Here is a 285,236-nt window from a genome sequence, read left to right on the forward strand (position 1 = left end):
CAGAGTAGACCAGACTGGTCTCGATGGGCCAATCTGGTATATGACTGTCGTGTTCTAAAACTAATATTAGGTTGATTACTCACCAGCATGCTTTATAAGTCTGGTCAGCAACCAGTTTTCCTGGAGAGCTGCCATTGCCACAGACAATAGGGGGGCAAATCTGGACTCCACCTCCCTCCCAAATGGGGAGCCCTGTGGCTTCCTTTCCCACCAGACCTCTCTCTGCCTCTAGGTTGGCAATTGGGTACCAGGCGTCTAGCACTTGGGAGCTTGGTTTGGCCCAGGGGCTGCCAGTTGCTGATCCCTGTTTGAAATGACCACAGCACACATGGAAAGTATAGAGGGGTTATCTCCGGAAAGGGTGGTTTCTCATGGAGGGGGGCACCTCCACTGCTGATGCTGAGGAGCTGCGCTTGCAGACCTCAGTGCTCGTCCTGCAGTTGCACAAGGCGTGCCAGGCAGATTCAAATTTTCTCCAGTCTGTCATTCTTCCAGAATGTTAAAAGTATGATAATGGGGTGAGTGGGTGATTGTGTGTGTGTGTGTGTGTGTGTGAGAGAGAGAGAGAGAGAGAGAAGACCCTTTCAATCTGAAAACTTCTTATTCCTCCAGTCTCTCTTCTTGCAGATTGGCAACCATGGCCGAGAAAGGTCTGGACTCCAGCTGCGTCTCCATCGCCTTGGAGGACCCCGTGTGCAACTCTGGGTCCCAGGATGCGCCCCTCCTGACCACTCACCTGAAGAAGGTGGAGAACCACATCACGGATGCGCAGCGATTCTCGCATTTGCCCAAGCGCTCGGCCGTCGACATCGAGTTTGTTGACCTCTCCTACTCTGTCCGCGAGGGGTCCTGGTGGAAGAAGAGAGGTAGGGCATTGTGCTTTTTAAAAAAATAGTTTGTTCTGGCTGTAGTGTTCACAGGCTGCCTTCCCTCTCTGAAATGCGCTCAAAGTTCTATTCAGAACTGCAGGAAACTGTTTAAGACGGCGTTTCACAAGATGTTTCCCCTCTGTCTGGAGATCAGGGGGTGGGGCCACTGGCCATGTGACCATTTTTAAGAGGTGCCGGAACTCCGTTCCACCACGTTCCCGCTGAAAAAAAGCCCTGTGTGTGAGACCTAATGAACTTTGATAGTTATGACTGTAGGCAGTAGAATCTCCATGTATGGAGGCAGTTTATCTCCCAGTGCCAGCTGCTTCAAATACCGGCCGATATGCCGTAATCCTTCCTTGGCATTTGACCACACTGTATCAAGGGGATGGAATAGTAGATGTGCTCATAGTATTATATTTTTAAATAATTAAAAGCATTATTTATAATCAGATATCTTGGTTTTAGGCAGATGTGTTGCAGTCAGTTAATCAAGTAAAACACGGGCAATTGACTGACAGTCCTAATATACGTACGGTGGAATTTGCTGGTAGCTCTTTGAAGCAAGATTGCAAAGGAAAGACGCATGAAGCATTGTGCATACTGTTCTGTGAGCAAAATCAACCTCTGAGTTGCAAAAACAGCTGAATTTAGTTTTTGCCTGGCAAGAGCACGTTGCCTAAAAGAGTTTCTGTCTTCTCTAGAACGTGAATTGTGTCACTTCGGAGATGTAATTCAAGAAATATCTTGTATGCCTCTTGTGATGTTTCAACATGTATGGAGTTTGCTTTGACCTCAGAAGCAAATCTTTATTCTTCATTTATTTTTGGCCTGTTGGGGAAACTGAGGCCGAGCTTGCAATTGCCAAACAAAGCCGCTGTTTGGATCTGCAGTCTGTTGGCCTTTGGTCTCCAACCCCTTCGATTCCTGGCCCAGGCTTACAGTTCCTTTCAAGGCGGCCAATGTTTGGTTCCCAAAATACCAGTGTCCGGGGTCTGAGCCCCAGCCCCCAGACTTGACAAGAGGGAACAGCAGGGGACAAAAGGGTGGCAGCAACTCCACCCCCCAAGCCGGCAACCAGGGCCAGAACCTACCTACTCCATGGGGAAGGGGCAAAAGGCCAGTACCTCAGAGGGGTGGAGGGGGCAAGGAGAAACCAGCCAGCCCCACCCTCCAGGGGGAAGAGAGGGGGCTAAGCAGGCTGGAGGGAAAGGGACACAGCAGGGAGAAGGTGGGTCCAGCAGCAGCAGCAGCAACCCAAGCAGAGCCCTTACCTGGCAGGGAGAGGACGCCGCCGCTGCAGCCCAGAGCCACACCATGGCTAGAAGACAGCAGCCTGGCTCAGGAGTTGCTAGAAGCCAAGCCTCTCCAGGGGGGGCTGCCACAGGCATTCTGGGGGAGGAGATGGGTAACCCCGCCCAGCATTGCTGAGCAGGCAGCGCAGAAGCTGGCTAAGGCAGCTCCTCGTGAGCAGGGCCAGGCAAGCCCAATAGCACAGAGGCTGGCTGGGGCAGCTCCTCGTGAGCAAGGCCAGGCAAGCTCAGTAGCTCAGAGGCTGGCTGGGGCAGCTCCTCGGGAGCAAGGCCAGGCAAGCCCAATAGCACAGAGGCTGGCCGGGGCAGCTCCTCGTGAGCAAGGCCAGGCAAGCTCAATAGCACAAGGGCTGGCTGGGGCAGCTCCTCGTGAGCAAGGCCAAGGAGCCCTCAGCTGGGGATGGCTCGCACTCAACCCCACCCTGCCAGCATGGCAAAAGGGCCCAGGAGGGATTAGTGGTTGGAGGGAAACACCTGGAGGAATGCACAGCTGGGCCCAGTCAGGAGAGGGAACAAGCCTGGAAGGAGGGCGGGGTGGAGAAAGGAAACCCTATAAAGGGTGGCTGGGAAGAGCTCTGGGGTGGTGGGTGTGAGTGAGGAGTGATGATGTGGAGTGAGAGCAGTAGGATGCAAGGGTGGAGGCTTGGAGGAGAGTTCTGGAAGGAGGAGATGGAGGACACAGAGGGTAAGCAGGCCAGGTTGAGCAGGCCAGCGAGTGGACTGAGAGGGAGTCTGGGTGAGGTATACTGCCCCTCCTTCCACAGAGCAGGGTCCTGCAGAGTCCCTGGCCCCCCTGTGACGTCAGGAGCAGACCGCCCAGGGCCACGCCCAGCAGCAGCTGCGGCAAGCCCTGACAAGTTGGTGGCCCGTACGGGGAGAGACGTTCCGACGCAGGCGCCAGTCAAGGGGCGGCCTCCCAAGGCCGCCACCCCAGTGGAGCTCGGACTGTGGCTGGAGGAACGCCAGGATAGGATGTGGGGAAGGCTGGAGGCAGCCTACCCAGCTGCTCCAGCGGAACTAACACTGACGGCAGAGCCGCAGATGCAAGCCGGCGCGCTCACAGAGGCCTTGCCAAGGGTTTGCGCCTTCGTTTGGGAAAATAACCCACCGCCTGGCAAGCAGGTGCAGAGTCTATGCGCCACCGTGAGGATAGGCCGGCTGATCCTACAAGCCCTATTGGACTCCGGGAGTGCAGTCTCAGCAATTCAACCCCAGCTTCTCCCAGCTGCCACCCCAGTGCACCGCTGGATCCCGGTGACAGACGTGATGGGCCGCACCCAGCCGTACCCTACGGCCCTAATCACAATAGAGTACCTAGGGGTCTGCCACCAAATGGAAGTTGCCCGGGTAGCCCACCTACCCGTGCCAGTGCTGCTGGGAAGAGACGCCCCAGGGTTCTTCAGGCTCCTCAAGCAGGCAACGGAGAAATTGGGAAGAGATGCCCCCGGGAATGCCGGGCTGCTGCTGGAGGCGGCAGGGGAATTGGCAGGCCCTCAAGTTGCCACTGCTCTGCAAGTGGAGGAGGCCAACGACCCGGGCGAGGGTCCCTCTGTCAGACCAGGGGCAGAACCACAGGTTGAAGACCCAGCGGGACCCCCGGCAGACCGCCCATTCCGCGATGCCCAAGGGGCAGATGAGTCCTTGCAGCGCTTGCGAGAGACAGCCGCTCGTGAGGAGGAGCAGGTGCGGGATGAACGGAGGTCCCAGCGGCTCCCTCGCATCGAGAAGCAAGGAGGGGTTTGGGTTCGCCTAGCTCGTGCCCCAAGTGGCCAGGGGGAGGTCCGCCAGCTATTGGTGCCGGCGGCCTACCGGGCCGAAGTCCTCCGCACGGCCCATGAGCATGCGTGGGCCGGGCATCTGGGGCACCACAAGACCCTGAAGAAGATCCTTGAACAGTTCTTCTGGCCCTCCGTGAATGCAGATGTGAAGGCCCACTGCCGCTCATGTCCCACCTGCCAGCGGGTGGCAGCCCGCCGCCCACCGAAGGCCCCCCTCTCCCCGCTACCCGTCATGGAGACACCCTTCCAACGGATCGCAATGGACTTCATTGGACCGCTGCCACGCACACCCCGGGGCCATCGCTTTGCCCTGGTGATTGTGGACTATGCCACGCGGTTCCCCGAGGTCATCCCGCTGAAAACCATGCAGACCCCGGGGGTGGTCCGGGCCCTGTCCAAGTTTTTTGCGATGGTGGGGCTGCCAGATGAAATCCTGACGGATCGAGGGGGCCCGTTCCGTGCCACAGCCATGCGCCAACTCTGCCGGAATTTGGGGATCCGGCAGGTGTTCACCTCGGCTTACCACCCTCAAACAGATGGTTTGGCAGAGCGGCTGAACCAGACTGTCAAGGAGGCCCTGAAGAAGATGACACGGGACAAGCCTCACCAGTGGGACCTGTACATCGACCCGCTCATGTTCGCCCTCAGGGAGACCCCGCAGGCCTCCACTGGCTTCAGCCCATTCGAGCTGCTATATGGGCGCAAGCCACGAGGGATGCTCTCCCGGCTGACAGAACGCTGGGGGCCCCAGGCCAGCAACCCTGCGCCCACCCCACAGGAGTACGTGAGCCAGCTCCGTGATCGGGTGCAACAGTCCCAAGCCGAGGCGAACCGCAGACTGACCGCACCCAGGCGAAGCAGAAAGCCGCCTACGACCGGGGTGCACGGATGAGGACTTTCCAGGCTGGAGAGAAGGTCCTGGTGCACCACTCGGTATTTCCCAGAGAGGGAGGGGACGCTTGGAGGGGCCCCTACCCGATTCGAAGGGTGCTGGGCCCCACTACCTATGAAGTCCAGTGCGGGGTCGGCCGACGTCGGCGGAAGACCCTGCATGTGAACCTCCTGAAGCAGTGGCACGAGCGCCCCGAAGAGGAGTGTGGCATGGCTGAGGACCCATTGGAGCTTCCTGACAGTGAGCTGCCGTGGACCTCTGAAGCCCCGGAGTTTGAGGCGCCCAAGGTGGACCCCCAGCTTGATCCAGCTCAACGGGCCCAGCTACGAGACCTCTGCGCACGGGTTCCCGGGGTCTTCTCCCGCAGGCCAGGCAGCACCAGCCTGATTCAACATGCCATCCCAACCAGCCCGGGGCAGACAGCTCGGGCTACCTGGCGCCCCATCCCCAGGAAGCGGTGGGAGGCAGTGGAGAAGGAGACAAATGAGATGCTCCGGCTGGGTGTAATCGAACCCTCACGGAGTGCCTGGAGGAGCCCGATAGTCCTGGTTCCCAAGCCAGACGGGACCACCCGGTTTTGCATTGACTATCGCGAACTGAATAAGGTGGCCCAGTTCGACGCCTACCCCATGCCCCGAGCAGACGTGCTGGTGGACCACCTGGGGTCCGCCCGCTACCTGTCGGCCCTGGACTTAACAAAGGGCTACTGGCAGGTGCCCGTACGGCTAGAGGACCGGGAGAAGACGGCCTTTGCCACCCCCCAAGGCCTCTTCCAATTCAAGAAGATGCCGTTTGGCCTGCATGGGGCGGCGGCCACCTTTCAGCGGCTGGTGGACCAGGTGCTGGGAGAGTGCCGGGCGTACGCCATGGCATACATTGATGATATTATTATCTTCAGCCCCGACTGGCCCACCCACCTCCAACACCTGGAAGCCGTCTTAAGGGCCCTCCAACGAGCTGGGCTAAGGGCGAACCCAAAAAAGAGCCACCTGGGGTTCCAGGAACTCCAATACCTGGGCTTCGTGGTCGGGGGAGGACAAGTCAGGCCACCACCGGACAAGGTGGCCTCAATAGCCGACGCCCCACAGCCCAAGACCAAGAAGCAGGTTCGGAGATTCCTAGGACTGCTGGGGTATTATGGGCGGTTCATCCCCCACTTTGCCTCCCGAGCGGCGCCCCTGACGGACAGCTTAAGGAAGGGGCTGCCCAACCAAGTCCGGTGGACCCCAGAACTAGAGGCAGCTTTCAAAGACCTGCGTTCCGCCCTCTCTAACGCCACTGCCCTGTGGAACCCGGACTTTGACCGGCCCTTCACACTGGCCACAGACGCTTCGGACACCGGCCTCGGGGCTGTGCTGACCCAGGAACGTGACGGAGCAGACGTCCCGATTCTCTTCCTGAGTCGGAAGCTACAGCCCGCCGAGAAGCGCTATGCCACGGTGGAGCGGGAGGCCCTAGCGGTCAAGTGGGCGGTGGGGGCCCTGCAGTACTACCTGGCCAACAACCCCTTTATACTGCTGACGGACCATGCACCCCTGCAGTGGCTCCATCGCATGAAGGCGCACAACCCCAGGGTGCTACGCTGGTACCTCTCCCTTCTACCCTTCCAATTTACCATCAAATACCGCCGGGGGGCACGGCATGTGGACGCGGACTATATGTCCCGCATGTTTGAGACTGAGCCAGACCCCCACAACTCAAAGCCAAGCGGGGGGGTGTGTCCGGGGTCTGAGCCCCAGCCCCCAGACTTGACAAGAGGGAACAGCAGGGGACAAAAGGGTGGCAGCAACTCCACCCCCCAAGCCGGCAACCAGGGCCAGAACCTACCTACTCCATGGGGAAGGGGCAAAAGGCCAGTACCTCAGAGGGGTGGAGGGGGCAAGGAGAAACCAGCCAGCCCCACCCTCCAGGGGGAAGAGAGGGGGCTAAGCAGGCTGGAGGGAAAGGGACACAGCAGGGAGAAGGTGGGTCCAGCAGCAGCAGCAGCAACCCAAGCAGAGCCCTTACCTGGCAGGGAGAGGACGCCGCCGCTGCAGCCCAGAGCCACACCATGGCTAGAAGACAGCAGCCTGGCTCAGGAGTTGCTAGAAGCCAAGCCTCTCCAGGGGGGGCTGCCACAGGCATTCTGGGGGAGGAGATGGGTAACCCCGCCCAGCATTGCTGAGCAGGCAGCGCAGAAGCTGGCTAAGGCAGCTCCTCGTGAGCAGGGCCAGGCAAGCCCAATAGCACAGAGGCTGGCTGGGGCAGCTCCTCGTGAGCAAGGCCAGGCAAGCTCAGTAGCTCAGAGGCTGGCTGGGGCAGCTCCTCGGGAGCAAGGCCAGGCAAGCCCAATAGCACAGAGGCTGGCCGGGGCAGCTCCTCGTGAGCAAGGCCAGGCAAGCTCAATAGCACAAGGGCTGGCTGGGGCAGCTCCTCGTGAGCAAGGCCAAGGAGCCCTCAGCTGGGGATGGCTCGCACTCAACCCCACCCTGCCAGCATGGCAAAAGGGCCCAGGAGGGATTAGTGGTTGGAGGGAAACACCTGGAGGAATGCACAGCTGGGCCCAGTCAGGAGAGGGAACAAGCCTGGAAGGAGGGCGGGGTGGAGAAAGGAAACCCTATAAAGGGTGGCTGGGAAGAGCTCTGGGGTGGTGGGTGTGAGTGAGGAGTGATGATGTGGAGTGAGAGCAGTAGGATGCAAGGGTGGAGGCTTGGAGGAGAGTTCTGGAAGGAGGAGATGGAGGACACAGAGGGTAAGCAGGCCAGGTTGAGCAGGCCAGCGAGTGGACTGAGAGGGAGTCTGGGTGAGGTATACCGCCCCTCCTTCCACAGAGCAGGGTCCTGCAGAGTCCCTGGCCCCCCTGTGACGTCAGGAGCAGACCGCCCAGGGCCACGCCCAGCAGCAGCTGCGGCAAGCCCTGACAACCAGCCCCGTGTGGGGCGGGGCTGATGGGACAGGTAGAGCTTGGTTCAAACGTGGACCATTGAAGACTAAGCCCTGGCAGGTTAAAGTGGATTTAAGAGAACATCTCTGCTGGTTTCAGTGAGATGGGATATGATGGAGTATGGGAGGAGCCTGGCAGCATCTGGGGGGGGGCTGTGGGCGGGGCTTGAATGCATGAATCTGTCTTATTCTGAGTCATTGGTCCCACTAGCCAAATACTGCTTATTCAGGCTGGCAGCAGCTTTCCAGGGTCTTTCACATCACCTACTAGCCACGATCCCCTCTTTTTTTACATGAGGCATGCTTTCCACCTTATAAGTCGAAAACATTGCAGTTGAGCTAGGACCCCTCTCCTGGGATAAAGAAATCTGGGTTTGTCTGGCTTTTCCAGTCTCAGGGCCAAGCTACAAGTGATGAATGACACTTGAACGGCAAGTGAACGGACTCATGTGCATTCCTCCCTGTTCACTTGCGTGATCAAGTGGAGCGCAAGTGAACAGGGAGGAATACACGTGAGTCCGTTCACTTGCCGTTCGAGAGTCATTCATCACTTGTAGCTTGGCCCTGAGACTGGATGTGCCCGTAAAACACTAACTGGGCTGCCACTGCGCATCAGCAGGGCTTTGGCACTTCCCCTTGTCCCAGTGGCTGACCCACCACTGACATTCAAACTGTCTCCTTAAGAGAAAACAGTGCAAGGGAGCCGTGCCTCCAGCAGGCATCTCTCTAGGAAATGGGAGGTTCCTCCTTTGGTGAAGCTTTGATGGAGGAAGGGGGAAGGAACAGATCTGCCAAAGGAGAGGAGAGAAGCTGAAGGAAATGAGGGGCGAGGGGCAGAAGATCCCGTTGTCTGAAGGCCACAACAGTCCCTCCCCAAGGATAAGCTTCTCCCAAGGTTTCCCCACAGGCTCCTTCAGAGTTGAAATGCAGCAACTGTTTAAAGTGTGAAGCCTCCCTCCCTTTGAGGACAGGAAGTGAAAGGAAGCATCCCACATCCTGTTCAATTCCAGGGGCAAGATTTCTGGATCGGGGATGGGTCCCCGCTCCTATGTTGGGGCAACACCTGGCACTTGCTGGCTTTTCCAAGTCTTTTGAGACCCTGTAACAGTCCAAGGTCTGAGCGAGGCAAGAACTGACAATAGTCAGGAGATAAATTGAGCATCCCTTTCCGATCCTGGCCTTGGGCATCTTTTTTCTCTCTGGGGACTCTTAGCCGGTTTAGGTGGCTGCCCAGTGCTTCATGCATAGAAATTAGCACTCTAGAAAGGGTTATGGCAAGGGGCAGATGGTGGCCTCCCTTAATGAGATGCTCTTAATGGGATGTCACTCAGCGGCCCCAGGCAGAAGGGAAAAGACATCTCTAAAGCATGCTAAAGATGTTTCAAAAGTGTGAGGATGCATTTTGTGGAGGGCCCTGAACTCGGCTTGGAATCTGTCACTCACTTCATCTGCCGCTTGGGGATGGCAAAACAACCTATTAGCAAAATTTGCAATTAGTTTATGACCAGGGTGGCCAAACTTGCTTAATGTAAGAGCCACATAGCATAAACGTCAGATGTTTGAGAGCCGCAAGACACGATGCATTGAAGTGACTTCAGAGGAAGAGATAGGTTTGGGGGGAGTGTCCTGAAAGTGACATCACAGGAAGGGGTGGGGTTTAGGGTTAGTATGCTGGAAGTGACATCATCAGAATGGGTGGCATTTGAGAAGAGCCATCACTTGACCTTTGACTTGGAAGTGACATCACAAAAGTGATGTCACATCCTTGCTAGGCTTCACCTCCAAAGTCCCCAGGTATTTTCTGAGTCAGACTTGGAAACCCCAACATTTTTATTGAAAATATGTAAGATATGGAAAGAGAGAAGGAAGGAAGAAAAAAGGAAAAGAGAGGGAAAGACATGGAAAGGAAGAAGGAAAGGAAGGGAGGGAAAGACATGGAAAGAAAGGAGGGAAGGGAAGGAAGGGAAATAAATAAACTAAAATAAAATGTATGGCCATGGCGATACTCAGAGACCCCTGAGAGCCGCACAATATGTCTAGAAGAGACACATGTGGCTCCCGAGCCGCAGTTTGGCCACCTCTGGTTTGTGATAAAACTGTTGGCTCGGTGACAATCATATGGCCAGCTCAGCTAGTGACCTAGGAGATGTTACTATTTGCATAGTGGATCATGGCCGTTTCCACACGGCTTACCTCTGCCCGTAATGACCTGGTAGATCGCACAAAAAACGCGGAAGATCGCATTTTCTCACGCGAGATTTGCGTGACCGCAAATCTCGCACGAGAAAACACGATCTTCCGCGTTTTTTGCGCTATCTACCAGGTCATTACAGGCAGAGGTAAGCTGTGTGGAAACGGTCCATGTTATGTGGGCACACCATACAAATGTTTGAGTGTGGGACAATTTAGCAAACTGGGCTGCCTTGTATGTAAAATGCTTAAGTTGTAGTTCCTTTAGGTCAACGAAGGAGGGGAAGGGGCATGCCACTTTCTCCTCTGCCCAGGTAGGTGCCTTAACTAGGTACTGGCACATATGCGCTATATTAAAAAGAGATATTGCTAAAATTGAATGGTTGTTGTCCAATAGCTTAGAGTAAACCTCCTGGTTGCATTGCCTGCCTGGGACTGGAAAGACAGGATGGTTGCCAAGTTCCAGGTAGGCCCCCCAGTACATAGCCAGAGTGGGTGGGGAGGAGGAGACTGCAGTGGTTTTTATGGGTCAGAAGATTTCCCAGCCTAGGCGAAATGCTTTGTCTCTGGGGGACTGGGTGGGGAGGGAGATGGGCAGTCAGCTGCTGCATCTCTATCTGTTGAGTCCCGAGGAGTTTTGTTCTGCCTAAGCCAGTAAGAAGATCCAAGTTAATCCTACTTGGAACTGACTTTGCAAAGTCCTTCCGGAATCTTCCACCACCACTCCTGCTTATGGATAAACACCGCACAGTAGCCAGGCCCTAGGCTGTACCCCTCCTCCCCAGCCCGAGTCAAGGTACCTGGTAGAGAAAGAGCCTCGATTCATGCCCCCCCCCAAGGGTTCGGAGCTTAGATCAGGACAAGTTTTCTGGGCATGTCTGCCCTTCCGTCTTTAATTGCATGCTCCTGTCTTTACGTCTGTGCATCTCCACAAACTGACAGATGGGGAAAGATGATCCACTGATTCCAGAGGGAGGGGTGGCAGAATAGATACCCCACGAGTCTTATTCCCCAGTCCATCACAACTGGAAAGTCTGGCCCTTTTCCAGAATCTGCTATTTGGGATCCTTGTTTAATTAAAAATGCCAGGGATAGAACCTGGCACCTTCTGTTGCATTCCAAGCAGAGGCTGTACCACTGAGCTATGGATCCAGCTCTGGAACAAGGGCAGCTGTATGCCATCAGACCTCTGGCCCATTGAGGTCCATATTGCCTGTCCTGACTGCATCTCTCCAGGCTTTCACAGATTGAGCCTTGGACACGCATCTGAGAGAAGCTGCAGTCCAATCTCAGCATCGGCTCAAGAACAGAGCACTGCTTTGCATTCAGTGTCCGACATCTCCAATTGAAAGGACCTTGGAAAATGGCTGCCAGAGGAGACAATTTTAATCTGAACGGGCCAGTGCCTGACTGTGTCATAGCCAGGGCTTTTTTTCAGCCAGAACGCAGTGGAACGGAGTTCCAGCACCTCTTGAAAATGGTCACATGGCTGGTGGCCCCGCCCCCTGATCTACAGACAGAGGGGAGTTTAGATTGCCCTCTGCACTGCTGGAGCGGCGCAGAGGGCGATCTAAACTCCCCTCTGTTTGGAGATCAGGGGGCGGGGCCACCAGCCATGTGACCATTTTCGCCAAGGGTGATTTAAACTTTAAAAAACTCCTCCCTAGTTCCAGCTGACCCAAAGTGACGTCATTGCGTGGTCCCCCTGTGCTGGCAACCCACTGAGTTCCACCACCTCTTTTCCCAGACAAAAAGCCCTGGTCATAACTCCTGTATCTGTGGTAGCCAACTCCCACTTCAGCAATCCCTGAGGATTTGGGGGTGGTGCCTGGGGGGAGCGGTGTGTGCACGTGGGAGCTCAGTTGGGATGTCGTGCCATACGGCCCCCCCTCTGAAGCCAGCTTCTGCAGTCTAGAGATCAGTGGTAATTCCAGGAGGACTACAGGCCCCACCTGGAGGTTGGTAATCTGAACTGTATCATATTTTAATGTTTTCCGCAAAGAGGCACATTCTCTCATTAAATTAGTCAGCGTGGGCCGGAGCCAGTACAGGCTCTGCCGTTGTCATCCTGCTGACGCCACGTTCCAGCTCGTGCTGATGTCATCTGTCCCATAATGATGAGGACATTCCTTTGTCTATCAGGCTGAGAATGATGAGGTCACTTTTCACACCTGGTAAACAGACCCCGCCCTCTCGTCTCCTAGGTTGTTCCTGCCATGGCTTCCAGGTCATTCAGAGTATTTTTTGCTCCAAAGCATGCTCATGAACTCTGATGCCCTTGCTGGCAGTTGATGTTGTTGAGGTCAGTCTCCTCGCATGTCATGGGTGGCTGGGAGCCCCCCACTCAAGCCTCTCTGGTGCGTTGGTGCTCCACTTACCATGGGGGGCTTGGGCAGAGAACTGGCGCAGGTGGCTTTCCCCAAAGAATTCGGGACATTATTGTTCAGCGAAGCGCTGGGAATTCTCCACTGAAGATCCCTCAGTCCCCTCAAAGATCTACTGTGTCCAACAGGATTCCTTAGGAAGAAGGGTTAAACCAATTCCAGAGTGTAGTGTGGATATTCACTTGGAGTGGTTCCCACTGGACTAAAGATCATTTTGTTAACCAGTTGTCTCAGGGCCCCCAGTGTAAAGCTATACCGGTGCTTCCTCAAGGACTGCTGATGGTATGAACCTGCCTTATGCCAAGTCAGACCATTGGTCTGTCCAGGGCAATCGAAACTCCCCTCTGTCTGGAGATCAGGGGGCGGGGCCACCGGCCATGTGACCATTTTTAAGAAGTGCCGGAACTCCGTTCCTCTGCATTCCCGCTGAAAAAAAGCCCTGGATCTGTCTAGCTCTGTATTGCCTGTCTGGATTTCCCATAAGCAAACAACAAAGTTAGAGTTGTCGATTAGGTGGTGGCGAGATATCTGCAAGAATTGTAACTGATCTCCTGATGACAGAGATCAGTTCCCCTAGAGAAAATGGTAGCTTTGGAGGGTGGACTCTAAGGCATTATACCCTGCCAAGGTCCCTTCCCTCTCCAAACTCCTGTCGTCCCAAGGCTCCACCCAGGGCCGGCGCACCCATTGAGGCCAGGTAGGCGGTGGCCTCAGGGCGCAGGGTGCCAGAGAGGGCGCTGGAGGAGGCGCGGGGGGTGGGAGCGCGCGCCACGGACCTGCAGCCTCCTAGCCCTCCCGCCCCAAGCCGCCGCCGGCAGAACACTCCCCCGGATGGGCTCAGCAGCGGTGGGCAGGCTTCTGCGGTGGCGCAGGGAAACCGAGCGGGAGAGCTTGGAGGTCACCTGCGCACCGTTCCAGCCTCCCGCCACAGCAATTGGGCTGGTGGCGTGCGCGTGCGCCCGTGATGATGTCACACGTGACATCATCACGCAGGCCTGTGCGTGTGCGCAGGTGTGGGTGCTCGGCCGGCCGGCTGGCCGCAGACAGCAAAAACCCTGGTGCCACCGCTGATTCCACCTCCAAATCTCCAGGAATGTTTCAGCTCAGAGTTGGAAACCCTACTCTTCACACCCAAGTGAACTTGCCCATCAACTAAGGTCACACACTGAACCCTTCTTGCCTTCAGAGGTTAGGTGGGTGGGCACAGGAGAAAGGGTCTTTTTAGTGGTGGTGCCTTGGATGTGAAACTCCCTCCCATTCCTTTCACCTGGCACCTCCGCTAATCCTTCAGACACCTACTCCCTCCTGCTTTTGACATCTAGATCTGGCCCTGTTTCTGGTACTGATATTTCTGTCTCGCTTGCTGCCAGACCTCTGTTGTTCTGTGGTTTGACTGTTTACCTTTTATTGTACTGGGCTATTTTAACGGGAAAGCTCAATAAACATCCATAAAATGAATGCAGGTGACCTGGAGGAGGTGAAAGACCAGGGTGGGAGTTAAAGAGCAGCTTGAGGGTCTGAAAAATGTAAACATGCCTGGTGTTGGTGATTTGGGTAGTTATGCGGTTTGTGGCTGTCTGGGAGCTATTCCTGTTTCCTGCCTGGGTTGCATTTGGCTGGGAGTATCTGACCTGCTCCGCACAAACAAAATCTGCATTTTTTTGCATGCCACTCAGAGGTTGAAAATGCAGGTTGCAGGTTGGCATGCGAGCTTCTGATTTGCATGGGTAGCAAGTGATTCAATTGAACCCTGCACCACAAGGGAAAGGTGCAGTCTACGACGAAGAGGGGCACAAAGCAAGCAGGCTAAGGGCCAAGCTACACATGACGAATGACACTTGAACGGCAAGTGTATTTCTCCCTGTTCACTTGCCCTCCACTCAATCCACTTGCCGTTCAAGTGTCATTCGTCACTTGTAGCTTGGCCCTAAGTGGGAGATGGTTGTCTGAACCAGTCTGTGGTTTGCCAACAGAACAAGGTCGCTTTTTTTAGAAACTAGCAGCAGGCAACCCGGGGTGGGGGGAGACTGCAGTTCCCTGGGGCTGGCTGGGCTGCTGGCTGCCCCTGCTGGGGTCAGGCCCCATCCACAGAGCCCTGGAGGTGGCTCAGAAAAGCCCCGCAGAGAAGGATGTCCTCTCTGGCGCGCCTGAGCTGAGCTGGATTCCCAGCTGCTGAGCTACAGGCAGGCAGGAGGTTACTGGCAGTCAATGAACTGGAGTAACCGAGCTGGAAGCCGCAGCTCTGCCTGAGTGGCAGGCGAGCGAGTGAGCAAGCCGCGTCTCTTGCGCTGGTGCAGCGGTGGGGGGGGGGAACGTGTGTTGCAGAAGGGCCAGGGGCCACCCTCCCAGCTGGGTTTATCTCTCTCTCTAGCTTGCACGCCAAACTGTGATCTTCTCCCCACCCCCCCTTTCCTCTTTTTTCAACCCCCCCCTCCGTTTTCAAGGTTGTTCTGTGGTTTTCTGCTGATGCTCTGACTTAGCAAGAATTCTGCCCCCCTTCCCCATCTCTATGCAGTGACAGATCTCAGCCCCCGAATGTTTTCAGCACCAAGGCTCACGCAGCCAGGGCAAGTACCAAGAAAGAAAGAGTGCTCTCTCTCTCTGTTAGGTTTGCCAACCTCCAGGTAGGCCCTGGAGTTCTACCTGATTTCCAGACGATAGAGATCAGTTCCCCTGGAGAAAATGGCAGCTTTGGAAGGTGGAGTCTATGGCAATCCATTAGGGTTGCCAACTGATGGCTGGCAAGCGGTGGGGATGCTGGTGCAATGCTGGTGGTGCAATGAGACTTCTGGCAAATACCCAGAACTGATGTCACATTGCTGTGGCATTGATACAACACTCTACAATTGGGGCAAAACTCTACAGTTTAATCCACATCCTAGAGCATTGTATCGACATCACACCAGCAACATGAGGTCACATCTAGGTATGCACTGGAAGTGACAGCACATTGGGGGCATGGCAGCATCTTAAAAAAAACTTTTCTTCCCACAAGCCCTTGTGGGCTGGCAGGCAACAGCAAGGGAGACGGGGTCTCCTTGCATCCCACTCCTGTTGTGCTCCCTCTCCACCCTCCTGAGGCTCCACCCAATAGCCCAGGAATTTTCCAACCCGAAGTTGGCAACCCTCCTCTCGGCTTGTGCAAGAATCACAGCTCTCTGGGGGTTTGATTATCAGCAGGGCTTTTTTTCTGGGAAAAGAGGTGGTGGAACTGAGTGGGTTGCCAGCACAGGGAGTAACTCTTGATGGGAGGTAGTGCCCCTGGTACCACATGCACATGCACAAAGTGCGCGCACGCTCCCAGGACTGCACAATGACGTCACTTTGGGTCAGCTGGAACAAGGGTGGAGTTTTTAAAAGTTTAAATCACCCTCGGCGAAAACGGTCACATGGCTGGTGGCCCCGCCCCCTGATCTCCAGACAGAGAGGAGTTTAGATTGCCTTCCGCTCCACGGCGTGGAGGGTAATCTAAACTCCCCTCTGTCTGGAGATCAGGGGCGGGGCCACCAACCATGTGACCATTTTCAAGAGGTGCCGGAACTCCGTTCCACCGCATTCCGGCTGAAAAAAAGCCCTGATTATCAGGAAAGGGGTGTGTGTGCCTTTCAGCCATGCTGGCACCTCACTTATCAGAAAACAGATCAGAAGGGAGGATTTTTCAGACTGGGAGGGGAGTCCTTCCTTTAACTTCCTAGGAAATTTTTCAGCGGGCCTCTGGTAGCCAGGAGCAAACTAAGTTGAACCGCGGGGGGGGGGGGCACCAGGTGTTGTTCTGCCCAGCACCAGTAACAAGGGGGCATAGGGCCGCCCATTCCCTCCTCTCTGCCAAACCCAGCAGCTCTTATGGCACTGCTAGTGGTATGTGTGTGCGCGCGCGCTCGGCTTGTACCGGGCCATTTTAACACCCCCAGGCTATACCTATTTTTAGGGAGGGGGAAGCATTCTGTGGCAAACCCCAACATTAAACTCATTGCATTGGAGGTGGGGAGAGACTTTTCCCCTTCATTTTGGGGACACGGAAGCCCTTGCCTTGCAGGGAATGAAGGTTTTGCAAACGGGATTACTCACCTCTGCTCAGCACAGACTTGTCCAAAATGGAAATAAAATGGACTGTGAGCTTACAGCAAATTTGTCATTTGATTCAAGAGGCACACAAACAGCTCTGATTTCAGGATGTGTTGGATTTTTTAAAAAAAATGTATTTATATAAGTTCATTCTATCCTACTTTTCTCCCCACTGGAAACTCAAAGCATTTTGTAAAGAAGCATAAAAATATAATCTAGGCAGACAGACAGACAGACAAATAAACATACAAATAACCTACAGTTAGGGTGTCCAACCTCCAGGTGAGCCCTAGAGATTTCCCAGAATTACAATTGATCTGCAGAAGAGAGATCCGTTCCCTTGGAGGAAAGGGCTGCTTTGGAAGATGGACTTTATGGCATTACACCCTGCTGTGATCCCCCCCTCTCCAAACCCCACTGTCCCCAGACCCCACCCCCAAATATCCAGTAATTTCCCAACCAAGAGTTGGTAACCCTATCTTCCATTTTGTTCACACTGCTGGGCAGCTTCTGGAAGCGCTAGGTCAGCTCAGTCCAGGACCCCTGGGCGCATGGTCTCTGGCCATAGAAAGCAAGAAGAAGCTTGGCCCAGGGGGGTGCATTTCCAAGATTCCCCTTCTCTGAAAATGGATCTAGTCATTCTCTGCCCCCCCCCGCACCAATCTTAGCAAATAAAATACAAAAGGCAAATGGTCTGAAAATTTTTCCAACTTGCGTCAGAACGGAGCACTGAGGAAATACAGATGGGTGGGGGCGGTTAGCACAGAGAAGATCTGCAAGGAAAGATTAGATTAGGTGGATTATAACTCCACCGTCCTCCTAACCTGTTGGACTCTTTGAGCCTGCTGCAGCTTGTTCTCTGGCTGGAATATTTTCCTCCCCATTAGAGGGGGCAGCTTAAGGCGATTCTTTTCGCTCAGGGCCAAACGAGACGTGACGGTGTGCATGGATCCCACCTGTGGATACTACTGCCATTTTAAAGCAATTTTAAAATGCTGCAAGGGAAATAGGCCTGCAGCGCAATGGGATGAGGTACACTTGTCCCTGCCCCACCCCCCGGTGTGCCTTTTCAAATGCCAAAACAGCCACACACACCACAGCTGTTCCAGCGCATGAAAAGGTGAAGGGTGCAGAACAATAGCATCTCAGCCCGCCACGTTGCAGCATTTTTCAATGGCTTTAAAATGGAGGTGGCGTCCATAGGTTAGACCCATGGATGGCATCCAGGTCTCATTTCCAGGGGGAACACGCAGGAACACAGTTCCGGTAGTTCCCCAAAGAGGTCACATGTCAGGTGGCCCCACCCACCTGACTCTCTGCCATTTTGGGCCCATTTCGGCCTGGATTGGGGCCAAAACGGCCCGGATCGGGCCTCTGACGGGTGGTGGATCACTCTCCCACTCAGCAGCGGCCCGATCTGGACCATTTTGGGCCCCTTTTTGGCCATTTTCAGCCCCTTTTTGCCATTTTGGGCCCAATTTCAGCCCTGAATGGCCAGGGCCATTTCCAGATGGCTTACCTGCCTCCGGAACGTTGCGTCATCTTGCGGGGAAAACGCGAAATATCGTGTTTTCTCGTGCGAGTTTTGCGCGACGTCGCAAGATGGCGCAACGTTCCGGAGGCAGGTAAGCCATCTGGAAACAGCCCAGGATTGGGTGTGTGGCACATGCAAATCAGCTATGCTAATGACACATTTCCGGTGATGGCAAGGGGTGTGGCATATGCTAATGAGTCATGCTAATGAGTTCCTCCAGCTCTTTTTCTATGAAATGACCCCTGATGGCATCACATGTAGTTTGAGCCCGAGTATACGCAGCACAGCCCTTTGGGCAATGGGACTCCAAACCTCCACGTCTTTCAGATGTGTTTATGACTGGGAGTCTCATAGGCACAAGAGACGCTGGGCAGGCCCAATCCCCCAGCCAACCACCCAGAGAACTGAGTCGGATAACTGGGTCTTCCTTGACCCTGTGCGCAGAGAGATGGCTCATCTTGGTGGCGCTGCACTAACTAGCATTCCACTGCCTCGTGGTTCAAAACCCAAAGATGAATGAGATGAGAAGCTCCGCAGGAGGACACACCTGCCAGGCTTGTTTACTGACTTGGCAATGAGAGACAGCTTTAATGGTCTGGGCGCTGTACATTGGAGTCAGCAGAAAGTCAGAAATGCTACACAGAAAAGAGTCCAGTAGCACCTTTAAGACTAACCAACTTTACCATAGCATAAGCTTTTGAGAACCACAGCTCTCTTCTTCAGAACTGTGATTCTCGAAAGCTTATGCTACAGTAAAGTTGGTTAGGCTTACAGGTGCTACTGGACTCTTTTCTATTTTGCTAGTACAGACTAACACGGCTAACTCCTCTGGAGAAATGCTACAGTATCCCATAACCCACGGCTTTCAATTTAACTGGGTAAATCCATCAATCTCTGCCTGATCTTGCCGCTTGGTGGGACTGGCCTTGCTCTCCCCCCTGAATCAAAGAAAAGGTGGCACAATGTGGTGGGGCTAGCCATGACTGATGGCCAGGGATTTTTTTCTGGGGAAAGAGGTGGTAGAACTCAGTGGGTGGCCCTTGGAGAAAATGGTCACATGGCTGGTGGCCCCACCCCCTGATCTCCAGACAGAGGGGAGTTGAGATTGCCCTCTGCGCCACTGGAGCGGAGGGCAATCTCAACTCCCCTCTGTCTGGAGATCAGGGGGCGGGGCCACCAGCCATGTGACCAATTTCAAGAGGTTCCGGAACTCCGTTCCACCACGTTCCACCTGAAAAAAAGCCCTGCTGATGGCATACATTGTAAACTTAGCAACTGAGGGGCCTCTTAACTCTGTTTCCAAAGCATGCTTGCTGTTTGCTGAGAACAGCAAACTTCTTGTCCTCTCTGTGATGTTGACAGCTGATCCATTCTGTAAGGAGCGCAAGAAAGGGCTAGAGACACCGTCTTCCAAAGGCCTGTGACAGTTTTGTGCAGTGGTTAGAGTGTCAGGCTACGACCTCCCTGCCATGAAGTTCACTGGATGAACTTCTGACAACATAACGTAATTTATAGAGTGGTGGTTGTGAGAATAAAACGAGGAAGGGAACACAATGGGCATTTCTCTCAGCTCCTAATTAGGCTTGCCAGCCTCCAGGTGGTGGCTGGAGATCTCCCAGAATTACAATTGGTCCTCAGGTGACAGAGATCATTTTCCCTGGAGAAAATGGCAACTTTGGAGGGTGGACTCTACGGCATTATGCCCCGCTGAGAACCTTCCCCTCCCCAAACCCCACCAATCTCCAGGCTCCATCTCCCAGATCTCCAGGAATTTCCCAAGCCAGACCTGGCAACCCTACCTTGGAAGATGGATGAAATAAAAATGAGATGAGATAAAAATGTCTTATACAGACAGGTAACATGGACGAGTTTTGAGACTGCAGCATCTCACCCAACCTCCATCTCTAGACTATACCCCCTCCCCTCCTTTTGCCTGTATTGCCAGTCTTCCCACCCCAAACACCAGGACCCCCAGGCAGCCATTTTTTCTATTGCAAGGGATTGTGGGAAAGTTCTCTATGGTTGCTAGGAAACTGTTGGTTCGATTGGCACAATCTAGGCCATTGTGTGCCTCCAGCAAAGAGCTAGTGCCTTGCAGAAGGGTGCCTGCAGAGGAAGTAACTGGAGTTGGCTCATGGCAGTGAGCCAAGCCATATGCAGTCAGAAAAAGCAAGTAATTTCTTTCTACCACCCATAGTCCAATTTGGCCTATGAAGGACTTTACTAGAATAGGCAGCTATAAGCTGCCAAAAAAAAGGTGTTGCTTTTTCTTGAGCCAAATTTTGTTGGTCAAGGAGAATATGAAAAATTTTGAGCTACACAGATGGCTGTGTCAGTCCAGAAAGTGTCAGAATCACTGAAGCGTTCTGTGTAGCTTGCATGGCTGTTGCACTAACAAGAATGTCTTGTCTTGCAAAGCTGTGTGAACTGATATGACTTGAAAGGGACTTGCTAGTAGGCCTGATCTTTGCCTCTCGGCTTCTGTAGTCTATCCTCCCTTCCCACCACAGATAATCTCCCTATGTGTATGCCTGCACTAGAAAAAGAGGGAGCTGCACTGGGGCAGCTCACATGCCATCCGACCTCTTGGTGGCCTCAGCAGCAAAAAGTGCTAATCATACGCTTAAGTCTCTAGTAATGCTCACAGAGATTAGCGGTGCTGGATGTATCTCAAACGGGTCACTCTCGGCCACTGGTCTGGTTGATATGAGTGAACTCCTGGAAGCTTCAGAGACGAAACTAGGGGTGGGCAGCCTGAGGAGGGTGTGGTAGAACCTGGTTGGAGCTGCCAACTCTGGGTTGGGGACATTCCTGGAGATTTGGGGATGGCACCTGGGGAGGGCACAGTTTGGGGGATATAATGCCATACAGTCCATCCGCCGAAGCTGCTGTTTTCTCCAGGGAACAGATTGCTGGAGAACAGCTGTAATTTTGGGAGAACTCCAAGCAACACCTGGAGGTTGAAAACCCAAAATCTGGTAGAGGTGCAGGATGGCGTGTGGAAGATCTCAAGGCACAGGATGAGTTTGCATCAAACCAAGCAAAGAGCCCCTTTGGTTGAGGCCTCTCGCCTGGAGATTTTACTCCTCCTCCTGCGAACCCTGAGAAGGAGGCCTAAACTTCAGGGCTCAGTGTGAAACCCAACAATCCCAGGTGCAAGAAGCTGTTACAAAACAGCAACAGGCAGGGACAACATAGGCTCTGAGCCTTGAGGTAGTCAAGAAGGGACAGCTACCCTGGAGAGGGTAGGATGTGGGTGGAGGGCAAGGGAAGGCAGTGGGGGGAGAGACAAAGGGGGAAACAAAATGAATAATTATTATTCATAACTGGTGTGCAGCAAGTCTCACAACAACCCTATAAGGTAGCCCACGGTCACCCCCAGATTATGGATATATAACAAAAGTTGGGAGGAACTCAGGCTTTTCTCATTTGGCAGGCTAAGCTAAGGCAAGATTGGAACTGAAGATTTTCCATATCACATTCTTAAGCTCCAGTTATCACCTCCCATCAGGCAGAGGAAAGTGGTGGGTATTATGCAGATTTCTTTGAAATCTCTTTGATGGTTAGGGGCTTCGAAGGAAGGAGAGGGAAGCCCTTTCTCTAACATTTTGTTACTTCTCTTGCACTGGTGGTGGTAGTGGGAGGGGGGGAGTACCTGAGTCAAGGCTGCACAGTTTGTAACCTGCTGATCCTCACAACAGTCTGAGATTTTTAACATTCCCATATTGCAGGGCCAGCAGGCTGTGGGATGTATCCAGGGCTTTTTTTTCTGGGAAAAGAGGTGGTGGAACTCAGTAGGTTGCCAGCACAGGGGGCAACTCCTGGTGGGAGGTGGTGCCCCTGGTACCACATGTGCACGTGCAAAGTGCGCACATGCTTCTGGGACCACACAATGATAACACTTTGGGTCAGCTGGAACAAGGGTTTTTTTTTTAAGTTTAAATCGCCCTCAGCGAAAATGGTCACATGGCCAGAGGCCCTGCCCCCTGATCTCCAGACAGAGGGGAGTTTAGATCTCCCTCCACGCCATGCGCAGAGGGTGATCTAAACTCCCCTCTGTCTGGAGATCAGGGGGCGGGGCCACCGGCCATGTGACCATTTTCAAGAGGTGCCGGAACTCCGTTCCACCGCGTTCCAGCTGAAAAAAAAGCCCTGGATGTATCCAAGGGAATCTAACAAGTTCATGGGAAATGACAGGATTTGAACCCAGGCTTTTGATGTAGTGGTTAAGAGCGGCAGGACTCTAATCTGGAGAGCCAGGTTTGATTCCTCGCTCCTCCACTTAAAGCCAGCTGGGTGACTCTGGGTCAGTCACAGCTCTTCCAGAGCTCTCTCAGCCCCACCCATTGTCGTGAGGATATTGACAACACACTTTGTAAACCACTCTGAGTGGGCGTTAAGTTGCCCTGAAGGGTGGTATATAAATCAAATGTTGTTGTTGTTGTTGTTGTTAGTTTAAGAAGCAACTTGAGTCATTGCACATGGTGCCCAAGCAAGGCTCCTCAATCTGGTGCACAAACGCAGCTCCTGTAGCCAGCAAAGGCCTCTGCTATTCCCTAAGTGGAAGGGTATTTCCTCAATATCTTCAACCCAAAGGAATGTTTATGGGGCGCACATTGGGCTCCCATTGGTGTTTCTTCCCCTTTAAGGGATTGTGAGAATGTGCTCTATGGGGGACTTCTAGATGGAGGAAAGGGTCTGTGGTGCTCTAGTGTCCCCTTGTGGCGGTATGGAGGGATGGCTCTCTTTTTTTTCTCCCACTATAAGGTGACAACTGGCTAAAATATACAACAGGGAGATCAGCGGGTCAGGTTTATGGATTTTTTCCTTAAGATTAAAAAGCAGAGGTGGCAGGGGGAAAATTGATCAGCTCTGTGATGAGTTTGATTCCCCCATCCCCCAGCACCTTTTCGCTGATAGAACAAAATTCTAGTCCACTAGCGCTTTAAAGTCCAACAACATTTTCCAGGGTACAAGCTTTTGTGAATCAAACCTCTCACTTCAGCAGATGTCATGAAAGCTTGAAAATGCTGTAGATCTTTAGGGTACTCCTGGACTCAAATTTTGTTCCACTAACACAGCTACTCACCTGAAACTGTTTTCCCAAGTAGAAATCAGCTCTGCAAAATTGCTTTTTGGTGGAGAGAAACGGTGTGTATAATATTCTTTGGTTTGAGTTGCTGGGGGTTTTGACTGCTTAAACTCCAGTAGACTTGAGGGTAGGGGTGAGGCCCCGATAACTGTTTCACCCTGCTGGCCTCTTCTAAATGCATGATGGTAAAATCCACCTCTCAAGCCATCAGATGCTGCGGCGTGAGTTCATAGGCAGCCACTGCAGGATAAAAGTTGGTCAAAATCTGCTCTAAAGCTCTCTTCTGTTATGATCTATGTGATCTGCCTCAGGAACAGTTGGATGTACCTTGCTCAGGGCTGGCCCAGCATAATGGATGCCAGTAAAAAGTCTTGCAAAACTGCCCGTCTCTGCAGTCCATTTGGGGGCAGGCAGGCGAGTGCTGCTGACCTCGTCTCTCTTTCTGGAATTGAGTAGCATTTCCTTATCGATTCAGCTTTTGGGTTTTGGCTGGCTTCCTGACTCACAGCGACCTGGCTTGGCTTATTGGCAGCTTTGCCTGAGGGAGGGGTCTTGTTGTGTTGGTGCATTGGAGTAGGAACCAAAACGTTTGCCAGACGAGTTCCAGGGAGTTTGTTTGCAGCTAAAAACAGGAGCTGTGATCCAGGTGGTCGCTGGTACAAATGTGACACGGTGGGTTCTTGTCCGTGAAAGCCTATGTCACAATCGATCGGTTACGCTGCCTCCACACATTTCAGGAAATTGTGCTTTTGTTGTGCTGTAGCAATTGCTTGCTTTCTGGATTGGCTTGTCCGCACAGGAAAATTTGGTGGCAGATGACAGGTTGCTTGCTTCGAATTTTCATTCCCTGCTTTCCCCCCTGCAAAGAGTCCCGAAGCAGCTTACAACAAAGAAGTGAAATACAATTTAAATAAAATGAACAGTTGCCAACTATATCTTGGGCACTCCTGGACCTACTGAGCCATCTTGCCCAAAGCAACAAGCAAAAGCCCTTTGGCTCTTGTGTTTGGGTTGCACCTTTGTCCACACCCAGACCTTACACCTGGAGACAGGAAGATCAAAGAAGCCCAGCTTGGATGTCACATCTAGGGCTGCCAGCCTCCAGGTGGTGGCTGGAGATCTCCCAGAATGACAACTGATCTCCAGGCTATAGAGATCAGTTCCCCTGGAGAAAATGGCTGCTTTGGAGGGTTCACTCGATGGCATTATACCCCCTGAGGCCCCTCCCCAAATCCCACCCTCTCCAGGCTCCACCCCCCAATTCGCCAAGAATTTCCCAACCCAGACCTGGCAACTGGAGAGCCAGTTTGGTGTAGTGGTTAAGAGTCCAGGTGTGATTCCTCATTCCTCCACTTGAAGCCAGCTGGGTGACCTTGGGTCAGTCACAGCTCTTCCAGGGTGTGGTTGTTGTGGGGATAATAATAATATACTTTGTAAACTGCTCTAAGTAGGTGTTAAGTCATCCGGAAGGGTGGTATATAAATCAAATGTTGTTGTTGTTGTTTTATTATAACGCTAGATAGCTGTCAGTAGAGTTCCTTCCAATCTGTCTGACAGCATGACAGTCCCTGAATACCAACAAACATGTACATGCTGACTTTGCCTGTAAGCTGCCTTGCCACTCCTTTCCGCTCAAATCTCGTCCCTGCTGGAAGCTCACTGGGTTAGACTGATGCAAGATGCACTGTCAGTGGATCTGGAACATGGGCACAATAATGCTGTCCTACCTCACAGGGCTGTTGTAAGGATTACACAACAAAGTAACATATGCAAAAGACTTTGATCGTGGAAAGTTAGGGGTGTTGGGCTGGTGGCTGGCACCTGGGAACTTTCGGGGTGGGGTGGGGGGCAAAATGACATACTTACTCTGGAGTAAGAACATCCCCGATGTATTGTCAAAGGCTTTCATGGCCGGAGAACGATGGTTGTTGTGGGTTTTCCGGGCTGTATTGCCGTGGTCTTGGCATTGTAGTTCCTGACGTTTCGCCAGCAGCTGTGACTGGCATCTTCAGAGGTGTAGCGAGGTGCTACACCTCTGAAGCTGGCGAAACATCAGGAACTACAATGCCAAGACCACGGCTATACAGCCCGGAAAATCCACAACAACCATCCCCTGACGTGTTTATCTCACATCGGGGGTTTCAGGCAGACTTAATGTCAAGCGACATAATTTCCGCCCCCAAAATTTTCAGCATGAGGGGAGGCCCACCGAGCACCCCGCCCCCCTTTTTGACATTTCTGCACTGAACTCTCAATTAAAACCAAGTTCACAGCAGTCAACGGCATGGCTTAGAGACACAATTAAATTAAACGCTAGTAAAAGACAGACCCATTGACTACCGACTCCTGCTCCTTATACACAATTGTGTATGGATTAATAAATCCCAGTCTGCTCATTGAATTGTGTAATGTAAAAAAAGAGAACCCTCTTGTGCTGTTTGGAACCTTTTCTTTGCTTTAGAGCAGCAAGTGTAGTGTATCGGCTATCTTCAGATTGTGGGGTCTGTTCTGTGGGTGGTCGCAGGGGGTCTCCTCCGGCACCATCATCTGGTTTAGTTTCATCCCGCAAAGTCATGTCAGTTTCTTAAATACTGCTGTGCTTGTGCTTCTTCTCTGCTAATGCTGTTGTGGGTTTTTTTTGCTATGTTCTTTAGTTTTTCATGCAATGATTTGATCCTGATTATCTGATTGAAAGTTTAGGATTTTTTAGCTTGGCAACTCGCTTTTATCGAAGAAGAGAATTTTTAAAAAAGTCACCACTAACTTATGCACCGCAAGACCCAAACAAATCTCCACTGTGTTAAGACGACCTCAACCTAAATAAATACTCCAGAAGGTAGGGTTGCCAACCTCTAGGTGGGGCCTGGAGTTCTCCTGGAATTTCAACAGATTGCCAGGCTCAGATCCCCTGGAGAGAATGGCTGCTTTGGAGGGTGGGCTCTGCAGCATTATACCCTGCTGTGGTCCCTCCCCTCCCCAAACCTCCAGGATTTTCCCATCCCAGAGTTGGTAACACTAGCCACAGGCTATTCTGTTGCAACAAAAATAAACAGGAGTCTCGTGGAACCTTCTTGCCTTACAGGAAGCTTGCTTAGAAAAGTGTGGGTGACATGATCCATAGCAAAAACAGAGGCTTTTCAAACTACTGCCCGAGAGGCCTTTGGGGTGGCAACGGCAGAGACATGGGTAGTCACTGGCCTCCGGAATTTGGCAAGCTCTGTTCCCTGCTGGTTCCACTCATTTCAAGTTCCCCACAGAGTTCATCTTCCCTCCCCAGCCTGACTCTGGATACAACGATCTAATCGACTGGGCCAGTCAGCCTGGCTCTGTGTATTTCTTTGCCCTCTTCCTATAAGGTTGGTGGCAAGAAGTCCAAGGGCTGAGCATGGCTGAAGGACAGGAAGCAACAGCAGACAAACTCTGAGACAGACTCCGCTATCTGCAGAGCAGACCTTTTCCTCATCCTTTCTCAAGCCTTCCCAGCACAGAGTTCCATCACAGGGCCTTGTTCCAGATATGCATTGGGGACATCTATTACCAGGCCTGGGAAATTAGATTTTTTAAAACCCTGCTACTTACTTGTCTGACATCCCCAGGGCTCCCCTGTTTACCAGCCATCCACACAAAACTTGGACTTACAGTCTCTCCTTTGCAACTGTTCCTTTCAGCATCTCCCTCTCGGAGCAAGAAGGGGATACTCAAAAGCTAGTAGCCACCAGCCATCAAAAGCCATCATTGTTAACCTAAACAAACTTCTTTCAGCCATCCACACAAAGGAACATCTTCAGCTTCTTGTTATACACAAACAGGGCAAAGATCGCTTTGTCCTGGCCTCCACACTTTATCTGAATTATACTGTGCCTTTAATAAAGGAAGTTAGAAAGGGAGCAGGCCAGATGGTGGCCCCATACTGCAAACTGTTCTTCAGTCTGATTTCGGCAGGGAGATCTTCTGTTCAGGCCACTGCCTTTCTACCTAGGTCCTCCTAGATGTCTCTATCACCTGCCTGATCCTTCTTTCTATTCTCTTTCCCAGGATACAAGACTCTGCTGAAATGTCTCTCTGGAAAGTTTTGCCGCCGTGAACTTATTGGGATCATGGGCCCTTCTGGGGCGGGGAAATCGACCCTCATGAACATCCTGGCTGGTTACCGGTGAGGCAGCTCCTCTTTTCTTCAAGGTCTTGGGTCATTACTGAGCTCCGAATCGCCACCCTGTTCATGGGTCCCCACCACTGCTCCACCATCTCTCTTTGGGCAGGAGCAAGGATAAGGCCTCTTTGGAAGACCACGCTCCCTCTAGACTCCACCCCATTGGTGATGCCAGGCCACGCCTCCTCCTCTAGCTCCTCCTCCCTCTCAGAGGGAGCCACCTGGTCAGGGGTCAGCTGTTGTTCCTTGCTGTTGACCACTCCTCTTTTCTTGAAGGGCTTAGATTATTACTGAGCTCTGAATCGCCACCCTGTTCACGTGTCCCTACCACTGCTCCACCATCTCTCTTTGGGCAAGGATAAGGCCTCTTTGGAAGACCACGCTCCCTCTAGACTCCACCCCATTGGTGATGCCAGGCCACGCCTCCTCCTCTAGCTCCTCCTCCCTCTCAGATGGAGCTACCTGGGCAGGGGTCAGCCGTTGACCACCCTTTGGAATTTGCAAGCAGTGGCAGTGGAGGGCAGGAAAAGGAGAAGAGGCACCCTCTGGAAGTTGCCCAGGAGAAAAAGTCAATCAGTGAGCATGGTGGCAAGAAGCAACAGCTGGCCCTATCAAGTAGGAACCCCCACCAGGAGATATCTTGCCACCCCCCTCCTGACCACAGCACCTGGGATCCACCCCTGAAAGTCTCTCTAACCCGTTGCAAGTGACACCTTTTGCGAACTGACGAAAAGTTGTCTCGTACTCATATCAAAGGGCTTTGTCGCTTGCAGGGAGACAGGCATGAAGGGCCAGATTCTGGTCAACGGGAGGCAGAGGGAGTTGCGCACTTTCCGAAAGATGTCTTGCTATATCATGCAGGACGACATGCTGATGCCCCACCTCACCGTGCGCGAGGCTATGATGGTGAGTGAGCCGGAAAGGCTGGGTTCGTTTGGGGAGGGGAGGGTGAGAGGGCAGGCCGAGGAAGATGAGAGGTGGTCTTCCAGAGACTCACATGGGTCAAGACTGAAAAGCCGCACGACTGGCTTGCAGGGCTTGCCTCTCTTCCTGCAGTTGATTCCGTGGATGTTTCATTCTGAGAGTAGAGCGATGTGGTCAGCCCAATCACATGGGGGGGCCTCTCGATGGGTTTTCCACCTGGGTGGTGGGACTGCATGCCTTCAGAGGCAGGAGTGGCTGTGGCTCCGTGGCAGAGCATCTGCTTGGCATATGGAAGGTCCCACGTTCAATCCCCGGCCTCTCCAATTAAAGATGATCAGGCAGTAGGTGGTGCAAAAGATCTGGTTTCCTGGAGAGCGGCTGCCAGTCTGAGCAGACAATGCTGAGCTCGATGGATGAATGGTCTGATACAATAAATACAAGTCAATTGCTATATGCAGTGAAGTGTAAAAAAAAGATGAATGTATGTTGTTCCATCAACAATAAGCACTGAGCACTTTATATAAATAGAACACTGTTCACATTGCAGGCTTAAAGAACCTAGTGTGGGAACTTTGTTTTGTTAGTTTCTCTTTTCCCACTTAAGCCTCTGTTTAGTGAGCTGATTCGGTATAAGGCCGCTCTGTGTGTTCAGTAGGTAGGGATCCAGTAGGCAGGGATCCGGTGGGAAAGATGGGGGAATATGCCTCCCCCCAGGTATGCTTCCAAGGTGGTGTGACAATGTCACTCTCAGGAGTGATGCTATCATGCTGCCCTGGGAGTACGCCCACACTTTGCAGCAGGCCCAAATCAGCCCACTGAGAAGTGCAGGAGTGCTCCCAACCCCTGTTCAATGACATCGCTTCCAGGAAGTGATGTCATCATGCTACTTCCTGGAAGTGATGTCATTGCACTAACCCAAAAGGTAAGTGCCAGGTCCTCCCCCCGCCCACACACAGGGGATCTGGCAACCCTATCGATTGCAGTTCCATTAATTTTTAAATACAGTCCTTTCTGTGGCTTGTTTTGAGCTGTTTAAACTGAATTTTCAAACTGTGAATTGTTTTGTGTGAGCTTTAAAGCAGAAAAATGATCTTGTAAAATAATATATATAAATATTTGAATGCTTCCCCTGTGTAAATTAATTGCCAGTACATAGGAGACAAACCAGCCTTTAGCAAGAAGACGGCGTGTTTGAATAACGGGCAATTTTACGGGTCACATTCTTAATCTTTAGCTATCACCTTAGAGAGTCAGGCAGCGGAAGGTGATGGGTGCTGTGCATATTCCCTTGAAATCTGTTTGATGGTTAGCTGTATAAAATTATTTTTGAATAAAGTTAAAGCTGTTGGGAGACCTCAGATCTCCCATGTCTCGTCTAGGTGTAGGGTTGCCAGCTTCCAGGTAGTGGCTGGAGATCTCCCGGAATTATAACTGGTCTCCAGGCTACAGAGATCAGTTCACCTGGAGAAAATGGCTACTTTGGGGGGTGGACTCTATAGAATTATGCCATGCCAAGGTCCTTTCCCCCCCAAACCCCACTTTCCCCAGGTTTCTCCAGATTTCACCCCCAGATCTCCAGGAATTTCCCAACTTGGAGCTGGCAACCCTATCTAGGTTCCCTCTTCTTTATGCCATAGGAATCCCAACTACAGTAAATTTTGCCATGGGAACAAATTCCCGTCACTGCTTCCTCTGTGGCTGAGTGCCAGTACCAGCACGTCTTCCAATGGGAAACCCATAACCCAGTTATAAAACTATTGAAAGTAGAAGAAGAGCGCAGGGACTTGTGGGGGGGGGGCGTGTTATTCGCTGTGGTCTGGAAATCTCCTCCCTTATCGGGTGCATGCAAAGTGGTATTGGGGTCACCTTTTAAGCTCCGTTCTTTCTTTTCCCTGTTCAGGTATCAGCAAATTTGAAACTCAATGAGAAACAGGAAGTGAAGAAGGAGCTGGTGAGTTTTTATATCTCCCCCTACTTGAGACAGAGAGGGCCAAGCCTCCCCCTGGTACGAGTTTACATAAAACCAAGAGAAAGAGGCTGGCTATTTTAGAATTTTGTTTTCCCACCCTCCAGTGCCATATTCATTGTCTTCAAAAACCTGAAGAACTTCCCTTCCCGTTATGCATAGTTACTGGCTTCGTTGTCTTTGAGCCTGCTTGCAAAACTTGAGAAGTGCTTGGCTTGCAGCTAACCTCTAGCAAAGGTCTTCTTAATTAATGGCAGGAAGCGGAGCTCTTTCCAAGTAGCCTTGGGGAGAGAAAGTTGTAGAAAGCAGTAAGCAGTATGTAGCATTCGACATCGGTGATCGATTGCCAAGTCTTTCTCTGATCTCTGTTGGGAATAGCAAAGATAGGATGAGTCTGTGTACTGGACTGCATGCAGCCTCTCTTTCTGTCTCTTCCCCCTTTCTGCTGGGTCCAGGTGAATGAGATCTTGACAGCACTGAGCCTTCTAGAATGTTCCTACACCCGCACCATGTCCCTGTCTGGGGGACAGCGCAAGCGCCTCGCCATCGCTCTGGAGCTAGTCAACAATCCCCCGGTCATGTTCTTTGACGAACCCACCAGGTAAGAGCGGGTTTCCAGCTCTCTCCAGCTGTGAGCCATGAGCAGTGGCAGAGCTTCAAGGGGAAGAAGAGGACAAAATCTGAGAGTCCGTGGTTCTGGACATAATTTGCTTTCAGATGGTCTTTGGCCTGGGTCTGAGTGGTGTGAGATGGGCGGCTCCTGGCAGCCCGTATCAGTTCTCACAAGGATGGAGACAGATTTAAGCCCTGACCACTTGTTACAGTGAATACACGTACCTCCTGCATGCATGCACGTACATCTGTTGGTAAGAAAGAGCCGATGCACATCGACTTTGCAAATGAAGCCAGGGACCAGTTCTTGGATAAATGCAGTGTTTGTATCACACATTCAGTTGTACAAGCATTGAGTGTAACGTGAGAAAAACTCAACACACATTTTTGAAAAATCAAGTGTATGCTGTACATGGATGGTAGTGTGTTCACTGTAATTAGTGAACAGGGCTTCTATAGATCTAGTTTAGCCAGGGGTCATTTCGTAGAAAAAGAGCTGGAGGAACTAATTAGCATAACTCATTAGCATATGCCATGCCCCTTGCCATCACCGGAAGTGTGTCATTAGCATAACTGATTTGCCTATGCCACACCCCCTGGCATCACCTATCCTGGCTGTTTTGGACCCAATCCTGGCCATTCAGGGCTGAAATTGGGCCCAAAATGGCAAAAAGGAGCTGAAAATGGCTGAAAAGGGGCCCAAAATGGTCAGGATTGGGCGCTGCTGAGTGGGAGAGTGATCCACCACCCGTCAGAGGCCCAATCCAGGCCATTTTGGCCCCAATCCAGGCCGAAATGGGCCCAAAATGGCCAAGAGTCAGGTGGACAGGGCCATGTGACATGTGACCTCTTTGGGGAACTGCCGAAACAGCATTCCTGCACGTTCCCCCTCAAAATGAGCCCTGAATTTAGCTAACAGGATATTGATGTGAGCTCTTGGACAGGAATTCATAGCAAGATCAGGCTGTGGCTTAGGTGAAGCACGTATCTCACTGTGTTCCTGAAAACCAATGGAGCAAATCTGGGAATTGCAAACAGGTGTGCAGCCCAAAGCTTGTATCCAGGACCAGCAAGAGTAGGACAGAGGCACAAGAGAAGCACAGAGGACCAATGGGCTGGGTGGGAGGAACGAGCAGGCAAAATAGAACCAAGAAACACGGCATGATTCACATATGCTGGACAATGAGGAGGCAGAACAGACTGTGCTGCTTGAAGCTGCAGAAGGTGGATTCAAGCTTTGAATTTTCTTTGCATTAAAAACTCCCTGCATATAGAAAACTAGCGCAGCAAGGAGAAAGACTGCTTGATATGCTGGATTTTTCCTTGCGGACAGTTTTTAGGAAAAGGGAGCATTCCAAAACGCAGCCCTCTGAAAGAGTGCAGTCCATTCTACCATCTCAGCACCACTATATTTGAATGTGTGAGATGGACCTGAGAGCCACAACTACTGAACAATCCCAGAACTGAACAAATGTGGGAGGGGAGAGCAGGGGAGGGCAGCTAAATTCCAATAGAAGACAGCCAAAGAAACAGACAATTTTGCAGGTGGTCTTCTGAGCCAAAGAGCTAGTGCGTGGTTAAGGACAAGGCCCTAGAAAGGAGGAAGCCAGGCCCAAAGTGGTTTACAGTAAAATATGTTTATCGCATGTAAATAGCCTAAAAACAAAAGCAAGAGGCCAGAGTTGGCCCCAGGCTAGCAGACCTCTCTGCAGAGCTCTCTCTACCCTTACCTTTGGCCATCTAACTCTGGCCTTCCTTCTCCTCGTCTTTCCTCAGCGGACTGGACAGCTCCTCCTGCTTCCAGGTGGTCTCGCTGTTGAAATCCCTGGCCCAAGGAGGCCGCACCATCATCTGCACCATCCACCAGCCCAGTGCTAAACTCTTTGAGAAGTTTGATAAGGTGAGACTTCTGAAAACGAGTAGCTTTGCCAGCCGCTGAAATCCCGTTCCTGGCCAAAGGTCAGCCAGGCATGCTCAGATTTCACCGGGTAATGCCCGCACTCTTTCGGGTGTGTCTTTTCAACCATAAGGGCTAGCAGCTTGCTTATTTCAATATGAAGATAGGTATGTTGAGATTCGCTGGAAGCTAAATGCTGTGCCTTCTTTCCTTCCTTCCTTCCAGCTTTACATCTTGAGCCAGGGGCAGTGTATCTTCAAGGGAGCTGTGCCCCACCTCATCCCCTACCTAAAAGGGCTGGGCTTGCATTGCCCCACCTACCATAACCCGGCTGATTTCAGTAAGTGACGGCCACTAATTTACATGGCTGGGGGAAAAAAGTAATTAGATACAGTCATGGAGAATATGGGAGTCTGTGGGTGGCTTTTTGCTAAATGGAACCTCCATGTACAGGAGTAGCACCAGAGTAGCACCAGACAGCACCAGCTGTTGCTTGTAGCTAGTCGATGCAGGAGGCAGCGTCTTGGAAAAAGGTGGACTTTGGACTGATTTAGCATGGAAACATGCTTCATTGAAAGTCCCTGCCCCAGATGCTGTTGACCCTTTTACATGGGAATAGACATGTAAAGCTATGTTTAAAAAACTTGTCGAGCCTCTTCACAGCAGGAAGAGGCTGTGGCTGAGTGGTAGAGCCTCTGATTGGCATGCAAAAGGTCCCAGGTTCAATGACCAGCATCGCCAGCTAAAAACATCAGTTAGCAAGTGATGTGAAAGTCCTCCACCCAGAGAGCCGCCACCAGTCTCAATAGACAGTATTGATCTTGGTTCAATAAAAAGCAGATTTGTGTGTTTGTAATGGCGCAGGGTGCAATATGCAGACTTCTTCCCTGGGTTCAACCTTTACCTTACTAGGTGGCCATTAGCGAGCAGATATTCCTTCGATGTCTTTTTTCCCTAGTTGTAGTATGGGCATAATAGCCCTGGCAGAACTTATGGAGTAGCTGAAAGCCTTGCCAAGACAATGTAAAGAGTGCTAAGAATCAATTACTGGCTAAAATTGGGGAAGAACTAACCCGTTAGTATTTGGGAATGTATGAATGCCCCCTTTTTTGCCACTGTGTGTTTTCTCGTTTTGCCGTCACCCAGCTTTTTGTTTTGTTGTTGGTTTTCTTTTATGCCATTTATATGCCCTGAGCAGGTTGCGACCGGCATATCTTCAGGACCGCCTCTCCCTGTATGTTCCCCAGTGGATAAATGTTTACTGGTGGTCCCCAGCCCTAAGGAAGCCCGCCTCGCTTCAACCAGGGCCAGGGCCTTTTCAGTCCTGGCCCCAGCCTGGTGGAACGCTCTGTCAATGGAGACCCGGGCCCAGCGGGACATATTATCGTTCCGCTGGGCCTGTAAGACAGAGCTGTTCCGCCCGGCGTTCGGTGGTTGAAGGGGGCGGTGCCATGTCGGCCTCCCACCTTTGGGGTGGGGGTGGGGGTTCTCCCCACCATTGCACTTGGTTAATTTATTTCATTATTGTTTTGTATGTTGATTTTAGTATTGTTGCTTTCTTGTTTTTATTGATTTTAACTTGTTCACCACCCAGAGCCCCTGAGGATGGGCGGTATATAAATTGAAAAATAAATAAAAAATAAAAATATGCAACCGATGCAGAATGAATGCTAAACGGCATAAAGCATCACAGCCACAAAGTAGGAAATGGTGCACAAATAAGGATTCCCAGGTTTGATTTACACCCAAGAGAAGCAAAATCTATGCGGGCTTTTAGTCAAAACGGTAGGGTTGTGAAACTCCCATCGGACAGGGCGTGACAAGTCTCTGGGCTGAGGGATGGAAGCGCTGGCAAGCCCGTGTCACCCCCCCCCTCCCCATCTCATCTGCCTGCCTCCTTGCAGTTATTGAAGTGGCCTCAGGAGAGTATGGGGACCTCAACTCGATGCTTTTCCAAGCCGTCCAGAACGGGCTGTGCACCATGGCAGAGAAAAAGGACAGCCCAAACAAAGTGGATTCCTCCTGCCCTGGACGCTGCATGGCGGTGAGTGAGGCAGAGAGGGGTGGCGGCGGCAGTTTGTTTTCCAATTCAAGAAGCCCAAATCTCGCCCAAACTATCAATTCCTCAGTCTACCCTCAGGTACTGTCACAGTTCAGGGCCAAACCAGATGTGCACTGCCCCCCCAGTGCACATCTGCAGATTTGCAGATCATTTCTTTAAAGCTTAATTTTCTGGCATTCAGGGGCCCAGTTTGATCTGAGCCCTCAGGGAATAATAATAATAACAACAATAACAACAACATTTGATTTATATACCACCCTTCAGGACAACTTAATGCCACACAGAGCGGTTTACGAAGTGTGTTATTATTATCCTCACAATTATCATCCTGTGAGGTGGGTGGGGCTGAGAGAGCTCTGAAAGAGCTGCGACTAATCCAGGGTCACTCAGCTGGCTTCAAGCGGAGGAGTGGGGAATCAAACCTGGCTCTCTAGATTAGAGTCTGCCGCTCTTAACCACTACACCAAAGTGGCATTTTAAGTGTCTCCCCATGTTGTTTTTCCTGCCCTGGGGAGCCACTATTTGGGCCACTGTTTTAATCAGGCAAATCGCAGCTCGCTGGAGTAATTTCAGATCAGCAAAAAGCACAGGGGGGAATCTTAACCCCCCCTCCCCTTTCATGGGGTGCCAATCCACAATGGGACCCTCCATGCCTGAAAATTACTTTTTAAAAAAATAACTAGGATCTCCAGACACAGAATTCCCACCACCTGTCTGGTTTGGCCCTCGAGTCACAATAGGAAGCCGTGCTTTATTTGAACTCTCAGACAATTCCTTGAATCCTGTTTGTCTAAATAAATGCCGTTTTCCTCATCTTTGCTGTGGCCAGTGTCTCCATAGTTGGGGAGCATGTGAAGGTTTTGCCAGGATGAGGCCAGGTTGTCGGCTTTCATATGTCACATGAAACCATAGTTAAGATGAACTGTGGTTAGTAAATCATCAACTTGAGGTTTCCGATCTGGGCTTAACGGACACTTAACTAACCATCGTCGGTGGAGTGGTGTGCATTCGGACAATCGCGCTAACCACTGTTAGGCCAATTAAATCGTAGTTTTCCTCACGTTCTCCTCAGGATTTGGATCACATTGAGAGCCACACTTTCGCCACCAGCACCATGACCCAGTTCTGCATCCTCTTCAAGAGAACGTTCCTGTCCATTTTGCGAGACACGGTAAGCGGCAGAGAAGGGTGGGGAGGGAAGGGCTTGGGGGTTAGAAGGGGCCCTGGGACCCAGAAGTTATATATGTTGGAGGGGAGGGTGGGGCTAAAGTCTAAAAGGAGCTGTCGGAATTCAAAGGACCTTTTGGTGGACTAACAAGGTGCCCCATAAGAAGAGCCCAGCCAGGTCCATCTACTCTGGCAGCGCAGGGTAGTAGTTAGAGTGCCACGCTAAGATCTGGGAGATGGGGTGCTGAGAAATTAAAAAGGAAAGAAGGTAGCAGTTTGATATTAGCGCATTGGAAAATAAGTCGACAGACTTCTGTGGTTTTAGCTCTATAAAAATACTTTTATTACATAACAGGGAAAAAGGGTACACTTGTTAAGAAAATAAAGAATATCTAACTAACTACATCTTGATGGCTAGCCAGAAAGACTGGATTAAGGCACAGACTAAACACACAACACACAACTGAACAAAGAGCAATAAAACCTTAGTATATGTTGCTAGCTAATTGCCCCCCAATGAACTGGCTCATCCAATAGACAATCCTGGATTCCTTCATTAAGACTAAAGACCCCCCTTTCTATGACGGAAACTTTTACTCGAGGCCTAACTTGCTAGGTAAGCTTCGGCCTGTCAATCTCTCTCAGTCCCACTTATTTCACAGGGTTTTGGGGAGGATAAAATGGTAGAGGGCAGGTTCAGGTACGCTGCCCTATGCTTCTTGGGATAAGAGCAGGTTAGAAACGTACATATATAATATGTATTAATGTTAGACCTTTTCAAATGGAAAATTGGTATCTATGCCTATTTATATATGTATATTCTTACCCTTTTTTTTCTTTCTTCTTTTGGTGTGTTTTACAATTAATTCTAAAACTTTAATAAAACTATATTTAAAAAGATAGCAAGAAATTTACCTGACAGATTGTGTCCTGCAGTGGGCAGGCAGGGCCTGGAGGCTGTTGCATCAGGGGCAGCTGATGTTAAGAGAGAGAATCTTCAGATCAGGCCCTTCCTCTGCCATGGACTTCTTGTACGGTCCTGGTCACATCACTCAGTCTCTGCCTCAGTTGTAAAGCTGGAATATTCACGAAGCCTTGTGCTGATTACATGCTGTGTGCCATCGCGAGTGAGCCAGTGAGACTAAAGTCCCCCATCTTGCCTCTCCCAGGTGCTTACCCACCTGCGGTTCATGTCGCACATCTGCATTGGCGTGCTGATCGGCCTGCTGTACCTGCACATTGGCAACGATGCGGCCAAGGTCTTCAACAACACCGGCTTCCTTTTCTTCTCGATGCTCTTCGTCATGTTTGCTGCATTGATGCCCACCGTCCTTACTTGTAAGCACCCAATCCGGTCCACTGATTGTGCTGGTTGGATGCTTAAAATGATTTGTTGTGGTATTTCCACTCACATACACAATGGATGTGCATAAGAAGGTCACCGTCGCTCCTCAGTCCCCAAGAGTGATGCTCGCAGCTTTTTTTCAATCTTGGCTTAGAGAGCACACAGCTCTAAGGGCAGGAGGCGCTGCCTGACCCTTCCTGCCCCAGGATAGTCCACTGCAAATGGTTGGTTGCAGCCGAAAGTCCGGATGGGCAAAGCCGCTCCAGTGAAAACTTAAGATTTTGGGGGGCTCTTGCACAAGATGGGCCCAAACTGGAGCCTCACCTTGCTGCTGCCCGCTGATTTGTGCCCTGGACTCAGTCTCTTCTGCTGCTCAAAGCAAAAGGCGAGTTAGATGGTGACAGTTGCTTCTTCTTCTTGCTCCTGTCTCCATTCAGGCACTTGAAAAGTGCAGGCAGGAAGACAGCAGTTGCAAAAATAGGATGCAGTTGAGCTTGAAGGGGGTACCAGGATTGGTAGTTGGACCCCTGGTAGTGCCCAAGATGGTACGGACCTCAGCAGGTGCCCTGTTATGCCTGCCCCTGATGCCAACCTCAGGGTAAACAGAAGGCAATGAAGCGGGCAGAGGTCTGGATTGGCAGGTTACCATACCTCTTTGTGTCCAGCTGTGTTGGTGGTGCCCAGATGCCCTGCAGGCCAAACAGCCACAGGGGAGCAAAGGAGCTTGAGCTTGTTTGGGGGGCCTGGGGGGACCCCAGTAGCTCTCCAGGGATTTGGGCACAGAGGACTGTCCCAGGCTTGGTTTCTGAAATGCAGCAAAGAACCTCAGGGGTGGCCTGCTGTGCAATGCCTGCTTTCTAAAAAGCCAGGGTCCTTCTTGGCTTCCTCTCCCAGGGCCGTCTCCTTGGTCTATCTTCCACTCATCTGCTCTGTCTCTTTTTCTTGCAGTCCCCCTAGAGATGTCTGTGTTTCTGAGAGAGCACCTGAATTACTGGTACAGCTTGAAGGCCTATTTCCTAGCCAAGACTATGGCGGATGTACCTTTCCAGGTGAGCCTGTTGAGTTGAGCTGCCCCCCATTGGTGCTGGATCTAGCCTCCCTTAACTACTTCTCCCAACTCTTCTGCAGTTCTTAGTTGTGGAGGGCAGGAAAGGGGAAAGCCATCCATGCTTTGAACACAGGTGTGCTAATCTGCCCTCTCCCACTTCCTGCAGGTGATCTGCCCAATCGTCTATTGCTGTATTGTGTACTGGATGACAGGCCAGCCCCCCGAAGTCACGCGCTTTCTGCTCTTTTCTGCACTGGCCACCTCCACCGCCTTGGTGGCCCAGTCCCTGGGGCTTGTGATCGGAGCAGCTTCCACCTCCTTACAGGTTAGGCAGGTGGCAAGGTTGTCTGTTTCACTTTGAGGACGAGGTTTCATAAGAATTTATTTACTTATTTTGTTTTATTCGATTTTTATACTGCCTCTCCCTCAAACGAGGCCTGAAGTGGTTTATACCATAAAAAACAATAATAAATAATATTATATACTAAAACTAAAAACGTCGCCACGATTAAGGGGTCCCACAAATACAACCAATAGTTAAAAAACAACCAAGTGACCAGGGCTTTTTTCTGGGAAAAGAGGTGGTGGAACTCAGTGGGGTGCCCTCAGAGAAAATGGTCACATGGCTGGTGGCCCCGTCCCCTGATCTCCAGACAGAGGGGAGCTTAGATCGCCCTCCGCACTGCTCAGCCGCGCGGAGGGCAATCTCAACTCCCCTCTGTCTGGAGATCAGGGGGCGGGGCCACCAGCCATGTGACCATTTTCAAGAGGTGCCGGAACTCCGTTCCACCGCGCTCCTGCTGAAAAAAAGCCCTGCAAGTGACAAAGATTCCGTGATATATCATGGCTGGTTAAAAGCCTGCTGAAACAATTCCACTTTGCACGCCCTGCAGAACCTCGATAGGTCCTGCAAAGCACATGTATTGTCGAACGGAGCACTCTACCTCTTGCAGACTGTATCCAAGTCCATCACATCCCGATTTCCGTTTCCTGCAGCGGGGCAGCCTGAGGTATCTGGAATTTCTCACACCCAGGCGGAAGGCGACCCCTGTTTTTGAGTTCTGTCCCTTGAGAGAAAAAGAGGCAAAACCTGAAGAAACGAAGAAATGGCCTCTTCTGTTGGTTTCTTTAAATGAAATTTGATGTCAAATTGAATAGCCCAGATTGTTCGATTAGAAACTCAAACTTTTGTGACAAAAATAATATCACCTGCCTCCAAAAGAAAAATAAACATCCCCAACTATTTAACCTAGATTGGACATGTGTTGCCAGAACGTCAAAACCCAAATATCTTGATGGAAAAGTCGTTTTTATTTGTTGGTATCTGGGGTAAGCAATTTATCATTGTTGGTGCCTATTACTTGTTTTCTTTACTTTGAATTTTAGTGTCAATATAATGTGTGTGTATGTGAGCTTCAGCATGTATTTGACTTTCATATATAGTTTAATTTCCTTTTACCTTTGCTGTATTTTTTTGTTAACTGATCTGTGGTTAATGTTCTGCCTCGATAAAATAACAATACTCTTGGACGCTGTAAAAATATCCACTTTTTAAGGGGAGAGGGAGACAAACTCAAGCCTGATTTAAATACGATGCTGGGGAACGTAAGAGGAGCCCTTCTGAGACAGACCAGAGATACGTCTAATGCAGCATCTGGTCTCACACCAGTTCCCATGGAGGGCCAGCCAAGAGCATAGAGGCCAAGAGCCTCCCTGCGGGTGCCTTGCTGCAGTGGGTTTCAGAGGTTTACTGCCTTTGGACATGGAAGCTCCATTTCTCGCCATGGCTAGAAGCCATTGACGGACCTCTGAGAATCTGCCTACAGCCACCTACGCTCGTGGCCACCGCTAAAGCTTCTGGCAGGGGATTCTACAATTTAGCTGCTTGCTGAGTAAAGTATTTCCTTTTGTCTGACTTGTACTTACAGCCCCTCAACTTCCTTGGGCACTCTTCAGTTGTGGTATTTTGCGGGAGGGAGAACAGCTCTCTGTATCCACTCCTTTTACTTGCTGCATAATTTAATCAACTTCTGTCATTTCCGCCCTTGGCCTTCTTTCTTCTAGATTGAGAAATCGCAGACTCTTCAGCCTTTCCTTGTAGGAAAGCTGCTCCAACCCCTTAATCGTCCATTGGTCTTGCCTGTACTTCTTCCAGCTCTGCAATATCCTTTTTTGAGATATGGCAACCAGAACTATACACAATACTCCAAAAGAGGCTACACCATAGTTTACAATATTGCCCATTTTATTTTCAGTTCCTTTCCTAATAATTTCGGCATGGCATTTGCCCTTTTTCATGCTGCCGCTTACCGAGTTGATGTTTTCATCGAGCTATCCACTACAACCCCAAGATCTTGTTCATTATCGGTCTCGGTCAATTTAGACCTCATCAGCATATATTTAAAATTAGGAATTTCTGTTCTAGTATGTGTCACCTTACACCTTACTTACTTTGATTGTCATCTGTGTCACTGTTGCCCACCCATCCAATCTGGAGAGATCCTTTATTGCTATCTTGAATAATTTGGTATCATCTGCAGATTTGGCTACTCCACTGCTCACCTCAATTCCAAATAGATTGTGGGGAAATTAAATAGGACCCTCCCAGTATTTACACTTGTTGGAAGGACCCCGCTACTTATTTGCCGTTCCCTCCAATACAGAAGTATACACTTTATTGTTACAAGTAAATATCAAACATTGATTTAACTGTTTTTACATTGTTATTTATTGTGAACATCTTAAAGAATACTTAATAAGATTTCGCGGGGTAAACTTGTTGCTGGCTAGTTACCATGCTATTCTCTCCATTGAGGCTGGTGCTATTCCTACCCTGCTTATTTAACCACTTTTTAATCTATAAGAGGGTTTCCTCTTACTCCATGACTGCTAAGCATATTCAGAAGCCGGATGAGGGACCTTGTCAAAGGCTTTTCGGAAGACTGCATTTGTGGTGAGGCAAAAGGCCTAGAACCTGATACAGAGCCAAGCTACAAGTGACTTTTTCCACGTGGAGAACACTTGATTGTTTTCGCAAGTTTTCCTGGGAAGTGAAGTCCCAGTGTCCTTCCCCTCTTTGTTAGAATTGCTGCCTGAACAGCCAGAGAAAGCCGGCGGCAGCAGCAGCTTTTGCAAATCGTTCCTCCAGTCACAAGCCTGCTGGACAAGAGGGCGCCCAACGATCATTTGGGGGCGGGCAGCTGCTACTTTCTCCCTGGGCGTCCTGCTCCCGGGGACCTGCTCTGGAGAAAGCCGCCGCGTTGGTGAAGCTCCAGCCGCAGCGACAGCAGAAGTATCTGCTGCTGCTCTAACATGCCCTCATTCCAGTTTTTCTCCAGGAGCTCCGGAGCAGGGGAAGGGCATGTTAGAGCAGCAGCAGATTCTTCCACTGTCACTGCGGCTGGAAAAAAACACACGGTGGCTTTCTCCAGAGCAGCTCCCCGGGAGCAGGACGCCCAGGGAGAAAATAGCAGCTGCCCGCCCCCAAACGATCGTTGAGAGCTCTCTTGTCCAGCAGGCTTGCGACTGGAAGAACGATTTGCAAAAGCTGCTGCTGCTGCCGGCTTTCTCTGGCTCTTCAGGCACCGATTCTAACAGAGAGGGGAAGGACACTTGGACTTCACTTCCCAGGGAAACTTGCGAGAACAATCAAGTGTTCTCCACGTGAAAAGAGTCACTTGTAGCTTGGCTTTGATGAGTCTGGGCCGCTCCTGGTGTAAAGCAGCGATGTGTAGTCTTACCAGCATCCTGTTTTAGTCAAGCTGAGGGCTTTGATTACTGGCCTTCTTAGCGACGCAGGACGGCACACATTCCACCATCCAAATCCCACTCTCCAGAATGGCCAATAGAAATATTGTTGGCATGAAATTAAAAAGAAAGAGTTGCAGAGTTTAATATTAGTACATTGGAAATAAGTAGACAGACCTCTGTGGTTTTAGCTGTAGAAAAATACTTTCGCTACGTATCAGGAAAAATGGTACATTTGGTAAGAAAATAAAGAATATCTAACTAACTACATCTTGATGGCAAGAGAGAAAAAACAGACTGATTTAGAGACTGAAACGTAGATTTAGACTGAACAAAGAGCAATAAAACCTTAGTATATGTTTCTAGTTAATTGCCCCCCAATAAACTGGTTCACCCAATAGACAATCCTAGTTTCCCTTATTTAAACTAAAGACTCCCCTTTCTATGGTGGGAACTTTTGCTCGAGGCCTAAGTGATCCTATGCTAACCGGCAATCTGACTAAACAAACAGGATAACAATTTAACTCTTTCATGACTGAACGTAGGACACTTGAGATCTTGTCAGCTGTGAAAACTCCAACTGTCACATTTGGAGATTCGTTCTTCAGAGGCAACCTGACCTTTTGTTCTTGGAGTCTAGGGTTGCCAACCTCCATGTAGTGGCTGGAGATCTCCCATAATTACAACTGATCTCCCATCAACAGAGATCAGTTCCTCAAGAGAAAATGGCTGCTTTGGTGGGTGTAGTCTATGCATTGTACCCAGTGGAGGCCCCTCCCTTCCTCAGGCCCCACCCTCTCCAGGCTCCACCCCCAGCTCTCTTGATACTACAGAAGTAACCTTTTTTGGGGAGTGCTGCATTTTAAGGGAAAGACATACAACCATGGCCGTTTTCACACATCTTACTATCCTCACAAAATCTCGCAAAACTCCCAGAATGACGGCATCTTCCTGGCACAATTTCCCCTCATGACTCCAGTTTGCAGCGCAATTCGTGCCACAAACTGGAGTCTTGATGGGAAATCATGCCAGGAAGATGCCGTCATTCTGGGAGTTTTGTGAGATTTTGTGAGGATAGTAAGACGTGTGAATTAACCAACCCAGAGCTGGCAACCCTGAGTCTAACGGTTTCTCTGCCTTTCTTTCCTAGGTGGCCACTTTTGTGGGTCCTGTCACAGCCATTCCGGTCCTCTTGTTCTCTGGCTTTTTTGTCAGCTTCAAGACAATCCCCACCTACCTACAATGGAGTTCGTATGTCTCTTATGTCAGGTGGGGCTCCTAGTGAACACATCGTGCCTTTCGAGGCTGTACAAGTACCTGGGATGTCATCTAAATGCCAGCATGTTTCTTGTTGTCTCTGAAGGAGCTAGACAATGTTGTTGAGAAGTCCTGTGCTGTTAGAAACATGGGAACTGAAAATGCAGAGCAGGCCCTTATCATTGTTAAAGGTAAAAGGTAAAGGTAGCCCCCTGTGCAAGCACCAAGTCGTTACTGACCCATGGGGGGATGTCGCATCATGACGTTTTCTTGGCAGACTTTTTGTTATGGGGTGGTTTGCCATTGCCTTCCCCAGTCACCTACACTTTACCCCCAGGAAACTGGGTACTCATTTTACTGACCTCGGAAGGATGGAAGGCTGAGTTAACCTTGAGCCAGCTATCTGAACCCAGCTTCCACCAGAATCGAACTCAGGTCATGAGTAGAGCTTGGGCTGCAGCACTGTGGCTTACCGCTGTGCACCACAGGGCTCCTTATCAGTGGTGGCACCAAAAATGTGAGGTTGCCCTCCCAAGGGGTGGTTTCATCCTTTCCAGATATTAGCAGACAGGCCAAAACACTTTTGTTTCAGGAAAGGGAAAGGGGTGTTAAACGGTTCACAGTTTTGCTGGTTTTGAGGGTATTTTCTTCTGCTAGTGGCTATAGTGAATTAGTTTTCCAGTTAAGCTTCCCTTTTATTCCTGCTTTTAGTTTATTGTCAGTTTTATCTCATTGTTTCATTTTTGATGTTTTAATTCTTGTTATCCTTGGGTTGAAATAGCAGAAATCAATTAAAAAAGGGGCTGAAATGATAAGCGGAAACAAACTATATCAGGTCCTTTCAGCAGAGTGCTCCATACATAGCAGGCCATTTTCATAAGTCTTACCGGCCATGCAAAATCGCACAAAACTCCCAGAATGCGCCACAAACCAGAGTCATGAGGGGAAATCGTGCCAGGAAGACGCCGTCATTCTGGGAGTTTTGCGCAATTTTGTGCGGCTGGTAAGATGTGTGAAAACAGCCATAGTTAAAGTAAAAACATCTCTTGACAATTGAAGAATAATAAAAATGCTGTTAAATTTTCCAGGGGGGGGAAAGAGAGATAGAGTTTCCTGGTTGCTATTGGAACTTCCTCTTCCCCAAGGGTGTGGGAAGGGGCACCAAAATACCTTCACTTGTACAACTTGAGTTGCTCTATGTGGGAATGTTTGCCTTTCTTACGAAGCCAATTTCATGTCCTGAACTGGGACTGTTGGATGTAAGAATTTTCCATTTGCAGACTTCCAGTAATCATGGAGCACTGGTCTACAAGTGTACCAGTTTTAAACTCTCATGATACTACAGAAGTAACCCTTTTTGGGGAGTTCTGCATTTTAAGCTAGAGATGTACAACCATGGCTGTTTTCACACGTCTTACTCTCTCACAAATCTCCCAGAACGACGGCATCTTCCTGGCACAATTTCCCATCAAGACTCCAGTTTGTGGCACGAATTGCGCCGCAAACTGGAGTCATGAGGGGAAATTGCGCCAGGAAGACGTCGTCATTCTAGGAGTTTTGTGCGATTTTGCGCAGATGGTAAGACGTATGAAAAACAGCCCATCTCATTTTCAAGGCATCTCCCCCTACCATTAATCAGAATATCTTGAACGACATGTGTTCCAAATATAAGCATTCTGTGTCACGTAGATGGATTGTAATAATTCTGATACCTCCACGAGTGAATGTTAGTTGGGCCCAGATTGCTTTATATCCTTTTTTTGTGCAGACTGCGCTTAAAATTTTGTATCTTGGTTCAGGTACGGCTTTGAGGGCGTTATCCTCACCATCTACGCCTTGGAACGTGGAGAACTAGAATGCAAAATAGATGACTGTCCCTTCAAGGATCCCACCAAGATTCTGGAAGTCATGGATGTGGGGGAAGCCAAACTCTACGTAGACTTCATCGTCTTGGGGGTTTTCTTTGTCATCTTGAGGCTTCTGGCCTACCTCATCCTGAAGTACAAGGTGAAGTCCGAAAGATAAAGGGGGCCTCTAGCATGGCCTCAGTGCCCTTTGGTGGACTCTATCAACTGTCCATGGTCAACTTCCAAAGGGACATGAACTCCATGGGCCATGGACTGAAGAGGGAGGTATTGGGTAGCCGGTGACCGGCATCGGCTCAGTCGAGAAGGGTTTATGAGACGTCTCGGAACTGTTTTAACCTTTCCAAGCATTCTCTTCATTGCAATTTTTTTTGTATAATTCTGGAATGTGTCAATCTCTCTTCCCCGAGCAATACCAATAAGAGGGAACTTTTCCTTGTTCACATGGCCCCCGGACCGGATCCCTGGGGACACATCTGCCCATATGTGGCTGTAGCTGGGTTTCTGCTCCACTACAAGGGAGGAGAAGCTGGAATCGATATGGGCGAGATCTGGGGGAGCAGGAAAGGTGAACAGGGCTGGGGGGGGGAAACGGAGAAGGGAGTTGTGACAGGCAACGAGATCCCTCTGCAAAGCACAGTTTTGTAGCGCCGTTGTTTCGTGCCGTTTTTGACTCGCTTGCTTGCTGACATAACTGTAGCATGTGTATCCATATTAAGAAACTGGAAGACCTGCCAGGGTGTGTCGCGCAAGGCTTTTGATGTTTACCGTAACTGTAGCAACAGAATTTTTAATTTTATTTTCCCCTTCCCAATTTCTTTCTTGTATTCTTTATGAGAAACTAAATGATAGTTTGCTAGCAAATCTTTGCTAGAGCTGTGTGTTGGCAGAAAGATTGGCTCAGAGGGGGTGCTCGACAGAATGCACGGCAGAGGCCAGACTCAAACCAGATTATTTTCTGAATTTGTAGTTCGGGGCATAACTAAATGAGACACTGGAAGATCCATGACGGAATCTCCCAATGTATTTTTTAAAAATGAATAAGCTGTCATAGGAATGGGAGGATTTAACTCTTTCCCTACACCATTTTCCCGATAGAAATTAAGCTCCTCGCTGTTATACTTGTCTTTCCCGCTATTGGGCTATTCTCACTCATGTTGGATAATGTACTTTCAATGCACTTTAGCACTGAAATGGCAATGCATTTTTCCTGTTTCACAAGGAAAAGCCAGTTGCAAATGACCGTTAAACTGCATTTAAAGTGCATTATCCAAAATGTGTGAACACAACCTTGCTGTGAATTACTGCTTGGATGGCCAAAGGAAAGGAAGTGTAACAAAGGAAAGGATTGCATCGTCCTTTTCTCCTTCCTGCTCTGCAGCCCAGACACAAATTGGGGGCTCTTATGAGCTGCTTTTTAACTTGGAAAAGCTCTAATCAGAGCTCTTCTGTGCTTCTTCAAGTGCTGCTGGGAGTCTTTTGGCCATTCTGCTACAGCCGCTCTGAATGGTTTTGTAAGAACAGTAGGCTTTTGCATCAAGGACATAACTGATAAATAAATCATTATGTAGGCCCCAGGAACCTCATTAAAGGATTCCATTCTGGGTCGTTAGCAGAGTCTATCATTTGCCATAGGAAGCGTGATTATAGGTGGTTGTGACCTCATTCTGCTGGCTGGTGTTGTATGCAGGAGAGAAAATAATAAACCACGTGCTTGCTTTATATTTAGAAAAGAAATAAGAGTTCTTTAGTGTAGGAGCTCCAAACTCTGATAGGAAAGGAGGAGAGACAGATCCTAACTACCTATCTGGTCTAAGGATGGACATGGATGCTAGGGCAAGGCCTGCATCCATGCTGACAAGATGGAGGGAGGAGAAGGAGAGAGATGTTGCCTGGAACAAAGCCAGGAAGAGAAGAAGTGAGAGAGAGGAAGTCAGGAGGAGGAAATCCTGAGAATAGCAATCTACATATCAAAGGACAATCAGAGCAGTAAACAGGAAACAAAATGCCCTGACCTCTCTGTCTTTCTAATGCTTTGGTTTGTCCCCACCTGAAACTTGAGGAAAGGGACAGCGCTGAATCCTCTTATTCCAACAAGAACAGGGTTCCAATCAGGAAGAAAATTTTTTACAGAATATTGCAGAATATAAATTGCAGAATAAAGGATGCAATTGGCCGAAGTTGCAGAATGTGGGCTGCCTGCATGCAGAATTTTAATCTGTGGAGTTTAAACAATGCTGACCATGGTGAGAAAAGAAATATGAGTATCTGGAACTTTAGGTCTTTGAAAAACTGTTATATACGCAGCCTTAGACTAGAATATTAAGCATCCTAATTTGAGATCAAGCCCCATTGTTACGAGTGGAGCTGAGTAAATGTGTACTGGATCATGCTGCTCAAAACTTTGGTGCTCTCGTAGGCTGAAAATTAACAAACTTTTTTTTTAAAGAGAACAGTAATGATATAATAGGGTGATTGGGGCACACATTTATATTTTGTCTCGTTCTTGTCACTTGTACACAGGGTTTTCAGGTTTTTATAGCATTTCTAAAATCTGCAAAACCTATTCGACCAAGTTAATAGTGAGAAAGAAAGGCAGTTATTGTAGAAATCATGAGCAGCAAGACGTCTGTTGTGATTTGTGCAGCCCTCTGAAAATGCTGTCTCCCGCTGTATCAGAGGAAATGTTAGTTTAGCTCTTAAACCTCCTCCTTCTTGGGTTTGCACAGCCATGCCAAGCTATAGCAGGCATTCATCAGTATTCCTTTCCTGGGATATAATTTTTAACTACTGAGACAATCAATGGAGCACCGTCCTGTTCCCGCTCTCTCCCCTGATTCTCATTCATTGTCTCTATTTTGTTAGCATCTACAAACATAACATGTATTTTTTTATTGCGCCAGTCCTCACAATCAATCTGTGAGGAGGGAAATCAATGCTGTTCCCTTTTTACAGACAGAGGGACTGACATTGAGAGTGGCTTGCCTTTAGGCCAGGCAATGGATACATGGACTAGGGAAAACTTGAACCCACGAAAATCTCCCCCACCCCTAAAAAAAAAAAACTAGTGGTGTCTGAGGATTGTTTGTTCCTGTCTGTAACACAGACTAAAAATCTGATACCAGCTTCTGAGAATCTGAAATATTTTTCCTCTAGGTTTTCAGTAACAGAAGAGCCGAGATGCAGAGCCAAAACAGACGAGACGCCTGACGTGTGAAGGACACGTGTCGGTTTCCTGCAACATTCCACGGGAAGTGTAGTGAGAAAGAACCTCTGCCAGGGAGAAGAGGGAGAGAATCCCTCTTCTCCCTGGCAGAGGTTCATTCTCTAGGTGTCTCATCTAGTCTGCTCGGCTCCCTCTCGCCACTGCTGGTTCAGCTCCCTATGGCTGTGGAGTGCTTTTAGGGGAGCAAGGGGAGCCGGAGGCGGCACGAGGGAGTCAAGCAGACTAGATGACTATGCTTCCCGTGGAACCTTGAACAAGATACAGGCATGGAGTGAAAATATCATTTAGCTCATCCACCCACCCCAAATTTATCAGCGATCCTCAGCACAGCTATGAAGCATCCACAGGTGACCTTGGAGTAGTCAGTATTGCCCAAGCTGGCTAACATCTGGGATAGTTGTACAGATAAAAGTCAGATAGTGAAGCACTGTGATTCTCCTTCAGCCTTTGCGATAGGGCAGGAAATGAATAATGACCCAGGCCTGTCATCTATACATTGCAATCACCAGAAAGCAAACCCATACGGCAGGTTAGGCTGAGAGAAGGTGATTGGCCCAAGGTCTTCCACATGAGCTTAAAGCCAGGTAAGCCCAGGCAAGCCTGATCTCGTCAGATCTTGGAAGCTAAGCAGGGTTGGCCTTGGTTAGTAATTGGATGGGAGACCTCTAAGGAAGACCAGGGTCGCTATATAGAGGCAGGCAATGTCAAACTACCTCCGTTAGTCCCTTGCCTTGCAAGTCCCAGCAGAGATTGCCATAAGCCAACTGTGACTTGAAGGTACTTGCCTCCACCACCATCTCCCTGCTCCTAATCTAACATCTGCACAGGATCTTAATGCTCAGGTTAGGTAGAAACAAGAACACATAAAGTAAATGAACATGGCACAGAGAGGCCTAGAGAAAGAACCTCTGCCAGGGAGAAGAGGGATTCTCTCCCTCTTCTCCCTGGCAGAGGTTCTTTCTTACTACACTTCCCGTGCAACCTTGCGGGAAACTGACTCATGTCCTCCACGCATCAGGCGTCTCGTCTGTTTTGGCTCTCAGTGGGAACCTTTTTACCAGCTGAGTTTCAGCCTGTGGAACGATTATAGAAGCCTTGGGGGGGGGGGGGAACCAACAACCTCAAAATATCTTCAGGCTCTTATGTAACATGATACCCAGCTGGTACAGTGGCATAGGGGGATCTTTCTTGCAGACTTCTTGGGAATGTTTTTCCTCTGGTTGTGATGGAGCAACGGAGACAATCCTTTTATCTGGGGCAATTGCTGTTTCAAATATCCTGTGTGACTTGAAAGACTACGTCCTGAATACCAACTTCCTACAATTTATCATACTTTTAAAGCAATGGATTAAGCCAAAACTAGAGACCAAAGTTTACCCATCAAAAGAAACAATAATTAATAATCATGCAAAGAGAAAGGCACTTAACAATGACTTCCTGAGTTTTAATTTAGCAAGTTGAGGAATCCTATAACAATCACCAATATTTTATACAAAAGAAAAGATGTCATCAGTGTATTGCCAAGAATATTATAATACCATCAGTGACCATCTATAAAACCAATGAGATTTCATTGGCTTTGCAATGCATGAATCAGATTTATCTGCATAGTCTACGGCTGGTGAACCAAATTCTCATAAATGCTCTGGGCTTCCACGTTCCCCCCCATATCCTACACTTCAGCTTGCCATTGAGCCTCGGAAGGGATGTGCCCCACGCACAACCTGTGGTGCAGTTCACAAATATATAGCCAGATCATTTTCACCTAATGATTTAAACATTATTGAAGCTGCCAAGGACAGGTAGTTGGTTCCAATCCAGGTGTTGCCTCACTTGTTTTGTGTGTGTGTTTCATGACACCAGTGCTTGTGCTGAGAGAGAGACCTCCGTGGGCAGCTTCTCTTTCTTTGCAGTATTATGTTGTGTGTGCCACAGGGGTGATGCAGAACTCTTTCTGGCTGCTTCCCTTCATTTTCTACCTCTTGTACTTGGGAAGATGCAAGCCCTGTCTCAAGGCAAAGCCCTGGTCTGTACCTCCCACCTCACCTATAGGGGGCAGATCCTACCACCTGTAGCAATAACAGCCCCCTGCCCCTTTTTTATGCAGCCCGGTCAGGGCAGGCTAAGACTTGCTAGCCCAAGAGGGTCTCCTTCATAACAAAGGCCATTCAATGCCTAGGAATGTTCTTTGTGGTTGTTTGGTAGAAGGAAGATGACCAAAGAGAACTTGTGCATATGTGGGCCGCACCAAGAAGCTTCAAAGACCACGTTACTTTGGCACATCCAGGCTGACCTTCCCAATCAGGGCAGACTGTTTTGTGATGCACTTTAAGGAAGTCCATTTTTTGAAAAGTGGGAGAACTGTGTGTGTGTATGGGATGGTGGTGGTAGAAATCAGCACTGATTTGCACCCTGTCTCTTCCAACCCCATCTCTTCTCCAATTGTGATTTTAATGTGTTTACGGCTGCTAAAACAAATAGTGGATTTTGGAGGGAGGGGGATTGGAAGCAGGTGATCACAGATGTTTTCCTAGCTGCTGAAATATTTAGGAGGGTTTAATGCAGCATTCTAAGCTCTGCTTCCTGGAATTGAACGAATACTGTTTTTCACATCAGTGGATGGAACATGCCACACCTGTTTTCCTAGCACAGGGCAACAGGAAGGAGAGACAAGACAGGACACTTTCCCATTTTTAATGCCCCCTACTTGTTTGCTAAGGTTCAAGCTGGGTCAGTAGCATTTGCTCAGAGACTGCTGTTGTTCCCATTCAGAGCTTCGGGGGCAGCCTGCATTGAATTGCAAGCTTGTGCCCCACAGGAATAAATCCAAAGATTTCAAATGCTCTTGGCAAGGCTAGTTCTCCGGCATAATGAAAAGGTGTTGATGCCTCCTTCAGGGCTCAGTTCCCTCCAACCATTAGGAGGGCTTGCTTGGGACCCTTACTTGGGAGGTGCAGGCCCTTGTTAAGGGAAACAGAGTACTGAACGGGTCCTAGTTTATGGAGACCAAGTGCTGGACTGAATGGACCTTTGTCTAATATAGCAAGACAGCCTTAGAAAGGGGGTGGCACCTCTCTGGGATATAAAATTGAAGATATTTGGTGGGCAAATGCAAACCCAAAAGCAGAGGAAGGTCTGCACTGAGGATATGTGTGATCCCCCCACCCAAAAAAACGGTGGTTGTACTAAGTGGGTGGGTGTGTTGGTTGCGAATCCCTGTTCTGAGTGTTTGTCTGAAAAATCCAAAGTTCAATTGGGACTTGCAGGCAGGCTCCCCGAGCTTAAGTCCCGCACGGTTTCCCTTGTGGCTGTTTTCAAAAATTGTTGAATGTGGGAATAAATGCAGAAGTCTCTCCAATGGTGCATGTCCCGAGAAGAACAAGCATGACTGGGAAGAGAGCATCTTCCCACTGAGACATAATTTTGCATCCACCTTTGCACATCCTTCCATTTACCATCGAGGAATGGAGCAAGCTCAGGGGGCCATCCATCTCCCCACTCCCCAAAGAGCAATAAAATGTTTTTTCCCACTCTGCATAGATTTTGTTTGTAATTCTGTCTCTTGATTGCCGCCCCACCCCCCTCCATGACTTTCTTCACATGTCTCACACTGGCCATTTCCTCTGTAACAGTAGAATCTGGGAGTAAGTGTTGATTGCTTCTGCTTTTCTTCTTCCTGTGCTCACATCTGTGGCTGAAATGCAACTGGGATGACTCGGCACATAGAGAATTTGAACTATATTTTCTTAAAACAACTACAACAACCGTTCAGCGCCCAGAATCTACTGAACCGTCTCCTCCATGGCAAGAGCTGACATCTTAAACTGGCCCCGTCTTCTCTCCGCTGGTAGCAAAAGAGACAGCAAATCCCCCTTTTCCCGAGTGCCTCAACAGCTTCTGAATGTGTCAGATGGTGCGCTAGTCGGAATCGTGCGCCTAGTTTAATGTTGATGTTGGTAAATTAGGCCAAAGGGCTCCCACCCAGCCCCCTTTCTGGATTTTTTTAAAAGAAGAAAATCATAATATAGAAGAAGTCAATTGCTCTTCGCTGCGTGTTTCACACCAAGTGGCCAAGGAGAGACCTGGGCCCATTTAGAGGATTCTGGAGAAGGCAATGGTTTGAGATTCTCTAGAGTGCCTGGCCTGGCAGTCGACTCTAAATTTGGGACTAGGGATGCCTGCAGAAGTTGCCAGCATGGCTGGTTTGTGCAGTTTGTTTCAGTGTTGCTGCAACGTCTTCTATATACCGTTGGATTTCACATATTAATAAAACCTATATTTATACTGTAAAATTCTCTGTCATTTGTGGGTCCTGTGAAAGTCACATGAGGGCATCTGTCTGGAAAAGATGTCCGTTTGGAGTTTTGATTTGCACCTAAGCGAAACCTCAGCAGGGGGTCTCCGTAAGTCAGCTATGACTTGATGGCACTTTCCACCACCAATAGAAGGATAACAATAATAACAACATTTGATTTATATGCCACCATTCTGGACAACTTAATGCCACACTCAAAGTGGTTTGCAAAGTGTTTTGCTATTCTCATGACAATCACAAGTTTTCAGAGTCAATAAGATTGACCTTGATGGACCAGTTGGCCTGACTCGCTATGAAGTAGCTTCATGTGTGTTCAATGCAGATACCTATATGTATCTGCATTGAACACATATACATATACATATACATATACATATACATATACATATACATGGGTCATTTCATAGAAAAAGAACTGGAGGAACTCATTAGCATAATCATTAGCATATGCCACGCCTCTTGCCATCACCGAAAGTGTGTCATTAGTATAACTGATTTGCATATGCTACATCCCCTGATATCACCTATTCTGGCTGTTTTGGACCCAATCCTGGTCATTCAAGGCCGAAATTGGGCCCAAAATTGCAAAAAGGGGCTGAAAATGGCTGAAAAGGGGCCCAAAATAGTCAGGATCGGGCCACTGATGAGCGGGAGAGTGATCCATCACCTGTCAGAGGCCTGATCCAGGCCGTTTCGGCCCCAATCCAGGCCAAAATGGGCCCAAAATGGCCGAGAGTCAGGTGGGTGGGGCCACCTGACATGTGACCTCTTTGGGGAACTGCTGGAACTGCGTTCCTGTGCGTTCCCCCTTAAAATGAGCCCTGTATGTACACATACACATATGTGTGTGTGCGTGCTATATTTGGCACCTTCTGCATGCCAAGCAGAGGCACTCCCACTGAGTCACAGCCCCTTCCAATGCATAATGACAATGCATTATCCCTCATACATATTCTGAGCCAGGATACTTCATAATCAAGGTTTGTGTTAGAATATGGTCACGTCCAGGTCAACAGACCCCACATCAACTTGACTTCCGTGCAGAGCTTTTTTTCTGGGAAAAGAGGCGGTGGAACTCAGTGGGTTGCCCTCGCAGAAAATGGTCACATGGCTGGTGGCCCCGCCCCCTGATCTCCAGACAGAGGGGAGTTTCGATTGGCCTCTGCGCCGCAATCTCAACTCCCCTCTGTCTGGAGATCAGGGGGCGGGGCCACCAGCCATGTGACCATTTTCAAGAGGTTCCGGAACTCCGTTCCACCGCATTCCAGCTGAAAAAAAGCCCTGCTTCCATGCAAGGGTTCTTGGGGATAGCCCCTTGTCCTGCCATTAGATTGCATCACAACCATTTTATACGGGAAGAAACGGGGATTCGACTACTAATCTAATCTACCAGGCGAGAGGCAGTGTGGCGTAGTGGTTTGACTCGGAGTTGGGAGATGGGGGTGCGCATCCTCACTCTGCCATGGAAGCTTGAGCCAATCGCTTTCTCTTAGCCACACCTAACTCCTAGAATTGTTGTGAGGATAAAAAGGGGAAGGGAGAATTATGTAAGCTGGGCTAAAGGTGGCATAGACACTTCCTAGCTAGATCCGTTTGGAGATGAGAACAGCAAGAATCCAGGCGGGAGTCACTACCCCCGGCAGGAGGAGCAATGCATTCCTGAGGTCCTTCTTTCCTGCAGGCAGCAAAAACCACTGGGAAGTTTTAATTGTGGCCCAAACCGGAATGGCTGGAACAAGATCATTTCTGAAGATCTGGACTCACTGGAGTACTGGTTTTGCAACTTGTCGTGTTGCATAGTCTGGCTGTGTGTGTGGGTAGGGTGGGGGGCTGGGCTGAGATGTCACAGCCGAGAGCTGAACCTCCCTTGACAACGGACACTCTTTGTGGCCCACACGCCTGGTACCTGCGAACTGTGAGATGGCCCCTTCTCAGCCAGCCCTGAACTTATTTCTGTCTGCACTCAAGACAAGAAGCAGATGAAGCAATAATCAATGGCTAGGCATGACACCTCCATAGTCAGAAGCAGTCTACCACTCAGAACTCGAAGCTGAGGACTAATAGCAGACTAACTGTCACCATCTTGTGTTCTAGCTGGCTCCTGCAGGAAAGGAAAATGCTGCCCTGGAATTACCTTCTGTTGCATCCAGCAAGATAATCCTTATTTTTTTAAACAAGTGCCAACAGCAGCATCTTTGCCAGGCAAGGGACAGGCCTGGCATAGGAAGGAAGCCCTTTGCAACATCCCTTTTTCGTTTTTCAAGGTTCTCTTTCCAGTATTTCTGGTTCAGCGCTCAGCTCCATGGGGAGCAGAGAACAGTCCTGTATGGACATGCCTTAAAGTTGCCTGGCTCACAGCTGCAGTGCTTGTTTATTTATTTACTTCATTTATACCCTGCCTTTTCCCCCAGCGGGTACCCACAGTAGCTCCCATCTTTCTCTCCTCTATTTTATCCTCTCAACAACCTTGTGAGGTAGGTTGGGCTGAGGGAGCAACTGGATCAAAATCTCCCAGTTTCTGTGGCAGAGAGGGGATTAGAGGCCAGGTTTCCCAGATCATAGCCCAGCACTCTAACCACTTCACCACAGTGGCTCTCAGTGTGGAGCTGGGCCTCAGACCTCTATGGCAGTTGGAACCTCTCCCACAAACCTTGCCCTACACTTGTGAAAGGGAGGTTCTGACTGTCTAGAGAAAAAAGATGCACTGTCTATGCTCAGAGGCACTATTGATAACAGATGCAGGAAGAGAGAGTTTTGTGAGTGGCTGTGTTGGTCTGTAGCAGAAGAGCAAATCAGGTCCAGTGGCACCTTAGAGACCAACCAGATTTCCAGGGAGTGGACATTCAAGAGTCAAGCTCCTTTCCTGACTGACGCAGGGATAGAGAGTTATCACTTTTTCCTTCCAGGCAGCGCCTTTAGCAGTCGCAGGACAGGCAGACAGTCGATAGGTGCCTGTTGCCTAGCATGCCCACGCAGCAATAAGGGAGCTACACTTGTCCCTGCATCTTCGCCTACTGCAGCCACTTCCTGCATCTCTAGAGTCAGGTTCTTGCCTCCACCCCAAACCAAAAGCCCACCTGCCATGGGCCACCAGAAAAGCGGAAACAGCTCAAAATGATCTCTACCCCCTTCAGCAGCTGTACGAAGAAATCGGTGAGCCCTCAAGTACTGTGCCTGTTTGTAGTAGAATAGCAAGGCAGCTTAGAGACCAACAAGATATTTAGGATATAAGCTTTCGAGAGTCTAAGCTCAGGGTGTATCTGCAGAAGGGAGTTTTGACTCTCAAAAGCTGCTATGCTGAAAATCTTGTCGGTTTCTAAGGTGCCTCTGGATTCAGACCCTCAAAAGCTAGCGTCCTTTCTCAGCCAGACAGAACCTGCTGCTGCAAAAAAGCCCTGCTTCGCCTAGCAGATCTGCTTAAAAGCGACAAGTCAAGTTTCAACCCAGCATTGCTGCTTTCTGCTCCCTCTTTTCTCTGGCAGGGCTCCTGCCCCTTAATTTCAGTTGGGCCACCAAAAATTCAACTGGTGTTGTACAGTCCTGCGCAGCATGTTTGCTTTTGCTGTAACAGCAGAGAGGCTCCACTGGAAGCAAATCCAGCCGTTCTGCAGTCCAGTATTGGTGTGTGCCAGAATAGCTCTTTTCCCTAATTCCAAGCCTGTGAGCTCACAGACGCTCTGTCTCTCCGCCCTCCTTGTTTTTCTTTTCTTTTCTTTTTAGAAGATCTGCCAGCTGTGAGAGCCAGTGGTAGCTCTGGTGGGAAGGGCCACCCTTGCAGGAAGTCACGGTTGCAAAGAGGCTCCCAGAAGAACCGAGACAGCTTTGCCGAAGCAGAAATAAGAGGCAAAGAGAAAAGAGCATGAACCGCACAAAGAGACCGAAAACAAACTCCAAGCATGCAGCTTGCAGACTCCACTAGCAGCAAGAGAGAATCGCCAATGGAGCAAAAGGCCCTGGAAGGTCCAGTATCAGCTGGGAGAGAGCTTCACTGGAGGTAACCTTCGAGGGTGTAAAAAGGGTCACTCTGCCCAGACGTGGCCTTCATGCTCCCTGAGGGAGATTCTCAGGTTTCAACTCCGCCCCCGGGCCCCAGTGGGCCGGGATTTTCTGGTTTTGTTTTCAACAAGCAGTGGGTGATTTTATTCAAGCAAAACATGAATGGAAATGTGTACATTCTTGTGAGTCAGCTGTTTGGGAACTGGAGGAGCAGAGGGCACGTTGCTTCGATTGTGGAGTGGAAATGGATAGAGGGAGCTCAATGGCCACAGTTTTTTAAAAACTCTTCCTTGGCACTTTCTAATCATACCCATAGGATGTTAGGGCCAGGGAACAGGAAGGATTATAAAAGATTTTTTTTTAAAGCCCTGTATAAGTTCTCTCATTGACATCTTTAAAATGGGAGCATTTTCCCTTTTTAGAATCATTTTATTATTAACAAAAATAACACAAGAAAAATAATAACAAAGGCACCATGAATCTGAAGTGTTCAAAAAGCTTCTCTTGTTGTGATCCTTAACACCAGGGCTTTTTTTCAGCAGGAACGTGGTGGAACGGAGTTCCGGAACCTCTTGAAAATGGTCACATGGCTGGTGGCCCCGCCCCCTGATCTCCAGACAGAGGGGAGTTGAGATTGCCCTCCGCGGAGGGCAATCTCAACTCCCCTCTGTCTGGAGATCAGGGGGCGGGGCCACCAGCCATGTGACCATTTTCTCGAGGGCAACCCACTGAGTTCCACCACCTCTTTTCCCAGAAAAAAAGCCCTGCTTAACACTCTTGCTTCATTTCGATTCTGCACAAGTTCAGCGGAACGACAGAAAAATTCTGAGTCAGATTGCAAAAGGATGGCAAAAAGACTGCTCTACTGTCATTTGAAGGGAAGAAACTTGCAAGAGCAACGCCAGATTTTTAAATCTGGAAATATGAAGAGCATTTAGTGCTCAGGCGTACAGTTTTTTAAAATCTTGTGGCTGTTGGTTTAAACTGTCCAGGAGTGTGCTGAAGTCTGAACTGACCTGGGAGTAAACAACCATTCGCCGCTGAGCTCCACAGTCCACTGCCAATGCCTTGGTTCAGAACGTGAAACTGTGAAGAATAATTGAGAGGGTCCCTGAACATCTGCAGAGTTTATTTCAATCTTATATCAGAATTGCAGCCTAGGGGCTAGAGTTCCCATGTCAAGGCTGCAGCTTCCAAACTTCTATCCTTTGAGAAATTATTAAATGCCAATTAGTTTGCATCTGATAGACTTTTCTATTGTATTGAGAACATACAATTAACACAGTCAATTTTTGTGCTGAGATGAAACACAAGCAATATTTAATGTAGCCTATATAGGCCCTGTCGATCTGAATCAAATATGTCTTAGTTCCATATTTTTATTTCCCCTGGTCCTCTTGTCTGTGTCATGTTCCTTTACTCTACATGTTCTTGTTTCTACCTAACCTGAGCATTAAGATCCAGTGCAGAGGTTAGATTAGGAATGGGGATATGGTGGTGGAAGAAAGTGACATCAAGTTGCAGCTGGCTTATGGCAACCTTTGCTGGGACTTTCAAAGCAAGAGACTAACAGAGGTAGTTTGCCATCGCCTGCCTCTATGTAGCGACCCTGGTCTTCCTTAGAAGTCTCCCATCCAATTACTAACCAAGGCCAACCCTGCTTAGCTTCCGAGATCTGACGAGATCAGGCTTGCCTGGGCTTACCTGGCTTTAAGCTCATGTGGGAGACCTTGGGCCAATCACCTTCTCTCAGCCTAACCTGCTGTACGGGTTTGCTTTCTGGTGCTTCTTAGAGAAAAGGTGGGATTGCAATGTATAGATGACAGGCCTGGGTCATTATTCATTTCCTGCCCTATCGCAAAGGCTGAAGGAGAACCACAGTGCTTCACTATCTCAGTTTTATCTGTACAACTATCCCAGATGTTAGCCAGCTTGAGCAATACTGACTACTCCAAGGTCACCCGTGGATGCTCCATAGCTGTGCTGAGGATCGCTGATAAATTTGGGGTGGGTGGATGAGCTAAATGATATTTTCACTCCATGCCTGTATCTTGTTGTTCACCTTATCACTAAACTTGTTGTTTGGTTTGAGGGGGAAAGAATCCAGGTAATCAACAGCCAGGTAACCAGCTGCAAATACAATTCCTTAGAGACAGGCCTGAATCTATAGATAATAACAGGGGTGAACAGATGCACCCATTAGGGCCGGATTCTCTGATCTTAACTCATGTGTCTGCTGCCAAAAATAACCCTGAATTCTTAAATATAGCCAGCAACAATGACTTTGCCCTTCAGATGCTAGGGTGCTGTTCCCCTCTAATAAGTACCAGAGCTGTAGACACATGAGAATCATAGGTGCTATAAGATCACCCATCCCCAACCCCACTGCTTGCTGTAACTGTGCCTTTAGTACCAGCTTAATGTATAGGCAATAGATGCTGATCGTATTTCTCTCCCTGCTGGGAAAAATGTCTCTTTTTTGGCTTAATCCCAGCAGCCTTGTCAATCCATTGCAGAGAAAACAAGCAGGAGTCTTGTGCTCCTTAAAGGCTAACAGGTTTTTATTCCAATATAAGCTTTCACAGCCTACAGCCCACTTTGTCTGTGGCACGCAGTGGGTCTTCATTAGGCAGACATTTACATACAAGGTCATGGAGGGGGACTGTAAACAACAGAAGGGCTATAAAGAGCAGGGAATACAAGGTGAGAGGTTGTTATGCAAAGTTCAAATGTAATGAAGAAAAATGTACAGAGATGGTTCACAAGGTTTCCCTAGTTTCACTAAGCTCTCTATCAATCGTAGCAGTGGAGGAAAACCCAACTCTCTGTTTAAGCGCTTGGGAGATGTTTTCAAAATTCTAATGCAGCAGCTGCAACATTTATTGACATTACATCCATATTAATGACGAAAACACTCCACACTCGATCAAAACTCAATCTACAGATACATAACTCACCTCATAGACGCACGATACAAAGATTTAGCTACAGTTTCTATCACCTTTTGGTTCCGAGTAGCTAATAGAAAGATAGTTTTACATTGATCAGATTTCCCAATTTGCTCTCTCAGCAACGGATCCATAAGTGTGGGGCGTATATAAGTACAATACAGGGAAACAAGTTTCAGGGTTTCGATGTCTTGCCGAGCACAAGTGCATTACCTGTTAGCATATGGCGTTTTGTGAAATCTCCCATAAAGTATCGCGGAAGGGAACACATTAAACCGAGCTAACGAATAAGCTCTGCGGTAACGTGGGGCCATTAAACAGGTAAGATACTCTGCCCTATACCCATGGGGAAAAAACCTCAAACCGAGGGGTGAGCATCTGCCTTTTGCAAGACTCCTAAAATTCTGAAACTTGATGTCAAGGAATCTTTGTCTGATCAGCGCATAAGCTGGTTTTTCTGGGAGGGAAAATAAATCTTCAATATTAATCCCTATTGAGTTAATTTTTTCTTCTATGTGATTTAACCACATGGATGCCTGAGACTCCATCAGCATATGAAAGATGAGGCTATCCTCATTATTCTTAAAATGTATATGTAACCAAAATTTGATAGTATTAACCCATGCTTTAGTCTCAAGGAGTCTTTGATTGGTTTCAGGGTAAATGACCACATAAGACACACACATAGGAAGGCCCAATATTCTAATTCAGCAGTTTCTTATCTGCAAGTCAAGCAATTAAAGCACAGGAGCAGCCTGGACAGTTTCTTTTCTGGCAAGCTGGCAACCATTGGAGGGGGACCTACAGAGAGCACTGCCCCCCCCAATATTCCAGACCTCTTCCGTTTCACTCAACATTATGCACAAAGATAAAAGGGGAAATGGTGCAGTCTGTGTTGTGATTGAAAAGAGTCCAGTAGCACCTTTAAGATAACCAACTTTACTGTAGCATAAAGCTTTCAAGAATCACAGTTCTCTTCTCTTCTGACGAAGAGAACTGTGATTCTTGAAAGCTTATGCTACAGTAAAGTTGGTTAGTCTTGAAGGTGCTACTGGACTCTTTTCTATTTTGCTACTACAGACTAACACGGCTAACTCCTCTGAATCTATGTGTTATGATTGTTTATGATGATTATGCCAACTGTGAGAACAGTGCTTTATGGAGCACAAGAAGCAAGGTGCCTGCCCTGATCAAATTACATCATAACTACTTCCTTCTTCTTCTTGTGCCCTGGTCAGTAAGGAGGCTGACAGGAGAACAAGGGTGGGGACACGATGGGACACAGTCAGCAGAGACCCTCATCCCCTGTGCTTCACAATGAACTGCCAGCAAGTCCCCAGCCTTTCTCTCACCTTGCTACAGCTCCCAGCCCTTATCTCACCTCTCACTTAGCGGTAGGGAAAGGGGGCAACTGAGGGGGCCAGGATTGGCCCTTTGGCCCTCCAGTTGCTGTTCCCGGTCATTTTGTATGAAAGGCAGCACAAATGGTGTTTATTGCAAAGATGGGGCAGCAGCTGCTGGCCTGTTGGATCACACGATCCAATGCTGCTCTATTAAAAGAAAACCTCCATATATGTAGAAATCTAGCATGTCAGCAAGAATGTTAGACTAGAATCCGTCTCCTTGGCATGCTAGTTTTCTATGTGCAGGGATTGGGGGTACAGAATAGCATATAAACTTTTGGCCCCCTGCAGTCAGTAGCTGGGGCTGCCTAGACTCAGCTTATTACCACTTTGAGAGCAAAGCCTGGGTCCGTACTTGGCTATGTGATGGTTTCAGATCTGCATTGCTGGAATTTTAACCCACACTTCAATGACTGTGCCACACTGAACTCCCCTAGAGCCTTCCCTGTGCCAATGTTCATGAAAAAAATTAAAAGTGAGTTTGCTCAAACCTTGCAAGTATTACAACCAAATAAAGCATATACAAAATGAGCTAAACTTTGCAGGCACCAATTGCAAGGTTAATCCTGGGAGCAAATGTTAAGCTTCTGTTGCAGAAAATCGGGCTTTTATTTGATGTGTTTTTGGGGGGTGGGTTGAGCACAATGTGTGAACTGCCCCTGTGCCAGGAATTTCTCAGAGGTATTTAGAGTTGCCAACTTCCACCTGGAAAATTGCTGGACATTTGCGGGGAGGGGATGGACCCTGCAGAGGGGGGAATCTGGGAGAGATTTCATTTAGAATTTATGGTGTACTATAGGGTCTGCCCTCCGAAGCTGCCACCTCCTCCAGGAGAACTGATCCTTGTAGTCTGAAGGTCAGTTCTAATTCCAGGAGAACTCCTGGCCCTACCTGGAGGCTGGCAACCATAGATGTATCCAGAGCTTTTTTTTCCGGGAAAAGAGGTGGTGGAACTCAGTGGTGGAACTCAGGACCACACAATGACGTCACTTTGGGTCAGCTGGAACAAGGGGGTAGTTTTTTAAAGTTTAAATCGCCCTCGGCAAAAATGGTCACATGGCCGGTGGCCCCGCCCCCTGATCTCCAGACAGAGGGGAGTTGAGATTGCCCTCCACACGGCATGGTGCGGAGGGCAGTCTAAACTCCCCTCTGTCTGGAGATCAGGGGGCGGGGCCACCGGCCATGTGACCGTTTTCAAGAGGTGCCGGAACTCCGTTCCACAGCGTTCCTGCTGAAAAAAAGCCCTGGATGTATCTCTGTTTCCCAGGGTTCCTCCTAGCAAGCTTCGGCTGGACCAGCCCTCTGCTGTGCAGCAAAACTAGCCATAAAAGTGTCACTCTTGCTTGCCTGGCAGTGGGAGCGCTTTCCAACCTGCTGCTTTAAGGGAAGGAGGGAGGCCTGGGTTATTTTCAGCCTGCTGCGGCTTCACTCACTGCTTGGCCGGAAAGCACAAAGCGAGCTGGCAGCGACTGAAGGGCACCGAACAGCTGGCAGTACGATGACGTGCAGTGGGGCCGGAGAGGGAAGAGGGATGCTGGAGCATCTGTTGTGGTCGCTCGTGCGGCCGTTGCCAACAGTGGGCCACCTGATGGGTCAAAAAGGCTCTTTGCTTGGTGCTTCCTGCTCTGGATGTCAGACTGGAGAAGGGCAACCCGGGAAGGAGCTGTGGGCCAAAAGGTATTGGGGTACCCAGGTGGGGACTTAGCAAAAAGAGGACCCTTTTTCTTTAAGGTGTTTACTTCCTCCTCCCTAACTTTGCCCATTTTTGCCTTCTCTTTCTTTTTTCTTTCATAGGTTCTCTTTTTTCCTCTCTCTCTCTCTCTCTCTCTCTCTCTCTCTCTCTCTCTCTCTCTCTCTCCTTCCTTGGTCTAGGGTTGCCAGCCTCCAGGTAGTGGCTGGAGATCTCCCGGAATTACAACTGGTCTCCAGGCCACAGAGATCAGTGCACCTGGAGAAAATGGCCACTTTTGGCGATGAACTCTATGGAATTATGCCATGCCAAGGTCCTTTCCCCAAACCCCACTTTCTCCAGGTTTCACTCCCAAGATCTCCAGGAATTTCCCAGCTTGGAGCTGGCAACCCTACCTTGGTCATAGCACGTTCACAGCATGCAGAACTCAGGGCTACGGGCTAGTCTGACGGCTTCTTCTAAGTCTTGAACCTCTGCCTGCTTGGTTCATCTCCTGCATACCCTGGTCGGAGGAGGAAGGCAACAACTTGTCACAGGCAGCTTGGCTATTATTTGCATTTAGCACATTGTTGGTGTACATTTCTTTTTTAAAAAACCTTGAATGTGGTGAATGGCACATCTCTTCAAAGGCACATTGCTGTAATCACACACACACACCTCATCACAGGTACCACCTGGTATGAGTTCAAGTGTTGTATGTAGGGTTGCCAGCCTCCAGGTGGTGGATGGAGATCTCCCGGAATTACAACTAATCTCTAGATGACAGAGATCAGTTCCCCTGGAGAAAAGGGCTGTTTGGAGGGTGGACTCTACGGCATTATACCATTCTGAGGCCTCCCTCCTCCCCAAACCCTGCCATCTCCAGGCTCCATCCCCAAAATCTCCAGGAATTTTCCAACCTGGACCTGGCAACCCTATTGCAGTTCTAAATCTACCCCAATTGCCATCCCAGTAGGCCTCTGTGCAAGCAGGGGTGTAGGAGGGACACAGTTTCTCTTCCCTGCTAGAAGCCTGCAGGCCCCCAGGGCCTACCAAGAACGCTTCAAAATCAGACCAGGATAACTCTGGGCTTGGGGGAAAGCACAGTTTTTAGTTAAGTATTATGTTTTTTTTTCTGCGCCAAGTTACCTGCCCTACAATTACTGTTAATCAAGAAACCTTCAAGATAAGGAAACTAGGTGTTTTGTTATTGCTCTGTGACACAATACACAGCTGTGAATCCTAGGGTTGCCATGTCTCCCAGTGGGGGCAGGGAAAGCCTCCGCTCCCACACTCTGCCCCCCACCACCACTCACCTGGCCAGCAGGAGGGGGGAAGATAGGGGGACAGGCATGGTGCTCCTGGCATGGCACGACGATGTCACACTCCTGGAGTGAAGTCATTCTGCAGGCTCCGGGAGCGCTCCTGCACTTTGCACTGGGCCGATTTGTGCCCCAGAAATGATGTCATTGCACCAAACCGGGAGAGCACGCATGCTTTGTGCATGCAATTGAAATCGGTAAGGTAAGTGCCAGGTCCCCCCACTCCAATCGGGAGGGTAAGGGGGACCTGGCCAACCCTAAGCCAGACAGAAGAGTCCCAACCCTTCTTCTCTCTCCTCATAGCAGTGGTCTCTGGAAAAGCTAGTTGCCAACCAGGCAGTAAGGGTTTTATTTCTGAAGTTTGCATGGGAGCAAACTATTCGTTATTCACAACAGCAGCCAATACATGCACAAACTTTGGGCCTTTGGCAGAGCTGCAAGACAGGATTATTTAAAAGAACTTAAAAGCAGCTTGGAGGGAAGGGAGCTTGAAATAGCACAATCTCAGAAGCTAAGCAGGGTCAGTACTTGGACAGGAGACCACCGAGGAAGACTCTGCAGAGGAAGGCAATGGGAAACCACCTCTGCTCCTTACTTGCCTTGAAAGCCCCTTGCTGGAATTGCCATATGTCAGTTGTGACTTGTTCAATGGCACTGTACACACACCCACATAAAGCAGCTTGAATGAGCCCTGGCTTAACTGTTTTAGTTATCTATTTTAATTACTTGTGTGCTTTTAACTAATGTAATAGATAATTATTTTTGTATTTTATCTGTTGTCGTCTCTTTTGGGTCTTGGCTGTATCAAGGGGAAGCGGGGAAGGCAGGGTATATAAATGTTCTAAGTAAATGTATCTAAGCCAGGGAAACCGGAACAGAGAGGAGCAGGGATATGGCCTGAATCATACACCATTTGACCCTTACTAACTAAACTTGATCATGAGAAGGCAAGACTTACTGGAAAAGACAAGAGCAAGAGTCTAGTAGCACCTATAAGACTAACAAAATTTGTGGTAGGGTACGAGCTTTTGTGAGCAACAGCTCACTTCTTCAGATACCTGAAGTATCTGAAGAAGTGAGCTGTAGCTCGTGAAAGCTCATCCCCTACCACAAATTTTGTTAGTCTTATAGGCGCTACTGGACCCTTGGTCTTTTCTACTGCTACAGACAGACTAACACGGTGACCCATCTTGGAAAAGACAATAATGCTAGGAAAAGTAGAAGGCAGTATGAAAAGACGAAGACCCAAAATGGGATGGCTAAATTCAATAAAAGAAGCCACATCCTCCAGTTTGCAAAATCTGCACAAATCTGTTCATGATCAGATGTTTTGGAGGTCTTTCATTCATACAGTCGGCATAGGTCGGAGGCGACTTGACAGCCCATAAGATACATAACATAAACTTGATCTGGAGGAGTAGGGGTGGGGGGAACCAGCAACACAGGCCAGCCTGTCTTCATCGGGCAGATTTTTTTTGTACAGCTTTGATGGTGGAACTTGGCAGCACAGTTCCAGAGAGGGGAGGTGGCAGGAGAGGAAAGAGCCAGCTCTGCCTTCTGACCTTGTGTGTGTGTTTCAGTTGAAGGGCAGAGTTCTCAGCTGAGACATGCACTGCAGAAGATGTTTGCCACAAGCGGGGACCGGCTGGAAGAGGCTGAAGGGACTGGACCCAAAGATGCAGGTTGATGTTCTGCTAGGTAAGGGCTTGGTTCTCCTCCCAGGCACCTCTTCAGGCTTGTGGAGCAAAGTCCTGCACCTTTCTTGAATATGAAGAACACCCCTGAACACGTCTCTTCTCCATGCAGGATCCGCTGCCTGTTATGCTTCTTTTTCCTGCCTCTTGTGCCTGAGATCCTGCCTTGACTCTTCCTTGAGGCTTTTTCTTCTCTTTTCTCGTTCAAATCACTTCTTCCAACCCAGCTTACATGCATAGCTGTAACTAAGCCTAAATCCAGGGGGCTTTTCTAACTCTGATTCGTCATTCCCCTACCAGTTCATACCCCAATGTATTTTTTATGATTTAACACATCCTGAATGTAGATACGCCTTTATGTTGGTACGTCTTAATGCTTTACTATCTGCTGTCTTGTCAGGTAGATATGCTGGTATTCCATACTCAGAGAAAACATGTAATTGTGACCTGAGACATATTGAATCCATTGACCACATGCTGTCAACAAATACTCTCAATGAATGTTTGGTGTAATGGTTAAGAGCAGCTCTAATCTGGAGAGCCAGGTTTGATTCCTCACTCCTCTGCTTGAGGCCAGCTGGGTGACCTTGGGCTAGTCACAGCTCTCTCAGAGCTCTCTCAGCCCCACCCACCTCACAGGGTGATTGTCCTGAGGATAATAATAACACACTTTGTAAACCACTTTGAGTGGGTGTTAAGTTGTCCTGAAGGATAAAGCAAATGTTATTATATTATTATGATTATTATTGAATCCATTGACTACATACTATCAAGCTGTCCTGAATTTTTAAAATTTAGAGAGGAACTAATTAGTAAGGATTTTGTCTCCAACTGCCAAGACTTCCAGGCTACTGAGCAATGAAGATGGATGGGTTACCTATAGGGTTGCTAGATTTTTGGCTGCTGTTGTAGAAATACGGAAACTTTCTAAAGCAACTGCACAAACCCTACCATTATGTGGGTGGTGGAGAGTGCCCTCAAGTCATAGCTGACTTATGGCGACCCCTGGTGGGGCTTTCATGGGAAGAGAGTAAGAGAGATGGTTTGCCATTACCTGCCTCTGCAACCCTGGTCTTTGTTGGAGGTCTCCCATCCAATTTCTAACCAGGGCCAACCTGTAAGGTTCTGCCAGGTAGATTTCAATGACTTCACAACATGAGTTCAGAACTGCATGAGTTAAAGCTTTATAGATAACCTACTAGTTCAGCTATCGACTACAGGTTCATTGCCAGGAATGAAATTCTGCGCCAAGCCACAAGACTATATTGAAATTTAGGTACAGCCCAGTTTCCTCCCCGCTAAGCTGCGGTATGTGTAATGCAAAAGCAAAGCAAAGCAATTACAAAGGAAAGCATAGAGGATGTTTTAGAAAGTTCAGAAGTTCCAAGGTTATGTATCCATGACTACAGTTCCTCTTCCCAGACTGGAGGGTAGGCAGATAAGTTGGAGATGACTAAGCTCAGGAGGGCCCCCCTCCTCTGCATGCTTTCACAGAAACACAGGAGACAGCAAAATCAAAAAGAGTCCAGTAGCACCTTTAAGACTAACCAATTTTATTGTAGCATAAGCTTTCGAGAATCACAGTTCTCTTCGTCAGATGCATGGAGGGTATGAAGAAACTGGTCAGATATAGAGGAGAGGGGAGGGCGGGGTAGATGCAAACATCTCCTTCTGATATGCAGATGCAAACAGCTCCTTCTGATATGGAGATCAGTTTGCTTCTGTAAAGGTTCAGAGGAGTTAGCCGCGTTAGTCTGTAGTAGCAAAATCAAACAGAGTCCAGCAGCACCTCCAAGACCAACCAATTCCACTGCAGGAGACAGCCTCAGCTGTCTCTGACCTAAGAGCACCATGTCCTTGGCCTAGGCCTTTACTCAACAGTCCAGGGTTTGTCCAGGGGTTTATCAGGCCCATGAAGTATGGCAGGGGAGGCTAAGACCCTGACACAACCCGGCTTAGCTTCTGAGATCTGACGAGATCAGGCTCACCTGGGCTATCCAAGTCAGGGCATCGTTATATGGGTAGTTTCCTATTAACTGCTTAAACATAAACTCTTAGCGGCTGTTCAAGACCACTGGGTCAAATAAACAGTAATAGGAAAGAAAGAAAGAAAGAAAGAAAGAAAGAAAGAAAGAAAGAAAGAAAGAAAGAAAGAAAGAAAGAAAGAAAGAAAGAAAGAAAGAAAGAAAGTCCAATTCATTGCTGGTCTCATCCCCTTCCTTGGTCAGTCAGCATTTAGGATGGAAAACGTCTTGGGGAAAAAGAGCTGCCTTTTCCAGTGGTGTATAAAACACTGTAAGATGGATGGTGGCATGGTAAAGCCCAGTCTCATCAGATCCTAGCTGCTAAGCAGGTTCGGAACCGGTCAGTACTTGGATGGGAGACTGTAGAGGAAAACTGGGGCTACCCAGCAGCTGTAGCAAACCACTTTTGTTCCTAAGTTGACTTGAAAGCCAAAACTTCATGTGCTTTGCAGGCATTAAATATACAAATGCAAATGGTGTTTTTATGTCAATATATGGACAACCTATGGGACTGCCTCCCTCTCTATGTTCCTCCACGGCAGCTTCGCTCATCTGAACAGGGTCTCCTGCAGGTGCCAGGCTGCACACAGGTGAAGTCAGCAGCGGCCCGTACACGGGCTTTCTCTGTGGTGGCCCCTATCCTGTGGAAGTCAGAAGAGCCCCCACTCTCCTGGCTTTCTGTAAACGATGCAAAACTGAACTATTCAAAAAGGCTTTTTACTCAAATGGGAGGGCTGTATTGTAGGGAGGGGGTCATAGATGCTTCACTAATGAGTCAGGGATCATAGACTTCATCATCATTTCTGCCTTATATATTATCTGCTGCTTTAAATATGTACTCCTATGTACAACCAGCGCTCCATGTTGTCTAATGTTAGTCCGGGGCTGTTTCCAGATGGCTTACCTGAAGCCACTCCATGCCGCAATGTTGTGGATCATGCCGGGGAAAACACGAAATATCGTGTTTTCTCGCGCGAGTTTTGCGCAATGTTGCGCATGGAGTGGCTTCAGGTAAGCCATCTGGAAACGGCCCTAGAATTGATTATGTTTTGCTTCAGTATTTTCAACTATGTCTTGGATCCTTGCTAATGCTATGTCTTTAAACTTGTATATGTTTACCTTATGGTATTGTATTGAAATGTACTTACTCGATACTGATTGTATTAACCTCATACTGCGTAATCTGCCTTGAGTCTCAGTGAGAAAGGCGGACTATAAATGACGTAAATAAATAAATAAACACATTTGAAATCGATGCAATGCAATAACCTCTTCCTTCCTGCTGGATTTCCCAGGTCCAGGGAGCAGCTTCGTCCTCAAGAGGATCCTCCATATGAACCGAACATGGTGCTTCTTAACACCCCCCCTAAGGTGGGTGCCCCCTAAGGTGGCTGCCAGACCCCAGGCAGTGACCAGGGCAAGCCGGAGGCGCAAGTCTCCAAGACTGGGACCTGGCAGGAATGTGGCGTGCATGCCTGCGGTTGGCAGCTTGACGAACAACAGCAAGGCTGACTCTTGTCCAGGGCTTTTTTTCTGGGAAAAGAGGTGGTGGAACTCAGTGGGGTGCCCTCGGAGAAAATGGTCACATGGCTGGTGGCCCCGCCCCCTGATCTCCAGACAGAGGGGAGTTGAGATTGCCCTCCGCACCATGCCGTGTGGAGGGCAATCTAAACTCCCCTCTGTCTGGAGATCAGGGGGCGGAGCCACCGGCCATGTGACCATTTTTGCTGAGGGCGATTTAAACTTTAAAAAACTCCCCCCTTGTTCCAGCTGACCCGAAGCGACGTCATTGTGTGGTCCTGAGTTCCACCGCCTCTTTTCCCAGAAAAAAAGCCCTGGATACATCTATGGTTGCCAGCCTCCAGGCACGGCATGGTGCGGAGGGCAATCTCAACTCCCCTCTGTCTGGAGATCAGGGGGCGGGGCCACCAGCCATGTGACCATTTTCAAGAGGTTCCGGAACTCCGTTCCACTGCGTTCCTGCTGAAAAAAAGCCCTGCTCTTGTCCCAGCACAGCCCAAGCATGTCCCAGAGATTTTTCTAATCTTTCTAGTAAGAAGAAACCTGGGTGGGGTCAGCAGGAGCCTGGGAGGAAGTCAGAGCCCTGGATACGAGCCCTTTGGTGGGAGTGTCTTGCCACAAGCAGCTGAGCAGCACAGATCAAAGCTTCTCAGTTCTAGCGGCCAATCTGCTTGCTAGCTGCAGGCCAAAGGTTCCGAGGATGTTACCTGAATGTCCCATCCTGTGCAGAAGCCTGGCATAGATATGGGCCTGAGAGGGGAGGTCCTGCCGTCAGAATCGGAAGACTGTTCAACAGTTCCAAGGGGCCTCAATGTCACTAGAGATGGTGGGCTGCAGCTCCTAGCAGTTGTTACTTCCTACAGGCCTGGCGCGTCCATGGAGGCAGTGCCGGCAACCGCCTCGAGCGCTGAACTCTGAAGGAGGTGCTCTGCTAGCCCCCAACACCCCCTCCTGACCTGGAAGCCTCTCCGCCCCTTTGCCACTGCCACCTGCCTCTGCTCAGCTCCCAGCGAGCCAGATGCCCAGGTGGCATGGCAGCGAGCAGGGAAGCAGGCCACCTCCCTGCCCCTTTGCCGCTGCCGCCTGCCTCAGGTGAGGGGGACGCTCCTGCGCGATGACATCACAAGTGACATCATTGCACAGGGCCGGAGTGCGTGCACGCTTTGCGCACGTGCACGGGGCAAGGGACGCACGTAGGTATCTCGCCTCAAGCTCCAGAAACCCCGGCACCGGCCTTGACTTCCTAGGAATCCTGGCCTTCTCTTCCCTGACAGCAGGTCACCTACGTCTGTTGTCTACCCTGACAACTTCCCTGGTTCTTTCGCAGGGCCTTTGTCCGGCATCAAGGAGGATATCTGGGGGGGCCATCTCAACCTACCTCCCCTCAACTAAGCCAGATGGCGCTGAAGAATGTGGCCACTTCTGGTAAGGCTCTATGGGCTGTATGTCTTAAGGGGGCAACTGTGTTATTTTGCATGGCCCAGGTTGGTGGTCAGCAACTAGAATAGCCAGAAGGCCAATATGCTGCTCTGCCACTGGGGCTGGAGGCGAATCCCTTTCTGTTTTCTTACCAGTACATAAGGATGTTTGTTTCTGCAGTTCTGTGAATGTATGAATCAGCTTTCTTTTAGTTTCTTTTTAAAGCAAGTTTCTAGCTCTTATGGTTATGAAGTGAGGCTCAGAAGGGTGTGATCAATGCCTGACAAAGAGAGAGGCCAAAAGGTTAGCTGGATCCAGTCTGCAGAAGTCACAGGGAACTCCTTGTTCTGCCCTTGTGACTAGCCAAGCTGTAAAAAATCATGAAAAACTGTAAATATTGCAGTAGAAAAGAGCAAGAATCCAGTTGCACCTCTAAAACTAACAACATTTGTGGTAGGGTATGAACTTTCGGGAGTCACAGCTCACTTCTTCAGCAGGGATTCTGCATATTTTCTTTCTTTTTTTTTAATAAAATTTTATTGGTGAGTGAAAAAACAAAAGAAAAAACTTTTCCAAATTTAAGACGTATAATCCCATTATTCCCCTTGCTCTATCCCCCCACCCTTTTCCTCCCCCCTCCCTATTGACTTCCAACAGCTTTCCAACCCTTAACCCTTCTTATTGCTTAAGTCTAATTCATTATATTTTCCTACCACCTCTAGATCATAATATCTCTTACTCTAAGCACATTCTTATTCTTTTACATAAACTCTATCAAACATACTATCAATATAGTATATATCATATCAATATAACACAACAGTATGGTATAATATATAACCGGGATCTCAGTGTCTGTTACTTTAAATATTTTCTATTTCTCTTCTTTTAAACTTATACTCCATCAAGTACACTATCAATATAGTGTATATCATAAAACATAGGTTGTATGCTATGCCACCAGTGTAGCACAGCACACTGCACGATATAACCCAACCACATAATATATTATAATATAATGTCTGATCCACTACCTTATTGTTATGTATTATATATTACATATTGTATACCTCATTAATATATCTATTTAACCATTTTCGTTGTCCCATAAGTTCAATGTAAAATTCCCTTAAATAATATATTTGCTTAGATTATAATTAAATTCCCCCTAAATGGTAAGATCCCTTCTCTCTTCCCATTACAACACTATTCTTTAAAAAGCATATTTTCTTTTATTGTAGTTGTGAAACGCAGATTTCCTGGGACTGGAACCCTCCTTCTGTTCCAAGGCTGTTCTGCCAATAGCCAGGCAGCCCACCCCTTGCCCTATTAGTTTTTGCACCCAGCTGAAGATGACTAGCAATACATTCCTAAGCAGGTCTGCTCAGTTCTAAAAGGAGGATTTCTTCCAGCAAAGCGTTCTGAGGATTGGACGGCAGGTGGAGGCGATGAAAACATTTTTTGACTTTCCACTCTTTTCTCCCTTGTCCTCAGAAGCCATCGAGAAACACAAGAAGTACCTGGCCGATTGGTTCCGCCAGCAGCCCAATGAAGAGAGACAGTTCGGGCCATCCTTCTCGCTGGACACGGCCCATGTGGACCCGGTCATCCGAGAGAGCTCGCTGGAGGAGATCCTGAAGCCGTCGCCTGAGATGACCGTCCAGAACCAACTCCAGGCCCCCCTCAGCGATATCATCGGCCTCCCAAACCTTTTTGACGTGGATGCATGTGGACGCCAAGTGAAAAACGTGGTCCTTTACGGCACGGTGGGCACCGGGAAGAGCACCCTCATCAAGAAGATGGTGATGGATTGGTGCCATGGGCGCCTGCCACGCTTTGAGCTGCTCGTCCCGTTCTCCTGCGAGGACCTATCCCAGAGCAGTGTGCCCATCTCCCTGCGGCGCCTGATCACCAAGAAGTACTTGCACCTCCGGGAAGTGGTGCCTACGCTGGGTTCTACCAACCTCAAGGTGCTTTTCATCCTCAACGGCCTGGACCGTCTCAACTTGGACTTCCGCCTGGCCCACACGGAACTCTGCTGCGACCCCAATGAGCCGGTGCTTCCGTCAGCCATTGTGGTCAACTTGCTCAGGAAGTACATGATGCCAGAGGTTTGTGTTGCCGGGTTTTAGAAACGGGCAGATGACACAGGCAGGTCTGTCTCCTCCCTGCTCTACTTTCTTCCTTCTGAGCGTGCCAGAGGCAGCCCCAAATGTTATTCTTTGAGATGCACCAAAGTATTTTAACTTGATGTGGAATCCAGACTCTATCAACAGCAGCAACAAACTCTGTTTCTCATTATTTGCATATGTTAATTAAATGAATAAGCAAATTGATAATTGTCTACCTGCTAGAACTGGGGCAAAATAAAAAATGAGTGAGTTAGGGCTGCATAAAAGCCTTTCATACTAGGGATCGGAAAGCTGGTACAAAATTAAGCAGCCTGAGAATTAAGGCTCTCATTTCCTTTCATTTTGCAAACGTATGTTTCTAGTCCTTATTACTGTAAAGAAAAAATGTGGGCATGTGTAGGCAATACTGAAAAGGGATTGGATAGGGGTCAGAAATGCTCTCCCTGTGACTTTACAGTCTGTCCCACACAGCCAATGTTCTTTAGCATTATCTTCCATTTGCAACGTATAGGGATGTGCACCCCAAAAAGATTCGGTTCAAGATTATCAAAGCGGGAAAAAGATTTGGGTATTTAAGCCGCTTCCAAAAGTTTTGGGTAGAGTGGCAGCAGCTGCAGCACTTTTCTTGCAAACAGCAAGAAAAGTGCTGCTTTCAAGCTTCCTGCCTTTTTTGGCCCAATAGGAGGGGGAGGAAGGGGTCACTACAACCCCCTCCTCCCCCTCCCATCGAGTAAAAAAAGGTGGTGGGAAGCTTGAAAGCAGCACTTTTATAGTTCTTTGCAAACAGCAAGAAAAATGCAATGGCTTCTGCCGCTCTACTTGAAGCTTTCCAAAGCACTTCGGAAAGGTTTGCTTTGGTATTTCCGAATCACCTGAGCAATGCTGGGGTCGATTCAGAAATACTGAATCATTCCAAATTGGGCCCAATTCGGGTTAAAAACCCAAATCAGAAACCCAAAGTGCTCACCCCCTACTCCAATCTCTTTTTTTTCTTCTGATCTCAACACTCTTTGCTCCCCAGATTCCAGCTTGACTGCAAACTGGAAACCGTATTTAGTTTTGCAAAATGCACAGATACTTGTAGCCTTTCTAAATCTGCAGAATCTTATCTGGGCATGGAATTGATGGAAATGTCTTGGGCACAACCTGATGCCCTCTTCACAGTGGAAAACTCACCGATTGTTCTACAGTAGCAGAGGGCTCTGTTCTGTAGCTTGCTTGGCATAATAATTAATCCTGATTTGGTTGTAGAATGCTGCATTCCCCTATCGTGACAAGCAATAGCAGACAAGGGTCAATGCTTATCTTGCCTGCCATTAACCTTTCCTGCCCTTATCTGCTCCTGTCCCCTTAGGCAAGCATCATTGTCACCACCCGCCCCTCAGCCGTGCGCCGGATCCCCAGCAAGTTTGTGGGCCGCTACGTCGAGGTCTGTGGTTTCTCCAACACCAACCTTCAGAAGCTGTACTTCCAGATGCGGCTGAGCCAACCCGATTGTAGCGGAGCTTCTGGCCCTGCCACAGCGGAAGAGTCAAGAGAAAGAGACAATCTGGTGGAGATGCTTTCCAGGAACTTGGAACGGCACAACCAGATCGCGGCTGCTTGCTTCCTGCCTTCCTACTGCTGGCTGGTCTGCACTACTTTGCACTTCCTTTATTTTACCAAGTCGGTGCCCCCCGCTCAGACCCTCACTGGCATCTACACCAGCTTCTTGCGGCTCAATTTCAGTGGGGAGGTTCTGGACAGCACCGACCCTTCCAACATCTCTATGATGAAGTACGTGGCCAAAACTGTGGGCAAACTGGCCTACGAAGGGGTGATGTCACGGCAGACGTCTTTCTTAGAAGAGGACTTGCGCCGCTGCTTCGAGGTGGAGATGAAAGTGGAGAGTGAACTCAACCTCCTGAACGTCTTCCGCAGTGACGTCTTCCGCTTTTTCCTCACTCCCTGTGTACAGCCAGGCAAGGAGCACACCTTTGTCTTCACCATTCCTGCCATGCAGGAGTACCTGGCAGCCCTTTATGTAGTCCTAGGCGAGAAGAAGACCTTGACGCAGCGGGTGGGCAAGGAGGTCTCCGAGGTCATTGGCAAGGTGAGCGAAGACGTTGCGGTGGTCCTCAGCATCGTCTCCAAGTTCTTGCCCTTGCGCATCTTGCCTCTGCTCTTCAACCTCATCAAGATCTTCCCCCGCTACTTCAGCCGATTTAGCAGCAAGGACCGCGACACCATCGCGCACACCATGGCGGTGGAGATGTTCAAAGAAGAAGACTACTTCAATGACGACGTGTTGGATCAGATCAACTCCAGCATCCTCGGGGTGGAGGGCCCCATGCGCCACCCAGATGAGGCCTCTGACGACGAGGTCTTCGAACTTTTCCCCATCTTCATGGGTGGGTTGCTGTCACGGCGTAACCGGGCCATCTTGGACCAGCTGGGTTGCTCAATCAAAAACCTGGCAGCCTTTGAGATTGCCAAGGCCATGAAGAAGACAGTCATCCGCAACAGCCGTAAGGGCCTGCCTCCATCCGAGCTCATGGACTACCTCTTCTTCCTGCACGAGTTCCAGAACGAGCGCTTCACGGCTGAGGCCATCCAGTCCTTGAGGACCATCAACCTCTCTTCCGTCAAGATGACCCCGCTCAAATGCTCTGTCCTGGCTTCTGTGGTGGGCACCACGAGCCATGAGGTAGAAGAACTGAACCTGGCATCTTGCCACCTTGATGTCAACAGTCTGAGGACTCTCTTCCCTGTCTTCCTGCGATGCAAAAGGCTCCAGTGAGTGTTGGGGTCTTCTTGGCTTCATGTTGGCACCTACTGGGTGCCATTTTATACTAGAATAGCTTAGCGCTGTGCATGCCACCCTGAGCTGCTTGTAGGAAGCACAAGCGAGAACAATGCAATACATAGATGACATGCTATGTACATGCTCAGAGGCCTGTAGCAAAGAGGCAACGCTCATGCTTTGGTGTTTCCAGTCGAAAAGATCACTGTCTTGTCGAAGGCTTTCACGGCCGGAGAACGATGGTTGTTGTGGGTTTTCCGGGCTGCATTGCCGTGGTCTTGGCATTGTAGTTCCTGACGTTTCGCCAGCAGCTGTGGCTGGCATCTTCACTGTGACACTGAGAGATCTCTGTCTTTTGGTGCTACACCTCTGAAGATGCCAGCCACAGCTGCTGGCGAAACGTCAGGAACTACAATGCCAAGACCACGGCAATACAGCCCGGAAAACCCACAACAACCATAGATCACTGTCTGTCTGCCTAGGACATTTTTATCCCACCTCTCCTACAAGGAGCTCAGGAAATGGTATAGCGTTCTCTGTTCCCCAGCTGGCAAGAATAGTGTAGGGTAGGTTAGGCTGAGAAAAAGATTGAATAGCCCAGGGTCAGCCAGCAAGTTTTGTTACAGAGCGGGGATTTGAACGCAGGCTTCCCAGACCAGAGTCTGGCACTCTGACCAGTGCACCACACTGGCTTTCAGGCAACAGTGCTGGGAAAGGCCTCTGCCAAAGACATTGGAGAGCTGATCTCTGTGCCACTGATGGATCATTGGTATGTCCACTGCTCAACTCGATTCTAACAATCATGCTTAGCATTTGTAGCAAAGTGCTTCACGCACATCATCTTGCTGTAGTCCTTGCAACAGCCATGAAGGTAGGCCAGTATTATTATCCTCCTATTGCAGGTGGAGGTCCAAGGCTGAGACTTGCCTAAGGCCACCCAGTGAGTTTGTGGCAGCGGTGGGATTTGAATGAAGGACCTCCTGGAACACAGCTCAATCTCTTAACCCTGTGCTTTGCCAGCTCCTGTTGTGGTGGCCCGATAGTTGCAACTGGGGCTAAGGGTGTGCCCTGCAAAAATTTTCATCTGAATTTCATGCTGGTATTTCAGAAAGGGCATGATTACCATCATCCCGAAATTTCAGGAGTATTGACACTATTTGGGGGATCAATTTCAGGCAGTTTTGGAGGGCAGAGTGGGACTATTTGATATCAGTAACCCTGTTTTCAGTGGACATGAGATAGACTCCAGGTCTACTGCCCATTGAAAACAGAGGTGGTAGATTCTGGATGCCAGGTCTAATCAGCCATTGAAAATAGTGTTAGTAGACCTGGCATCTGGAGTTCAGTGGTAGGGCATCTGGTTTCACACACAGGTTTACTCCCATTGATTCTAGTGGGAAATGAAATAACCTGGGGGGGAAGCCCCAAACTGCAGGATATAAATGTGAGAAATCCCAGCATTTCAGAGCGTTTTGCCATTTTGGATATCCCTGAGCTGAAACGAAATGGATATAATTTCAGCTCAGGAATAACAACAACAACATTTGATTTATATACCGCCCTTCAGGACAACTTAACGCCCACTCAGAGCGGTTTACAAAGTATGTTGTTACTATCCCCACCACAATCACCCTGTGAGGTGGGTGGAGCTGAGAGAGCTCTGAGAGAGCTGTGACTGACCCAAGGTCACCCAGCTGGCTTCAAATAGAGGAGTGGGGAATCAAACCTGGCTCTCCAGATTAGAGTCCCACGCTCTTGACCACTACACCAAACTGGCTCTCTGAATATCTGAACGCATGCCCCGGCTTTGGTTGTGGACCAGAAGTCCTTCCTTTGAGTGCTTTGATGGGATGCACATTGAGTCGCCAGGTACCATTATGTGTTTAGATTTTGCTCACAGTCAATTTCTTTGGCTATGTGAACTTGTGGGGTACGTTTTCAAACGTTCTTTGGACTGTCATTTCTCCTGTCTCCAGAGGGGGGCAAGCTATGATTGGGAGTGGAAGAGTTGGGAAGGGAATGCAGTGTCTGAACTGGTATAAAACAATGACCTATTTCCTCCCCCCTCCCCGCCCCCCCCACTCCAGCTTGCAACTCAATAGTTTGGGGCCAGAAGCTTGCATGGAGATCCGAGATCTGCTTTTGCATGAGAAATGTATGGTGAGCACATTGAGGTGAGTGCAAAAAGGGGCGCGGCCAGAGGAAGCCTTCACTCTCACTCGGGAGGCCAAGGGTGGGCCCTTTCCATGCTATATCATCGGCACCCCTTCTGCTAGCTTTTTAGCTGCCAAATAAAATGGTGTTTAAACTGGTTTGGGGGGGATCTTTAGTGGCTTTTTAAAATTTAAAATTAATTTATTAACAGACTATAACATATACAAAAGAAAAAATGTACACACGGATAAAATACGGGATATAAATAAGGACACTGGTATCTACCAACCAAGTCACTAATCCAAAACCTTCTGTCCCATCTCCATCAATACGCAAACTCGCTCTTCATCAACTCATAATATCAATGCCTCCTCTGGTTACATAAATACAAGTATTACTCCTGACCATAAAAGATCTATGTTACTGGCAGGGCTTTTTTTCAGCTGGAACGCGTTGGAACGGAGTTCCGGCACCTCTTGAAAATGGTCACATGGCTGGTGGCCCCGCCCCCTGATCTCCAGGCAGAGGGGAGTTGAGATTGCCCTCCGTGCCAAGTGGGGGCAGGGGGCAGGGCCTCCAGCCATGTGACCATTTTTGCCGAGGGCAGTTCAAACTTTAAAAAACTCCCCCCTTGTTCAAGCTGACCCAAAGTGACGTCATTGTGCGGTCCTGAGTTCCACCACCTCTTTTCCCAGTCAAAAAGCCCTGGTTACTGGTATCCCTGTTTTTCTGAAATGCAGTTAATTTCACTAAGGCATAGATCTCTTTTACTTTCAACAACCAATCTTGTAGTTTAGGGGTGTTTTGTTGTTTCCATTGTTTGGCAAAAACCATTCTGGCAGCTTTAATCAGATGAAGGGCAATTATCTGCTGATCTCTAGGCAGATTAGGTAAATCGTTCAGCAGCAATATCTCTGGTTTCTGCGGGATCTGTATCTCCAATCCACTGATATAATTTTTGCTACTGGCTGACAAAAGCTGGAGGTCCGTATGCACGTCCACCACATATGAAGAAAATCTGCTTTGTTTCCATTACAAAACCAGCACGTGTCTGTATTGGTCTTATCCATCTTTGCTAACTTTAGAGGGGTTAAATGCCACATATAAATCATTTTCAGTGGCATTTAATGGCTCAGTTCGTCAGTTTCACTGATGTGGTTTGTGAGCTTTCTTTGTGTGTGTGTTTGTGTGTTTGTGAGCTGTGTGTGTGTGTGTGTGTGTGTGTGTGTGTGTGTGTGTGTGGCTGGTGTTGTTTGTTCTTATTAGGGATTTTCTGGTTCCTGTTTTAGAAGAAAATGTTTTATGATAATATTGTGAGCTAAAGATTTCGGTCCAAAAATGAGATAGAAAAGTTATTACAATATATCAATATGGAGTGAGTGATAGTGGCTTGCCTTGGGGCACCTCATGAATTCGTAGCAGAGGGTACACTTAAACTCAGGACCCACTTTCAGACCATTTTTTTAATTAAACAAACATACATTGAGTTCCACAGCTAGAAACCTCAAACCATGCAACTGTAATAATAACTTATGCAGATAAGGGAAATTTTTCATCAAAATGTCTCTGTAGCACTATTCAGTATGCAAAACGATGTGAGTGGCACATCTTTAAATGGTCCTTCTTTGAGCCATCATTCGCTTTTTTAAAACTTCTGTTTTTTTCTATTTTTATGAAGGCTTTTTGTTGCATTATTTTGTAACCTGCTTTGGAACTAATTGTTTTGTGTAGTGAGGAACCCTTTCCTAGTTGACTTATCTGCATTGCAAGAGATCCTGGGGTATGTTCTAGAGGGCACGATGCCTCCCCTCTGCCAGGCTGGCAGAGCTCCGTCGTTTCCCTGCATGAACTAAAAAGCCCGTGCCGGACAGATCACGTCCTTCACAATTTCATGTTTTGGGGACAGGTTCGGGAGGCAGTCAAGCAGCAGGAATGGAGTCCAGGGGCACCTTAGAAACCAACAAGATTTTCAGAGTGTAAGTTTTTGAGCGTCAGAGCTCCCTTCTTTGGACACAATTAGGAACAGAGTTCTCTGAGGGCGAAGCTACAAGTGACGAATTCAGTAACCTCCCTAAATGCAATCTCCATATTTAGAGCAGGGCTGCAGCTGCAGGAGAGATGGGCCCAGTAGATGAGCTCAGAGCATGCATGTACCCTACCAAAGATCTTTTTTAAAGGGGTGACATTTCCATAGCTGCTGTAGCACAGGGGTTAAGTGGTTTGCCTGTGAATCAGCACTCTACCGGTTCAAATCCCACTACTGCCATGAGCTCAGCAGGTGGCCTTGGGGAAGCCACTCCTCTCAGCCCCAGCTCCTCAGCTGCATTGTGGGGATAATAACACAGGGCCAAGCTACAAGTGACGAATGACACTTGAACGGCAAGTGTATTTCTCCCTGTTCACTTGCGCTCCACTCAATCCACTTGCCGTTCAAGTGTCATTTGTCACTTGTAGCTTGGCCCTGAGCCTCTTTTCCCAGCCAAAGGTGGGTGGGGAGTTACAAAGGAGGGTATCAGGATGTAAAGGCACAACGTCTCTAAGGTGCCCATGGACTCAAATCCTGCTGTTTTACTGCACACCAACATGGCTACTCACCTAAAACTACTTATATTAGCTGCTTCATGTGGACAGTCGTGTGGGTCTGCAGTAGAAGAGCAGGATTTTTGGTCTTTTGCATCTTAGAGACCCACAAGATTTTCAGAGCATCAGCTTTCGAGAGTCACAGCCCCCTTTGTCAGATACCTCCCTTCTTCAGATAAGGGTGCTCTAATGAGAAAGCTGGAAATCTTGTTGGTCTCTAAAGTGCCCCTGGACTCAAATCCTGTGGTTCTACTGAAGATCAACACAGCTACTCACCTAAAACTACTTGTATTAGCAGTTTCAAGTGGGTGGCCGTGTTGGTCTGCAGTAGAAGAGAAGGGTTTTAGTCTTGTAGCATCTTAGAGACCAAGAAGATTTTCAGAGTGTAAGCTTTTGAAAGTCACAGCTCTCTTCTTCAGACACCTGACTGTTGAGAGCTCTAACTCTTGAAAGCTCACACCCTGAAAATCTTGGTCTCTAAGGTGCCCCTGGACTCAAGTCCTGCTGTTCTACTGCAGATGAACATAACTACTTACCTAAAAATACTTGTATTAGCAGTTTCAAGTGGGTGGCCGTGTGGGTCTGCAGTAGAAGAATAGGGTTTTGGTCTTGCTCCACCTTAGAGACCAATAAGATTTCCAGCTTTTGAGAGTCACAGCTCCCTTCATCAAATACCTCCCTTCTTCAGATAAAGGCGCTCTGACTCGAAAGATCATACCCTGGAAATCTTGTTGGTCTCTAGGGTGCCCCTGGACTCAAGTCCTGCCGTTCTACTGCAGGCCAACACGGCTACCCACCTCAAATTATCCTCATAGTCAAGTCACCTTACAAAGTTGTCCCCTGTGAGTGACCTTTTGATTGTGGGCATTTTGATTTCAAACAATTGAGTGGCTGAGTTTTTGGGGGGCTTGTCTGGAGGGTCCCAGTCCTGCCTCGCCTGACGCTCACAGCAAGCCCTGTTGGCACTGTCCGTAGGCTCGCTGACAACCCCGTGACCGAGCAGGGTGCCCGCTACCTCGCGGAAGCCATTGCGGGCAACAGCTCCCTCAGCCACCTGTCGCTGCTGCACACCTCGCTGGGGAACCAGGGTGTGGAGGTGATCTCCCAGCACCTGGCACAGAACAAGCACCTGAGGGAACTGGACGTGGCCTACAACTCGGTGACCGACGAGGCTGCACTGGCCCTGGTGGAGGAGGCCAAGAGGCACACGACGCTGGAGAAAGTGCAGTGAGTCTCCACTTCTTCCCACACAAACCACCACCTTAATATTCTCTGTGCAAGCACATGAGCATTGGGGATGCAGCTGTCAATGAGGAGAGGGAATGAGGGAGGGAGGTGGGGCTGAGAGTCTCACTAGACGAGACATCTGACACGTGAAGAACACGGGTCGGGAGATGCAATGTTAGCCGGGAAGGGTAGTTTAAAAAGACAGAGCGGGCGGCAGGGCAAGGGTTTTGCTATACACTGGAGCTGTGTGAAGGGGCTGTGAAAGGCCAGAAGGGAAACTTCAGCCCATGATAACCTCTCCAAGTCCAAGCCCGGCTCGGGAAGGCAGCTCCAGCCCGTTTCCATTCCACGCTGCCCTCTGTGATCCCATACTGTTTTAGACCGGGGAGGTGAAATTGACAGAGCCTTCAGGGAGGCGAAGATGAAATTAAAAACCCTCTGAGGAATGATCTCGGCCGGCTCTGTCTTTTAAAACTACACTTCCCGGCTAACATTGCATTTTCCTACACTTGACGAACACATGCTGAGGCGTCTCGTGTAGAACGACTCTGAGTCTTATAGGATTGTCAACCTTCAGGTAGGGCCTGGAGGTCTCCTGGGATTACACCTGATCGCCAGACATCAGTTCTCCCTGGAGGGTGGAATTTATAAATCCCCTCCCCAAACCCTGCCTTCCCCAGGCTCCATCCTCAAATATCCAAGAATTTCCCAACCCAGAGTTGGCAACAGTGGAGCCCCAGGATTTCACAACTGCTTTCCCTTGTATTCTCAAGTTTGTGTTTGTAGCAACAGGTATAAGAGCCTTTGATTTTATTTTTAATAAATCCTTGTTGATAGAATTAGGGGTGGGGTACAAGTGGGTATGAACATTTAAGTGTCAGGGGAGGAGGAACTGAAAATTTTCTACTGTCAGATCTTTCAGACATCCACATTGCAGCTAGCTGTCAAAAGCTGAGCCTGCTGTCAGTGGCTGCTGTTCCATAGTGTGGGCTTGCCAATAAGCCCCATTGCCCACTGCTGCTCCAAGTAGCAATGGAAGAGGGGGGGGGGAAGCAATGTCATCAATGTCATTACATTTTACCATGGAATTTTTGGTGATTCCTAGAGCTACCTTTTATGACTTGTGAGGTTTGCCGAGAGGTGATTTAGTAGCATCTCTCTCACACACACACACCATGTCCTCAGATCCAGCCCTTTTGCAGGTTTCCAGTCTCAACAACTCAACAAAGAGGCTTCTTAAAGGGAGAGCGGCTAGAACCAGAAAAGAAACCCAAGCTCCCTCCAATTCAGTACACATCAATATGTAATCAGTATATAAAGTGCTCTGTGCTCAATGTAAATATTACATCAAGGTATCAACCATACACTCAATACGTCAAGGAAATTCAATGCAAACAGTCAATAAAGATACAATTCATTCACGACATCTGAGGTGTGTCCGGTAATCAATTTAAGAATACAGTCCGTATGAGTTTCAATAGTCTTTCCTTATTGCACTAGCCCGTTGTTCTCCCGTTGTTTCCAGGCGGCTGGATTAATTCAAGAAGAGCTCCATGGCACAATTATTCCGTTACCCAGCTTGGACACACCTCAGATGTTGTGAATGAATTGTATCTTTATTGACTGTTTGCATTGAATTTCCTTGACATATTGAGTGTATGGTTGATACCTTGATGCAGGGTTTTTTTTCAGCTGGAACATGGTGGAATGGAGTTCTGGAGCCTCTTGAGAATGGTCACATGGCTGGTGGCCCCGCCCCCTGATCTCCAGACAGAGGGGAGTTGAGATTGCCCTCCATGCCTCTCAGTGGCGCGGAGGGCAATCTAAACTCCCCTCTGTCTGGAGATCAGGGGGCGGGGCCACCAGCCATGTGACTATTTTCTCCAAGGGCAACTCGCTGAGTTCCACCACCTCTTTTCCCAGAAAAAAAGCCCTGCCTTGATGTAATATTTATATTGAGCACAGAGCACTTTATATACTGACTACATATTGATGTATACTGAATTGGAGGGAGCTTGGGTTGCTAGGCTCAGCCTGGCAGCTGCACCATAGCAATAGCGCATGTCTGGCTATTTTATCCCCAGTGTTCTCTTGCTTATTGGGCACTAAGGCCTTGATTGCTGGCATAACCTTTATCCTCCATCGTTTCCCACCAGTTTGTACTTCAACGATATCAGTGAAGAAGGCAAGCAGGCCCTGCACGAGCTGCGCAAAGACCGCGACGGCGTCAAGGTGCTCGTCTTCCTGACGATGGGGGCCGACGTGTCCGACTACTGGGCCATCATCTTGAACGTGGTCCAGAAGAACTTACCCATTTGGGACCGCGAACGAGTACAGCAGCATCTCGGCCTGCTCCTGAAGGACTTGGAGTGCAGCCGCCGCCAAACGGCCAACCCCTGGAAGAAGGCCAAGTTCATGCGGGTGGAGAACGAGGTCAAGAGAATGCTGGGCAAAATTCAACAGGGGACTCTCTAACCCGGTGGCGCTCACTCCGCCCCTTGTGGAAAGACACATTCACGGTTACCGTCAACCTAAAGAGCCGCATTTACTTCCATCTCTAGCATGAGGCCTGCACCTCAGCGAGGCTCACAGCTTACACGTTCCTCTGGCAGCGAGTGTTTCAAGGTGGGAGCCACCTGCCAACCACAAACCCCACCAGGCAGGGTCTTGTCCACTTTCCTGAAACAGGGGCAAGTGCCGTCTTGGGGAACCCTAAGCTAGCTCTCTTACATGCTCCCTTTGCATCGAGGCAGAATGAAATTGTTATGTCCCCAGTGAGTAAATATATCAGCATATTGGCCTGGCATGAACCCGTTGCATTTATTGATTCTAGTGAGAGATCTGGCTTAAGGTCACACAAACCAACGTGTTAGATGGGATCATTGAAAAAGAGGATCCCAGGCAGCTGAAATGAAACTGAGGGATCCATCTTGTGTTTCTGTAGCTCAGGCTCACCAAACTGGCTCTCCTCCTCCCCTCTCCATTCCAGACACAAATACCTCACAGGGCTTGCCTTATTCCTCCAAAGTTCTCCCCTCCCTGCAGGCACGTTTGGGGCCAAAGGGTGAAACCCTTTATATTGTTGAGGACTTCATGTCAGATTTGGTGCTCTGCCCTTTTAGCCCTTGGCTGGCCATATTCTCTGTCTTTGCTGAATTTCAAATCTGGGGCGGAGTGGCTTAGTGGTAGAACATTTGCTTTGCACGAAGAAGGTTCAAGATTCAATTGCCAACATGTCTTGTTAAAAAAAAAGGGATCTGGTAGGAAGTGATGTGAAAGGCCTCCCACGGATCTGTACAGCAACTGCAAGTCAAAACAGACCATACCGAGGTCTCACTCTATAGAACGCAACGTCACGTGATAATGTGTCATGTCTTATGTTTCCCCCAAAGTATCTTCTGGATAGTTAGTTGTTTTCTCTTGAAAAAGCATCAAAGCAATTGGTTGGTGCGACTGGTTGCTGGTGGTCTCACAGCAGCTTTCTGGACAAGGGTTTGAATCAGGTCCCTGGTGCCGGAAGCTAATGAATGAATAATGTAGGAAGAGAATGGGTGGGAAGGAATTATTTTGCCATTGTGCCTCCACAATACTAAAAGCACTTTGTTCCAACTTAACACAATGGATTCCCGTGTGCCATTCTTTTGTTGCCAGAAATTTTCCTATGGTTGTTTTTGCAAGTGTGTATGAAAGCTAGCTGCTGAGAGTGGGTGGGGGTGATGGATCAAAGTGAACACTTCAGACAATGCATAATATGTTTTAGGAACTCACAGCTACAAGATGGCTACTGGCATGGATGACATTTTAAAAGGCAAATGCATGGAAGGTAGGTCGATAAAGCCACTGCATTTAAATGGAGCCTCCAAGTCCAGAAGAAATCTACCTCAAAGAACCATCTTGGGATGGGCTGTTGTTTTCAGAACTTATCTGAATCCTTCTCAGATGGCTTTGTTGGGAAAGGATATTGGGTTAGATGGACCTTTGGTGTGATCCAACAGAACTCTGCTGAAAGGGAGGCAGGTTTTGCTTGCTTAAAGGTATAGCCTGTGCCGCCCAGGCGAGAAACAAATGGGGGGAAAGGGTTTTTTAAGCCATTAAAAGAGAATAAGATTCAAGAAATCTGACTTACAGTAAAAACCTCAAAATCTGCATAGGAGAAATTAAAAATAAAAGACAGCAATTCTAGTCCCAGAACCTGCTTTTGGAAGTAGAGCACCACCCTGGGCATATTTTTTATTGTTTGCAACCTTTCTTAATCCAATTACTATAAACATGCACAAGCCATAATCATGAAGCCAGAGTGAAGCCAAGTATGCCTCTGAGCATGTGCGGTGCGCACACTACAATTTACTTGCACACCTGTCTTCCAGTGCTGCAGGCAGTTGCTTCCCTTTGACCTCCCCTTTTTAGAAGTGTAGTAGGTATCTTGCAGATCTCTCTCTTGCTAGGCTCATTTTTATTTCCGTGATCCGCTCCTGGGATGGGAAGGAGGCAGCAAACTGAAGACTCTCTCCCTGTTTAAACATTAAACTTCCGTGAATTCTTCAAGAAGGCGGGGTCTGCTCTCCAGTTTAAGCTGCCACTTCATTCTGGACCTTGTCCCTAGAACGCTGAACCAGCCATGAAGCAGAAGCAAGGTAAGCCTCTGAAAACGAGCAGGGCTGCGAGTCTTCCCTCCAAAGCAATGAGCAAGGAGTTGGTAGGAGGATCGCTTGCACTGCGGTGTGGGAATTCTGGCAGCAGTAGGGGATTTTACCTGCTGCTCCGAGATGTTGGCAGGGCCCTTCCAAAGTGAGGCAATGTGTTTTTTTTCTGCAGGGGGGATTAGGTTATAAGAAAGTGGGGCCCCAAGCGCTTGAAGGCATTGATCATAATTTTGAAGTACGTGGAAGTACTAGGTACTGCACAAAATTTTACTCCAAGCTCTGGCTATGTGGTCCTTCTCCCAAGAGCATCAGTAGTGCGCTAGAAGTTGCACACAGCCCAACGGCTCAGGGAGGCTTACCACCTTTTCCGTCAAACCACGTTCCCATGCTGCAAGAGAGGGAAATGCTCAACAGCAGGAGCATCCCTCATTGTTGCGCCCCAGTACCAGGAAGTCTTCTATGTGTTGACTTTCTCTATTGTATGGGAAGGTGTGATCTATTTCCACAACCCTGCTCCCTCCCTCCAGTGCAGCACTTGGTTATTTTTTATGAGAGATCAGGTGCTGAGGCTTGCTCAAGAGTCATTCCAGCTCACGGGGAAGGCCTGTCCCGCTGCTGTTGACAAACGCTTGCTAGTGTCATGGCAAGCCCACAATAAGGAACTGCAGTGAATGCACTCGAAACACGTTACTGCTGTGCCATTTTGACTGTGAATGAATCCAAGAGAAGGCGAGCGTTTGAACCTGGCTGCCATCCAGCTGTTGAAAGGCTACACTCCCTGAAATCTGAAGTGGGGGGCCATGCTTCTGCTTCCCTGGCAGAGAAGCACAGCATTCTGTGTATGCTCAAAAGACACTTTTCCTGTCCCGCTTATTCCTTCACCTCTCCCGGGATTAAACACAGCCTTTGGAACAGGATACAGGATGAAACCTGGCAAATTGTCTCTCAAGTGAATGTTATCAGGATCACGCCTGCCTGCCTGTGTCCCCCCCCCCCAATAACAAAAGCTCAGTCCTCCTGAGCAGGCCAAAGTGCCCTCGAGCCACTCAGACTGTCCATTCCAGTTTTGGCTGTTCTGAATAGCAGAAGCTCAGCGGAGCCCCTTTAAAGTGGCAATGCCAGGGATTGAACCGGGGCCTTTGTTAGGGAATTTTTAGGCCCCATTTCATAAAATCTTATTCTGAGCATACATTCAAGCTACCAGCACACAGAAATCTGTAAACAAGTAATAAAGCCTTACTCTAAGTGCCACGTTCCTTCTGAGATCTCGTGCTTGTTACATACGTCTCCTCTGGTGGAGACAGGTCACTGAGCAATGTGTAAACATTTTGTTGTTTTGAGCTATTCTAATTAGACGAGTAAGATTTAACCTTGATTGCATTCCTTTCCCAAGAAAAGTCAGACTTCTCAAATGTTTGTATAAATCATTTGACACTCAAGCTTATCACATGTCATCTTCTCTTGGAACGTGTCATTTTAACAGGGTTTCATCCTAGCCTCTGATCTTTTATTCTGTAAACAAATAGCAATTATTCTGTAAACAATCAGTGCTGAAGGGGATATAAGGCCCTCCAATGCTTCTGGTCTTTACACGTGTCTCCGCCTAATGGAGTATGTGTCTGGGATTATTCCATGTAAGAAATAAACTCATTTTTCTTCTGTAATCACTGAGTTTGGTGTCTTGAAACATATATGGGTTAGTGGTAATACAGGACTTGTAAATTGGAAGCAGGGTACTATTTAAAAAAAAATCTCCCCTAACAGCCTTCTACAGGCAAAGTTCAGCCACAGCCCCTTCCTGCTGTGTAGCCTTCCTGGCCGCACAGCTTCGTGCTCTGGCCAAGCTCCCAGTCACACACTGGAGTGGGTAATAAGTATCAGATTAACCTGTCTGGTTAGGGAAAGTCAGTCTTTGTGCTGCCCTTTCAGCAACAGTTCACTGGTTTATACTCAGAGAGCTCCAGAAGGGGATCACTGGGTACAGTGAGGTCGGTGAGGGCAACCAGAACTGGTTCTCCAGCCAAGCCACACAAGTGACAGCTTGGGGAGGTCTCATGAGCAGGGGCCAATGCTCCGCAAGAACTCAGAGCTAAGCTACAAGAGATGAATTACACGAGGAGGAGCACGTGAAGGGAGTCACAATGTTAGCCGGGAAGCTGAGTTTTAAAAGAGATTGGAAGGCTTTGTCAATTTCACCTCTCTACAAAGCCAGCAAAGATCCCTCCTCAGAGGGTTTATTTCCTCTTGGCCTCCTAGAAGGGGAGGTGAAACTGACAGAGCCTTGGGGAGGCAAAGAGGAAATTAACACACCCTCCGAGCAAGGATCTCCCTGGCTCTGTAGAGAGGGGAAATTGACAAAGCCTTCTGATCTCTTTTAAAATTCAGTTTCCCGGCTAACATTGCGACTCCCTTCATGTGCTCCTCCTCGCGTAATTTGTCTCTTGTAGCTTGGCTCTCAGTTGACTCCCACCCAGTGGGAGGGGACTGGCATTCTCTCCTGGACCTTTGCTGCCATCATTAGCTCCATGCCAATCCCAGCTTGGACCTGGTGAGCTGCAGCTCAGGTCCAGGAGGGGACAGGTATACCTTCCTTGGTACAACAGAAACAATGGTGCTCACCTTCTTCCGATGCTGGTCACCCTGATATTCCGTACAAGGCCTGCAAACGGCATCTGCCCTCCCCAAGAGCTAGTATACACTGCCTTTAGACATGGAGGTTCCATTGAGCAGTTGCTGACAATAGTTGCTGATAGCCATTTCCAGCATGAATGATAGTTGGGTGATAGGCATGCAGAGCCCTGCCTGGGATGTTGGAATCTGGTTAGAATCTGGTGGGTCAGTGGCAAACCAGGCTACAGGTGGTAGTAACTAGTTTTGTAGACCCTGATACTCAGGTCCAAGCTACAAGTGACGAATGACACTTGAACGGCAAGTGAACAGACTCAAGTGTATTCCTCCCTGTTCACTTGCGCTTCACTTGCATAGTGGAGTGATCCACTTGCGTAGTGATCACGTGGAGCGCAAGTGAACAGGGAGGAATACATGTGAGTCTGTTCACTTGCCGTTCAAGTGTCATTCGTCGCTTGTAGCTTGGCTCTGAGTCAACAGACAGAAATCGGCATTACTGATCTGACCAGTAAAATACTGGCTGGGCAGCGCCCTAAAGAGGATGCAACTGTTGTGTCTGACACTTTCATTCATCTTCTGCTTCCAAGAATTTAGCAGAAGGATGCTCGTCTTCCGGGCAATTGGTCCATGTGCTTTAGAAAAGAGACAAGAGGAAGAATCGGGAAGACTTTTGCAGCGGTCATAAAGGGAGATTCTCTGGACTGAGGCTAATAAACTCTCTGTTCTTATGATCATTGTGGCAAGTGGCAGTTCACACCCCTTGCCTGTCTTGTTTCCCAGGCAGCTGTGGGCATGGTCTGCTGACTGGTGGCCTTGGGGCGGGGGGGGGGGGGAGTTGAGGGCTAAGTCACATCAAACATGACATTTCTTGAAAACTTCTGGATCATTCCCATGCAGAATTGTGCCTTATTATGAAGGTGCCTTATTGGTCCATCTGACCTGGTACGATCTCCTTTGAGTGGCAGCTGCTCTCCAAGGACTTTGACAAGAGTCTCTTCTCTGAAGATGCTGTGGTTGTCTTTTAATGGCTTCCCCTAATTGTCTGTGGCTCCTTTCTCTTCTATCTCTATAAGCTTGCTTGAGACTAGAGTTCCCCTACGCATGTACAGAGTGCATGTGCCCATAGCAGGTAAGCCTAAACTGCAGTTACCTTTCTTTGACACCTGGCTACAGTCAAACACCTTTACTTCTACAAATTCAGTTCTGGATGCTGGACAGCTCTACCCCAGGAGTAAATCGGAGGCACCTATGCAGGAAGGGGAGAGGATGTGAGTGCCTGAATGGACTTTCATACACTAACCCCCCCTCCTTTTTTAACAGGACTTCCAGACACCACAGAGTTAACCCTGTAAGTGCCAAGGGCCTTCCTCTTGCCGAGTCACTGCACAGAAGATGAGTGTGTATGTGTCTTTTGTCTGCAAAACTAAAATCAGAAAATTACAGCCAGCTTGCTGGAGTGATGGGCAGAGGGCATTCTGTGCATGGCAAAGCAGTGGCATGCTGAGATTTGGGTGACGTGTTAGAAGTTTAATCGGGGGAACAGTTAAAAAGCAGATCATTAACTGGGGTTATTGTTTTTGAACAAAAACCGAAGCTTAATCAGTTAACAACCCGGAGTGATTGCATCTTGATAAAGTTTTTCTTTGGGAAGCAGAACCTTGCCTGCCTCCCAGCCTAGATGACTCTCCCTCTGTCTTGGTCTTGCAGGAAATTTGAATTTAACCCCAAAGATGGGATCGACAACCCAGTCCTGTCACTGGCGGAGGACTCTGGTAATGGCCCTGGCTGTGTGGGCGGGAAAGGAAGCGCCAGCTGTTTCCTTTGCAGCGTTTATTGAGGGGAAGGGTTGATCTTTATTCCGTGGGAGGGATCCAAGCCCTGATGGTGGCTTACCTTGCCCGGCACCAGGGGGATTCCTGATTCCTGCACCTTCCTTCCTAGGCCGCATCAGAGTAGGATGAACGTGAGCACTTAAAAAGCTAGGGCAACTGTTTCCAAACTGGGCACTGGGCACTGGGGCAGATTGGGATGGTAAAACAGCCTGGCTGCAAGCTGATCCTCCACCCATCATTATCGTCAATGCAGCCCGTGTCCTAGCCAAGCAGTGCCGTGTGGCACTGGGAGCTCCATAGAGGACTCTTGGTACAGCTTGCTCCTAGTTGCCAGTGGCCCTCCAGGGCAGGAAACTGTCCTGATATGTTTGAGTCCCAGTCTGCCCCTAGCTGGTCACACTGGTGTGCCACAGTGGTGAAGTAGCAAGCCCCAAGAATGAAATTCAATAATTACAGGCTCCTGTGAGCCCAAAGAATTCATTCGCAGAAGAGGTGGCCTGTCTCTTCTCTGCACAGCTCAGTCCTTCCAGTCAGCCTCCCCTAGGGCCAGGTAGCTTTGCTTCATCAGGTGTCATTCAATCTGTCATCCACAAAGGAGGGTGCCTGCTCTGTCTCTGCATGAGTCACTACCTTCGTTCAACAGCAGAGCAAGGAAGGCCCAGAGATTCTTCAGTCCCTTCTGACTCTGGCTACAGGATGCCCAATTTTGTCCTCCTCAGGGCCAGAGGGGTTGTCACAGCTGCGCTTCTGCTTTCTGAAGAAAGAAGATGAGGAGAGCTTTGGTTTCTGGCTGCGTCAAGAGGTGGGCAACAGCGGGCATCTCATACGGCAAGTGAAGCCAGGGAGCCTGGCCCACCGCAAAGGGCTGAGGGAAGGCGACCGGATTCTTGAGGTGAACGGCGTGTACGTTGATGACATGGAGCATTTTAGGGTAAGGCGTAAATGTGGCCACACTGACTCCATCTCGATGTTTGCTGACAGCTTGGTATGGAGTTTCCTCCTGCGGGGGCCTGGCCAAAGACTGATCTTGGGAAAATTCCATCGAAAATATAATACTTGGCCTTTATGTAACATCTTTCTTCCAAAGTCTTCAAACGATAACTCCCCTGTAAAATACATCTGTGTTATTATTCCCGTACTGTACATGCAAATGCTGTGGCTAAGAAATCAGGATTGGACCAAGATCAGCTTGGGAACTCATGGCTGAGTAACGCTTTCAGGATTAAGGAGGGGGAAAAAAACCCCAGGAATCTGGTGAGCATGCTTTGTCCACTTAGTCAGATGGGTGCAATGTGTCCTCACGATGCTGACGTTTACAGAAGAGGTTATTATGAAGAAAAAAATTGTAAACGGCAGCCATCAAAGGCTATGAAATGCAGAAAGAGCAAGACGAGATGTCCGCATGTATCATTCATAACAGCCGGCCTTTGGGGGTGATGTAGTTTCCCCCAGTTGTGCTCCCACACTTTTGCAGAATACGCAAACAGTTGTGTTCATTTTAATGAGGGAATTAGAACGGTAGCTGAACAGAACACTCCAGGAGGGTGCCTGTATGATGGAATAGGATTGTAGTCTATCATGATGGTTTTTCAGGGTTATTATTTTGCTTTTACTGCGTTGTCCTCTACCTAAGAGTCTCTCTACACAAGACATCTTACACGGGATGCTCACGTGTAAGGAGACGCAATGTTAGCTGGGGTGCGTAGTTTAAAAAGAGAGAGCTGGAGGAGATCGCTCCTCAGAGGGTTTGTTAATTTCATCTTCACTTCCCTGAAGGCTCAGTCAGTTTCACCTCTCTACACTAGGGTAGTTTAAAAAGACAGAGCCTTAATTTCATTTTCTCCTCCTCAAAGGCTCTGTCAATTTCACCTCCCCTTCCAGGAGGTGAAGATGAAATTAACAAATCCTCTGAGGAGCAATGTCCCCCCACCCGCTCTGTCTTTTTAAACTACGCTTCCCAGCTAACATTGCATCTCCCTACACTTGAGCGTCCCCGTGTAAGATGTCTCATTTAGAGACACTCTTAATGATCCCACTTACTACACTGTTTATGGCATACTTTGTCTTAGGCATCTTGTTCTTCACATCCTCTTTTAATTCTGTACTATAACATTGTTTACTGGTTGTCATATGTTGTACAAGTAACGTTGCTATTATTCTGCAACTTGCCTTCAGTCTCAACAAGAAAGTTGGGCTATAAATAAAGTAAATAAATAAATTAATTAATTAAATGAGGTTAAGAACTATAATGGCTGAAGAATCTCACATCTCTATTGAGCTCTTAGGAGATACTATCAAACTTTTTGATGAACTTGAATCCATTTCCTTTGGAAGTTATTTTTCTAGAGAATGGAGACTTTTAGGTCAGGTGAATCAGAAGTTTTATTTGACCTGGGGGTCATCAGAGGTGAGCTCCAAAATTAGTGCAATGTGGGAGTCTATGCAATAGGGAAACGCACATGCACGTGACTCTGAAAGTAGCATCATATGCTGAAGGTATAGTTAAGATTCATTCATAAATCCTGATCATTATTTTGATAAATTGCAAAGCTGATTAAATACATGTGATGTGAAAGTTTTCTCCAGAGTGTCGATGGATTGTTTCCGGTTAACATAATTTTGCTGGATGCCTCTGATACAGTATAAAAGGAGGATTTTTTATTTTTTACTGAGTAACTGAACGAAGCAGGAAAAACAATCTTAGGTCTTTTCAGACAAACATATTCTGACTCTAACATAAGCTTCCACAGATAAGAGTCCATAGCCCTAGTCCATGAAAGCTTATTCTAGAACAGCAGTTCGTAAACGTTACCCCACCACCTCCCCCATGTTTACCAATTTATCATCAAATGCTGATAACACTTCTAAGCTCTGTATAAATTAAACATTAGGACATAAAAGCAGCACTCCAGACAGGTAAAGAGTCCAGTAGCACCTTTAAGACTAACCAACTTTATTGTAGCATAAGCTTTCGAGAACCACAGCTCTCTTCGTCAGATGCATCTGACGAAGAGAGCTGTGGTTCTCAAAAGCTTATGCTACAGATAAGTTGGTTAATCTTAAAGGTGCTACTGACTCTACTATTTTGCAACTACAGACTAACATGGCTAACTCCTCTGGATCTATTCCTATTTGACACGTCTTAAGGGCCTGGGGAGCGACTGAGAATTTGGGATTTTATCTTCAGAATGGGGTGGGGGGGGAGTGACATAAAGAAACTCTCCTCGGTGGGTTGTCTGCAACAGCTGCAGCAGTTGCAAATGTCCCCCATTTGCCTGAATGCCCCCCACCCCAGATTTATAGATCACCCTGCCGATAATCACTGTTCAAGAATTCAAACTGTTTCGTCTTTACATTTGTCCTGTTTATTTTTGCCACAAAAGAACACTGTAGCATAGGCAAGCATCTCTTGCTAAAGCATACACAAATGCAGACAAGAAAGGGGGAGTGATCTAATGTGTTTGTAACACCCCTCTTACACCACAGATCCAGGCCTGAGCCTTCCACCCCATCCTGCTTTTACATTACTGAAAATTCCTTCCCACCTGCTCTAGTCCTTAGCTCTGAAAACTTCCTTACACCAGATTCTAAAACAAATTGTGCTAGCCAGCAGGCCTTTTCTTCCTTTAAAAAAAAATTAAAAATGTTTACTAGAAAGTTTAATCTCATGTTGTATCTCTCAGTGGGATCTGTCACCGCCCGTTTCAACTGAGATAAAACCCGGAAGACTCCTGGGCTTGTGCCTGCATGCGAACAATTTTCTTAAAAGGCATCCACAGCGTCTCTCCAAAAGGTTACATCCGAGCACTGATTCACCAGGCAAAGGTGCCAGGAAAAAGTGGGAGTACCCGTGATATGCAGGGGGAGCTGGAACAGTTGCTGAGAAAAAAGTCATATTTAGCACTCTTCCAGTCTAAGCCCAAGGCTGAGAAACACACCCCACTCTGTTTGTTTGTATTTATTTATATATTTGTTTGCTTGTTTATATTGGAGCGCAAGTGAACAGGGAGGAATACACGTGAGTCTGTTCACTTGCCAGGCAAGTGTAATTCATCACTTGTAGCTTGGCTCTAAGTGGCAAGGACAGGGGTAGGCATTTCCATACAGTGTCAAGAACATTTCCATAAACAATGTCATAGGGTCAATGAATACAAGTTTACAAAGACATAGTATTAGCCAGGATCCAACCCCTCTTTGGCACTCTCTTGCAGGTGGTGTGGAAGATCCAGAGCAGCGGCAAGCAGGTCTCCCTGACTGTTTTGGACGGGAATGCCTACAGCCTGGCCAAAGCCCTGGATCGGAACCCGGCCCAGTTCTTGCCCCCTTACAACAGGCCACGGCTGTGCTGTGTGGCCAAGGATCAAAACGGTTTCGGCTTCAGTGTTTCGGCACCAGAAGGTAGGGGAGTACGCCAGCTCCATGCCTCACTGTACTTACCAGCTTGTCTTTTGCACTAGAACTAGCCAAATCCCACTCAAAAGAAAGCCAAAGTTCTGCAATGAGGATGCATTGTGTAAAATTGAGGAGGCTTGCATGGGTCAGCTTGCTTTTGCTTAAATCATCATAGAATCATAGAGTTGGAAGGGGCCATACAGACCATCTAGTCTAACCCCCTGCCCAGTGCAGGATCAGCCTAAAGCATCTCTGACAAGTATTCATCCAGCCTCTTCTTGAAAGCTGCCAGTGAAGGGGAGCTCACCACCTCCCTAGGCAGCTGATTCCACCTTTGAACTACTCTGACCATGAAAAAGTTCTTCCTAATATCCAGCCGGTACCTTTGTGCATGTAATTTAAGCCCATTGCTTCGGGTCCTACCCTCTGCTGCCAACTGGAAAAGATATTTCCCAGATCCAAATTTTTCATTCATTCATTCATTCATTGCAAAGGGCAGGAGGAACTGAAAGATGAAGAGGGCACTGAGACTCCAGTTACTGGGGTCAGGCTATGGCTGTACTAACCAATGAAACCATTCCCAGGCTTACTTCTAGAGGCATATCTAGGCGACAAACGGGTATTGTTTCCATACCAACTGAACTGTCATGGCTGCTCATAAAGAATCCTGAAATTATAGTTTGGTGATGATTCTATATATGTTCCTATTAGAGATCCTCTCAAGAACCATAGTTCCCAAGGTTCCCTTGAGAGAGAGAAAGGAATTGGTTGGTGCAGATTCAACTATTGAACTTTTGCCAAACACTACCATGTCTGTGCAGGCTTGGGTTTTCCTCTCCAGAGCTCAAATGTAGATTTTTTAAAAAGTTGATAGCAGCCCAGGGTGTTGGTTGGGGAGGGGAGCAGCCATTGCTTCTGGACTATGGTTGCCAACTTCCAAGTAGGGCCTGGAGATCTCCCAAAATGCAACTGATCTCCAGATTATAGAGATCGGTTCCCCTGGAGAAAAAATGACTGCTTTGGAGAGTGGACTGTATGATATTATGCCCTGCTGAGGTCCCTGCCCATCTCAAGCTTCAATTTCAAATCTCCAGGAATTTCCCGAACCAGAGGTGGCAACCCTATGGAGTCTAGACACTGCCTTCCTCCAGACCTGAACTGTTTCTCAAGGCAACCACCCCTGGAGTCATGTTTGTTCTCCTTTGCAGGTGTGAAAGGCACCTTCCGAATGTCTGTGCTAAGAAACGGGCCAGCCGATAAAGCAGGAGTGCCGGATGGTTCGTGGCTTCTGGAGCTCAATGGAATGAGTGTGAAGAACTGGACATATGCTGGGCTTAATAAAAAGGTACAAGATCATTCCCATCAGGGCTCATTTTTAGGGGGAACGGACAGGAACCCAGTTCCGGTAGTTCTCCAAAAAGGTCACATGTCAGGTGGCCCCGCCCACCTGATTTTCGGCCATTTTGGGCCCATCGCGGCATGAATTGGGCCGAAACTGCCAGGATAGGTGATGTCAGGGGGTGTGGCATACGCAACCCAGTTATGCTAATGACACACTTCCGGTGATGTCAAGGGGTGTGACATATACTAATGAGTTATGCTAATGAGTTATGCTAATGAGTTCCTGCAGCTCTTTTTCTATGAAATGGCCCCTGATCCCCATCATTCCATATCCAAGCAGGCCACATCTAGTTGTCCGCTTGATCCTGTCTAATGATCGCTTTGACTGTTTCAAAGCACTCCGTAAATGGTCTTGCTTTTGCCTTCCAAATTCATATACACACCAATGTGGCAGAAACTTCAGTTGGTCCAAAATGCAGCAGTCAGGCTATTGCTAGCATTGGATATAGGAACTGGGTCACCCCAGGACTGCAAGATCTTTGCTGGCTTACCGTCTGTTTTCAGGAACAGTTCAGAGTGCAGGTTCTTACCTCTAAGGCCCTAAATGGCTAGGGACCAGGTACTTGGAAGCATCTTCTCCTCCTGTATCATCCAAGCAGCCAGTTAGGATACCCTTCCCAAGCCCTGCTCTCTGTGGACTCACCTGTAGAGGTGAGGCGGGTGGGTTGTAACCAGAGGCAGAGCTTTTTCAGAGGTGGCACCTCATGTTTGGAATGCCCCTTCCTCTTTTACTTTCTTGGCACCTCCCTTGATGTCCTTTTGGTGCCAGGCCAAAAACATTTCTTTGAACCCAGGCATTCCAGCTCTTAAAGCTGTTTCATGGTCTGCTGCTACCCTGAAAACTGTTTCATGAATATCATTTTAGGCCGTTGAATGCTGTTTTTGTCGTTTGTTTATTACTGATGCCGTTTTATATTTTGTTACATTTATATTTTATTACATTTTGAGCCAACTGGAGCAGGTCTCTGGAGTGATGACATGATTTTTAAAAAAAAATAAATTAAATAAACCTTATGAGTCATAAGTTATAACTCAACAAGTTCCTGCCACTAGCCTCTACTTTCCTAACTGTACAATGGGGAGTTGAGAAGGGTTCTGTGCTCGGAGTAGGGTTGCCAACCTCCATGTGAGGCCTGGAGAACTCCTGGGATTGCAACTGGTCTCCTGACAATAGACATCAGTTCCCCTGGAGGAAATGGCTACTTTGGAGGGTGGACTCTGTGGCATGACATCCCTGTTGAGCTCCCTCCTGAGGCATCATCTCCAGGAATTTCCCAAACCAAAGCTGGCAACCCTAGCCTCTGGGGGTGCAGGGTCGTATTATTCATAAGGCTGACTAGGCTGAAGCCTAGGTCAGGGTCGTATTATTCATAAAGCTGACTAGGCCGAAGCCTAGGTCAGGGCTGTATTATTCATAGGGTTACCCCCCCCCCCCGCTCAGGGCGGGGATCCCCTGATCTCACCCTCTCGCGCTCACGTGGCCACGGCCTGCTCTCTCTCTGTCTCTTGCCACGGCTGGAGCCGCCCCTGTGCAGCCAGCGCCAGCAAGGACAAGGGGCGTGGCGGCAGCAAGAGAGAGAGCAGACCGTGGCCACCGCAGCTCGCTCTCTCACTGCTGCCACCACCACGCCCCTTGTCCCTGCCAGCTGCACAGGGACGGCAGCCACTGCAGCGAGAGAGCAAGCCGCAGCAGCAGCGGTGAGAGTGGCGTGCTCTTGCAACCGCCGCCTGCTTTCTCTCTGCCACCGCTGCCACCCACTCATGCAGCATGGGAGCATGCCCCGCACCCAGGGCCCGCTGCGCCACCCGGGGAGGGGGCACTCCAGGGAGGGTGGGATCAGGGGATCCCCCGCTGCTGCTGCGGCCCGCTCTCTCGCTGCGGTGGCTGCCGTCCCTGTGCAGCCAGCTGGCCGTGGCCACCGCAGCTCTCTCTCTCGCTGCGGCCGTCACTGCCCCTGTGCTGCCCGCGCTGGCAGGACAAGGGGCACGGCGGCGGCGGCGTGAGGTCGTCATGTGGGCGCCTTTTACCCTGCGTGATGACATCACTCCCGGAAGTGACGTCATCACGCACACCGGGAGTGCGCACTTTGTGCGCAGTCACAACGGCAACAGCACTGAGGGGGAGGAGCCAGCATCCCAGTCTCCCACTGGGAGACTAGAGGGACCTGGCAACCCTAATTATTCATAAGGCTGACTAGGCCGAAGCCTAGGTCAGGGTCATATTATTCATAAGGCTGACTAGGCCGAAGCCTAGGGCCCCCACAGGGACTAGGGGGCTGTCAATTTGTTTTGCTGAGGCACACCCCCACCTAAATTATAATTAATTGATTCTCTTATATAACTTCTATTAATAAGATAATTAACTGCATCTTATTGAAGTGAAACAAATGGTCTGTAATATTAAAACAATTATCCACAAATTATATATTTTTAATAAATAATAAAAATGTTATTCACTTCAAAATATTGCAGTATTGAACAATTATATCCCCAAAATGTGTTTTCCTGAAGAGTTCTACTCGCTTAATAAAAATATTTTTAAAAATTGTGAATAGAATTCTTCAGGAGACCCTCAAAATGGATCGAGGGCTATGTACTGCGGTGTAGTACCTACTGTACCAGAGCCAGCCTGTCAGCTGTAGTGGAGTGAAAGACTAAAGTGCTGGAGGGGCCCCCAAATACCTGAAAGCTTAGGGGCCTGGCCGTGGGTTAATGTGGATAGGGCTGCCAGCTCCAACTTGGAAAATTCCTGGAGATCTGGGGGATGAAACCTGGAGAAACCTTGAGAAAGTGCAGTTTGAGGAGGAAAAGGACCTTGGCATGACTTAATTCATTAGAGTCCACCCCCCCCCCCAAAGTAGTCATTTTCTCTGGGTGAACTGATCTCTGTGGCCTGGAGACCAGTTGTAATTCCGGGGGATCTCCAGCCACTACCTGGAGGCTGGCAACGCTACCTGTGGATGTGGCTTCTTCTCTCCAGAGGAGTGTCTCATGGGTCGTCTGGGAGCCTGGCCCTTGTTTTCCCATTAGGTGCCCTGACTTTCTTCTCCATGCTTCTGTGCCTGTCTTGAATCCAGCTCAAACAAAGCAGCAGCCCCTTGGGCCTCCTGGTCATAGAAGCAGAGTCAGAGGACTTCTACCAACAGCGCAACATCAAAATCACGGCAGCCCTGGCCGACACCTCCTGGCTTCCCTTTGAAGTGCGGAAGCTGCCGATGGTGAGAGGGCCCAGTGGCTATGGGTTTCTGCTGAAAGAAGAACGATGCAGCTCAGGAAAGAAGGGTAAGGCAGCTTTCCACGCACCCGCTTTGGGACTGCTTTCCCCTTTCCCCTCCAGCTTCTTTGTCTGCTCAGACATGGCAACCTTAGCAGCTCTTGGTTGTTGTGGATTTTCCGGGCTGTATCACCGTGGTCTTGGCATTGTAGTTCCTGATGTTTCGCTAGCAGCTGTGACTGGCATCTTCAGAGGTGTAGCACCGAAAGACAGGGAACTCTCAGTGTCAAACTGTGGAGAAGATGTTAGCAGGGCCGTCGTCACACAGGCCCTTATTTCGTCAGTTTTGCACTAGAAATCGTTTCTTCTATCATTATTAGAACGGATTCTCCCATCCTTTGACGACTGCTTGCGCTTCCAGTCAGTCACATTAAAAGGGAAAAGCGCAATTCGACGGTCAGTCAAAGTCCCTCCGGAAACGGGGACCAAAAAATCCTGCCCCTTAAAAAAAATTGTTTTCGCATATTTGTGCTATATCGCTCTGCTATGTTGTGCTGGGCCAACCCAAAAGCCAACCGTGATAGGTAGCAGAGGTTTCCCACCCATGGCAGAATATCGCTATAGCGCTATAAGGCTGACGTTTTTTTTTTTAAAAAAAATTACTTTGAGGCTTAATTGCGGGTCGCGCTGGGGCTTGTGGGAGTGTAGGGCAGGAGACTCAGTGTTAGGTGAGACAGACGATCGGGGAGAGTGAGCATTTTGATGTTGCAAAGCGTTCATAGTCGATCCAGGGCATTCACATGGAAGCGGATAAAGACAGCATAAAGAGTCACAAAGCATGAATTGGGGAGAATGGCGAAATCGCAAGAGAGCCGGAATAAGGTGAGCATTCAGTGGGAGATGGCGCTAGTTTGGTGCTAAATTTATGGCAGTGTGACGACGGCCTAGGTCTCTGAGAGATCTCTGCCTTTCGGTGCTACACTTCTGAAGATGTCAGTCACAGCTGCTGGCGAAATGTCAGGAACTACAATGCCAAGACCACGGCAATACAGCCTGGAAAATCCACAACAACCATCGTTCTCTGCCCGTGAAAGTTTTCAACAATATATCTTAGCAGCTCTTCTCTTTGAAGGGGGAAGAGATGGTGAACTGCCTCTATTTTTCCCTTCCAACGCTGGGAAAGCAGCTTTAGGGGGGATGATTTTTGCAGGCAGTGGGAGGGGAGTAGGTTAAGCAGAACTCCTCCCACTGGCTGTCATCTCAGCCTTAAAGCCACCAGGAAAATAATTCCAAAACTGTGTCTGCATAAAGTGCCATGAAGTCACAACTGACTTATGGCAACTTCTGCTGGGGCTTTCAAGGCAAGTGAGAAGCAGAAGTGGTTTGCCATTGCCTTCCTCTGCGGAGTCTTCCTTGGTGGTCCCATATCCAAGTACTGACCCTGCTTAGCTTCCAAAATCTGACGAGATCAAGCTATGCCATGCCACCTTCCCTTCCAGTCCCAGAACTACATGTAGTGTATCTAGGTTTAAAGATGCACAAGTGGATGGAGGATGGGGAGCAGCAAGAACTGGGTTGGGGGAACATGATAGCACTCAACCACCGCAGATCCCAAACACAGGACTCCGGAATTGTCAGCAACCCCACTTGTATCTTGAACAGCAGGAATATCAGCCAATCAGCCTGGAAGGCTCCTGATAACAGTAGGCTGGAATAGATTCGGTTATGCTCCCTATCAGAGCATCCAGCTTCACGTATTTTGGGAAATCTCTTCTTGCTTCAAACACCTTATACATTTATAGCCAGGGCTTTTTTTTTCTGGGAAAAGAGGTGGTGGAACTCAGGGGGTTGCCAGCACAGGGGACAACTCCTGGTGGGAGGTGGTGCCCCTGGTACCACATGTGCGCGCACAAAGTGCACACATGCTCCCAGGGCCAATGACATCACTTTGGGTCAGCTGGAACAAAGGGGGAGTTTTTAAAAGTTTAAATCACCCTCAGTGGAAATGGTCACATGGTTGGTGGCCCTGCCCCCTGATCTCCAGACAGAGGGGAGTTTAGATTGCCCTTTGCACCGCTGGAGCGGCATGGAAGGCAATCTAAACTCCCCTCTGTCTGGAGATCAGGGGGCGGGGCCACCAGCCATGTGACCATTTCCAAGAGGTTCCGGAACTCCATTCTGTTGCGTTCCAGCTGAAAAAAAGCCCTGTTTATAGCATTCTACCTTTCTTCCCCACCTACAACTTGACCCTAGTCTATCTAAAACAGTGTCCTTCAACCTTTCCAACCCAGGACTTGCCTTTAACCCCCCCAAGTCTGAAACTTAAGATCCAAGCATGTGACATCAGAGGTGGTGCATCAGAGTCACATGACTGGATTAAGAGGAGTGAGTCTCTCTGCACCTGCCTCTCCCCCGTGCAGTGACCTTGTCTTGCTGTCCTGCTGCTCTTCTTTGGGCATACACCCTTTGCTCTCTATGCATGCTCACATAAAGCAGAGGGAGAAATGATGGATCTGTACAGGCTGATAATCTAGCTGATCATTTTCAAGCATAGGCTCAGGGCTTTTTTTCAGCAGGAACGCGGGGGAACGGAGTTCCGGAACCTCTTGAAAATGGTCACATGGCTGGTGGCCCCGCCCCCTGATCTCCAAACAGAGGGGAGCTTAGATTGCCCTCCGTACTGCTGAGCGGCACGGAGGGCAATCTAACCTCCCCTCTGTCTGGAGATCAGGGGGCGGGGCCACCAGCCATGTGACCATTTTCTCCGAGGGCAACCCACTAAGTTCCACCACCTCTTTTCCCAGAAAAAAAGCCCTGCATAGGCTGAAGAATGCTTATCTTCATATACCAAGTCAAACCACTGCTTCTTCTAGCTCACTATTGCCTACTGCGACTGGCTATGGATCTCCAGACAAAGAAAAAATCTTTCTTAGCACCTTCCACCTGCAATCTCATTTGCTGAGGATTGATCCTGAGACCTAGGCATGTGCTCTACAACAGAGGGATGACCTCTCCCAAGGTTTTGGAGGACTCCCTAGAAGCTGCCTGATGGATCCCTGTAACAATAGACCTACTCTGTTTAGTTCAACTGTATCCCTTCTCTCAATTCTCTTAATTAAAAAGAGGATGACATAATTCCGGAATGACTTCATCATGTAGGCACTGCCTGAGTCTGTCATGTTCCATCCCTTCTTACAAAGAATCTCTTTCCACTGCTGCCAAAAGAATGGCTTAATTCTCCTCTGACGAGGAGAGAATTCTGAGATACCTTCACAGAGGGCAGCCCTCTGTACAGAAAACATAATGCAACCTGAACACACAGCATGTGTGAATACGGCAGAAGAGAGGCATGCCCCCCCATTCTTGCATGAGGACTAGCGACCCATTTTTCCTTTGCTTGTGATTTCCAGGGCAGTTTCTGAGGGAGGTGGATGCTGGGCTGCCAGCTGAGAAAGCAGGCATGAGGGATGGCGATCGCCTCCTGGGCGTGAATGGAGAGAGCACTGAAGATCTGGACCACCATGGAACAGTATCTAAAATCCGTGCGGACAGGAAGCAGGTGACACTGCTGGTCATAGATGCAGAAGGGAGCAAGTTCTATGATTTGGTACGTGCCAGGTATGGAATTGGGGGAGCACTGGGAGGTTGATCCCCTAAAGACCATCCATTCTCATTTCCCACCATGGCTCAGTGATAGAGCAACTGCTTGGCATGCAGAAGGTCCCGGGTTCAATCCCCGGCATCTCCAGTTAAAAGGACCAGGCAGTAGGTGATGTAAAAAACCCAGAGGCCCAGGAGAGCAGCTGCCCGTCTGAGTAGACAATATACACCTTGATGGACCAATGGTCTGATTCAATATGGCAGCTTCATGTGCATTGGGTGTACCCTAAAAACCCCATCCATGTAGAGGATTATAGAGTCACCATCACACCCAGGAAGTGGGTGCGATTGTCTTGTACTTCTTCCAGCAAATACATATACTGTAAACAACAACAACATTTGATTTATATACCGCCCTTCAGGACAACTTAATGCCCACTCAGAGCGGTTTACAAAGTATGTCACTATTATCCCCACAACAAAATACCCTGTGAGGTTGGTGGGGCTGAGAGAGCTCCAGAGAATTGTGACTAGCCCAAGGTCACCCAGCTGGCTTCAAGTGGAGGAGTGGGGAATCAAACCCGGTTCTCCAGATTAGAGTCCCGCACTCTTAACCACTGCACCAAACTGGGATTAACAGCCTCTTTGTGCGAAGCTAGATATCAGGAGAAATGGAGGTGGGAAGAATCTTAGAAAATTATCAGGATTCTCTGGGAGAAGCTATGTCAGAGCACAGTCCTAAATGCAGTTACTCTGGAGGCAGCCTACGCAAACCAGTGGGTTTAGATCAGAGTAACTCTGCATAGGATTGCACTGTGGAACAAATAAGAAACTGATACAAGCTCGTAGTGTGAGTTTTTTGGAATGAGGAAGCGTTCACTTATAAGAACCACCACCAGTAACCTGCTTGGATTGTTTTGGATTCTCTACCTTGGGGCAAAATGTGTTGGGTGAGATGATCCATTCATTCCCTGAGGATTAAAAAAATGGATTATAAAGCATCTCCGGAAGTCTGTTAGATTGTCCAAAAGTGGTCCCAGCCTGTTGGTTGAGATTTCTTTTGCTTTCACAGGTTGGATTGTCACCTCTCGTTTTCTACGATGACCAAGATGCTCTGACCGGATCGACTGCCACCTGTACTTCCTCTTCTTCTAGCACGCTTCAGGAAAATAGCACCTCCACCTTCATTCCTTGTCATCTCGATATGGACCACCACCAGAACGCCCGGCCATCCAGAGATGGCTCATGGGACTTCTCCAAAGAGGTGACGATGTCCTCTGTGGAAGTCTAGGGGGAATGTCCAGTGACCTCCCTTCACACTCTTTTCATTGGTGTGTTTGTTTTCTTTCAGCAATAGCTCTCAGAGTTCTGGTTTTTCTGGTTAGAAACACACAGTATGACTGACCCTGTTCTCTCACTTCAGTTTGCAGTTGGGAGATTGTGTGATGGAATGTGTCGTAATTCAAACAATCCACAAAAACAAGTATGTCAAGGAGAGGCAGGCAAGAACCCATCTTGTTGACATATGACTTTCTATCTGTATGGTGTTTTTTGAGCGGAGGAAGCATTTGACAACATGATTCCCCATCGCTGCCACCTCCAGTCTGAAGTGGCAAAGACATATGCGTGCATATACAAACTAGTTTTGGAGCCCAAAACCAGATGCAGAATGCTCATAAAAATATATAACTGCCCACCAGGAAGGATGTTTGTGAATCACAATAATTTATCCCTACCAATTATCCTCATGCTGGCCTCCGAATGGCCAAAGATCACTTTCTTCATACCCGCACTTGACTATCCAGGTGGAGATTATGGAAGATTCTGGTTTTCTGTAGTTCTCCAGGTGCCAAATTGACATGTGGTTCTCTGAAGCTACATGTCTTTTTGGGGCGAGGGGGGGCGGCATTGTTTGGTTTAATGTTTAAACTGAATAAGCTTTTGAACTTCCCTATCCAGTGTCTGCTTGGGTGGGTGAGGGGGCTGTTATGTGGCCACAAGAGCGGGTAACTCAAAAATATACATTTTAGGAGCACTACACCAGAAGTCAGCTATGATTTGACGGCACTTTCCATCACCACTCCCATATTCGACCCAATAGAGTCCACACTAGAGCTGGGTTTGGCAGAAGGAGACAAAAGCCCACAGGAAAAATATGGAAAGGTTAGGAAGAGAAGATAAAGATGGACAAGCCACCCAATAATTCTTCCTCAGAAGTCATGCGTGGATTACAAAGGAAATCTGTGGGGGCATGTATGGTGTAGTGGTTAGAGTATCAGACTAGATTCCAGGATGAATGAAATCCGGCCCTTAAGTCAGAGTTGACTTATGGCGACCCCTGGTGGGGTTTTCATGGCAAGAGACTAACAGAGGTGTTTTGCCATTGCCTGCCTTTGCAACCCTGTTGGAGGTCTCCCATCCAATTACTCACTTGGAGGCAATTGTGAGCTGCCACAGAAATTCAAGACTGGAGCTAGGTTCTCTTTGGCCAAATTCACACATGCCACTGAAAAGTTCTTTTCCACTCTTCTCTTGCGTACAGTTGGTGTGCACATGAGAAACAGAAAGGCAGTTCTAGATGGGCTTGCTCAGGGTTTTGTATGCATCAACAGTCCTACAAGCTAGGCGGATTGACAATTGCATCCCAGCTTTCCTGCAACTTTACAACGCTCTGATCTTTGTTCCACACAGGAGCAAGATGGACTGAGCCAGCCCTTCTAGGGCCTGCCAGATCATCGTCTTCATCGCTGCAAGCACCATCGAGTCCCAGCCCTGGAAAAGTTCCTGTTTGTGGTAGACATAAGTGACATTTGCACTGACGCTGCCAACTTTGCACTTTGATTTTTCCCTGCCCTGACTTTCCCTGTCCCTCTGCTGCCTCATCGATGGCTCCTTCTTTACACTCCAAAAAACTTCATGTGGATTCTTACAATGGGTCCCTGGATTGAAGTTCCCCGGGGAGAAGGAGCAGAGATTTGTTCAGAGCAGGAACCAACAGGACTCCTTGGAGGTCCATGACAGCTAATGGGAAACCACCCTCTTGGCTGTGACTAAACTGCAAAGGAAGTTCCCATTTTGCAGCCCAATGATGAACTCTCTCTCCTCCCATCAAGTTTTAGTGAAAATAGTTCCACACACACACACCCTCCTCACCAGGAATAACTAATGCCTGCTATTCAAAACACGGATTAAGAGCTGTCAGTGCTGTTGGATGCAGAAGTTCTTCTCCCTAATCTAAGTTATGCAAGAGAAGTTTTTTGCTTACTGAAGGAAAGGCACTCTGCACATGCTTAGAGGCACACCCTTTTTATTGCTTTATGTAGTCCCGAGGCTGAGTGCAGTTTAAGTGGTGATACTAAACCATGTGGATGATATGGGGGACTTGGCGTCATGCTCTGGAGAATGGCCCATCAGATCTCCAGTGGGTTGAGTCCGAACTCCTTGAGCCGGTCCTTATACTCCATATGGAGGGTTGTGGCCTCCTTCTCCCAGCCCAGTTTGGCAGTCTGCAGTTTGGACAGCACAAGGTCCAGGCTGCCCTGAGGAGAGGAAGAGCAACAGGCAGTAAGAGGGAGGCTAAGACGAGGGGTCTATGAATTCCGGGACTGCCTGGTAGGAATGCAGCAGAATGGAGCTGGTGCAGAATGGCTGTTGCCCAGTCACTTGGCTGAATCTGCAAGGATGTCTGTTGCAAAGGCCTTTCGATGGTCAAACAATGAATGTTCAAATGCTAAAGGCCAGCTTTCAAGTTACACGGGACATTTTTTCCCCCCCAGGCACATGCACTGAAAGCAAAAACCCTTTTGCAGGGCTTTTTTTCTGGGAAAAAAAGTGGTGGAACTCCGTGGGTTGCCAGCACAGGGGCAAATCCTGGTGGGAGGTGGTGCTCCTGGTACCACATGTGCACGTGCAAAGTGCGCGCATGCTTCTGGGACCTCGCAATGACGTCACTTTGGGTCAGCTGGAACAAGGGGGGAGTTTTTTAAAGTTGAAATCGTCCTCAGCAAAAATGGTCACATGGCTGCTGGCCCCACCCCCTGATCTCCAGACGGAGGGGAGTTTAGATCGCCCTCTGCACTGTGCGGAGGGCGATCTAAACTCCCCTCCGTCTGGAGATCAGGGGGCGGGGCCACCAGCCATGTGACCGTTTTCAAGAGGTGCCGGAACTCCGTTCCATCGTGTTCCGGCTGAAAAAAAGCCATGCCCCTTTGCAAATAAATTTTAGAAAGGCAAGTCTATCTGAACTGCTTGTAGCAGTGAGGAGAAACAGTCAGTCACTAGGGATCCCCAAGATACCTCCAGTGTGTGCTTGGAGATTTCTCAAGGGATGAAAGTAGGACCTGACCTGGGTCACAGAAGTATGTACAGCTCCTAGCATGTTCTGGAGGCAAATATCAGTCTCGGGTGGGAATAAAGGTGTCCTCTCCCCACTTCTAAGGATCATACCTTGTCACCAGCCAGCCTGAAATGTATCCCCCACCTCCAAACTCACATGCAGGATTTTTTCATATTCTGTCTCCATCTTGTCGATCTTGCGTTGCATCTCAGCAATTGCCTCCTCCTTCTCTTTCTGCATCTTTTCCTTATCTGCTCGGCTTAGTCGCACGTCATTTTGGCAAGCGGCTGCCAAGCGGAAAAGGGGGACATATAAAAAAAGGAAGTGAAGGGAAGTCTGCACGTGTGACAGAAAAGAAGATGGCACATCACAGGTATCTCCGTAGGAAGGAGTGTTATCTTGAGAATCTAAATACAAGCTTTTGACAGGCCAGGGGGTGCAGATCGCTGTCCCACAGGGCCTGCAGAGGGACATTTTCCTACTACCTTTAAAATTAAGCTGGGCCACTTTATGCATTGGGCAAAGGGGGCAGTTGCCCAGGGCGCATGGCTGTCAGAAGCCCCCTTTACATGTCAGAGAGAGAGACAAACTCTAGGTACACAATTTTAGGTACCTAGCCATGTTGGTCTGCAGTAGAACAGCAGGATTTGAGTCCAGCGGCACCTTAGAGTTCAACAACATTATCCAAGTGTAGGCTTTTGAGAGTGAGAGCTTCCTTCTTCAGAATCTTGTTGGTCTCTAAGGTCCCACTGGACTCAGATCCCCCTATGTACACAACGTACAGGCAACGCACCTAAGCAGAAAGCTGGACCAAGTGTGCCAGCCCCATTTGTGGCTAAGCACACTGGCCCTTCTCATCTGCATGTTGGCACAACGCCTACCTGTGTACAATTTTATCTCATGACTGGGGTTCCCATTTCCCTTCTATACACATTGGCCCATGCATGAATGCAGAGCTCCAGTGGCCCGTTGGGGTTAAAAACAACAACAACAACATTTGATTTATATACCATCCTTCAGGACAACTTAACAACACCCACTTACAGTGGTTTACAAAGTATGTTGTTGTGAGGTGGGTGGGGTGAGAGAGCTCTGTAAGAGCTGTGATTGACCCAAGGTCACCCCACTGGCTTCAAGTGGAGGAGTGGGGAATCAAACCCTGTTCTCCAGGTTAGAGTCCTGCCACTCTTAACCACTATGCCAAGCTGGCTTCGCAGTTTGTGCCCAGGTTCCTCCCTCTCCAGTCTGAAGTTCTGATTCAGAGTGGACCTCTTTAGTAGCAGAGGCTAAATTCTGCATGGTATATATTTTGATTACATTCGTAGTAAGACAGGAAAGAATGTGTCAGTATAAATCGAGCTGGGTATTCAGCTCGATTTAAGGAGGATTTAATGGAGATGATCCAAATCAATTTGCCACCTAAGGTTTGGACAGCAAGGGTTAACTAATTTTTTTTTTACTACTAGAAAAATAGGACTCTCTCCCTCTTCTACAGCCATGATCATTTTCTGCTAGACAGATCCCTTGCGAGTTCTGTAACTGATAAGCAAATGTTCTGCAACTGGAATTAATGTTATGGTTCACTCTTGACAATTTCACGGTTTTTGTAATAAACACTGTGGATAAGGATCAATTATGCAGGTACCTTTGATGAATTCTAGCTGCAAAATTGGGAGGGGGTGATATTATTAAAATGAATGACTGTGGGTGTAACAGATACCGAGTTGTTCCCTCAAGTTCTGAGACTCAGCTTCTAAGTGCTGTATCCGAGTATCGGTCTGACCCTGAAGTTGCTGGAACCGGCGGATCATCTCTGGAACAGATAAGGACGGGAGATGGAATAAGGCTACAAGGCAAAGTGGGGGAGAGTTGTGACCCCCGCCCCATCCCTGTCTTGCACTAATAGTCCTTAGGGGTTCTCTTTGTGCATTATTAGTGTACCTGGCACTTGAAAGCGTAAGCTAAGAAAAAAGACTGGCCCCGTGCCTTAAGAAACCTGCAATCTAAATTTTGACCGCGAAAGGAGACAATGAAAAGATGGGAGACAAAAGACAAGCAAGGCTGAGAGGAGTGACGAAGAGTCCTTTTTGCAGAGCATACTGCATTATTGGCTCCACTGGGATACCTCACTCTAGTCTCCCTTTCCAGAGCCAAACACCTGAGTTTCTGAAGAACGTCCTAGTGGAACACTGCCTTCTCAGCCCACCTGAACCTGGGCAGGTCCAAGAACATCTGGCTGATGGAGCCATGAACTTCACAGCCTACATTTTTTCGGATGTATGGAATGGACAAGAGCCGTGGCAGGCAGATATGCCCACAAGGTGAAGTAAAAGGAGAGTGAGCCAGCTAAAGAACACAGGAATGCTCCTCAGCATATTGGAGCAGGAAAAATGAATGTCTTCTATATACTAATAAAGAATGTCCTCCACTTCCATGCGCAAGAGCAAAGGGATACGTTCAACTGGCCTAGAAGCAAGCGAGGCTGTACGATTGCATAGGCATTGGCAGCTCTGCTGGGGCCAAGCTATGGGGATATCAGTGCCTGGCTCAGCGTCCACCTGGCAGTCAGTGGCCCTCCAGAGAAGCGGGCCACTGAAAACTTCTAGTTAAAGGGCCCATCTACTTATGTGAGAAGATTTATTTACTAGACTTAAAGGTAGCTGGCAGAGAACGTTTTATGTGGCAGATCCTCTCTACACATCCATTGATATCACGTGAGTCTCTCTACACAAGACGCTGGAGGGCACGTGTCCATCGAGTGTGGGGAGATGCAATGTTAGCTGGGAAGCGTAGTTTTGAAAGACAGAGCTGGCGGAGATCATTCTGGAGGGGGATGGATTCTCTCTCAACTCTCTGCCACCTCTGGCGTCCTGGACTGTCTCCCCTTATGGAGCTTTTACCGTGCCGCCCTCACAGCTTAAAACTTTGCATTCACCGAGATTTGGCAAAGCGAAGTCTCCAGAAGGGGAGATGCCAGAGGAAGCAGAGGGTTGTGAGAGACTCTGTCCCCTCCAGTGTGATCTCCACCATCTGTCATTTAAAACTACACTTCCCAGCTAACATTGCATCTCCAAACTCATGAAGACTACGTGGCAAATAGGAAGAGAGCAAGAGAAAGGAACATGGGATCTCTTCTTTAATGCCACCACTAAAACAGGCTTGGCTCAGGACCTTTTGGTTCCCATAGTAAAAAATCCAAAGAATGCCCCTTCCTCCAGGCACATTAATTAAACAGTCATTTGCCTATCTTTAACGCCGTAAATCTGCAGTTAATTCAGCTTATCTCACTTCCCCAAATGGTCAGGCTTGGCTCTGCATCCAGGAAGGAGATTGGCCACCCAAGTGTACACAAACGCACCTTCGTAAATATCTTGTTTGTCACCTCGGGCCTCCTCCAATTCTTGCTCCAGCTCCACCAGCCTCTGCTTCAGTCCGTCACTGCCGGCCATTGCTTGCCTGGCCACATCCCTCCGAAGAACTGCAGGTCAGGACATACGTCGCTTTGGCTTGCATGCACTCATCTGAGACGGGACCTGTTCTTATCTCTGATATTACTTGGTATTGCTATTTTTAATCTTATACATAAAGTATCTAAGGAGATCTTTATCTGCTGGGCCTGATTTTGTTGAGACAAATAACATGACAGCTCCCAAGTTACACAGAACCCTTCATCAGATGGAAGGGGGAAAGCAATTCAATATTTACTATAGAGCCACATAAACATAAACGTCTCACTGTAGTGTCAAACAATTGGATCGTTCTAACCCAGTACTGTCTACTGGCCAGGTCTTTGGGGGAGGTCTAGTCATATCCCTGGGCAGGGCTTTTTTTTTGGGAAAAGAGGAGGTGGAACTCAGTGGGTTGCCAGCACAGGGGGCAACTCTTGGTGAGAGGTGGTGCCCCTGGTACCACATGTGCGCGCGCAAAGTGCACGCATGCTCCCAGGGCCAATGACGTCACTTTGGGTAAGCTGGAACAAGGGGGGAGTTTTTAAAAGTTTAAATCGCCCTCGGTGAAAATGGTCACATGGCTGGTGGCCCCGCCCCTGATCTCCAGACAGAGGGGAGTTTAGATTGCCCTCCGCGCTGCTCCAGTGGCTAATCCAAGATTAGCGGTCATGCAGTGAACATGCAGCTCGCCGCTTGGATAGAAGCATCTGCGCTGACGCAGCACCCTGCCGCTCATAAAGGCAGAAGAGCCATCTTGGATCAGGCTGCGTGACAACCACTCTGCTTGGATTGTGTTTTGTGTTAGGCTGATGGAAATAGGATGGGGCGGGTGAGCAGACGAACCTTTCGATTCCAAGCTCTATGACCCAGAAAAGAATGGCCAGTCAGTCTGCTGGCACAGGACTGGAAACCCTTTGCCCCCACGAAAAGTTTCAAAGCTTGCCCCTCCCTTTAAAACGCTCTCTACTATGCCGATGACGTTCTCTCACCAAGGTGCTGTTTCAGAGTCTCAACCTCTAGCACTCTCCTTCTGTATTTTTCTTCATCTGTATGGGGCGAGAGAGAGACAGAATGTGTGAAAAAGGTCTTGACTTGGGGGCCGATTTGTCCCTTTTACTGATTTAACCCTGGAATGTGTACAACAATGCAGAGTTCCAGGGGTTATACCTGGATGAGTATTTATACATAAAATGGCCCTTGGCCCTGAGAGAGAAACGCATGGAACACAGAGCAGAGGATCAGCAATGGTAGGGCTAGCAGAATCTACAGCTCTACTGCTCAGATGGTACCTGCCACATCCGTCTTCTTCAGTTTTCCTCCTTTTTTGCCTTTTCCTCTCCTTGCGGTGCTCATTCTTGTACGCTTGCTGAAGCCTGCAAATTGGAAAGGACGGGAACGGAATCAATCTGTGGCTCTCACTCTCCCTGAGTTCCAAGGGGAACTGGCCCGCTGCCTGCTCTTTAAACTGGTACCAGTGGAGAGAGACTGGAGGAGGTTTTCACAGGGGTGCCATAAATCGCTTCCGAGCCGCCCTTGAGCTGTTTATAGGAACACAAGACCACTCTTTGTGTGGAAGAGCAAGCTGGAGAAAAGTACCTGGACGTGAACTGCCGATGTCTTCAGAGGTTGCTGCCAGTTTCCCAGCAGGAAATATTAAACTATTTTTGCAGGAATGTCATTTCAAGCAGCCAATTGGCAAGGAGGAGGAAGAGATGCCTGGGTCTCAAGGAGCCTATCCCAATCAGCACAAGGCAGGGAATCCTTGCATTGCTAGGCAACCATCCCTGTTTGCTGCCATGGCTACTGAAGGAAGCTTGGCAGACGCCAGCTCCAGGAAAGAAGGCCTGCGACGTTTTGCATCCAAAAAGAAAGAGGTTTTTCAAACACATCCAAAGGTTTTTTTTTTTCAGATGGGCATCCAATGGCTGTGGAATTCTCTGATTTTGAAGTTCTTACAACAAACCCACCTTTGGATTGAATGTGTTGTGCCTTCCTTCCCAAGTGAAACAGTCCAAATTGCATGTTGCCATAGATGCTTATTTATCCTTCCTACCGCCTTCTCCCTCCTCCTCTTATCTGTCATTCTCTTGAAATGGAAATTGCAGGCTGCTTCTGGGGTGGGAATCGGGGGAGATGAGTTTTAGAGGGGAAAGAAACTAACGGCATAATTATAATTTTTAAAATTATAATTGCCTCGTTCCTCTAGAAAGCAGTGCACCTTCATGACCTAGAGACCGGGGCAGTGTGGTGCTCCGGCCTCCATGATTTTTGCTTCACCATGGATACAGGATTAGGTAGTGAGTGACTGCCCAATAACTTACTAATATACGTGAACATTCTGTAAATGAGGAACGTGGGGTTTTTCAGTACTGTCAATTTATTTTCTGGGCAGACACAAACTAGCTGATTTAGAAAACATTTCTACAGCAGGAGACATCCAGGCCAACAGCCATTTTCAAACGATGCCTCTTTACAGTCTACAACAACACAACTTTCTGAGGGCTCAAGCAAAGGAGGTCTCAGTCAAGTCCATAAAATTGAAATCATTTGTCCAGACTCGGTTTGCCTCAAGGCCAGGCCAGGAAGGGAGAGAGCCTTTAACCCTTAAATCTTCACTGGCAGAGGAGCCAGTATGAATAACAGGCAACGTTACCTCTAGGCTAGACTACTGTAACGCACTCTACGCTGGGCTTCCCTGAACCTGATCCGGCGGTTACCGCTGGTAAAGAATGCGGCGGCGTGGGTCATCACCGGACTGCCATTGGGTGCACATACAATGCCGGTATTGCGTCAGCTGCACTGGTTGCTGGTGGAGTACCAAATCAGGCTCAAGGTTCTGGTATTAACCTATAAAGTCCTATGCGGACTGGGACCGGCGTATCTGCAGGACTGCCTCTCCCCATATGAACCCCAGAGGACTCTTCGTTCCAGTGATAAACATCTGTTAAAGATCCCTGGCCCCAGGGAGGCCCACCTGGCATCGACCAGGGCCAGGGCCTTTTCAGGCTTGGCCCCAGCCTGGTGGAACGCTCTGTCCAATGAGACCAAGGCCTGGCGGGATTTGTTATCTTTCCGCTGGGCCTGTAAGACAGAGCTGTTCCGTCAGGCATATGGTTGCTGCGAAGCAGTGCCTCCTAGCTGGGGGGGTACATCACATGCCCTCCTTACTAGTGACACCTTCCATCTCTCACATATTTCCCTGCCAAATTGCTCTGGAGATGGCTAAAAAGGTGGTCGGCTAGATCATTGTGCCGCTGTGTTTATATTACATGTATTTTAACTGTGGTATTTAAATGTTTTATGGTTTTAAATCATATAAATTGTGATATGTAATTTAAATTTTAGTTGTAATCTGCCCTGAGCCTGCTGATGTGGGGAGGGTGGAATATAAATAAAATATAAATAAATAAATAAACAAAACTGAGTGGAGATGGAGGGCTAAAACTTTTCCAGTCCTTACTGAGGTAAATTGAGGCAACATGAGCCTGTAATTTGCATTTTATAGACAAGATGAGTGATGTTCTTTTGTTTAGACCCTCATAATAATGCCAGTAGCAGTTAAATCCTAAGTAGAGTTACTTCAGTCTAAGCCCATTGAAATCAATGGGCTTAGACTGGAGTAACTCTGCTTAGGACTTCACTGTAAGTCTCATATGAACCCATTCCAAAAATAGGTTACTGCACTTAATGAAATAAGGAGGAGGCTGGAAGTGGGGACAGAACTTGGGTATTTGAGAGGAACTTATTTGGGTGTGCACATTCACCCAGGCTCCAAACTAGATGACAAGTAGATGGCCGTCCATTTTCTTGTGTCTAACGATTTTGTTTTAAACCTGCCCTTGAACCTTTACTACAGCTCCTCCTTGCATTTTTTATCTGAGGAGGACCCTAGTCACAACAACCAACACTCCTTCTCCACATAAACAAAGCTTCCTCTACTCTACCCAGGCTTATGCCTTGAAAACTCCTTCCTTTCAGGGTTTGAGTCCCACGGCTATCACCACCTGTGGCGTTTTACTTTGTTTGTGTAACATATCTTTCTGTGTCCCAAAAGGTTTTTGCTACCACCAAAAGCATTGTAACTGGTTTCTGTTTAGTAGTACTAGTTTTATAAGGAGGCTTATTTGGTAGTGTGACAGAACAATCAGCAAGGAGGGGGGCAGTGCTGTGAGGTAAAAAAGGGATCCTTTTCTTTCTTAACCAAAAGTAGAATTTATTTATCAATACATATATGTGACGATTGCAAACTTTTGATAAGCATATTGGTTTCAGATTAGGTTCATAAACTTGACGGTTTCAAGATAGTTATATATTCTGAAAGGGTTATTCACAAACATACTCACAAAGACTAATTTTCTACACAGTTCTTCATTCACAAAATAAGTGTCTCCTCCACACGGACACAGGCTCCCTCAGGCTCTGCATGGATATTCTGACCTGGACAGAATCACTGAATTAGACAGAATAACTTTTATCTGAGATAGTGACTACTGAGGAATTACACAATTTTAAACTTGACAATGAGGAAATTGAAATTGTTCAAGATTTTCTATTCCTTGGCTTATTCATCAACAAAATGGGAGACTGCAATGAAGAAATCAGAAGAAGACTGAGACTTGGAAGAGCGGCTGTGAGGGAACTAGAAGAGATCCCTAAGATAAAGATATCTCTCTAGGGACCAAGATCAAGATAATCCAAACTATGGTATTCCCCATTACTATGTATGGATGTGAAAGTTGGACGGTGAAGAAAGCTGACAGGAAGAAAATTTGAAATCTGGTGCTGTAGGAGAGTTTTGCGGATACCATGGATGGCCAAAAAGACAAATAAGTGGGTTCTAGATCAAATCAAGCTTGAATTTTCCCAAGAAGCTAAAATGACAAAACTGAGGCTATCATACTTTGGTCACATCATGAGAAGATGAGATTCTCTAGAAAAGTCAATAATGCTAAGAAAAGCGGAAGGCAGTAGGAAAAGAGGAAGACCTAAAATGAGGTGGCTTGACTCAATAAAAGAAGCCACGTTCTCCAGTTTGCAGGATCTGAGCAAGTCTGTTAATGATAGGACATTATGGAGGTCTTTAATTCATGGGGTCACCATAGGTTGGAGGCGACTTAACAGCACATAACACACACACACAGATTGACTCAGGCTCACACCAAGTTAGCCTGACTTAGAGCGGAACTACAAGTGACAAAAGGCACAGATTGGACTCTTGTCAGCTTCCCTCAAGTTTTGATGGGAAATGTAGGCAGCTTGGCGGAATGTTGGACAAGTGACAGTTGAAAAGTCCATTGGACATCAGTCAGAGAGCCAAGCTGCAAGACTAGGATGCCTACATTTCCCATCAAAACTTGAAGGAAGCTGACAAGTGTCCAACTTGTGCCTTTTGTCACTTGTAGTTCCGCTCTCAGACAGAATTTCTCAGAACTTCCCATAGATTCACTGACAAAAATCACTTTTTCCTCAGCACTCTGACTAAAAACTGCAGTTCACTCTGTCTGTCCCCTAGGGTACGCCTGCCATCCAGTCACTGTCTTACTTCACAGAGCTGCATTTAAACCCACAGTAACCAATATTCAACACCCCCAACCCCACATTAATACACACAAACTAAACTACATTCAAAACATTACAACCCTCCTCCTCATGTGATGCTCACTTGCAGTGTGTAATCCACCTTGTGTCTCAGGAAGAAACACAGACTATTATTATTGATTATGATGAATGTAGTAATGGTGAGGTCTTATTTTAGCTAGATTGTGTCTAGTATCAAAGCTAGGCTGGATAGGGAGAAGTTGAAGTGATGGATTGTATACAGAGATGGTAGCAGAAGGCTGAGTGAGAAATTAATAACAATAACAATAAATGATTAAATATAGAGATCTGGCAATAGAAACCCCCTGACTATGGATGAAGAATATAACAGTAGTCCCCATTGTCATCGGGGCACTGGGAACTATATGGAAAAACTGCAGCTTTCTGACATAACATCTACAGAACTGCAAAAGACGGCGTTACTTGGAACAGCGTACATATTGCACCGATACCTGGCTGATACTTAGGTCTCTGGCGGAAACTTGTATCAGCTCAGCAAGGCCAATCAATGATAACGCACGATCTTTATTTATTATTGATTGTGTTGTGTGAAGTTTGAATAATAATAATAGCGAGATCTTGTTTTAGCTATATTGCATCTAGTATCAGAGCTAGGCTGGAAGGCAAGAGTGATGGATTGCATATAGAGATGATAGCAGAGGGCTCCGTTGCCTTGACAGAAAATATGGTTGATGCCACCTCACCTAAGCTGGCCCTGGGCCCCTGCAGAGCTGCTGCCAGTCAGGGTAGACGGCTCTCGGCTAGATGACCCAGTGGCTTACTTGCAACTTCAAGAAAGAGGTTCTTCAAAGTGCAGCTCGGCCTCCCCTTCAGAACTATTTACCATTAGCTCCCCTGTTGATGTAGCCAGCAGTCGAGACCACAGGTGGAGGGTGAGAAATAGCAGCAATGGGGATGTTATGCAAAGGAGAGGGTGCCTCTGCGGCTGCTGGGGAAAAGGAAGTGTTGTGCTGCTCCCTTTCGATGTCGCCAGCAAAGGTTTTTGTTTGTCTGTTTGGAGACAAAGAAGTTGGGGGAGAGAGAAGTGGAGGGGGGTCGTCTGTGTGAGGGTCACCTGCTTAAGGTACATGAGTTAGGCCACTCTCGCTCCAGCTCTTCAGGGGGTAATCTGGATTTCTCCGACAGCCAGTCAGAGAAATCCTAAGCAGAGTTACTCCAGTTTAAGCCCACTGAGATTGATAGGCTTAGATTGGAGTAACTCTGTTTAGGATTTCATTGAGGGTCCTTGCACTGCCAAATACTGATCTCTGACAGTGAGGAAGTTGTATTGGCCTGCAGCAGGAACAGAGATCTTGCCACTGAAACCTGTGGGAGTGAGGCAGGCTGGCTCTTTGCCACACAGCTCGTTGTGGCCTTCCTTGCCCTGCTCAGACCGGTGCCCCCGCTGGGACTCCTGTGGGCTTAGAGCTGAGCATGGTTGCCACGGTTACTTAATTGCTTATTTCAAAACAAAGAACCACCACCACCGTTTTTTCTTCTTTTCAGTGTCCCTATTCAGGGAAATTTCTTTAGCTTCCTTGTCCATATGGTGGCAGGCCAGTTTGTCAGTTCCATTTTTTCTTTTCAGGTCTGTTGCAGTCATAAGGAGCATTTTGGATTACCCTAGGTTGCAAAGAAAACTGTGCCCATGCAACTGGATGCCAGTACAACTGCCTGAAAGGAGTTCCAGACTCCCCCAATCAACTCTTTCATTTGCACTTCTGCCCACTTCCTGCAATGCCCCCCCCCTTCAGTGGTTGGCATTCACCACTCCCAAAGAAGGTTGCCTGCAGCTGCTTTGGCTTTGCCACAGTGCCTCCCTTTCTTAAAAAAAAAAATTAGCAGTGCTTGCCAATATGAATCACTTAGAATTTGCATATGCATACAGGACCATCAAAAAAGTGCTTGCCGATACGGACCACTTAGAATTCGCATATGCATACAGGACCATTAATCCAGCGTGTTTCCCGAGATGGCAATACTTTTTGAGCCTTTTGCCTGTTCTCACTCTGTAATAGAAGTCTAGACAGCCTTGCCCAAAACTGTCATGGCTACTCCGGTTGCCTTACTGCCATCCTGCGCATGCCCAAAGGGCCGCCTTCCTCTGTGTCATGCGCAGCTGATCTAGACAATTAAAGGAGAAATAGGTACCAAGATTAAGGCCGACCAATAGCAGCCGGGCGTGCCGCCTTTTAAAGCTCCCGTCAGTCACGCGCACGTTTGCGCGCTCTTTCGCCCCCTCCCTTCCTCCCTCCGGTTTGAGGGCCAATCGAAACGCACCTCCCCTCAGGACGCGCGGCCAATCAGAACGCGCCTTCCCTCAGGGAAGCGGGGAGCCGCGCCGACGCCGGCACTGCCCCTCTCCCCGCCCCTCTCCCCCTTCCCCAGCCAATCAGGGCGCTCCGCGGAGGGAGGCTCGCGCGAGCCTGTCACGGGGAGGCGCGCGCGCTGGTGCCTCAGCCCCTTCTTCTCTCTCCCCTCGGGCGCGCCCCCGACGCTCGTGGAGCCGCCTCCGCCGCCGCCTCCTCTCAGTCGCTCGGCGAGCCGGCGAAGGAGCGGCCCGGCCCGGCGGAAGGGACACGCCTTGGCTCCCCGCCGCCTCCGGGCCCCGAGCGCGGGCCCCGCCGCCGCCCCGCCGCAGGCCCCCATGTCGGCCCCGCTGAAGAAGGGCCCCGGCGGGCTGATCGGGCTCATGAAGGATGCCTTCCAGCCGCACCACCACCACCTCGGCCCCCACCAGCCCGGCGCCGTCGACAAGAAGATGGTCGAGAAGTGCTGGAAGCTCATGGACAAGGTGCGGGGCTCGCTGGGGCGGGGATGCCAACCTCCTGGTAGGGCCTGGAGAGCTCCCGGAATCGCAGCTGGTCTCCCGGCCGCAGGCATTTGTGCCCTTCGGGAACATGTAGGGCGGGGCCTGGGGGTCTTTTGGAATCACGCCTGGTCGCCAGACTACATTTGCAGAAAATGGCTGCTTTGGAAGGTGGACCCTGTGGCATTATACTCTGCTGAGGCACTCCCCTCCCCAAACCCTGCTCTCCCCAGGCTCTACTCCCAGAGCTCCAGGAATTCCCTAACCCAAAGTTGGCAACCCTGTTGACAGCTTTAAGGGGTAGACTCTGACGTTATAGCCCTCTGCAGTTCCTCCCCCAAACCTTGCCCTCTCCAGCTCTCCCCCCAGATCTCAAAACTGGCGACTCTATTGGCAGATTTACGGGGGTAGACTGGCATTATAGCCCCCTGTAGTTCTTTCCCCAAACCCTGCCCTCTCCAGCTCTGCTCCCAGATCTCCAGGAATTTCCCAACCCAGAGCTGGCAACCGTAATGGTTGCTTTGGAAGGTGGGGCTCCATGTCATCACACCCCAGTGGGGTCTCTCCCCAAACACCATCCCCCCAAATCTCCAGGAATTTGCCAACCTGTAGCTGGCAATCCTAGTAGGGAGGTGGTGAGGTGGGGGCCTTGTGGGTTGGGGGTCTGGTGGAGAGGAACCACCAGAATGGGGAAGTGAGAGGGGTGGGGGTGGGGAGACCTGAGGGAGGAAAGAAGGGAAGAAGCTGGAGTTGTGTGTTTGGAGGTGGGGAGGGATTTAAAAGGAAAGGGGGACTCTGGGTGTTAACAAAATAGTAATAGAAGGCAGGGGTGCCATAGGGGTGAGGCTGGGTGATCTGGGCTGGGCATGAGGGCAGTAGGCTGAAGGGGTGGGTGGGGTTGGTGTCCAAGGATCTTGGTGCAAGTCATCTGGAAGGGCAAGAGGGAAGCAAAAGTGACGGAAACAGGGATCATGGGTTCAGGAGTGGATGGCCCTGGGTAGAACAGCCCTGGTCCTAAGATTGTATGTTGGGAGATGGCTGCCAACCTCCAGGTGGTGGCTGGAGATATCCTAGAATTACAATTAATCTCCAGGCCACAGAAGCCAGTTTCCCTGGAGAAATTGACTTCTTTGGAGGGTGGGCAGGGCAGCATTAAACTCTATGGTGGCCCTTCTTCTCCTAACCCCACCCTCCCCAGGCTCCACCCTCAAAAACTCCAGGAGTTTTGCAACCCAGAGCTGGTGATCCTGGAGGTGGGGGCGGGGCGGGGCTGGATGCTCTGGTGAGGCCCTGCCACTGTAGATTAAGTGGGGAGGGTGGATGGACTGATGGGTAAATGGCATAAATAAATAAAGCCAATATTACTAATATTACATATTATTAACATTTTATAATGATACAATTTTAATCATTAATATAATTATCCCCCCAAGATATTTGTGAGTTCCTGTGACATACTCTGTTGATGTGCTGTTAGAGACAGGAGGAGACAGGGTCTGGGTGGATTCTCTCTTTTGTTTAAAAAGGACTCAGATTTAAAAGGGGCTTGGACAGGTTTATGAAGGATTTAGTTTGTTGTTGATTTCTAGGCACAATAACTGAATGGCAGGATGCTTCCAGATGTCAGATACTGGGGAGCAATTTGCAGGAGAAGACCAGAGGGCCCTGTTCATGGGTTCCTCTGTGCCTTCTCTTTGGCTAGTGTTGGAAGCAGGATGCTGATCCAGCAAGGCTACTCTTTATGTTTTTAAGGCTGAGGCTGGTAGGGTGATCTGGGCTGGAATTTGTGAGAGGAAGCGGCGGGGGGGGGAAGTGTTTGGAAAAGGGAGTAAATAGTGGGGTGGAAGTGTGTTGACTTGATGGGCACAGATATTTAGTATGGTCTGGGAAATGAAGTGTGTCAGTTGCTATTCCAGAAGGTGTTCAAGATGGTCTACAATATATTAATATACCACCATCAGCATATGTTGGTGCTCTGCGCTGTGATGCCAAACAAAAGATGGGGTTCTTCCCTGCAGCACTTGCTCTCATTTTGTATTGTTACTTATTCACTTCATTTCCCCCCACTCTTTCTCCCCAATAGGGGGTTAGGTTACTTACATTGTTCTCTTTTCCTCCATTTTATCCTCGCAACAAACCTGTGAAATAGGTTAGGTTGAGAGCAAGTCACTAGTCCAAGGTCACTCAGCAATCTTCCATAGCAGAATGGAGATTTTAACCCAGGTCTCTTGGTTTCTAGTCCGATACTCTAACTGCTACGGCACACTGGATCTCAGATTGGGGTGGTGAACAAAAGGAGGTAAAGATAACATAGGATGAATGCAAATAAGTGAACTTAGAGCACTGATGAGGGCAGAGACTGAACTCAATAGTCTGGGGCAGTCTTCGGGAGGGAGATGTTATGGGAAGGTCCTAGGCATCCAGCTGAGTAGCAACTAAAAGTTGTGGGGAGGGGATATAAGCTGTTGGGAAGTCAGGGTAGGGCAAGATTAAAGATGTGGGGTTTGAGGAAAGGCCTGGTTTGGTTTGGAATCTGCAAGACAGAGTTGGTGGCATTTTGGGTTGTTGGGCTGAGCAGGAACTTGAAGATAGAATGTGTTGTCAGTTTTTGTAGGGGGATAGATGTTATAGTTATTTAGGGGCAAGGGTGATGGGTTTGGCTGGCTTGACGAATAGCTCAGTTGCTAGCAATCCAGTTGCATAGTTTACACCTATGTTCAGTGGCTTTCTTTTAAGTTAATATACAAAATCATGGACACTTGTTAAGATTTCCTGATCAAGAGGAGCAAAATAATAGTAAATTCACTGATGATGAAGTGGGACAGGTCTTCAAAGTGCCTCAGGTTCAAGTAGTTTGGCAGTTTTGTTATCATGTTGCCAAATAGTAAAATGTGGAGAGACAGGCTGTCACTGATACAATCAGCGGTTGCAATCTGGAGGTTGAGACAAAGCTCATAAGCATATGTGCATTTGTTGAGATATTTGAGAGAGTGACACAGGGAGACAAAAATGGAGAAGGTCCTAAAAATAGGTAGGTGGTGGGTGGAGGAGGCAGGTGGAATTAGAGGGACCCGTAACCATGGTGTTCATCTTACCGGATGTTAAAGGGAATTGAGCAGGAGGAGACTTTGGAAAAAAGCTGTTCAGAATTAGATTCTTAGAAATGAAGGACAGCAGCAGCAAAAGTGGGCCTGCTTGTGTAGGCTCTTGGGCAGTATATTCTGGAAGAGCTAGTCTTGCTGTTTTGCTCCTAGTTTTATGAATGTGAAGCCCAAATGTCATGATAGGCTGGAAGCTATTTGCAGTGATACCATGGCTTGGAGTACCAAGGAAGCACAGTTATGTTATCTTGAATGTTTTCATAATCCTACCTGGCAAACATGCCCATTTGTCATAAGCTAAAGGAAGATGGAGCCTTAAGGTACGTTCAAGATTTTACAGTTCTTTAAGAAGTTTGTATTCTTCAGTCTTTCAGTCCAAGAGATGAATTCACTGGATGCTTTCTCCTTTGAAGCTTCAGTTAATGACTAATGTTGAACTTCGGATATTGGAGTAGATGATCTGATAGACCCCATGTGTCACTCAGCGTTGGTAGATGGAGAACAGAGATTAAAAGTAACGTTAAACATATCTTTTAGCTAGATGAATGAGATATGCTATTGTGAGACCTTTTAGCTAATAAAGCTGATGATGCTTTTTGGGACTATAGACTAGGCCAGGGGTGGGCAAATTGCGGCCCGCTACAGAGTTTTTTGTGGCCCGCCAAGACAGTAGAAAAGTGTGATAGGGTACATTTGTCTCATTAAACTGATTCTAAAATTAAATGTGCTTGCAGCTATAGGTGATATGAAATTAGCACAATAAATAAATTGAATAAAACTACCATTATTTTATTTAATTTATATTTATCGATTTTTATGATACAATTTATACCTTTTCTGAAATGCAAAGTTAACTAATGAATGCAATCATTTTAAAAGGTGCGGCCCTCTGCTAACCTCCGCTCCCACAAAGTGGCCCCCGAGCCAAAACAATTGCCCACCCCTGGACTAGGCTATTGGGTATTGTCTGCTGATATATATATGCTCCTACTGGATAGTTCAACTTTGGTAAAGATGTCATGTTAATTACTTACACTTTAATTCAGAAAGGTTTCATCTGTATATTATTCTTTATGCTGTTTTTCAGATTTGCAGCAGCCATACCCTATTTTATCTGTTTTCGTTGAATATGTTAACTGTTGATCATACTGTATTTTTGCTCTATAAATGTCCTAGCTATTGATTATATTGTATTCACTTGCAGTATGTAATCTGCCTTGGATCTTAGTGAGAAAAGTGGACTATAAATAAATAACAACAATAAAATAAGAATGTTAATGTCACGAAGATAAAGGACTCCCTCATAATTTAGTATGGTACACTGTCTCAGGCTGTACAGTAAGAAGTAAGCAGTACTGCTCCTTTTCAGAGGATATAGAACCCTCTTAGGGAAATACCTGTGCCCTTAAAGAGTAGTATGGCATTATTTTACAGCTTGCTTAAGTACATGGGTGAGTGGAAAGATCAGATTTACATGGGACTGAGGTAGCTGAGTTTAGAAATATCTTAGTGCTGGGTAAAAATGAAAGATAGAAACAATGGTGGTGTTCTTGAAAGCTTCCTGTAAATGTTCCTGTCGTGTGTTATCAGTTATTTTTTCCTTCAGGAAAATAATGACTTGCATTGCTATGTACACACCATTTTGCTGTTAAAGCTTATGCTCACCATCTCTCCTTCCTCTTTCTTCGCTATACATAGATTTGCATTGCTCAGTTAATGTTTTTCTTTGGATCTAGAAAGGGAAGTGAACTGTGCATAAAGCTTTTGGGCTGGATCAAGAGGCCATCTAGAAAGCTCTGAAGCAGGACTGTTGATAAATTTGAGAAGCACTCTTTTAGGATTATCAGGAAATCTCCACTGTAGCATTAAATCAGCAGGATGTTCTGAGATACTTGTAAAATAGAATTCAACAACATTAGCACTCAAATAAATGGCATGGTATCTAATCCTGCATCATGTATGGTTTGTGTGATGTGCAGCCTGAATCTGCATGTTTGATTGAACGTATCCCATAGTGTTCAGTGGGACACTGCTAAGCAAGTGTGCATAGGATTGCTATGTTAATTATGTGGGTTTCAGGCTTTCTTAAAGTCTTATCTGCTGGTGGGAAGAGGTGTGTTTCCATTGTCAATAGGATGTTTTCACCTCCCCGAAGCATTGCATACAGTGCTCAGCTCACCTATCTACCTTGTTATGTTGGAAATAACCTTGTTTGCTTTCCTAAATTAGGGAAGAAGAATTTGTTCAGCAGGAATGATTGCTACCACAGCTGCTTTGCATTGCCATTGCTTAATAAAAATGGGAAGTGTGACTGGCAGGTTAACAATTCCCTTGCTAGCTGAGTTCTTTTGCATCAAGCTGAGATGACCAGGAGATGTTGCCATTAACCTAGTTATGGCACACTGCTGGCAAGTTTCAGGATCATCTTTATAAGCTCAAAGGGTTGATACTGAAGCATTTTATGTGTTAATGAAAAGTACCTTGTTGGCTCTGAGATCCCTAGCTCTCAGGATGGAAACAGCAAAAGGGGAACAGAAAAATGGCGATGTTTACGCCATAAATAAACTTCGGTCTGGTTTCAATCTAATTCAACTGCTCTAGCTTTTTCAAGAGAGCTTGGGAATTGTAGTTCTGTAAAGGCAAGGATTCCTAGTCGCCTCACATAATTATAATCCCCCAGGTTCCTTGGTGGGATGTCATGGGGCCTGACTTGGAATATGAACAAGATGCCCAATGGTGGTATACTTCAACATGCCTCTTAAATTTCTTAACCAAGTGTGTGCGTGCCTACCCATCACTTTAATAATTTTTGGTGTGATTGTATTTCCCTCCCTTACTATTTGTATTTGCGTGTAGTGCTAGGGGCATTAACGCTGCACCCTGTTCTCTAGCTCACGCTTGCTTTCCCGGAGTGCCTCTGAGTTCAAAGGGATGTTGCAGGCCTATCCATCCTCACTTCCTTTGATCTTCATACCTTTAAAACTGCAGCAAATGTTAACAGTGTTAGCTGAGCTCTGTCTTTTGTTTTTGCCCTAATTTTTACACTCTCCCCCTCTTTAGCAACAATTCATGTTCCAGAACCAGGGCTTTTTTTCAGCAGGAACGCGGGGGAACAGAGTTCTGGAACCTCTTGAAAATGGTCACATGGCCAGTGGCCCCGCCCCCTGATCTTCAGACAGTGGGGAGTTTAGATTGCCCTCTGAGGGCCATCTCAACTCCCCTCTGTCGGGAGATCAGGGGGCGGGGCCACCAGCCATGTGACCATTTTCTCTGAGGGCAACCCACTGAGTTCCACCACCTCTTTCCCCAGAAAAAAAGCCCTGTCCAGAACATTTTATAATCAACAGACTAACTTCCTGGGCTCAGTATAGAATGGGTGTGTTATTAAAAAGACCTAAGGCTGCAGCCTCTGAACCACATACCATAGGATCTAACTCAGAAACATGGAAGTAAATATATTTAGGATTTATATTTTAATACTTTCCTTATAGTAATTCACGGTTCTTAATTTGGGTTTATGAAAGTATGCATGGGTAGTTTTAAATTGTACCTTCATGTACTTGTCCTTCTATAATATATGAGGTCTAAGCAAATTATTTTGATACAATTGTGGCATGTCAGTTGCTTTAACATTACATTTTTATATGTGGCCTAGGATATGTTGGTGGCAGTCAATTGAAATTTAATTTGTTTTCTATGAGCAAGTTATGTTCTCCATTTAAACATAAGAGCCAACATGCTAAAAAAAATGCCTGCTTATATTAGTGTAACATTGTAGCTAGACTGTAAGCTCTTTAGAGGTAGGGTCATCTCTCTTTGCTTATGAAACTTGGAAAAGAGCCATGTATGCTTATGTGTTGTATCAGTAAAAAAAACATGGTGAAAAAGCCTCAGTCCATATACATGCAGTACCTGTACATTAGTACTCTTTGTTCCTCTAGTGGTGGTTGTGTTGGTGTGTAGATACTGTATGCATTTGGGCTAGCTCATGAGATGAGAGGCTTTGAAATGTTGCTCCTGCTATGTAAAATGCTGATAACAGGAAAGGCCTCTGTGGGGTGCAGGTTATATCAAACTTTTGTGGCTTTGTGCTGATAAATGCTGTTGTACTTTGTCTGCTTGCAGGATAGCATAGTAAACAAGTTATTTTAGTTCTGTCTGTAGCCATCCTATATATTTTATTAAGGGGAACTGGTATCAGTGACTTTGTCTTGCTAGTAGTATTCTTCATGTTACACGTAACAGTCTTATTACTGCATAAAATATAACCTGACAATTTGCAGCTTTTTTGATTGAAGGTGACACATGTGACAATTATACAGTTTTGAGTTGAAATATAAATTGCAGAATAATAAGGCAGAAGTCTTGCACAGAAGGCTTGCACATGTCATATTTGAGATCTGGGTATAGAAAATCTAGCTAATTTTGAATGGGTGATAATTTGGAGAAATCACATACTAGGCTATGGTCAGAATATCCACGGTTAGTGGATACTTGTGTGGGTTTATGCTAAGTTATTGGCATTATTAAATTTCTTTTCAGGGCACAGCGTAGTTGGTGTAGTTGAAACTAAGCTATGAGTTTAATGGACACCATGGAGAGGTGCTGGTTGATAGGTGGCCAAGTGGTATGTCTGGTCTGGAGAAAGTCATTGGTGAGTGCCTTTTTTCTTGAAGTGGAAACACCTCAAAATTGCCTGTTTCCGAAGAATTTTCTTTTAAAGAAATGTAATGTGTTTGGGAGATTGCGTGACACTAGAAAACATTAACTTCAATAGCTCTTCCAACCAACTGGTTCATTGAGTCATGATGAACGTTTATAGTTCATAGTGAACTTTGTGGTATGCATAAAGTTGGATGTCAACACATAATTGCCTTTTCCTCTTTTCTGTTCAATATCCTTAAACTATGAGAGAGGAACTTAAATCATTAGCTGTGTTTGCTTTTTTAAAACAGCTAAATATCATTATTTTGAAAATGCAAAAGCCTATGAAAATCCATTTTGCCTTCTCTTCCAAATTAAACTGAAATACTAATCTTCCTCTGTTTTTGTTCCGACTTCCATTTTGGGAGGACATGAAGATTGGTAGGAGAGATTTTTGTAAAAAGGAAAATAATGATACAAACTTTGTTATAGTCTGTTATAAATAGTTCATGCTTAGTGTGAAGTGTTTTTGCCTTTTGGAACCATTAGTTCTTTAGTAGTAATCAGCTCAGAAGCCGAATGCAAGAATGAATACAGTGTGTGATGTACTCTGCTGGTTTCCCAGAGCTATGAACATTCCTTTTAACACTGGTGGTGATCTGCATGTGAAGGGAGCTAAATAAAACATAAATATTTTTGTTTCTCTATTATATGGTCCGTTTGTGAAGAATGCTTATCTACCATTTTGGAGATGGTTTAAAAGAAATAGGGGGTTATGGGCCTGCTACTTTTGGAAGTGGTTGCTGGAAAAATTGAACACATTTATTTAACACTTTATTTTAATAATACTTCCCTGTCTTTCTTGTCCATTAACTATTTAGAGGGTACATTTTGGGGGGTATTCAAAGTTTAATAGAGGCCATATGAAAACAAAATTCTTAAAAAGAGAAATATGTAATAGCTATTCAGTCTGCTGGCTACTTATCTGGAGACTTTTTTAACTGTGTGCCATTCTCACTGCATCGGATCTAGGAGATGTCTGTTCTTTGTTTTGGATTTCATATGATTTTCTTGTATAATGCCAACTACAGTCATTCATATTTGTTTTTTGGATTTGTTGAAATTACCAAGTTGACCTACAGGAAAAAAATGTTGCTGTTTGTAGTACACTGGGGGGGGGGGGAAAGAACCTGTCTACATGTTCTGTGACCACTTGATACCTCAGTTATCAAGAAAGCATAGTTTTGCTATCATGTTGGGGCATTATCTATTGTAACTTCAGGAGGCACTGTGCACTGGTATATCCTGTGTACCTAGTACTGCTGAACTGGGATCCACATATTGGCTGGGGTCCAGAAGTGATACCAGGCACACAAAAAGTTTGCCATATACTCAGTGGGACTTCTCAGCTTTGAACTGCAGACCACTATCCCAAATCAGATGTTTTTTAGGAAAGAGACTTGGTCATACATCATGGGCAGCTACTCTCTGAAACCCAGAGTTCCATTGGCTGCATGGAACTAGGTTTGCAATTATTTGGATCCTGGTCATGATGTTTATGAAGTACACCCCTTAGGGAAGGGGTGAATTGTAATTGGGGGTCATTTTGTAGAAAAAGAGCTGCAGGAACTCATTAGCATAACTCATTAGCATATGCCACACCCCTTGCCATCGCCGGAAGTGTGTCATTAGCATAACTGATTTGCATATGCCATGCCCCCTGACCTCACCTATCCTGGCTGTTTTGGACCCAATCCTGGCCATTCAGGGCTGAAATTAGGCCCAAAATGGCAAAAAGGGGCCGAACATGGCTGAAAAGGGGCCCAAAATGGTCAGAATTGGGCCGTTGCTGAGCAGGAGAGCGATCCACCACCTGTCAGAGGCCTGATCCTGGCCATTTGGGGACCAATCCAGGCCAAAAGGGGGCGAAAATGGCCAAAAATCAGAGGGCAGGGCCACCTGACATGTGACCTCTTTGGAGAACTACCGGAACTGCATTCCTGCATGTTCCCCCTCAAAATGAGCTCTGATTGTAGTTGATATGATTCAGTTTCTTCTTGGTTGAGAAACAAATGATGAGCAGGAGATCACACTTGCTAACATTTGCCCAAGCTCTTAGGGGAAGCCTAGTTGGACTTCATCTTTATTAAAAGGTGGAGCAGACCACAGAATGCAAATAATTTACTATTTGTGGTGTTCACTGCTGTCACCACTAGACAGGTCTCTTTGATTGGTATATTGGTGTTTTCCAGTCAGTTTTGGGGGTAGATTTTTCTAATGCACAGTAGAAACTTTGTGGTCATAGGGAGCTGTGAAAATTGAATAATACACAGTTTAGTACTATATGTACATCCTAAAAAAAGCCTGGAAATCTCTGAATAAAGAATCACAGTATTTTGGATAAGAATCAGCTCTGTCCATAGGGAACATGATCTGCTTGTCAGTATTGTAGAGCGGTATTTGATATAAATAATATATATTTCCGCAGATCCATTTCCTCTTGGATAGTTTTAGGTGCCAAGTGCCATTAATACTTTCTGGTGAATCACAAGCCTTGCAGTATTTGGCGGTCTATTGTTCTGTGGTAGTTTTGTTTTTTAACTCCATATCAGTAAAAATAAATGCTTGCGTGTGTATTGTATCATCCTGGAAACTTGTGTGCAAGCCTCACAGTTTGGATTGTCACCAGGTTGTCCACCGTGTCAAGAAGTATCATGTGGTTCTTAAGGATTTCCTGTTTTATTTTTGTCACTGTTTTAGAAAAACATAGTCTTCATTTTTATTAGACTTTCTGAGCAATATTGTTTAGCTGCGATCAAAAAAGTGCCTTGCTAATTGTAACCACCAAGATATTTCTGAGTTGTTATGAGGGACCCACTGAAGTTGTTGTTACATGTGTTAGGGTGAAAGCTGTACCCTAGAATGTTACATGAGGGGATCACGTGGTAGAAAGTGCCTGAAGGTCCTAATCTCACTGTTTGGAATCTGCAGGAATACTTTGTTTTCAGACATGTAAACTCTCACATATTTGTTGCGGTAACATGGATACTGGACTGTTGATGTTTCAGTGTTGCTTGTGACTGACAGAGTTGCCGTTGAGCTGTGTTTTCATCAGAATTTTTGGCTCTGGACTTGATTGCAGTAAACCTTTTTATATTTTATGTATGTATGTATTCACTTAATTTATCCTACTTTTCTCCCCAACATGTTGAAAGGCTTGCTGTCATCTTTGGTTGCCCAAATATTACCTAATGGTGGTCATGAATACCTTGCTTTGCTCAGCCGCAGTCCTTGATCCCATCTCTAGCCATTGCTTGCTTCAATGCCATTCTTCCCTTCTTCTGTGTACTGGTCTATTCAGCAGCATATGCAGACGGCTGAATGTCATCCTTGCGTGGCGTAACACTTGTCCAAATGTACATGTGATGCACTTTGGTTCCTCTTGAACCTTATAGGGCTGCTTGCTGTTTGAGACGAGGTGAGGGAAGAATTGTGGACTGCCTGTGCTTCCTCCTCAGTGACCACACGTCTGTTTTTTCTTTCTTCCTTCTTTGCTCAAAGTGCCAGGCCATCTACGGAACCTAGGAGGAGATCTTTATTCTGGTGACCGATTATTGTTGATTATATGAAGCCAAAGAGAGATTATAAATCTCCACCTGTCTCTTCATTCCCTATTCATGGCTGCTTTGTGAACTCATTATTATTATTTTTGATGGGACGTAATTAAAATGTCCTAAAGTTTGTTGTGGACCTTACTTCACTAATGATGTTTTTGATTATTGATTAATATCTTGGACAATACAGCAGCTAGGCTATTTAAGATTAAACTCTTATCCTATGTCTCAAGGTAAATAAGATGTATGGCTTGGATGTGAAAGGTTAGTTTTTGCAATTAAAAATCTGTAACATTCTAGGTTACAGCATTCAAAGTGGGTAATGAGTTTTGTGGCTTCTGATAATTCAGTTCAGCACTTTGACATCTCGATTGTGAGTCCCTTGATTACAGTTAAAAAGATGTCATCTTCTAAATCTTACATTTACTTATGTTTGCTTTTACATTTTTTCCAGGTTGTGCGTTTGTGTCAGAGCCCCAAGCTGGCACTAAAGAACAGCCCACCCTACATTTTAGACCTGCTCCCTGACACATATCAGCACCTGCGAACCATCCTGTCACGCTATGAGGGGAAGATGGAGACTTTAGGAGAGAATGAATACTTCAGAGTGTTCATGGAGAACTTAATGAAAAAGACAAAGCAGACCATCAGTCTCTTTAAAGAAGGAAAAGAGAGAATGTATGAAGAGAATTCCCAGCCTAGGTAATGCAGTTTCTTACTGGTATATCAAAACCAAAATGTGCACTGAGGAGTCACCCTTATAACCTTATTTAAACACTTCTTAGATTATCTTGTATTCCTCATTTCTTCCTACAAATAATATTTGTCCTCCGCCAGTCATGAATACGAGTTGAGTTCTCTGTCTTCATAGTGTTGCATCACTTTCGATGACGTGATATCTTAAGAATTGGAACTGGGGGAAAAGGGCTTGGGAGATTGTCATGACCATATTTTGCATAAATGTGTTTTTGTACACAGTTTACAAACTGATTAATATTGAAGAATATTCCTATAATACTACTTAGAATTTAAGTGGTGCTTTGGTGTTTAAAGCATATCATGTATATTATCTCAGACTTTACAACAACCCTGTAAAGTAGGTCAGTTTAACTCCATTTAGTAGACGGAGGGCTGAGTTCTACCCTGTCATGGATTCAAAACATTGTGTCATAAAGTTTCACATCTCTCCCCGCAGAACTTGGTATCAGGTAGTAATTGGCTTGGTCCAGGGAGGAGAGAAACAAAAATAATTTCAAACATTGTGGTAGAAAGGAAATAAGTAGATGGATGATGATTCCCTTTTCCATACCCCACCCTTCCTCTTTTCTTCTGGGCCAAGTTTGCATCTACCCTGCATCCCTATTTTGCATGCAGTTCAAAAATCATGTCCTTTATGTCCTCTTTCCCCCACAATCACAGACCAAAAGCATTATGAAAGACAGTAGAAGCAGTAGGTCAAACGTTGTTTTCACTGTGCATACTGTTCAAGGTAAGTTTCTGCTTGTTCTTAACATAGCAAAAGATACTTTAGTGCCCTGCAATAAAGTATGACAAGGTGAGACCAAGGTATGCTTCCAACCATCCTACTGAGTTTTTGATACTAGAACTAAGGTAGATATTCCTAACACGGAATAGTTGACACATCCCTCATATTGTAGAGTATATTTCATTTTTATTTAATTATATTTATAACCTGCTCTCCCCACGAGCTGGCTCAGAGCGGAGCACAACGTATATCATAATATTAGAATAAAACATGGTAGCATAAAAACAAGATAAAACCTATAATACAGATTACTTAAAAACAGCAGCTCACGTAGTTGCACAACCCATTGGAACAGAGCTTATGGGGCCAGGGGGCCAGCTACCGATGGACAGCAATGGCCAGGGCTGGCGCCAGGGTTTCTGGCACCGGAGGCCGGGGGCAGCTTCAGGTCTGCTCCTGCCCCCTCATGCGCGTATGTGTGCGCGCGTGCAAAGCACACACGCACCTGGCGGGTGGGCTGCCCCGCACTACCGCCGCTGGCGTGCACTCCCAGCCAGGCACGGCAGATGGCTGGGGAGGTGTGTGTGTGTCCTCCCTGCCCTCCTCCTCCGTTGCTCTGCATGCCACCCTGGATGCCTGCCACGCCTGGCCCACGGCTGGTGCTCCTGGCCGGGGTTACATGCTGGCGGCTGCAGCATGGGAGGGCTGGGAGGCTGCAGTAGCTGTGGGCCAGGTGTGGCAGGCGGCCAGGGTGGTGCACGGATGACTTCCCATCCCTTCTGCTCAGCCGCCTGCATGCTGCTGCCACCAGCTCCGCAGTATGCACCCTCGCCCCTGGTGCCGCCCCCTCTGGTGCCTCAGCGCTGGAGGCGGTTGCCGGACCTGCCTCAATGGAGGCGCCGGCCCTGGCAATGGCTGGAGGCCGATTGGATGGCCTGTCTGCCTCTACCATCATACGTCGGGTAGAATAGCTCGGTCTTGCAGGCCAAGCGGAAAGATAGCAAATCCCGTCTTCACGGACAAGAGAGTTCCATCAGGTTGGAGCCAGGACCAAGAAACCCCTGGTCCTGGTCGAGGCAAGGCAGACCTCCTTGGGGCAAGGGACCACCAGTAGTAATATAGTTGGGAAAACAGCATGCTGGTTCTATATATAGTATGGGAAGCCATGTGAATGGTTCTAGCACCATGCTTATAGGAACAATGCAACTGCTCCCAAATGTATCCCTGTAACTGTCTGTGGAGGTTAGGAGGAACCTTATATGCTTATTGCTGTGTGGGTAGGTGTCCAGAATATAACGGCAATATTTTCTCTTAGTGAATAGTAGAAATTTTTCACAAGTTGAGATATGTTTAGTGACCATTCCTTGTTTTGAACCAAGAATGTCAAGTGTGAACTGACTTTCACTTTCATCTGCAGAGTTCTATTTCAGATTCCTGCCATTTTTCATTTTATAAATTAAGCAATCACTGCTTCCTGTATGTGGGGAGTGGGGGTGGCTGTGCTGTTGAACTCTTGCATGATTTGGAGCAGATTTCATAATTCTTGTGTGTGAATTACTAGTATGCACACTACAGGCAAATGTAAGAGGCGTTAAATGGCCAGTGCCAAACTCCCCTTTCAGAATTCTATCAGACTATAGATACTACTTTGCCTTTTCGTAACAAGTCTAGGGAATAGGCTGCACGCTGGCTGTGGCCAGTTATCTCCCTGTCCCATAATAATAGCATTCTTGTTGCCTTCTCCTCCTTAAGCTTCGAAGGACAAAGGTAGATGGTCTCAGGGCTCCAGGCGCATCTGGAATTATGCATACTAAGCTATTCTGGTCAGATCAGCACTTTATTTTGTTTGTCAAACCAATATTCAAGCATTTTCCCTTGTGTGTTTGCTGAGTACTTTTGCATGAGGAAAAGGAGAAAAAAAAGAGATTGCTGGAATGCAGAGAAATTTGATGAGCATTCATTGTACGCAAACTTGATCAAAATTTAGTAGCAGGAAAGTATATTCAGCAAGTTGAGACAGTGAGAGACTCTTTACCTTTATGCATATTAGACCAATGACCTTTACATGAGGGTAATGTGTGTGCTGTGCACAACAATGGAGGACTTTCCCCCCCCTGTGGTAACCTCTGCTCCTTAACTCCTCTTGTGAAGGAGAGAGGCAGTCTTAGGAAGAGATTTCACAGTTGGAGATAGAGGCTTCATGATAACAACAGGAGTATGATTTGGAGGATGGGGAGAAGACTGTGGCTAAAAAGTATGCATGTCGAGGAAAGTTAGTGTTTGTACACACAAAGAAGATTATGCTTCCTCATCTTGCAGCTCCGAGTAGGACTATGGGTTTTCTAGTGACTAAAATAAAGTCTTTGTCTTCAGTTGATTGTAGGCAGGGGTCATTTCGTAGAAAAAGAGCTGCAGGAACTCATTAGCATAACTCATTAGCATAACTCATTTGCCCCACCCCCTGACATCACCTATCCTGGCTGTTTTGGACCCGATCTTGGCCATTCAGGGCCAAAATTGGGCCCAAAATGGCAAAAAGGGGCTGAAAATGGCCGAAAAGGGGCCCAAAATGGCCAGGATTGGGCTGCTGCTGAGCAGGAGAGTGATCCACCACCTGTCAGAGGCCCAATCCTGGCCATTTTGGGACCAATCCTTGCTGTTTTGGGTCTGATCCTGGCCATTTTGGGCCCGAATTGGGCTGTTTCAGCCCCGATCCAGGCCAAAACGGGCCCCAAATGGCCAAAAATCAGGTGGGCGGGGCCACCTGACATGTAACCTTTTTGGAGAACTACTGGAACTGCGTTCCTGTGCGTTTCCCCTCAAATTGAGCCCTGATTGTAGGGATTCTAAAACACTGTATTCTAAAAAACCATAAATCTTACCTTCAAAGTGTATTTTAAACGTTTCTATCACCTACTTCCCAGAATCCAATGTTTAGCAACCATTCTTTGTGGCAGTTAAATCCTTCCCAGTATTACATACTCTCAAGAGTTTTGTTTTATTTCTAGACTTACATTAGTTTCTTTTGCTTGCTGTGATAGAATTAGTGGGAAGAAATTCTGTGGAAATGACAGTTGGCTCATTGTTTATGGTTTAGTATATTCTCTCCCCCCCCCCCGCCCCCGCCAAATCGTGGTTTGAGGTCTTTAGAGATGCATTATCCAAAACTTATTTTTATTTATATGTCCATTTCAAGTCTGCATAATCATGAACCTGTAGCAATCTTCCACAGTGGGCTGTAGATTACTATCTTTGGGTTGTCTGGGGTTGGCTCCAGTGCCAATCAGCATCCTAAACAGCTCTTGTGTACACTGTGGAGCAGATATAGCAGGTGTGGAGGAATAAAACCTTTGCTGAATTCATTGTGTGAGGCAACTCCCCCCCCTTTCTAGTTTCCTTGCAGCCTTAATACCCTCAGATACCGTGTTAGCGATGCCCAGGTCATCAACTATGGCTCCATTGTGGCCCATGGATTAATCTGCCAGAGTGTTCTGGAAGACATTTGAATCCATTCCCCCCTGCAAATGCCGTTACATTTCTGAGCTGCTGTGTGAGGGATTCTGAGGGCAAAAATCTGGCTCTTTACACAACAGTAGCTTCAACAATGGAACGTTGAAGGAGCTTGTATAACAATAAGCTGTCCTAGAATTGTAAATCAAATATTTTCCTTCCTTTCAGAGAACATATGACCTGACCTGCATGGAGATGTTGCTGAAATGTTTGGCACAAGTTCTGATTGCAGCCAAGGTGTTGAGCTTGGAACATTTGTTGTCTCTCCTCACATCAAGACTTGTAGGAATGCTGCCTCAGCTAGTATTTGTGTTTGTCATTTGCTGTAGGGCATAGAGGTACAAATCAACACAGGAAAGAGCTGCAAATGCTAAATCTCTGTGGAGAGCATAGGTACAATCTTACCAAGGAAGGAAACTGATAGTGTAGAAGTTTTTTTTAATCAAAAGAACCATACTGTTAAATTGTTTGTAGAGCATGAATGTCCCGAAAGTATAAAAATAAAACTCTGAGCTGATAATTTTGTGCAGGGTAAGAAAAACAGCCTAAAGTATTGTTCAGGCAGCCTACCGTTATCTGATACGAGAAGCCCCATCACTTCCATCAAACGAAACTTCTGCTTCAGAATGTAGAAGATGCATGGTGCCTACTTCTGCATTAGATTAGATAAGAGAATCTTAGAGAATATTCAAAGGCTGCCCATAGGAAGGAATTTGGACTGCTAGGTTGCAAGGTATAAACTCAAAACTGCATGCTGTTGAGAGAGACCTGTTGTAATGAAGAAAATAACTGGGAACTCCAGCTTTCAAGTCTTCTCAGCCTTCGTGTTTTCAGAAGGGATTTTAAAATGGGGTGGCAAGTCGCATAACAGGCAGCTAAAAAGAAATGCATATTCAACTTTTCATAATTTCCTAGCTAAGATTATTTTAAGGGATGACTAGGATTTAACACATTTGAGGCAACCATTTCAAAAAGCAAATAAACTATGGTCCTCTATTTATTGTATTTTTCTGGTCCTTGGTGCATAATGCATTAAGAGACAAATCAGAGGAGAGTGGTAGTTTTATGAACTGTCCTCTCTGCATTTGAATTCAGTTTTCAGGTGCACTTTGTTCATTTATTATTTTTATTTACCACATTCCCTAAAATCTCTAAGCAGTGTCTAGACACACAAAAATACAATTGATAATTAAACCAACATCCTAAAAACCACTAAAAGAAACAATATAAAAACCACATCTAACTAAAGATCCTTTTTTTTTTATAAATTTTTTTATTTTCATAACTACAAAACACTACACCAGACTATCACAAGGAAAGGGGAGAGGGAAAGGACAAAGGGAGGTGGAAAAAGAAAAGGGGGGGGGGAATGAACTACAAACACTAAACACTACACTTCAATGTTTCCCTTCATACTGTCATAATACAAAAATAGCTCCATAGAATAATGATGGAGTGGTTAATCATACAGAGAATAAACATTTCAAATTCTGATTAAACTTTCCTCCCCCTTCTAGGTCCCGGACGCAGTTCTCTCTGTGCAACTGCTGTTGCGATGCTCTCCTCCTCCCCCCCCCCTCCGGCTCCTCCTTTTCTTCGTTCTTGGTGCAGCAGAGTTCTGGGTTTTTATTCTCAAAATCCTTTAGTTGATCTTCTGATAATATCTTATAGGCCTGATCTTTATATCTGAACCATATTCCTTCCGGGAATAACCATTTGTACTTTATTCCCTGGTCCCTCAGAAGAGCTGCAAACTTTTTATATTTAAAACGCCGTTTCCGGACTAGAAATGGAACGTCCTTCAAAATCTTGACTTTCAAACCCATAAAGTCCAAATCCGCATTGTATGAGTTATATAGGATGGTGTCCCGAATCTTTTTAGATGAAAAGTCAATAATGATCTCACGAGGCAACTGTCGCTTTGTTGCATATTTTGAAGAAGCCCGACGGACCTCCAAAATGGCGCTTTTAACCTCTTCTTTAGTCGTCCTCGCGGGTGTCGCCAGTAGTTCTGAGACCAAATCCCACAGATCCTCATTTTCCTCCTCTTTCACGTTTTGGAGACGCAAAATTGTCTGCGTTCGTTCCACCTGTAGCCCGATCAGCTGGTTCTCCACCAACTTCAGCTCCTTTTTTGTAGCCTTCACAAGTGACGCACTTTCCAGAGCAGACTTTTCTGCCCCCCCCGCTGCTGCCTTAATGGTTTTCACCTCGCTTTCAATTAAGCCCACCCTTTGATCAGTTTCATTCAGCTTGTCAACAAAGGGTTTTATGGCTTCCACCACCGCCCTGCGCACCAACTCTTCGAGCGACTCCCCTTTCAAAGTAGCCGAGATTGACTTACCGAGAGCGGGACTTTGCTTCTTTGCTGCCATTGGGGGGGGGCGCCAACAAAATTCTGGAACTCAACGAAGGGGAAGAGCGAGTCTTCTTCAGATCAACCTCTCCTTCACAAACGCTTGTAAAACAGAAGGGAGTCGCTTGTTTACAGGCTTCCGCCTGTTTCTTTTACTTGCCGTTTCTCGTTGCCCGGCGGCACTCGAGGCGCCGCGCACATCTGCCGGCCTCCATAGGGACAAACGGGCAATTCCCCCCCCGCATTGATTTCGGGGAGTTCTTCCTGCCGCGTACCGGACCCTGGCTCCCTCCCTGGGAGTCCTGGGGGCTAATCCTTGCGGATCAGCCGCCCGGTCAGGGTGCCCGGTCGTTTCCTCCCGGACCAGCCGAGAGGAGCGTCCGGCATGGCTGAGAAAACGAAACCGAATCCTAACTAAAGATCCTTTTTAAAAAGCCAAACAGCAGAAGGGGTGATGTCACTTGGTACTCCGTTCTTACCTTGGCCCTTAAGCAGGCCCTGATGAGAAGTTCATAAGGTCCTCCGAGGCTCATTTGCTGAATTCTGTCCCAGTGGTTGTTTCCGAATTTCCTTCAGGGGCAGCCCCACACAGAATGTGTTGCAATAATCTCAAGGTTATGGTAGTATGTTTCAGTGCAGTCTGATCAGCTCCCAAAGAGGCTGGTGTTTTTTAACTAAAGGTAATTGGGAAAAAATGGCTTGTGGCAACAGTGCCGACCTGCTCCTCCATCTACAAACAGTATTGTGTCCAAGTGCACCCCTGGCACTTTGTTGGTTCTGATTGGGATTGCAAGAAGAGGTGGGGTTTAAGTCTTCCCCCTGGGCTGTTTTCCTGAACTATAATGGCCTTGGGCAGTGCTGTTTGCCTTCTTGGAGCAATCAAACAGGTCAAATAGTGACTCAGTTTCAGAACAGAGAAGAATGGGGGTGGGGGCTTCCCATGGTCTCCATGAAAGTTGGGATACCCAGATGCCTGAACATTAAATTTTAAGTACTGAGAATGCTGTTCATGGAACTCCCAGCATCTCATCAGGTTTAGCCCTTACAATAGTGTTTGCACAAACATCAACCTTCTTTCCAAATTCCCACTGGGCTCTTGTGTGGATCAAGTCTCATGTTGGCGTATAAGAATAGGCATACTGACCATAGTCCAGATGCCCCCTTATATGAATATTTGGTCTTGTGTACACAGCGAGCCACATGCACACACACGCACACATTTAAAAGCCACTGTACAGCCTTCTTCCCCAATTCCTTGCTCCTCATCTTCACAGTTCAGAATCTTGGATTGCTGTGGTGTGGTGTAGTTGTGATACTACTTTTTGGACTTGAGACCATTTTGGCACCAGCATTTCTACATCTGAGCCAGTACATGAATTATTAACACAGGAGTCGTCACATGCTTCCAGATCTGTGTACTTTAGATGATTGAAGTTTTCTTATTGGGGAGAATAACATTGTAAGCCACTTTGGATCCCCACTGGGGAGAAAAGTGGGGTATAAATATCTAACATACATTTTTTTTAATCCTAGAAATTTAATTTTAGCTTTTTAGGACTTTAATGGATTCATATTATAGATAGATTAGATGACTCATCAGAGGACTTTTTATCATTGTAATATTGTTCAGCTATTGATGATATTCTTTTGTATTAATCTCTGGTAAAAGGGCATTGAGGGGCTGTGCAGTAATTTGAGGTGGTGCATCACACATCTTAACTAGGTAGCTTCCAGCATCCTCTTTCTCTGTGACGTGACTGAAACAGTAGTGTTGTGAAGGTTTTCAAATTAAGTCTGTCATTTCGTTAAATATATATTTTTGTCAGTATCCCATAGGAGTTTCAGTTGATTAATTCTGTGATAATTTACTGACAAATAAACAATTCAAAGCATGCCCATGTCATATAACCACCATTGTTTTAGAAGAGGTTTCTCCCCAGGTGAAACTATGGGGAATATCTGTTAAAGAATAAAGGAGATCCTGTTTGGCCTCAGAATGTCACCATTGGGAGAGGAAGGGCTCCTGCTCCCCGCAGCTGTTTTCCCGTATCGAAATAGTGCTGGGGTGGGGAATAGTCTGTGCACACAGAATAGCTCACAGTGAGCAGCAGAAATGGAGAAATCATTCCTCCAAGTGCTTTTTAGACATAGAAAAACAGCTTGGGGGGAAGGCAGGAGCCCCCTACTGCGGTGTTCTAAGCCTGTTAGGGCTGACCTTTATTTTTTAGTGGCCATTTCCCAGAGCTGCTGTTGTGGCTACAGGGAACCCAGACCAAACTCTTTAAAAATCTGCATTTCTAGTTTGGCCGTTACCTGCAGGCTGTCAAGTGATCTAGGAAACTGTGAATGTTTCTTAATGTGATACATCTTCTGTGCAGTCTCCTAAATGCTTTGTTGAAATCAGTACATCATAAATATTCAGCTCAGAAAAACTTCTGAAGTACTTAGCAGATCTCTAGTTGGAAGTGCTTTAGGGAACAGATGCATATTTTATACAGTATGCTTGTGGAATTGAGCCGTTTCAAAAACATTGACGTGTATGGACTTGAATTTTTTTTGTTCCAACTATAGAACATAAACAGCCACAACTGAATGTGCAATGATGTTTTAGAGTTTTTATTCCTAAACTTCTGATCAGCTACACTCAGATCCAGATATTATACCACATTTTTGTACAGAGAGAATACTTTTTTTTAGTAGATTTTAATTTTATCCTTTCTCAAAGGACCTCAGTGCAATGTATAGCGCATAATTTCCCCTCCTCTATTTTGTCATCACAAAAGCCCCATGAAGTAGGTTTAACTGAAAGAACATGATTGGCCCAACATCACCTAGTGGGCTTCATAACAGTGGGAATTTGAATCTAGGTCTCGGTGCCTCCTAGTCTGTAGTTCAGTCTAACCACTACATCTCGCTGGCTCTTTCTTTAGGCACGGAAGGCTTGAATGATTGCATTATATTTCATGAATTCTATTTGCTGCAATGGAAGGTAACATTGTGACCTACTGCCATAATTCTAAATACCATGTTTTATTAATATGTATAATTCAAGATTCCTTTGCAGATGTGTTAAAATCCTACTGTAAAGAAGTAACAAATAATTATAGGCTGTCTTATTCTAGTCACAGAACAAAAATATCACATATGACCAGTGTTAAAAAGTACCGGTGTGTGTGTGTGTGTGGGGGGGGATTTACAATTGCTTTACCTGCATAATCAACCTTTCATAGTAACTAAGTAGAAGTGTTTGAGGGCATTGTGTGTCTGAGCTGAACTTCTGTTTTCTTGCTTGCAGGTTTAGATTGCTTGCATCTGGTTATGTTGGCTTCCCGATTCATGCTATTGCCTTGGTGAATCAGTCCACAAAATCAATGTAATGCTAGCTGACTCTGCAGACAGGCATAGAATGGCCATAGAATTTGATGCCTCTAAAATCTGTCTGGATAATTTCCCTCCTAGTAAGCAAAAGACAATGCACGTTTCATTTTGTACATTGGGTGCTCTTTATTTCTCTGGGAGGTGACTTATGCTGCTGTCAGTAAGAGCTAAGTGGAATTTCATTCACTTCCTGTGTTGAAAGTTTAGTCGAAAGTAGTTCCGTTGTGTATCTATTTTTAAAAGCTGATTACTGTGTGAAGCAGTCTGTGAAGCTGCACTAAGTTTATAAATGTTGACATAGGATGTTTAAGCTTGGCCATTCAGCACTTATTTTCGAGGGTCAGTTTAACTGATCTGAGCATGACAGTTTCTGCTTACTTGGAATATCCTGCGATGATAAGAATGTAGTGCAGCGATTCATCTGCCTCAGTGGAACATGGCACGTATGGCCTACAACATGCAACCTCTGAGGCACTCTTCTTAGGAGATTAGTGAGATCTTTCTAGGATGCCCCTGCCAGATTTCACAGCATGCATTTTAAAAACATAGTTCAGTGATTGCACAGTGAAGTAACAAAGCAAAGCGGGGAGGGCGGAATACAAATTTGAAATAAATAAATAAAATAAATAAATAATAGCTGAGGAATATCCAACAATTGAGAAACTCCAGTTCATTGCTGTTAAGATGGGATGTATATTTGGCCTGTGCATACTACAGGTCCAAACTCTGTCTGGAAAAGAACAGGGGTGCAGTCATAGCCGCACTGCTATGTTTTTGGTGGGTAGCCCATCCCAGTTAGGCAGAAGCTGGTTCCTGGGTCCTCATTCATACTTCCTAGTTCCTGAGCTAGTTCCTAGTTCATGAGTCTACCCACAAATAGGATACTTTATAAAGCTGTGCACCCTGAAATAAGCTTGGTCCACCAAATGTGAAATGCTCTCATGTTGAGGAGGTGGTTTGTAGTTGGATTTGCAAATAAGGAACTAGGAACTAGCAAATAAGGAAATGGGGACCTACTTCAGCTTCCTCAAGCTGTTGCATTTTGCACCCGCTGAAGCTTCTGAATTGTCTTCAAGGACAGCCCAAGACAGACTGCAGTGCAAATAAATTGTGTACATAAATACAAATCTGATTTTGGCTCTTGAGTCTTTCTTGCTGAGCAAGATGCCTCTCTGTATTGGAGTCTAATTGGCAGAGCTGAAATGTCTGGAACATTTTAGCATAAAAAAGGAAGTTTGGAGATGGAAAGGGTGGCCTATGTGTGTGTGTGTGTGTGTGTGTGTGTAAAACTTTCAAAATGCTAGCAATGTTTTACCACACCTCAAAAGAGTAAATTACTTAGAGGTGGATGCTGCTCTTCGTTCATCGGGTCTAAAGTAATTGTACACAGCCAATTTTCAGAGCTTTGGTGGGGAGCAGAATTTGTGACTTCTGTTTATTTTTTCTATGGCTAGACTCTTGCATGATTTGTCAGAACATGCTCAGTTGAGAAGAGCACAAGATAGGGAGATGGAAGTTCCTTGGGCTCTTATTGGGACTAATTTGGGTTGATTTTTGGCACATGAGTCTAAGTTCTCAGATCTATACAGTTAAGGCCACACTGTTTTACTGTAGAATTAATTTGTCACTTGAAAAAAGAAATTTCTGCAAGACTTAGAATTGTGGCATCTCTTGCTCCAATCCCTGCTGATGCTTAGAAAAACTGATGGTGAAAATGATTTTTTCTACCTTTTCCCTTGCCATACACTTTGAGTCTTCAGTGCCTTGCCAGCCTGGCTTCTCCAAACACAACTCTTCTGACACAACTTCCTGTATTGTTCCATTTTTGCCGATTGCAGCAAAAATTAGCAGTGATCTAGTGGCATCTTAAAGAGTAGCAAATGTATTAATGTGTACCCTTTTGTGGGCAAGAACCTGGGCTGTTAGGATCTCACTACACAAGACAAAATAGAATTGAATTTCACAGGTAATTCAAGTGTATTTTGTAATTAGAGTGTATTTGAGTATAATTCGAGCATTATTCAGGTGTATTTTGTCTCGTGCGGTTTGACTCTTAGTCTTTAAGATGTGTCAAGACTTTTTTTTGTTTCTCAGATCAAGCGTAACTGAACGCAAAGCCATTGAAGGTTTTCATTGATCATACTTGGAGAAATCTTGAGCTTTTCCATTAAAATATAAAAATGCTCGTGTTCTTCCTGGAGTCAGAAAAATGTGGCTTTAACTCCCCCCAATTTTGTACGTCCTGTTTCCCCAACATAATAGTCCTTTAATGAGAAAATGCATTACATTGCCTTTCAGTGAGAGTCAAATTCTGATTTCTCATCATCTGTCTTGATGATTGAGTCAACGGTGCTTGTACAGAAAAATTTGCATATACAAGCTGTTCCCAGGTACATTTGACAGTCTTCCTCACAGAATGTAAACAAGGAAGCAGACTTGTTATATTTTTAAAGAGGATGTTTGTACTTCCAGGAGCCTCATATGTCTTTCAATCCATTAATAAAACTTAGTATTTATAGAAGATCAGATTCTTCCAGCATTCTCTCAGTTTGTGAATAATAGATCAGGGATTGGCTTTCTTGTAACCTTTCTAGACATAGGATCAATTAGTCTAAGCCTGTTGGTTTTTATGTAATTATGTCTAAAAATTATATTCAGTATTAATGTTACATTTTTAAAATAGTAATAGGGAAGGTAAAGCATGGTTTTTATGATCGGTAGGGATGGTAAAGCATGGTTTTTATGATCAGTACTGAAATAATAATTACAAACTTAATTCTAATGTTAACTGGAAAATTGCTATATGACAAAAATATTTTTCCTGCTGGATCAGTTGTTACATATATAAACTACACTAACTCCTCCCTGTATTCTCAGAGCAGTACTCTGGGATTTTGACCATCACAAACCTTGCTTATTATGGAAAACATAGATCCCCTTACTTCGGGCCCTTTGTATAATACAGGCAGAGAACCACAACAGAATGTTGCAGACTTGGGTCATGTTTCTCTGTGTACCTGGCAAGTCCCCCAACAACGTGGAAACTCTTGCCTTGGTCTGCTGGTGGCTCTGTTGTACAGGTTTATTTACCATAAGAGACAACTCACTTTACTAGGAGAAATAGGGATTGGCTTGGGGGCCCACAAGGTACTGTCATGTAAGGGATAAACAACTCGGATGTGGCACCCCACTCCCTAAAATGGTCTTTTGCAAGATTATGTATCCGGAACATGAGCAGGTTCCTTCCTATTTTCCCTCCTTTACTTTTTTCCTTTAACTGATGCTCAGCTGCTGTGAACATTCTGTTGCCTCTAAACATCGTCATTCCTCATCAGGGTGATTTTTATGGGCTTTGTTCTCTTCCAGTTACTTTAAAGAATCACATTTTCTGTATATCTGGAGTCTGTCGAATACGGGGGTCCATTTGTGTCCCCATTTTGCAACTTTTGTTATCTGCACAAGGGACAACAAATTTATGATGTCATGGTCGTTCTGTGCCCAAAAGAACTTAACTTGTATACATTATGCAAATTAGGCAACATTGCATTATTATGCGTAATTTTGTCTGTTATGTGAAGGGGAAACAAACTATACAGGATATTGAAGCTCACCAACTGATCTTTGGAAGATTTCCCTGTGCATCTATACTTGAAAGCCTTTTAGTTCTTGGACTTTATGGACTTTTAAAAATAAACTAAGGATGTTGTATCCTCTGACCTATCCTAAGTAATGCATTTATTCTGTTGCCTGGAAAAAGTACACACAATCTTGTTTTTGCTATAGTTGTTAGTTTGAGGCTTCATTTTGTACAGGACATTAGAAATCAGTCTTGTGTTGTGTTAGACAGATGCATAAATTAGTTCTGGTGCAGATTCTTTCTGCTGAAACTGAAATATGCAATTACCAAGTTCATTCAGTTAGCTCTAAGTACTGCAAGTAAGAAAAAGCTGTTCTAAGAACCATTCTTTCAAGGGAGGACTTTTTGTTACGTCCTATAGGTAGTCTGGATATGTGACATTGTCTCAATGTGATTTTAAAGGAGGTTTATTGGTGCAAAGAAAAATGAAAGAGGTTAAAATGTCACTTTGACTTCTGCAAGACAGACTCTTACAATGGAAGAATGCTTTTCGACCAGCTAACAGGAAGCAGGAAAGAAACGGCTTGCTACAGGTCAAAGGGGCTCGGCATCAGAAAGCCGAACTAGAGGAAGTGGGGGCCCATGTCAAGGCTGCAGTGCATAGTTGGGTATGACTGGAAGTACTTGATTGACCTGCTGACTTCCTGGAAGATGCATGGAGCCAAAACAGTGAAGAGAGAGGAAGGAAGTAGTACAACCACAACATGGAGGAGGGAGACAGTAGAGGACAATACCCATCCAGAGTCCTCAGAACTGGATCTGGTGTGGCTTATTATCTGTTTTTAATTCTGTTACCTGATCAAAATATGATGGCTACAGAAGGTTGTTGATACTTGAATATTATAAGATTGGACACTGCAAAGCCAGAGCAGAAAGCACAGGATTTAAGGAGGACACTATGCCCTCTGTCTCACATCCGCTGCTTGTTTACTACATGTGTTTTACTTTAGGAGTGAGCTCAAAGTACTCACTGGTTTTCGGGGGGGAGGGGAGTGAACATTTTATGTAGTTATGGAAAAGAACCCTTTCCCTTCCTCATCAGTAATCTTTGGCTGGAGGGGGAATTTGAATGGTGATAACTTGGAAGCATGCTGCTGTTTGGAGGCATTGGCCTTGTTCTCATTTATCTGTGGTTGCCCTCAATGACACCAGTAGTCCAGTTTGTCTGTTTAGCAATACAGCGTCCTTCTGTCTGCTGTTTGATCCCCAACTGGCTGGATTGCCCATGTGACTTCCAGGAAGAAAAAGCAATGGTAGTTAAAGGAAAAGAATGGCACAGAACCACTAGTTGATGGCATTGAACAGAATGGTGGGGTGGTGGTTATTTAGGAAACGTCAGTGCCTCCTCTGCAGAGACCTCGAGAGGCATAGCAGTAATTAAAAATGAACAAATTATTAAAACCCCCGTGTTACAGGATTTGGAAAGAACACTTCTGCCCTCAGAAGCATGGCTCTCAACCCAGAAATCACGGCAGAAGAACACGTAGTGCTGTACTACCTTATGCTGAATGAAAATATAGACAGTCTTCATAATGCCCCAAGGAGCTGCCACTTCTGGACTGCAGATGCCTTAACTAAACACCTAATGGACCATTCATGTTAGATAAATGTTTAGTAGAATGTACCTCACGCCCTGCATGTCCTGGATGTTGCTTTCTGCGTACTCCCTCACCCATCCTGCTCATGCACAAGGTCTTCTGCATAAAGAAAAATATGCAAATCAAAATCTGCCCTGATGTTACTCCTGTGCTTAATGCCAAACTATGTGCTAGTCCTTCTCTTTCTATTAAAAAAAAAAAGCAGGGGGGGAGGTGAGGGGAGGGATGTGAAAGTTAAACCTTCTAACCAATCCAAATATAGTCTGTATTCAAGATGAGAAAAGGTCACTGTGGTTTTAGATGCATGATAGACACAAACATGTTAAAAAGTTACATTCATTACTAAAAATAGTGCCAGTTTCCAGCTTTGGTGTGCAGAACGCAAAGATATCAGCATGTTTGTCGAGGTAGGCTACATAGGGGAGACTTGAGATTAGCAATGAGTATGCGTAATTGGGCAAGGACAGTCAGATAGTGGAGAGGGTGCAGGATGAAGCTATGATGCTCGTTTTGCTAAACACTTTGCCAAGGAACTGGACCCAGAAGAGGGTGAAATGTTTGACAGGTGAAGGGGGGAGGCTCCAGGGTTGAAAACAGCCACAGCAACAAGTTGAAATAGGCCTTCAGTGTGGAGATGGCCGAGGGGGCTGGCAGTAAATGAGTATGCACAAGAGGAGGTTGGTGAGGAAGAGCTCAGTAATACCTCAAGGCTTTACATGATAGCTGGCCTGTGGAATTCACTGCTATGAGATACGGTAATGATCACTGACTTAGGTGGATTTAAAAGCAGATTGGATGAAGTTACGGAGGGTAGATCTATTATTGGCTGTTTAACCATGGCAGCTAAATTGGACCTCCAGATTCAGAGGCAGAATACCTCTGCTGGGGCTGTGAGCAGAGCAGTCTGCAGAAGGCGGCTATGGCCAGAGGACCCAGTTTGTGGGCTTCCCTGTAGCATCTGAGTAGCCCAAAGGATGCTGGACGAGGTCGTTGGTCTGATCCGGGGTGGTTACTTTCAAGTTTTTATGTCTGCATCTGTAGAAATTTTATATACTAAAACATTGTGGAGGTGTTCCTTACGTGAGAAAGTTAGATTTTTCCGAGTGCCCCCCTACAAGCTTGTGTTGTCAGTGAATGGATTTATTTTCATTGTAAGCATGTTCATGAAGGAGGTCTTGTTCTCAGGATATGGAGACTAATTAAAAATGTAGATGTCAGTTTCTTGAAGGTATTGTGTGAAGCGTTCAAATGTGGAAGATGTTTTACATATTGTTTCTGACCCACATCAAATTACAAGACTGTACTTGAGTGACTTGACACTCATAATTTTTTCTAGCACTCCACATTTTCACTACTGTTTTGGATTACTCCTGGCTGATGTACTCCCCCTGTCTGAAGCAGCAACAATGACCTGGTAGATTGAAGTGTTCTCCCACTGGTTTCTGGATGTTGCCATTTCTCATGTCAGATTTGTGTCCATTTATTCTTTTGTGCAGAGGTTGGCTGGTTCATGGGTGTTTTTTGCTTGGTAGCTTAAAAGTAGACATCATTTACTTGAACAACTATGCTTATGTAGAAATATATGGTATGAATATATGGTATATGCTTTTAAACATGTACTGTATTCCCAGTTAGGGAAGACCGCATCCTTGTTCGTTGCCCTGAATGGTCCCTTTGCAGAATGCATTAATACCCTGCCTGCCACCCACAGGCACATAAAATTGTTATGCAGGGTTTTTAGCTTTTCTTCATGCTTGTGTATGAGATAACTTGATGTCCTTGTTGCAAGTAGTGTTTGAATTTATGCTGCTTAAGCACCTGAGAGTAACCAGTAAAGAGTTAGCTTGGGTAATCATGTCACTCAGTTATAATTACTTCAGTTTCCTGGAAAAAAAACAAACCACTTTCCATCAGCAGAGTCCAGTGAGGCAAGAGATCACTTCCCTTTCCAGACTTCTAAAGAAGCTGCCAGTGGGCTTGCAACAGCTTTGCAAAACAGCTATGCTTCAATTTTCGTTTTTTTTTTTAAAAAATGTGATCCACTTGGTATATTTGAAATCCCTCCAGAAATGGATGGTGCACCCAAAGAGATCCTGGCTTGAGATGTTGGAAATCTGTTTAATTGTGGGTTCTCTCAAATCTGCAAGCCTTCCAAAATGTGCTTTGAACAGCTGTCGTCCTCAAAAAATTTATTGAGGATAGTGTTTAGAAGCTACTTCTTGTTCAGCTTTATTTTAGTGACTGTTCCAGTCTTGGATTTGAATTGTGCTTTGTGTTTTTAAGCTCTGAGAGTTTACCATTTCCCAGCCTGTAGGAGATTTTTTTTTGTTTTGGCCATTTTTTAATTCTACAGTGGTGGGTAGGCATTCTGTTGGGTTTCTGTAGTTTCAGGTTTTTCAGACTAGTGTTGTGATCCTAATAAGGAGCAAATACAGAGTATGTGGCACAACTGGAACAGTTTTCCCTTTGAGCAACACAGGCCAAATCCACACGTCTCAAGTTTTCCGCTTTTTCCCCGCCCATTGTTCGCTTCTCAGAGGGCTGTTCACATACTCTTACCTCCATCCCGCCATTCTCTCGCGTCTTTTGCGTTGCGCCTCAGACGAATTTGTCATGCGTTCAAACGCTTCTCTTGCGTGGTTCTCACTGTGGATGTGGACAAATAGAAGCGTTTCACAAGGAGACCGCCCCCTTCAAACCACCCCACTTCCGTGTTTGCAGCCTTTCCAGAACACCATCCCTCTTTGCCGTGCAATTATCAAGCTTTTCCACTCTCTCCGCAGCATGCATGCCTACCCGCCCTTTCCCCCTTTTTTTAAAAGGGGACTTTCCCAGCATTGTTGCACAATCCCGGCCATGAATCTTAATTGGGGTGCTCCAAAATCCCCGTGGAGACATCAAGGGGTGGCGTCATTTCCATGTCATTTTTAGGATGCTGAACAGTCAGAAATATCGGTGGCTGTTAATTTTTTTTTTTTTAAACTGTGAGATTTACTGTTATAGCAGAAATCCGTCATTCTAACATTACATTCGAGCGTCAAATAATTAGTCTGCCCGTTTGGAGAGTTTGGATCACCCTCACCTTAAATATCAGTTCAAATTAGCCCGCCAGAATAATGGTCCAATGGATTTCAAAGAAGAAGGCATAGAATAACTTTAACCAATCACAGGCATCATAGGGGTGTGGCCTCACCATAGTAATTTAGCAAAAAAACGCTATAGCAGAAATCTGATGAAAAAAATTAAAAAAATGAATGTGATATCATTGGCGACGTCGGATCTAAACCCACCCCGTATTGCACGATTCTACCAGGGATATGGACAAAGTATAGTGCGAGGCAGTGGCAGTAAGAGAAGGGACATTGCGGGATAGAATCCAGCGCGATTAATGCACATGAAAAGCGGAAGGTAGGGAAGTGTGGATTCGGCCATATTCTCTTCCCTCATGCAGACCTGCAAACAGATTAAAGTAAACTGAGGAATCTAGACCATGGCAGGGCTGTAGCCTTCATGTAGGGAAGCAAAAAGGGTGATGCCTTACTGAACCCAGCCCAGTAATATCAACAGAAAAAACAGAAGTGGGAGACATAGTCCGTGTAGCTCCTGTTGGAGCCGATAGCATGCCTCTTGATTGTACCTACCTTCACTGCATTACAAACGAGTTTGGGAAGAGATGAGTGGAAAAGATGCTTTAGCTTTCCTAATTCTTATGCCCCGTTAGAGGAGGCTCCTATTTATTTATTTATTTGTGTTATTTATAGTCTGCCTTTCTCACTGAGGCTCAAGGCAGGTTACACAGTGGGAATCAAACCAGTCGGTAGCATGAGGCATCTACTAAGTAATGAAATAGGACTAGGATTACAGAAATCTGGAAATGAAGCATAAGTATTAGACATGATGTGTTAAATAATGCAGATAATGATACTATGTTAAATAGAAAATGCACTGAACAAGATAAAACCTAACAGCATACATATAATATATATGATGCACAGTAGTATATAGTCCACAGTCCTGTTACTTTTATTAAAGCATCTTACTGAACCATTCCATTATAATATACCTCTATTATTTTTAATTGAGTCAACAAGGGACAACCAAACCAAACCAACAGTGGGGAGCACAACATCCTTCAAGATCTCAGGCTTCCCATCTCTTCAGGACACACTTTCAACTAGTTCACTCTTAGCCATTTAACAGCAGCAGACAAGGCAGTTGCTCAAGACCTCTACAGCATCGCCAGGAGATTCCGATAAAAAGCTGAGTGTCTGTCATCGGCATCCTGTCCCAAAACTACAAATGATTTCTCCTCAAGGCTATTCAAAGCGATTAAGTAGCATGAGGATAGTGTGTGCCTGAGGAACCCACAGCACAAATGTTAAACTCACAATAACTGGTCTCTTGCAGCAACTTTTTGAGACTGTAAGGAACAGTTTAAACGAATCCAAAACACGTCCCCATGATACCTGCTTCTGCCTTCAAATGGCACGATCCACTGTATCAGAGGCTGCAGATAAATCCGGTAAGTGCAACATAGAGGCATGACCTTTGTCTGGATTCAGACAGAGATCCTCAACAAGCCACTAGCACCCTCTCCGTCTCATAGTCCCGTATACAGTACAGATGAGTTAACCAAGAAGTCCTGGAATTGGTCAGTCATTGCTCTCTCAGTTACCTTGCCCAGAAATGACTGATTATAGACTGGGCAATAATTGATTATATCATTTTTTTCTGTAGGGATGGTTTTTAAAGTATGTACATATGTATCTGATTTATGGAAACCCCAGCTAGGGGTTTCCAGGCAAGTGAAAAGCAGAAGTGGTTTGCCATTGCCTTCCTCTGCAGAGTCTTCCTTGGTGGTCCTGTATCCAAGTACTGACACTGCTTAGCTCCTGAAATCTGACAGGATCGGGCTATACCATGTCACTTTCCACCCCATTTTTTCAAAGTAGTGGATAGATAACAACCTTTTTGAGGGAAGGCATCCTGAGTCTGTGATGGACATCAGTGATTTGCTATTGGAATCCTTACATGATTTTAGCAACCAGGATGGACAAGGATCCAGAGCACAAGTAGTGTACTTCACAGATCCTAGGATCCTGTCAACATCCATCATGGTAACTGGGCCAAAATGGTCTATAAATGGACCAGAAGATGGATTCGACATTGCATTTGTCTGTGCCAGGTTACAGCCAATGTCTGTTTCATTTAAGAACCCAATGTCAGGTATGAGATTGGAAGCATTTTATTCCAGCGGTACCTTAGTAACTAACAAGATTTTCAGAGTGTAAGCTTTCGGAAATCAGAGCTCCCTTCTTCAGACATGAATAGGAATGGATCCATTCCTACTTATGTCTGAAGAAGGGAGCTCTAACTTTGGAAAGCTTACACTCTGAAAATCTTGATGATGTCTAAGGTGCCACTGAACTAAAATGCTGCTATTCTACTACAGACCACCATGGCTGCCTACCAAAATATTAGACTGAAAAATGAAATACTTTGGTGACCCCTAATGGGGTTTTCATGGCAAGAGACCAAGGCTGAGCTTCTGAGATCTGATGAGATCAGGCTCTCCTGGGTTATTCAGGCTAGGAAGTAGGAGATTGAGTACCCAGAAATACTCACCATTGTTATGAGCAGCATATCACAGAACTATCCATGGTATTTATTCTGTTGGAATATCTTTGTCAAGAATTCCCATTCTGCCTAGTCCAATCAGTCTGGATTTAACCTGTAGGGGAAAAAATGCTGAAATCAGTAGAAAGCTGACTGATGCTATAAAGCATTGTCTATGTTTTTACTGATATGTAATTAGATATTTTTACTGCCGTTGTATTTTAGGTTAGCCCTCTTAGGTATGTTTTAAAGGTAGAATGGCAGGATATAAACCTTATAAATAAATAATCATGGTGTGGTGTACAGAATGAAAGGAAAATCATTTAGAAGCCTTAGCTTCATTGATATGCTTTTACTGATGCATTTTCAATAGAATATTCAAACACTTAACAAATTACACTTTTGTAAGATGACTTTACCTTTCAGGCTTCTTTTTTCATTCATAAACACTTGCATATTCTGAAGAAACTAATAAACAGCATTACCTGTACACTACAGTGAAGCTTGTAATATAACCATGGGATTTTAGAGTTTTGGGGGACCACGTGCCTGGTTATTTGAAACCTCAAGGTCCGTATATGACTTTCTAGAAATAAATAGATTTGAGGCTAGTAGCACCTTAAAGACCAACAAGAAAGATTTTTAGGGTATAAGCTTTCAAGAGTTAAAGCTCCCTTAAGCTCTTGAAAGCTAATATCCTGAAAATCTGGTTGGTCAAGGTGCTAATGGACTCAGATCTTGCTGTTCTGCTGCAGAGCAACACAGCTATCCACCTGAACCTAGAAAGAATTGCCACATTCTGCCTCTGCTTTCCACTCTTATCCGCTCCCACTCTTACTCAGCTCACCCAGTTCTGCTTATTTTTCTACCTTCCTTGCCCTTGTGTTGCTTTCCCTGTCTTTTGGGTCTGTGCTGTTCTTAACCAGATCTGAGCCAATCCCTTAAGATATATGACCATTATCACCTTGCTACCACCAGGCTAGTCCATGAGGCCTTGGCTTGCTCCCTTTTAGCATAACGTGAGAGTCACTGCAGAGAATGTGCATGTGCTAATTTTTCCTGTTTGCAGGGTGGTATCTTCAGAAGACTTTGCTCTGATCTGCAGGCAGTGGCATACTAGAGCTTTTCACATTTTGTTTGCAAAATCCTTGTGATAAGCTGAGGTTTTGAAATGAGGCAGACAGTAGCATCAACAAAAGTGAGACTTGGAACATTACATTGGTAAATCATAGTAGACATTAACAAGTAATGAAAGTTTTGTGTAAAGAAAGTGGGGGTGGGGGGAGCAAACTTAATTCAAGGGAGATCCTTCACCCGTTTTTACCAGGTCCCTTCCCTGAGGAAACTTAACAAGAGGTGGGTGTTACACAGCAAGAGGCAGCTTGCAAGCACGCAAGATTCCTAGGAAAACAGCGGGGAAAGTGGGAATAGATTGCAGGATTTTCGGGTGATAATTACCAATCAGAGGAGTAGAAAGGTCTGCAGAGGAAGAAGGCTTGAAATGGCCAGCATTCTTGACCAGGAGCTCAGATTCAGAGGGATTCTGAGGGCAGAGCGCTTGGATCTGAGTAAGCGTGTAAAATTTGGCTAGGGCAAAGCCACTTATAGGGCAAAATGTGCCCTGGGGCTGGAAGGTGACTTCAGCCTGTGAAACAAAGGCCTAAGTGGTTGTCTCCTGGGATGGACAAAAGACTTGAGTAACTTTGATTGGCATGCTGGGGCGGGATAAAGGAGTTAGCTTGCCTGACAAAGAAACTGTACATTTAATTAAGTGCCTCTGGAGATGGCTGATGAATTTAGAGTTGTGATTGAATGTACCCAGGAAGAACTTAAACTTATCAGAGCTGATTGATGACCCTAGATTGAGGGATAGGGTTTTAGCTGGAGTTGTGATCAGTGGGAAGAAAGGAGATTGGAATGTCCGAGGGGAGTTGTCTCAAGCGCCTTTCAAGTGAAAGAATTGCACATTCTGCGGCTTGGGTGGGTCAGAGTCAATAACACCTAATCACTTGGTATTCCATTCACATGGCATGTGCATTCCAGTCTCCCGGGCAGGAGCTGGCAATGTTTTTCCCTGTTGGCAGCTGGCTTACTGCGGCATGAAGCTCATTAGTTAAGGCATTATGATTTCTTTCAATCATAAGCAGATATTAAAATGGTGGAGAGCTAGGCAGAGTGCAATTGTATAGAGCTATGGTGCCGCCTCATTTGGAATACCGTGTGCAGTTCTGGTTTCTGTAACTCAAAAAGGATATTGCAATGCTGGGAAAATTCCAGAAGAGGGCAACTAAGATGATTAAGGGATTGGAGCAATTTCCTATAAGGAAAGGCTAAAGAGTCTGGGACTTTTCAGTCTAGAAAAAAGATGGCCGAGGGGAAAACATGAAGAGGTTTATATAATTATGCATGAGATAGCAATAGTGGGAACAGAAAGTATTTTCTTCCTCTCCCATAAAACTAGAACTCGAGGGCATCCAATGAAGTTGATGGGCAATCAGCACAAGACACACAAAAGGATATGCTACTTTGCTCAATGAGCAATTAAATTTTAGAATTCACTGACGGTGGACATATAGTGATAGCCACAAGCATTGAGGGTTTGAAGGGGAGTTAGATAGTGGAGGAGAGGTCTGTGGCTACCAGCAATAGTGAGAAAAGGGAGCAACAAACTCCTGAAAGCCCCTGCTGGGAGGAGGCATCAGCAGAAGGCCTTTGCTTCTGTGCCATGTTTGTTGGCCCTTCAGGGTGACTGACTGGTTGGCTGCTTTGTGAGAGAGGTTGCTGGACTAAATGGACCGCCAGTCTCATCTAGTAGAGCTCTTCATGTATTCTTAAATGTTATGGGCCGTTTTGTCATTGGTAGAGAAAGCAGGTCAAATAATTGTGTAGGGTGGGGGACTTCAGCATTTCAGTGGCATTAGCTTGGGAATTAGCTTTTGCTTGCTTGCCAAAAAACTTAACATGTATCAACCAAGATGAACCTCTTTAATTGTCTCATAGAAATTTTTGGTTAAAATGGCGCAGAGCTTTAAGATATTAGACACAAACGGTAGACCAGCAATGGAGATTATGCAAGCTAGGCACAGAAAACAAATGCTATATGCCCCCTCTCTGCTCCCATTATCAGTAATGGGCATGGAACATCAGCAGCTTATATACAGCTGGTGACGAGTCCATTGATGGGAAGGGAATGTGGACCTGTAGTGTGTGTGTGTGGTGTTGGTGTGTGTTATATGATTTTTTTTGTTTCAGTTTTTACAAGCTGCATGATGCATACACAGCTTTGTTTCTTGATTAAAACCACCTCTCCCAGCGTTTGGATCCTAGATGCTTGCTTTTATTATAGAAATCTGTTTTATACATACAGAATGACTTTCATAGTTGGAGGGGACATTGGAAAAGGAGATATGTATACATAGATGTCAACATCCACACACTGGATCTTCAAGTATTTTGAGCTTGGATAAACAGAATAAGGAAGTGGGTAAAAAGTTTCCTTGCAAAGGATACTGTTGCCTGGCTTTGCTTCCGCTGTCAAAAAACTAGGTAGATAATATATAGCCTGTGTTGTGTAGTGGTTAGTGTCAGACTGAGATCTGGGAGACCCAGGTTCAAATCCCCACTGTGGCATGGAAGCTTCCTGGATGACTTTGGGCCAGTCATACACTTTTAGCCTAACCTACCTCACAGGGTTGTTGTGAGGACCACATTGGGAACAGCGTGAGCCACTTTAGGTCCCCACTGGGGAGAAAAGTGGAGTATAAATGAAGCACACAAATAAATACGGTTCCTGCTGGTTTGAAATCTGGAAACTTTGTGGCCTTCATACAAAAATCCCAGCCAAACAATCAACTTATTTCCAGAATTTCTCATTCTACAGGCTTCCTTTGTCTCCCTTTCCTTTCACTGACTGTAGATTTGGGGAAATGAAAAGGCCTTCCTCTGTGCACCCTTTCTTCCTGTGAAACCCTGAATGCGCCTGTATGTTTCCTCTGCTTGGCCAGCCACCAGTTAGTATGAAATGATAAAACAGGGTTGACATACCTGTAACTTATGTTCATCGAGTTCTTCTGTGCTGACACACATGGGACTGCGCAGGCGCAGGCCAGCCGCCGGAGAATTTTCCATAGCTTCTATAGCTCCGAAGGGGCCGTTTGTCGCGCGCCTCAGCGACCGTTTTCCCGCCCAAACGGTCACGTGCTCCTCCAGCGACCAACGGCCCCTTCCCTCAGTTCTCCTTGCCGCCGCTTAACCAATACACATAGCCACAACCTGCATAGACACCAATATTTGTTATAGCCCACACAGCATTGTGCATTGGAATTCACAGCGGGGTAGGAGGGAGGGTTGTGTGTCAGCACAGAAGAACTCGATGAACATAAGTTACAGGTATGTCAACCCTGTTTTCATCTTCGTTCTTCTGTGCCTCCACACATGGGAGTGTACCAAGCTTCACACAATAAGGAAGGTGGGGTGAAGTCCAACACAATTTTATTGTATCACACAAGAACCATCAACAAGTGTAAACAACATATAACTATACACAAATATACATACAAAAATAACACATATATACAATATACTCCCATATATACACCACTTGTATAAGGATATATTCAATAAATATATATAAGCATATATACATATAAAACATACAACTACAAAATTGTAGCATCATAGCGTAGCATCCCAGAACCCCTTAGGAAAAAAGGGAATGCAATACAGCCCTGGCCACAGCCACATCTCGCCCTGTATCCACATCCACAGCATAATGCCTGACAAAGGTGTCAGCAGTGGACCAGGTGGCTGCCCTACAGATGCTAGCCAACGGAACCCCCCGGAGGAGAGCCGAAGAGGCAGCCTGGGACCGCATGGAATGGGCCCTAACCTGCAGCGGGCAACTCGCCCCAGCCAGGGAATAGGCCTTACTAATGGCCGTCACAATCCACCTGGACAGAGTCTGCGAGGAAGCCCTATTGCCCTTGTCCTTGGCCCCAAAACACACGAACAGGTGAGGACACTTTCGGAAGCCCTTTGTCCTGTCCAGATAGAAAGCTAGCGCCCTCTTCAAATCCAGAGTGTGCAGCACCTTTTCCCCCTTGGAAGAGGGGTGAGGAAAGAATGCAGGAAGCGATATCTCCTGCGACAGATGAAAAGTGGACACCACCTTAGGCAGGAAGCCCAGGCAGGGACGCAATACCACCCTATTGGGATGGAATAAAAGGAAGGGGGGGTCAGACCTTAGCGCAGAGAGCTCACTGACCCTCCTGGCAGAGGTTATAGCCACTAGGAATGCCACCTTGTACGATAGCAGGTCCAAGGGGCAGGTCACCAAAGGCTCGAAGGGAGGCAACATTAGCCGTGCCAGCACCAAAGACAGTGACCATTGTGGTACAGGAGGTGACACTGGTGGGTAGAGGTTGAACATTCCCTTAAGGAACTGGCGGGACTTTGGGTGGGAAAAAACCGTGCTACCATCAACTCGAGAGTGGGTAGAAGAGATAGCTGCCAGGTGAACCTTGAGGGAGGTAACCCTTAATCCCTGGTCCCTCAGGAGGCACAAATAATCAAAAATCAGCCCTAGGGAGCTATCCGTAGGCACCACCCCTTTCTCACGTGCCCAGGTCTCAAACCTCCGCCACTTGGCCTCGTAAGAGCGCCGGGTAGATGGCTTGTGGGCATTCAGGAGGACCCGTTCCACCTGCGTAGAAAAATTTAACGAGGAGGGACGATCCGCCAAGCTGCCAGATGCAGCTTCCCGGGGTCGTGGTGAAGAATGTCCCCGTTCTTCAAAAGATCCTGCCAAGGGGGCAGCCTCACATAGGTCCGCTGAGATAGCTGCAGGAGCCTTGGGAACCAGACTTGCCTCGGCCAAAATGGGGCCACTAGGATGCAGTCTGTCCTGTCCTCCTCTATTTTGCACAGGACCTTGGCTATCAAGGGGGAGGGCGGAAACATGTAATGCAACCCCCGGTTCCATGTAAACAGGAAGGCATCCCCAATAGAGAGCGGGTCGCTCCCTGCTCAGGAACAGAACGTCTGGGCTTTGGCGTTCGCCGCAGTAGCGAACACATCTATAACCGGGTGACCCCACATCTGGAATATCAGCCCAATGCACCCGTCGTTTAGCTCCCATTCGTGGTCTAACAACAGAACCCTGCTCAGGGCGTCCGCCCGAGCGTTGTCTGACCCAGCCACATGTATGGCTCGCAGAGTGACGCCATTCTTGACTGCCCACTGCCAGGTGAGCGTGGCTTCCCGACAGAGAGTCATGGACGCTGTGCCCCCTTGCTGGTTCACGTAGTACATGGCAGTGGTGTTGTCTGTCTGTACCAACACGTGACGATTTTGCAGCAGAGCTGTAAGGGACACAAACGCAAAACGAATGGCTCTTAGTTCCAAAACATTGATATGGAGCGCCTTTTCACTTTCAGTCCAGACGTCCTGGACACAGACATCCCCACAGTAAGCCCCCCATCCCAGCAGAGAGGCATCAGTGGTCACCGTGATGTCAGGATGTTGATAACCGAAAGGGAAACCTCCAAACAAATTGCCCTCAGACAACCACCAATCCAGCGAGGACAGTACGTTCCTAGGAACGGAGAGCTTGAGGGACGGAGGGTGCCGAAAGGCATCATACCTTCGTACAAACCAGTTCTGGAGAGGCCGCAAATGCAACCTGGCGAGGGGGATTACAGAAGTGGCAGCAGCCATATGGCCCAGTAAGCACTGGATAGTGTGTACCGGTTGAAAACGGTTCCTCTTGAACATGGACACAAGACCCCTTAGGGACCTAGCCCTCTCCTGGGGGAGCAGAGCCTTACCCTCCACAGAGTCCATAAGTGCACCAATGTAGGAGACCGTGCGACTGGGGACCAATTTAGATTTTTCCAGATTAACCACGAGGCCCAATCGGTCGCATGTGGTAAGCACCAGATCAATGTCCTGGACTAATCTGGGCTCAGACTCAGCCACGATGAGCCAGTCATCAAGGTAGGGGAAGATTGAACAACCCTGCTCCCGAAGGAAGGAGACCACAGGAGCAACACATTTAGTGAACACCCGTGGGGCAGTGGACAGGCCAAAGGGGAGCACCTTGTACTGGAAGACCCTTTGCCGGTAGACGAAGCTCAGGTATTTCCTGTGTTCCGCACGTATCCCCACATGAAAATATGCGTCCTTCAGATCCAGGACCGCAAACCAATCCCCCTTCCTGAGCAGGGCAATCACAGTTGCCAACGTTACCATTTTAAATTTAGTCACCCTCAAAAAGGCATTAAGGCCTTGTAAGTCCAGAATGGGACGCAACCCCCCGTCCTTTTTGGGGACTAGGAAGAACCTGGAGAAGAACCCCTTCACAGAGCCTTCATAGGGCACTTCCTCTATAGCCCCCTTGGCCAAGAGCGATGTTATTTCAGTGTCCAGCTCGGCCATAGTGTTATTGACAGCGGTCAACGGTGAACCGCATCTCGGCAGTTCAATGAATTCCAGCCCGTACCCCTTCTCAACAATAGTTAAGACCCATGAGTCAGATGTTATTGACTCCCACTCCGAGAGGAATGGCCTCAGTCTGTCTGAGAAGTTCGGTGGTACGGCTGGGTTGACCCGTCAGTACTGCCTCCCAGGGCCCTGTTGCTCCTTCTGCTGGGCTGGAGGCTGCGAGGAACGAGGTTTGAATGGCCTACGCCTCCTGGGCTGCTGCTGAGGAGGGTAGTGTCGCTGCTGATAAGCCGGGAACGGTTGGTAACTCGGCCGCTGCTGCTGGTACCTGCCCTGGTAGTGGTAAGGACCATACCTGGGAGCGTACCGTGGCTTGTAGGCGGGTTTGTCCGTGGGAGCTAGGCCCAAGGACCGTGCTGTCTGCCTGTCCTCTTTCTTTTTCTTTAAGGCCTCATCGGTCGACGCGGAGAACAGTGATTCCCCTTCGAAAGGTAGGCCTTCTACCCGGGACCGCACTTCCTGGGAAAGGGCCGTAGACCGCAGCCATGAGTGGCGTCGGAGGACGAAAGCGGAAGTCATCCCACGAGCTGCCGTGTCGGCCGCATGGCTCCCTGCATTCAGCTGTTGTTTCGACAAGCGGACAGCTTCCGTCTGCAGGAGCGACACCACTGCCTTCTGTTCAGGAGGGAGGTTGCCAACATAGGATGCCAACTTTTCCCAGAGGTAGAGCTGGTACCCAGCCATAATCGTCTGGTAGTTGGCAATCCTTAGTCCTAGGGACGCGATGGAATACTGCCGTCTACCCAGGGCATCCAGCTTCCTTCCCTCCTTGTCAGGTGGCGCTGAGGGTGCTCCAGAGCGGCGAGACTGGAACTCTTCCGTGACGAGCGATGAAGGCGGAGGGTGTTTCAACAACGACGGCCAGGTGCCCTGTTTAATCTTGTAAAGCTGCTCAATCCTCCTCGAGGTGGCAGGTTGGTCACAGGGCACCTTCCAGACCTTCTCGACAATCTCCTCTATCCCTTCAAGCATGGGGAAGCCGATGGTTGCAGGATTGTCCGCATAGACCCTCCTGAGCAGCTTGTCCTTGGTTTGGGGGACGGCTGAGGAGATGTCCATTTCTAAGGCTTGAGCCATCCGAGCCATCTGATCCGCGTAGATTCTCAAATCTTCATACGGAGAACTACTGCTCGGCGCCACGTTGTCGTCCGGCGAAGGCTCGGAACAGGACTCGGAACCGTAATCTCCGACGCTGCCGATGTCCTCCCCTTCGGAACTGTGCGATTCCTCTCCCCGGGCCGGCGGAGGGAACCATGCCTGCCTAGAGGTCGAGGGCCTCGGTTCCGAGTATGCGAAACCAGGAGCCCCTTCCCAGTGGCAATGGAAAGCGGGAGGCAGATCCGAAGCTTGACGATGACGGGAGGCCAACGAGCGCATGGAACCGACACTCCCCTCTTCGGACCGACGCCGCTCATGACTGGAAGCAGCTGCTGGTGAGCGGTGATCAGAAGACGACCGATCCCGGTGACTCGGAGGCGGGCCTGGATCAGCTACCGGAGAAGGTGCAGATGGTACGATCTCGAACGCGCCCGGGTCCGACACATCCTCCGGAACCGGAGAGCCCAGATGAGGAGATGGTGTACGCGGTATCAGGATGACCTCCTCCGTCGGAACCGAGCGTGGAGAACGATGACGGTGTTTGGTCTTCTTCTTCTTAGCCGGTGGCTCTGAAGAAGATCTCGGTACCGACGCAGCCCTGGATGACGACGAGCGCGGCTTAGCCACCGGAATCGACCCAGCCGTCGGTTCCGACCGAGGGCTCGGAACCACGATCTTCGGTCCCGAGGCGGCAGCTCTCGGCTCCGACGCGGTGGAAGAAGCGCTTCGGGGCGGCCGCGCCGAACCCTGCGCTGGAGAGGTTGCTCCCGACGCCGCGGCACTTGCGGGGCGTGCGGACCGATCGGAGGCCACCGAACCCGCTCTCGAGCACCCTCCGACAGAGGGGCTTGGACCAGCCTTGGGGGAGGGCAGCGGTGTTGCTGTTGACATGACCGCTTTCCAGAGGGAGGAATTCAGCCGGGCCTGCCGATCCTGACGGGTCTTATTCGTGAACCCCTGGCAGATTTTGCAGGCGGTCACATTGTGGGTCTCCCCCAGACAAAAATGGCATAGGTCGTGGCCATCGGTCTGTGCCATTTTAGTGCGGCACTTCAGGCAACGCTTGAAGAGCGCCTTAGAGGCCATCTTCAGGGGCGCGCAATTAGAGAGGTCAACCAGTCCGAGTCGTAAAATACTGAATTCAAATACCGTCCAAATCAGATCCAAAAGCGAAGTCCGAAGTCCAAACCGATGTCCAAAAACCAGAGGATCAATAACAAGCAATAAGCGCAGAGCAACGAAGCTAACGTTCTCTCCAAGCGGCGGCAAGAAGATAACTGAGGGAAGGGGCCGTTGGTCGCTGGAGGAGCACGTGACCGTTTGGGCGGGAAAACGGTCGCTGAGGCGCGCGACAAACGGCCCCTTCGGAGCTATAGAAGCTATGGAAAATTCTCCGGCGGCTGGCCTGCGCCTGCGCAGTCCCATGTGTGGAGGCACAGAAGAACGAAGATGAACCTGGATTATTCTTCTAATGAAGTGTGACTACATTTTAAAATGTACAGAAACTGGTATCATAGGAGGAAAAAGTGACCAAATAACAGTGATGGACTGAGGAGTGCTTTTGTATTTTAGCTTAATCACAGAATTCCTGCATAATCCTTCATTCATTCATTCAATTTATTGCAGCAAAAGCCAGCAGTATAAAACAGTTCAGTTCCAGATAATAGATAAATACTAAATTACAAAAAGATCAAGGATATAAAAGGGATAAAAGTTAAAATAAAATAACCATAATAGAAATAAAAAGTTATATTACATTTTCCACTAAAAGAAGTTTACGTTTTCTGATAGCTAGAGAACAGAATTTGGCCACAGCGTACGTTACTGAGCTCTGAGAATCTTCTAGAAGAAATTTACGCAGGATTTCTGGTCTAAAATCCAGATAGGATTGCAGAGGGTTAAATCTAGACAAGAGAGGTAATATGAGGCGGGACCGCTCTTCACAATAGAATTCACAAAATAAGAGTATGTGGGTAACAGATTCCACCATGTTGGACTTGCATGGGCATAGGCGCTCATGCATTGGTGTCTGCAAGAATTTACCGTACAATACAGCTGAAGGCATTGCCTCAAACCGGGCTTTAGAAAATGCCCATCTGTAAGACTCATGGGTAATACTGGACAGGTATGGGGCAGCTGAAAAATTGGACCAAGATTTTAAACATCTGTAGTTCTTGGGAAGCAGAGCTTCTTCATTTTGTAGTTCAATGTCAAGAAGCCTCTGAGTAATAGCTGTTTTTGCCCTGTTCAGGGTTCCATTAAAGAGATCTTCAGGGTTTAGGCCAATTTGCTTGATCTTGTTAAAAATTTATGTAAACCAGGGTGGATAGGGGTCTGCAGCTAGGAGATGGGTTAGCATTCCTTTTGGGTTATAGTGGATTTTCAACCAGAGGAATATTGCCTGTTCCCAGGCTTTTAATTCAACTCTGGGTAATCCTGCCTCTTGTCTAAGTATTACATTAGATATACTCTTAGGAGCACCGAATAAAGATCTAAGAAATTTTGATTGGACTGTTTCAAGGATCTTAAAGTTGGCAGAAAGTCCAATTTGTGAGCCATATAAAAGTTGGGCCAAAGATTTTGCCTGATAAACTTTTAAGGCCATAGGAAGGAAGCCAGTGCCTTTCCTTCTAAATAGTTTGAGGATAGCATTTGCACTTCTCTCAGCCGAAGTAGCCGATGAGGATAAATGTGCTGAAAATTTGGCATTATAGGACAAAGTTATACCTAAATATTGAAAATTCTTAACTTGGTCAATAACATTTCCTTTCATATTCCAGGTATATTTCCTAAGAGGGCTGCAGAAGCGCACGATTTTCGTTTTATGGAAGTTAATTGTTAACAATTCAATGTTACATTGGTCGTTAAATCATGAATGTGATTTTTCTGTTTCATATCTAAAATTCTTGCCTGTAAGGGTTTTGTAAGGCAAAGTTAAGCAAGCTCTGTGTTGGCCTGTACTGAGACCAAGGTTTCAGTTTTACAAAGAAGTCTCGCCAAATGCAACTGAAAATTCTACTTTGCCTGGTTCCCTCCTACTTCTCTTGTGTGTGTGTGTGTGTGTGTCTGTGTGCATTGACACATTCCCAGTGGTTCCTTGCTTCATGTTTTAAGGCAGATGTGCATTTGTGATCTTGCAGGCGCAACCTTACAAAATTATCCCTGATCTTCAGCCATATGCTAGCAGAGCTGAAAGGCATTTTCCCAAGCGGACTCTTCCAGGGAGACACATTCCGGATCACAAAGGCTGATGCAGCGGAGTTCTGGAGGAAAGCGTTTGGGGAAAAGTAAGTAGAGAAATCTTCTGCTCAAGATCTGGCAAGTCTTTTTCTTTTAATCCGGGCTAGTGCTAGCATGGCTTTTGGTAAAACTGAAGGGAATGGTTAATAACAACAACAACATTCAATTTATATACCTTCAGGACAACTCAACACTCACTCAGAACGGTTTACAAAGTGTGTTGTTATTATTACCCTCACGACAATCACCCTGTGAGGTGGGTGGGGCTGAGAGAGCTCTGGAAGAGCTGTGACTGACCCAAGGTTACCCAGCTGGCTTCAAGTGGAGGAGTGGGGAATCAAACCCGGCTCTCCAGATTAGAGTCTTGCTGCTCTTAACCACTACATCAAACTGGTTCTAACCATATAGTCCAGTCCACTTTCTTGCAGTGCATTGTGTTAAATGATAGGAGTGCAAGGCTATGGCACTCTTTCACTTTTATTAATTTTAACACTGCATATTATTTGCAGAGAACTCCATGTTAACAGTCAGTTCCACATATCAATCATCATTTTTAGCAGTTCCTCCATATTAACATTTTTAGCAGTTCCACAGGTCACATTCCTAGTGGATCAGGACTTTATATTTTCTGTTGTAGGCAGATGGGGGAATTAACTGTCACAACACTAGATGGTTGTCTGGAGAGATTAATTTAAGTGTAGTTGGAGACTGTTTCTCTGAGACAAAAAATCTTGTTCCTAGGGATGAGCTAAGTTTGCATTTGCTTTCCCTCCTTCCCTCCTGGCTGTGAATCCTTCTGTGCACATGGAACATGTGGCAGAAAATGTTGTTTCTCGGCCACTTGCGCCTTGGATTGGTCAGCTGTTTCTTTGTTCCCTGCCAGAACCATTGTCCCCTGGAAGACGTTTCGTCAGGCCCTACATGAAGTGCATCCGATAAGTTCAGGCCTAGAGGCAATGGCATTGAAATCAACAATTGACTTGACGTGCAACGATTACATTTCAGTGTTTGAATTTGATATCTTTACACGTCTGTTCCAGGTAAGAGGAGAAGAATGTGCCTTGCTTAAAAACGGAGGTGTAACTTAACAAATGAAATAGCGTTCTTATTCCAAAGTACTGTTATTTGCCAGTGCTATTGTTTGTTTTATGGCGGGCCAATAGGCATATGCATGCTGCCCCCAAACCAGCTCCGTCCTCTCCTAGTCTGGGAGTCTAGAACAATGGTGCTGACCTGTTGGTCTACCATTTTAGACTTCTAGAAGTATGAGATTTAAATACTGACACAAGACCACAGTGCCGTGGGTAGCTTTGACAAAAAGTGTTGTGAAACTGTGGGTAGTGTTTGTCAGAGTTCTTGTGCTCCAGTGGCTGAGATTCACTGTGAGCTCAAATCCCAGCTGAATCGTAACTCATGTTGGGTAAACTAGGAGTCATGCAGCCTCTGTTCTGTAATACAAAAAGGGAATATCCCACTCAATACGCTTGTGAATATAAATGAGAGGAAGATAGTAACCTACAGTCAGCTTGTAGAAAACTGCACCATATTTTTATACTCTCAAAGTCTATACACGTTTCTTTGTTAGTGAGGCCAGTTGAACTGGACTACTCAGTAATGATACATGGGGCCTGGTTGGATGGGAAGTAACTGAGGAGGCCTAACTGGGTGATTTAAGCTTCGTTTAGACTTTCTTGAGAGGGGTGGGGGAAAGCCCGTTTCCCTGTTAATGACTAGTTAGTGATGGTGCTCTTTGTCTTCAGCCCTGGTCATCTTTGCTCAGGAATTGGAATAGCCTAGCAGTGACTCACCCAGGTTACATGGCATTCTTGACGTACGATGAGGTCAAAGCGCGGCTTCAGAAATTCATTCATAAGCCTGGCAGGTGAGTGTCTGAAGGCCAAATCCCTTTTGCTGTCTTGAGGATGCATCATGTACTATCCATGATGTGTTAAAGAAAGTTAAATGTAGTAGTGGTGTGATCAATGTTCGTTATGCATTTAAAAGATTTCTAATTCACCTCTCAGCCAAAAGGTTTTGTCATGGAAGGTCAATATAATACGCTGTGTTGTTGCTACAGAGAGCTCGAGTAAGAATATTGAAGTAAGGATGGTCAGCCGTGGGTTTTCTCCATAGTGCTGTATGCTGTACAGCACTATGACTGTAGTGACTCCTTGTCTTTCCTTCCCACTTCAGGATGACAGAATGCACAGTTAAGAACATAAGAGAAGCCATGTTGGATCAGGCCAGTGGCCCATCCAGTCGAACACTCCGTGTCACACAGTGGCCAAAAAACCAGGTGTCATCAGGAGGTCTGCCAGTGGGGAAAGGACACTAGAAGCCCTCCCACTGATTGCCCCCCTCCAAACACCAAGAATACGGAGCATCACTGCCCTAGACAGAGAGTTCCATCTATACCTTGTGGCTAATAGCCACTGATGAACCTCTGCGGCATACGTTTATCCAATCCCCTCTTGAAGCTGTCTATGCTTGAAGCTGCCACCACCTCCTGTGGCAGTGAATTCCATGTGTTAATCGCTCTTTGGGTGAAGAAGTACTTCCTTTTATCTGTTCTAACCCAACTGCTCAGCAATTTCATTGAGTGCCCACGAGTTCTTGTATTGTGAGAAAGGGAGTAAAAAACTTCTTTCTCTACCTTCTCTGTCCCATGCATAAACTTGTAAACCTCTATCATGTCACCCCTCAGTCGTCGTTTCTCCAAGCGAAAGAGCCCCAAGCGCTTTAACCTTTCTTCACAGGGGAAGTGTTCCATCCCTTTAATCATTCTAGTTGCCCCTTTCTGCACTTTTTCCCAGTGCTATGATACCTTTTTTGAGCTGTGGTGACCAGAATTCTGCCTCAGTTCCTCTGTCCTGTGCTCCCCCTGCCTGGGGAATGCTGTTCCCAGATCTGGTTGTGCCTTTATGACCTCCCTTTAGTGCTCAGAGGCAGTGGAAAGCTGGGCTTCAGCTACTTTCGATCGGCACTGCTTCCTTCCTGGGCTGGGGAAGCGTAGCAGAGCAAAGAGGGTGAGAGTGCGAGGAGGAGCAGTTTGCTTCTTGGCTTGTTTGGGGACCGTTTCTGCTTGCCCCAGTGGCAAATGGGGCAAAGCAAGGCTGGCTAGTGATCAAGATCTGCTGCGAAACAAGTGCTTATGTTGCCACTCACAGGGTTTGGTCCAGCGTTTTCAGTGCTGCCAGTCATTTATTCTTTGCCAACAAGCCCTCGCTCTCCACTTTCACAAAGGTGGATGGAATGTACTTACCAGTGGCTGCATCCACTGATAATTTGGTGAGTAGTATACCCTACACTGAAATCTGTGTTCTTTTTGTTTTCAGTTACATTTTCCGGCTGAGCTGTACACGATTGGGTCAGTGGGCGATTGGTTATGTCACTGCAGATGGAAACATTCTTCAAACAATCCCCCACAACAAACCTCTATTTCAAGCACTGATTGACGGCTTCAGGGAAGGCTTGTAAGTAACTCCTCAGCAAAGTTCATGACTATTCCTACTCATTATAGTTAATGAGTCTGTCAGTTGCAGTCTTGCGTTATCACTGAATTGTGGAAGAGAGTATAGATGAATTCAGAGTTCTGGAGACAGTGCAGCACTGTTGACTTTTCCTTGCCTGGGATATACTGGATTGATTTCATTCTGTACCCGACTTACTTGCAAAATCCTTACGCTTGTAAATACTGAAGAGTCCCTCAACACAAGACGAATTACACGAGGATGCTCAAGTGAAGGGAGGTGCAGTGTTAGCTGGGGAGGGTAGTTCACCCCTCTAGAGCCTGCAAACATTGCTCCTCAGAGGGTTTGTTTATTTCATCTTTGCCTCCCTGAAGGCTCTGTCAATTTCACCTCCCCTCTGAGGAGCCACCTTTGCAGGCTCTAGAGAGGTGAAACTGATAGAGCCTTTTAAAAACTTGGCTTTTAAAACTCTGCTTCCTGACTAACACTGCGTCTCCCTTCACTTGAGTGTCCTCGTGTAATTCGTCTCATGTAGAGATTCTCTCAGTTCTACCTTAAGTGCACGTGTAATTATTTTGAGAGAGGACCTGTAATTTAGACTACTCTTGCACTCCTTAAACACATATTGGGCTCAGTTTGTCATTTCAATTGAGGCTACTGCATCCTGCTGCAAAGAGCAAAGTTAGAACATGCACACCCTTGATGGGTTAAGGTGTCCCAGAACAACTGACTAGGAGACAGGCTCGAGGTTGAGAGCGCTTGTTAAGTTCCAGCACATTTGTGCTAAGGTTTGTCTTGTGGCTCACCAGCTGCTATTTTAAGCATTCTGGGTTTTGCGAGCATCTCTTTGATAAGAAAGTTTCTCTGTGAAATGAACCCCCTCCTGCAGTAGCCAGTCTTTCCAAGCTGAGATGATGTGCCACGATAGCCCCACCCAGCAGTGGTTCCACTATAGAGGGTTCTTTCAGTTAAACCACCTTGTCTTCTCCTCTGTAGCTACTTGTATCCCGATGGGCGAAATCAGAACCCTGACTTGACTGGTCTCTGTGAGCCCACACCTCAGGATCACATTAAAGTTACACAGGTGAGAGGGGAAATCCTTCCTTCCTTTCCATGTATCTTGGCCCCCAGCATCACCTTGGTTCTGTTGCCAACAAGCTTTTAAAGCTTCTTCGGGTCTTGTGCAAAATACGAATTTTGGGAGGAGAAAGTGATTTTGAAGCATCCAGGAAGACCGTTCAGAGCCGTGTGATTGGCAGAACTGCTTGGGGCACTGGCTTCCTTTCTCCTTGCTCTTTTTAAGTAGATAGGAGCTTAAAAATTGTTTATTGCCAGCACTGAAGCTGGACTTCTAAAAGCTGTCCAAGGGACAATCTTGTAAATCAGAAAATATTTTTGATTCCACAGTGTGTTATCCCCCTCCCTCCCCTCTTACTTTTAGGAACAATATGAGCTGTACTGCGAGATGGGCTCCACCTTCCAGCTCTGTAAAATCTGTGCCGAAAATGACAAGGATGTGAAGATCGAACCCTGTGGCCACCTCATGTGTACTTCCTGTCTCACATCATGGCAGGTGAGAACCTTGTCCTCATTTTTCTGTCTGGGTTCAAACTTACAGCCTTTGGGACAGCCGTTTGCACTTCTTGTGTTTTAACAGAGCTGATGACTTCGTAAAAAGTCTGTGTGAGGTGTGATGAGGCCATGTAGTGTTCAGAGCAAATTAACAGTTCTATGCAGCTGTACATCTGAACATGTAAATTTGCCCCGTGCCTTCAATTTTGTTTAAGAGTTTGTATGAATGCCCCCAGTCTTCCATGTTTAGTACCTCACTATATCTTGCTTGTTTAGTAACTGTCTATATCTAGATGAAGCTGGGTGGGTGGGGTGTTGGGCAGCAGGTATCATTTGTACAGGCACAGTATTACAAATTGTCTGTTACTATGTCAGATTATAATTTAGGCAAGCAAACTGCAGTTGTGTGGGAGCATGGCTTTCCTGGTCTTTCCTCTGTAGTATTGTTCCACATAATCTACTTCCCACAGTGTCAAGATGCTCTTATCCGACTGTCCCTCCAATATGGTCCGTTGAATCGGATGATCCCAACTTAGCGGCCATCCTGAAGAGGCTAGCCGACATGAAGAAAGGAAACACATTGCTTTCGCAGCACCTGAAGTGGATCATTTCAGACCTCTGCAAGCTCTACAACCTTCTGCAGCATCCAGATGTTGAGATGCTGGAGCAGCCTCTGCCTGCAGAGCAGAGCACACATCTGAAGAAGATGAGGAGATGCCAGAGGACACGGAAGAGCTGGATCATTATGAGATGAAGGAGGAGGAGCCGGCAGAAGGGAAGAAGGCAGAGGACGACGGCATCAGCAAGGAGAGCCTGGCCATCCTGGAGAAAATAACCAGAGGCAAGATTATTTAAATGGGGCAGCGTCTGGGTCCATGCAGGCCACCGACCGGCTAATGAAGGAGCTCAGGGATATTTACCAATCGGCAAGTTTCAGGGGCAGAAACTATGCAGTTGAACTAGTGAACAACAGCCTGTACGACGCATATCACACTCCTGAAGGTGGATGAAGACAGTGCTTTGCACAGTGATCCTCAACGAAAAAGAGGGGACAGATTTCATTCTCTTTAACTTCTCACCTTTAAGGATAACTTTCCCTTTGACCCGCCCTTTGTAAGAGTCGTGTTTCTTGTGCTCTCAGGCGGGTATGTCCTGGGTGGAGGAGCTATCTGCATGGAGCTTCTGACGAAGCAGGGCTGGAGCAGTGCCTATTCGATGGAATCTGTGATCATGGAGATTAGCGCGACGTTGGTGAAAGGCAAAGCCTGGGTCCAGGTTGGCGCCAACAAAAACCAGTCCAGCCTGATGAGACCGCAACAGTCATACAAGTCCCTGGTCCAGATCCACGAGAAGAACGGCTGGTACACGCCCCCCCCCCCAAGGAAAACGGAGAGCATGGGCTGGAGGGAACCGCCTGGACCAATCCGACATCCCTGCTGAATGCTGCGGTCGGATCGTAAGATGCCTCCTCTCCCTCCCAGGACAGGACTGCACCGTTTATTTAGCAAGACATTGTGGAGCGGCTCTTACAAACTTTTACAGAATCAAACTGTCATGAACCGCTGGGCTGAGGGCTCAGTAGCTTGACCAGGACCCGCGCTAGCAGGCAGGCAACCGGCAGTCACTCTTATTAAAACAAACCACCCCCCACCCCCACAAAAAAAGACTCAATTCTCTTGTCATTACTGGCAGCTTCTGGCTCTGCTGCAGCCCAGGGCACCTATGCCTCTCTCCCCCTGTTACAGATTTAATTTGTTTTCTTATTTTCATGTACACTGCTTTGGGTGGGGGTTAGTGTATGATGAATGTGTATGGGAAAATGGATCTTTGGAAAACAATTACATTTGTTAATTTGAAAAAAAAAAGATGCGTTTACTGTCATGGTTTCCAACACTGATTGTGGACAATCTGATGGTGAGTCCCTCCCCCCTTCTTCTTTCCTGCAGGAATCCGAGGGGCAGGGCTGCCCATTCTGCCGATGTGAAATTAAAGGCACCGAGCCCATTGTGGTTGATCCATTTGATCCCAGAGGAGGAGGAGGACTACTGCGGCAAGGGGCGGAGGGGGCCCCCTCCCCAAACTACGACGATGATGACGACGACCGAGCAGACGAATCGCTGTTCATGATGAAAGAACTAGCGGGTGCAAAGGTAATTGCTGTGATTGGTTCAGAGCCTGGTCCTCTTTGTGGGGGAACTGGTAAAAAGGTGTTGGAGTGTGCTCTTCCTTCACTTAGCTGCATCCGTATGTTGGCCGTCATAGATCAAGATGCCATTGGCATTGTCTAAAATACAGATAATCGTTGGAACTTCTACGTGATCTCATTTGCTTCAGATTGAAGATGAGTGCCATGGAACGCAAATGGTTGCTGGGAGTAGTGTGGCGTTGTGGCAGAGATCATTTGCTCACCTCTACCATGTTCCTACATTAGGACGGTGTGTACTGAACACAGCAAAGCTGCCATCTAGTGGTACAAAAGCCCCTGGTGCCAGCCGAGTGCCAGTGTGACATGCAAGCCTATTGCTGCAGCAGAGCAGCTCCTTCATGTTGGGTATAAAAGCTTCCGCTTTCGTTTCTGTGCAGGTGGAACGTCCTCCTTCTCCATTTTCAATAGCTCCACAGGCATCACTCCCCCCAGTACCCCCTCGATTAGATCTTTTGCAGCAACGCGTGTCCAACCCACCTGGAGCTTCAAGTCCAGGGACTACTTCCAAGGTACGAAGCTCATCCCTCTTTCTCTGGGACAGCAATGAAGCTGGGAGAGGGTGGAGCCTTGATGAATGTGTTCTTATTCCTGAATCTGCTGCTGGCAGCTCTCCCATAGTTTTGTTAACCTGCTCCCTCCCCTCACATATTGGGGATGTTTGCAGAGAGCCAAATTGTTAATCCATCTGAACATCAGCCTCTCTTAAACATTGGGTTGGCACCTTGCCTGACACTTGATTTTCAGCAGTGCAACCGTATGTCTGAGAACAGACACATTCAATACCGTTGCTTAGCTATGTGGAGCTGGCCTTCAGGAGCTCCGTTCTCAGTTTATTCTGCTGATTTCTGCAGCAGCTGCAAGTATCAGGTTTTTCTAAAAATCCAGTATCCTGATTGCAAGATGGATCCTCGAGTGCAAGACTCACCGTTTTCTTGTTTGTCGTCTCGCAGGCCATGCCTGGTTCCCTTCACAAAGATAAACCTTTGCCGATTCCCCCAACGCATCGAGATCTCCCACCACCACCACCTCCAGACAGGCCGCATTCCATTGCAGCGGCAGACACACGACCTCAGAGGCGGCCCCTGCCCTGCACGCCAGGAGACTGTCCTTCCAGGGACAAGTTGCCACCCATGCCCTCGAACCGCCAAGGGGAGCTGTGGCCATCACGACCAATCCCAAAAGCTCCAGCTGTAGCGCTAAGTCCCAGTGAGCCTTGGGCAAGTAGGGAGTTGACAAACCGCCACTCACTCCCATTCTCGCTGCCTTCTCAGATGGATACCAGACCTGAGGCTCACAGGCACGGGAGCACCCTGAGCCTGGAGGCCACCGTGGTAAGTGTGTCCCAGGCCAACGGGTGGCCATTTCTCACTGTCCCTCTCTTGAACACGGTCCTGAAGAACTGATTAAAGATGAAGCTGTTGCTTTTCAGTGCAATGTATTAAATGTTACATTCAAGCCTGAGGGGAGCACGGCCTCATTCTGAACTTTTTTTCTGCCTGTAACCTAATGAGATCATTAAGAGCACTCACTGCCTGATAGGTAGCCTGAACGCTTAACCGGAACAGGCTTTCTTTATGCATGGGATATGTTGGGGAGGGTATGAATGTGTGGACATTCCCTTCCCCCACGTGTGCAATGTAACATGTGCTGTGGTCTGCAGACATGTATACTCATGTGATCTCTTCCTACTAAGTGAACTTCCTCTCTCGCCCATTAAGTAATTTGGTTCCTGTGCCAAAAGTTGTGTGAAGTCATCCTCAGAGAGGGGTAGCTGAGAGTTTTGGATGCACCTGTTATGGAGGAGTTGCCCCCTGGCACCACGTAGAGGCATCCACCCGTCCCTATATCCGCTTAGTCAGTAACAGCGTCCAATGGGCATTGTATTGTTAAGCATTTAACCACTCTACTAGGCATGTCAGGTTTAGGTGGTATCTGGGGTCCTGTGAGGTGTCTTCATAGCTTGTTTACTTACAAATTGTTAATATACTGGAAGAGCTTTAACTCTGTCTTTAACAATTACATAGGTAGCCCTCCCCACCTGCTTCTGCTTTACACCCCACACTGACTCATATATGTTAGCCAAGAAGAATAGCCTCCTTGAACTCATTTTTGTCCCCTCTGTATTCGTTTCGGTGCATTTTTCACTATCCAACAGCTGGTTCAAGGGTGCAGGACGGGTGTGCCTGATGCTGGTGTGTTTGTCTTGCTGTTGTGTGGCGGTTTCTTGAATTGGCTAGCAAGTGCTGTCTAGGAAAAACCCTCTGCTAAGAGGAAAATCAACATGGCCTTAGTGAGGATGTCTTTTGTTCAAACCACCTGCCAGTGGTGGCGTTTGACATGGCCTTTTCTTGCAGAATCAACCCAGTGGGCTTCCAGCTGGCTCAGACAGCGAGCATTCTAAAATAAAACCCTCTTCTTCTGCCAATGCCATCTATTCTCTTGCAGTAAGGTATGTTTTTTCAGGGGAGGCTTTTGACAGAAACTTCTCAGTATTACAGCCAAACGACAGGGTTGGTTTATGCTGTCAATAGTTGGTGGCTGGCTTCCCCCCCCCTCCCTTTCAGTGTTTACCATTTTATGTGCAGACCTCTGTGGTTCAGACCTGCATCTTCTCTGTACCAGGAAATCTTATTTACTGAGATGCAAAAATAATGAGAAAGTGTGTCGGTGGCTTTGTTTGTGTCTATCTTCATAACCGTTTTTGTTTGATGTTTAAAATGCAGTGTTTTTCTTTGATCAAGGTTTGGGTCCATAGCACCTTAAAAACCAACAAGATTAAGGTGCTGCTGTATTCAAACCTTGCTCATTACTGCAGACTGAACATGGCTGCCTACTTGAAACTACCTTTGGGTGATCTAGTTCATGCAAGACAATTCACTGAAAGAACTGAGAATCTCCAGAGTTGTCAGTTGTAAACAATTTGGCAAATCCTTGGACACAACAAATGAAAATTCAGCTAAGATAAAGCTGCTTTTCTGCATATGGGGAATCTGCTGCTTGGAAGATGTACCCCCACACTTGCGACTGTCATTTTGTAATGCCAGAAGAATTCTTGCAATTAGCAGAGTTTAGCATTAACAAGTTTGGATTTGATAACTGAGTTTGGAAGCCAGTCCAAACTCTTCCTTTGAATCATTTAGTGCCATTTTGTCTTCATTAAGGTTTGTCTTTATGAACACTCTCTACCCCACCCAAATCTGCTCCATCCTGACAGGCCAGTGGTTGTATCAAAGCTACCCCCTGGAGAGCACCCAGAAAATGACGAAGATACCGAATACATGTCGCCTTCGTCCCTGCCCGTTGTGCCACCTGGCTCCGCTGTACCAAAGTCAGAGGCCAAATTGCCTTTGGAGATGACTCCAAGTTCACGGTGAGGAGACTTAGTCAAGGGAGTGTGCTGCTCCATGTCCTTGTTGTGTTACACTTTAAGATAGCACAAATCTTTAACACCCCTCTGACAGACTTTGAGATTATTTTAAATCCAAAAACCTTTGTTGATTTGTTTTATATTGTTTGAAAGTTGAAATGTTAACTGTTATTCAATTATTTAAACTAATTTTTTTTTAAAAAATTGTGTTATACTCAGCTGCTGGGATTAACGTGCTTGCTCACTCCTTTCCAAGGCTGTTAAGTGATACTTAGAAGCAAAACCCAGTCCTGCTTTCGTATTAATGTGCCCCACCTCCAGTGAATAGAATGGAGACTTGTGAAGGGTCTTGCTCCTCTTCTGGAAGATGGTTACTTGTCAGCAACACTGACATGCTTTAGATCCTGGAGATGCTTTTTGATATTGTAAAACCGCTCTAGTGTGACCCTTACGAAGTCAGTGGTCTATGGCGAAAGGTCAGAATCCAAAGACCCAAAATACCACATTGTGAGTGAACAACTGCAACTCTTCATGCTAGAGTGAACCATTCCAAAGATTACTATGGCAGGGAGGCCTGCCACCTTGAACTGGCCTTTTGAAATAGATGTGAAAGAATCTTTTCATAGTGAATTGATTGCCTCCCCCCCCCCCCACACCAAAGTATGAATTGAGGTTTGTAGGAGGGGCTGTTGACATTGGCTTTAGAGCTTTGTGAGCAATGTGGCCCACCTGACAGCACACAGGATGGTGTTCGCTGCATCCCTGTAGTTTATGATGCAGCCCTGAGCAGAGTGGGTCTCGCCTGCTCCTGTTGGAGGGCTGGCTGTTAGTGAAGCAAATGCACTTTATGCTTTGTGCAGAGTGTTGGAGAGTGACCAGGAAATGGATGGGTGTACCTATGAAGCGATGTTTAACATCCACTCCCAGGCAGTGCCTTCTGGCCCTGAGGCTGCTAGCATTCCTGGTAAGTTAACTGGAGCAGATTTTATTTTATATATAGTCTGCCTTTCTCAGTGAGACACAGTGCAAATGAATAGCGTTAGTTTTCTACAAAGCTCTTACCTCCTATAGAAGTATTCTTGACTGCAAATGGCGAAACCAAGGTGCTGGTAAAAAGGACCTTCTTTTTGTTTGCGTGTGTGTGATTCCCACCAGCTCAGTGAAGTGTTGAAAGCTTCTCCTTGCCCACTGTTTATTGCATTATTCCTTTCTATACCGCTTCCTCTCGTTGGGGGATTTGACTGTGAATGTTCCCCTTTGAACGTTTCCCTTGTGAACATGTTTGCAGGACATGGGGTTGAAGTTAATGGTGTGTGGCTTTTCTTTGTTCTTGTTTTAAGAGGGGGGAGACGTGGCAGCTGCCAATGCAAGCAATGGCCCTGAAGAATCAGAGAACGAAGAAGATGGTTATGACGTGCCCAGACCACCCATCCCGTTGACTGTAGCTCGTCGCACGCTGTCTGATATCTCCAATGCAGCCTCTGCCTTCAACCGTGTGTCTTTGGATGCCGATGTTCTGGCAGGTGCTTAATTTTGGCCGTGGCCATTCTGCACAGTTGTGGGTGATAGTCCTAAAAGGCAGAAGAGAGAAAGATGAGGAGCAGTGAGGGACCAGGCTGCATAACCCCCTGTGCTCAGTACAAAAGGCAAAATTTGTTCGTGTCTGAGATGAAAGGGGAGAGCAGTGGGCTTCTGTTTCAGGGGCCAAGGGTAACTTCAATGCTTGGAAACATTTCCAGTCTGCAGGATCAGTAGAGCAACGAGAAAGGCTGTCACGAGAAGCCTTGCAGTCAGCTTTCTCGGAGCCTTTCTACGGGGGTTCTTTGACAGTGTTCTGAACGACTGTGTACAGCTCGTGCTGCCTGTTGCTGAAAGCAGGACCCTACTGTGTAACTTCTGCATCGGCTAACATGTCATGTTAATCCTTATGTTTCGCTTCAGTTCTGTTTTCAGATTTCTGGTTGATTCCAGATTTCTACATATCCTATTGCATTGTTTACTGGCCGTCCCATCCTGTTGACTGCATTGACGTACTCCGTGTCATCTGCCTTGAGTCCTGGTGAGAAAGGCAGACTATAAATGACATAAACGATAAATAAATTCAGAAGCAGAAAACAAACTAACAGCGATAGGAAGAGACACGAGTGGGAAGGTGTTTCCTCCTCCCCTCAACACTCGGAACACAGGAGGTGCCTGACACTGAGCCAGACCCCCTTGGCCTGTCTAGGTCAGTCTTGTCTACTCCCCAGCATCTCTGGCAAAGGTCTTTCCCATCATCTGCCACCTAATCCTTTCCAACCGAATAGACAAGGGACAGCGTAGATCCTTCTGCTGCAATCAGATGCTTTCCCACTGAGCCACGGCCTCTCCCCAAAGCTCTTGCCTTAAGGGAGACTATTTTGTTGCCTGTTCCTTAGCTAGAGCTCTGAAATGTTCCAGAGCTACTTCTGCATAGGGACAGAACCCATACATGGGACCCTGTACGGGTAGAATGGCGGCATATAAATGTTTTAAATACATATATTGGACTGCTCAGAGACCATGGAGAAGGACTGAGCTCCACAGCCAGAGGAGTAACCTTGAAGTTGGAAGTCTTAGCACTGTGTGCAGACCCCCACCTTGAATTAATGCTTGCAGGATGAGCGGGGAGAAAAGTGCTTTCTTGCGCCCTTCTCCTCTCCCCTTCTGTTCCTGTGAATCACATGGTTCTTTCTCCTTCAGGTTTTTCCGAGAGCTCCCACGTACCAGAGAGGCCACCGAAGCCCTTGCCACGGAGGATTAACTCTGAACGGAAAGCAAGTGGCTGTCTGCCAGGAGGCGCTGCCGGGCCTGTTGCTGCTGTCTCCCCTCAGCTCTCCGGCGAGATTGAGAACCTCATGAGCCAAGGCTACTCCTATCAGGACATCCAGAAAGCGCTACTCATTGCTCATAACAATATCGACATGGCCAAAAATATCCTCCGGGAATTTGTCTCCATTTCCTCCCCTGCCCATGTGGCCACATAGCACCCCCCCCCCCCGGCCCCGCCTGGGACACTCCTGTGCATCAACCCACCTGGGGGGGTTTCCTGCCCAGCTTATAATTAGAGGAGGTAACAGGCTCCTTTAGAGACTTCCTGTGAAGTCCTGCCTGCCTCTACAGAGAATCGGTCATCAGGGTTTTATGCGATTCCAGGTTTCAAAGCAAACGGAATGAAACGGACTGTGTCCTCGACGGTCTGTGTGTCTTTCAGAGCCCCCCCGCCCCATTCCTGTTTTCTAGCTTGAGAGAAAGGTTTGTTTATGAGAGGTTTCTGCATCCCCATGCCGGTGTGCAAGGGGTCAGGGGATGTGTCTTGTGCTGTGAATGCAAATCAGATGTCGGTATGCTGAGCAGCATCTCCGGGCTGAGTGTGGTGTTGCCCCACTGCAGTTCCCGGGACTGGATTTGGGCCCTGTCGCTATTGTGTTTCGACTCGGGCTTTGTAGAGCGCCTGCTACCAGGTACAGATTCTCGACTGAGGAAGAGGTTACAGCGGCTTCCTTCTGCTCTGATCTCTCTTCCCTGTCTGTCTGCTGTCAGTTATTACCCACCACCTTCTTGTTCCGAGTCAGGCTTCTGCTCTAGATCCTGTAGTCAGCATTGCCTTCTGCCCCCCTGGGTAGAAGGCCTTGGAGGGGCTGAACCTTTTCACCTGTGTTGGGGTTCTTCTCCTTTGAGAACTGGGTGCTGCTGAGCTTCTGAGCCCGAGTGTTCCATGCTTTAGCACAGACTGTGGTGGATTTCAGCAGCTGCTTTGCAGCAGCCCCAGCGCTGTAGCTGTTCAACACGGTGAATCATCTTAGCTGCATTGAGAAGTCTTGTGGCCTTCTGACCTGTTCCACCGTCATTTTTGAAAGTGTTCTGAGGAAGGAAGTTAGCCAAGTACCTTTTACGAAGTCGGTGTGTTTGTTGTTCACAGAAGTCATTGACTGGCTTTTCAGTCACCATGCAATGTTCTGAGGCTTTTGTGTTACGATAAAAGACAAAACGCCCTTCCCTCCTTGTAGCGTCCCAAAAATGTTCAGCTCCTTTGTTAGACAACAGGTCAAAAGAAACGGTGTGAAATCATGGCAGAAATTGCTTTTAGAAAGCTCTGGCTAAACTCTGCCCTTGTTCACATGTAAAGTGTACCAGGGTTGCAGCAAGTGTGATGGAGTCTGAGGCAGCAATGCATCTGGGAGTCCACAGCCCCCGCAAGGAGGATCCTTGGCCCTCGAGCCCCAGGATGACTTCTGGGTGCATAAACATCTGCAGCACTTCAGTGCTTTGCAAAAGGGCCGTTTGGGAGATGCTGTCAGTTCCTGTGCTGGCCGGGAGTTTTTTTTACCCCCATGTACCATTCCACATAGTAGATGTTTGTGGGGCTAGCGCTGCAGCATGCATTTCGGATGGACCTTTTCTGCATGTGTCCTTTTTGTCCATTTCTAGTGTCTTAAGGTTTTTTTTTAAGCGGCTCTCTCTCTGAACCGTGTGAATGTCTTTTGTTTGCAAGCACAACGGAGGCCGAGCAAACGCTGAGGTGCTTCCCTGCGGCTTTTAAATTTTGGCTCTTTCTTCACCCTTCCGCCCAACGCCTCTTAATTTAAAAAGGGCAGTTTGTTTTATGTAAAGCCAAATGCTTAGTGCCTTTTGATGGGGGAGCACTCTCTTTCCAGGGAGAAAAGATGGGCTGAAAATGTCACCAGACAAAGGTGTAGAGCTGCTGCCTGGGACGAGGGAACGATAGCCCCGGAGCTCATGCGGTGTTTTGCCAGTTCAGCCCGAATAAGTCTGTCCTGCTGTAGCCGTGGTACTAGCCCTGGCTTGTCTGTGTGGCTTGCTACCCTGAACTTGGCTTGAAGGCAGTGCAGCCCTGAGACAGGATTTTTCACAAAGCCAGGTGGTGGTCTGGGTTCTTTTCCCTGTCCCTTTTTTCAATTTCTTTCCCTTTCCAGAAAGAGAACAAAATACAAATTTTGTAGTAAACGGCAAAACACAGCTGCATTGCCAGGCACACGTCGGATGGCTCTTGTGCCAAGCTTCTTGCCGTCTCAAGGACCCCTGCCTGTCTGCAGGTAATGCAGGGCCAGAGCTCAGTCCATGGGGAGCTCGTCTTGCGCAGCTGGCAGGCGTTTTGTCCTTGAGTGTTTAGCATCCAGCACCTTTTCGGTGCACAGTTGCTCTCTTTTGGCATGCGCTGCCTTCCTGTATCCTGGCTTACAACTCTCTCTGGAGAATCAGGGTGTGGCTTTATGCATTTCACCTGTCTGTAGTCTTGTGGGGGCAGAGTGACTTGCTGCACGGGGCTGTTTTAGCCAGCTAAAGAAGAAAGCTGACATGCTAACTTGGAAGTCACCTCTGGTGGGTGGTTGAGTTGGGTGAAGGGTAGCTTTATTTGTCCTGAAAGTTTAGAACCAATTTTTAATATCAGTGTTAAAAATTTCAGATTTTCACTGACTTATTTTAAAAGTTATAATGTCATTAATATAAAAAAAAACATATTAGCAGTATTTAATCCTTTTGAGACCTGTAAAGAATAAGGACAGAAGGTAAATATTCTTACAGAGTAGCTGAGCTTTTAAGGTTCATTTGGTCTAAAGTCTTCATTTTGTTCTGCAATGCATTGTTAATGTTTTAGACGTTATACTAATGTTATTTATTTTTTATTTTTCATTCTTGTAAGCTGCCCACTAAAGAGCTTGGAGGGGTGGGTGGGAGGGAGCGGGTTAGGGCGTTCCATGTGTGTCAGTAAAAGAAAATCAAAAACAAAGTTTTATTTTTAAATAAATTTCTTTGTTGTAGCATATTGGCCATGTTGTGTCAGTTGCAGCTCCGGAGAAGCTGGATATTTTGTCCCAAGCTTCAGCAGATCCCTTCCTTCCTTTACAAGTTACAATCTACAGATTGAAGCTCTGTTGAGACACACACACTCTGACTCACGATACTGGCCCTGAGCAAGCACAGAAATGAGGCATAAAATTCACCATTCTCAAGAACATCCTCTTGGTCTTCTTTTAAATCATCTCTGCCTTTGGGAGGCAAGGATCCTGCTCGACTGTATGTTTGGCAAAATCTGTGAGCAGGACCTTGAGGGCTACACAGCACCCTTGAGCATTATCTTTCTTAGATTAGCCCTCATTCTAAGAAAGAAATCAACAGTGTAAAATAGGGGAGGAGCCCCAGATGGACTCTTGATTTGCTGAACGTGTAGATCAACTATTGCCAGGCAAGATGGAGGGACACATTTAAGTAAGATTATTTCATCAATGCTACATTTACAAATACTTCAGGTGTTCACAAAGCCCTGAAATGATGGGGTGGGAGAGCCTTGCCAATAAATACACCTAGGAAATAAAATGATTGTCACCAAAACACCATGTCTGGACCTAAACATACAAAGGGAGCCTAACGCAAAGTGCGAAGTGATTGCCGTGTAGGTGGCGTGTGGGGTGAAGCCACGCGAATAAAAGCCCCGTCTCTGCTGTGCTCATTCTTCCCTTTTTGTGCACCACAGGAAACAGCCAGTTCCAGAAGACCTTTTAAACTTTTATTTTCATATACATATATAACATATATAAAAAACCCTGCAACTCAGACACTCTTAAATTTACACACACATCAACAAAAATATATATAACAAAAGCTTTTTGTTTGTTTGATAATTTTCTAGCTTACAGGTAAAGTACAACACTCCCTTCTCTCCCTGGGATTTTTGGTGTTTTTTTGGTTAATGAATTTGCTTGTCAAGTTTAGGAAATGTTGCCTGAAGCACAATCTGCATCTCTTGCACAGTTTTTTGCACCTGAGGCTGTTCCACTGCTGTTGTTTTGGGGAAATGAGAAAGCAACCTGTAAGAAAGCAAGTAGGTACTTCTGTACATTTAAAATTGAAACAGGTGTGAGAGGGAGGGAGAAAGAGAAGTAGAGAACTTTTGGAGCCATTATTAAGGACAGAAGACTATGTATAGTTTAGATGAGTAGCTGTGTTGGTCTGCAATAGAACAGTAGGATTTGAGTCCAGTGGTATCTTGGAGACCAACACGATTTTCAGGATAGGGAATTTCAAGAGTCAGAACTCCCTTATCTGAAGGAGGTCAGTATCTGAAGAAGTGAGCTCTGACTCTGGAAAGCTTATACCCTGAAAATCTTTAAAGTGCCACTGGACTCAAATTCTTCAGAAGGCCAATATATGCGGCACCTTGGTTTGTGTTCAGGTGCCATCTTCTTTCAAGCTTTCTTCATGTCATACCTGCCCGAGTTCTTGCAAACGGTGGGGATTCAAGAAAAAAATAAAAGGTAGACTTCTCTATTTCTGCTCGGCATCCGTTTCAGTGCCTCGTTTTCTGCCGCTGTGGAAAAGGGTTTTCCAAAGTCTGACAACTGCTTTACAGATCTGAGCCTGCCCTTCAGTTATGGGGGCTGGCGTTAGGGCACAGCAAGTACAGCTGGAGTCTTCAGGCAAAAAGGAAAACTGCACCGATGAACAGGATGTACAAGAGAGAGACCTGGCCCCCATCTTGGCTGCTACAGCACAGGAAAAGACCCCTTGGTGTGCTGGCTGCACCCTACATACGTTTACCTAGAAGCAAGCCCTCCTGCTTTCACCGGGGCCTTAGTCCAAAACAGAGGGACGGCTGCAGCTTCGCGCAACTGAGAGGAGTGGCTTTCCAGCCAGGACTTTAGCTGCACACAGGTGTGCACCTTGCCTGCAAAAATTAAGCGCTGTGTGAAAGCTGGTATCGTTTTGCACTGCAGCAGCCCCAGCCCAGGGTGGAAATCCATGATCTCCCTTGCCCTTCTGTCATTCCGCACCTTTATTTAAAATGTGCTCACTTAGGATTAAGTTTCAACTGTGGGGCAATGAAGTTTCTCATTATAAGTAGAGATGTTTAAATTTGCCCCATTAGGCCTGGCAAGTATTCAGCTGTTTTACAGTCTGTTTTAGAAATAAACAGCAAGCGCTGAACTCTTCTAGAGCACATTTCTCTGTGGTCTAGCTCCTTAACAGGGATGCTCCGAATCTCGTCTTTTAAAATCTTGGGTGATGGTGGGGTGTCCTGTAAGGAAGCCCTGTCTGCATGAACGCATCCAGTCATCCTTCCAAGCCTTTGCTGGGGGTTCCTTCCCACAGAGCAATCTTGTGCACTCATGGTGCTGAGCTTGAAGGACTCTGGCTAATCGCATGCAGGGGCAGGAGGCAGTAAAAGGGCCAGGAGAAGTCGTCCGGGGGAAAGCACAGTGCAGTCACTCTTCCTCTCAGTTCCTCAGATCGATGTATTTCTCTCCCTTTTAAAGGCAACGAAAGAAAAAGCCAGTTACAAAGTGACACTTGCACAAAAAAGCACCACTTTTAGCAATCTCTTAAGAGTCTGCCCATGTAAGAAATATGCTAGATTGTCAGGGGAGGTGATGATTGTGTTAGTAGTCACTGGGAGTGGAGACAGAGCACAATGCATGCTGGCCCCTTTTGTATCCTCTAACCAGTCTGCAGAATCTTTTCAGAGGCAGGCAGGGGGAACAGAGGGACAAGACATGCAAAAGGAACAGAAAGCGCATTTCATGTTCACCCAGTGGCCAAATAGAGCGTAGGAAACTGTTGCACGTTATGTCTTTATCACAGACAGATGAAGCTGTGAAGCGCCTGCTGATGTATCTTGTGGAAGGCAGCTTTGGACATGCATTCAGGCGGAAAATACTTGGGGCCACAGGGAAAGCCCGTGAGAAACCCACTGCGAAGGCAGAGGTGAAAAGCAAGGATTGCATAGATGGCTTCTTCCAGTTGAGAAGTCTGATTAGTGTCAAATGCTCAGCTTTTTGCATCTTACTTCCCAGAATTAAACTGATCTTCAGGGAAGTTGCAAATCAATGCTGAGGGCTCAGTACAGAAGGCAGTGGGGGAGACAGCACAAGAGCAGTGTTAGAGACCTCTGATCTGGCCACTGGGGGGGGGGTTTGTGGTGGCTTAGAAGACAGTCCCTCCGAAACCCCCTCCCTGGGAACAAATACGGCTTCCACGCTGCTCCTGGCTGCACCATCTGCTTTCTGCATGGGCAGTGCGTGAGTAGAGGGAGTCATGCAATATGGGAATGGGAGGAAATGGAGGCTTCCCAAGACTGGCACGAAAAATCACAGGTCTCCTGGATCTCTCTGCTGGCAGCTTGGTAGCTGCAGCCAACTAGGATGGTCTGGCATACCTGGTCGCCTGCAGATCTCTTTTCGCCGTTGGCGCCCGGCAGAAGCCCCGCCTCTTCAGGAAGTTTATCTGACTTAACTTCAACTACAATCTCGTCTTTATGTGCTTCAGGCCTTGTGCTAGGGAGGATGGAGGTGACAGTGTTGAGACAGCTCCAAGCAGGCCCCTAGGGCAGTTATGGGATGTGAGAAGGCTGGGAGGCAGGCCTCTAAGGGGGGCTGCTCACCCCCCACCCCACCTTCCTCCAGCCCTGGCTTCTGTGCCTGCTGTATTCCGCTCTGGCCGATATCCCAGTTTGGTTCTTCTGAAGGGGCAGCTGTCTTCCCTGACCCCCATTCCCCTTTGGGTTAATTGGCTTCTGGGCATACCTTGAGTGATCTTTCCACTACTCCAACTTTGAAGGTGAGGCAAACAAGCTGGCGTGAGCTGAAGGCTGTGCTAGGAAAGCGGCCTGCACCCCAAAGTATGCGCCCACCCCAACTCTCTGCAGCTTTCAGGAGTTTAAAACTTTGCTTGGCCACATTGCAAGGACACCAGAGGGCCATGGCCGAGGTATCACCTTCCGTTCCTTTTCGATGTTACTTTCCTCTCCCTGTTCAGACGCAACTGTTGGGTTGCGCTGGCCTGGGGTGATGACGGAAGGCCCTGTTTCTGTGGCCAGAACTGCCGAGCCCCAGAAGGCAAGGTGTCAGCCTGGGGCTGAAACTGCTTGAAGTCTGCCCTGTCATTGCCCACCCCAAGTTACAGAGAAGTCAGCTGTTTGGTGCTATGAGATGGGAAAGCGTGGACTCTGGCGGGCGGATGGAAGAGAGGACAGAAGGCGTGGGCTTGGAAAGAACAGCGGCACTTACATCTCTTGTTTGCCGGAGCGCCCGCAGGGGAGTTTCCCTTTCTTGTGCAGGAAGTAAAGGACAGCACCCAAGATGGCGATCACCAGGATGCCAACGATAACAGCCACGATGATGACGCCTTTGCTCTCTTGCTTCTGTTTATCTGCTCGGGTGTAAAGACACGGCACATGCAATCACGCTCCTTGAATCCAGAGGCCACCTTCCAATTGTCCCTAGCTTCCTCCCAAAGCTTAATTTTGAGCCTGGACCACAGACAGCTTGCCTCTACGCAGCTGCAAAGTGCCATGAAGGAAATCTCAGCATGACCCCTTCCCCCACCCAAATGCAAACTGCTGGCTTCAGAACGCTCAGTGTCTGCTGATATTGCTGTGCTGTTCACAGGCTGCTTTGGAAGAGCCGCCGGCATTGGGAGAAAGAGGGGCAGGAAGGAGGTGCTGCGAAAGGAACTGAACAACTTGTCAGAGGTCAAAGGAACTCCCGGCAGTTGCTTTGGGAAAGGTGGAAGGAGCTTTTAGGAGCACCAGAGAAACAACACAGAGTTTCGCAGCCAAGGTACTTCTTGGATCATGGAGCAAAGCTGCCACTCCCCCTCCCCCCCATCCAGACTAAGTTGTTTGCCTTAAGACACTGCTTAGAACTCTGTTGTTTGCCAGGTCGTCTCCCTGTGTATGTGCCGGATTACATGGCACTGTACAAAAGCCATGTAATGTGACACTAGATGCAGAATTCAGCTTGTCTAAGAATCTCCCTTTTTAAAGTTTCCAGCTTTCACGCCTCTGAAGCTATGCTCGAAAGTTATCTGGACAATACCTGGAGAAGTCACAGAAATCAGAGAATCTCAGAAGCTGAATAACATTTGGGGAGGAGCAAGGCGTAACAGCCTGGGTGATGCGTTACCCTTCCCCATAAATAGCGGGATATATTTTTTTTTTGCAAAATAAGATCATTCATGCATATTTGCAATATTTTATACAGCTTTTCTTGTTGCAAAATTAGGATTACCATAACACAAAAAACTTTCTTTTTCCTTCTAAGCATAGGTTCACACAGCCAAAGCTATTGCCTTTGAATTGCCACCTTCAGGGTTGTCCTAGAAAAGGCTACAAGGTGATAAGAGCATGCGTTGAGCAGGCTGGTTGGACAGGCCATCAAGGAACTGCGCTGCATCCATATGGCTGTGCTAGGGGGAAGCAAAATGGATACCTGGTGCTGTGGTGTTTCTGGCTGTACCATTCAGTACTGTCTGATTGAACCCCACAGCATTCTCTGTGACGTTCCATCCGGGAATCTCTGTCGGTACTGTCTGGTTGAACCCAACAGCTGTCTCTGTGATGTTTCCAGCTGTACCCTCAGGTACCCATCTGGGAATCTCAGTTGCTGCTGTCCGATTCAACCCAACAGCTTCCTCTGTAATGTTTCCAGCTGTACCCTTGGGCACCCATCCAGGAGTCTGGGTTGCTGCAGTCCAGTTGAACCCAACAACTTTCTCTGCGATACTTCCAGTTGTACCCCTGGGTACCCATCCAGGCATCTCGGTTGCTGCTGTCTGGTTGAACCCAATTGCCTTTTCTGTGATGTTTCCAGCCGTACCCTCGGGTACCCATCCAGGAGCCTGGGCTGCTGTTGTCTGGATAAACCCGAATGCTGACGTTTCGTTATCTGATAAGTTGGGGTGGGGAGAATATCCAGAGAGAGCAGCAAGTGGTAGACGGAAGGCAGTGCTAACGTTTAGGGCAGAGCACTGTGGGAAATTCCTGTGTTGCTAGGTGGTGAAGGGCTGTATTTTTGTTTGTTTTTTTAAACAAAGGGGACGTGGCTTTCAGCAGCAGTCAACCCTTTCCCATGTAGAATATACCTTTTAATTCCGGCCTGTGACTTGAGATGGATATATTTTGCCTTCAGCTGGCTGCCTCTCTCTTTGAATCACTACAGATAGAGCAAGTGTGAAGGGGGAGGGGGTAGCGTTCCTACCTTCTTAACACAACAGAGGGAATGTTGGCCTATTCAGGAGTAAAAAAGTTGTTGCGTCCTCCAAAATACCTTCTAGACATGGCTTAAAGACAACATATTGTGGACTGCCTTTGCATCTGATCACACTTTACTCTTTCTTAAGTTGCTAGAGAGAGAAATACAGTCCTATCTTAGATTGGGAGGGTTGAAACTAGAGATGCCAAATGCATGAAAATGTTCAGCAGTTAGGCATACTGTGTTTGATAGCCAAGATCAAAGCTTCAGATACAAACTGATATAAATTTTCTAAGTAAGTAAATAAGTCCCCTTGCCACTGCCTGATTTGAGCAGTTGCCCAGTATCTGGGATGATGAAGATAGTTTTCTTCGGCCTGACAGCTGCTGTATTTGTGCATGAAACAGACTCCTTTCCCCCATCCTGCCCCCACTTGAGACCACAGATGTTTGGGTTACTTAATGACACAGGAGAGGAGAGGATGACCAAGAATCCCAAAAGGTTGTGCAAGAATGTGTGTGTGCAAAATAACATTGGCAACATAGACAAACACTCAAAGGTAACTTTTATCACCAACTGCTGGCTGACTGATTTGCTCTTTCTTCATGGCTGGCTGTTGAGGAGCAGTGTGCAGTGACAGCAGGTTGTACAAGAGGGAATGAGCACTCCCACGGTGTGTGGGACTACGCATGCATGAAATGCTGCCATTTGCACTAGCCTGCATGAATGCAGGGAAACTAACCTGTCAAACAGGCTTGAACTGCTAACTTAAAAACCAGCTCTCTGCTTATGACCAACAAGCAGAATGTGAACCAAACCCCCGGGGGTCTGAGCATTCTTAAGGGAAATGCACACCTGCATTGTGACCTGCCAGAGGATGGCTGATGGCGCATACGTTCCCCACCCTCCCCATTTCTTGAGCATTTGGTGTGAACATCAGGGTTTGATCTACACATCTGTTCTCGACACTGCGGGGAGTCCCCGAGACAGTGCCTTGTGTCATCCTGAAAACAAACCTTTCTCAAGTTTTGAAGTGGGGGCTGACTTGAAAGAGGGAAGACGCTGTGCCAGCACACTCTATCTGCCTCTTGAAGAGCCAGTGTGGTGTAGTGGTTAGAGTGTTGGACTAGGATCTGGGAGACCCAGGTTCGAATCCCCATTCTGCCATGGAAGCTTGCTGGGTGACTTTGGGCCAGTCACACCCTCTCAGCCTCATCTACCTCACAGGGTTGTTGTAAGGATAAAATGGAGAGAAGAGTGATGTGAGCTGCTCTGGGTCTCCACTGGAGAGAAATAAATAAAACGGTTGCTTTGGACACTGGCAAATGCCACTTTGGCTTGCTGCTACTCAAGACTCCCCGGTCTCAGAGTCTGGCATGCCACTGCTTGGATTCTTCTCCTTCCCTGATATCCAGAATACTGGCTGAGGAGGCAAAAGGTAACTCCCCACTTCCGTTTCACCTAAGGACAGCCACGCTGTTTGCTGCTCTCCTACCCACAAGGCAACTTACACAATATAAATCATTAAAAACAACAAAAGTAACAATCCCCAACAATCAAAAAACCAAACCAGCAACAAATTGGGAATTGGACTAGAGGGGAGAATCTATAGGGAGGGTGCTACCACCAGAAAGGCCCCCGTCTCCAGTAGCACTCCATAGTTGAAGGGGCACAAAGAAGTACCTTCATTAAAGATCTTGGGGGCCAGACAAGTCCATACAGTGGAAGCAGGCACTCCAATCTCCAGTGTCACCCTCTGGCTCCCATCTACCCAGACTTGTCAACTCCCTGTGAATGCGGCGCGCAGGAATGGTGTCAAATAGTAAAGCTTACCAATCCCGGTAGTAGGAGGAGGTGTGTCTGGTCCTAAGGAAGAAAGGAAGAGAATAAACAGCAAGGCATGAAGCAGGTGGTTTGCGGCTCAGGCTGTTCCCTAGTTCTGGGCCTGAAGCAGTCAGTTGCTTCATCAGAAGCAGGGCGAGGGAGGAGAGCTCAGCAGGGAGCAGTTTATGGAGCAGAACTTGAATGCAGGAAACGCCAGTTCCGCTCTTCGCTCAGGATTCCCTCTTCTCTCTGCGACATGGGAAAGTGTCACCCTGCCTTCCTTCAGTCTCAATGTGCTTGAAGGTGAGACAGCTCCATGCAATTGCCTTGTGGGGTATCCAGGAATCCCAAGGGGCTGCATGGGTGATGTGAGACCTGCTCAACTTGAGAGCTAAATAGGACAAGGACTCGAGAGCGAATTTCCCCATTGTCTTGTATTGCTAAAGAGCACCTGGTCCCTAGGTGCCTAAGATTTGGCCATATGGGAAGAAATGGGGAGGGGGGGTTAAACTTTGCCCTGAACACCATTTCCCCCTTCTCAAACAGCCCCCCACCCTGAACAATCTGGTCTCCATGAATGGGGCAAACAGAAATTCCAGGGGATTGTCTGACCCTATTCCCGTCTTCAGAGGATTGCTATTTGGTGATTAAAAGAAAACCCTCCGGTGACCTATTCATAGCTCTCCTTGCATCCTTGCAGGTAGAGTAATGCAAGCTCTCTGCATAGCTCTAAGCTTTGCAGGCTAATGCCTCGGAGACCTTCCCTCCCTAGCAACCTGGCGGTGTTTGCAAGGCTAATGCACGTGCCTGAGCAATTCCGACACCCCCTGTCCTTGCCCTCTCACACAACTGCAGGCTACTTACTCTTCTCCAGCCTGAAATGGTGCTCTGCCAAGCCAAGGCTATTTTGGGCTGTGCAGTTGATTCCAGATTTCAGATGTTCTGGAGTGACCTGGATCTGGAGTGTACTGTTGACCTGGTTATTCCGGTACGAATGCGTGCTCTACAAGAGGCAGAGTAAATAATGTGAAGGGAGGGTTTTTATGGAAAAGGGATGACACAGGTGAGCCCATCCAAAGAGAGAGGCTGATCTGTCCAGAATGTCAAGCCAAGCTTTGAATTTGACTGAGCAACCAGAAGTCAGGAGAAAAACATAGCACAGACTTGATTGCAAAGCTTGCCTGCTGCACAAAAAATTATAAATAAAAGTATCAAACTGATTGAGCGTCTCTGGAGAAACTGACTGCCCAGTTTTGTATGATTGAAGGTCCCCCGTTTCCAGCTAAAAGGTGTATTGTTTTGCTGGGATTGGGACCTATTTTGTACCTAATCACATATTTCTGCTTTGGGAACTTTTGGATTACTGTAATGCACTCTATGTGCGGTTTGCCCTTGAAGGTAACCCAGAATTGGCAGCTGAGTCCAGAGTGCAACAGGCCGCCTCCTGGTCGGGGTGTGTGCGCATTATACATCTGCCACCCCACTTCTAAAACAATTGTACAGGTTTCCTATGTGTTTCCAGAAAATGAGACAGAACTTTGGGCAAGTTTTCTGCGTCTCCAGAACTCTTTATCAGTTGAGGTCATCGACGGGCGATTCCTTTCGATAGTTACATTTAGCCTCCGTTAGAGGCACAGCGTTCTCACTCTCGCTCTCTGGAATGGCTAACCAGAGCAGGCACATACAGCTACTTGGGCAAGATTACGCAGGCTAAGTCTGCATGTTATTCCTGCAGGCAGGGCTTTTTTTCTGGGAAAAGAGGTGGTGGAACTTAGTGGGTTGCCCTCAGAGAAAATGGTCACATGGCTGGTGGCCCCGCCCCCTGATCTCCAGACAGAGGGGAGTTGAGATTGCCCTCTGCGCCGCTCGGTGGCATGGAGGGCAATCTAAACTCCCCTCTGTCTGGAGATCAGGAGGCGGGGCCACCAGCCATGTGACCATTTTCAAGAGGTTCCAGAACTCTGTTCCCCCACGTTCCCTCTGAAAAAAAGCCCTGCCTGCAGGTATTTGGGAACTGAAATGGCCTCATGTTGGAAATGCTCTGGAGGTCTGTGGTAACTTGTTCTTTTTCTAAACCCCCAAGGTAGAGATAGTTGTGTTTTAGAGAGATGGCAAAAAGGGCCTATGCTGTAGTGGCAAGTTAGGGACTCTTCAATTTTAGGACATTTTGTTCAATTTGTTGGTTTTCTTGATATTTTTGCCAGTACAATATGGTTTGTGTGTCTTAAGCCTGGGTAGCAGTTTCATGTTTTGAAGAGGCACAATACAAATTCTTAAGTAACTATCTAAAATTAAACGACAAAAAAGAGAATTTAAGAAAGCGCTGCTGGAATTCCGTAGCTGTGGTGGTATAAGCTCCTGGTGGACAGCCCTTTGGGCAAACTGTGCATGGCATGTCCTGAGCCTTGTCTCAGGGGCTGATGCGTTTTTATTTTGTTAGTTGATTTATGTTCAGATAATATCCAAGAGGATAGTTTTAGGTGGGTAGCTGTGTTGGTCTGCAGTAGAACAGCAGGGTCTGAGTCCAGAGGCACCTTAAAACCAACCAGATTTCCAGAGTGTAAGCTTTCGAGAGGTGTCTGAAGAAGGGAGTTCTGACTCTTGTAAGCTCGCACTCTGAAAATCTGGTTGGTCTCTGAGGTGCCTCTGGACTTAAACCCTAAAGAGAATATCCAAGGTAGCAAAAAGAGAACTAAAACTGTAGTGATCAGCCAAAGTAAAAAGAAAAGAGTTGAAGGAACCTGTGTGGGGCCTTGGGAGGTTTTGCTTTTAGGTCCACTAATGCGGACAACAGCAGCAGTGCAGCATAAAAGAAGGACAGTGGAGTGCAGCCCAGACTGTCTTAGCCACACCCGTGAGCTTCCCACTCCGGCAGGCCACAGCCAACTGCGAACTTCGCCGCTTGCGGAGCCTGAGCCCCAGGCTGCCCATCAGCACCAGAGGCCTCCCAGCCAGTCTCACGTGAGCGACAGGGTCAGACCCCTTAGTCCTTCAAAGTCAGCATGCAGCGCTCTTTCACACCACCCACCACCTCGTCCTTTTCATGGGGGATGCTGGGGATTGAACCTGAGACCTTCTGCATGCCAAGCAGAGGCTCTTCCACTAAGCCACGGCCCCTCCCTGAACATATTATGCGGGGAGGGTGCTGAGAGAAGAGAGGTTTTGCCCAAGGCCACCAAAGGTTCAAAAGCTAGGAAGTTCTTCCGCACAGCAGGTCTGCAAGTGTGCAGTCCCCACGTGTGCCTGCACAGAAGAACTCAATGAACAAGTTACAGGCCAGTGCAACCCTTTTTTCCTGGGGGAAGTGAAATTTGCCCTTCACTTCCTGATTGCAGGCACACGCATGCCACTCTTCGAAAGAGGAGAAGATTTTTTTGGCGTAATTCTTACAAAATTACTTTGCAACCCCCGGTTGGTTCAGTGGAGGCTGAAGGCTCCCCGGGTTGGGTTCCTCCCCTTACCGTTCCATTGTGTGTACTCCACAAGACGGTGGCCTTGGGCACGGAGATGGCGGTGCATGACAGGCTCGAGAGCTCGTTCACCTGTGCATACCGTGGACGCTGCTCCCAGGTCAGTTGGGGCTTTGCTGCAGTCAGGAGAAATGGTGGACCGTTGGTGCGCATCCCCCCCCCCCACAAAGGTAAGGAGGGATGAAGGGTGTTGCTGGGTCCTACTTACAATGAACACTGACAAAGAAATGTCTGGAGCGGCTCAGGCCCGTCACTTCGGGCACTGTTACCACGCAGCTGTAGTTGCCCAAGGTCTCATGGGTGACGTTGACCAACTGGAGTTGCTTTCCTTTCGATACCACTTTCCCCTTCTGCAAAGGCAAGATGGAGGTGGGAGGGTTAGGTGAGATGGGGAAAGAGCGGACAGGGTTTTTCAGGTAGAGAAGAAAAGCCACGGCAGCAGCATCTGTCTAAGCCCAGAGAGAGAACCTGAAATCCAAATGCCCCTCAAAAGCTACCCTCCCCAAGAGAGAAGCTGCCCCCTTTTCTGATTTCATTTAGAAGAGCCAGTTTGGTGTAGTGGTTAAGAGTGCAGAACTCTACAGAGCCGGGTTTGATTCCCCACTCCTCCACTTGAAGCCAGCTTGGGTGACCTTGGGCTAGTCACAGCTCTCTTAGAGCTCTCTCAGCCCCACCCACCTCATAGGGTGCTTTGTTGTGGGGATAACGACATATTTTGTAAACCGCTCTGAGTGGGCATTAAGTTGTCCTGAAGGGCGGTATATAAATCGAATGTTATTATTATTATTAGAATGCTAATAAAGAACCCCAATGCAAAAAAAAAAATCCGGAGGTCTTGCACATAACAACATAAAAGCCCTGCTGAAACAGACCCTGGTCATCTAGTCCGGCATCCTGTCTCGCACAGTGGCCAACCAGCTATTCAGGAGGGCCACCAAAGAGTGTAGTAGCCAAGGCCTTTCCCCGATGTTGCCGCCTGACTCTGGTATTCAGAGGTTGACTGCCTCTGAATGTGAGGTTCCTTTTAATCATTAGGGCAAGTAGCCAAAGATCATCTAGCAAAAAGCAACGAGCCAGGCGGTCAACCAACAGGAAAAGCTTTGGCTCTCTTAACAGCCAAGCAAACGGAATACCCTTTTCCACTTGAATTCCAAAGGCTTGGAGCCTTTTGCGTCGCAGGTAAGGAGGGAATCTTCCCCTTCCTTCAAAGGTTCGTGGTGCTTTGGGGTGATTTTGGGCTCGTCGATATCTAGAGAGGAGAAATCATGCGTTCATTTTTGTGCTCAGTTTTTCTCTCATGGACAAATACACAAGGCGTCATACAATAAAAACATATCATCATCAACAATCTGCACCATCTAAAACAAACCTCAAGGAGAACAATACTAACACCAGCAATGGTAAAACCGTAAGCTCAGTGAATCGGTGATCAAAAGTATGGAAGAGTGGAAAAGTCTTCACCTGAAAAATGACAGTCGGATTTCAGACGGGAGGTGTGGAGAAACGCCATTCTGTTGGTGAATTTAACTTTCTAGGTGCTACAGGAGGGAGGGGCCAGTTCTGGAGTAGAATGTGATTGGAGGGAGAGCGAGTCAGTTGGTGGAGGGGAGTTGGAAGTGGACAGTTGGTGGCTGAGGAGAGGGAGGGAGGGCTCTGAGGGGAGTGGGAGGTTGGAGTTAACCCCCAGTAACAAAGGGCCAAGCTACAAGTGACAAATTATACTTGCCTGGCAAGTGAATAGACTCACGTGTATTCCTCCCTGTTCACTTGCCATTCACTTGCTCTCCACTTGATCAAACCTCCATGCATCTGACAAAGAGAACTGTGATTCTCGAAAGCTTATGCTACAATAAAGTTGGTTAGTCTTAAAGGTGCTACTGGACTCTTTTTGATTTTGCTACTACAGACTAACACGGCTAACTCCTCTGGATCTATGACCATCAATTTAAGGGACACTCAAGTTTCCTAATGAGAGCCTGGAGTGCCTGGCAAGTCTGCCTGCAGTGGCCCCTTTGCTTCTACTATGCCTTTATTTCTTTATGGTAAAGAGTCCAGTAACACCTTTAAGACTAATCAAGTTTATTGTAGCATCAGCTTTTTTCGAACCACAGTGCTCTTCATCAGATGCGGCTAACCCACTTTATCGTAGCATCAGCTTTTGGGACCCACAGCTCTCTTCATCAGATGCATCTGACAAAGAGAGCTGTGGTTCTCAAAAGCTTATGCTACAGTGAAGTTGATTAAGTCTTGAAGATGCTACTGGACTTTACTATTTTGCAACTACAGACTAACACGGCTAACTCCTCTGGGTTTATTTCTTTAGTTATAGTCTGCCTTCCTCACTGAGGGCCAAGCTACAAGTGACGAATGACACTTGAACAGCAAGTGGATTGAGTGGAAGGCAAGTGAACAGGGAGAAATACACTTGCTGTTCAAGTGTCATTCGTCACTTGTAGCTTGGCCCCGAGACTCGAGGTGTGTTACACAGTCTAAGTAAATGCAACCAGTAGAAGGAGACAATAGTTTTTTCAGGGAATCCGCCATTTCACACAGTACCTTCTACACCCCCTCCGCCAAGCCCCACTTACAGTTGACAGACAGGTTGACGCTGGCCTTCAGTTCTTTCATTATCTCGAATTCAAACACTAGGCAATGATAGGTGCCGCTGTCCTCCTTGGTGATGTTTCCCAAGATCAGCTCTCCAGAGGGGCCATCCAGCAACTTGTCCTGAGCGCGAGAGAGAAGGCAGGAGAAGCTTTACCGGTGGCTGCAGCTGCACAGCACCAGTTTTGCATTTAGAAGTCCTGGGGTTCAATCCTCAGCATCTCCCGCTCAAAAAGGAAAGACCCCTGCCTGATAGCCTGAAGAGCTGTTGTCAGTCAGTGGAGCCCATGCTGACCTGGACGGGCTGAGGGTCTGATTTCAGTAGGGGGCAGCTTTGTGTGTTTGTGCTGACTTTTGCCTGGATGAAGAATCCTTCCCCTTACAGAGACGTTCAGCCCAAGCCACCGCCAGTCCAAGCAGACAGTTCTCAGCAGAACGGGTCAAGAGTGTGACTCTGTATAAAGCAGCTGCATGCGTTCGTGTGCAAGCGGCTAGCCCTGTCCTGATAAGGAAGCCTGAACCAGAGGAAAGATCCTGCATACCTGGAGGAACCCCCCCAATAAGGAAGATTTTTTTTTTTGCCTAGCTCAGGGTTCCTGCAGATGTAGTTCCTCTTGTTTGGGACTCCTTGGTCAATACAGGGCCAGACTTTTGCCTTTCCGGGAGACTCTCCATGGCTTAGTCCTACAGGATCAAGCACACATGCATGTGCGCACACTACCACTGCCCTGTTCAGAGCTAGAGGACGTGGTAGTCAGGGGTTTTCCTCTTCAGCTGTGGGGAGCCTCTGACGAGAGAAATCTCTCTATACCTCGGCCTGATGCCACAATCGAGAGCTCTTGGCGAAGTGGCAGGATTGGTGGCAACTGTGAGTTCTGCCAACTACCAAAGCCAGACAAAAATTTGTAGGCTGAACAGGAGAGGTCCACTCCTCCATACCGATCTAAGCATCCTTCTGTGAGCCTTAAAACTGCCGAGAATCCCTTGTCCACCTTCCCAGCTTAAAATGGCGGGGGAATGAGGGGGAATTAGTTAGAATGGAAGCAGAAGTTCCTTCTGCTCTAATAAACCCTTTCCATTGCCCACTCCCCACCATTCTGGCTATGAAGGGGTAGATCCTGGAAGGATAGAATCAGAGTCAGGACATGTTCGCTGTCGGATAAACTCTGCAGTCAGACCTGTCAAGTTTATCCCTATTGCCAGGGCTTTTTTCTGGGAAAAGAGGTGGTGGAACTCAGTGGGTTACCCTCGGAGAAAATGTCACATGGCTGGTGGCCCCGCCCCCTGATCTCCAGACAGAGGGGAGTTGAGATTGCCCTCTGTCTGGAGATCAGGGGGCGGGGCCACCAGCCATGTGACCATTTTCAAAAGGTTCCAGAACTCCGTCCCCCTGCGTTCCCCCTGAAAAAAAGCCTTGCCTATTGCACTACAGAAGATGTGACACCCCCCTCCCGGATTTCTCCCCCCACCATGCTTCCCTACTGATTCACTGGGGCAGGGGATGCTTGCTTGTTTAATCTATTCTGTCATCATGTTGTGTGGTTTTGCTATCTTTGGCAGGGGAACCTTGTCCTCAAGGCCTGGTAGCTTGGCTTCTGAGATTTCCCCAGAAGTGACTCAATCGACTTCCAAGCACATCTGTGCAAACAGCGGGACTAGCCTCTTGCTCCTTTTTGCAAAAGAATGCTGGGAAAAAGTGGTACAGGGCTGGTTAAACAAATTATAATGAGATCTAGTAATGGCTGTGAGTAAGTAGAACCTAACAGTGTACCTCTGAACACAAGTTCCTGGTTTCAGGGACCAGGAGAGACTTCTGGCCTCTTCGTCTAACTTGCCAACTCGATAGATACATCTTGTTAGCACAGATCCAGAGGATTTAGCCATGTTAGTCTGTAGTAGCAATGTAGTAAAGAGTCCAGTAGCACCTTTAAAGACTAACCAACTTTATTGTAGCATAAGCTTTCGAGAACCACAGCTCTCTTCATCAGATGCATCTGACGAAGAGAGCTGTGGTTCTCGAAAACTTATGCTACAGTAAAATTGGTTAGTCTTTAAGGTGCTACTGGACTCTTTACTATCTGGTTGGCAGATGCAGTTAGCAGGAGATCATACTGGATCGTTGGCCTTCTGAGTCAAGCAGCCCTGGTGGCCCTCTGCGCTATGTGGGAACGGAGTTTGAACTGGATGCCTGAGCAGCATTTCTCATGAGAGCAAGACATGCCTGCTCACCTCCCCTTTGAAAACCGTGTAATCGGGCTCAGGGTTCCCATCCGCTTTGCAACGCAGCGTCACCCGGTCGCCTTCCTTCAGTTCCTGTTTAGGTCCATCAATGACGAAGCTGACATTCTCAGAGGGATCTGCAAAAAGAAAAGAGGATCTGGTTGGGATTGCCAGTTTCTCCTCGCCCATTTCCCTCTACGGAGGGGGGAGACAATTAGGCAAAGCCAGCCCTCGCATTCATCTCTGCATTGGACAGCACGCAGAGACTTATTTTTATTCCCCTTTGCAAGGGGGTTGGGGGTCACTTTGTACATTTTTAGAGTGTACATAAGATATATGAAGGTTAAAAAACGAGGCAGTATGTCACGTCTGCACACACCCATGCCATTTGTGTATTCACTGCATTGATCTCTCTGTTCTAATGTATTGGTCTCACGCCACGAGCATATAGTTGTGCTTGTAATGTAGCCACACACAGTCATGCCATTCTTGCCTGCCTGAAAAAACAGGGTTAACATACCTGTAACTTATGTTCATCGAGTTCTTCTGTGCTGACACACATGGGGACTGCGCAGGCGCAGGCCAGCCGCCGGAGAATTTTCTAGAGCTTCCATGGCTCCGAAGGGGCCGTTTGTCGCGCGCCTCAGCGACCGTTTTCCCGCCCAAACGGTCACGTGATCCTCCAGCGACCAACGGCCCCTTCCCTCAGTTCTCCCTTGCCGCCGCTTGACCAACACACTTCAGCCGTAACACCTTAAAAACACCAATATCCGTTACAGCCATCACAATACCGTGCACTGGAGTTCACAGCGGGGTAGGAGGGAGGGTTGTGTGTCAGCACAGAAGAACTCGATGAACATAAGTTACAGGTATGTTAACCCTGTTTTCATCTTCGTTCTTCTGTGCCTCCACACATGGGAGTGTACCAAGCTTCACACAATAAGGAAGGCGGGGGTGAAGTCCAACACAATTTTATTAAGCAAACAAGATCAACAATAAATAGATATGCATATATACATCTATGTAAAAATACTGTGTAAGGACACATAAATATTCAATATTTACATATATACACACCCCCAGGTACATATATACACACTTTCACTCAAGGGTACCCAACAGGCACGCCAAGAAAGTCATTCCAAAACTCCCTCAGGAAAAAAGGGAGTGTAAGACAGCCTTGGCCACAGATACATCCTGCTCCGCATTGACATCAACGGCGTAATGCCTGACAAAGGTGTCTGCAGAGGACCATGTGGCTGCTTTACAAATGTTAACCAGGGGCACCCCCCTGAGGAGTGCCGAAGAGGATGCTTGGGACCGCGTGGAGTGGGCTCTGACATGAAGCGGGCAAGCCACCCCTGCTAGGGAATAGGCCTTGCCAATGGCCGTCACAATCCACCTAGACAGGGTCTGTGAGGAAGCCCTGTTACCCTTGTCCTTGGCCCCAAAACATACAAACAGGTGAGGACAGGTGCGGAATCCCTTCGTCCTATCCAGGTAATAGGCTAGGGCCCTCTTCAAGTCTAGGGTATGGAGGGCCTTTTCCCCCTTAGAGGAGGGTTGCGGAAAGAATGCAGGCAGTGAGATATCCTGCGAGAGGTGGAAGGCGGACACCACCTTAGGCAGGAACCCAAGGCAGGGACGCAGGACCACCTTGTTGGGGTGAAACACAAGAAAGGGAGGGTCAGACCTCAGTGCAGACAGCTCACTGACCCTTCTGGCCGATGTGACGGCCACCAAGAATGCTACCTTATAGGATAGCATATCCAAGGGGCATGTAGCCATCGGTTCAAATGGAGGCAACATGAGACGTGAGAGCACCAAGGACAGCGACCACTGAGGCACTGGCGCTGACACAGGTGGGTAAAGATTGTACATGCCCTTAAGGAACTGGCGGGATTGTGGGTGAGAAAACACCGTAGCACCCTCAACTCGGGTGTGAACAGCTGATATCGCTGCCAGGTGGACCTTGAGGGAGGAAGCCTTCAAGCCCAGGCCACGCAAGTGGCACAAATACTCGAACACAACCCCCAAGGGACTGTTGTCAGGCACCACCCCTCTGGCAAGTGCCCAGAGCTCAAACCTGCGCCACTTGGCCGCATAAGCGCGCCTAGTGGATGGTCGACGAGCATTCAGGAGGACCCTCTGCACCTCGTCAGTAAAGCCTACCGGGGAGGAATGATCCGCCACGCCGTTAGGTGCAGCTTCCTGGGATCGTGGTGGACTAGGCTCCCGTTTAGGAGAAGGTCTTGCCGAAGGGGCAGACTCACATATGTCCGTTGGGACATTCGCAGGAGCTTCGGGAACCAAACCTGCCGTGGCCAGAAGGGGGCCACCAGGATGCAGTCCGTCCCGTCCTCCTCTATCTTGCACAGGACCCTGGGAATCAAGGGGAACGGAGGAAACATGTAGTGCAAGCCCTGCGTCCACGTAAACTGGAAGGCATCCCCAATAGAGAGGGGGTCGCTCCCTGCCCTGGAACAGAACGTGTGGGCCTTGGTGGTCGCCGCAGTGGCGAACACATCTATCACTGGATGACCCCACATCTGGAAGATCGGCCCAACGCACTCTACGTTCAGTTCCCACTCGTGTTCCAGTAAAGGGACCCTGCTGAGGGCATCTGCCCGGGCATTGTCCGACCCAGCCACGTGTATAGCACGGAGCGACACGCCGTTCTTGATAGCCCACTGCCAAGTGAGTGTGGCTTCCCGGCACAGGGCCATGGACACTGTGCCCCCCTGCTGATTCACGTAGTACATGGCAGTCGTGTTGTCCGTCTGCACCAAGACATGACGATTTCTCAGCAGTGCTGTAAGAGACACAAGTGCGAAACGAATGGCCCTTAGTTCAAGCACATTGATATGGAGGGTCTTTTCCCTGTCAGACCAGACATCTTGCACCGACACATCACCACAGTAAGCCCCCCATCCCAACAGAGAGGCATCAGTGGTAACCGTGATATCATGGTGTTGATACCCGAAAGGGGTCCCTCTAAACAAGTTGTCGTCAGACAGCCACCAGTCCAAGGAGGAGAGGATGACCCTCGGGATAGAGAATTTGAGGGACGGAGGGTGCAGTAGAGCATCATACCTCCGCACAAACCAGTTCTGTAGAGGGCGCATACGCAGCCTAGCGAAAGGCACCACAGAGGTGGCCGCTGCCATATGCCCTAGTAAGCACTGGATAGTGCGCACAGACTGGAACCGGTTCTTTTTAAACATGGACACTAGACCCCTTAGGGACCGAGCCCTCTCCAAGGGGAGCAGGGCCTTACCCTCCACAGAGTCTAAAAGTGCACCAATGTAGGACACCTTGCAGCTGGGCACCAGCTTGGATTTCTCCAAGTTCACCAGGAGCCCCAGGCGTTGGCAAGTGCTAAGTACCAAGCCAATGTCCTGCACCAGCCTAGACTCTGATTCAGCCACGATGAGCCAGTCATCGAGGTACGGAAAGATGGTACAGCCTTCTTCCCGTAGGAAGGAAACCACAGGGGCCACACATTTAGTGAACACTCGTGGGGCAGTGGACAGGCCAAAGGGGAGCACCTTATACCGGAAAACCCGTTGCCGGTAAACAAAGCTCAGGTACTTCCTGTGCTCCTTCCGTATGCCCACGTGAAAGTATGCGTCTTTTAAGTCAAGAACCGCAAACCAATCCCCCTGTTTCAGCAAGGCGATCACAGCCGCCAACGTTACCATTTTGAATTTGGTCTTTCTGCTGGGCCGGTTGCTGTGCCTGACGAGGCTTGAAGGGCCGACGCCTCCTCTGCTGTTGTGCGGGAGGGTAAGGCCGCTGCTGGTAGGCAGGATACTGATGGTAGCCCGGCCGCTGCTGTTGGTATCTGCCCTGGTAGTGGTAAGGGCCAGATCGGGGAGCGTACCGTGACCTGGAGGAGGGCTTGTCCGCTGGAGCCAGACCCAAAGACCGCGCCGTCTGCCGGTCCTCTTTCTTTTTCTTCAGGGTCTCGTCGGTCGCTTTGGAAAAGAGCGAGTCCCCCTCAAATGGCATGCTCTCCACTCTGGAACGCACCTCTTGGGACAGGGCCGTAGACCGCAACCAGGAGTGGCGCCTGAGGACCACCGCCGAAGCCATTCCTCTAGCAGCAGTGTCAGCAGCGTGGCTTCCAGCGTTCATCTGCTGCTTAGACAGCCTCACAGCCTCTGTCTGCAGCAGGGACACCACAGCCTTCTGCTCAGGAGGGAGGTCTCGCGTATAGGATGCCAACTTCTCCCAGAGGTACAGCTGGTACCCTGCCATGATGGTCTGATAGTTGGCAATCCTCAGACCTAGGGAAGAAACAATGTACTGGCGCCTGCCCATGGCATCCAGCTTCTTGCCCTCCTTATCGGCAGGCACCGAGGAGTGACCCGATCGCCTGGGGTTGAACTCCTCTGTGACCAAGGAGGAAGGTGGAGGGTGTTTCACCAGCGCCGGCCAGGTACCCTGCTTGATCTTATAGAGCTGCTCAATCCTCTTGGATGTTGGAGGTTGATCGCAGGGCACCTGCCACACCTTCTCCACGATTTCCTCAAGACCCTCGAGCATGGGGAAGCCAACATATGCTGGGTTGTCTCCATAAATGCGCTTGAGGAGCTTGTCCTTGGTCTGGGGAACCGCCGAGGAGATGTCCATCTCGAGAGCCTTGGCCATCCTCGCCATCTGGTCGGCGTAGATGCGGAGGTCCTCGAATGGCGAGTCCGCAGATGGTACAAGCTCTTCAGCTGGCGATGGTTCGGACCAGGACTCCGACTGGTAGCCAAAGCTCTCCACATCCTCCTCATCGGAACCGAGCTGGGATTCCGGAACCTGGTGCGGAGGGGGAGCCCACGTCGACCTCGATGTCGAAGGCCTCGGTTCCGACACGGAGAAACCTGCAGGTGCCCCTTCCCACTGGCAATGGTATGGCGAGGGGAGGTAGGAGGCCTGTCGATGTCGGGACGCGGTGGACCGGACCGATCGGACACTGTCCCCAGACCGACGTCGCTCACGACCGGCAGCTGGTGGAGACGGACGGGCAGGCGACGGACGGCTCCGACGTGGAGACGGGCTCGGTTCCAGCCTCGGCGACCGAAGAGCAGGCGATGTTCGGATCCGACGGCGCGGGCTCGGCTCCGGTCCCGAAGAGAATTCTGCAGGCACCGTCTCGAAGGCCATCGGATCCGGCACCGGCACGGAGATGTCCTCTGGCTCCGGTGAATCCAGATGAGGGGAAGGCGTGTGAGGAAGCACGATGACCTCTTCCTGGGGAGCGGGATGTGGCGACCGGTGATGTTTGGTCTTCTTCTTCTTCTTCGCCGGTTCCGAAGAAGACCTCGGAACCGACGCGCTCCTCGCCTTCGAAGGGGACCTCGGCCTCGATCTCTTAGATTTTACCGGAATCGACCCGGTCGTCGGTTCCGATCGGGGACTCGGTAGACGGATCCTCGGTTCCGATGTCGGTCTCGGATCCGACCTGGTGGAAGATGCGCTACGGGGCGGCCGCACCGGTCCCTGCGCTGGAGAGGCCGTTCTCGACGCCGAGGCACTCGGGGGACGCGGTTTCGACCCCGACCTCGCGGAGGCCACTGAGCCAGCTCCGGAATGCCGTTCGGCAGAGGGGCTAGGGCCGGCCTTGGAGGAGGGCAACGGGGCGCCTCCGGACATGACCTTCTGCCACAGGGAGGAGTTAAGACGGGCCTTGCGCTCCTGTCGGGCCTTGCTGGTGAAGCCCTGGCAAATCTTACAGGCCGTTACATTATGGGTCTCCCCCAAACAGAACAGGCACAGTTCATGGCCATCGGTCTTGGCCATTTTAGTGTGGCATTGCAGGCAATGCTTGAAGAGAGCCTTTGAGGCCATCTTCAGGGGCACGCAAAAGGAAGGTCAACAAACAGTCCGAGTCAAATTACCGAGTCCACAACAAAGTCCAAACGAGATCCGAAGAATAGTCGAGGTCACGAAGTCCGAAGTCAAAAGCCAAACAATCAGTCAGAATAAAGCACGAAGCACAAAAGCACAGAGCAACGAAGCTCACGTTCTCTCCAAGCGGCGGCAAGAAGAGAACTGAGGGAAGGGGCCGTTGGTCGCTGGAGGATCACGTGACCGTTTGGGCGGGAAAACGGTCGCTGAGGCGCGCGACAAACGGCCCCTTCGGAGCCATGGAAGCTCTAGAAAATTCTCCGGCGGCTGGCCTGCGCCTGCGCAGTCCCCATGTGTGGAGGCACAGAAGAACGAAGATGAACGAAAGTTTTCACAGAACAAGTAACCAGCCTGTTACCTCTGAAAGTATGGTGCACTGACCTTGCAGCTGGAACCAGAAATGTAACCATTTCTCAGGGGAGAGAGAGACTGTGATTCCTGTGTAATCTTCTGCCGTTTCTATCCAGACTAAGCTGTTGTGTTCTCGTGCAACTTCTGAGGTTTTCGCACCTAAATGCAATCTGCTCTAAGGGCGGGGAGGGGCGGGGGGAATAGTACTCCCTATATCAATAGTGCATTTGCCTGTATAATCATTCCTGCCAACTTTCCCATTTATGGATGTACCCATGAACTTAATGGATTTCTAAATAAAAGTTTATCAACCAATGCACTGTAGTGCTTGCTGTGAGGGGCTTGGGGTTCTATCTGCCATGGATTGTCGTCCCTAGAACCGACACATTAGCCAAATAGCATGTATGTATGTATTTATGTTATTTACCGTCCTCCTTTCCCAGTGAGACTCAAGGTGGGCTACACAGTGTGGGTCAGTACAGTCAATTTCAAAGCCATTTAAATAAACACGTAATATGGTATTGACATGCAAATTTGCAAAGATTAGAAACCAGCAGAAATCCCATACAGAGCTGAAGAAATGCTGGAACAGAGCATAAGCAACCCTAACCCTGATATATTCACCAACATAGGAACTACTCAATAGGATCATACAGCAAGATCCAGAGGAGTTAGCTGTGTTAGTCTGTAGTTGCAAAATAGTAGAGTCCAGTAGCACCTTTAAGACTAACCAACTTCATTGTAGCATAAGCTTTTGAGAGCCACAGCTCTCGTCGTCAGATGAGAGCTGTGGTTCTCGAAGGCTTATGCTACAATGAAGTTGGTTAGTCTTAAAGGTGTTACTGGACTCTTTACTACGTACTTATAGCAAGAGTAGTGAAGTCTATGGTCCCTCAATATTTACAACAATAGTAGAAAAGTCTGTGGTCCTTCCTCACTCCTTTACTGATGGATCTCTTGAGACCACTTCCTTACAATGAGGCCCTCCTATTGGAGTAAAGAACCCTCTTGAATACCAGTGAGCTATACCTCCAAGGTACCCTGCAGGGACACACAGGGCGGTTAACACAAATCAGGAGCAAACTGTAGCACTGGCAGCCCCACAGGGAGCCGTCTGGTGTGCTGCTGCTGCTGGCCGGATCCAAGCCCAGTGGTCCCGGCAGAACCGTCTCAGCCATGGAGACTGTGCGGCTTCCTCCTGCCCACCAGTGGCCTCCCCACAGCATCCTGTAAAGTGCCATATGGGCCTCCATGGAAGAAATACTTGCTTGCCAATAACACTTGGGTATGATCAGGATGCTTTCGAGTGGACAAGCAGAAGAAACTCAGCCTTGCTTTTGTGTCATGTTTAAATGACCCAAGTTTGCAAAGTGCCTTTCCAAGATGCCAAGGGTTGAGTGGCTCTCCCGTTGCCCCCAAATTATTTGGGGGAAATTGCATTCCTCGTAATTTCAGGTGACTGTCCTTGTCCTTCTCTCAGGGACTGAGATCTAGTATTTACTATGTCTGGTTTATTTCAGGACTCCTAACCAAAAGTCAGTATTTTTTTGTAACGAAAATGATCTGCTGTGCCCAAAAGGAGCTAGCTCTTGCTGGGCCGGGGGTACGTGTATATACAGGTGTTCTCCTAAAGCATAATGAAGGCAAACCCCCTCTTTCAGCATCCACCTCCTTTCCCAGAGATCCCACCCCAAGCCCTCCCTCTCCCCCCCACCGCCAGCCCAGCCTTACAAAGCACTTTGATTTGGAAGTTCTCTGTCTGGAATATCTTGCTGACGCCCATCAGGCTGTAATCCACTTGGCAGTGGTAGAAGGCGTCGCGGTCCTCTTTGGTGACTCGTTCAAAGAGGGTGCTGCTGACCGTGAAGAGCCCATTGGACTCCCTGATGACCGCATTGCGGATATCCGTTTCTGTAGGGGAGAAAGACAAGGTGGGATGGTGTTTACTCTGAACGATGAACTTATGAAAGCTCTTTGCAGGCAAGTCTCACCAAGAAGCTACCATCTCACAACTGTGAAGGTGCAGCTTAAACCAAGGCTTCTTGTATGTGGTTCTGGCTAAGATAACCTTTGCTATGAACTCAAAACACAAGGAAATGTGGCGTCCTGAAACCTTACTGCTCCCATGAGCTGCAGTGCCACAGTCTGGAGGGCGACAAAGACGGTGAGGAGGCCGGAGACCAAGTCCTATGATGAAAGGTTGAAGGAGCTCAATATGTTTAGCCTGCAGAGGAGGTGATATGATAACCAGCTTCAAGTACTTGAAGGGCTGTCATATAGAGGATGGCGTGGAGTAGTTCTCCGTTGCCCCAGAAAATCAGACCAGAACCAGTGGTTGAAATTAAATCAAAAGAGTGTTCGGCTAAACATTAGGAAGAACTTCATGGCAGTTAGAGCGGTCCCTCAGTGGAACAGGCTTCCTCGGGAGGTGGTGGGCTCTCCTTCTTTGGAGGTTTTTAAGCAGAGGCTAGATGGCCATCTGACAGCAATGCTGATTCTGGAAACCTAGGCAGATCATGAGAAGGGAGGGCAGGAAGAGTTACATAAGTGCTTGGTTCTCACGGCCTCATCTTACATGCCCAGGGTAAGGCCAATTGCTACGTTGGGGTCAGGAAGCAATTTTCCGCAGGCCAGTTTGGCTAGGGATCCTAGAAGTGTTTTGCCATCTTCTGGGCATGGAGCAGGGGGTCACTGGGTGTGTGTGTGTGGGGGGGGGATTGTAAATGTTCTGCACTGTGCAGGGGGTTGGACTAGATGACCCTGGAGATCCCTTCCAACCCTCTGATTCTATGTTACAGTGTCTTGCAGCTGGATCTGCCCAGTGTGGCATCACAAATCACTAAAGCTGACTGTGAAGACCAATGTGGTAAGTGAAGTTTGGTACAGACAACTTCAAGCACACACTCACGGGGCCTGAACTTGCTGAGATTGAGAGGGAAGGAGACCTTGGGGTCGTAATAGAGAGCTCAGTGAAAATGTCAATTTTGTGTGCTGCAGCATCAAAAAAGGCAAACTCTATGCTGGGGACTATTAAGCAAAAGACTGAAAATAAATCAGCCATATATAATGCCCTTGTATAGATCTATGGTGCAGGGTCATTTGAGATACTGCGTGCATTTCTGTTTGCCGTATCTCAAAAAGGATGTCGCAGAGCTGGAAAAAGTACAGAAGAGGGAAACCAAGATGATCGGGAGTGGGGGGTGGGTGGGGGGAGGACCTTTCCTATGAAGAAACGTGATGGGCGTTTTGCCTGCCCAGGCCCCGGCGAGAGCGGCGCAGTGCGGCTCGGTGAAGCTCCGAGGGGGACGGGCGCTTTGCCGTCACCCGGGCTCCACCGGGGCTTGAGCGCGCCGCTCTTCCTGTGCCGCCCTCTTCCTCCAGCTGGGCTACCTCGCCTGCGCCCTCCATTGGTAGCCTTCCCCGGCGCCCTTTTATTCTGGCGCGCCCCGCGCAGGCGCACCAGCATCAATGTGAGTCGTTGGATAGACGCTAAGGGAATTATATAGTAGGATTCACAAGATAGAGTGGACAGAGAGAACTTTTTCTCTCTCTCCCAAAATTTGGGATGGACATGTCTTCGCTCAACAAGTGATTAAAATGTGGAATTTGCTGCTCGATGATGCAGTGATAGCCACGGGCACAGACAGCATTAAAAGGAGATTAGATCTATCATCGGAGCATCAGTGGCTACTAGAGATGGTGACTTAAAGAGTGTTCATTCGGGGGCACTCCATCTCCGTACATCAGTGCCAGGAGGCAACTTCGGGGAAAGGCCTTGGCCTCTCTGACGTGTCTTTGGCCAGCCAGAGTAAGTGGCTGAATAGCTGGGCTGCTGGTCCGATCCAGCAGAGCCTTTCCTGATGTCTTTCTCACCCCAGAGTTTACACAAGGGGGAACTTCTGCTCTGTTTGTCAGACTCTTACCTGTCCCGTTGGAATACAGTGGTTGTTGATCTTTGTACCACGTGATGGATGGGGTAGGGTAACCATTCTGGCTGGTGCATGTTGCAATCTAAGACAGACAGACAACCTCAGGCACTGAATAACCTTAAAAGTCCATAATCCACATGGCTCATATTTCGACTTTGGATTCAAATCTTAAGTCTGATCTATAGAATTCTTACTCAGTTTCAAAACAAACATTCTTGCAAATCTGAGCTGGCCGATCTGCTATTAGCTTTTTTTTGCCCAGGCCTTTACAGTCTACCTCAAAACTTTTCTGAGCTAATCTGACACCTCCCAAACTTCAGTCCTTATCACAGTATTCCCTTTAGCATCCATGTCCACCAGCATCCATGTTGGTAACTTGAGAACGTCACCATTCCTCCTCTTCATTTTTTAAAACATCAAGTTTCTAGCTCTGAAGAAAGGTTCGGCAATCAAAGAGATCTTAGTAGGGCTTTAGAAAGTGGAGCTTCAGTTCCCTCCCCGCTTTCTCTCAGTTCCTATCGGCCATCTGTGATGGACAAGAGGAAGTTCCATCCTCTTGTCTTCCGTGGTTAGAGTTGACCAAGGAATGTAACTTTGAAGGGGAGGGTTGAACTGCTAACCATCAACAAAAGAAACAGACCATTGGATTTTTGGAGAGAACAGGGTTTGGTGGTATCCTGGACGAGGGACTATACTTAAGTGGTTTTGACAGACAGGAGTTTGGGTGCTGTTCTCAGTTTCAAAAAGGGCCAGCAGTCTGGTCATTGTCAATACGTTAAAATGTGTTTATTGAATCAACCTCCCAGCTCCAGCACTGTGTCATCTCGCTGGCTGAACTGGGAAGAAGTTACCATTCGCTTTACCATCTGAACAGAATCGTTTATTTTGCAATACGTGACTCCTGCATTATCCACGTTCAAGAGTTTCCCAAACTCCTCTCTGTAGGATCCAGGAAAAAGCGGTGTGGATTCAAACTTGGGTGCTCTCTGGTGCAGGATTCATGCATCCTGACAGTGTGTGTCAAAGTAAACACACGAAACTAAAACAAATCCACTCCACTTCTTTCCTTGAAGAAGGACAGGGAACTTGGTACTAAATAAGCACAGGGCGTTGGTGAGGTGATGCACAACTCTCCAGCCTCAGGGACTACGTAGGGGTAAAAAAGCAGAAAAACCCGGAAGAAGTGAAAGGCCTTTCACTTCTTATAGATCAGGACGCTGCCTATCCCCAATACCGAGTTTGGTGTAGTGGTTAAGAGTGGCAGGACTCTAATCTGGAGAGCTGGGTTTGATTCCCCACTCTTCCACCTGAAGCCAGCTGGGTGACCTTGGCTCAGTCACAGCATTGCAGAGTTCTCTCAGCCCCACCCACCTCACAGGGTGATAATTGTGAGGATAATAATAACACATTTTGTAAACCGCTCTGAGTGGGTGTTAAGTGGTCCGGAAGGGCGGTATATATAAATCGAATGTTATTATTTATTCCCTCCCACTGGTGGTGGTTCCATTTTTTCTATGCTTCAGTTTCATAAAAATAGCAGGCTAAGATTCAAGCCCAGTAGCTCCTTAAAAACCAATGACATTTCCAGGGTATAAGCTTTGATTGATATATATGTATTTTAAATCTTTGGATGTTTACAATTTGTAATTTTAAATTGTATGAATTGTTCAATGTATTTTAAATTTGAATGCAAACTAATCCACCCTGAGCCTGCTGGCGTGGGGAAGGCAGAATATAAATCTAAGAAATTAAATTAAAATTAAATTATAGTGTGGAAGTCTTTTTGGTCTTTAAGGAGCTCCTGGGCTTGACTCTTGCTCGTCCACTACGGCTACCCATTTGAGAGAAAAAACAGACAACCCTTCCTATGCTAACTTCAGAACTGATTGGGAAAGCCAGGACATTTGTCCCCCCCAAAGCATACCCTACCACTATCTTGTTTTCTTTTGAGCCAAATTCCCATCTCAGAAAGTGTCCCCACCTCTCGAACTGCACTGACTATAAAGTTGCTGCTGCTGTGGGTGGTGAAGCCGGTCACCAGCCAAGACCCACATTTAGCTAATGGAGAGTTACATTTCCCCGGGTGCACCTTGGCACAGTGCCACAGAATGTGGTACTCTGGGGTGCATCCAACCACATGAGGTGCAACTGCAAGCATGCCAAACCGGGCACCGGGCACCATTCTCACCTTCGAAAGCTCATTTTTTGATGCCCCGATGCCCTCGTTCTCAACAGTCACTGATGTTTCTGGAGCCTCTAGGAAACAAAAAAGCAGGGCAGGGTTAGTAGGGAGGCAGGGAGGTTCCCCTTATGGCAGCTGTGGTGGAGAGTGCCCTCAAGTCACAGCTGACTTAAGGTGACCCCTGCTGGGGTTTTCATAGCAAGGGACTAACAGAGGTGGTTTGCCGCTGCCTACCTCTGCAACTCTGGTCTTCGCTGGAAGTCTCCCATCCCATTACTAACCAAGGCTGACCCTGCTTAGCTGCTGAGATCGGACAAGATCAGGCTCTCCTGGGCTATCCCGGTCAGGGCATGGCAGCTGTAGCCGTGTTAAAAAATAGCCTTCCCAGAATCTACCATGAAAGATGCCTCGTTTCCTGGCAGAACAACCGCTGTAGGGAGGAGTTCAGGATTATGGCAATAAACAGAGAAAGAGAAGGCTGCAGACTTTAAGACGCTGGGGCCAGCACCACATCTTTTCTGGCTGCGGCCAGTTTTGTTACGTCTCGGAAACAAGAGGGGGGGAACCCAGTTGCTAAGCATCCAGGATGCGCTTCCTCCATCAAGGCTTGCAGATCGATTGGAGGAGGGGGCAGAGATAGGGTGGGGAGGGCTGAGGGTGGGGAAGTGGGAGGGTAGGTGACGTTGGCTACGTTGTGACGTTACTTCCAGGTAAAAAACAAAAATGACATCGGGTAGCCCTAGGACTTGTTGGAAACTCTATGGTAAAACCATACATTTTCCATTGATTTTACTCAGAAGTGATACTGCAACGCCTTTTTGTTTTTTAATCTCTCACAGCCACTTCTAGCGGTGGTGGGCAAATGAGTCTGCCTGCTACGAGCTATCCGCCCTGAGCCTGCTGGAAATGTGGGGAGAGCGGAATATAAATTGAAAATAAATAAAATAAAATGTCTTATGGATGCCTATAAACAGCGATCATTCCACCTCAGGTGACAGAAACTGCTGGGCCAAGACAGGTGAAGCAGCGCTTTGCACCCACTGTGGGGTTGAGGCCTCAACACAACTCACTTGAGACACGCAGCTCTGTCTGTTTCTCCGAAAAGCCGGCTCTGCCTGCTCCCACCTGGCACAGGTAAGTCTTGGCATCCCGTGGGGTGACCTTGCTGATGGTGAGGGCAAAATCATCGGTGATGTTAATTCGTTCTTTCATCTCTGACTCCTTGGATTCAACCCTATCCTGGGTCCTGGACAAGATCTCCTTCCGCTCGTTTCTCTCCATCTACAGTGGCAGGACAACCAGCAACAGAAAGGAAACACTTATTGTTAATGTACTTAATTAAAACACTTCTCTGCTGCCTCCCCGCTCCCCATTCAGGGTCCTCTAGGTAGCAAACAATAAAACACTTCAAGCATTAAAACACTTCAGATATTAAAAAGAATTTAAAGTACAAACATCCGCATGCAAAAAGTATAAACACGTAAAAACAAAGAGACTGGAAGGAGGGCTAGTAAGATTTACAGTGCAATCCTAAACAGAGTTACCCCAATCCTAGCCCATTGATTTTAATGAGCTTAGACTGAAGTGACTCTTCTTAGGATTGCTCTGTTAGCGAGGGGTCACCAAACAAAACTGAAAAGTCTTCCCCGACTGACGGAAGACAAGGTTCATCATCGTGTCTTCTGTGTAGTCACACATGGGAACTGTGCATACAGGTAAGCCCAACCCTGATACTGGAAGGGGAACTAGCAAATGGAGCCAACCTCCACCCCTTCTCGTAAGCGCAGCCCCCCCCCCCACTGCCAAGCCAGAGATGAGGTGTGTGATGGAAGAGGAGCATGAGCTGACCACTGAGGGGCACGGTGGGGTCTTGACCTTTGGCCTTTAATCGCAGTCTCAAAATGCACCTGCCAGAGCAAGTCGAGAGTGCGCAAACTCTTCCCCAAGTACTGCCCCTTCTGCCTAAATGCATCTTTCAACACTGCATTCCCACTCAGAAGAGACACGTCCGAGAGATTTAAAAACGTTGTGTTGCGTGTTTAAAGGAACCACAACATCCGTTCATCTGTTCTGAAGCTGGATTAGGCGCCATTTCCTGAATCTTTTGACAGGCTTTAAATTGGTTGAAAAACAGTTTATATGTTTGTTTAATGTCACTTTATGCCTATTTTTTTAATCACTTGGACTCTCCAGCACCACTCTGAGTTTGCAGTTTTGGACGAGGCACCTTGTTAATGCCGGTCAATCAAAACATTTATGATTACTTATATCAACGTTCAGGCTTCAGTGGACCAGCTTAGAACCTTTATGAGGCCGAGTGCGTCTGCATGCAAAGCGCCCCAAATTTGGATTACCAGAGTTCCCGGAACTCTTTCTATGCAATTGTCTTTTCTCCCTGCAGTGATCAGCTGGTAAGAATCTTGCCACAAGGTGGCAGTGTGGGACTTTCCATCCTCAACACCCTTCTAAACGCATTGATTTAAGTGGAGTTAAACCCTTGTAAGTACATGGAAATCAACGAAGGGTATAACTCTGTTTAGGATTACACCTGTTACCTTGCCTGCTCTGCTTAATTAATGTTATTGCTCAAAATGCTTGTATACACAAGAAGACTTTTTTACACAGGTAAGAAGGTGGTGTTGTAAGGAAATGGCTCGAAGAGATGCTTCGGTAAAGGGATAGGTACTGTAGACTACGCTCCTGCAAACTGCCTGTTGCTGTCTGTTCCTACTAGGTAATGAATTGCTTATGCTTAGTTTCATCATTGTTTTACTTTGTATCAGACTTCTGTTTTATTTGCAGATTTCTGCAATCCAAACCTTATTGCACTGTTTATTGGATGTCCTGTTCGTTGTATTGACTGAAATATGCCACGAGTCTCAGTGAGAAAGACAGATTATAAATAACAGAAACAAACAGCTTACTATCCCAAGGGGCGAACAGTGAGATCCTATGCAGGGTTACTTAAACTAATGGTAATTAATGGATTTAGATTGGAGTAATGCTGCATAGGTTTACACTGAAAAACAAGTAAAGGTTACACATTTTTATTGTACTAATAGTTACTGGTTCTACTAATATCTACTACTTCAAAGTTACACAGAACCCTTCATCAGAATTAATTATCTATGGCTGCTTCTTCCATTTAATGTTTTTATCACTTTGATATTGATGCGGCAAACTGCTTTCTTAGGAGACAAGGGTGGGGGGTGGGAGATAAGGCCTCGTGTAAAAGAACAGGACAGGGTAAGTGAGAATCAAGTGGTAACAGATGGGTAGGGAAGGTGAGACTACTGCCACTCAAAACTGAGGTTTAAAAGTTTTCTCAGAGTTAAGATTGTTGCCAATTATTCCTTTACTTCATTTATATACCACCTTTCACCGCAATGGAGGAAAGTGCCCACAAGTCATAGCCAACTTGTGGTGACCCTGGGGGGGGGGGGGGTTCATTGCAAGAGACTAACAGAGGTGGTTTGCCACTGCCTGCCTCTGCAGCCCTGGTCTTCACTGGAAGTCTCCCATCCAAATTACTAACCAAGGCCAACCCTGCTTAGCTTCTGAGATCTGATGAGATCAGGCTCCAATGGACACCTATTAAGTCTGCAATGGTTTGATTTTATTTCATTTATATCCTGCCTTTCTCCCCAGTAAGGACTCCAAGTGGTTTACATCACTCTCCTCTATTTCATTTTATCCTCACAGCTACCCCGGAAAAGTAGGTTAGGCTGCGAGTATGACTGGCCCAAGGTCACCCAACAAGCTTCCACGGCAGAATGGGGATTCAACCCTGGGTCTCCCAGAACCGAGTCCATCGCTCTTGCCACTAGAACATGCTCCAGGAATAGCGGGCAACACGGCAGAATGCAACGCAGAAGAGACCTATAAAACCGCCAATGAAGTGCTGCCGCTGATGAAGCATTCTGCATGATTCAGAAGCTTGCATATCCATTGGCTTGATTGTGTAATGAGCATCCAAGGCCACGTCCTGCCAACACCCTCAACCACCTCCAACATTTTTTGACTCACATAGAACCATTTGACGTAGAAATAAGAGTTGTTCTCGGGGATGAAGAAGTTGCAGTAGATGGTGGCTTCCTTCCCGACTTCTGCCTCTACTACCTTTGGCATGGAGACTTCCAGGCCATCTGCTTCTGCTGAGACAAAGACACAGGTCAGAGGTGACGAATCAAAGAATCGCTCATCCTGCTGTCTAGCAAGAGCACTTTCTTCCTCTCTCTCTCCACTAGCCTAGGAAGAATATTCTCATTTACCCGACTTGCTCAGAGTGACGAAAGAGCCCTAAAACTGTTACAAATTACTGCAAGTTTATTACTGAATTGACTGAAAAGGACTCTTCAGAAGTACTCAGCGGAAATTACCTTAAGCGCTCTGCAGGCACAACCCTGATGCTTGTAAAGGTGCCTGACCTATTCAGCATTTGTGTGTTTCCACAAGGCCACCTTGCCAGCCATGTGTGGTTATCAACCTTCAAGTGGGGCCTGGAGTTCTACCAAAATTACAACCGATCTCCAGCCAACAGAGGCTAGTTTCCCTGGATGGCAGCTTCGCTGGGCAGACGTGTGGCATACCATAGATTCTAGGAGAAATCCCACCCCCAAATCCCCCCCCCCCACAGTTATTGTCCCCAATCTCCTGAAATTTCCCAGCCCAGAGTTGGCAACCCTACAGCTATGCCTTCTGCCCCATTCCCCTCCCCTCGGTGCCACTCATACAACAGATGGATATTTCTTTATTTAGAAAATGTAGATGCTGTCCCTCTCCAAAGACCTGCTTGACACAGCTGACAAAAGAAATACAATAAAATAATTGCAAAGCACAAAAATTAGCGGTATTATAGCTAGTGATAAAACAGTATACAGCTAATACCCAGCAGCAAAAAAGAGAAATTTTAGTTAAAAAAGAACCAAGGTAAAGGTCCCCTGTGCAAGCGTCGCATCACGATGTTTTCTTGGCAGACTTTTTGTTACGGGGTGGATTGCCATTGCTTTCTCCAGGCATCTGCACTTTGCCCCCAGGAAACAGGGTACTCATTTTACAGACCTCGGAAGGATGGATGGCTGAGTCAACCTTGAGCTGGCTACTGTAACCCGGCTTCCGCCAGGATTGAACTCAGCTTGTGAGCAGAGCTTGGGCTGCAGTACTGCTGCTTACCACTCTGCGCGACGAGGCGGGGGTGGGGAACAAAACGGTAATCATAACACAGCCCATGGAACAGAGGTCGGTAACTTTAAAAAGATAGATCACCTTTCATTTAAAAGCCTGGCTGAAGAGACATGTTTGGCCTGGCACCTCGAAGGCAGTAAACTAGGTGCCAGGTGAGCCTCACACAGGAGGGCATTCCCAAGGAAAGGTGCCAACACCAGATGTGTATGTATCAGCTTATTCTGCACCAATTTAAAAGCAAAGCGAGGCACTTCTGAAGACGTCCTGCCACCGCCACCCCCCATGTGCCAAATGGAGTTCTGCTTGTCATGCCTCCCATTCAGTCTTATTTGGTCCTGGGTAAGGTTGGAACTGTCTGCCCAAGGAAGTTGGGATAGGGGCATCCTTTCCAGCATTTAGGATGAGATACAAACCAGTCTTATGTCCAAGAGCATTTGGGTGCGGTTTTTTTTCCAGAGCTTATTTTGGTCAATACTAGAATCCAGAACAATGTTTACTGCATGTGACCAAAGGCCATTAGAACTGAGCAAATAAAACACATCAGTAAAACATAAACAGCAAACTATAAAACTATAATGATAAAAAGACATTAAAACACATTAGCACCTTTGTTGTAAGTCAATACTAGTAAGGCCTTTGTGCAAGCTCAGTTTTACAGATCTATCCGTTACATCTCCTGTCCTTCCTCTGAAAAGCTCCGGGCAGCACACGTGGTTCTCCTCTATTTTATCCCCACAACAACCCTGTGAGGTAGGTTAAGCCAAGAGCAATGGGCTTAGTGTCATCCTGCGGCCTTCGTGGCCGAGTGGGGAGAAATAAAGTCACTAGTGAACTATAAACAATGGCCTGGTGTCTGCATTCACACACACTCAAATAAAGGACAAGAGTCCACCCCCAAAATGGCCATGCAAGGCCTGTTAATTAGGCCCGCCTTACACAAACTCGCAAGCTTTCGGATTTCTCAGAGCTGCTATGGAGTTGAACATTGGCAACTGTTTTGGTTGGTCCTAAATAACAGTATTTCACAGGAGTGTCGTTTTGGGATTTTTTTCCTTCCGAACAACATGGCTCCCATACAGTTTTTATCTCGTGACAATATGTAATTTAATTTCTAGAGATGTGGGAGGGAAGAAGCTGAAAGCACAATCCACCCCCCTCAAATTCTCTCTCTCTCTCATACACACAGACAATTTTTGTAAAAAGCCCACAAATCTTCTCAAAGGGGCAAACCAAGCCTGCCTGTCTTAGGAAAGGGCCGTTGAAAAAGAGAGGCTGTTGGCATGTCTGCAAACCGGAGACTGAGTTTACTCCCCGAGATTCTGAATTAATCATAGCTGATCATAACTATAATCCCAGGAACATTATTCATAATAGCTAAAGCAAATTAGAGTTTTCAAAATTATGACGAACTGTACGTGAATTTTCCATTGCTGGCAGTGGTTGCCGGGCAACAGCGAGGCTCAGGTCTCTGTGGGCCCCTCTGGCGGGGGCTGCCCACAGGGTTGGATCCGTGCCACGGACGAAAACCAGTTTCATGCGCCTTCCCTCTCCCCACAGAACCATCGACTTGGGAGGGGGTGGGCAGCCAGGGATCTCTTCCAAAGATTTCTCAGCACCCCTTACCAAAGTTTCAGAGGTCTTTTGGGTGGGTGGGAGCCATGATAGATAAATTGAAAAAAACCCAAATACTGGTTAATAGCATACATTGGCTTGTCACAGAAGCGAAAGCAGTCTTCCATTTGAAAAAAACAACACTCAAACTCTAAAGGAAAAATACCACTGGGCATATATAGAGTGCCTTTCCTTTGTGAAGGGAACGCTCCCCTCACCACTGCAAGGTTCTGAGTCTTTCCTATCAGTTACCTTTCTGTGTTTAGCTCACCTTTCTAGAGTTGCCAGCTCCTGTTTGGGAAATTCCTGGAGACCTGGGGGCGGGGGGTAGAGCTGGGGAGGGCCATGTTTGCCAAGGGTAGGAATCTCAGTTGGGTATGATGCCGTTGAGTCCACCCTCCTAAGCAGTCTTTTTCTCCAGGGGAAGTGATCTCTGTGGTCTGGAGATCAGTTGTAATTCCGGGTGGTTTCCAGACCCCACCTGGAGACTGGCAACGAACGTGGTTTCCCCTCCTCCATTTTTCCTTGCACCAACCCTGTGAGGTAGGTGCAGCTTAGAGTAACCAGCTTGAAGTCAACTGGAGAGCTGCATGGCTAAGCGGGAAATTTGGACCCAACACCAGCCCTTAATCTGTTGCAGTAAATCTCCTACTGAGTAGTTTCTGTGTTGCTTAATATGTCAGGCTTAGAATTGCTCATGCTCCGTTTCAGCATCTCTTCATCTCTATGTTTTATTCCTTTTGGTTTAAATCTTCGCAAATCTGCATTTATAGACCCTATTACATGGTTTATTGAAATGCCCTTGAACGACTGTACTGACTGCCATTGTGTAATCCGCCTTGAGTCTCAGTGAGAAAGATGGACTATAAATAACGCAAATAAATTATGACACTGCTGCTGAAGGCGCTCTCCCAGCAGCAGCATTGGCCTCTGGTAGGTGACAACAGCCCGCTTGTGCAACCCCATCACTTTTCTTTCTGCCTTGGATGTCCAAACGGAAGGATCCCGTGCTGCACAAAATCTCCCATCCAATGTTTTGTTGGCCGGACAAGCTCCTCTAAAAAAGACCCTGGTGCCTCACCAGTCCTGCTTTCCGAAGGCAGACCTGTGCACCTCCCGTCAGATGTGCTGGAAGTGGGAGCACGGGAGAGCTGCCCTACCCATCTGGGGAGGGTGGGGGGGGGACACACACATCCTTTTCCGAAGCCACCTCATTGGCTTTCCCCGACTTTGGCCTTGGAGCTCATGGGGTGGGGAAGAGATAGCAGCTGCATTTCCTTCGAGGGCCGCTCTTTCCATCAGCCTCGGGAAAGGGAAATGGTTTTTCACCCTCCGAAGTGACTTTCCAGATGCTGCTTGTGAGAGGGAACAGGTGGGGATCGAGAGATTAGGCCACACGCACAAGGGGGCCCTTATTCAGAAGCCCTGCTGGCCTTCTCCAGTTACCCTCGCTTCCCTCCCCACACCTGCCCCGTGACTCCCCCCTTGCAATTGTTCTGGGATGACATCAGCCCTCCCCAAGCAACGTATGGGTCTCCCAACTTCTGGGGCAGAAGTCCGTTTTGTCAAAACATCTCCTGACTTTCGAGGTGCCCAGGCAGCCAGGCAACCTGTATGCGCATGTAACAGGATTAGACCTCCCCTCCATCCTCAAAAGGAAATCCCAAATTGCATCTGGAGATGGGTTTTTGTTTTATCCAGATCCGGCAGACGGGCGAAGACACCAGTGCTGTTTCTACAAGCTCTTGAGGCGGCACTTCCTAAAATGGAGAACAAAACTCAGCCAGGGATGGGGGGTGGGTGGGGCAGATGGAGAACAGCCCCGCTGGATCAAACCCAAGGTCCACCCAGGCCAGCGTTCTCTTTTCATCCAGCCAGCTCAAAACATCTCTGGAATTCTCACAGCATGGCTTGGAGATAATGCTTCCTCAGCGTCTGGTAATCAAAGGTTTACTGCTTCGGGATATGGGGGTTCCATGTAATAGCGCTTGAATCTCTGCTCTATCATTAAGGCTTGTTGGGTGATCTTGGGCTGGTCACTCTCTCTCAATCTAACCCACTTTACAAGGGTAGTTCTTTTAAGTTGTGAAGATAAAATGGAGGAGGGGAGAACCATATAAGTTTCTTTGAGTCCCCGCTAGGGGAAAAAAAGCAGAGTAGAAATAAATGCATATAAATAAACATTTTAATGGGTGCTGGACTGCCGTTATCATGTCTTGGATTAGATGTAATTGCACAATTTAAATATGCTTTGCTGCTTGGCAATCCAGACCTATGTGGTCCCCGAATTTGTGACAGAATGGATAGGACTGGGCAGAAGAGCCTTTACACCAGTGCAAGATCACTGGTGCAGCTATTTCTTGGGCATCAGGAAGGAGCTGAATACGTGCATTAAGTTGGAATATCACAATTAATAAGAATAGCATTCAGAAGTTCTAGTTTGGGGCACAGGTGAGATCCAAACACTCCCCAACCACATACTAAACCTTCATCAACCCAAGTGGCCGGATGTCAAGCTGGAAATTTGCTCTGCCAAAAGAGAAGAGCATGAAATGGGTGGCAGCTGCCACCAATGTTTACATTGCATCACTTTAATCACTTTAACAGAGGATGCTGCTAAATCAAGGGGCGCCTTACTTAGAGTGGACAGCAGCCTTTGTTTGCATGGCAGGTGTGCTTTTCCTATACTGAACTGGACTGCCGTCTACGCAAGATGAAATATCCCACTCTCTTCCCAGCATACCAGTGCAAAATGTTTTAATGTGTGCTGCTCTCGATGTCCCATTTTAATGGCTAGGTTAGAGTTAACATTTCCTGCCCACTGGGTTTTAGATTTAGCATTATATTCTTTTTGGCTGTTTCTGCCATAAACAACAACCTTGGAGCCCTTATGGCTGAAAGCCACTGATAAATAAGGAATGATAGCTGATCTTGGTTATATTGATGTGATGTCTTCTTCAAGATTCCCCCCCCCCAGCTCTGGTTCATGTTGCTAATGAAATCGAGGGCCTCGGCTACAATTCCCCCTTTCTGATGGTCCCAGGTGGCTCTCCACTTCTGGCAGGGGTGGTTGGCTATGACATAGTCTTAAAGCCAGAGAACAACATGGCAGTCAAGCAACCCCGATGCTTCCCCTTTCCACCAGCAACAGCACTAGATTACATACCATGCACACAGGAGGCCTTTTAGGATTCCCAGTCTCCAGGCGGGGCCTGGAGATCTTCTGGAATTTCAGCTGATCTCAAGATGACAGCGATCAGTTGCGCAGGAGAAAATGGCTGCTTTGGAGGGTGGACTCCACAGCATTACAACCTGCTGATTTCCAGCCCCTTCCCCAAGCTTGCTCTCACCAGGCTCCACCCCCAAAATCTCCAGGTATTTCCCAACCCAGAACTGGCAACCCTACTTTCAGTGTTGTAAAGACAAAGTGTGCTGCAGCTGCCTCCCTGTTGCCTGGAAGCAGTCGATATTCAGTGCCAGCTGCTGATCTGTTTCCAGATTCAAAGCCAACTCTGGCTCGGGAAATTCATGTAGGTTGGGGGGGCAGTGCTTGAGCAGGGCAGACTGCAGAGGTAGCGCTCCAGGGCTCCCAACTGGCCAGTGCACAGAGTAGCCTACTTGCTACTCCTTCTTGCAATGAGGTTTCATTACACTTTGCTGTAAACTGACATGTGGTTTTAGCTAAACATTAGGAAGAACTTCCTGACAGTTAGAGCAGTCCCTCAGTGGAACAGGCTTCATTGGGAGGTGGTGGGCTCTCCTTCTTTGGAGGTTTTTAAGCAGAGGCTAGATGGCCATCTGACAGCAATGCTGTTTCTGTGAACCCAGGCAGATCATGAGAGGGAGGGCAGGAAGGGTTACATCAGTGTGTTCAGTTCTTGTGGCCCCTTCTTACGTGCCCAAGGTAATGCCGATTACCACTTTGGGGTCAGGAAGCCATTTCCCCCAGGCCAGTTTGGCTAGGGGTCCTGATGGAGTTTTGCCATCTTCTGGGCATGGAGTGGGGTGGGGGGAGTAGTTGTGAATTTCCTGCCCTGTGTAGGGGGTTGGACTAGATGACCCTGGAGTTCCCTTCCAACCCTATGATTCGATGTCATTCTGAATCAAAGGTCCACAAATACCACTGCTGTGTCACTAATGATGTCCAGTAGTTTGGTTCTGGTAGTCAGCAGAGAAAGCTTCACTCTGTGAAAGCAGCAACCAATATTTAGAAAGTCGCTAGCCACACAAGGAAGGAAAAGTTCTTCTTTCAAACAGGTGTCCTCACGCCACAATACAGCATCAGCAACGCAGTACATCCTGGGTTGGAGAACAGGGGCAGCTACAAGAATGGACCTTCTGCCTGCTCCTTTTGACCTCTAATCTCCCCTACTCCTCCGTGGGAAACAAAACTCACACTCTCTTGGCCTTTGTGGAGCAGGAGGCTGAAAATGAAGCCTCGTGGGCTAATAAAAACAACCGTTGGCTACTATGCCCAACTAAAAACGTGTGGGCCCATGTTCTGTGCTTGCATCTGAAAAACTGCAAGTTGTCATTGGCATCTCCAGATTATTATGATTTATTATTATTAATAAAGACATGTCATGGTCTTTTGGGGCCCTCAAGCTGCTGAACGGTTTAAGAAACATTAAAAACCAAACATACACACACCTGCACAATTAAAAACATAAATGGGAAGGAAGGAACGCCAACTGTAACAAAAAGTCTTCACCTGCTGGCAGAAGATAAGGATAGATAAATGTACATGAAGGGCTGTGGACAAAATCCCCTGGGCCTGTTCTGTTTGTGCACCGATCAAGCCAATCATTTTGAGAAACGTGGACCAAAACCAATTCAACATCTCTTCCCATTGCAGGCACAGCTGTTCTTTATTTCCTCTTTTACAAGTTTTCTACACATTCTTTTGTCAACAACCTAAACTACTGACTTGGTCCCTGCAACCTTTTTTGTTTGTTATTTTTTTAACTAGCAAAATGACCACCTGTAAAATGAGTGGGAGAGAACGTGCTTGTTTCTTCTCCCTATACGGCCTGTGTTCGCTTGTGACCATTCATTTCCAGGCCTAGAAGCATCGCACTCTTTGCCCTTATTCTTGGTGCAAAATGTGTTGGTTGCTTAACATACAAATAGGCCCGAGGAAAGTGACTGGTATTATGGGTATTTCCATCTCAAAGGTGCAGATCACTTCTTAGAGAAGCAATGTTATTCTGCTACATAGTTCCTCGGTCTCATCATAGGGTTTTCAAGGTAAGAGATGAGCAGTTAAAAGAAATGGGAGTGCCACAACATCTCATTGTTTTGATGCGCAACCTGTACTCTGGACAAGAGGCTACTGTTAGGACAGAATATGGGGAAACAGAATGGTTTCTAATTGGCAAAGGTGTCAGACAAGGATGCATATTATCTCCCTTCCTGTTCAATCTCTATGCAGAGTATATCATAAGGAAAGCTGGATTAGATCTAGAAGCTGGAGTAATAATTGGTGGAAGGAAAATTAACAGTTTGAGATATGCAGATGACACCACGTTACTGGCAGAAAATAGTGAAGACTTGAAACAATTACTGATGAAGGTTAAAGGAGAAAGTGCCAAAGCAGGATTACAGCTGAACATCAAGAAGACAAAAGTAATGACCACTGAGGAGTTACACAGTTTTAAAGCTGACAAAGAGGAAACTGAAATTGTCCGAGATTTTCTATTCCTTAACTGAATCATCAACCAACACGGTGACTGCAACAAAGAAAATCAGGAGATTGAGACTTGGAAGAGCAGCTGTGAGGGAGCTAGAGAAGATCTTTAAAGATATCTCTCTGGAAACCAAGATCAAGTTAATTCAAACTATGGTATTCCCCATTGCCATGCATGGATGTGAAAGCTAGACAGTGAAGAAAGCAGGAAGAAAATTGATTCATTTGAAACGTGGTGCTGGAGGAGAGTTTTGCGGATACCATGTACAGCCAGAAAGACAAATAAGTGGGTATTAGATCAAATCAAGCCTGAATTCTCCCTAGAAGCTAAAAGGACAAAACTGAGGCTATCGTACTTTGGTCACATTATGAGAAGCTGAGATTCTCTGGAAGTCAATAATGCTAGGAAAGGTAGAAGGCAGTAGGAAAAGAGGAAGACCTAAAATGAGGTGGCTTGACTCAATAAAAGAAGCCACATCCTCCAGTTTGTAGGATCTGAGCAAGTCTGTTAATGAGAAGACGTTTTGGAGGTCTTTCATTCAAAGGATCACCATAGATCAGAGGCAACTTGATGGCACATAATACACACACAGTTCCTCAGTTAGACTGAACTGTTTATCCATTTCCGGACTGATTTTATTGTCTTCTTCATACTTGTAATCCATCCAGGCTAGGGTTGCTAGTCTCCAGATGGTGGCTGGAGATCTCCCAGAATTACAACTCATCTCCAGGCCACAGAAATTAGTTCTCCTGGAGAAAATGGCTGCTTTGGAGGGTGGAGTCTGTGGCATCATACCCTGCTGAGGTCCTGCTCCTCCCCAAACTCCGCCCTCTCCAGGCTCCACCTGCAAAATCTCCAGAAATGTCCCACCCTGGAGCTGGCAACTCTAGTCCAGGCCCACTCCATTATTCTATTTTACCAGTGATCTTTGCTTTCAAATTCAAATCTTTTTATCATACTTTGTAATTACACTCGTTGACTGACTGAATAGTTCTTACATTTGTAACACTCCTTGAGTGCTAGTGAGAAAGGTGGACTATAAATAATGACAACGATAAGGTTAGTTCTAGGAATGTATTGGGAGGGCTATGTGCAGGACTCTCTCTCACAATCTATTCCCCTCCCTTCTCAGCTTTCTAATGGGTCTTCTTTCACCCACACTGACCAAGCAGTTCTGGAAGAAAAGACAGAGACTTGCAGAGGTGTGGATCCAGGGGAGTTAGCCGTGTTAGTCTGTAGTTGCAAAATAGTGAAGTCCAGTAACACCTTTAAGACTAACCAACTTTATTGTAGCACAAACTTTTGAGAACCACAGCTCTCTTTGTCAGATGCAACTTTATTGTAGCACTAGAAACAAAGCCCATTGTGCAAATAAAAACAATGGGCTCTAGAAAGCTGGGGCTGGGGAGGGCTGGCAGGTGGAGGGGCAAGGGGGGAGTCTGGAGAGAGCTGAGAGGCAGGAGGGGTCTGGGGAGGATTGGCAGGTAGAAAGTCAAGGGGGGTTCTGGGGAGGGCTGAGGCAGGAGGGGTCTGGGGAGGATTGGCAGGAAGAGGGGCAAGGGAGGGTCTGGGGACGGCTGAGATGCAGGGGGGTGACGCGCCTGTAGCCCGGTGAACCCTGCTGGAGCCGGGGCGCACTGCACCCCAGCTCCACCGAGAGTGGTGCGGCCCTGCTCCGGTGGGGCTCAAAGGGCGACAGGCGCTTCGCCTCCGGCTCCGTCCCTGCTGAGAGCGGCGTACTGCGCCACCAGCGTGGCTCCGAGGGCGGCAGGCGCTTTGCTTCTGCCTCGTCCCCACCGAGAGTGGCATGGCTTTGGCAGGGCTCCCAGGGCGACGGGCGCTTCACCTCTGCCCCGTTGCTGTCGAGAGCGCTGCACCGTGACTCCAGCGGGGCTTCCAGGGCAGTGGGCGCTTTGGTCACGTCCCCTCACCTGGGCTCCACCTGCAGGCGCATTGCTCTTCCTGCGCCGCCCTCCTCCAGCTGGGCTATGTAGCCTGGTGGCAGGAGGCCGGGCAGACTCGCCTGACCCTCTGCCGCCGGAGGCGGCGTTCCACGGCGCCCTTGTATCCTCGTGCGCCCACGCAGGCGCACCAGGATAAAAGTACGTCGTCTGAAAGACGCTAAGGGAATTATATAGTAGGATAAGCTTTCGAGAACCACGGCTCTCTTTGTCAGATGTAACTTTATTGTAGCATAAGCTTTCGAGAACCACGGTGCTCTTCGTCAGATGCATCTGACGAAGAGAGCTGTGGTTCTCAAAAGCGTATGCTACAATAAAGTTGGTTAGTCTTAAAGGTGCTACTGAACTCTTTACTGTTTTGGGGAGGTGTGGAATCACTATAATGGGATATTTTAAAAAATTTACTTCATTTATACCTCACCTTTCTCTCCAGTTGGGACCCAAAGCAGCTTCCCCTGTTCTCCTCTCTTCCACTTTATCCTCTGACCACAACCCTGGTTTTGCTCTGTCTTAAATTCGAGGGGGCTTGGAAGGTTCCACTCTGCAAAGGGCTGCTGGCTCCGTTCCTTCCTTTGGACCCCGCTGTTCTTCTATTCGGCCTGTGGCTCTGAAGGCACTAGTGTTTCTTTGACCTGATCCTGCCCACACTCGCCCTCCGAGAAGGGTTCGTGTACAGTCTAACGTGTCACCGGGGGACACCTCCATTCCCATTCCCTTTCCTTCCCACACATACACCCATAATGAGCAGAGGCAGCTTGTGAGTTAGAGCAGGAAAAGGATTTAGAGACCACCCAAAGAGGGTGAAGCTGGGGCTAGATCTGAGGGGTCGCCCCCAACAGCTGCTGCTTGGGAAACGCAAATAAAGGGGACAGAGGGTGATTCCAAAGTCCACACACAGGCTGCAGAAGAGCTGAAACCCTTTCCCTGGGAGGGGTCAGTCCTCGCCCGTGGAACAGCATCACGTTACGGGGCTGCTTACTGCAGCGCCACCATGCAAAGGTGCATTTGGGCAGGGACAGCTGAGCGCAGCTGAAGGTGGAAACTCTATACACCAATGGGCAGTGCGGCCAAGGAGCCCGGACGCTGAGGTTCTACCCCCCGCCCTACCACAGAGTAAGCCCAAGCAAACTCCTCAGTCCCCCTCAAGGCACCACATCATGTTGCCTGCCCCAAGAGTGCAGAACTCCCTCCCTCAAGAGCGGAGCACAGCTGTTTCCCTAAAGGCCTTCTAGGAGAATCGGAAGACCTGCCTTTTCTGGAGCCCCTCGGAGTCGGATCCATAAATAACGGCGCTGCAGGGAGAGTGCAGATTGCTGTTCATTGATGTTTCTGAAGCAGCTTTATCGATTTAATGTATTTACCGGGCATGTTGTAAACCACTGTGCAGACGGTTTCTTTACCCGTGTTCCTGGCTGAGCAGTTGTGTGTGACCAGAAGCACAGAAAAATGTCCCACGGGAAACAGCAAGAAGCTGTCTTTACACACTGCATGGGCTACTCTGATCCCCTGGATATCTCTGTCAATACCAGTAATGGATGGAGGTACCTGAAACACCAGCATGGACTGCCCAGATTAACACACCCCCTGCGTTCAAGCACATTCAGCCACAAAGCAAGCTGTACCACCGTTTACAGGCCTTCAGTTCTTTCAACGCTGCAAAGTAGGGTTGCCAGCTCCAGCTTGGGAAATTCCTGAAGATTTGGGGGGTGAAGCCTACAGGGGGCAGGGTTTGGGGAGGGAAGGGGCCCCAGTGAGGTACAACGCTATAGAGTCCACCCTCCAAAGCAGCCCTTTATTCCAGGAGTAGAGAGTCCAACAGCACCTTTAAGACTAACCAACTTTATTGCAGCATAAGCTTTCAAGAACCACAGCTCTCTTCATCAGATGCAATTTTATTGTAGCACAAGCTTTCGAGAACCACAGCTCTCTTCGTCAGATGCAACTTTATTGTGGCATAAGCTTTCAAGAACCACAGCTCTCTTCGTCAGATGCAACTTTATTGTAGCATAATCTTTCGAGAACCACATGCATCTGACGATGTATCTGACGAAGAGGGTTGTGGTTCTCGAAAGCTTATGCTACAATAAAGTTGGTTAGTCTTAAAGGTGCTACTGGATTCTCTACTATTTTGCAGCTACAGACTAACACGGTCAACTCCTCTGTATCTATTTTTTCTAGGGGAACTGATCTCTGCCACCACCTGGAGGTTGGCAAACTTATTCAAGAGAAGAGAGGAAAAGGGCAGTACATTTAAGTGGTTTGGATGACGTTAGGTCTTAAGAGAGGGAGCTGAGTTGACAATTCAGGTACTCCCCTTTCCTCCCCCAGCCACCTCAATACACCTTCAAAACGTCTCCGAGGAGCTGCAGAGGAATGAATGGAAGCTTGCAGGTGGGCTGGTGGCTGCCTGACTCCCGTCTCAGCGTGGTTAATGGAGCATCTGGCGGAGCTCCAGAGCAGAAGTAATGGGTTTAAATCGATCCAGTGCTATTCTGCTAGGGCTGGGCTCAGGGGAGCAGATGCAGGAGGAGGGCAGAGTAAACATATAAACAGGGTAACTGTACTTTTAGAAGAAGCCGCCCGGCACTGGCCTATCTATTCCAAGAGACAGAGACGAGATTCACCCAACAGACAGGGCACTAAACAATACTTCACCCCCAACACTGGATCCAGCCCAACTTCTAGAGCTCAACCAAAAGGACAATCAGGAGACATGCACCCACAAGGAAGAGACCCACGTGGAGAAGCTGCCTTCTCTTGGCAGAAGCTCGCTGCAGCCTCCAGGCTGATTCTTCTCCCGGGGCTATTCTCTAAGGGTACATCGTTTCCAGTCATTCTTTTGCTTTGCAAGAAGCAAGAGCTAATTTAATCTAGAGCGATCAAATCTGGAACATGTCCCTGGATACTAAGGGGCTGATGCGACTGTACTTTATCTGGGAGGAGGGAAATGGCACCATGAGAAGAGCCAGGAAAAGCTGGCCTCACGCTGGCGGTGTGCAAACAGAGACGCTTGCTTAGCAAATATACCAGAGATGGATGGCCGGACGCTACCCCTGCGTTAGTGCTGCTGCAGATGGAGTGGGGTGGGGAGAAGAGAGCTGAATGAAGGCTTTTGGTTGGGGCTGGTCCCAACCTATTTTGCTGAAAATTAAAATCCAATTAATATGGGGGCTTGGCCCATCAGGGAGTTCTCCTGCACACACTCCTCTGCAACGAACATGAGTTCCACAAGAGCACTACAGCATGCTTAAGAGACCAACTTCCCGAACTGTGAAACAGACACTCAACCAAACACACACCCAAACACACAGAAAAATGAATAGGGCCAGGGGTTTAACTGCTGGCGAGGCAAAGAGCTTCCACATGACTTCGCAAAAGTTCAGTTCCCATTTAAATTTGGCTACAGCCTACAATCCTTGCGAAGTGAATACATGTGGCTAGTTAGCACACCGGCATAAAATCCACACAGGCTACTTATCTCTGGTATGCCAACGAAGCAAGGGATGAGGCACATTTTAAAAGACCTTAATCCCATTCAAAGCTGCACAGGAAAAGCTCTTTTGCCTTGCCAACATCATGTTTAAAACTGGCCGAGGAAGTCAGGCACCAGAGGGATCCAGAAACAAGAGTCTGCCGTGGGGAGGCCATCTTTGACCACAGCCGACCTCAAGGTGGAGTCTGGAATTCCCCCAGAATTCCAACTGATTTCCAACCTGCCAGATCAGTTACCCTGGAGTAAATGGCAGCTTCAGAAGGTAAACTCTGTGATATACCAACGATTCGAGGTGAAATCCTTCCCCAAATTACCCTCTCCCAATGCACCGCCCCAAAATCTTCAGGAATTTCCCAGGCCAGGGCTGGCAACCCTACTTCCATCAGCAAGCAAAGGCAGCCCTTCCTCAGGGAGAGAAATTGCTAATCTCACTCTCCAAACTGCTTTTGCAGTGCTGTTACTGTAAAGCAGGGCTTTTTTTCTGGGGAAAGAGGTGGTGGAACTCAGTGGGTTGCCCTCAGAGAAAATGGTCACATGGCCAGTGGCCCCGCCCCCCTGATCTCCAGACAGAGGGGAGTTGAGATTGCCCTCCGCGCTGTGATCAATATTGAGCTCATTTAGCTTCCAGACTGGTTCTGTTCCCCCTTCTCCATGGGCAAAGCTATTTATCCAAGAAAAACAACACATTCTACACAAATGTTATGTTATGCATGACTCTCCACAGTTCTCAAGCAAGATATAAATGCCGACAGGTGGCTCCTTGCAGATTCTGGACTTGGGACGTGGGCACGGGATGGAGTTTCCCAACTGCATCTCCCCCCCATCCTTACACGCACCACCTGTATCCCTTGCCTCTGAATTCGGGAGGGGGAAGAATAATGCAGCTTGCCTTTTGGTTTACAAAATAAAAAAACTTCGATAGAAAAGACGTGCGCATATGTGTACATGGAGCTTTCCAAACTTGGCTCCTCTGGTTACAGAAGTTGTCAACAGAGGCCAAAGGAGGTAAAATGGTCTCTTTTACGGGACCAAGTTAAGTGTCAACAGGGAGGATTATGCAAGCTTTCAACTTTCACAGAAATTTTCATCAGCGAAGGATTCTAGATGCCAGGCGGGAAAATTGCCAGGCCCGTCCCCAAATGCCAGACTTCACTTGGCAGTGTCCACAAGCCAGGGAGCAACGCAACCAGGCTAAGCTGCGCAGATAGGGTTGATGTCAGAATATCAGGTCACCATATGCCCCTCTTGAGCCCCCCCCCCCCCCGGGCTTGGCACAGATAATTTCCTGTTTTTGCCATGAGCTCATGGCCCAGGAATGCCCAGCATACGCCACTTGACACTAGTCAGAGAACGTGCCTTTTGTTACCCCACTGGCACACAGCATTTAGCTGGCACATCAGAGCAGCTGTTGCCAACTACTAGAGAACAGGAGGGAGTACGTGGAAGGAGAAATGGGAGATGTGAGGGTTTCTGACCCACCACCAATTGGTTATATAGAAAGCATTAAAAGGACAGAGGCACTTATATGTTTCATGCTGGAGAGAGGAGCCACCCTCTCCTTAGAACTGGGAAATCGACTCAACCCCCAAGCTCACAGGGCAAGTCTTAGCACTGGAGCAGACGTCAGAGGCAGTCTGTCTGTCCGCCCCTTCCTCTTTTTGGGAGGCAGGGGGCAGCCCATCAACACAATGGCTTTATTCAGGGCACAGCAGCTACACGGAGCCCAAGGGAACTTTCTGAGCTGGGGCAGAGGATGGAGAAAAGGCTGGCTGGGAACAGAGACCCCATTCTCCCCGTAAACCCCTCCCATTCTCTAACGCCCACTATGTATTGCTTACACGAAGCAGCGGGGTGTGTGTGTGTGTGTGCCATGGATGACCTCAATAGCGACAACATCCCCATGCAGGGAAGGACCTACATTGCTCCCGCAGGACGCAGCCTGACCCCACCCGATTAGCCAAGGGTCGCCAGATAAGAATGCCATGCAGACCCTTTTGCAGATGCTGTCCAGAATAAGAGGGATCTATTGTATATTCCAAGGAAAGAAGAGTCTGTGATGTTTGGGGGCAGAAAAGCAATCTTTTCAAAACAACTGTTGTTAGGAGGGAGAGATTACCCCCCCCCCCCCGAAGCAAAATAGCTACCCCAGTTTATTTCCAAACCCAGGATTGGATAGCAAAATGCATTCTCAGAATATGTCCACTTAGCTTTTCCAGAACACACCAGTAACCCTAACCAGCAATATGGGACCCAGTTTCATTCTGAGTCTCATGCATTTCCCCTACTTTACTGAATCCAGGTGCATCCTTTATTCTAACTTTTCTCTCTCCCTCTCTAAGGCACGGGCAGGATGAGGCAGCCCAGTCCATCACAGACTGTGACCCACTTTTAAATCACAACCAATCAACTGAAGATCACAGTAAAGGGGCTGTGGCTCGGGGGTACAGAAAGTCCTGAGTTCAATCTCCAGCATTCCCAGTGCAAAAATCAGGCAGCTGGTAGAGTGAAAGGTCTGTACCTGAGACCCTGGAGAGCAGCTACCAGTCAGAGCAGATTATAGTGACCTTTCAAACCAATGATCTGACACAATTATCAGGCAGCTTAAATAAAGGGCCACGGCTCATTGGTAGAGCAAAAAGCCCTGGGTTCAATCTTCAGCATCTGCTGGTAAACAAAGCAGGTAAGTATGTGATACCTGAGGCCCAGGAAAGCTGCTGTCAGTCATCTAGACAATACCTACCTTGACAAAGCAAGGCGATGATTCATTACAGGGCCATGCATGACCTTTTGTGATTTCTTGTCTCTCTTTTTGAAAGCCTCTTCTGCTATCCTCAGCAATTCTGAGCTTGCTTGCAATTTCCTACAGTCTGACATTTTTTCCAGTTTTTCACTCATTGCGGGTAGTGCCAGATGAACAGGTTCTTAAGTTCCATCTTGGCAGATATTGGTTGTGGCTGTACTCAAGAGATCTATCAGTAAAGGGATAAGGAGGGACTTCACTACTATTTCTGTAAACAATGAGGGAGCGGAGAGTTCACTACTATCGTTCTGAGTAGGGGGTATGCACTCGAACCCTCCTCCTCCCTCCCATGGGGGGGAGCAGTGGGGGGGAGTCTGAAAGCAAGCAGCACTTTTCTTGCTGTTTGCAATGCAAACAGCTAGAAAAGTGCTGCGGGAACAGCTGCTGCCACTTTGCCCGAAGCTTCCCGAAGCAATATAATTCGCTTCGGAAAGCTTTGCTTCGGGATTCCCAAATCGGCTCAGCAACGCTGGGGCCAATTAGGGAATCCCGAATCTTTACAAATCGGGCCCGATTTGAAACCCGAAGCACACATGCTTAGCTGTAAGTATGATCCTACTAGGTAGTTCCTTTGTTGTTTAACATATCAGTCATGGAATTTGTCTATGCTCTGTTTCAACACTGTTAAATCTTTAAACCTTTGTTTTCATTCTTTCTTTCTTTTTAAATCTTGCAGATTTCATGTATATATCCATGACACGTATACTGAAATGTTGTGATATTGATTGTACTCACACCATGTAATTTATTTATTCTATTTTTTAATTTTATTTACGTCATTTATAGTCCGCCTTTCTCACTGAGACTCAAGGCGGATTACACAGTATGGAGTTAATACGATCAGTATCAAGTAAGTGCATTTCAATACAATACCATAAGGTAAACATATACAATTTAGTCTCAGTGAGAAAGGCGGACTATAAATCATATAAATAAAAATAAAATAAGTAATTTTTTAAAATTACAATGAAGTGGAAAATGGTTATCTGTCTTTCAGTCCCAAGGCCCTAACTGAACCCATTTCCATTGTTCTGTGACTTTCAGCAATTCAGATCTCTGTTTCCACAAACTGATGGGGCATCCAGGCTTTTAAATTTTCTGAAAGGGAACTTTTAATGCTCATTAGATATCAGGTAATTGAACGAAGCTAAAATGTAAACCAACATAGGACGCAGCGTCAGATCTGGAAGGCTAGAAGCTGGCTGCTCATACATTTTAGTTGCTTTAAGAGAATCTGTCCAAAGCAGCTGAGCCAGTAAATGCATCAAGCAAGGTTAAGACAGCACAGCAGTACTGGCAGACCTCTGAAGGAGAGGAAGCTTGCAGGCCTAGGGCATAGTTCCTAAATTTAGGGACTCCTCCATCTTATTCTGCAGCCAAAATTTCCACATTCCAAAAGCAAAAGATCACTTAGAATCATAGAACCATAGGGTTGGAAGGGACCTCCAGGATCATCTAGACCAACCCCCTACACGATGCAGGAAATTCACAAGTGCCTCCCCCCCATTCCCCTAGTGACCCCTGCTCCATGCCTAGAAGACGGCAAAACACGGGCAGGATCCCTAGCTGACCTAATCCAACCTCTAATCTTTTAAAACACAAAGTTCTTGAAAACAAACGTGGCAGGAAAACAGGCTCAGACTTGGGCCTCTCTTTTGGCTTTAACCGACCCCACAGTGAGAGAAGAACAGGAGGTGAAGCCCACTGGCGTCATCGAGGAGAAGTCCCTGGCTGGAAGAATAAACCTCAGAAGGAAAAGGGGAAGATTATTTTGCTGATGAAACATGTTCTGCCCCTCCATTGGGCAAGACAGATGCCAAGTGGCAGTTTTCTCCAAGGGGCGGAAATCTCACCTCTTAGGGGACAGGCTGTGGCTCAATGGTAGAGCATCTGCTCCGCATCCAGAAGGCCCCAGGTTCAATCCCTGGGATCTCCAGGTGCGTGATGTGAAATACTTCTGCCTGAGACCCTGAAGAGCTAATGCCAGTCTGAGTAGACAAATACTGGCCTTGATGGACCAATGTTCTGATTCAGTGTAAGGCAGATTCATGTGTCCACGTGACTCTACATGAACAACACCCAGCCTCAGTTTTCCTATCTGCAAAATGGGAACAACAGTGACCCTACTCAACAGCATGGTGGGCTGACTGGACTATAACGGGCAAGGCCTGGCTTTCAAATCCCCATGAAGATCACTGGGTGACCTTGAGTGTCACTCTCTCTCACCCTCATCTACCTCTCAGGGTTGTTGTGATGTTAAAAGCAGCTCTCTGGAGGAGTGAAGGGATAGAGGTGCCATAGAAAGATAAATGGGCAGGAAAATAAGAGTGGCTAGGGAAAGCATTTGCATTCTTTTTTCGGGAAGGGGCTGCTGCAGCGCACTGGAGAGCTTCCGGTGGAAACAGGACCAACAGAATACGCCCCTTGTTTGAGGAAGGGGGCGGGGAGGGTTTCCTCTGGAGAGGGACTCTGTGGCAAGTTTGGAAGGGGAACAGTCTGGAAACTGCCGCTTCCCCTTCTTGCTGGCTTTGCTCGCTTTCCCAGCCCAGGCCCCATCTGTCAGGCAGAACCCTGCCCAGGTGGCATGTCTCGGAGCCCAACGGCTATCAAAAACAGGCCTTTGTGACTGAGATTTCCTTGGCAGGTGAGCCTGGCCAGGCAAAAGATGCTTTATGACTCCAGGAACTGGGAGGTACAGGACGGGGGGGGGAGGGGGGGCTGAACTCTGCAAATGAAGAGGAGGGGGAGGGTGGGGAGGGGACTTCCCTGAAGTTCAAGCAGCAAGCCTTTGTTTTTTCTCTGCCGCGTGGCTATTTCTAAATCCTCCCGGAAGGCAAAGTAAAGAAAAATCAAGCTCACCCTTAAGATTCTTTTTCTTTTCTCAAAGATAACATTCCACCACTGCGTTTTAACAGCAGGCCATACAAAAAATATGACAAGCAGCAAGACCAAAGGGATCCCTCAATTATTATGCTGTGTATTGAACACTGTAACACCTACAACACAAATCTCCCAAATCTTATTGCCCTCCTTCAACTGAAATGGGAAACGGGCCCCCTTTGAACACTTTACCTCATACACACACAAATCTAAACTATTCCAGCACAAAGCTGATGAGTCCAGGCTAACAAGGGTTTGGAAGTTGCCGTTTCGCTCAGGGCAAGCCAGCAACCCCCGGGGAAAGTACTGGACCAAGAGTGCTGCTCCAGTCTCTTCCCAGACTGCATACACACAACTCTCTTTTGTGTGTATATGAAGATGCTGCGCAGACAGAGAGGACAGGGGGTCATGGGAGCAGCATGCAGGCTGGCTCGCACAGGCAACTTTAATGATGCCCAGCTTTGGTTAACCATATTTGGACTGCCTGGGAACCGTTGGGACCTCAACCCTGCCAAACACAACGGAGCATCGTCAGGTCCCCAAACCGCCTCCGCGGACCACGGTGGAGCAAGAAAGCAAGTCAAGACAGGAAGGCCACAAGCAAGGCAGAGAGATCTCCGATCTGTACGACCGGCCTGAGATGGGGCAAGCTTGGGATGCTTGCAGCCCTGTGGGAATTTAGCCGGCGGAAGAGGATGGAGGGGGGCAGGCAGTAAGCGGGAGGGGGAAGAGAACACCACACAGGCTAGGGGGTGAAAAAATAGCATCTGGTGGGGATAAAAAAAGAAAGAGTGGGAAAATCCAAGAGAAATAGACCTCTCAAAGGGGGAAACGCCATAGAAGGGAAAGAAATGGCCTTCTCCCAAAAGAACTGGTAGTTTGGGCCTGGCATGGTTATCTGTGCAGCACAGCTGCCGATCACGGTGCTTTACAAGTAATAGATGCAGCAGAGAGAAAGGTCTCGCCCCAAGCAGCCTACGATCCAAATTTCAACGGAGCAGGAGATAGCAACAGGGCAGGGGAGGCCGTGGGAACAAGGCAGACAAACAGAGAGAGGCTTGAGATCACTTTGGGCTGACAACAAAATTGAAACCAGAGGTTTCCACATACACGTGGGTCTGGGGGAAGCATCCAAAGGACAAGGGGGCGGATCCCACTGAACACGAGGATTTCTTTGCCACAAAGCACCTGCCAAGATTCATGAGCCAAACAGCTGGCCAGTTTTTGCCAAGTAACTGCCATGAACGGCTGATGCCTCCGCAGTGATTGGAAAGGTCAAGTCCCTGTTCTGCAGGGAAGGAAAAAGTGGTAGGGGTTTCCCCAGATCTGCAGGCACTTAAAGCCTCACTATACGAAACACTTTGCCCGGTACACCTCAGGTCCGGTCAAAGGATGTGGTTTGCAAGATACATGTTTCACCAACGTATGATGGGCTATATATACACATTAAGATTCCTTAATGGGGCAAAGAGCAGCTCTTGGGGCCATTTCAGGTTGGGAAAATGGGCCAGGGGGAGACTTAAGCTTCCTCTCCTCTTTCTCGCCGCCTGCGCTGTACTCCCATTCTGAATCAGGCCGATACGTGCTACCGAAGCTCAGAACTTCCAGGCCAATCAGGGAAAAATGCATTGTGTAGTTAGACCTATTTGGGCAAATGCTCTAATCTAGAATTTGCTCTCCAGCACTGGGATCTTAGCTCAGAGAAGGGAGTGGAAGTTATTAGGGAAGGACTCTCATACCATAGCCACGCCTTCCCCACCTCCAAACCAACTGTTTAGCATTCTTGCAAACCCACCCCTCCATTTACACAGTGATCCACTCCCAGGGATTTAGCCTTCTCTCTTCCCCACCCTCTTTTTAGCTTCGCCTTGACCTTTGCTTGGAAGGGCATGTTTTTTTTTTTACAAAGAGGAGAGCCGACCTGAGCCGGTAAGACTGAATTTGCCCCGCAAATCACAAATGTCATTTGCATCTCTTCCCTCCCTGCAAAGCTTCCTTTTCCTTTTGGGGGACACACACGCGCGCGCGCGCACGCGCACACACACACACACACACACACACACACACAGGCTTTTGTGGAGCTGCACATTTTACAAAGGTGAAAGGCATGCTGTCATTATAAGGACAAGTCTTCACGATCATGACCCCCATTTCCGGAATTCTTCGCACCATCACACACTGCCTAGGATTCCTTGATACCACAGCAGACCAGTTTTAAACCAGGACGCCTTTGAAGAGAGAATCTTGATGAGTGTTTCCAGAGGCCACAAGGGGGCAAAGACTAGCCAAGTCCATCCCTTACCCGTGACGTTCCGGAGCTAGAAGTACATCAACCACCTCTGGAACGCTGTTCAGACCACTGCTAGCTTTGCAATTGTTCTCAGGCCATCCCTGTACGGTGGGATTTTATTTTCATTCCCGTCTTCCAGAAACAAGGGCAATAGAGGCTGATCAGAGGCTATGTAAAGAATCCACAGAAGATCCCACCTGACCAACTCTAGCTCCCATCCTCACACACACATAAAAAAGCAGGCTGATTCAGGGCACAGCTGAGTCTCTGTTGCCTCATTGGTCAGAGAATTTGCAAGCCCCAGTCCCAGAAGTTGAAGGAAAGTCTGCACAGCTACAAGAACAACGATGGCAACAGCCAGTTCAAATCTTGCCACGGCCACAGTGCCCCAGGTGACCTTTTGACAAACTTCTATCGACTCTCCAACTGCAACACGATACCAGCCTACCTTACAAGGCAAGTGCACAGATTTCCAAGCCAATGAAAGTGAAGCTCTTTGAACACAATTGTTTCATTGCCTGAGAGAGTCCTTGCTTTGCTTGGGCTGTTTCTCCAGTCCTGCATTATTTTGTTTTATTAAGAATCTTCGCTGTTAAAACTGAACGGTTTTATCATATGTTGTACTCTTTGCTGATTGACTGAAGAGCTCTTATCATATTTATAATCCGGCTGGTGAAATAGCTCCCTCTCTCTCTTTCGCAAATCTACCTCAACTGAGCGGGGTGTGTGTGTGTTAAATATCCCCTTGTTCCTTCTCACTGCAGCCTTCCCACCTGCGTGGCTATTCTTCTGTGTAGCTCCCACAACCTCAGGAATGACCTTTCCAAGAGTTGCAAGCAGTTACAGGGGCACAGAGGGATATGCAAAAACTCCTTGTGCCTTCCATACACGGGTGGCTGAATTCAAGCCACTGGTTACACTCAACAAACTGAGATTAAAACTGAGAATGGATACGAATACAGGTGGTTGTTCTTATGACTCGCCCCACCTTGCTCTGCACGAAGGTCCTGATTTAGAACTCCCAGCCGGATCCAATTCTAATTCGGCATGACATTCAAATGCAGATGCCTGGACAGACAGAAGTTTATTATTCGTAATCTTGAGTTCTAAATCTCAATTTAATCCTGGTCTGGAAAACAAATGTCCATCCACCTAAGCGCCTCCAGCCACTCTTAATCCCTGCTCCCCAGCTGTATTATGGGGATAACAACACTGACTTTGTTCACTTCTCTGAGTGGGGCACCAATCTATCTAGAAGAGCAGCACATGAGCACAGATTAATTATTATTATTATTATTCCAGAGGAGAGGAGTAAGTCATGTTAATTTGTAATTGTAAAAGTAAAGAGTCCAGTAGCACCTTTAAGACTAAACAACTTCACTGTAGCACAAGTTTTCGAGAACCACAGCTCTCTTTGTCAGATGTATGGCCGTGCATCTGACAAAGAGAGCTGTGGTTCTCGACTGCTTATGCTACAATAAAGTTGGTTAGTCTTACAGGCACTACTAGACTATTACTACTACTACTACTATTATTATTATTAAGACATTAATCCTGAATCAGAGGCAGGGCAGAGAAGCAGGCAGAGCAAGGGGAAGCCAAGAGAAATGAGGTAAGGTGGGTCCGTGCTCAGCGTGGCATCACCTCAGTTCCGTCTCAGTTCTTCGTCTCTGAACGCGGCACTGAGCCATGAGACAACCCCCCCCCCAACCATTTCATCTGCCTTCACACCAAGTTCACGCAGGAGCAGAGAACCCCAGCCAGGGGGGAAGTGCTGAGCAGGCCTTTCCCATTAGGCAGGGGGCGGGGAGTGGAATTCAGGCACCAGTCCAGAAGCAAAGCCTCTCTGCAGATATTTTATGGCTCAGCTTCTGGGACAAGAGCTAAATGAGAGAGTGCCTGCCACATGGGACACCGATCACAAATTCCTCCCGGTTGCTAATGTTATTCTTCCGTTGTTCTGAATGTACACCTCCTGCATACACACAGTGGACACACAGTTACTTCTTGGAAGGTGGGGCAGAGGAATTCAAAGCCTAGATCAAAGAACACCTAGGTAGCGAGACGAAAGTTGCAAGTCCCTGCCAGCTCATGCAGACCCCCAAAGCTGCTTCCTTCTGCCAAAGAGACCCCTCCCACCACCAAGGTCAGGAGGGTACGGATATACCACTAACTGAATGTAGGCCAAGCATGAGCTACAGGCTCACCTGCTAGTCATTAAAGCAAGCAAGAGAATCCATATGGTTGAGGGTTAAGGTGGCAGATTTCCAAAATCTCTGGTTTGGTGCTGAAAGACAGCTGGGGTGGGGCAGTGAAGGCTTGAGTTCAAATCCTCCTTCCATCCCTTCGGGCTAATGGCTGAAGCAAACATTACCACATTCACAGGAAATTGTTGGAAAATCATTGACACGATGGCTTTTCTGATATAAGTCGTGGATCCTCCAACATGACACACCCAGAATCTTCATCACAAGCTCTGAGCACAGATGAGGATGTCTCCATGTGCTTGTGTTTTCACTTCCTTCGGATTTCCAACAACATCCAGTACGGTAAGAGGAACAAAGTGCCTCTTATTCCCTGACAGCCTCCACCGCACAAGTACCCCCTTGATGGACATTTGATGCTCATTTTAGAGAAAACAGACACAGGAGATGGTGCTGAGACACCTTTCAACCATTCATGCTCTCAAGCACACCCAAATGCTTTTTGAGGTCTCCTTCATTGTGGACTGTGTGAGATCACACAGCTGTGGCAGAGGAGATGCTCTTTTATCCCAGGGAGTGGTGTGGGAAGACACCCACACGCAACAACACCCAGGAAGCTGCCAAAGGGAGAACCACGTTGGTCGACTTTGGGAAAGTGGTGCAGTAGTGGAAAGCGGGATGCGGAGGAGAGGCAGGGCAACAGGACAAAGAGTAACCAGGCCACTGCTGTCCAAGGCAACCACCCGATGGCACAGCTTACGAGCATACACTGTTCCCAGACAGGAGGTCGGCTTCTAGCATGTGCCCCGAGTGCCACAGTGCCCTCCTTTCCACGGGAAGGGGGGTAGAACCTGTAGTGTCCCACCTACCACTCCACGACCGTTTTCCTTTTGTCTGCCTTTATCTCCCCTAGAAATCCTCCCTGAGCCCTAATCCAAGTTAATGCTTGGGCCTCCCCAGTCTGGGGAGAGCCATCTGATGGGATGACACCCATTTTTTCCAGCCATGAGGAGTGGGCCCTGACTGCCTTCTTTCTCTGCATGGGAGAGCAGCAGGACTGTGTCGCCCTCCGTCCTGTCAATCCCTACTTCGCCCAGATCCCAAATCCATTCAGCCCACACAGTGCGTGCATGCATGTTTGTGCATGCGTGTAGAGGGGGGTGGGGATTACCAGGGTCTGGTTCCCTTCTTGATACATCCAGGTTTGCAATAAGCATACCCAAAGAAGGGTGTGTGTGTCTGGTGCCTTCTTTAAACCATCACAGTCCCATAAGATAAAGGGGGGGGGACTTCATTTCAGAACGCCTGTCACATAGCACAGGTCTTCTGGCACCCCACTGGGCTTTTTTGAACGGACAAGAAATCTGTACAGGTGGGGCGGCAGCAGCCACCTTCAGGGCACGGCTTCTGTCTGGTGGGGCTCACGAAATGTGCATTTTTTAAAAAAAGTGTTACCTGGGTAGGGGAGAGAAAGGCTATACTCCCCCTCCCCCCTTCTGAAGTCTCCTTGACAAAGGATACGTAAAAGAGAGGCTGTTTCTCCCCTCGGAGATTTATGGGGTGGGGAATCAATTGCAGAAGTATGAAGATTTAATACCTAGATATTCCGGCGGGGAACAGAAAGATCAAGGGGCTGCGTGCGGGCTGCAGATGGAGGCGGGAGGGGCTGCACATCCCCCCTTAAAACAAGCAGCAGCAGAAATTCGAGCCTCAGCAAAGCCCCCCAAGTGCTGGGTTTGTGCGCACAAGAGCAACCCGTCCTTTTCTTCCCACCAGTTGCAAATAAATGCCTTACGGTAGCTGCTGCTGCTGTACACTGGGGTGGGTGTGTACGTGTGTCTTTGCAAAATCCACCCCACGAACGCTGTGCAAGAACAGAGGCGCCTGCACTGAAAGGGAGAGGGTGTGTTTCTTTTTTGGGGTGTGTGTGTAACCGTTGTATTGCCCCCCCCCAAGCCAGACCTTAGCGAACCCCACCTGGAAGAAGGGCGAGGCGCCTCCAATGCACCTCCTCGTGGCTTGGACAAAAAGAAACAAGGCACCAAATGTCCCCTCGCAAAAATGATTCCCCACCCCGGGATCGAGCAGAGAAAGGGGGTGTGCCGCCTGCGCCCCGACACCCTGGGCGCTCCCCGCACGTATTGCAGAAGGGCACCTGAAAAGTCCCCGCCGCTTGCCTCCCCCTGCAAGACCTGAAATGCATTTGCAAGCCCCCCTCCCGGTTCTTCCTGTGCACGACACTCACCTTTGCTGCAGTAGCTGGCAAGGAAAAGGCAGCCCAGGGCGACGTGGGCCAGCCGGCTGCGAGTCATTGTTCCCCGGGCCAGTCGAGACGCCAAATGCAAAGAGGTTCGGAGCTGAAGCCCGGGAGCTGACGTCAGGTGCGAGGGGCGGGGCTCCCCTGCAAGGGGGGGGGCTGCTCCGAGGGGGCCGCCCCCCGACAGCTCTGGAAGCCCAGCCCTTGCTAGCAGCCCTCTCTGCGGGACGCCCCAGACCAGTCATCCCCAAACGGGCCAAGTGGGGTCGCTCTCAAGGGTCGAGCCCTTTCCATACTGCAGGGCTAGCCAGAACCCAAAATCAAACGCGGGGGGTTCCTGGACCCCCCCCCCCCCGAAAGACCCAGCTAAGATTTGCTGTGGGGAGGCTGAGATGGCAGCCAAGGGCGGGTGAAACTGATGCGCCAGTGGCAGCTTGCAGATCATGAAAGGCAGTTCAAGATCAGATCAAGTGCCAGGGAGCTGAAGCAGACTCACTGCCATGCAGGGACGCGGTGGGTTTATGGTTGCGCTGCCTTTGCCTTTGCCTTTGCCCCGCCTGTGTGGTGGGGATATAACACAGGAGCAGAAGAGGGCAAAAACAGCCTGCAGGTAAAACCCAGCCAAGATGGAGCACAGCCCGTTGTCATCCTGGCCAGTCTGAGCCAAGCAGACCCTTGGCGCTGCCTGCTCCTGGTTGCCTACCAGGTCTGTGACCCACAGGGGCTTTTTCCAGTAAGGTCACAGGCCAGGGGCCCTGACCTGCATAGGCCAGACAGGCCCGATCTTGTCAGATCTTAGAAGCTAAGCTGGGTCAGCGTTAGCAATTGGACGGGGGACTTCCAAGGAAGACCAGGATTGCAGAGGCAGGCAATGGCAAACCTCCTCTGTTAGTCTCTTCCCATGAAAAACCCACCAGGGGCCGCCATAAGTCAACTATGATTTGAGGGCAGGGGTTCATTTTGCGCTGACCGGGATAGCCCAGACAAACCCAATCTTGTCAGATCTCAGAAGCTCAGCAGGGCGCACTGGTTATTATTGGATGGGAGATTTCTAAATAAGGCCAGGCTTGCATAAGCATGCAATGGCAAACCACCTGTGTTAGTCTCTTGCCTTGAAAACCCCAGCAGGGGTTGCCATGAGTCAGCTATGATTTGACGGCACTTTCCACCACCAAAGGGCCAGAGATCAAGGACCACTTGGTTTAGATTTCACCATGGTGGTGATCACAACAACAGGTTTGCCCTTTGCCTCCTATGTGCATGATGGCTGTCTAGGGCCAAACTGAGCAGTAATGCTTCCAGCCACCTCTGTCCAGGGTGGTGGCCTACCATGAACTTTCCTGGTAAGTCGGAGGGCAGATCTGCCCTAGTCTACCAGTTTAGTTTTGCAGACAACAGCCCGCTTCGTCAGGTGCAGAGGTGGTGGGTATAATCAGCAGATTGTGGCTTGCAGGATGAGATAGAGCAGACTTGCTGAAGTAAACACGTCTGGGATTAGTCGGTGTCTGGGCAGGAGACAGCTCTGGATCTCTATTCACACTGCCTTTCTTCCACAACAGGAGAGTGACAAGATATAACAAATGCTACATAAAGACTCTTGGAGCTGACATGATCAACATTAGTGTTACAAGCCTAAAATTTGGAACATGCATTGCACACAACTCTTGCAAGAAAACGAGTCATTTGAATGCCATTTGCTCCCCACAACAGGGAATATGCGCCACTTTGGTAATCAGAGATTATGGATTTAATGGTTTTAAGGGAAGACTCTTTAGATGTCTTCTTCAAGACAAAATTACAGCCTGCTATTGGGGGGGAATGGGTTGCTGAGCATGTGAGCCAGGGACCACGAACTTCTGCCCCACAGTCCAGCCCTGATGGCATCACTGATGCACACCCCAAATACTTTCAGGTACGTCCGCACCAGCTAGACAGATCAAGCCTCCGAATGAATTACATCATAAGAGGAGACTGAGCTGCCAGCTGCTGGGATGCTTTACTGACCCACTGACCCAGGCAGCCTCGGATCCAATGAGGGAGGATTAGCGGCGGCAGTCAAGACTCAGCATCCTTCACTCAGCTCTGAGACCAGCGGACAAGACTTTGGAATAGAGACCAGCATGGGCCAGCCCAAACTATGTTGCCATCCTGAGCAGCTGCCCTGCACAATTCGAGGTGTGTAGCCCAGTCTTCTCCGAGGTACAGCAAGGAATCAGATCACGCACGGATGCTGTAGCTCTCCTGGAAAATGTCGTAGTCACAAGAACCACAGAGAACTGCTTGTGAGAGCTGGATGTCTCTGGTTAAGGCACAGAGGCAGAAAACTTGTAAAGACAAGGATTTTTATGCATTAAAATACTTGTACCCCGCCTTTCCTTTGGAGCAGCCTGATTAACCCAGTTTGGCCTGAATTAGTCTGGGCTTGGGAACTAAGCAGGGCTGGCCCTGGTTAATAAGTGGATGGGAGACCACCAAGGACCATAGGCTGGGTTGCTATGCAGAAGCAGGCAATGGCAAACCACCTCTGAATGTCTCTTGCCTGGAATGCCCGGTCGAAGGGGTTGCCACGAGTCGACTGCAACTCAACAGCACCTTCTTCTTCTTCTTCTTCCCTCTTGGCTCAAAGCAGCTTCTCTACAAACAGCTCGCCTGAGTCGCTCTTTCTCCTTCCATCAGGCTCTCTGAGGCTTTGGTGTCTGCTCCCTCCCTGGCTGAGCCACACAGAGTCCTTATGGCATTTTTTTCTCGTTTCCCCCAAAGTGGGTATAGCAGTGCAAACTTAGGACTATGTTGCAGTGGACTGAAAGCAACTTGAGTGCTTTTTAAAATATACAGTTTATATAAATGACCCATAACCACCTACATGGAGGAGTCAGTTATAGCGGATCTTTTTTTTTACAGGATAACATCCAAGACAGTGATGTCTTTAACTAACTAAACAACAGAGGAATAGCCTGCTTATCTGTCTAGCATTTTCTCTGTCTAGCACTTTCTCTCTAAGGAGTATGGTTCTCCCTCATTTTGCCCTCACAACAACAGCCCTGTGAGGTAGGTTAGGCTGAGAGAAAGTGACTGGCCCAAGGGCACCCAGCGAACTTTGAGGCAGAGTAGAGGTTTGAAATCAAGCCATCCAGCTCTCTAACTGCCACACTGGCTCTCTCAGTAGCCACACTGAACATACATGAAAACTGAAGATGCCTTCTACCGTGTCCGCTACTGAGCCATCTAATTCAGCATTGCTTGCTCTGACCGGCAGCAACTTTCCAGGATCTTGGGCAAAGAAATGCCCTTCCCAACACCCAGCGCTATCCAAGGGACAAATCAAGTGAGACAAGCTCTCTCTCTATATTTACAGGCATCCATATGTTGTCCTCATCTTTGGACATCTGCCTGTCCGTATGTCCCTACTGTTGCCTAGTTCTTTTCACTAGATATGCTGGGGATCAAACCAGGGGCCTTTTGCCTGCAGGGAAAGTTCTCTAGTGCTGACACGCTGAGACTAACTACATGTTATATTCCTCCTGGGTTCATCCCCAGGTCCGGTCAGAAGACAAGTTCTGGGTGTTCCCTGCTCAGAACACAATTCCAAGGTGCACGGGGGGGGGGGCACTTTGGACCTCACTGCCATTTTCATGACCAGAAACAGCCCCAAGCCGATATTTGCCTCACTGCAGGATCTTAACATGTATTGATGGGCTGCATGTGTACTGAAGGTAAGTTTCTCCAGTGGGGAGACAGCAGTTCCCCAAGGCCATTTCAGGTTGTAAAAATGGTGCTGGGGTGACATAATCCCCCTTGGCACTCACACTGTAGTCCTCATACCAGGGCTACCCATCCCCTGGTGGCAGCAGGGGATCACCCGCTACCACCCTCTGCCCCCTTCCACCATTCACCTAGCTGGCAGCGGGTAAAGATGTGGGAACAGGCCTCCCAGGTGCGTTCCCAGGGTGATGCGATGACATCACTTCCCAGGAGTGACATCATTGTGCCACCCTAACAGTGCTCCCATGCTTCGCTGCAGGCCGAATTGGGCCCCAGACAGACCGAACTGGGGCCATTTGGGGCCCAAATTGGCCTGCTGTGAAGCGCAAGCGTGCTCCTGCGCCTGTGCAATGACATGGCCCGGAAGTGACATCACCAGAAGTGCTGTCATCCTGCAGGCACAGGAGCACGTATGTGAGGGACCTGGTAGCCCTATCTGATACAAATCAGACTTCTGCACACCTGAGAACCGAGTTCCCTGGGACAGACCTGGGAAAGCAGAGCACGTAGCCAGGCCACATAGTCAGACAGCACTTTCCCCAAACTAGTTTAGGACACGGTATGTCTGTCTTGAAGGAACCACCAGATTATTTGTGTGTGTGCTTTAGCAATTATGTTCTACAAGATAATATGAACTCCAGGAAGCAAAGCAAGCCTCCCATCTCCTATTCTAATAAACCTGTAGGTGTACCCACAGGAAGCTTAACACAGGAAACAGACAGCCACTAAAACTGAGAATAGTGAGCTACACTTCCTACATTTATAGGAAAAAGGACTAACCACAAAGCTCTAGCTATTGCTAGCCAATTGGAATGCAATTTCTCCCCAAGTTATTGCCCTGGCTCCTCCTCCAGTTAGTATGCTAACTCCTAGAGAGGTTTCAGGCGCATCCTCTTCTGAGAAAAAGGCATGCCTGCACCCTTTCTGCACCTGGACAGGCCCTTCCTAAGCACCTAGTTTTACAACCAAGTTTTCAGCTTTGCATTCCAAATATGTTGGCCTTTCCCCTTCTTCAGCGCATAAATCTGTGATCCCAGAAGTGCTGGTCGGCCTGACCTATCACCCTGCGCACTGCCAAATGGCTGCAAGGAACCCTACTTCATGTCTAGACAGGCCTTGCTGCTGGCTGGCTGTTCTAGTTTACTGTCCAGTTTGTTCTGGAGTTATTTTAATTTCCCTCTCATTTTTTGCCTGTTTGCCAACACCATGGCGTTACAATATTGGGGATGGTGTACCCTCCATCATTTCAGGGACACCCTTGTAACAGCGCAGTTTTCGTACCAAGAATCAATCTTTGCCCCAAACTTCTCCCACCCCAAGGCTCCAAGAATCAATTCTTGTCCTGAGCTTCTCCCACCCTCATAGTACACATTGCTGAAGGCACTTCTCTGCCTGCTGAAACCATTTATTCTGCAGCGGCCTGATTTCTGCAGATATAAAAGCCAAGCGGATATTGGGCTCTTTTCATTACAGATATAAAAGAAAACCATAATTGGTCTACAATGTGTGTTAACCACTCAAAATATACCGCTGCAGTGCATGGTATGTCCAATTGTGTCCCGCATGATATCTCTGTGTTCATGGGCATGCATTTCTTTGCATGTGTTGTAGAGGTTATGCACCCACTCACTGATCTCAGAGATCTAATTTCCAGCATTCCAGATATGAACTTGGAAGAAACCTGGTTTGCCAACTTCAAGTTGAGAAATTCCTGGATATCTGGGGGTGCTTCATGGGGAAGGCAGGGAGGGACCTCAGTGGGATACAGTGCCTTACAGCTCACCTCCAAAGCAGCCATTTCCTCCAAGGGTAGTCTGGAGAGCAGTTGTAATTCCAGGAGATCTCCAGGCCCCAACTGGAGCTTGGCAACCCTCTACTAGTTTTTTTAATAAGACATCCTTAAAAGGCAAAAATATGCACAGTGCTTTCCTGAGGAAGGCACTAGAAAATAGGAACACTTTTTAACACATCTTCTTATGTCTGAGTCTTGGCCCAGTAACAATTGTAGACAAACTTGACCTTTTCTGGCCTGCATGCTAGAAAAAATGTAATGTCTACTTACGAAGATGTCGGTAGGTTGGCAAACAAAATTGTGGAGGGGAAAACTAGGGGTGTAGATGACCAGATACATTCCATATGTTGTATGTATATATGTATGTTATGTACGTATCTTTCTGTCTGCCACAGCAGTAAGTAATTAAAAGAAGGCTGATTTAGAAGTCAATATGAACTATCTCTGGTTTTGCCTTTGATGCGCATGCGGAGAAATGGGAATGCTCTGGAGGAAAATAACACCAGCATGTCGGTTCTAGAAGATACTTTGTGAGCAGGGTCCCAGTGAGATATCAATGGTTTCAGTGTCCAAAGAGCTTCATGCTCATTATAATAATAATAATTATTATTATTATTCTTACAACAGTCCTGCGAGGCAGGTCAAAATTATACCCAGGTTGCAGATGGTGGTGGAAGGCTGATCAGAGCGACTGATTTCCCTGAAGCCACTTAGATCCAAGCTACAAGTGAGGCCTTACACAGGTTGGACACTTGTCAGCTTCCCTCAAGTTTTGATGGGAAATGTAGGCGTCCTGGTTTTACAGCTTGGCTCTCCATTACAGCTGCAAGACCAGGACGCCTACATTTCCCATCAAAACTTGAGGGAAGCTGACAAGTGTCCAACCTGTGTCAGGCCTCACTTGTAGCTTAGCTCTGAGAGAGTCTGTGGCAGCAGTGAGGGTTGAACTGGGGCTTAGTTTTTTAGCCACAATGCCAAATCAGCACTCTTCAGGCCTTTGAGATCCAGCACCTGGAGGAGCTCTTGAAATCCCCCCACCACCACCACCCCTGTCCATGGTACACCAATAACAATGATGAGGTTTGCTCTCCAGGGTCATACGAAGCCCTTGTAGCTCTAACCCCAGAGGAAATGACGGGCAGTACATGGGAACATTCGTTTCACTGCTTCAGCTCTGTCATTTCTTTCTGATGTCCATTTAGCTGAGCTGATTTGGCGTCATAAATGTACATGGAATATTTCTGAGCAACGGCGTTGAAGGAGACAGTCTCCTTGAGCCTTTGCATCTTCTTTGCATCTTCAGTTTGGTCCGGGGACTTTTCCACAGGACTTCTTTGCACCAGGGAGGAATCCTTCAACACAACCTCCAGCTAAAGCAAATGCAGACCTTTAAAAAGTAGGCAAAATGCTCTTCACTCTGGCCTATTTACCAAGTCTGCTAATCTGCAACAACCACCCCTTTAACTGGCTCCAGGCTTCTGTTTGTTTGCACACATCAAGAGGTTAAACGGCAGAGGTGAAAGTGGGCAAGAATGAACAGGTAGGGCGCACCAGCAAAACCTTGTGCAATTGTGGGAAAGGTACTTCACCCCTATTTACCACTTGAGGCTTACAAATTCCTTACAATGTGATGAGAGCACGCACAAAGTAGACCCTCTATGTTCACTGTTGCTCTGAGGGTGAGGATGGTGAACAGAGGCCTTGGTTAAGAAGGGGCTCCCGAGTTACATTTGTTCTATTTCAGGTTAAGTTATCCTTCTTGTAAGTAATTCTGTGGTTATTATTTCACATTCCCCCACAATTCACCGCTAGCATTTAGAGACTTGTCAGTTCATAGCAAACAGTAAGCTAGGAGGCAGTTGTGGATAAAACACTCTGGGATTCCTCTTCAGTGTAAAGAAGGAGAGCTGATACAAGATCATAACTTCAAAACTTGTCTAGCACCACACATAAGAGGGATAAGAGACTGCTGAATTGCAACTGATAATGAAGCTCAAGACAATGAATCTACCTGGATTGAATCGAGATCTAGGCTTCCTATCTTATTACTAAGACTGATTTCTCCACATCCACCACCCCTCTGCATACCCCATCCTATTCAATCCCATCTGCTATTGTCATTCATTGGCTATTGTCATTTGGCATCTGAAATCACTCTGCTCGCCAAGATATAAGGACAGATGGATTCACATTCTAGCTGTATCTGAAGAAGTGAGCTGTGACTCGGGAAAGCACATACCCTACCACAAATGATGTTAGTCTTATCATTGCTACTGGATTCTTGCTGTTTTCTAAGAACAACCTAGATATCAGATGAATTTTATCTTCAGCGCCCAGTTAGGAACACCAAAAGGAGTTATAGTCCTAGTTCTAGAGTCGGAAGTGACCTTCTAGGTCATCTAATCCAACCCCATGGTCACTGTAGGAAATCCAAAGCTAGATCATTCCTACCAATCGGCTGACCCACCACTGCTTGCAGATTTCCATCCACCCCTAGGCAATTGGTCCCATTGCTGAACTGCTCTGTTAAGAACTTTGTGCTAATGTTCACTCAAAATCTGCCTTCCTGTAACTTAAGCCCATGAGGTCCAGCAGAGAATGCGTCTTTCCTTGTCTTCATTTTAATGAAGAACAAACACAAATATAATTCGGTACTAAACTAACCCCATTCTTCTGCAAGCTGGAGACATTATGCAAAGGTATAATGTGCTCCAGTGGTTACTAATACGGCAGAGTATCAAGGTACTATGACATTTAAGGCTCTGAATAGTTTGGATGAAGGACCGGGTACTCTTCACAAACCTTCCTACTGCTGATGATCTGCTAACAGGCCCCTATTCAAGATTCTGGTGGAAGTACGGTTGGCATTGGCTAGACACAAGGTCTTTTCAGCAGCATCTCCCCCGACATTATGGAACTCAGTCCAGCATGAGGTTTGCCTGTCCCTTTCCCTTAAGAACAAGCCTTTCTGCCAGGTATCTCTGTCAGAAATTCAGAATATCCGGATTTTCTGCTTGCTGGCTGACGTGAGTTCATGAAGCTTCCCGATATTGAGTCAGGCCCTTGGTCTATCAAGGTCAATATTGCCTAGTGTGACTGGTAGAGGGTCTCCAGGGTTGCAGGAGAAGGTATTCCACATTACTTACTACCTGACCCTTTTAAGGGGAGGTGCTGGGAGTGGGAACTGATCCTAGCATCTTCTAAATGCAAAGCAAATGCTCCATCACTGAGCCAAGACCCCCCACCCCTTTTATGTTTAGTATTGTTGCTTTTCTTCTTGGCTGTTTTATAGTAATTTTACAACTTTTAGCCCAAAGGTCTTATTGCGTGCAGCAAATTGCTTTGAAAAGTTGGCTGCCTAATAGGACATGTGTTTGCTTTGCCGTATGCATATACGTGGGTTCTCTTGTGTTCCTCCTCCACCGGAACATGGATTCCGGATTGGAAATGGTGGGGCAGCCCGACTGTGCAGGGAAGGAAACTTTTCTGTGCCATGCTGGCCTTGGCTTCCCATGTGAAATCAGGCATAACAGTCCTCCCCCCCACAACCACGCAGCTGTTGGGTCATGCATAGTAGAGCAGCTGTGGGAAAGCTGTTATCTGTCCTATTAAGTTGGGAGAGGGGAATGTTAAGACAGTTGGGCGGCAGGAACCTCTCATGAGCTTTGCAGGAGTTAGACAAGGCACTCACTGTCCTGCAACGGACACCCTGTGCATCCCGCCTCTTCGGCAAGCCCTGTAAAGCACGGCTGGATTGCATGTTGCTGTGGGTGTGATTGTCTTGTTTGTACTGAGCCTGGTATGGCTCATGCCACCCCCTCATGCCCACAGTTCTGACCACAGTCTGACACTTTAAAACCTTTGTAGGAGCTGGCAACCTGAAATAGGTCACCACTTCAACAGACCTGCAGAGATTGTCTCCAATGGCACCCCCTCGTGCATTGTCTCTGTAAGTGGCTGTGGTTGCCAACATCTGCCTGCCTTTTTATGGCACATGTTTAGGTGTCAGTATGGCAGCTGGGAAGGGGTGGCTGGTTGTCTCAGCACGCGCTTTTGTCATGTTGCAGTGATGACCTGCAGGCAGGAGAGTGGCATGTGAGTGAGAAGAGGACCTCTGGGCACAGCCTGGAGTCACTCTGGCTCCAGGGCGATGACTTAGCCCTGACAGCTGAGAACAGTCTCTCCGTGGCAGGGCTGGATGCCAAAGAACTAGTTTGGTTGAGCAGAAGGATAGCAGAGACCATTGTTAGGAGAGGAAGGATTTTTGCGATGCACTGTGAATACAAACTTTATAGAAGCAGAAAAGAGCAAGAGTCCAGTAGCACCTATAAGACTAACAAATTTTGTGGCAGGGGATGAGCTTTTGTGAGCCACAGCTTACTTCTTCAGGTGCTACTGGACTCTTGCTCTTTTTACTGTTACAGGCAGACTAATACAGCTACCAGCATTGATTATACTTTATAGAATGGAGGTAAAGAACGTTTTAATCCGTTCCGAAGGGCTTTTTGCATTTGCTACTCTTCAGAGAGATCCCTGCTTTCTGGTTCATGGTGGGATTGAGGGAGACCTCCAAAATTCAATTCCTGCCTCTCCAAAGACCCTTGTAGGGTAGGAAAATACGATCACTTCTGTTAACCCCGTTCTGCATTCGCAGTCAGAGCTGGAGTGGCCTGCCTCACAGCAACACAAGGCTAGGCTTTTTAATTCCTGGATCTGGGGTTCCTGCAGGCCAGACAGTAGCAGCTACTTATGCCCTGCGGAGATCACCAAGCTTTCCCCCTGGCTGGCTGCGAAAGCTCTCCTGCCCCCAGCTGTCAGATGCCTTATGTCTGGGACCTGCAAAGCTTTCCCTCATACTCCCTCATCACCATCTCCCCCTTTCCCCTCTCCTTTTTTTGTTTGCCTCCCTTGACAATAAAGCCACCGTCTGCTTCCTTCCCCTTTTGTTTCTGCAGCTTTTGTCTGGGCACAGATGGGAAAGGGAAACGGGGGAGATTGGAAGGGACGGAGGATGAAGGGCCTGATGATGAAAACAGGAGGAGAGAGAGAGAAGCCCCAAAGGAGTCGCCCCAGGCCGCATTTATAGAGACAGGAGCAGGGTGCGCGCATGAAACAACTCTGGTGCCAAAGCAGCCCTCTAAAGTGCAAGGAAAGCAGCACCACACAGGTTCAGACTCGCTTTTACCTTCACGTAGGGCGATCAGTAGATTAATCAACTCTGTGGGAGCAAATTTTAAAGGGTGGGTGGGATACAGTCACAGGCAGGTGTGTTTTCTGTTTTGAAACTTTTTTGGTTCTGCTGGGTTACTTCCATTTGAGGCCCAAAAGGCAAACAGTACCTTATATTTATTACGTGTTACGCTCATAACCGCTTTGGGCAACGCTTGACTTCTGATTAATCATAGAAATTAAATCTGTTAAAAAGCAAATGATTCATCAGTTACAAATCTTAGGATCACTATGCTGATTGGAGGATGAGCTTCGGCCAGTAGAAATGGATTTGCCAATCCAAAGGGACCACATTAGTCTGCCCTTTGCCTTCTTTCCGTTCCAAGTATATTTAAACAGATACCCCAAATATTTGAGTCGCAAGAGCAGACGATAAACACCTCCTTGAGCCCCCAGAGGCCGGGGGCAATTTGCAAAGCATACGTGCTCCTTACAATGAAACTGCTGTTCAATGTTAAACGTGCAAAGGTCAGTTTTATCATTTCCCCTCTCCCCTCCTACCCAAACCAGGTTTCAGTGGGTTGTGTGTTTCTTCTGCTCTCCCCTCCTCTTTTTGAGATAGATTTTCTTTTCCGCCATCTTTGCAACTCTCTCTTCCCTTTTTCTTTTGGAGCGGAATGGGTTCATATGATTCATAAGAAATGATTAATTTCCCCTCTAAATGAGATTAGTTGCTTAAAATGGCATCGTTGAGCTGAGATAAGATTCCGGGCACCAGAGTGTTCCCTTTCGCAAAGACAGAGTGACTGGTATAGCAGCTGGAAAAAGGAGTGCAGGAGAAGAGCAAGCAGCGTTTGCACCCAAAGGAGGAGGAAAGGAAAGCAAGGTCTTGAAAAGCGACACCCACACATTTTTCTCTGGCATAGTCCTGCTTTAGCAGTGTATCAGTTTAAGATCTCATTGTCAAAGACCAGATGATCAGTTCCGGAACACAGCGAAATAGTGTCGTGAGACATAACTGCACAGCTCCCTATACAAACAGGCCCACAAAAGGTTTACCTTGGTCCCACAGAACAACAGGATCCCACATTATTCCAAAGATCACTTAGCCAACCTGCCTGTCTTTTCTTGAGAAAGAGGTCTATGAAAAATCTCAAAACCACCGCGATGGACGGATGGATTGGCAGCAGCATGATGCCTAGGGACTCTCATGCATGGCAATAAAGGGTTTGCTTGCATATATATATATATATTTTTACTAGTGTGGTGTTTGTAAATTGTGAGGGTGCACAAGATCAGCAACAGGTTCTTGAGCTAACAGGCTATTAAGGCCAACTGCTCCATAATTTTGCAGGAGTCAGATTATGTGGAGAGGAGAAGGGTAAGGGACAGGGCAGGAAAATGGCTACTCCTGCCCAGCACTGCTATCTCTGCTTGGAGATTGCACAATATAGGGGTGATCACAAATGCCAAGATTCACAGTTCAATCAGGCCCAAGGAGGATGCCAGCTAGCCAACACCAAGGGCTGGCACATGTTTCGAGGTTTCCAAAGAATACGGGGAGACCTTCCACGTCTTTGATCCAGCATCCCTGCCAGAACCAGCGTCAGGAGGCGCCTTACATACCTCCCGTCTCCTGAGGAGATGCTGCCAGGTTGTTCGTGGGTCGCAGTGCACAAGAGGGAGCTTTGGAGAGTGTCCTCCGTTCTGTCCATCTGTTGCCTTTATCTCTGTTGTCCTTATTTTCATGGTTTCATTGGCTTAAGCTCTGCAAATTAGCTGTCAAAACAAACAGCTGATTAGGGATCGAAGAAGGTCAGCTGGTTTCATCCCCATTTAAACAGCTGGAGAGCAGAAAGTTCAAACCATATCTGTGCTCAGGGGTAAGGGCCAGCCCGGCTAAAGATGAAATCAGAAAGATGTGTTAAAGAGCTAGGTACGAGCGAATGCAGGATCCGATGGTCCAGCACACCTACGGGACTGCCTCTCTCCCTATGTCCCTCCACGGCAGCTTCGCTCATCTGAACAGGGTCTCTTGCAGGTGCCAGCCTGTACGTGGGTGAAATCAACAGCAGTCCGTACACGGGCTTTCTCTGTGGTGGCCCCTACTGTAATGAACGGCCTGCCTGAGGAGGTCAGGAGAGCCCCCACCCTCCTGGCTTTCCGCAAACAATGCAAAACTGAATTATTCAAAAAGTCTTTTTTTCTCAGCGAAGAGAGTGGTTATTGTAGGAAAGGGATGCCAGATGTTTCGCTGAGTTAGAAACCATAGATTTCACCATTATGTTGCCTTACATATTATCTGTTGCTTTAAATACGTACTCCTATATCCTACCTGTGCTTCATGTTGTTCAGTGTAAGTCCTAGAATTGATTATGTTCTGTTTCAGCAATTCCTCAACCCCATACTGGATCCTTGCTAATACTATTATCTTTGTAAACTTATATTCTTTTACCCCATGACATCGTTTATGGAAATGTTCTTGAAACTATGGAAATGCCTGCCCTTGTCCTTGCCACTGATTGTACTAATCTCACACTACGTAATTCGCCTTGAGTCTCAGTGAGAAAGGCAGAATATAAATAACATAAATAAAAAATAAATAAATAATAAAGTGCTACAGGGGCCATGCAAAAGTCCTTATGCCAAGCCAATGCTATGACTCTGATCACGACGGGTTAAATGTCGCAGGGGACCATATGAACAAGTTAGGTGCGGCTAACCACAGCTTTTGGTCCCTGCATCTGGTAGTAGTATCTCTGAACATTCACACTCCATTCATAATTGGAAATGTGGCAAAAAGGTAAGTCTTAGGGAATCCCTAAGGAGGCACTGTTGAATGGAGCTTCCCTTTGACCCCTCCTAGGGGCTGACCTGATTTGGCCAGAAGAGAGCTTGCCCCTTACCTTCCCAAATGGTGCACTTCAACAGAGTCCTCCATCAATGACAGTTTAGGGTTCCCAACCTCCAGGTTGTGGCTGGGGATCTCTTGTAATTACCACTGATCTCCAGGGAACAGGTATCAATTCCCCTGCAGAAAATGGTTGCTTTGGAGGGTGGACTCTAGAGCATTATACCCTCAGCATTCTTCATGTTCCATCCCCAATATCTCCAGGAATTTCCCAACCTGGAGTTGGCAACAGACTGCAAAGGAGGGACCTCAGCAGAGTATAATGTTATAGGTCCACCCTCTACAGTTGGATCTGTCTTGCACAAAGGACTTTCAAATTTCCTTGAGAATGTGTTTAGGCACCCCTTGCTTAATTTAAAAAACCCGAGATGCCATGGCTCGTGTGTGTGTTGATGGAAGACACATTGTCATGGCCAATTATTGTGCTACAAAACGCACCCGAAGTGTGGATTACATTGGAAGAAAATGAAGCAGCTCTAGCCACCCGTCCCCTGCCCCGACTTCTTCTGGCATCTCAGCCATCCACAGGTCACAGCTTCCCTGCTTTCAAAAAGTACCTCTGTAATCAAGACAGCTAGAAATTGCCCTAGCCCATGTGGCGGATAAGAGGTTAAATTCCAAGCTGGTGCTGTTAGCCAACAAAATGCATTTCTGATAGTAACACTTGGCTAAAAAGGGGGGAGAAATATAAAACACTCTTTTGCCTGTAATCTATTCAGGAGCCAACTATTTGAAGATACCCATATTTATTGAAGGCTTAACAAGTCTAAATCAAGAGACAGGCCATGTTCCATGCCGGCCTGAAGTCTGGGAAACTTTGGGTCAAGATTTTTATAATCCTGGCTCACTTCTTATAAACACAAGTAAAATGGATAAGCAAAACCCCACAAGGCAAAGCGTGGGGTGGAGAAGGATGACTGGGCACTGGGGGGGGATTCACTTTCGGGGTCCCCAGGCCCCTCCAGGCCACGCCCATAAATAGCATTTTGACCAATGCAAGAGTGACATGCAAAATAAACGATGATGGCATGACCGCGGCCCCCAGGCTGTGCCGAGCTGCTGCCGCTCTGTTCGATGGAAATTAAACTGTAATGTCATAAACATTTAGACAAGGATCCAGGATGTTAGCCACAGCAAAAAGGAAAAAGAAAAGTGGTCTTTTCTTCTCAAAGCAAACATGGAGGGGATCAGAGGGCACGGGGCTGTTTATGATTTCAATTAGGGAGAAAAAAAATAACGCACCTCCCCCTCCCTTTTGGTCCTGCCTTGAACCCTCCATCAACGCTATTAAAACAACACCATGTGAGGAAAATGTGACAAAGGCAGGAGACTTATCTCTGGGGTTGGATAACATCTGGTTACCACGGGGTTGGATAACATCTGGTTACCATGGCGTTATCAGGCCTGTTCCAATTTGGTGGCCAAAATCCTCAGATTAAAATTGCACGGCTCGCTTCTCTCTGCGCCAGACACAGGTGAAGTCTGGTGACTGACTGCAAGTGTTTATTTTATTTCATTTATATCCTGCCTTTCTCCCCAAGGGGCACCCAAGCGGCTTACATCCTTCTCCCCTCCTCCATTTTATCCTTATAACAATCCTGTGAGGTAGGTTTGGCTGAGTGTGACTGGCCCCAGGTCATCTGGCAAGCATCCATGTCAGAACGAGGATTCGAACCTGGGTCTCCCAGATCTTAGCCCGACGTTCTAAGCACAACCTGCACTGGCTTGCCTCAAGGTGAACATCTGTCTTTTGAGCCTGTTCAGAACATGCAAAGTTATGAAGTTTTCTTTTAATTACACACTAGCTACGCTCTGCTGACATCTGCTTTATTGGTGCACCCTCAGTCAGATAACTGGCAGTGTCATTCTGCTGACTTTTAGACAGTCTGGCGAGAAGACACAGATTCTTCCATCTCCTTGGGTCAGCTGGTGATTTTCCTTTTCTTGTTACTATTCTTTACGCAACAGAATTGTGTTAGTGTTGCCCAAGTCTAAAATCAGGCAACTTCTGTGAAAGATTATAACTAGGGTTGCTCTCACAGTGACAACTCACTACTGATTTTTACTACTGCTATAAAAAGTTTGTGCATGGCCATCCATAATCTGGAGTGAAGTTACTCCACGGATATGCAAAAATCCAAATTCTGCTTCAAGGTAGCCCAAACTCAATACTAAGAAAAACTGACCAAAGCGGTTCACAACAATGATGTGAATCTGCATACCTTTGCTGACACAGTTTTATTTCGTTTTGGCTCATAATGGGGTGGGGAAGCAAATGTATGTCATCAAAGCCTTTGGAATTCCTGCTCAGTCCCCCTCCCCACCACTCCTTTCTCCGGTGATTTTTTATCAGGTATTGCCCACAGACATTAATGTTTATATCCCCAAATTTAGGGATTAAAAGCTTGATTTAAAAATAAAAGTTAAGATTCCTCATGTTCTAAACTTATTGTACTGGTAAAGAGTCTAAGAGCAGTCATTCTGAACAGGACCTAACTAGAGGACCAAACTCCATCCACTTAGCCTAGTATTCTATTCCCAACAATGGACGGCCTCTTGCTTTCAGAAAACGACAGGCATAGATGCCATTTGTGTCAGGCAGATTTCTCCTGTTTTTGAAATTTGGACTGCGGTGCACACACAAGGGTTCATGTGTGTGACAGGAAGAGTGTATACATGCATTTGTATGTGAGCAGGGCTTTTTTCTGGGAAAAGAGGTGGTGGAACTCAATGGGTTGCCAGCAGAAGGGCAACTCCTGGTGGGAGGTGGTGCCCCTGGTACCACGTTTGCATGCGCAAAGTGCGCACACACTTCCAGGACCATGCAATGACGTCACTTTGCGTCAGCTGGAACAAGGGGGAGAGTTTTTTAAAGTTTAAATCGCCCTCAGTGAAAATGGTCACATGGCCGGTGGCCCCACCCCCTGATCTCCAGACAGAGGGGAGTTTAGATTGCCCTCTGTGATCTAAACTCCCCTCTGTCTGGAGATCAGGGGGCGGGGCCATCGGCCATGTGACCATTTTCAAGAGGTGCTGGAACTCTGTTCCGCTGCGTTCTGGCTGAAAAAAAGCCCTGTGTGTGAGAGAGATGATATCCCCCCCCTCTTTATTTTCAGATTATTAACCATGGCTACAATGGCCATTGTTTATAGAATGACTGCCGGAATCTTAGGAAATGAAGGCAGTTGAGACTGAGAAAGGAGGAAGGAAAATATGAGCAGAGAGAGGAAAGGACTGAGTTTAAAATAAAGCACATCTGGATTTTCAAGTTGGGCTAGCACAAGACCTTTTTGCCCTTGAAAGGCATGCTTGTCTCGCTGCAAAAAGAACTTAAACCATCATCAGAGTGCACACACACCCTTTTTTGATGCAAGTGAGGTAGAACAATGCACTTCTGTTTAAACTCCTGAGACCCATCTCTACGTGAGAACTTCTGAAAAGCAGCCAAGCTCCAATCAGGGTCACAGGAAGATTGGGCAGGAGGGGTGTGAGTATGTGTGTGCACTAAGAGAGAGAACCAAGCATGGAATGAATTAGGGTTGCCAACTCTGGGTTGGGAAATTCCTGGAGATTTGGGGGTGGAGTGTGGGGAAGCAGAGTTTGGGGAAGGGAGGGACCTCAACTGGGTGTAATGCCATAGAATCCACCATGCGAAGCTGCCTTTTCTCCAGGGGAACTGATCACTATCAGCTGTAATTCCAGGAGCTCTCCAGGCCCCACATGGAGGTTGGCAACCTACCTGGCATTGTCCTACTTGAGCCTCCACCATGTTCTTCCAGTGCTCAAAAGCCCTCCTAAGAGAGTGTATTAAGAAGTAATGAAATGGTGTGAACTGTGTTCTCTCTCTGAGGAAAGGTAGACTTCTTGCCCGTGGGACATTCTCTTGCTCAGAGGCCCATAAAACAAACAAAGGGAGCAAAAGCCAAGCCAAGCTTGCTTAGTAATCCTTACAGCATCTTTGTGAGGTAGGCCTCTCCACAATCTTTTCCACTGTCAGACTCCAGTCACTCGGTGCTTAAGGCACTATTTCTAAGAGCCATAATGAAGAACCAAGGGTTGAACTAAATCTAGGCACAGCCAAGTTTATGATGTGTGCTCTGCAGCACCTCTTCAGCCTGCCCCTGGATACCAGACCTTCTCATGTTGCTTTGGTGCTGTTCCACCCAGAACATGTGCTGTCAACTGTCTCTTCCATACAGCACGCACTCTGTTTTCACAGCAGCAGGCAGCATCTGTTCACACAAAGGTCCCCATCTTTCACCCATTTCTTCTTGATTAAACTGCCCCTCGGCCAGCCTCAGGGGGAAGGGAGGAGGGGGCAGAAAGAGGGAAGCAAGGAACAGCAAGCGATTCCTTATTTAGCCGGCTTCCCCCATGCAGTTCTGAGCAGCCTACAGAAACAAGAATAGCATGCAGAGTGATAGATTTTATTAAGTTTAAACAATAGAAGGACAGAGATGAAGGGGGCTTAGAATGAAATCCTAAGCAGAGTTCCTCCAGTCTAAGCCCACTAAAATCAATGGGCTTTGGAGGAACTCTGCTTAGGATTTCACTGTCAGCGATGTCCACTGGCACGGGTGGCTTTAAAGAGGAATTTGACAGTTCCTTGAAGAGAGCCATCAAGGACTACTAGCCAAGATGACAAAAGGGAACCTCCACGTCCAGAGGCAGTCAGCCTATGAATCCAGTGCTAGGAGGCAGCGTCAGCACCAAGACCTTGGCCGCTGTGCTCTGTCCGTTGGCCCTCCAAGGCAGCTGGTTGAACTCTGTGTGAAACAGGATGCTGGACCGCAGAGAGTGAACCAGCAGGGCACCCTCCTCCTATGCTCTTAGGATTTAATTAGCAGCATGATTAAGACACATGCAAAAGGCAGCCATTGTTACAATCAGAGTTAAGTCCGATAAAAGTGTGACCAAAAGTTGAACAGAACAAAAAAGCCTTCCCCTGGTGTCTAAATAAGCAAAGAAGCCCCAGGATGAAACCTACTCAATAGGACTGGGGCCACCACGGAAAAGGCCCTGCCTCCAGTCACTTCCTGCTTCACTTCTGATGGCAGTAGTACTCGGAGATTGCCTCTGCAAAAAATGCTTTCTTCCAACATAGTTTAGCCTGGAAAATGACACCCCAACCATGACTAGGCCAATCTGGTCACCTGAATTCACACCATGGTAACATCAAGACTAGACTACTGCAATACACTCTACACAGGTTTTCCCACAAAACCAACTCTCAATTAGGATTGCCAGGTCCCCTTACAGTCCTGGTGGGAGGCTGGGGACCTGGCACTTACCTTTCTTTTGGCCTCAGCATGCTTCAATTGCACATTTCCAGGTGACTTCATTGCGCGGGTGCAGGAGCACATGTGCACTTTGTAATGGGCCAATTTGGGCCTCAAATGGGCCCGATTCTGCCTGTTTGGGGCCCAAATTGGCCTGCTGAGAAGTGCGCATGTGCTCTCAGGGCGGTGCAATGATGTCATTCCTAGGAGTGATGTTGTCACGTGGAGCCACCCCCGGGAACACATCTGGGAGGCCTGTTCCGGCATTCTTCTCCTCCACTGGCCAGGTGAGTGGTGGCAGTGGGTGGACGGTAAAAGCGAGGATCCCCCGCCCCTAGTGGGGATCCCAACTCTTAGTTGGTGCAGAATGTCACAGCTTGGTTATTATCAGGAAGTAGATGGAACATGCATATTAATCCCGTTCTGTTGTCACTCCATTAGCTGCCCATCATCTACCAGGCTCAATTCAAAGTATTAGCTATCTCATACTTCATGGCCTTGGACCCTCATATTTGTGGAAACACCTTTCTCCCTATGGTCCGCCATGGCAGCTTAACTCATCTGAACAGGGCCTTCTGGAAGTGTCACCCAGGAAATGGGCAAAATCAACAATTGCCCATATACATATATTCACTGTGCTGGCCCCCACCTTAGAGAATGGCCTGCCTGAAGAGATCAGGAAAGTTCATTGTCGTGTCTTCTGTGCAGTCCCATGTGGGAACTGCACATGCGCTACCCCGTGCATGCACAGTTCCCAGGCGTGCTTGCACAGAAGACCACTTGATGAATAACAGTTACAGGTAAGTGCAACCCTGTTTTCATCGTTAGGTCTTCTGTGCAGTCCCATGTGGGAACTGCACATGCACTGGCCTACGCATGCACAGTTCCTATGTGTGCCTGCACAGACCACTAAATGAACAGGTTACAGGGAAGTGCAACCATGTTTTCATCGTTGTGTCTTCTGTGTAGTCCTATGTGTGAACTATGAATGCACAGGCCAGCACATGCTCAGTTCTCATGTGTGCCTGCACGAAGACCACTGGATGAACAACAATTACAGGTAAATTCAACCCTGTTTTCCCTCTCTCCTGGCATTCTGCAAACTATGCAACACTGAATTAATCAGGAGGGCTTTTTCACACAGTTAATACAACTGTTGCCCTGACCTGGATAGCCCAGGTTAGCCTGATTTCATCAGATCTCAGAAGCTAAGCAGGGTTGGCCTTGGTTAGTAATTGGATGGGAAACCTCCAAGGAAGACCAGGGTTGCAGAGGCAGGCAATGGCAAATCACCTCTGTTCGTCTCTTGTCATGAAAGCTTCACCAGGGGTCGCCATAAGTCATCTATGACTTGAGGGCACTCACCGCCACCACTAATACGACTGTACTATAACAAGCTGGTTCAGAAATATGCTTTAATAAAGGGGAGTGTAGACCATACTACTGAGTGTGGTACATATTATCAATTTTCTGCACGTTATCACCCTGTTGTCATTCATTTTCTACTGATGTAATACCATTTTCCTTCATTATATCCATACCGTATCGAGCCCAATATGCTGTATTCATTCAGATTTCAGCAGCCCAAGTACATTGCTCATTCGCTGTCTCCTCCTATTGATTGTATCAACATACACTGTGCTTATTAGATGTCTCTTCGTGTGGACTGTTATCGACTTACACTGCACAGTCTTCTATGCATCTTGGTGAGAAAGGCAGACTATTAATGCATTCAATATATAAATAAATAATACATAAATAAAGCAAGGCCATTTCTGTGCCAAACACAGGCCTGAAAACCCAGTTGAAACAGGCCTTGAAAAATCAGTGTCACTTGGAACCACGTGAAGATGCAGCTCAACCACTCACTCATGTTCCATCCTTAGCCCCCAAGTGAAGATGTGACCGGCCAATAGTTCAAACTACCCAGGGACCCAGACAGGGGTGTAATTTCTACCAGTCTTTCCTTCTTTCTGTAGACCCCCAATTTGCCCCTCATGCCATTCCTGAGACTCCCTAGGATCTCAGAAGTGGCATTTCGGGGAGATCAATGGGCTGCAGTGGGAGTGGCAGAAAAACAGGGTTAACATACCTGTAACTTATGTTCATCGAGTTCTTCTGTGCTGACACACATGGGGCCATTCCCTCCTAAATCCAGGGGCTGGATGTAATCAGTTATAAAGGCTGAGGACTGAGCTGACAAACCTTTTCAAAGACTGAAATTCATCCAAACTCATCTCATTCAGCTAGTGAACAAAGGGTTTGTGCCAAGGTGGTTATATTCCCCCCCCCCCATAAATGTTATTGAATGATTTTTTAAAAGTAGATACAAATTTTTAAAAAGGGGGGGGGAGAAATGAAATATATATAGGAAATACTTTTGATTTCCTCTACAACAAATATCGGCATAATTACAGAATTCACACTTGTACTCTTGTTATGAGAATAAAGCTTTTCGTTTTTCTTTAATCCCTCCCCCCTTTTACTCTACGTTTCTAAAGGAGTAGGAGCCAAGATGCCAGGAATTAATCCCAGATAATTAGGCATAGGCTGCGGCTAATCAGGGGGCAAAGAAAATGAGTTTTGCACAGGCCTTTAAATTATTTGCTCATATTTACCAGGACTGAGCTCTGTTAGAAATTAAATCCCAAGATTTGCTTTGCTAGATAGTTGCGTCATGGGGGGAAATGCAGGAGGGGTTTGAATGTATTGCTAAAAACCATGCTAAAGCTAAGCTAACAAACCCTTGGGAACTTCAAGGAAGACAGCTGAATACCAGCCTTCTCCAGCAGTTCCTTCCTTCCTCTGTGGCACAGGATTGCCAACTTTGGCCTGTGCGATTCTTGGATATTTAGAGGCAGTGCCTGCAGAAAGGAGAATCTGGGGAGATATTTCACCTAGAATCTATGGTGTACTATAGCTTCCTCCCTCCAAACAAGCCATTTTTTCCAGGTGAGCTGATCTTTGTAATCTGGAGATTAGTTAAATAGTAAAGAGTCCAGTAGCACCTTTAAGACTAACCAACTTTACTGTAGCATAAGCTTTCGAGAACCACAGCTCTCTTCATTAGATGCATCTGACGAAGAGTGCTGTGGTTCTTGAAAGCTTACGCTACAGTAAAGTTGGTTAGTCTTAAAGGAGCTACTGGACTCTTTACTATTTTGCTACTACAGACTAACACGGCTAACTCCTCTGGAGATTAGTTGTAATTCCAGTACAACTCCAGGCCCCGCCTGGAAGTTGGCAACCCTATGTGTGAAGACAGTGATTTTTACAGGGCTGTATTAATGTGCTGTTCTGTATCTGCAAGCACTAAGTCAGGATGGGGTGGGTGTGTGGGATAGAGAAGACTTCAGTGTACCGAAGCGGCCTCCAGAAATGGGCCGCTTGTTTGGAAATGGGCTACGTAAAACAAGAGCTCTCACTCCCGGCCTCTATTTTTACGTTCTTCTTTCCTTCGGAAAAAGCTCTTGCGTTCGTCTTGCCCTTTAGCGCATGCATGAGCAAAAAGCCTCCATTGTCCTGGAGCCCAAGGGATGCGTGAGGCGCTCATTCCCCCACAATGGCGGGGGTTATACTGCGAGCCGGGCGAGTGCCATGGGTGGTGGGAAGGAAAGGGAGGCCACAGGCAAGAGAGCAGCTGCCCGGTCTCTTTCCTGTGCTAATGAACTAATTAATCGCAATAAATAGGGCTGGCAATCAACTTCATCCTAGAGGAGCATGCCAGGTGGAGGCCAGGCAGGGGAGAGGCCCAGGTGGCAGGATGGTAAGAGGTTCATCTCCATAATGCAAGATCCCCGGGCCTGGATGAGGAGGGGATGGGATGTCACGGTCAGTCGGCGCTGTGAAACTAAGCCCTGCTGGTAGCTTGCGGCACACAGACACGGAACAAGTCCTGTCAAACAGCCCCTTCGAACCCTGAGGCCCCTCTCTCCAGGAACCTGCTTTGTTAGAGCCATGTTGGCTCCTCAGGCTGCTTCTGGGTGATTTTTTACTGAGCACTAGGGCAGGACAGGGTGGATGGGACAGGGAGGACTTCCTAGTGATGTGGTGGTGGCGCACTGATCCTTCCTCCAGAATATGGCAAAAGCAGTGGATGAAGGACTCGCACAGTCAAGTGCCAGCTCATGCTTGGGAAATTCCTGGAGATTTGGGGCAGTCTGGGGAGAGGAGGAAGCTTAGCAATACGGATATATGATGCCAAAGAGTCCCCTCTTCACAGAGATGGTTTGTCATTGCCTTCCTCTGCGTAGCAGCCCTGGTTTTCTTTGGTGGCCAAGCTCTAGCATGAATAACGGTGGGTACCTCCAACGCACACATATCAAAGGAGGAATGATCAGCCATGGGGCAAGCCCCTGTGTCTAGATGTAGCTGGAGAGGATGCCGTTATGGAGATCCATTTCAAATGTGTGCAGGCGGCATCCAACGGCAGCATTTTCTGTTGTTAAGAAATAAAGCCTTGCTTGGAGAATAAGGAAAGCAGAGGAAACGCCAGAGCACATTTCCCTTGGAACCATTCCCAATGTTTAATTTCTAAAATGAGAGGCTTTGTGGTTCAAGCTGGCTGGCAAGCTATGCCACCTGTCCTGGAATGCCTTTGGCTTGAGGCCAGATGCTGAAGACCTGGCTGCAGCTACATCATGAAGAGGGGGAAAGGCCACTCTGCACATGATCAGAGGCAATCTTGTCGTTTTCACATGTTTCAGTGTGACCTCCAGCATTCAAAGCAAGTCATGGAGCTCAGCACACTTTCAGCCCTAATCCTGTTTTCAGAGCTAGCAGAAGCATACCCTGAGGTGGGAGAGCCACCCTGGCCCAGGACCCATACTCCTCCCTTGCCTCCTGTCCATATGCCGGTCCCTTCCTATCTGATTGCAAGTATACTTCAACTCAGGGGTCATTTGGTAGAAAGCTGGAGGAACTCATTAGCATATGCCATGTCCCTTGACATCACCGGAAGTGTGTCATTAGCATAACTGATTTGCATATGCCACACCCCCTGACATCACCTAGTCTGGCTGTTTTGCACCCAATCCTGGCCAGTCAGGGCCGAAATTGGGCCCAAAATGGCAAAAAAGGGCTGAAAATGGCTGAAAAGGGGCCCCAAATGGTCAGGATCAGGCTGCTGCTGAGCTGGAGAGTGATCCGCCACCCATCAGAGGCCCAATCTGGGCCATTTTGGCCCCAATCCAGACCGAGACGGGCCCAAAATGGCCGAGAGTCAGGTGGGCGCAGCCACCTGTCATGTGACCTCTTTGGGGAACTGCCAGAACTGCATTCCTGTGCGTTCCCCCTCAAAATGAGCCCTGCTTCAACTTACCTGTACTGAAGAGAAGTGCATACAGCACTCCTGTCTCCCAACATACACAGAAGCAACACCACCAGCTGCACACACCAGCAGGTGTGATGCAGGTGGCAGAGGGATGGCTTGTGAGCTGGGGAAGGATGCACAATCAAGTGGAGGGACATCCAGGTGAGTGGGTGGAAAGAGAATGAGGGGGCTGGTGGCGGGCAGAAGGGAGCCCCTGGGCACTGTCTGTGCAGTCCCCCCCCCAAACCTGGAATCAGTACTACCTGCTTTCCACTCATGCAAGCAAAGGGGAGTACGTTTATAATCCTGAACAGCCTTTAGACAGCTCAGTGCTGCTTACACGAGAACAATCCTAATTGTACTATTTAATAGGTCTTACTCCCAAGGAAGAGTTCTTAGGACTGCACTGCAAGAGGGGCTCCCAATACTTACTTATTAAGAACGTTTTTAGGCCTCCTCTTCAGAGAACCTGCCCAAGGCAGCTTACAAAATTAAACATCATGGAAACATAAAATACTAACACGTTATTAAAACCCGGCATTAAAAACGTCAGCCAGTTTATGAAAACAAACCATTGAACTGCTTCAAGTGAAGTTAACAGTTTTCAGACTAAGAACACGTTATAAAAATGGTGTGAAGAGATTAACCCCTTAATTAAAAGCCTGCCCAATACGTGTACTGATCAGGCTTATTACGAGCATTTTAGGATTTGCTGCTCCCAGACCGAACTCTCTCTGGCCCTCCTGGGTTTTCGCCACAGCATCTTTCTTGACACTGATGGATGCTGTAATTGCTGGTAGGTGGGGAACAGCAGAGAGTAATGATCCCATCTTGCCTGCTTTGGACATTGTGCCAATAGCTGCTCATCAGCTTCGCTTTGCTTCACAGCCATAGCAGAGAAATGGGCAGAATAAGGCAGCCAGGTGGCCATGTTCCGAGATCCATCATCCTTCCGGTTGGGCTTTTAAATAAACTGGCATGGCACTGCTTTCATCTTCAGTGTGGCACACTGGAACTTCAGCAGGGCTCCAGCTTTTCATGGAGTTGTTTGCTTTGGAAATATGAGAATGATTCAGGGCGGGGGGGGGGGGCTATTATTATTGGGATATTGTCCTTCCCGCTTTCCTCTTGTTTTAGTGGCAAATTTCGGAAAAAACTTAGCACCAGAATTTCTTTTCAAATTCTTCATTCTTCCCAGTAAAGTCTACTGCCAGTACTCTCATTGTTGACAGTACTTCTGGCAACCATCCAGGCTGCAGCTTTTTTAGGGGCTGCCCTAAGCCTCTAGGCAAAGCCTCCCGGAAGAGGTCAGAGTAGCTCTTACCTTCTGGCTTTCTGGGAAGGCTGAAAAAGGGAGTTATTTCAGAGAGCTTTTGGGCAGCGCAAACCTACGCAAAGGTGGAAAACTCTGCTGGTGGAGGCGTAAGATTTTTAAAATTGATTTTAATGTATTTATATCTGTTGTTTTAACATTTGTTTTATTGAATCATTTTTATATTGTTACCTGTTTTGGGTCCTGAGATGAGTGTGAAAATTGTGTAAATAAATAAATACTACAGCCAACTAGAATGGAACGATAAAAGGGAAAGGGTCTCTGAGCATCTGCAGAGGGTCCTTCCTTTATACAACTGCATCTTGTCCACAAATACTTACACTTTAGGATTAAAAGAGAGAGAGAGAGCCTTGCTCAAAGCTACCCACTGCTGGGACTTGAGAACGTCTCCCTGGACAGAAGAGGCTACAAAAAATTAGACTGGCTCCTAAACGTTTTCAAGTCCTTCCAAGGGCAGTGTTTTTAGTTGCAGCTGTGTTTAGTTCGGAAAAAGTGTCCTTTTTATTTCTTCTGTCATCTCGGAGAAGCAGCTACAAGACCCTGAAGGCCATCTGGCTAAATCTTCTGTGCCATTCAATGTTGAGAGGGATAGAAAGCCATAGTTCTTGAAATTACACATCAGTTTTTCCAAGCTGTTTCGCATTCCACCCAGGGAACTGTTTTATATCAGGTCACCTAAGCCAGTTTGGGCTACTCTCGATTGGCAGCTTGGGCCAGTCACTCCCAAAGAGTGTAAGTATAACCTACTTCACAGGGTTGCTGTGTGAGGTAAAGGAGGGAGGGAGAGGGGCAGGAGAACCATTCAGGATCCCTGAACGGGAGATGCTTGCAGAGCCACACGGTCTGTTCAAGGGATGCCTCCAGACAAAATGGATGCTTCATAAATAACAGAATGCTGATTAGCACTGAGGTTTGGGACTGGGCTCCGGCCATAAGCTTTGATGCGCGGTGATTAATAATCCTGTCAGGCACTCCCTGCTTCTCCGAGCAGCAAAACCTTGCAGGGCTCTGCTACAGGGGCTGATTCCCTATGGATGAGAGTGCGCTGAAGATACGGCGTTTCTGTAATATCGGCTTTATTTCTTCTGGGGCACAGTTGGAAGGAAACAGGTATTCCTGCAGGGCAGCATGGTCACTCCCCCACATCAGATTCCCAAAGAGATCAATTCTGCACCCCCAGGATGCACCAGCCAACCCGCAGCTCTGCCTGTGCCTCTCACTGTCTCATTTCTATATGCAAAAATTGTATTTCTTCATCCAAGCACACACAAAGGGCTCCCTGCCCTCAGCTGAGAGGAACCACCTTCACCAAAGGATACTGAACAGAAAGTCAGAAAATGTTTATAGCACAAGGCCAAAGGCCATTACAATTAAGCAATTAAAACACACAACAAAACCATGAACAGAGAGCAACAAACAATAAAACCAGGTCTTTTCGGGGAAAAGAGGTGGTGGAACTCAGTGGGTTGCCAGCACAGGGGGCAACTCTTGGCGGGAGGTAGCCACATACTTGTGCACAAAGTGCGCACATGCTTCCAGGACCGCACAATGACGTCACTTTGGGTCAGCTGGAACAAAGGGGGAGTTTTTTAAAGTTTAAATCGCCCTCGGCGAAAATGGTCACATGGCTGGTGGCCCCACCCCCTGATCTCCAGACAAGAGGGGAGTTTAGGGCAATCTAAACTCCCCTCTGTCTGGAGATCAGGGGGCAGGGCCACCAGCCATGTGACCATTTTCAAGAGGTGCCGGAACTCTGTTCCACTGCGTTCCAGCTGAAAAAAAGCCCTGAATAAAACTATAATGCTAAAAGCATATAAAAGTACAGTGAAACACTTGGCACCTTCATTATATACAGGTGAAGGAAGCTCAGCCATTAAACACAGCTGAGGTCTCAAATTTTCTTATTTGCCGGAGCAAACTGTGCCACTTTATAAAAGACATAACGATCCAAACTGGAAAGAAGAAAAGTGAATCCCTCACCATTGGAGAAGAATCTATGTCATTTAAGAGGTCAATGAGATAAGGCAGAACAAAACATAGTGTGGAAAGTCTTCTGGTATTGAAGCTCCGCAAATACAGACAGACAGCAATCAGTATTTGTGTGCAGTGACAAAATAGAAAGGCTGAGGACAAGGTTTGAAACTGCAGAGAGGCTAAAGCCTAACTCACCATAGGATTGCACTGTAAGACTAGGAAAGGTGATTCTGGTCAGATAAACCTTTTCCCACTCCTCCTATCAAATTGAAAAAGGATGTGTGTCTGTCCAAAACATGCTAAGTGCAAGTCTGTATATGCTTACCCTGAATTGCTCAGCCTCCTGTAAAACAAATCCCTAAATACTTATAAAGGCATTACATTTACATTTTCTATAGCTTCTATAAATTTGATTGACATTGTCTTTGTATAGTACTTCAGCAGCTGTAGCATTTCAGATGCAGAAAGGCACACGGATTTCTGTGCTTTGTCTCCTCGTGTAATTTCGAGAGTCTGCACAATGAAATGCAAGCAAAGCCTCACGAGAACTGTTTTTTTCCCCTCTTGTTGGAATTATTATTATTTGTTTTGTTCTTGCTTTGTTTGTATTTTCAACATTTGATGAGATATGCATCCTAGCTTTTCTTTCCAGAGATATCTGACTGGCTTTAAGCAAAACACAAACAAACAAAAAGGTCTGAATACCATGAGAATGGGGGGAAATGTGGTATTAAAATGGCACAGTATGGGTGGGTTAGTTTTGATATTATGACATGGCACAGAACGGGGTGCTAGCTGCAAATATCAAACACAGAAACACAGAGCTGTAAGGAACCCCAAGGGTCATCTAGTTCAGCCCCACTGCATAATGCAGGAAATTCACAGCTATCCCACCCCCACCCCCACCCCGCTCCTCCCTCAGTAACTCCTGCTCTATGTCCAGAGGAAGGCAAAAAAAAACCCTCCAGGATCCCTTGCCAATCTGCCCTGGAGGAAAGTTCCTTCCTGACTCCGAACTGCGATCTGCATACCCTGGGCATATAAGAAGAGCCACAAGAGCCAAGCACCGGCTCATCCAGGGTCCCCTGCAGACGATTTAAATTTCAGGGATCTAATGTACAATTTCCCAGTTTAAACAATTGACAGAGGCATGTGCAGAACCCAAGCTTGCAAAGCTGACCTCACAGCTCAACTCCTGGGCTATCCCATGGGAGCTTCAGCACTTCCTGCACTTCCAAGTATTGACAACACGCGAACAGAATGGCCCATGGCCACAGTGTGGCTGGACCCCATAATATTGTCATTATACAATACGTAATTGCTGCAAGAGTAGTGGCTTTTGAGGACGCCACATGGGGATAAACGGGTATTTCCCATTGGTCATTTGAAATCGACTCCCTTAATTACAATCCAAAACAGCTGACCCTGCAGGATGCCCCCAAGAAAAGGAGGCGGCTTCATGCTGGAAGGGAACTCCTAAGCATCCAGAACAAAAAGGAAGCAGCCGAACCCACTGCTGATCAGCTGGGAGAGATCAAAAACACTTGGCCGGAGGAGTGAGAATTCCGAGGATGCTTCAGTCGAATGGGTGTGCGTGTATTATTCTTTTAGTGTCCAACATTGTGAGTGCTTAGTTTTACTGAGCTTCAACAGGCTCACTAAATACCTGTCTGTGGTTTGGGAAGCTGCGAAGTACAATCACTATAATATTTCACAAGAGCATGATTTTCACATGGAAAAAGCAAGACAGTCTTTTATCAAGTACCGTGATGTTGCTTGCCTATTGAGACTCTGGACTGACTTAACTGTAAAAAGGAAAAAAAAGTGAAATGGATGTCTTCCATTTATACAGTTTGGTACCCTAGCAATGGTTTTGCAGTTTAATTCAGAGCTGCTGACCTTTTAAAAAAGCATATGCAAGAAAGCACAAAATCGCATGGTGTTAGCTACCTCTTTGGTTCATGAACTTCTCTCAACTTAGAAGTATTTATCAGGACTTCCCAAAGCAAAAAACCCAACTCACTAGAGAGGGCACAGCAAGACCGAGAAAAAACCAGCAAGAAATCAGTGAGATTGGGAGATTTTGTGTCTGTGCAGCTTTCCTGAAGCACCGTTGGCTGAACCTGGTAAGAACATATAGATGGAAGCTGAGGGGCCTGTTGGGTGGACAGAGGACACTGCAGACATGTAAGACAGGGAGGCTTTCATATCTGAAGAAAGTTTTGTAACCCTCTGAGGTTATGCAACCACTTAATGGAAAGAGGCAAACAAAGAGCTCCTGGTTATCCAAGAACTATTCTCACCTGAACAAGTCTCAGCCTTGGCTTCACCGCCTCCACCCCGCAATAAAAAAAAAAATCCCTAAATTATGGTTGAAACTCAAAGAGGGCTATAGCAAGCTGCAAGAGGAGAACCAGACAGGTTTTTATTTGGTTTAACTGACACTAGTTCACCTAGTTAATGCCGGTGGGAAACACCCAGATCCAAATAACAATGCTGAAGCTGGGGCCAAGACAGGGTTCTCCCACTCCCCCCCCCACAAGAAAACATAAAAAGCTCCTGTAACTATAGCGGTGTTACTCACATCCTGCAGGGTAGCCTTAGTAGGAAATGCTTTCTTACACTGTGCACAATGCTTTGCCTTCTGCCAACAAACGGATTTGTCATCCACTGGAGCGGAATGGAAATTAAGATCTCCCGTCCTTTGTTCAAGTTCATCCCCCCCCCCGCCCCACTCTTCTGACACCCACACAGTCCATTCTCAGAGATTCTTTTGGGATCCGTGCTGCATCCTGCTGGCAGAGTCAACCCAGAAGCACCCTCTTATCTGGCTGCGGGCATGAATGGGAGCTCACACTTGAACCCTTAAGCCCGCTGGTGGTAAATGAGAGAGTCCTTCCCCACAAGATTTGTCCAACGAGGGGTTCTGCCCATTGTTTTGCTGCCAATGCTGGCTGAAGTGCTATGAAGTTGCAGGGGCCAGGTGTCCAGTGGTCAACCAGCCAGTCTATTCCTCCTTTCCATCAGATCCAGGTGAATAAAAGATCCCCTTAGCTCAGTGACCCTCAGTATGGTGCTTGTGGCCTCCACTTCCAAGGCCCCCAGCAATGTTTGCCTGCCACCTGCTTGCTGCTTCTCTTCTTGATAGGGCTGCCAGGTCCTGGTTGGGAAATTCCTGGAGATTTGGGGGGTGGAGCCTGGAGAGAGCAGGGTTTGGGGGAGGGGCAGGACCTCAGTGGGCTATAATGCCATACAGTCTATCCTCCAAAGTAAACATTTTCTGCAGGGGAACTGATCCCTATGGCCTAGAGATCAATTATAATTCTGGGAGCTCTCCAGCTACCATCTGGAGATTGACAACCCTGCTTCCTGACCCCTTCCTTATATCATTTCAAATGTCTTCCTCCTCCTCCTCCTTTTCTCTTTGTCACCTTTCCAGTCTGTAGACTGTCCTGCTTTCTCTGTCCTCCTTTCTTTTTTCCATCTCTCATGCCCACCTAACAGAGAGAATTGCTGTAGAGGTGATGTGATGGGGGGGAAGTGAGAGCCAAGTTCCAGCCACCTTCCATGAACTCTGGGCAATAGCTGCTGCAGTTTAACGGGTAACATTTATCTTTATTAAGGTGGCGAACATTATTAAGGGTGCACGTTTTTTTGAATCTGCTTTGCCACCACTGCAGCTCCACAACAAGCTAAACGTGCCAGAAGGAATGAGGAAAGAGGACAGGGGAAATGGAGGATGTACACACCCGAAGTCTCAGCCAGGGAAACTCTTTCCACCTTCCTGTCACCAGCCACATCCAGAATACCTTCAAATTCCCCAAATAAAATCCACTGAATTCAGGCTTACAGAAGCCATGGTACTGGCTTCTCCTGACAGAGTTGTCGATCCCACAGAGCTTGCAGATGATACCTAAGGCCATGCGCAACAATTTATTTCAAGCAGATAAATAAAAGTAAGCTCAGGTTTACCTTAAAGTTTTCTTGGCATGCTTCAAAATTGAAATCTTCCATTTTTTTAAAACCCTGAATACTTCACCTAAGCATAACTTTATTTTTAAAATATGTATGGAGGAGGGGCTGGGAATAACAACAACAACATTCAATTTATATATTGCCCTTCAGAACAAAATTCAAAACTGCTCTTCCCGCATGTAAACTCAAATATATCACAATGCCCCCTGCATACAAAAATATACTGGCTGTTATTTTATGATAATGCCTGATGCTCTTTCTCAAAAGTCTGTATGATGCTCACGTAGGGTTGCCAGCCTCCAGGTGGTGGCTGGAAATCTCCCGGAATTACAACTGATCTTCAGGCCACAGAGATCAGTTCACTTGGAGAAAACGGCTGCTTTGGAGGGTGTACTCTATGGAATTATGCCGTGCTGAGGTCCTTTCCTCTCCAAAACCTTGTCATCTCCAGGTTTCATCCTGCAAATCTCCAGGAATTTCCCAACTTGGAGATGGCAACCCTATGCTCACGTTGTTATCAAGATTTTCTTATTTGGCCAGGCATCTGAGTGAACTGGTAAATTAACTTTGCTATTTTTATTGTGTATCTTGTAGGAATTATGAATGTGATGATCATTAGCTGCTAGGGATCTATTGCATAGGAAGGTGTGGTAGAAAAGTATCAAACACATTCCACATTTCTTAAAGGAGGGCAGATGCAAAACCTGAAGACCAAAGTGATACACAGATTCACTGTCTTAAGGAGAACCCAGCCTTTGCCTCTCCCCAGACACATTTTCTTCTTAAAATCATTGGAATCTTTGTATTGCTTAAAACAGTAATTCTAGTCCCTATGGCTCGGGATCTTAGGACTAAGAAATTTCCTGTTCAACTCTACATGACATGCTATTGATAAAATCAGCCCATAAGAAAAGTACTTCTCTCATTTCTCTTATCTTCTCAAAGGAGCTTGGGAGCCAGGCAATGCTTGCTCAGGCTCTCAAACCAAAAGCAAGATCCTCAGGGTAGCCGGCTTACTGCTGGAAGTTCACCACCATGACCCCTTTCCACAGCCAATGCTGCAGTTCTGCCTTCTCTTATTCATAGCTCCCTGTTGTGTAATTATCTTGGAGAAGCAGACAGCTAAGAAAAGCCAGCTCAGAGTCAAATGACAAAGCAACGAAAGAGCTGGGGGAACTGGAAAGGCACCAGGGCCTTGAGCAGGACAAATATCAGCCACCTGTCCATCACTGACAGATTTGCAGGGTTTAACCAGCAGCTGGACACCCCTTTTCTGCTCTCAACATCACTGACTTTCTCCGCTCTGCCTTTACCCTCCTTCCACAGCTGAGGTTTCCCTCTGCCTCCCTGGAAGATGCAGTCCCTACTGTTCCTTTCCAGGACTACCCAATGTGTCACTGTCATTTGCAAACACATAACAAGTGACCAGGCAAAAACTGTTAGAAGAAATACACAAGTCTAGGGAAGGGGAGAAAACTGCATAACGCTTGCAATGAATATGTTTGTTAGTGCCTTAAAAGTTTGGCCAATAGAGGAGCATTGCCCAGGGTTGGAGATTCACGCTGGTCCCTGACTCTTTAAAAAACGTATTTAATGACACGATCACATTGCAATCGATATCCAGCAGGGCCCACGAGCCTCACATAATCACATCTACACAGCTGTCAAAATAGCAATGCTATTTGACTGGGGCCAGAAGGAAGTGGGGAATTGCATTGTCCCCTGTGCAAAAAGAGTGGTTTGGATGCTAGGAAAATGTGATGCCCCTGCAATAGCACAGAAGTCCTAAGGGAAGAGGTACATTGACATTCAGTCAACTGATCTTGTGGGTGGACCACTTATTAAGAATATAATCTGCTGAGAAACTACCTTGCGGTAGATAGCTTTCAATGCAAGAGGTGGCCAAAAGCCTCTCGGTCATACAAACATTGACAGCCGTAGCAAGTTTGTAAACTACTTGGGAGAGAAACGATTCCATCTTTCATGCTAAAGGATCAGCAAGTTTGGTCAGTCGAGTCTCATGTCTCATCTTTCAGGTCTCCTTTCTCATCTTTCCTACACTAGATGCTGCTGCCTGGAATTCTGGCTTGCTTCAGTGCCAGCCAGCAGCACAGCTTCTTTGTTCCCTGGCTCTGTCTGCATCAAAATGAGCATAAATGACTCCTAATGAGGTTAGATAAGGGAGGCTGGTTGTTTCAGAATGAAGCATGAGACAGATCTGGGAAATCTATTCTGTTCTCAAAAGCAGCTGAAATCACCTTGCTGTCATCTGGATGAAGTGGCATGGGGGAAATCAGTTGATTATATTTTGGGGGCGAGGCCACAGAGAAATTAAATCGTCAGCTGGTGATTTCTTTTTGAGGCAAATCAGCATGACCTCCAACAACTGTCTTAAATAACAAGAACCAGCTTCACAAAGGAGCCTTACAGTAGGCAGAACTTCATAATATTTTCCAGTAAATACGTATGTGGCTGTCCTCAGCTGCTGCAATACAAATGAGATGCCTTTTAGCCAAGAGCTGCAGTCATGCCTTTGTAAGAGAGATTCCTGGCTCCTGTGACGAGAGACTACCATGACTCAAGTATTGTGCTGTGATTGCGAGTCAGTTATCAGTGCCGGCATTTTCCCGGGGGTAAGAAAACTGTAATTAAAAGAAGTAGTCTGTCCAGTGAATATGTACTAGCCGAGAGATAAAAAGTTGTCCTTCCTTCAATTCTTACTGGAGTGGGTTGCAGGGACCATATAACTTCAGGTTTGTTCCACCTATACTGGCTCCTGATTTGATTCTAGGCCCAACTGAAGTTGCTGGCAGGGCTTTTTTTCAGCAGGAACGCAGTGGAATGGAGTTCCGGCACTTCTTGAAAATGGTCACATGTCCGGTGGCCTCACCCCTTGATCTCCAGACAGAGTTCAGATTGCCCTCTGCGCCATGCGCGGAGGGCAATCTAAACTCCCCTCTGCCTGGAGATCAGGAGGCGGGGCCACCGGACATGTGATCATTTTTGCCAAGGGCGATTTAAACTTCAAAAAACTCCGCCCTTGTTCCAGCTAACCCAAAGTGATGTCATTGTGCAGTCCTGAGTTCCACCACTGAGTTCTACCACCTCTTTTCCCAGAAAAAACGCCCTGGTTGCTGGTATTGATCTTTAAAGCTCTGTACAGCTTGGGACACACATACTTGAAGGATCACCTACTCCCATGTGAATCTACTTGATCACAACAGTCATCTCCAGAGGCTCTGCTTTGGGTGCCTCTGCCATCTCAAGCTAGACAGATGGCAGCCAGAGAACGGGCCTTCTTGGTTGTGGCACCAAAACTATGGAATTCCCTCCCCAAGAAGACTCATCTGCCGCCTTAATCTTCTGTCAGTGAGTAAATACTTCTTCTGTTTTGTTTGGCATTCCCCGTTATTCTCACTGACCTTCCTTCTTGTTCATGTGTCTGTTTTGGTTTAATTAGTTTATAAATATATATATATTTATGTGTTTTTCAATTTGTTTTTATGTTTCTATTGTTTGCTACTATAGGGACAAAGCTGGATGGAAAGACAGCTTGAAAATGTTTTAAATAAAAGGTTTTTTGTTTAAAAACTTTCATGGCTTTCCCAGCTGCACATTGAGTGTGACAAGGCTTGGGAAATGAGATAGTAAGTGGGGCCAGTAGCAGGACTGGGCTGGTTGCAGGAGGGAGACTAATAGTAGCCGAGAAAGAGAGAGCTATCGAGCATGGCATTGTGTGAAGTGAAGGTTTTGGCACAGGAACTGGCCCTCCACCTACTACAGCTACCAGTGGCTCCAGTGCTAATGCTTATCTGCTTGGCTAACCTGGTTGGATGTTTCTGTCTATACTCAGAATTGAGTACTGAATCTCATACGGACTCTCATCTCTGGTCTATTTATTTAATTGCATTTCAGATATTTCCATCCCATGTCTCTCTTCTTTTTAAGATAACCCAAAGCAAAGAAGCAACTAAAGCAACAGAATCATAGGGTTTGAAGGGACCTCCAGGGTCATCTAGTCCAACCCCCTGCACAATGCAGGAAATTCACAACTACCTCCCCACCCACACCTCCACTGACTCCTGCTCCATGCCCAGAAGATGGCAAAACACTTCTAGGATCCCTAGCCAAACTGGCCTGGAGAAAATTGCTTCCTGACCCCAAATTGGCAATCAGCATTATCCTGGGCTTGTAAGAATAGTGTAAAAAAAAACCCAACCCCGCAGACAATAACATAACATATGCAACAACCAGAAGGAACAAGAAAGAAAACCACCCCCTCTAACCAATACCCTCAAATACCAACTTAAAAGTTCAGTCTTGCACCACTTTCTGAAAAACACAAGGATGGAAACTTTTCACTCTCTCTGGCAGGCTATTCTATGGCTGAGGTTGGCTACAGTTAAAAACTGAGATCAAACTAGAACTGAGGCATATTTCACCGATCTGCAGTCAAGGAAGATAACAACCCCTGTAAAGCTGAAGGGAGACACCACACAGATTCATATGGGGAGAGACAGTCCTGCAGGCATCGAGAGTCCCAAGTTGTGAAGAGCTTTCAAGGTAAAAACCAGCAGCTTGAACTGGACTTCGAAACAACTAGGCAACCAGCCAAGAGATTTCAACATAGGTGTAAAGTCTGCAAAGCAACTAGTGCCAGTTAGTAATCAGGTGGCTGTATTTTCAACCAGTCAAAGGGTTCCAGGTTGTCCTCAATGGACAGCTCCATGTGGAGCTTGTATCATAGCATGGATCAGCATGACTAGATAGGCTGAATGTAGGAGAGGAGATGACTCCCTTATTAGATGGAGTTGAAAGAAAATACTCCTGGTTCAACAAAGAACAAGATCCAAAACAATTCCTAAACTCTTAATTGACAGACTCAGCCCATCCGAAGAAGGTGGCACAATTCCCTCCAAAGCATGTGCCAAACAAACCATCATCACCTCTGTCTTACCTGGATCCCATTCCAGCCACTTCTTTCCCAGTCACTTGACCACAACATCCAAGCACCATCCTAGGGTAGAGACAACAGCTCCTCAGAGTTTGTTGAAAGAAATATTCAGCTGTGTCAGTTTATTGATGACACCCAACTCCAAGTCTCCACTTGGAAATGATGCTCTCTGTAAGTTTTGTTGCTGCTACAAACACAGAGGTATTTACAATGGCAACTCACCGTGCAATCCTAAAAGGAGTTATGCCACTCTAAGACCACAGATTTCAATGGGTTTAGACTGGAGTAACTCTCTTTAGGATTGCACTGTTAATGTCCACACAGTGGTTTTTTTTCTGAACTTTTTTTTGCATCAGCCACCAGAGGGTTTTATAAAATTAATAATGATTAGGTTGCTATAGTGTTACAATAATCTGATCTATTGCCATAATCTACCAGTTTGGGCAGTGCAATCCTGTTCAGAGTTACTCCAGTCTAAACCCAGAAACTCTCCATGGGAATGCACTGTGAATTGCTAGAATAGCATTGTAGTTTGTGAAATGTTTAGGCCATTTTCACTGGATTGTTTATTTATGTATTGTACTGATTTTTGTTCTCTTATTTCATAATCCATCTTTATTGCGCTGCTTACTGTATGTATTACACCTATTTATTGCATTGCTCTTCACTTCTATAATTTTTTTCTGTTTCATTGTGTGTTTTGTATGTTATGTTTTAGTGCACTGTGTGTGTGTGTTTTAATTTCACAATCTGCCTTGGATCTTAATGAGAAATGCAGACTATAAATGAAGTAAATAAATAAATAAACTTAGAGGACAAACTGTCCTATAAGCCAGAGCAGTTTCAAGAGATACTATCAGCAAAGAATCATGCAAAAATACTGCAGCTAATAATCAAATCATTGGGTAGTTTCCACATGCCATAAACATTTTGCCTTTGTTTGGGAGCAGCCTGTCAAACTGAATTCCTGGTTTGGAAGTGAATCATAGCCAGATGAAGAATCCACCTCTGAAGGAGGGACCTATAAAACAGTCTGGAATAAGGGGGAAGGGGCACCACACGGAACAGGGCGAGAAAGAGCACAGGAACAAGTGGGGCAACTGAACTGTCTACTTGTCCTGGACCGCCTGTATGTGCTTCCTTTGCCGAACTCAAACATTTGACTAAAACAGTGAATGAAATGGACAGAGGCCATCCTTTAAGAAAGAAACCACAAACCCAAACATTACCATAAATGCTCAAAGCATTTCCAGCTTTGACACATGGGGGGAGGGGTGAAACACGAAAAACCGAGGCAGGGAAACAGAAAAATGGTTATGAATAGAAGTGGGAAAGCCTGTTCACTACATTCATTACAATCCCGGTACTCAGATGTAATCAAAAAAGGCACCAAGCACTATTATTAGGATAAACAGTAACACCTGTGATATCTATACACAAAATATGGATTCAATCTTGGCATGGAGAAATGTTTATCAAGGGAGTCGGTTCAAGCACCCCAGATTACAATTTCACCCCTCCCTTTGATTCTACAGCAAAGTGAATCCAGACACACATAAAAAAGAGTCTCACAACATACATTAAAAAGAACTTCACAGATGTGTGATTGCTGTTTGCAGCACCTCAGAACATCCATCACTGGTGTGTGTTACAATCACTAGCAGGCTGCTCCATTGCTGCCATCCACCAGTCCACCCCACTGGGGAATGAGGCATTCCACAGCCAGTTGCCTGGCACCTGTGGCTTCCATTTTAAGGCATTTAGCTACAGGGTGTTTTCAGTCCCAACAGAAAGAGAAGGCAAAGACAGCCTGGAGCCAGTGAAAGAAAGCATCATGCATGTTTCTTTCCCTGCTTATTTCTCTGGCCCTCCACCACTGAAAGCCAGTGTAGTGGCTGTTGGGGAATGAGGTGCTCACAGCCTGAGATGGACTGCCTGCATGGTGGGAACTGAAAGCAGTTTCCAAAATGGTGAAACTAAACAGATTGACCAGATGACTCCAAATCTCGGGCAGAACCTGGATCCACTAGCCCAGCCACTTCAAGCCCTCAGGTTGCAAGCCCTATGTCTTTTACTCTTAAAAAGAAGAGACACATGGGATGGTTAGAGTGCAAGAGGAGGATCTGGGAAACCCAGGTTCAAATCCCCACTCTTCCATGGTGGGCCAGTGGCTCTCTCAGACTAACCTTTCTCACAGGGTTGTTGTTGTGAGGGTAAATTGGAGGAAGGGAAAACAATGGCCATTTCCACATGGGCTGAAATTGCGCAAGTTTGGCGAAACAAATTGCTTACCGGCCACCCGCTCGATGTCGTGAGCCACTCTGGGCCCCCATTGGAGGGAAAAGAGTGGTATAACTAGCTAAATAAACTAACTAACTAAAAATTGCTACTACCTCCTCCTGGGGCTGCTGCTGGGAATAAATGCATACTGCTTATTTCTCTGTTTCCAAGTATTTAGTCTGGTCATGGTTGGAGACTTGAGCCTTTGGAACTAGCTGAAGAGTGGTCCCTGGCCCCGGGGAGGCTCGGCTGGCCTCTACCAGGGCCAGGGCCTTTTCGGTCCTGGCCCCAACCTGGTGGAACTCTCTGTCTGAGGACACTCAGGCCCGCCAGGATCTTGTATCATTTAGGCAGGCCTGTAAGACAAAGATGTTCCGCCAGGCATATGGTGGAGGCTAATGTTAGCCCATCATTGCCGAGCCTTCCATCCGTCTCCCTCTACAAGGGGTATGGAGAGTCCACTCCCGCTGGTTGCCCCAAAAGGGGCACAGTATTTTATCCGTTTTTATAATTGATTTTAAGTTGTATTTGAATCAATGTTGTACCTCGCCCTGAGCCCACTTGCGGGGAGGGCGGGTTAAAAATAAAATAAATAAATTAATTAATTAAATAAAAAATTTGCAAAGCTGCTGTATCCCGTGTGCAGGATGCAGTAAACAACGGTCGTCAGTAGACTCTATGTGGCCCGAATGGTTCTTGTTCCAGCTAGCATGAATTATCCAGCTACCTTCCCTTGAGTCATTCTTTTCTAGTCTCTTTTCTTTTCTTAAAAAGCCTTGGGTTCAGGGTCTGCTCCAAGTGCAAAGAGCTTGTCATCACTGACTCCAGATCTTGATGGGCTTGGAATGCCCTTGCCCCAAGGGGCCCTAAAGGGTCAAAGCTACAGTTTGCTTGACAACCTGTTGCATTCTGTTGCATGGAGAAAGGAATCCCAGGCTCTGAGCACTTACACTGTGAACCAGGGAAAGGAATGTAAACTTCATTCTCTTGGAATAAGCATCTGGTACACTCGGGATGGCATTGGACTTCAGTTGGAAGCTTGGGAAGGAAAGCAACAAAAAAAAATCTCCTTCAAAATTCAAGCAAGTTAGGGCCTTTCTTAGATCTAAGGAGTGTGTATATGTGGGTGAACAGATGTTTCATATAGCAGAAAAAGAAACTGGAAGCAGTCCATGAAACGTATGGCTTGTGATGTGAACATGAAAGCATGGCTGCAGCCCAGCTCTATTGAACTGTGGGCAGGTGCTAAGCTTGTCTCCTTAAAAAGATCTGTAAACCCAATACCCTCCCTGTTCTACTTTTGTTGTCCTTTGTATTAGCTGTCCATATGTGTCTTATCATGTTTTGTAACTGAACTTCTGCTAATCAGTCTCTATTATCTTGGCCTGTTGTATCCCATTCCAGACTGGGGTTCCTTGAACTTTTATTTATTTATTTTCTTTTACAGCATTCATATTCCACCTTTCTCAAAAAGACTGGAGGTGGATACCTGAAACCTCGTGATACTCTGCAAAAGGTTTCTGTGGACCTCAGTGCTAAATTTAATCAATGACCGTAGGGCACAAATGAGACACGTGTCACTTTTTTGCCTATCCGATGCGATTTAACTGGTCGTGAAACTCTTTTCTCTCTTTTTATTGCAGTCAGGCTTTCTTCATCAGTAAACGTAGAAAGAAACAGGCCCAGTATGTAGTTTGTATGCTCAGCTTTTTGCAATCAAAATCAGAGGTGTGTAGATTGGTAAACCAAATGCTGCTGTATGCTCCAATGTAACGTTATAAACAACAAACTAATAGCAAACTGTACCTCACAGAAGTGCTTTTGGATCTTGGCCAAATATTGCAGACCCTTTTGATCACTTAACTCATCTGTGTTACTCTTCAGAGCAAGTTTGTTTTCTACAACCAAATGAAGAAAAGTAGGGCAGCATGCTAATATGCATCTGGCATCTGGCTTTAAACAGGATTTAAATTCTGTTAAATCAATTAAGCTTTGCTTCTCCCAGATTCTGGAGAAAGGGCACCTGCATTAAAAAGTACCAGCAGCTTCTCATCAGGGAAAAACAACTCTGAGCAATGGGGAAAGTACAGACTGCAGTGGGTTTCTGGTTCCAAATATTGATGAGTCTTAAAGAACTCTGCCCCCCCCCCCAAAACAGGCTTTGGACCACCACAAACTTACATTTCAATCTTTGAGGCACTCTGCTTTGCAAGGGGATCTATGCTATTCCCCAGTCCAAAGCCTGATTATCAACTGAACTGCTTCAAAGTGGGTTGCCAACCTCCAGGTAGGGCCTGGAGATTTAGAGTTACTGCTGATCTCCAGCCTACAGAGCTGCTTTGGAGGGTGGACTCTATGCAATTATACCCTGCTGCAGTCCCTCCCCAAACTCTACCTCCCCAAACACCACCTGCAAATCTCAAGGAATTTCCCAACCTAGAGTTGGCAACCATAATTGCAGGTTTGAAACTGTAAAAGTTTTTCCTATTACCTTGACACTATCAGGATTAACCCCATGACTTCCCTGCTTATCACCTCTTCCATGACAGCTAAGATACACCCACTGGGTACTTTGGCACCATGCTCTGACCTGGAGACCCCAGGTGAGCCAGATCTCAGAAGCTAAGCAGGGTCAGCCTTGGTTAGTCATTGGATGGGAGACCTCTGATGAAGGCCAGGGTCGCAGAGGCAGGCAATGGCAAACCACCTCTGTTAGTCTCTTGCTATGAAAACCACACCAGGGTTTTCATAGCCATAAGTCAGCTATGACTTAAGGGAACTCTCCACCACCACCACTTTGGCACCACAACTAAACCACAAGTATTGGAAGCTGTAGCCTCAAAAGGGGCCCTTGTTGCACAGAATTTTGGGCATTTTCCTGAAACAATGCTTTTCTGGGGAAAAGCTGGGTTTTGGGAAGCAAACCTGGAGGGAAACAATCTGTATTTACTCCAGCAACAAAATACTTACATGATGAGTGTGGGCTGGTTTCTTTTAAAAGGGGGAGGGGAGTCCTCTGTACACACCACGGGAGCAAAAGGAATTTAAGAAGCTTGACTGTTGAATCATCACACATCATAAAGCCTAGCAACAAACAGAAAGAGGGACTTTCCATAACAGGTCTTGCACTCAAAGCGTAGTGTTTTATGCTTTCTACACATCTGTTGAAGAAAGTAACCATGAATCTAGAAGTGAATTTTTACAGTTAATAATAGCAACGGTGTTTTCCGAAGAACTGTCACATCATGTCAGCCTAACCCATATACATGTTTTTAAAACAAAAAGCCTGTATTATTGATGATTATTAAAAATAACTCTTGCTGCTTTCAGTCTGTTTTGGTTTATTGCAAATAGTCTGTCAAGCCATTTCCTCATTTCGTTTTTTCTGCCAGGTGAAAAGATCCCTGTATTCTTAAGACTTCCTCCTGGCTTTTAAATGATTTATGTTAGTGCAGCGTTAATTGTATTTTTCTGATAGTTCCATATTGTATTTTATACTGTTTTAATTGGATTTTTTTCCATTGTGAATTGCATTGAGAATTTGAGTGAAAAATGGCTCTTAAGTTTATTAAACAAAAAAGTTTGCTTTGTGCTTTGCTGCACAAAGCAAAGGACCACAATTGACAGGGCAGGCATTTACACTTGTAGTGGCATACTGGGGCACTCTCACCAAGAAGCAATTCCTGCAGAAGAGCTGAAAACACTCGAGATATTGGTTATTCCATACAAAGCTCTTCATGGCCTTGGCCCAGCATACCTACGGGACAGCCTCCCTCCCTATGTCCCTTCACAGCAGCTTCGCTCATCAGAACAGGGTCTCTTGCAGGTGCCACCCTGCACATGGGTGAAATCAACAGCAGCCTGTACCTGGGCTTTCTCTGTGGTGGCCCCTACCCTGTGGAATGGCCCATTTGAGGTCACAAGAACGCCCACTATCCTGGCTTTCCACAAATGATGCAAAACCGAATTATTCCAAAAGGCTTTTTTACTTAGGTAAGAGGGAAGTATTGTAGGGAGGGGGTCTCAGATACTTCACTAATGAGTTAGGGACCATAGACTTCATCACTGTGTTGCCTCGCGTATTATTTGTTGCTTTGAATATGCATTCCTATATACTACCTGTGCTTCATGTTATATAGTCAGATCCAGAACTGATTTATGTTGTTTCAGCAATTCTTCAACTTTGTAATAGATCCTTGCAATCAATCAATCAATCAATCAATCAATCAATCAATCAATCAATCAATCAATCAATCAATCAATGGGTTTATTACGGTCACAAGACCAGCCAAGTAAAATACATGCTAATGTTATAGCTTTGTAAAATCCTATGACATTGTTTATGGAAATGTCCTTGATACTGAATGTACTAACCTCACACTATGTAATCCGCCTTGAGTCTCAGTGAGAAAGGTGGACTATAAACGACACAAATAAATAAATTGAAGCTCGGGCAGCTGCTCCCTATCAGCATGACAGTATCTCCCCTGGCTCTTCATACAAAATGACATACCTGCCATATAAAACAGAATTAAGGCATAATTAACTCATGGTATCTGATTACTTGAAATGCTAAAAGATTGGGTTCCTAAATCCATAACCATTTCTTGTTTATTGTTTAAACAAACTTCCCAGAAATGCAGATTATGCTCCAACATAGGCAGGCATAGAATGAAGAGGTACAGCATTGGGGTCAAAGTGAGAGGTGGAAGAATTTTGAAAAATATTTGGCGAGGGGACATGTTTCAATGCTTGGCAGGAGGTCCCAGATTCTATCCCTGGAATTCCAGTTTTTAAAAAATCTGGTAGTAGGTGATGTGAATGGGCCTTCACCTGAGACCCTGGAGAGCCACTGCCAGTTTGAGCAGACAGTACGTACCTGGATGGATCAAGGATCTGATGCCATAGAAGGAAGCTTCATGTACGGTTGCCAACTCCAGGTTAGAAGATTCCTGGAGATATGGGAGGTGGAGGCGGGGGGGGGAGGCAAGTTTTAAGGAAAGGGAGGGGCTTAAATGGGGTTTAATGCCATAGAGTCCCTCCTCCAAACCAGCCATTTTCTTCAACATAGGGTTGCCAGCCTCCAGGTGGCAACTGGAGATCTCCTGGAATTACCAGTGATCTCCAACTAACAGAGAAAATGGTTGTTTCAGAGGGTGGACTCAGTTGAGGTGCCTCCCCTCCCCAAATCCCATTCTATTTATTATTTCATTAGACTTTTATTCCACCCTCCCGCAAGCGAGTTCAGGGCGGATCACATCATTTAAAACACTGTAGCACGATTACATGCACTTTCCATAAAATCAAGAAAACAGTATAAAATTCAATCAATCAGTTTTCCTACAAAATATTTTTTCATACAAAAAAATCCTCTCCAGGCTCCACCTCCAAAATCTTCAGGAATTTCCCAACCTGGAGCTGGCAACCCGACCTCCCTCTCTGGCACTGATCTCTTTCCTCTGGAGATCAGTTGTCATTCCAGGAGGTCTCCAGGCCCTACCTGGAGGTTGGCAAATGTGACAGAAACTCTTAAAAGAGGTCCAGAGGAGTTAGCCGTGTTAGTCTGTAGTAGCAAAATCAAAAAGAGTCCAGTAGCACCTTTAAGACTAACCAATTTTATTGTAGCATAAGCTTTCGAGAATCAAGTTCTCTTCATCAGATGCATGATCCGAACTGGTCAAATACAGAAGAGGAGGGGAGAGAGGGGAGAAAGAAGGGGACATATATCACAAGGTGGATACATTCCCCTAGTTCCCAAGAAATTAATTTTTTTTAAAAATTAAAAGACACCAGGAACAATCCTGAGGCCTACTCAGAAGTAAATCCCTCACAATAAGCAGAGAAAGCGCCTCCCCACCCCCTACTTCATACTTGGACAGGCTAGTGCGCACGCGCGATTTCTAAACCGGCGCGCGCCCTCGGCGGCGGTTAGACTTCACCCAGTCTGGTGGGCGGGGCTTCTCCGCCTTCTCTAATCCCGCCTCCTTCGCGGAACGGCGTCAACTGTCACGGGCGTCTTTCAAAACTGCCCAATGGAGACAGGACTGAGGGGGAGAGGGAGAGGAATAGGTTAGGCGGCTCAGCCTCGCGCGGCTCTCCCGATGCTGATTGGATAGGGGCGTCGTGGCTCCGCCCACCAAAATGGCGGCGCCCATTGCTGAGGGGAAGCGTTCCAGAGGCTGCAACGGGAGGACGGGAGCGGGAGGCTGATGTGAGGGGGCTGTCTGCCTTCCTCCCTTCTCTCCTCTACAAGAAGAGAGGTCGGAGCGGCCATTTCCGAGGCGAGCAGCTGAGGGAGCCCCCTCCCCCCCTTGGGGGAAAGAGGGGGGCGAGGTGACTCCCTTCCCATAGACTGTTCTTCATTATAAGGTGATTTTCCAAAGCTCTCTCAGGGCCTCCCTCAGTGGGAGGGGATTCTAGTGGGGCCTCCCACCCCTCTCCCATGCTCAAGCCACACGGTACTCATTTGGGGAAGGGTTGCCAAACTCCAGGTTGGGGGGGGGGGCTGGAGAGCTCCCGGAATTATAACTGCTCCCCGTGCCACAAAGATCGATTCCGTTGGAGAGAAATGGCTGCTTTGAAGGGTGGACCCTGTGGCATTAATACCCAACTGAGGTCTCTCCCTGAACCCTGTTCTCTCCAGACGCTACTCCCAGATCTCCAGGAATTTCCCAACCCAGATTTGGCAACTCAAAGAACATGATTGTTTTGGAGGACGGACTCTATGCCATCACACCTGACTGAGCTCCATCTCCTCTCTAAACTCTGCCATCCCCAGGCTCCACCCCACAAATCTCCAGGAATTTACCAGCCTGCAGTTGGCAACCCTGTTTGGGGGATTATGTCCAAGGGAC

The 285,236-nt window shown here is 47.6% G+C and overlaps 7 protein-coding genes and 1 pseudogene across 12 annotated transcripts in view; 6 read left to right on the forward strand and 2 right to left on the reverse strand.

Moving 5' to 3' along the window:
- Positions 1 to 637: 637 nt before the first annotated feature.
- ABCG4 (ATP binding cassette subfamily G member 4) lies at positions 638 to 45,239 on the forward strand. Its single transcript, XM_054997177.1, has 14 exons — positions 638 to 866; positions 27,075 to 27,192; positions 27,963 to 28,095; positions 30,014 to 30,064; positions 30,535 to 30,680; positions 32,468 to 32,591; positions 32,814 to 32,928; positions 34,493 to 34,632; positions 35,723 to 35,821; positions 36,987 to 37,155; positions 38,111 to 38,211; positions 38,377 to 38,535; positions 43,108 to 43,226; positions 45,014 to 45,239. The coding sequence occupies exons 1-14, from the start codon at positions 638 to 640 to the stop codon at positions 45,237 to 45,239; spliced, it is 1,929 nt and encodes a 642-aa protein (XP_054853152.1).
- An 11,190-nt stretch (positions 45,240 to 56,429) lies between these two features.
- Positions 56,430 to 84,289, forward strand: NLRX1 (NLR family member X1). Its single transcript, XM_054998449.1, has 9 exons — positions 56,430 to 56,614; positions 65,539 to 65,656; positions 68,972 to 69,047; positions 70,525 to 70,622; positions 72,111 to 72,727; positions 74,103 to 75,523; positions 77,618 to 77,704; positions 81,240 to 81,491; positions 83,648 to 84,289. Exons 2-9 carry the CDS (start codon positions 65,566 to 65,568, stop codon positions 83,964 to 83,966), a joined length of 2,961 nt encoding a protein of 986 aa, XP_054854424.1. The 5' UTR covers positions 56,430 to 56,614; positions 65,539 to 65,565; the 3' UTR covers positions 83,967 to 84,289.
- A 1,459-nt stretch (positions 84,290 to 85,748) lies between these two features.
- Positions 85,749 to 107,231, forward strand: NHERF4 (NHERF family PDZ scaffold protein 4). 4 transcript variants are annotated; one of them, XM_054997589.1, is made up of 10 exons: positions 85,749 to 86,125; positions 90,083 to 90,110; positions 90,470 to 90,534; positions 91,314 to 91,525; positions 94,806 to 94,992; positions 96,195 to 96,331; positions 99,465 to 99,669; positions 103,012 to 103,208; positions 104,274 to 104,532; positions 105,893 to 107,231. In XM_054997589.1, the coding sequence occupies exons 1-9, from the start codon at positions 86,110 to 86,112 to the stop codon at positions 104,490 to 104,492; spliced, it is 1,266 nt and encodes a 421-aa protein (XP_054853564.1). In that variant the 5' UTR covers positions 85,749 to 86,109; the 3' UTR covers positions 104,493 to 104,532; positions 105,893 to 107,231. The 4 variants fall into 4 exon arrangements, with proteins under 4 accessions (XP_054853564.1, XP_054853565.1, XP_054853563.1 ...); XM_054997590.1 differs by lacking the exon at positions 105,893 to 107,231 and adding an exon at positions 104,625 to 105,034; XM_054997588.1 differs by having other exon boundaries at positions 85,751 to 86,125; positions 104,274 to 104,465.
- CCDC153 (coiled-coil domain containing 153) lies at positions 106,612 to 112,646 on the reverse strand. Its single transcript, XM_054997592.1, has 7 exons — positions 112,583 to 112,646; positions 112,276 to 112,359; positions 111,976 to 112,032; positions 110,896 to 111,015; positions 109,258 to 109,350; positions 107,694 to 107,824; positions 106,612 to 106,740 (listed from the first exon to the last, which is right to left on the reverse strand). The coding sequence occupies exons 2-7, from the start codon at positions 112,337 to 112,339 to the stop codon at positions 106,612 to 106,614; spliced, it is 594 nt and encodes a 197-aa protein (XP_054853567.1). The 5' UTR covers positions 112,340 to 112,359; positions 112,583 to 112,646.
- Positions 112,647 to 119,117: 6,471 nt separating this feature from the next.
- CBL (Cbl proto-oncogene) lies at positions 119,118 to 180,485 on the forward strand. The gene is made up of 16 exons (XM_054997649.1): positions 119,118 to 119,378; positions 131,207 to 131,454; positions 164,072 to 164,218; positions 165,055 to 165,211; positions 165,932 to 166,053; positions 167,507 to 167,644; positions 168,638 to 168,725; positions 169,083 to 169,214; positions 171,160 to 171,363; positions 171,797 to 171,928; positions 172,370 to 172,750; positions 173,774 to 173,868; positions 174,634 to 174,789; positions 175,647 to 175,750; positions 176,127 to 176,309; positions 177,508 to 180,485. Exons 1-16 carry the CDS (start codon positions 119,232 to 119,234, stop codon positions 177,789 to 177,791), a joined length of 2,718 nt encoding a protein of 905 aa, XP_054853624.1. The 5' UTR covers positions 119,118 to 119,231; the 3' UTR covers positions 177,792 to 180,485.
- Positions 169,507 to 170,653, forward strand: LOC129342014 (ubiquitin-conjugating enzyme E2 Q1-like; annotated as a pseudogene).
- Positions 180,486 to 181,319: 834 nt separating the features above from the next.
- On the reverse strand, positions 181,320 to 239,714 carry MCAM (melanoma cell adhesion molecule). 3 transcript variants are annotated; one of them, XM_054998403.1, is made up of 16 exons: positions 239,631 to 239,714; positions 213,302 to 213,426; positions 210,346 to 210,556; positions 209,282 to 209,349; positions 207,088 to 207,175; positions 204,896 to 205,075; positions 196,922 to 197,049; positions 194,677 to 194,815; positions 193,222 to 193,337; positions 192,297 to 192,438; positions 192,080 to 192,204; positions 189,483 to 189,621; positions 188,628 to 188,660; positions 184,830 to 184,971; positions 183,980 to 184,097; positions 181,320 to 183,071 (listed from the first exon to the last, which is right to left on the reverse strand). In XM_054998403.1, the coding sequence occupies exons 1-16, from the start codon at positions 239,695 to 239,697 to the stop codon at positions 183,042 to 183,044; spliced, it is 1,851 nt and encodes a 616-aa protein (XP_054854378.1). In that variant the 5' UTR covers positions 239,698 to 239,714; the 3' UTR covers positions 181,320 to 183,041. The 3 variants fall into 3 exon arrangements, with proteins under 3 accessions (XP_054854378.1, XP_054854377.1, XP_054854379.1); XM_054998402.1 differs by having other exon boundaries at positions 213,302 to 213,429; XM_054998404.1 differs by lacking the exon at positions 183,980 to 184,097 and having other exon boundaries at positions 213,302 to 213,429.
- Positions 239,715 to 284,546: 44,832 nt separating this feature from the next.
- The window catches only part of RNF26 (ring finger protein 26), a 6,381-nt gene continuing 5,691 nt past the window's right edge, over positions 284,547 to 285,236 (forward strand). The window contains exon 1 of the mRNA XM_054998635.1: positions 284,547 to 284,751. The gene's annotated coding sequence lies outside the window, so the exon portion shown is untranslated. The remainder of the gene's footprint in view (positions 284,752 to 285,236) is intronic.

The sequence above is a fragment of the Eublepharis macularius genome, chromosome 14, assembly GCF_028583425.1.
Source record: "Eublepharis macularius isolate TG4126 chromosome 14, MPM_Emac_v1.0, whole genome shotgun sequence".
Classification (NCBI taxonomy): domain Eukaryota; kingdom Metazoa; phylum Chordata; class Lepidosauria; order Squamata; family Eublepharidae; genus Eublepharis; species Eublepharis macularius.

Coding starts and splice junctions, on each gene's coding strand:
- ABCG4 (XM_054997177.1), top strand. CDS start 638: ATGGCCGAGAAAGGTCTGGACTCCAGCTGCGTCTCCATCGCCTTGGAG. Junction 28,096..30,013: donor CCGTGCGCGAGGCTATGATG/GTGAGTGAGCCG, acceptor TTCCCTGTTCAG/GTATCAGCAAATTTGAAACT. Junction 30,065..30,534: donor AGGAAGTGAAGAAGGAGCTG/GTGAGTTTTTAT, acceptor TGCTGGGTCCAG/GTGAATGAGATCTTGACAGC.
- NLRX1 (XM_054998449.1), top strand. CDS start 65,566: ATGCACTGCAGAAGATGTTTGCCACAAGCGGGGACCGGCTGGAAGAGG. Junction 72,728..74,102: donor GGAAGTACATGATGCCAGAG/GTTTGTGTTGCC, acceptor CTGTCCCCTTAG/GCAAGCATCATTGTCACCAC. Junction 75,524..77,617: donor CTGCGATGCAAAAGGCTCCA/GTGAGTGTTGGG, acceptor CCCCCACTCCAG/CTTGCAACTCAATAGTTTGG.
- NHERF4 (XM_054997588.1), top strand. Junction 90,535..91,313: donor GTCACTGGCGGAGGACTCTG/GTAATGGCCCTG, acceptor TGTCCTCCTCAG/GGCCAGAGGGGTTGTCACAG. Junction 94,993..96,194: donor CAGTGTTTCGGCACCAGAAG/GTAGGGGAGTAC, acceptor TCTCCTTTGCAG/GTGTGAAAGGCACCTTCCGA.
- CCDC153 (XM_054997592.1), bottom strand. CDS start 112,339: ATGAGCACCGCAAGGAGAGGAAAAGGCAAAAAAGGAGGAAAACTGAAG. Junction 107,825..109,257: donor GAACTTGAGGGAACAACTCG/GTATCTGTTACA, acceptor TCCGCTTGGCAG/CCGCTTGCCAAAATGACGTG. Junction 106,741..107,693: donor AATATGAAAAAATCCTGCAT/GTGAGTTTGGAG, acceptor TCCTCTCCTCAG/GGCAGCCTGGACCTTGTGCT.
- CBL (XM_054997649.1), top strand. CDS start 119,232: ATGTCGGCCCCGCTGAAGAAGGGCCCCGGCGGGCTGATCGGGCTCATG. Junction 131,455..164,071: donor GAAGAGAATTCCCAGCCTAG/GTAATGCAGTTT, acceptor GTGATCTTGCAG/GCGCAACCTTACAAAATTAT. Junction 174,790..175,646: donor GAGATGACTCCAAGTTCACG/GTGAGGAGACTT, acceptor TGCTTTGTGCAG/AGTGTTGGAGAGTGACCAGG.
- MCAM (XM_054998402.1), bottom strand. CDS start 239,697: ATGACTCGCAGCCGGCTGGCCCACGTCGCCCTGGGCTGCCTTTTCCTT. Junction 205,076..207,087: donor ACTGTATTCCAACGGGACAG/GTAAGAGTCTGA, acceptor TCTCCCCTACAG/AAACGGATATCCGCAATGCG. Junction 194,816..196,921: donor ACACGGTTTTCAAAGGGGAG/GTGAGCAGGCAT, acceptor TCTCGCGCTCAG/GACAAGTTGCTGGATGGCCC.